The following is a 235320-nucleotide window of genomic DNA, read 5'->3' as shown; positions in this document are numbered from 1 at the left end:
CTGCAGCAACTCCGATTTCTTTTCATGCACAGATTATAGCTAAATTGCAAACTGAGTTCAGATGCTTGTTAGTTTAAATCACTAAGGTATTAAAAGAATAACGGCTTACTAACACATCAGTAAGCCAAGATCAATGCCGCTAACCCACCTGAAACTGAAATATTAAATTCCAATTTAAATTGTTGGTGGGCTATGAGGACTGAGTCGTACTTTTACCCCATAGGCCTACAACTAACGAGTAACTATATAACTACAACTCCAGGTACTTGGTATTGGTTGAAGGTCAAACTAAATTAAAATGTAGTGTTTTAAGTAGCTAAATAACTGCTGCAAACCACTACAGAATAATGTGAAAGAATATGTCTGAACAGGCACGTGCACAGACATTTTGGGGGGCAGGTGCTCAAACCCGCAAAAAGGGCACCCATTGCCAAAAAAAAATTCTGATATAGTTGAAGCATAAGCAGCACTACACTGATGATGCTGTCCTCGACCCGCGTTTCCTCTGGGCAGGATTAGCGCCGCGGAGCATGTCGGGGCGAAATTCTCACAAAAAATCAAATACATGCCCCGTCGGATATCCAAACACATTTGGGGGGAATTGACGACAGAGAGTGTAACTTTTATTCTTAAATCCTGATGAATGAAAAAAAAGTGGCTCCAGCAAAAAGGGTACTTTTCTCATCCAGGGCCAAAGGGCTGGTGCTTGAGCACCACTCGGGGTCTATCTGTGCACGTGCCTGTGTCTGAATATGTCTCCCAAAAACTGTCCACTGTTGGCATAGATAAATAAACCATTGTGCTCTGCTGACATGTAACTGGCATAAGGTAACTAATTAGGATAACTAATAGTCAAAAAGATCTGTCAGTAGGCCTACAACTGTATTTCCTCTCTCGCAGAAACTCAGACTTTTCGTTAGCACAGAGCATAGCTACTGTATAGGCTACCTGGAGGAAGAAAGTGACATGAAGGAAACATTCCCTGTTTGTGAATCACGAAACCTTTAACATTGTACCTGCGTAAAGCTACATTCACATACGTTGGCTCACGAGTGAGCAGAAGAGCTCCAAAACAAGCCAACACATGCTACGGCTAACCTGTTAGCAACCTGTTGACTTCTCTATAGCTACACCCGGTAAACATGTTGCTTGTCGTGTGTTTCTTGTCTATTTTTGTCTGTATGAACTGTTGGTGGCAAATGAGTTTCCCCACTGGGGATAAATAAAGTGTTCTAAAGGTCTAAAGGTCAAACACCAGCTAGCTAGCTGCTAACGTTGTCTTCCAGTTGCTCGTTGCTGGGCAGGTAGCTCAGTGGGTTTAGTTTGGTAAATGAGAGTTGTGAGAGGTTATAAAGTTCTGTTGAACTGCACTCGGTGATGATTCTCATTGGGTTCATGTTAGCAACATTACATTTCAGCATACTTTGCATTGATTTGAAGGTCAGTCGAGTGTCATTTGGGCACAGTAGAAAAACATAGTTTTAAAACGTTTACTGTAGACCTACAGCATTTGGTGCTGGAGAGGTAGCACACAGAAAGTTTATCAGATCTTTTGATTCATTGCTAATACAGTAGGCTATAAAGCTGAGAACAGGAATTTAGAATGTAGTTTTATAGCATGAAAAGCTCAGGTTGAACGAATAACATTAGGGCTCAGTTCCATTAAAAGCCTCAGAGGGCTTGGACGTTGCTAAACTAAATGTAAGGTATATTTTTTAATTTGTGTTCAAGTAAACCTGAGCTGCTCCTGCCACAGTATGATATAATTATATGTTTTTTAAAAATGCCTGTTGTGAAAAAAGGTCTGTGTCCTTGATTGGAACAGGTTTTACAACATTATCATCCCCCCAGGGTGCAGACCGGTATTTAACTGTGCTATTTTCTCAGTTATTGCTGCACTCCCAACAAAAATGTGTTGAGCACGTAGTAATGGAAGGTCACAGCAAGGAAGGCATCCAGAATATAAGAAACCCACCTTCACGACCTTTCTCCTCATTCGTTACCTCTCTCTCGTGGGTTGTCGTGCCAAATGGCTCAAATATAACAGGAACCGTCTCTTTTATAGGCACGATAAGCACTTTCTGACTAAACATCACCAAGGTATACCGAATGTTAATGTTCTGTAACCCACATAACTCTGGTTTCATCTTGTTTTTAATGGGGTTACCAGCCATAAGATGAGCAATACTGTAGATGTACATGTAAGTTTGAGGGTTCAAACTAATTATTCCATCAATTACTTATTGTGGAATAATGTATGTGCTCAAATATAAAGTGTATGTTTGTGTACAGGTCAAATGTGTTGCTGATTTAACTATATTGGTTATTGCTTTCTCTCGGATACGCGTCCTCAGATATATGCCCTCTGGTCAGCGGGATCACATCCCCACCCCGAGGCCCATGCTTCTCAGCTGGAAGCACAAGGTGAATTTCCCTAGAAGAGACGCATCCCCCTCTTGCCCTCCTTCTTTAATGGGCTCAATCATAAGCCATTATCATGCTGTACTGATTCTCCATTTGTGTGTGACACCACTGTCCACATATTGATCCTCCCACCACACACAAATGCATTTACAGCCATGCAATATCTCCAGGCTGCAGCCATGCAGCATGTTCACTCCAGATTACTTTTGTTCTCTGTTTGAATCCTGATCAATAATGGATAAGGCAAGCAATGATTGTAAATAACCCCTTAAAAGGTTTATTGTTTTGTGTTGATTGCCTTATTTTGTATCTGCTTTATTGGTTTTGATGTATGCCTTTTTATATTGTATTGTTTTAATGATTTTGTATATGTTTTAATCTACTTCCGCTTTGAGCTAAATTTGACTTTTATTTTGAAATGTTAGAAGGAAGCGCACCTTTATTTTGTGTTAATATACAAACTTGACGTAACGGCTAAATGTGACGGACGGATGCGCATTATATGAAGAGTTTTGATAGTTTTAATGGACCCGTATGAGGCTAACGCTCTTACGGTGGTGACAAGGAGGTTCTAATTCAAGAGTTTTGGTTCATCATTATACAACGGAAGAAAGGAAATAAAGAAGTTCACCAGCAGTAAAGTCTCACGCCGATTGATATACGGGGATCCGTTACAGTAAGAGCGAGACCTCTCGAGCTACCTGCTAGTTACACCAAAGGAAGAACGTCACCTTTCCAGCTAACCTGCTACATAGAAGACTACAACGGAATAAACGGACACCTTCTACTGACGGAATGGAGCAGGGCAGCGGTGAACTGAAGACGGGGACGTGGTAAAGTAGCAAGGAGACGGAGGAAGGCTAACGAAAATGGAGGGAAACGATGCTGCTCTGCGCAGCGAAGATAAAGCGCAACAGATAGAAAACCTTCGAAAGGTAATTCAAGAACATAAGGAAATGCTAGACAAGGAAACTGAACATGGTGCTGTTAGACAAGAACTAAAAGAGTCTTTGCAAAACAAACAGGACATTCTTGCTGAACTTTTAAATGATGAAGATGATGACGCAGATGTAGCGGTTAGACGCCATGACCGGACACGTGTTCCCACTGAAAAGATGCTAGCGTACCGTAAAGAGGAGCAGAGCAAACGGGAAAGGAGACTTGTTAGTCTGTATGAACAGTGGAAAGCCCAAGCTCGTCAAGCACGTCAAGAACTCAAATCGGAGCTAACAGAAAGTCACTTGGCATCCCTCGCAGACAATTTGGAAACAAGGAAAATGGATATCATAAAATTGTATGATGAACTGAGAGGGTGCGGCCCACCCGATACTGAGCTAAGGCGTAAGGTTGATTCTTGTGCAGCAGTAACCATTGACATGATCAAAATCTTGTATGAGAGACTGACTGGCGTAAATGGAGAATACGATGCAGAATACGAAGGACAGCGCTTGCGTGAGCTACTTGAGCCCGACTACGCCCGGTCCATTTATGGCTCCTCTGCTTCAGCCCTGACTGGCAGTCATGGCTCCATGTACTCAGGTGTTGCAGTCAAGCGAGCAGAAGCAGCGGCGGAGTTAGCTGCTAAGGAGGCTGAATATAAGATGCTAACGCAGGAAAAGACACAAAAGGAAAAGATCAGAGTTTTAGAGGAAGAACATAGGAGGGAATTAGAAAAACACAAGGCCGAATTAGAACGATTGCAAGCTGAAAAAGATGTAAAGGCGGCCCAAGCCAGACTTGAAGTATATGACAGAGAAGTGAAAGAGGAGTCTGATGCCCGGTCCGTTAAGTCATTTCAGAACCCTATACGCCCCCTTCCCCCTGCCACAATGGACACTCACACCGTTGTCACTCCATCTCCTCCCATTGATGTATCCTGCCTAGCACAAGCTGTTCAGGACAGCCTTGCTATTAACAGACTTCCAATGCCAGAGCCCACAGTGTTTAATGGCAATCCAATTGACTTTGTGGAGTGGAAGGCTTCATTTATGTCGCTTATAGATAGAAAGAACATTCCCACTACCGATAAGCTGCATTACCTCAAGAGATATGTAGCTGGCTCAGCTCGCAAATGCCTAGAAGGAACATTCTATCGTAGTGACAGCGAAGCTTACAGTGACGCTTGGAACAAGCTCAATCAGAGGTATGGCCAGCCATTTATCATTCAAAAGGCTTTTAGAGAAAAGTTATCCAACTGGTCAAAGATACAGTCTAAAGATGCCGAAGGACTGAGAGATTTCTCAGATTTCTTAAATGCCTGTCTGCAGGCAATACCCCATGTAAAAGGCTTAAACATCCTAAACGATTGTGAGGAAAATCAGAAGTTGATGCGGAAACTGCCAGAGTGGCTCGCCTCAAGATGGAACCGCAAGTAACATTGCGTCTCATGGAGGGAAAGGATTTCGAGCTTCAAGGACTTTGCCAAGTTCATGTCCGTGGAGGCCGAAACCGCCTGCAATCCAATCACCTCTTTCCTCGCTCTCCATTCAGCTGAGTCCTGTCAAGACAAGTGGAGCACAAAGGAAAGCAAAGGAAACAAAGCCATCACTTTCAATACACAGACAGTGATGGAAAATAATAAGCAGACAATGTCAAAGGAAGAGTTCAAGACACCTTGCATACTATGCCAGGATATCAGTCACCAGCTTTACAAATGTCAAGATTTCATGAAAAGAAAACTGGAATACAGGAGGATGTACGTAAAAGATAACAGACTGTGTTATGGGTGTCTAAAACCCGGTCACGGCGCAAAAGAGTGTCGGCATCGCCACACGTGTGACTCATGCAAAGGACGGCATCCTACATGCCTTCACGATGATGGCTACAGAAAAAGTGAAGACAAAGAATGGACAAAGAGGGAACATTCAGCGCAACGCAGTGAACCGGAATCCACATCTGCTCTGTCCCTCAATGTCACCAGCCAAGGTCAGTCAGAAAACACCTCCATGATCGTGCCAGTATGGGTGTCAAGCGACAACAATCCATCCAGAAAAACTTGTGTATGCCCTGCTGGATACTCAAAGTGACACAACATTCATTGAGCAAGATGTAAGTAAGGAGCTGCAGCTGACTACTTGCCCAGTTAAATTGAAACTCACTACTATGATGGGTGAAAATATGGTCCTTAAAAGTGAACGAATATCTGGTCTGCGTGTGAGAGGTTTCAATTCCACTGTGCACATCAAACTGCCTCCTACTTACACCAAAGACGGCATACCTGTGAACAGACAACATATACCAACGCACGAAACGGCAAAAGGATGGAGCCATCTCACAGCGATTGCAGACCAAATACCGCCTCTCCTTAACTGCGAAGTGGGGTTACTGATAGGCTACAATTGTCCAGGAGCTCTCATACCCAGACGTGTGATAGCAGGAAAAGATGATGAACCCTTTGCTATTCTTTCAGACTTAGGGTGGAGTATTGTTGGCTGTTCAGCACCTCACTCTGATGCACAATTGTCAAATGGTCACTGGCACAGAGTAAACGTGAAGGAGCTGCCTGCAGTGACTCCAATGGATGCAAGAAGAATTCTCGAGACTGATTTCAGAGACAATCAAGGAGATGGCAAAACAGTCTCTCAAGAAGATTTGATTTCTCTTGAACAGAAGGGAAATATAAATATAAACAGACATGGACATTATGAAATGCATAATGCACATCATGGATTAAAGCAGATCGCCAAAGAACAGAGTCAGACACACCCATTAGGGTCACAGGTCATTGCCAGATTATTTTATGTAAACGATGGCATCATTAGTGTTGAGTCTGCTGAAAAAACCAGTCAGATGAGAAAGGAGGCACATGAGCTGTGTGCAAACAAAGGTTTAAGGAGTCACAAATTTGTGTCCAACAACTGTGCTGTTCTCCAGAGCATCCCCTCAACAGAACATGCTACAGACATCAAAGTAAAGGATCTCAGATTCAATGACCCAGCGTTAGAGAGAGCACTGGGAATAAACTGGAACATCGAGAGTGACTGTTTCAACTTCAAGGTTTCACTAAAGAACCAGCCCGCAACACGGCGCGGCATTCTGTCATCTGTCGCCTCCGTACATGACCCGCTGGGCTTCGTGGCTCCATACCTCCTCAACGGAAATAATATTCTTCAGGATATGGGCCATCAAGAAACAGGATGGGATAACCCAATTCCAGGGCAGTTGAAATCACGGTGGGAGAAATGGCCAGATGACTTTGTTAAGATGGAAAGGATACAAGTAGCTCGCTGCTACCAGTCAGCAGGCTCTGAAAAGATGTTAAAAACAGAATGACATCACTTCTCAGATGCCAGCACCACGGACTATGGCCAATGCACATACCTGAGATTGAGGAATGAAAAAGAGGATCTTTACGGACGAAAGAGGTGGCACCAGGTGCAGTACTTGACGGAGCAGTTTTGGAGTAGATCGAAAAAGGAGTGCCTCCACAACATCACAAACAGACAGTGCTGGCATAGCACTAAAAGAAACCTCAGGTTGGTGGTATAGGACCGGATGCTGAGGACACTACCACGAAGCAAAGAGAGACTTGGGACAGTCTCAGAAGTCATTCAAGGCAAAGATGGACTTGTGAGACAGGTTAAAATCTTGTTTGGAGGGAAAGAACGGAACCACAAAGGAGAGCGCACCAGCAGGCCCGCTTTGGAGCGCCCTGTCCAGAAATTAGTTGTTAATTACTAAGCATTTAAGAAATGTAATATGGTTTACTGTGTGGTATAGCCTATACATTTGGAGGGTAATGCTGTAAGTGGAAATTTTGTGTTTTAGGTTTCCATTTTGTAAAACACTGTAATTTGGTGGGAATGTAAATAACCCCTTAAAAGGTTTATTGTTTTGTGTTGATTGCCTTATTTTGTATCTGCTTTATTGGTTTTGATGTATGCCTTTTTATATTGTATTGTTTTAATGATTTTGTATATGTTTTAATCTACTTCCGCTTTGAGCTAAATTTGACTTTTATTTTGAAATGTTAGAAGGAAGCGCACCTTTATTTTGTGTTAATATACAAACTTGACGTAACGGCTAAATGTGACGGACGGATGCGCATTATATGAAGAGTTTTGATAGTTTTAATGGACCCGTATGAGGCTAACGCTCTTACGGTGGTGACAAGGAGGTTCTAATTCAAGAGTTTTGGTTCATCATTATACAACGGAAGAAAGGAAATAAAGAAGTTCACCAGCAGTAAAGTCTCACGCCGATTGATATACGGGGATCCGTTACAATGATAATGGTTGAGTGTGTGAAAGAGGGTTTACATTGGGGCGCATGGAGACAAGGGAGTTAGATGTTATATTTGGTTTGGATGAGGGCAGATATTTTGACAATTAAGTGACAAACACAATGACTTCAACCTCTTTATGCCTTATTTTGTTATATGTGATAGAGCAAACAATACATGTTCAGACATGAGCTTGGGCTTTGGAAACTGTTTTAATCATCAATCATTCAGGGATAGCAAAGAGGCCAAAAGGCCACTAGTTTCAGCTTTTCAAATGTAAATATTGGCCGGGATTCATTGCATGGTATTTAAACAAAACGTCATTATTCTTTGGTTCAATCAACATGGACCTCAATGCCTGTCAATGTGTGTCACGTGCCCCGACACTGTGTTTGTTTTGAGTAAATCAGACTACAGAATGATGGACCTGTAGTACCAGAGTCAGGCCTGCAGGGGGCATCCGTTTTCCTTTTATGCCTGAGGCTGTGGCTCATCGGTGAATTATTTGCGACTGAAGCCAATCTGACATACGTGTCATTTCATATTTATATTTCATTTGATATATTGTACGCATGTGTATCTATAAATAGCCTTTTAATTTTGTTTTATAAATAATGTTGTATTCTACTTTGTTAGAACTTATGTGGTACCTATAACAATGTGCACCAACGTGCCCATCCCAGTGTCCATTTATTTCCATATAGATTATTTAGTGATGAATGATTTTCAATAAACGCTATAAATGAATTGAAGGTCCTTCACTCCGGCATCATGCTTCCAAAACAGTGTTTCTTTGCGTCACGCCGACGCTCATAATGACGAAGTGCTCCACTACACTCCTCCTATCTTACCTTTCCTCCCCACTCTTCTCCAAGTCTCCCATCAGGACCACAGGGATGTGATGCGCGGACACACACGCGAGGCTGGGAAAACAACTTCTGAGTTCGGGAGTGATTTCTGGATATAACTCGGCGGCGAAGGGGGGTGGGGTGGGAACATCAGTAAAGTGTGTTTTTGTTTTCTTTTTCTTTTTCTTTTTTTCAGCATCAAATACAACTAAGCAACCACCACCCCCCGGTCCCGTGCTGTGTTTCCCATATGTCGCGAAAGCAGCTGGACCATGACTACAGCCTCCGTAGTATGAGCAACCTGATGGGCGAGCGCAGGAAGAAAGTGAGCGACGGAGGAGAGCGGAGTCTCATCAAGACTCCGTCCAGCGCCAGCATCAACAGCCATGGCGCCTCCTCCTCCTCCGCCACCGCCGCCGGGGCTCCCGCCTCCGGTGCGCCCGCGGCGGCGCCCCCCTCATCCACCGGGGACCTGGAGAGGGCTGCGCGTAAGCAGTTCCAGCAGGATGTCACGCCCGGCTTCGTCTACGTCCTGGCCGCGTTCTCCGCCCTGGGGGGGTTCCTGTTCGGCTACGACACCGGGGTGATCTCCGGGGCGATGCTCCTGCTGAAGAGGGAGCTGGACCTGAGCGCCCTGTGGCAGGAGGTGCTCATATCGAGCACCGTGGCCGCGGCCGCCCTGTCCGCCCTGCTGGGCGGCTTCCTCAACGGGCTCTTCGGGCGCAGGGTGTGCATCCTGCTGGCCAGCTTCTTCTTCGCCGTCGGCGGTGTCGTGCTGAGCACCGCGCCCGGCAAGGAGGTCCTCCTGGCGGGGAGGATCATCGTCGGCGTGGGGCTCGGTAAGACACAACACGATGCTTTGTTGGAGCCCCAATCACAAGTTTTTCATTCTCCACGAATTGAATTGTAACCCAATAGATTAGATTTAGGCCTACACATAACTTTTATGTACGCTCAAAAAAACAATTCAAGCCCTTCTTAGAGGTGACACATTTAAATATTGTTTGATACATTTAAATAAATCAATTACAAAACGAAGATATTTATATTGAATGGGTGTAACACAAAATGTATGAATACTTTCATTTATTAGATTTATTTAGGTTACACTCACAAAAACGATTCAAGCCCTTCTTCGAGGTGACACATTTAAATATTGTTTGATACATTTAAATAAACCAATTACAAAAATAGATATTTATATTTAATGGGTGTAACACAAAATGTATGAATACTTTCATTTATTAGATTTATTTAGGTTAGATGGTGTGCATATCAACTCAAAATAAATGGGTTTCATTGAGGACTACCCTTTGCGCATGCGCCAGCTGAAAATCAGTTGTTTACATGAGGTGAACACACCTTCAGGGCTGTACGGTGGTGTAGTGGCTAGTGCTGTTGCCTCAAAGCCTGAGGTCCGTGGGTTCAATTCCCAGTCGGGGTGGTCCTTCTGTGTGGAGTTTGCATATTTTGTTAGTTTATATTTTGAGTTGGACAAACACAAATTAATTTAATTTAATGAATATCGTTATTTTATTTGAGATGTATTTGATACAAATGAGTTGGACTAACTTAATTACATTTTATTGCACTGATGTGCTAAATTTGAGTTGGAGTTGCATATAATTATTGGATGGAAAACCTGCCAACAATTTAATTGAGTTCATCCAATGAGTCATTTCTTTGAGTGTAGATAAAGTTGCTTTTAAAATTGACCCCCTCCCCCCCCCCCCCTCTGACAGCACTAGTAGGCTATAGTGATATGTTATTGATTTCCATGTCAACATTTACCATGCATTTGCTTCCCATCACATGTCCAGTGGTCAGAATGAGCTTAATTGATATTGTCATCCCTACAAGTTACACAGCGTGGGCCCCTCTGTTTGCTCCTGCATGCCACTTTGCCATCTTTGTTATTATCATCACGAAGATCGTTATTAGATGTAGTTGGATGCCATTAAGTGATTAGAGAAAAAGCCAACTCTGGATGCTAAATAAAAGAGGGGATATTATTATCTCAGCACGCCCCAAACGGAAGTCAAGATGTAGCTCAGAAGCGAGCAGGAGATTCTCGGTGTCGACGAGGTCGTCTTCCTGGCACGCTGATGTCAGAGTTACATTCATCTGATTGGCCCCGTTCCTGCTTCCTCCCCTTCTGATAAATACCTTTGCACATTCCCTTCCTACTTCTTCCTTCCCCGCGTGAATACATTTCCGCTCTCTTTCGCCTCTCTTGAATCATTCCCCCCCCCCCCCCTTCTCTCTCTCTGCCTGTTCCTCCTTCTGCTCTCTGCCTACTTCATGCAGATCAGAGCCTTTTGATCCGAAATCTACGTCTACCCCACATTATTTATAGTGGTTGGTGTTGCATGACTCACATCCTCTGTGCAAAAGAACCGTTAGAACTGGCTTTCCATGCCGAGCGTCAATGGCACTCGTCTTGGCCACCGCCTCGGAGTAGTACGCTCTCTCCTCAGTGATATGTGGAGGAATGGCAGACCATATTGTATCTCCTCAGTAAACCCCTTGGGAACAGAGGGGAGGCTTATCTCTCAAATAAACATCGCTGACAGTGAAGAGCTCTGTGTTTTTCTTCCTCTAATTATTGACGTTATAATCGAGATTTGCTTTTGAGTTCCGTTTTTATTTCTTATCGTGATAAATGGCTGTTATTTAGATTCTCACTGTGTGGTATATAAATCAACCAAGCATTTTTATTTATGTATCCGGCATCAGGAATGTGCAGATGATGAATGTTTCTCAGCTTTCTTGGCACTTGATAAATTGCAAATAGAGAAATACTGGGAAATACTTCTCTGATTTGCATTGAATGTATATTTCGACACATGTTGGATCTAATGTGAGGAAATCTGGATCAGCTGATTGTCAGGAAATGCTGCTATGCAAAACGTGGGGGAACAATGAAACGACAACTAAAAAAACGTTGACGAAACTAAATGGAAGCTTCCTGTCTCCTGTGATGGAAACGGCTCGGGTCACTCAGGAAAAAGCTTTTCTCACTGGACAAGAAAGAATCCAATCAGAAGTTAATGAGGCTTGTGAAGGGTCCAAAACGAGTCGTAATGTCTTCAGACACTCTGTGTGCAGCTCATCTCTTTGACATATTTGCATGTACCTGTTGCTATTGGAGATAGACGTTTACTACTTTCCACCACCGACTGTTACATAATTAAACATACTTCAAAGATGACAATGTTGCAGCAAACAACTGTTTGCTGTGTGAAGATATCGGGGATTAATATCCAAGAAGTCGCTCTCCATCTGTGAGTGAAAAGAAGTCACCAACCACCAGCCCCATATGTCATGGACGACAGGCAGTTATCGTGACATCCGGTCTCTCGGCAATGCTTTTGTTTAGAACCACCGACAAGGAAATGGAATGGAGAGAATTCATTATTTTCAGAGATTTTAATTAAAAATATATCTTTTTGGGGGAATATATTATATTGTCTTTCCCTTAAAAAATAAAAATGCAGCAGCTACACACACTTCAATTACATACACAGACTCTGACTGCTAATATGGAGGAACCAACCGCCCGGGTCATTTTAGCTGTTACATTATACGTAACCCCTGCCCTTCCGCCAACACAATCTTCTCCAATGCGGTCATCTTCATTACAAGAGCGTGCATGAGCCCCCCCCCCCCCCCCCCACACACCTCCCCCGCTCCCCTCGATGGATAATGAAATACATCCTGTCACCGCAATTAGCTGATGGGGACGCTAATTAGGCAGAAGTACTTTTTTCAGCGCGTGCAATTATTTCCGGCCGAGCTGCGGTTCGCACGTCGACACCGACTCAGGGAAAAAGCCAATTGCCTAACATTTCGGAACTGAAAGGTCACGGGGGAGGAAAGGCCACACACACACACACACACACACAGCCCTTCCTCTCTGGACGTGGAGCCACGCGCGTCTGGTTCATCACGGTCGCTGATCTGACCGTTTGCCGGAGCACGGGGACTGTTTTGCGATACGAGCTGTTGCTCGTCGGACCCGACAGACGGTATTGAACCAGACGGTTCATCAGGGCCGACTTGTGTTAGAAATCGAGCCAATCAGACAAAGAGGTTGTTCCTCGCTGCACGGGGATGTATGTGTGGAAAGATGTTTTAATCAAGGAGGAGAAATCCATTCGTGTTTTCTGTCCTGGACGTGGGATGTGTCGGAGTTCTTTTTCAATCAATCTTTTTAATCCAGCCAATCTTGAACTAGACCCTTGAGTGACAGCCGGGCCAGCGAGCCAATCATCAGCAGCTATTATTGCATTTCTTCTTCCCCAGACCACACCGGCTGTGGGTTTAATGATGATGTTTTAATCAGTTTATATTGAGCATGTAGCCGTGCTAGATTTCAGTAGGAATTGACTAATTGACAGTGACAATACGTTTTCCTTTAACCTGCAATTATCCTTGTGTGTGTTGCTTTGCGGCAACAAAAACAAAAAACACACACAATGTCGAAAAATAGACTTGGCAAAGAAGTTCTGCCGTTCCCCGCCGTATACCTCCAGAGACTCCATGTAAAAATGATGGATTCTCTCTGTGCTCTCTGTGTGTTTGATATCGAGGGTCTGAAGGGAGCCATTAAATGTTTTTCTTGAAAGAAATCCACTCTGATGCCTTCGGCCCTCGTTAGTCGTAATCCGCTCCCTTGCACACACACCGGCGCACAAACACGAGCCCACACCCTCACAGCGTGTGCATAATCACGTTGTTCAGGGTAAATGATCAGTTACACATGTTTAATCCTTGGAGACAGCAGAGGAAAGGGTCTGCATCAAAAACGCCAGTTAATTACATTGTAATAACATTTAATTATTACCGGGAGGTTTGATAACTAATTAGTATTCCTAGCCGAGCCAGGTGGAAGTATTGATTTGTTTACGCCAGATTATTGTTGTTAATTTTTCAAGTAAATAGTTCTTGGCTCAACATTTGTGCAGTTTGAGGTTTTCTTTCCTTCCCCGTGTGGTTTTATAAGAACACAGTAATGTAAAATACATAATAAAGAAACTCCGGTCAAATTAGTCACACTTATTGAAATGAATTAACAAAGGACACAACCTCTCCTGCTGTAACCGGTGAATGTAATCACCACTCACACCACTTCACCCATTTGAAAGTCAACGACAGCGCTATCTGGGGGAGGTTTCGCTTAATCCGCGCGTTTTCAAGGATGCGCCATTAGCCTCTAATTAGCTTCCTCCATCACTACCAGACGCGCAGCAGCAGAAAACGTCTCTTTAGCAACGCGCGGTGACGGCAAGTCGGGCGGAGTATCTCCTCCTCGCTCTCTGATCCAGTGAGTCGGAGCCTGACATGTGTACGACGAGCCCCGAGGCCGCCTTCACAAGCCCAGACAAAGGCTTTGTTTAACTGCTGCTGTGAGGCTGAGCGTGGCCAGACGATGGCTGTGTGAAGGCGTGAGTGTGTGTGTGTGTGTGTGTGTGTAAGGAGAACGCAGTGCTGGGAGCTGTCTGCTGGTGCTGAAAAAGAGCTCATTTATGGAGACGGGGGAACGCACTGCGAATGTGTTGGTACGAGAGTGAAGATACTTGACCTTTGGTTGAAGTCCTTTAGCTCTCAGTGGAGAACCTTCAGAGGGAAATGACGACTTGAGAAGCTTTACAAATCTACTTTACGATAACGTGTCGAACATAAACACGTCTCTGTGAGTCCCACCAACAGTGAAGAGCTGTAGAGATTTGGGAAACGTGACTCTGGCTAAACTGTGTGTATTGGAACACAGTTTGGTTGCACCTCAAACAGATTACTGATAAAAGCATTATTTACATGTCTGGGGGTTAAACATCCATTGGAGTATTTATTGTGCCAGCCAAATCAAATTGTTTATCGTGTGGTCATCCTGCGTTTCTTTACAATGCATAATAATACGTGACGTGTCTCTTTACGGGGCTTGTACACATATGTGTCAATGTATTATTATTATCTTTATTTAAAAGGGACCAGATTGTAGCTTCAGCTAATTTGCATATGTAGACCCTTGATAATAATAAACATACAAACAGTAAAATATAAGACACACTACAACACAATGCGAAGCTACAGTACAGCACATTACAAGTAAGTAATACATACCATTAAAAGTAAGTAATAAAAACCATTAAAAGTAAGTCATACTGTTGTGGCAAAAATAAAGAGCAGAGAGACAATGATTTGATGTAGCAATCCAGCGGGACTGTATTGATGAGCACAAGGCAACATCCAACAAGTCCATCTTTCTTGAATTTTTAGCACATATTTGTAGTGTAAATGTAACCCTCCCATCAGACCTTTTAACCAATCACATCAATTATTTGATGATTTACTCTGGTTGGATCAAGGTGACAGTGACCCAACCGCACTAGATCACAAGGGATCGTAGTCCGCATTCAGGAGAACATCTGTTACAGTAAATAACCGAGTGTCATAGCAAGGTACATCATTATTTATGTTGGCTAACTAAGAAGTTCAACCAAGGTTATATGATTTCCCCCAACATATCCCCCCTCTGGGGGTCTCTGGACCCCCATCCTAATTTCATATAACATTGGTCTGATAGGACATGTAACCCAAAGTATTGATCTCTTACAGCATGATAACAACGTAGTGGTTATACACTCAATACAGAATCCATGACCGAGTGGTTATGTAAATTATATAAGAATACATAACATTTTAATTGAACAACCTGATTTCAAATACATCATGCAATATTAAAGGTTCACTTTTCATATAAGCACAAAAAAAACCATAGGTTGCTGTTACAGGAAAAACTTCCTTATGGTCCTTGCCCACCAAGCGACCACCATTCTGGCATGAAGTGAACCTGTTCTTGCAGACAAACATGCATTTAACTGATTCATCACACATTGTAGTTTCTGCTAATTATTTAACCCTATACCTGTACTTATTAGATGCACAGTTTATAATACACCTCAATTCAACATGTGTTTTTGGTAAAACACTAGTACATTTGCTCTGTGAATCATTTGATTAATACATGCATTTTATAGTAACACTCTTATTTTTATAAATTTTGCGCTTCGTCCTTCTGGAAAGATAATCCAACATGTGACGTGGTGATCTTGGACTTGTTCTTCTTTCAACAACCTTTAGGTTGTCGTCTTGGCTGAAATGCCTTCTAGTCCTGTTTCCTCCATGTAGTCTGAGTCCTTCAGATAGTCCGAAACGGGAAACAGGTTTGGTAGTCCAATCACCATTTGAGCAAACTGGGCCTTTGTCCCTCGATCGATCGTCATCATGTTCATCATCTGAGCCAGTTGGAGGTCAGCCATAACACCCATCTGTTTGTCCATAGTTCTCCGACACTGCCTCCTCAGGATGGGTATGATGCAACATGCCAATAGAAAAGCTACAATTAGTACTATCAATGCGCTAATGCCCGTATTTACCAATACAGACCCCCATTCTCCAAACATTTGGTCTAACCAAACCCATAACCATCCCCCCTTGCCAGCATTTCTAAGTGTAAGCTATGACAATGCTGGCATAGGTCCTTGTCTATCATGGGTTTGAATATATGTGGTTGCATCGTACTCAACTGATTCATGGGTTCTGGCTTCTCTCCAAGATGGTTGAAGTGTCATCATCTGGCTGCTGTCCTGCATGCTCTCTAATCGTCACAGGTTCCACCATCGTCAGTCTCTCCTTCCCCGTGCTCCCCGTCAACGTCCATATCAGGAAGCTCATTAGTTTGAACACATGTTCCAGGCTCACCTTGTTGGTCATTGTCATCTGCTTTCAACAGTCCTTGGTATTGTCCTTCGTGCAAAGACTCAAGTGATACCACGTTGTACTTCCTTTGACCTGGACCGCTGTTGGCGTTGCTCGCACCACTCTGTAGGGACCTTCCCGTCTTGGCTTGTGCCACTTTCGTCAGAAGATCTTGATGTACACCTGGTACCACTGGTTTCTGGTCGGACCTCGGTTCCTTTCCCTTCTCCTGGAGATAGATAGATCTATGTATGGCAGTTAGTTGCTCCATATAGTCTTTTAGCTCCAGCTGCAGCTTCTCAAGTGGGGGTCCCTTGTAGGGCCCCCTGAGTTGAGGTGCTGGCATAGGTGTGCCTGTTAACATTTCATGCGGTGTTAAATGCGTCTGAACTAACTCCCCTCTCTGCTCTCTCTTACTTGCTTATTCTTTCTATTAATTCCACTAACCCATCTCTTCCATTCTTTCCTAACTCCCCTTTATGCTCTCTCTTCTCGCCCCCTCTGACTTGCTTTGTCTTTCTATTAATCTATTAATTCCACTAACCCGTCTCTTACACTCTTTCCTAACTCCGACCTTCAACAAGTAAATTGTTTTTAGTTCTACCTCTCTTCTTTACACGTTCCACTGGTGTCACACTCATTCCCCCCCCCCCCTCTATTTTATAAAGTTCAAGCAGGTTATTTCTCATTAATAATGGAAAATAATTATGCTCACTGCTGTATTCTTAAAATAATTCTAAAATTAAAAAAATAACAAATACAAATTGTAAAACAAAGCTATTAGTTCATAATTATGCAAAGCCAATAGTTTGTATTATGCAAAGCCAATAGTTTATAATAATGCAAAGCCAATAGTTTGTATTATGCAAAGCCAATAGTTTGTAATCATGCAAAGCCACCCCCCACGTTGGGCTCCAATATGTTGTGGCAAAAATGAAGAGCAGAGAGACAATGATTTGATGTAGCAATCCAGCGGGACTGTATTGATGAGCACAAGGCAACATCCAACTTTCTCAAATATTTAGCACATATTTGTAGTGTAAATGTAACCCTCCCATCAGACCTTTTAACCAATCACATCAATTATTTGAAGAGCCGGGCACATGATTTACTCTGGTTGGATCAAGGTGACAGTGACCCAACCGCACTAGATCACAAGGGATCGCAGTCCGCATTCAGGAGAACATCTGTTACAGTAAATAACCGAGTGTCATAGCAAGGTACATCATTATTTATGTTGGCCAACTCTAAGAAGTTCAACCAAGGTTATATGATTTTCCCCAACAATACATACCATTAAAAGTAAGTCATAAAAACCATTAAAAGTAAGTAATACATACCACTAAAAGTAAGTAATACATACCATTAAAAGTAAGTAATAAATACTATTAAAAGTAAGTAATACATACCATTAAAAGTAAGTAATACAAGCCATAGTAATGTTGCTCAATGAGTACGTATGTAGGATGTGACTTGGAGACGATTCCTCAGGCCTCAACATGTCACTCAGAGGCCTGCGGGGCTGTGTGTGGCTCGGCTGACACAAGCTGCCATTGCATATGGTTGAGAGGCACAACACGGGAACACGGAGGGAAACGAGCAAGAGGAGGGTGAAGAGGCGTGGCTGCATGAGGTGAATACACATCGAGGCATTACTGCAGATCAGTGACGTGCGGTGAGATTCATGGTTGGTGAGGCACTGACTCCTTTCGTGTCAGATTTACAAATATATAAGCCCAAAAGGGTAGCTTATTCAATTGGCTACTGGTTATTTCATGTCTCATCAGCATTCTTCACACAACACACACGCGCACACACACACGCACACGGTACATATTACAGATACGTAAAGGTAAGAAACAGTTTGAAGCAAACCTTTTAGCTCTACCTGTGTTAATCACGTCCACTTTTGACTGAAAGTCCAGTTTTGAGACATTGTTAAGCTTAGATATATAATCCTCTTCCATGTTGGCAGTCTGGCGCAGCAAAATACAAAAACAAACGGACTTGACTCGCTTGGCGCCTCTGCGTAGAAGAAGCAGCAACAAGTACCTGTTGGCTCACTAGCGCCCCTTCAGTGAGGCAGAGTATTATCTGCCTCACCCTGCGCCTTTTCACTGCGGCTTTATTTCCCATCAGCAAAACTAAATATGTCACTTACAAACATTAAACTGTAATGGTTAGAGACCTTAGCCAGACTGTGGATTATCAGGGCAAATAAACATATCTGCAAACATTATATTGGCGACATGCAGAGATACGGCAACCCGCACGGGCCAATTGCATGCATCAACCCAGTTTGTGATGGATTGCGCAATCAGAGGTGAGGCTCGACTCGTCGCTGCCTCAACTCTAGTTACCTTCGCATTGAAAATGCCGGAAGGTTATGTTTTGATCGCCGTGTATTTATTTATTTATTTATTTGTATGCGTGTTATTCGCAAAACTCAAAAAGTATTGAACCGAATCGCATGCAATTTGGTGGGATGATTGTTTATTATCCGGGGACCAGTTGATTAGATTTTGGGATCGATCGGGTCAAAGGTCAAGGTCAAAGGTCATGAACAGGTCAAAATCTTTCGCAGAACTCAAAAAGCATTGAACCGAATCGCATGAAATTTGGTGGGATGATTGTTTATTATCCGGGGACCAGTTGATTAGATTTTGGGATCGATCGGATCAAAGGTCAAGGTCAAAGGTCATGAACAGGTCAAATATTCTTGAATCACATGGAATTTGGTGGGATGATTGGTTATTATCCGGGGACCAGTTGATTAGATTTTGGGATTGATCGGGTCAAAGGTCAAGGTCAAAGGTCATGAACAGGTCAAATCTTCTTGAATCACATGGAATTTGGTGGGATGATTGGTTATTATCCGGGGACCATTTGATTAGATTTTGGGATCAATCGGGTCAAAGGTCAAGGTCAAGGTCATGGAAAGGTCAACATCTTTTTTTTTACCATAGCACGATACATTTTTGTCCAATTGGCATGCAACTAATGCCAAAATGTTCATAATTCAATGCCCAATCTTGTGATATAGATAGATAGATAGATAGATAGATAGATATATACTTTATTAATCCCCAAGGGGAAATTTGTCGAGCCAGTAGCAGCAACACACAAGAATAAAAATAAAAATAAAAAACACAAATATAAGAAGGGTTAGGGTGATCTGGCAAGAGGTGAACTGTTGTAGAGCCTCATAGCCGTCGGCAGGAATGTTCTCCTGTATCTCTCCTTGTGGCAGCGGAGCGTGAGGAGACGTCTGGAGAAAGTACTGTCTCTGTCCCTGTAGGAGGTGGTGGAGAGGGTGGTCCGGGTTGTCCAATATGGACACCAGTTTCTTCAACGTCCTCCTCTCCACCACCTGTTCCAGGTGCTCCAGCTGGCAGCCGATGATGGAGCCAGCCTTCCTAACCAGTTTGTTAAGACGGCTGGTGTCACCGGTTCCGATGCTGCTCCCCCAGCAGACAATGGCAAAGTGCAGCACACTGGCCACAACCGACTGGTAGAATAACTCCAGCATCTTGCTGCACACGTTGAAGGATCGAAGCTTTCTCAGGAAAAAGAGTCGACTCATCCCCTTCTTGTACACAGCGTTGATGTTGGCCTTCCAGTTCAGTCGGCTGTCGATGGAGACGCCCAGGTACTTGTACTCCTCCACCATGTCCACGTCCACTCCCAGGACACTCAGAGGTGTAGGAGCTGTCGCCTTCCTCCTGAAGTCCACCACCATCTCTCTGGTCTTGGCCACGTTCAGCCGCAGGTGGTTCTCATCGGCCCACTTTACAAAGTCACTCACCACTGCCCTGTACTCCTCCTCCCGTCCATCCCTAATACACCCGACCACTGCAGAATCATCAGAGTACTTCTGCAGATGGCATGACTCCGTGTTGTACTGGAAGTCACTGGTGTACAGGGTGAAGAGGAAGGGAGACAGAACAGTTCTCTGTGGGTTTCAACATCACTGACCACCGTTCCAGACAGCACACGCCCATTCTGACAAACTGTGGTCTGCCTGTGAGGTAGTCAGTGATCCAGGAGATGGTGGACGCGTCCACCCCGACCCCCCGCAGGTTCTCACTCAGCAGCAGTGGCTGGATGGTGTTAAATGCACTGGAGAAGTCAAAAAGTGACTCTCACAGAGACACCGGTTCCATCCAGGTGCGACTGAGCTCGTTGCAGCAGGTAGATGATGGCGTGGTCCACTCCCACATGAGGCTGGTAAGCAAATTGCAGAGGGTCCAGCGACGATTTCACCTGCGGCGGAGGTGGGCCAAGACCAGCCTCTCCAGCACCTTCATCACATGGGAGGTGAGGCGACGGTCGGTAGTCGTTGAGGCCAGATGGTGTTGACTTCTTGGGACAGGGACCAGGCACGACGTCTTCCACAGCACCGGGACTTCCCCCAGCCTCAGGCTGAGGTTGAAGAGGCGCTGCAGGACACCAGACAGCTGGGTGGCGCAGGTCTTTAGGACCCTGGGGCTGATGCCATCAGGACCTTCAGCTCTGCGCTGGTGTAGTTTCTCCAGCTGTCTTCTCACCTGGTCAGTCGTCACAGAGAGAGGGGGGAGGGTGGAGGAGCCCATTGTTATTGCGAAGGTATGCGAAGGTATGCGCTCTACCGAGTTCCCGTTCTAGTTTCATCCTGTAGGAAATAGGAAAATTCTGCGATTTTGACTATAAAATGTTAGAAATTAGTCATACATAAAGATCGGTGGACAAATATTAATTTAAATTTGATGTCATCATTATTTTATTTTTTATTTACATTTTTTACTTTTTTTACTCATGATGACAGGTGAGGCTCTGTTTGTAGAATGGCATGAAATCTGTCTTTCCGTTTACCCGTTAAGTCGTTAAACTCAAAGTGGATATGTTTTCTTGTCACTAAAAGGAGTATGCTTAGTCTCCCGGGAGATGGTAGAGTGTGGCATTTCAGTGATGTGTTTACAGGTGGGTGTCGTTGCCACGATGCCACTCGTGTACAAGACTCACTGCGTTTGTGAGGTGAATTAATTAGAGCCCTGACTCTGATGTGTAACCTTCAACATGGAGTTTAGTTTAGTTCTTCTCGTGTCTGTGTTTCTGCAGCATCTCTCATAAAGCTCACGAAGGATGAGAGTTTCCATCAAATTAGCCGAGCAGACTGATTCGGTTTTCGGTGATGATCTGGATCTCGGATTTCCACCGTCTGATGATAATCCTTTTTATTTTTTTATTTTTTTAAGCCATAACTTAGATTGAGACTCCAAATCCTGGGTGTGTTTGCAGGGTCAGGAAATGAATGTGTAGATGTAAGAGAGGAAGAGAGGACCGGTGTATCTGGTCGTAACAGCCGGCCGTCTACGAGCGTCTCAACACTGACCTGACCGCTTGGCGTTGAACCATTAATGTCAACATTTTTGACACAGGGTGGAAACAAAACTTGTCTTTTTTTTTAATGGTGGTTCTAAAATCGCTCTTTTCTGTTGAGAAAAAAAAGAAGAGGAACAAAATATGTTATTCCTCGCACTCGATTATAGATTTCCCTTCCCAGAGCTGCCCCAGCTTGTTGCCCGCTCGGAGACTGGTTTCCCAGAAAGTGTGTTGCCATAGCAACAGGTAGCCATGGCGGCCGTCGAGGGCAGGGTGGTAGCAGTGTGTGTGTGTGGGGGGGGTGGGGTGGGGTGGGAGTAGGGGGGGGGCGGGCAGAGGTGGGGAGCGGGGTGCAGGGAAAGCAGCGGCAGACTATTAATAGAGCTTATCGGGAGCCAGCTGCGGAAAGCTGCGGCCCCGTCAGATACATCAGAGGAAAACACACACTGTGATGTGTGTGTGTGAGCAGAGGAGCGTGCATGTGACTGAATGTGCCTGTGTGTGTGTGTGTGTGTGTGTGTGTGTGTGTGTGTGTGTGTGTGTGTGTATGTGTGTGCAAATGGATGTTTTCCAGAGTAGTGAAGAACCCATTACTGAGATGGGTTCACCTCATGTCCACAAGCTGCTGTTGTTGATGTCGGGGTCAAAGGTCACGGACCGTTTTAAATGAGACAAAACAGATTGTTGAAATCGTTTTTATTGGTCATTATAATTCCATAGAAAACATGTCGTAAAACACTTTGTTTTTGTCATTTTTAAAGTGTCAATTTAAACTATTCTCAAGTAAAATTACTTTGGTGATTCTTTTTTCCATCATCAGGTTTTCTCAGTGTGGTTTATGATCAAATTCCAGCTAAATTAATGTGATTCCTTCTATCCTCTGCCGTGTTATGTGTTTAGTACTAATTAGCTAATGCTATCATGTCAGCACACTCAACTATTTACATGGTAAACATACTGAACATGTTAGCGTCGTCATTGAGAGCATGTGAGCTGATGTTACAGCCCCACTGAGCCCAGAATTAGACCGTACTATGTTTGTGACGATTCTGAGGATAAAAGGAGTTAATGTTGCTTTTTATCCTCTATTTTATTGAAATTATTCATACGTTCAGTTGATTGGTTAATGTTAGTATCACGGCTCAGCTTACGAACCCCGACGAGTTCACATGTCGTACACTTTTTATTTATATGATTAAAAATACTGTCCTTTTTCATGTCAGCCATCATTTACCTTGAGATCAAGTGTAAAAGGCCCAATCGGCCTCACGTTGTGTCTCTCTGTGTTTGTAGGTGTCGCCTCGATGACTGTGCCAGTGTACATCGCCGAGGCGTCTCCACCCCACCTCCGGGGTCAGCTGGTGACGCTCAACACCCTCTTCATCACCGGCGGACAGTTCACTGCCAGCCTCGTCGACGGCGCCTTCAGCTACCTGCAGCACGATGGCTGGAGGTCAGACACGCACACACACACACACACACACACACACACATACACACACACACACACACACACAGAGGATGTGTTAATTACAATTTTATGAAAGTTTTTTATTTTTATTTATTTTTATTTTGCACAATTCAAACAATAAAACAAAATAAAAATCACAACAGAGATAAATACATATTTCAGTTCAGGAAGAGACAAAAAGCCAACTAGCTAGCTTATTTGAAGCCTCGACCTATATAATATTTAACATTTTACAAAATTACAAACATAAAATAAAAAATGCATAAGATAGACAACAAAAGAAAAAAGAAAGAAAAATAATCTAATTATATCGAGTAGTGTAGGCATGTGTGTGCATGTGTGAGTGTGTGTGTGCATGTGTGAGTGTGTGCGTGCATGTATGGAACAACGTTAAAATGGATATAAAAATGGTGAACTAATTTTTGGTTTATTTATAAAACAATTTTTGAGGGTTATAAGTGTGATTGAAACGTATATATATGGAAGATGTTTATATATATATACATATAAGATGTTACATATATATACATATTTTTTTATAGAAATGTATATATATAATTTTTTATTTTCTTTATTTAATATTAATTTTCAGATTTATTTGATTATACAAATTTAGGATATGAACATATAAGCATGTTTTTCTTTTACCTATACCTTTTCAGTCTTTTTTTTGGTATATTATATAGAATAATATTGTATTATATTGGAATGATTGACTGAATAAAATACACAACATGTGAAAGTAAGCATGGCTTGGGTTTCTTCAGGGATATTGGATCATCCCTCGTGGCGTTCCGTGGTGACGCTCAATGTCCCCATGAGTAAAACCGCTAAACATTTTGATATAATAGCTAAAACAAGAAAGACATGAACACTAATCCATAAAAAACTCTTACAAAACAGAACCAAACAGTTACGGATGGTATCCCTTGAGTCTGCATCAATACACTTGAGTCCCTTAAAAGGACCCCCATCGACGCTCACACAGCCAGATATGATACTCGCCTCTTCTCGTATTTCAAATGCCAGAAGAAGTCGGGCCGGCGCTCCAAATGTCAACACGCGCTCGGGTCGGCCCCGTAACATTTACGGACAGCAGCTGCGCCGAGCGCTCGAAAGATACGGTCGGCCTCCGTCTCTGACTTTCTTCTCCGTCTCTTCTGCCTCTGTGTGCATCATCTCCTGCCATCCCATTGGCTGCAGGTGTTCAGCCTCCGGGGGGTTTGAATGTTGAGCTGCGTGACACTTTAGATGAGAATCGTCCCGGTGGCGAAGATTCGCTTCACCTGTGTCCCTGACGGAGATCGTTTAAGAAAGCTCCTCGATTGCCGTGATTCATACGTGATAATGGCTTTTTCGGAGACGCTTATTATTGAGTTTGGAGTGTGAAGGAAGAAAAGACACATGTGTGTCTGGGTGTTCACATAAGGAAAATTCCATCATCTTATCGCAGTGGTTTTTTAAAATCTCTTATTCTTTACCTTGGCCACATCATATTTTGTATTTTTTTTTAAACAACCCCTTCGGTGAATGCAAAGTTGTGTGTATGAGCGGATACAGAGAGTCAAAGAAATCCACGCATTAGATTTTAAGGGTTAAAAATACAGTTTTTACAGTTACAGGTTATTTTGTACTCTCCCAATTTTGTACTCTGTCTGTTGCATTCAGGGTCAGTAATGTGGTAAATGGATGCAATGAATGTATATCCTATGGTTATTAAAGCAGCAGAATATAAGGGAATAAAAGCCTGGACATTTTTAATGATGCTTTTTGCTGATGCCGTGGATTCATTCTTTCTCTTCTTCCCAAACTGATTCTTATTACAATCTTGAAGCTGGATAAACTCAGTGACTTCTTCCTATGTGACTGCGTGTGAGTCTCCACGTGAACTCACTCCCCACCGCACACGAGAGAGGCCGCATCAATGTTCACTTCACTGATGGATTTTATTTGTAGAATACATGTGCAAAGAAAAGAGTCTTCAAGATGGTCTAACTAACAACAACTAAACTATAAAGTACGTTGATATATCGTTTTACATGAGATTTCAGATGCGGTCCGGCCCCTTTTACCCCTCATTTTCCTCACACCCCCCCCCCCCCTCGGACCATTGTGGCTTGATGACTTTTGTTCATATTGGTCTCATGGTCATTTAGGGACCCGTGCCAGGTCACCGAGACCCGGTTTGAGGCCCGCTCGTCTCTTTTTCAAATCAAACAGATTTTCAACTGCTATGTTTTATATTTCCACCGTGTTCAATTCAATTGAATTCAGTTTATTTTGTATAGCTCAATATCACAAATTACACAATTGCCTCAGAGGGCTTTACAATCTGTACACATACGACAGCCCTGACCTTTGACCTCACATCGGATCAGGAAAAACTACAAAGAAATAGAAAAAAGGGAAGAAACCTTCTGGAGAGCAACAGAGGAGGAGCCCTAGATGTCATGTGACCAGAATGAAGCGTTACAGAGTCGCTGTTTCTTCAGTTCTTCAGTTCTTCTGGTCTAAGTGCTTCACGCACAGCAGGGAACCACTCACTGCAGAAGGTTACTCGCACCTTGTGGATGATGCAGACGTTGCCTTTGATTATTTCAAGCAGCAGAATATGAGGGAATAAAAGCCTTGACAGTTTAACCAGTGTTTAATTGTAATGAACTTAACCACCTGATGCTTTTTGCTGGCATCATAAAATACCTACACATTAAACTGAATGTACCTTTTTTATTGGAGGCACGATGTATTCGGGTGGTCCGTATGTCTGAATGTGACATCTGAGGAACAACCTCGAGCAAATTTCGTTGAAATTTTCCTTAAACGATGAAGCGATGACATCGTTTGTACCCGCGAGGCAGTACCTTGTAGTTCATTCTATTTCTGTGAGTAATATCGAAGGAATCGGAAATCGCATGACACGCCCATCTTTTCCACGAGCACCTGTAGTCTCCGCCCTTGGTGTCCTGACTCCTCCCCTCCCCTCCCTCTGCAGGTACATGTTGGGTCTGTCGGTGCTGCCCGCCGTGCTCCAGTTTGTGGGCTTCCTGTTCCTGCCCGAGAGCCCCCGCTGGCTGATCCAGCGCGGGCTGACCCAGAAGGCCCGCCGCGTGCTCAGTCAGATCCGAGGCAACCAGAACATCGACGAGGAGTACGACAGCATCAAGAACAGCATCGATGAGGAGGAGGACGGCAGAGGAGGTAACGGGGGGCTAAACAGAGGGAGGAATGGGGCGAGAGAGCAGCTCAGGCGTTTTTTCATGAGATATTTTTATGGTGACAGTATCTGCACAGGTATCCGTGCAGTCTGTGTTTATTATTTATTTATTAGTCGTTTTGGTCTTTCGGTAACATTTGGGGTTGTTCAGCAAAGCAGTCGAGGCATTTCTTTTCGTGTGGAGGTAACTGCTGCAGGTCAGAGGTCACTGAGACCACGTCAACAGATGACGTGTTTAAAGGGACTCGCGTTTCCTCGGTACTCATGTCATCAACACCTCACAGCTGAGTCACGGCCCCCCCCCCCCCCGAGCCCCCCGAAGGCAGCGGCGGCCTCCTCTTCACTCACTCTGACGTGCTCCTCAGAGAGGCCGAGGGGACTTTAAACTCAAAGTTGACTTAACGGCAGCATTTATTTGTCTCTCAAATTTTAGACCGTAGCTTATGGTTTGGTACACTTTTATTTTTATTTGATTCCTTCTTAGTCTTGTTAAGTTTTAATAGGTTACGAGCATCTCATGCTTGATACTGTTGGCTTTAGACAGTCAAACAGGGCATCACCACGTGTTTCATAAGTCCTTTTTCATAATCTGGTTTTAGTGGAAACATGATCTAATAAAATGAAATATAGCTAAACACTGATCCATGTGGTACACCATAACAAAGATATGCAGACATCAATGACCCACGGAAGGAAACTGAAGTCTACAGCGCCGAAGACGATCCAACGACATTTAATATCGCTCAGATTTTTCCGACATGAATTTTCTTAAGCAAAATCAAGCAAAGTCTGCAATGACTGGACATCAAAACCTCCCGTTTGCCTCGGCCCGTCTGCCACGAGCAGAGAGAGTGGGAAGAGAGTGATGGAGGGGAGATGGGAGAGTCGATTAACAGGCAGGAGAGGACAAGTGGGCAGAGGGCTGAAAGAGGAGTACAAACACCGGGGAGGATGAGGAGGGCAACTATCCAACAGCGAGCCGTTACGAGGAGCTCCACGACCGTCAGGGTGCTTTGACGGAACAGCTGCGGGATCTCCGACTCCAGAGGGAGCCGGCCAACAGCCAACAGTTTCCAGTCTCCAGCTGGGCCGGCTACCAGCCGTCAGTCTACCCATCCCAGCAGCCCCCCGGCGGTCCCCGCCGTTCCTCTAGTGGATTACCCGTGTCCCGTAGGCGCCCCGGCCGACCCCAGCTGCCGCCTCGCGGCCCCCGCTGGTTCTATCGTGGTTACCCGGCGTCCCGGCTCCGGCTCCCCCTGTCCCGGCGCCGGTTTCAAAAGTATGCTGTTATTCAATTTTGAAAGTGGAGTCCCCACTCGACACCTACTCAAGTCCCCACTGGTGAAGTCTGCATGTGTGTGTGTGTCTGTGTGTGTGTGTGTGTGCGCGTCTGATGAGTGTGTGTGGGGAAATGGATGTTTTCCAGAGTCGTGCAGAGCCCATTACTGAGATGGGTTCACCTCATGTCCACAAGCTGCTGTTGTTGATGTCGGGGTCAAAGGTCACGGACCGTTTTAAATGAGACAAAACAGATTGTTGAAATTGTTTTTATTGGTCATAATAATTCAATATAAAAACACGTTGTAACACACTTTGTTTTTGTGATTTTTAAAGTGTGTGTGTGCGTGTGTGTTGGTGCAGTAGCGTTCGAGAACCAACGGTCAAGACCTCTTTCTCGGAATCAGTTGCATTTTTTGTTACTGTGAGGAGAAATCACGCGTTTTCTCTCAAAACACACACACACACTCGCTCGTGGCTCGGTCTCAGGTGCTCTCGACCTGAACACTGGGGAGTGTGTGCATGTTTTCTCACCTTAGCATCGCGGCCCTTAGCTGACACACCGGTCGCCATGGAAACAACGCTTCTCACTTCCCTTTTCCTCTCACCTCGGACCCAGCTGTGATTACCGTGTGTGTGTGTGTGTGTGTGTGTGTGTGTAAACCTCCTGTCACGCACACACATTTAACACCTTTCAACACATGTTAGTTCCTTGTTGTGAAGCTGGTTATTTACATGAGATGACATCATTGACGTGTTGTTGTGTTGCTACTTAAATGTCTTAAATGCGTGTGTGGGAAGAAGGATGTAGAAACTCTCATCTTTTGATGAGCCACAAGTCGATGAGCTCCGATTAACGTAGTGTCAGCCCGAGAGGTGCGAAGGAGAGAGAGGAGGAACAGAGAGGAGGGGGAGAAAGAGAGAGGAGGGGTAGGAGAGGTCAAGGAGAAGGTGAAGCGAAAAAATGGAGGTGTTTGGGCAGCAATTATGACGGAGAAGCAATATCGCGGGCCAATTCTGCCGACCGTTCTTCACGAGAAGCCTCATCGCGCATCGTTTTGGACGCATCGATTTCTTCGGGGGGCTCGTTCCAGACAACGCTGAGCAGACTCAGATGTAACCTGACAAAAACAAAGGTCACGAATGGACTCTGAGTGATGGTGGCAGCATAAATACAGCTACATTACAGAGATGTCTTCTTCTTTTTTTAGTAGCAGCAAACCGGTTGAGATGAACAACAAATAAAATATACATTTAGTTTCATTTTGGAGAGGATAATTGATGACTACAGCATTCACTAGACTAAGGTGATGTAGTTTCAAATGGTTCTTCTTTGATGTGAGGAGGCCTCTATATTTAGGTCTATTGCCGAGTATGAAACAAGAGTATATTTCTCTTTAGACTTAAAAAGGTTGCTGAAACACAAGTTGGTTGATTAGACATTTTGACTTGTGCCTCTAAAGCACAGGTATATATTTTAACATTTAGATTTAGGACGGCTCACTTCCAGTAAAAGATGTTTATTAGCAGGATGCTGAAGGTCTCTGAGTGAGTTAGCAAGAGCTAAACATATAACAACCTTTACAGTGTGGAGCAGAACGGTTGAGTAAGTAACTTTTTACAGGGATCCTTTAAAGGGGGTGGAGTGTTTCAAATCTGGGCAATAACAGCAATATATACACTACCGTTCTAAAGTTTGGGGTCACTTAGAAATGTCCTTATTTTTTAAAGAAAAACACTGTTATTTTCAATGAAGATAACATAAAATGAATCATAAATACACTCTCTACATAGTTAATGTGGTAAATGACTATTCTCTGGTTGTTAATGAAGTCTCTACATAGGTGTATAGAGGCCCATCTCCAGTGTTCCAATGGTCCATTGTGTTATCGCCTTAGAAGACTAACGGTGGTGTAGAAAACCCTTTTTATGTGAGCACAGCTGAAAACAGTTATGCTGGTGAGAGAAGCTCTAAAACTGGCCTTCCTTTGAGTGACAAGTTTGAAGAACAAAATTAATATTTAAAATAGAAATCATTATTTCTAACCATGTCAATATCTTGACTATATTTTCTTTTCTTTTTGCAATTCATTTGATAAATGAAGTGTGAGTTTTCATGGAAAACATGAAACGTTCTAGGCGACCCCAAACTTTTGAAGGGTAATGTATATTTATTTTTTAGCCATTTTAGGAGTCATTTAATGCTCATTTGAAGGCCTATTTCTATCAAATATAAGCCCTGAAATGCGTCACAGATCTGAGGGGAACCGGAGAGGTGGCTGATCATTATCTCTAGGCTCTTCACCTTTCATATTACATGTAGGCTTTTGGTCCATTGTTAATAGGAAAATATGAAGTCGTGCAGCTTTAAAGACTCGGGGCGCGGTTCCTCTTTAAAGAAAGAGAACTTCCTGTCTGCGTATCCAGATTGGATTTGAAAAGGACAGAAATTGCTCAATGTCAACCACTTCTGACATTCATTGAGCACATTACATAAGACGCCGCGGTAGACTCACAGCCAGTTATCAGGATGAGTGGGTATATTGTTTGAAAATGAATACGGCCTCGTATGAAAGCTGGAACGCGAGTAGTTCAGACTGATTTAAAATCGTAAGTGTTGGAATGTAATCACGATTGTTTGTGCTCCGCAGAAACCTCTTGAACCCGCTGTGCTGTTTTGTCTGGCGCTTTTTTCCAGATTGTTTCTTGTTTCTAGTTGCCCGGTAATTGAATGTTACACGTTGTTAGTCGTCAACAAGACTGACTGCATTTATGTTCCGGCAGAGCATTTCTAAATTTTTGATTTCATGCCATTATTATTGCTGCTTATTCTCACAAACACACACACACACACCTACACACACACACATACACACACACCTGATGGATGTCTGAGGGAGTTTTAGCATCGACCTCCGTCAGGGCTCTAATTCTCCCGCTGGTCATTAATAATTCAGGATATTTTAAAATTTTATAAAACTCCACTGCTGCTCTGCGTCTGTTTAACTCCACCGTGAACTCATAATGAGAACCGGGCTTTGAGGAGGATGTGCCAGGAGACAACGGACCTTCAGTATCCTAAAGGTCATAGATGTCCTGATTGGTCCAGATGGAATCAAAGTCTTGAGGCTTTATTAGTCAGAATATATTGAAATCAGATTATTAGAGAAGACACATTTCTGCATGTTTTCTGTGTTTTCTGGGTGGAGTGCATGGAAATGAGACCCGACCGGTAAATTATTATGGAGGCTGCATTAGCAGAGGATGCAAAGCAAGGCGAGCTGCTCCCGGTGAAAGCACAGAAGGGCGATTAGGGGATTGAATATTCCCTTTTCTTCCCTAATTGGTTTCTATCGCGGCCTACTTGTGAGTCCACAAACAAAAAGTATGAATGTATTCAGCTCCTGATTTAATATGTTCAAGTGGCTCTTCATTGGCTGCAGAATTGACTCCATCTTCTACGCGTCAGCAGGCGTCTGTAGGTGTTCACGGTGTTCATTGCTCTTTGTTGAACTCAATAGACGTTGGGAATAGGGATTTTTTTTTTTCTTCGTATATTTTTTCCTATTTTTTAGCAGAGGAAGGACAGCAATAATTTGGCATTATTGGCTTTAAAAGTTAGTCCTGCCGATGAGTTTAGCTCAAAGTAAATGATGCACGGAGTGACCTGTAAGTCCCTGTAACGAGTGTTAACATGTCTCCATTGAGCGAGATACGAAATACAACAAATATCTATCGACATCTCTCTATTCTTTGCATAAATATATATTATCATAATATTTTGTTTCCATTGAATGGTGTATTTGACACTGAACTACTTCCTCTTTATCTCACTCATAGTGTCCAAACGAGCATAAAATATCACTAGGACCCTGAAATTCTGCCTCTAACAATGGATATCCAGGCCCCCCCCCCCAAAAAAAATTCACGCGCAAACATAACCAGTCATAACTATCCCCTTGGGGCTTAGCCCCCCCATTTCTTTGAATCCTACAAGCACCCCTGGTCAACAGGCACCATTATGTTGTACATTCTCCACACAGAACAGATGTCTCTGGTAATTGTGTTTCTTTCGTATACGTTCCTTTCAAAAGGAAGGTATATGTTGGATGTCTTGGCCCTGAAGAAAGCACATGACTATAAGGGCTCTTTCCAGTCTCTATGCTCAGCTTAGCTTCCATCTCCACATATTTAACAGAAAGACACATTGCATCGATCTACTCATGGCAAGAAAGCGTGTAAGCATATTTCCAGTGAAATACACTTCGATATGTAGACAATTATTGTGGTAAACAACGTTTTCACCGCTCACGCAGAACTAAGGTGGAAAGGAAAATTTCAAGTTCTTAATTTTCTTTAGAGGACTTTCAATGAACTGCACTTCATCAGCCTTGAGTTATCATCACTCTTGTCCACTCACAATGGAGGATCAACAAAAGGAGATTTTTAATTTGTTCCATTTTCCCTTCTTTTTTTTCTTGATCCTGGGGCACAATGGGATTGAAAATGAAAGCTCCTTGAACACAGCAATGTTCTTCTGAAAAAGGCCATTTCCAAGTTTTCATATGCGATGATGCAATGGACCTGTGGCTCCTCCAGAGATGCTTTATTTAATTAAAATACATTCAACTGGTATCCTGTGGGTACAATGAGCCCTGAGTGAAATTAACAAGCACAGTAATGGTTATGAGTCAAATGTTCCATCCGTGAATGCAGGTTTATGAGAGCGGTAAATTATCTCTGTAAGAACTATTATCCAAACAGGTTTGAATGGGGAATGGCGAAATGAGAAATTCAGATGGTATAGGTAACGGTGCCTCTGTCTCCTGTTTGCCACAAGCCTCTCTCTTGGTTCTGTGTGTGTGTGTGTGTGTGTGTGTGTGTGTGTGTGTGTGTGTGCTTCTAAGGAAGAACCTTCCATTTGCATTAATGCAGGTGTGCAGCTGAATCTCAATAGCTCAGTAGATTGATTACCAGAATACTTTAAAATGGCTCCAGAGATGTGATTACTGGCCAATGGGAATGGATAGTTGGATAAGGGTGTGTGTGCGTGTCTCACAGGTTTGTGAATGGACAGAAGAGAAACGCAATTTCGATCTTCTGTATGTTTGCACATATGGAAAATTGACAAATAAAACTGACTTTGACTTTGACTTTGATGTAGCTGCGAAAACTGGAACCACCCATGAAGGCACATTCATTAGCATACAATTTTGTGATGCATACAGTTGAAGCCAAATATATATATATAGAGATATATATATATATATAAATATATATTTATTTATTCATATATTTATTTATTTGTATATATATATATTTATATATATGTATTTATTTATATATAAATATATTATTTTATATATTTATATATATACATATACAGAAAGTGCATAGAGAAAGGATCAGAGCTACATGTGATAACCGCTGACCAAACCCATGAGCAATGATGGGTGGATCTCCATTAAAAGAAAAATCCATTGTGCACACACACACACACACCCCTTCTGACTACCTTTTCCCAGCCGTGTTTTTTTCACAGCAGCACCGTCGGCTTCAGGAGACGGATCTCTGTAAGATCTCCTCAACACATCCGCTTCCTTGTCCCACATTTAGACGCCGCGAGGCCTCCTTCAAATCACGAGTCACGATGAGGAGTTTGAGAGCGGCGCTTCGTTCGCCCTCTATCTCGCTGCTGCGGCATGTGTCTTTTCCACTGAAACTATCACTTCTCTGGTGTTTCCCTCTTGAATCCCAACAAGATCCCCCTGTTTCTCCATGTGTCACTTCATCCGTCTCCTTCTCCTGCTCTGCATGTTTACTCTGCCTGAGCGGATCAATCGGACATCGACGCGTCGACTTAATCGTCTCTGAGCTCTCCGGGTGCCGTGTGGTCCTATTGTTCGGTGAACCCGCTCCGTTCGTCTCCAGGCCGATCGCTCGAGAGGAGACGGGTGACTCGGAGAGAAGACGCTGTTTAAAGAAAAGATTTTGGGGAAGATTAAATGGGGGAAAGAAGTTCACTGCCACTGAACTCCTCCTGCTTGGCGGGGGAACCGACATCAGACATTTGACGCTGCTCCACCCGGAAGAGACGCTGCGTCACTGAACTAGATTCTTCAACCAGGAACGCCTCGCATCAAAGACGGCCTATTTAAGAAGAATCATCCATCGTCTCTCTCTCGACGGTATTTTCGTCGCTCCCTGTGGTTTTTGTGGATTCCAATTGTCGAGGCTCCGCAGCGTTATTTATACCGTTTGTATCTAGATGCCGAATTATTATTGTGAAGAAAAAAAACGTATTAAGACGCCACGCAGTTAAAAACAGCAGCAGGTTAAATATAGATGGCAGCCAGCCCACTGCTGTTTCCAATGACAACAGGTTCTCTCTCTCCCCCTGTGGCGCTCCACTCACCTCCTCTCCTTCACCCCCAACCTTGTGACAGCAGATCCATCCTCTCCTTTTCCCTTCCTTTCCTATTGTTTCATTCCCCCTCTTGTCTTCCTCTCATCTCCCTTGCTTGACCTAAATTTTCTGTCTTCTTCTTTTTCCTCTCCATCATCTTTTTTTTGGTTTTTTCCTCTCCTCTTTTGTTCTCATTTGGCTATTTTCCTTTCTTTTTTCTTTCCTCTCCTCTAATTTACTTCCATTTGTTTTCTTTCATTTTATATAAAAAATGTAAATATAAACCCGCTCTCTTCTTTCCATATTATCCCTTTCCTTTTTTGCCCACTTCTTTCCTTTGCTTATTTCCTCTCATCTCATGACATTATAATTTTTTTGCTGCGTTACTTCTCATTTGATGACGGACGTAAAGACGTCTAACTGTAAAGATGCGAATTATAGAAATCTCAGTTTGAAAATCAGATGAGGTTTGAAGATGAATGCGCCTCCCTCTCAACTCCAGGTAGCTCCGCCGCTTTGATCTGATTCAGGGGTGTCATGTAACCAGGCGGGGAAATGTCAAAACCCAAATGGATGAACTTCTCTGGCTTCTTTTTGTTGGTTGTGCTGCTCCCATGTCTTTTCCTGCTCCTCTCTGCCGCTGTACCCTCAGCCTTCGCTCATCCTCCAGACTACAGAGGCAACACGACAGACCGACAACCTCCCTTAGAGTCAGTCAGGACTGAAGAAGAAGAGTTTGAGTGCAGCTGGAAAAGAGGAGAGCTTCCCAGGTCTCTGCAGGAGCCTAAGAGCCCACTGCATTTTGGGTAATTTGACAGCCAGGTTTGAGGAAATGTGTGTGTGTGTGTGTGTGTGTGTGTAAAGGTGCGTTCACACCAAAAGCGAAACTATTTTTTCGCGCGACTGAATCCCATGAAAAGTCAACGTACAGACACATGTGGCTGCGATAGACGCGATATTTTTCCGGGCGGCGCGTTTGGGGCGTTTGGGGCGACGCGATGTGAGCGACGCATTTACAGTGGCGCAATTTTCGCCCCGAGTTAAAATATTTCAACTTTGAGGCGGTCATCTCGCAACTCGGGCCAATCAGCTCTTGAGTTCCGCTCTGGTAGCGCTGGAAGCGGAAGTCTTTCAGACGTAACAGTAACATCTCATCGGTGAAAGTGACCGAGCTGAGTGAGCCTACGGGTGATGTCATGAACCCAAACACGAGGGCGTTAGTGTGTGGGACGTCCACAACAAGTAGAACTAGTGGTTAGTTATTTTGGTGGATGAAGGAGATGATAACAGTCTTTACGGAGACGAGACACGGAGATAAGCCCCGCCCCTCGCGGAGCGTCTCGACGCTTATGGTGAGAACACGGTGAATGGTCGAGCGAGTAAACTCACGCGTTGTGGGCGACGCGAAAAATAGTTTTGCTTTTGGTGTGAACGCACCTTTACTCATTCCATCCATCTCTCGGCCAGTCTGGTGCTCGGCTCCCGGCAACCGTTGGCCCCTCGGTGCCCTCGGATAAATACAGCTGCTCCCCTGCAGACACTGACGAGATTTGAGCAGCTCCACTTAAGAAGCACCAATCAAGATCCGCCCCCCCCCTCCCAAAACACACAACAACATACAGCTTCTCCGCGGCATCGCGGAAACAACGGGTCTGAAACCTGCCGGGCCCGCTTATCTCAAGTGAACACGACCTCTCGCGGCGTCTTCTTCATCTGATTGGATTGTCTTCCCCTGAACACACCACGCCTCCGCTTGGTGTCACAGCGGGCCGACGGATGTTTTTGGGCCGCCAACGATTCAGGAAATACAGAAATACAGAGTATTAATGAACAGACACATACCAGGAAGTAGCCTCTCCGTAAAATACGTTTTTAAAATGAATCTTTACTGGCACAAAAGTCAGCATTTAGTAGTTTGAAGACCCAAAGACTCCTCTCAGTCCACACCCCCCTCCTCGAGCATGTCAACCCCGTCTAGTACTATAACCCCAGGACATGCCTGACTCTTTCCCACGATCCCACAGAGACAATGTTACATCAAAAGCGTTCCGAGAACAAAGACGAGAACATTCGTCCCCCGACTGTGGCCACTTATGAACATAATGGTTTCATCACCCCGGAGTGCCATGCGATCATACTCCTCCTCCACCCTCCACACAGGGCTGTAAAGCAGAACATGCATTATGTTGGACATGAACACCATTATAAGTAACAAGGCTGTGACATCACGAATGTATGAAAACATTTGTGATTCAGTTATAGTGGTTGAACTGAAAGCCACGCTGGTTTTAACACGTCCGCCTTTATCTTGACTCCGTAGCTGCTGTTCAGCGGTAACATTAACCTTTTAGAAACAGGTGTGTAGGATGTGACGCGTCATGATCCTGATGATGGGGAAGCTGAGGAGAGAAGAGGGGGAGCAATAATTGGAGGGGAAATGGGGGTTTTGGTCGGAGGGCAATGTATTAGTAGTAGTATTTGTAGTAGTATTAGTAGTAGTATTAGTAGTAGTATTTGTAGTAGTATTAGTAGTAGTATTTGTAGTAGTATTAGTAGTAGTATTTGTAGTAGTATTAGTAGTAGTATTTGTAGTAGTATTAGTAGTATTTGTAGTAGTATTAGTGGTAGTATTTGTAGTAGTATTAGTCGTAGTAGTAGTAGTATTAGTAGTAGTAGTAGTAGTATTAGTAGTAGTGATGGTGCAGCAGTAGCAGTATGTGGTGCAGTAGTGGCAGTAGTAGTTGCAGCAGTGGTGTAGCAGTATTAGTAGTAGTTGTGCCAGTAGTATTGGCAGTGGTGGTAGCAGTTGTAGTAGTAGTAGTAGTATTTGTAGTAGTATTAGTAGTAGTAGTATTTGTAGTAGTATTAGTAGTAGTAGTAGTAGTATTTGTAGTAGTAGTAGTAGTAGTAGTATTTATATAGATATCACCAATCAAGGACTGCAGCCCTCCTGGTTATGCAAGCGAAAGCCCACTTCAAGCCCCGCCTCATTGGGCCCTCTTTGTGTCCTGATTGCACATTGTTCAACACCAGCCTCCCCCCCCCCCCCCCACCGCATTGACCCATATCTATATCACTGATTTATAAAGGATTATAAGAATCAGTCACCTGGGTCTCGCGGATGGATTCTTGCTCGATGTTCCTGGAAAGTGTGTATTTCAACTGTGTATTTATATATTTCTAAGCGTGAATAAATTGGCTCTAATTGGCCAGGGGGGGGGGGGTGTTGTGCCGGGGGTGTCTCCCGAGGAAGAGAGCTAATTGGCGGATCCTTCGGTGAATATCAAAGAAGGAGAAGGAAGAAGAGGAGGAAGATGGAGACGGGCCCGGTTCTCATTAAAATCACGTCCCTGGCGCCCCACACACACACGTCGTGGTCTCGCGGTCTTGAAGTGAGCCGATCAGCCTTTGCTGGATGGGATGCCGATGAGATGGGAAGTCAAATTCGCTGCTCATCTCTTTTCATGGGAGACGGTTTGTTCTGACTTGTGTCCGTGCATCTTGCTGCGATCCGCACGCCTGAACGCATCACGCTGGGAAGTTCAAAGGCAGTGGCGGTATCGCAGCGCAGGCCGAATGAAACGAGGCCGAAGCGGTCGTGAGAGGTTCAAGATCGCCGCGTAGCTGCGAGACCTAATCGCCGTGCTCGTGTCGCGTCGCCATCTTTCATCTTCCACGTCTCGTCTGATTGAACTGCAGCTGCGTGGCGTTCGGCCGAGGAGATGGAGATGAGCCTTTGTGCGTGTGCCTCTGGGCATATGCGAGTGTGCATGAATGCTTCTATTTGCGTTCTAAATCTTCGTAGGAAGACGTACGTACGTCCTGCTTTGTCTACCCCCGAGGGAGTGAGACGTGCGTCGGTATGATTGATCGTATCTGAGCGGGTTCATGTGTGCGTTTCCATGGTTGTGTGTGTTTGGGCCGAGTAAACGTAGCTCTCCTTCAGGCAGCCATCAGGTCTCCGCTCTCTCTCCATAGTCGACTTTGACTCATGAATCCTGATTTCCCCGCCAGCTAATCAGATAACATCCCTCTGCTCTGGTCTCGAGGGATCGACCAATCAAACTGCACCACGTTAGCGCCATGGAAATGGCTCAGGCCCATGAACGCATCACTTCCTCTTCACTGTCTGCGGTTAGAGCGATGCTTCACGGTCAACGACGACTTGGAAAGCTGAAAGGGAGACACACAGTATTGACTTAACAAAAACAAGCTTCTATTAATTGCGTTTGAAAAAGCTCTTTTTCTCAACTATTTGTAAGCCAAGCAGGCGAAAGCATGCATGTAAACTAAGGGTCGATACACAAGAGACATGCAGTTAAAAAAACCTGACTTATAATCTATGTATGGAAAGCATGTTACGACATTTACCATAATTTATTTAGTGGATAGTTTATTTTATTAGATAAATACCCATATCTTTATAACTCCTGTCCAAAATTACTAAAAGAATTGTGAAGCCTCAATCTCAACCCCTGATGACATCTTGATGACATCATTGGGTTTATATTTTCATTTTAATAAACTGAAGACATTTTACACTTTGTATACGTATTTACATGTGTTCTCTCCACAGTGGTGCTCCTCACAAGGAGAACACTAAACACAACTAACTATCTAGGGAGAAAAAAACTGTGCTCAGTTTAAGTGATGACGATATTGAATCTTATATATATATATATAAATTCAACCTTATCTGGCTTTATCTAACGTCAGCACCCTCCAACCACAGTCATCATGTGTTCACGACAGAGCATGGAGCGTGTGCGGTCACGATGCCTTCACCAAAGCTCTTTGTATCGCTCTGTGATGCAACACTAATTATATTACCAATGCTTTGGCTAATTACACTAATTACATTATAGTCCCTTATTGGAAGTACTGCATATAATTGAGCTGTACACTGTGATATGGTCCACATATGGAGTACGATGTTCACGGGGTAGCTTCATATGAAAAAACAATAAGCTTCTGCTACACTGTTAGATTCTACCTCACCTGTTGTTTACTTACTATAGTGACACTGATATAATAAGCCTGCATCCCTTCAAAGCTCTCACCGTTCCCCAATCCACGCTAATTGTGGAATACTTTTCTGTGTGCTATCAGAGTCAGTAAACACACTCTGATATTTTTCTTGGAACAGATGGTATAAGTACACAAATTGTCTCGAATTAGCCTAAATAGAAAGATGAAGCTGAGTCCATGTTGCAGATAAGGCAGAAATCTCATAATGATTGCTTGCTTTAACAACATAAACATCGAAGAAAATACGCAGAACCTGTTTATGTGGAACACATTTAATTCAGGTGTTACATTGAGACTGCTATGTATCAGGCGGCTTCAGAGTGTTCTTTAAAAGCTGCGTCTCTTTTAAAAATGGACACGGGAGTGGCTCCCGCAGGGGGAAACGCGGAGGGTTTGGTTAAAGTTAAAAAGCCTTTCATTTAGCATCTCAGAGTCGATGGGAATCAAAGATGACAAAGTTTCTCTCCAGAAGTCGGCCGTGCAGAAGCAAAGCCGGAGTGTGTTTGTGTGTCAGCGGGAGTCTCCCTTACAGACTCTGGTCTGCTTGCTGCTAAGGAGATGTCCACTGGTCCAGAGTCCTCCCACACACAGCTGCTCCCAAATAACCCGCCTGCGTGTGTGTGTGTGTGTGTGTGTGTCTGTGTATGTGTGTGTCATTTCACATGTGCAGGCTCATCAGCCTTATTTTATGATACGTTTGTATGTGCAGTGTGTTTGCTCAGTCACACGGTGGCCCGACGTCCTACCTGTGTGTTTCTTCGCTGTGTGTGTTCAGCCTTGTTTGTCCGATCCCTCGGCACCGTGTGCGCCTCCTTCTTTATCCGACAGCTTTGTGCCCGTCCAACCGTTCTCTCCTCCCAATAAGACTTCTCCTCCTCGAGGATGGGTCTGTCTGGGTGTGCTGGACATCACAGTTTTCTCCTTGGATGCTGAGCCAATTGGGGACTCGAGTCATAGTTTTATCTGAGACTGAAATATCCACCATCTGAAAAATAGGAGAGAAATAAAAAAACAGTGCTATGCTGATCTTCAAGAGAGACGTTTACTTTTTAAACTTTTACCAGCACCACCACAGCGGAGGTCAGAGGTCAAAGTAACAAAGCCTCCGTGGCTTGTGCAAAACAAATGTCAGGATGGCAGATGGTTCCTGTCACGGAGGTGGGCAATTTGAAAATATAACCAATCTGGATATTTTTATCATTTCTTATAGTAATGTGATTTTTAATGTGTGAAATAAATGGTTCAACGTTGTGGGAAAGAGGCTCATTTCCTTTATGTCCGAGAATTGGATGAGAAAATCGATACCACTTAAATATCAAGGTACCGCCAGCGGCCACTTAGCTTAGCTTAGCTTAGCACAAAGACTGGAAAAGACTGCTCCATCTGAAGGGAAGTAAATCTGCCTACGAGCCCCTCTAAAGTTCACCAATCAACACTTCATATCATATTTGTTTAATCTATACAAAGCGCAAAAGTGTCAAAGCAACAGGTTAAGGTTTTATGAGCGCCTGTGTACTAGAATATGTCTTGGTATTGTAGCCTCCTGGAGCGTTGTGCTAAGCTAAACTAAGCAGTTTCTGGTGGTAGCATAGTATTTAAAGTACAGACTTGAGAGTAGCAACAAATATGAGCACATGTTTTAGACTCAGAAATCAGAAACATCAACACTAGATGTTCTTGTTAGCATAAGTGGTTTGGTTCTTCGTACAGTGGTTAGCTGGTGTTGGAGGTGTGGTGGTCAGGCGCAAAGGAAACAGGCAGGAGTCGAGGTAAGGTGGAACAAAAAACTATTTTTACTTAAGGAAAAACTCACAGCAGAACTCAGGCAAGACGGCGAAGTAACAAGAGATTTACTACAATAATTTACAACAGGAATTAACAACAACATTCTGGCAGTGGAAGTATATATAAGGGGTGACACCACAGGTGTAGCGCATGAATAATCAGTGGCTGAGAGCAGGTGAAGGGAATGAGCAATCAGAGACAGGGCAGATGATCACAGGGACAGGAAGTGCAGAGGACACAAGAGACAGGACTTCAAAGTAAAACAGGAAGCAAACAGGATTTTACACTGTTTGGGCCTCTGCGTCATCTTTACAGACATTCTGGATTTCAAAATGACTTTCTGCTGTGCCTGTGCTTGTGTCTGCAGAAGGCCCCGTGATTTGGAGGATGCTGACCTACCCCCCCACTCGGCGAGCCCTCCTGGTGGGCTGCGGTCTTCAGATGTTCCAGCAGCTTTCGGGAATCAACACGGTCATGTGAGTGAAACAATCCACCAGTATAGGTCCGAGTTATTCTCCAGGCTGCGTCATGACAACCGACTTCTACAAACCGCACTGGTCAGTGTATAATGAGAGGCTCGATGAGACAGTTATGAAGTATTTCCATCAATTTGAACCCTGCTCATTTTCATAGGAAATTATCCTCATCTTTGAGGACACATGCACAACAAGCCTGTAAGAAATATCTTATTTAGTGATTTAGTTCAGTTCACTTTGCTACATGAGGGAAAAAACTAAAACATGGGAACCTCACCAAGACCAACAGACAATGAAATCTGAGAATCTAGCTCAGGATGCTAAATAACTGGAGGGCGGGGACGGAACGCCAACACGCGGCGTGATGTCAGAAGATCACGTTGATTTCAATTCAGTTTATTTTGTATCGCCCATTATCACAAATTACAATTTTTTCTCAGAGGGCTTTACAGTCTGTACACATACGACATCTCTGACCTTTGACCTCACATCGGATCAGGAAAAACTCCCAAACAACCCTATCACAGGGAAAAAAGGGAAGAAACCTTCAGAAGAGCAAAAGAGGAGGATCCCTCTCCAGGATGGACAGGTGCAACAGATGTCATGTGACCAGAAGGAATCATTACAGAGTTACAACACATTCAATGAGTATGACAGAGTGTATGAATAGTTGGTAGTGGGCATGGACCACGATCCAGACCTCCATGATCCATCAGGCAGATGGAGGTAGAGAGGAGGAATGGGCGGGGCATCAGCAGGGCCAAGACATCAGACCCAGCCAGGTCCAATGGACCCTATGAGACGTGAAGTCAAAAGGACTCCAGGGAGGAAGCAGAGTTAATAATGTGCAATGGAGAGATGACAATTCATCCATAAGTAGAGAGAAAAGAGGAGATAGGTGTTCAGTGTATCCTAAAACACATGCATTATCACGACTTGACGGGGAGCCATGGAAAAATAGGACTCAATTGCAGACCGTAGAAATGAGGACGTCAGATTCAAAAAACAAACGTTATTTACTGGGCAACATTTAGAGACGAACCGACACAGACAAGAGGTCGACACAGACTTAAATACACAGGGGAATGAGGCACAGGTGGAAACAATGAGGGCGGGGTCTGCAATCACACAGGAGGGCGGCACACAAGGAGGGAGGAGTCTGAAACGAGAGACAAGGTGAGTGACGGACAACACAACAGAAACAGACAGTGAAAACAGAACTACCCAGAGGGTCTGGGTGTAACATGCATAGTTTGATGCATTTAATCTCATTTTGGAGAGCCGTTGAAATGTAAATTGTTGCTCAAGCGTATGCAAGGGATTGTTTCCGCTACAATTAAAATCGGTAACACTCAAAGTCACGCCATGTTCAGACAGAAAACGTCACTTGTCTGTAAATACGCGAGCCAATCATCTCTTTTTAATTAGATCAGAAAAACATCATGTTTTTTTACCTAATTGAAGATAAAATGATTGCTGCCATGACAACTTTCTAGGGTTGTTGAATCTCGTTAACCTCTAGTGTCCAAACTGGAATGTGGTCCTTTACCAGCAGGAGCTTTTAACTGGTTATGAAACACCAGCCCTCTCCACACACGTTGGATCATGACGGATGTGTTTGAATTAGCAGCGCAGTATTAAAAACATAAAGCATTCTTTTCATATTTCATAACGCACGACCTGTAGCCTCGTCACATCACTGCGGACGCGCCACCTATCCCCCCCTTTTTTTCCTTCCTTTTATCTCTCCATCCGAGGAGATTGTGTCATCCGTCTCTGTCTCCTCTCTCCTTCGAGATCAACTTCATGACTCGCTCTGTAAACAATCTGCTGATAGTTGCTGTTGCTTAGCAACTGTCGGAGGTGAGAGCGACGGGACTAGTGACGGTATGAGCGACGGGACGAGCGACGGGACGAGCGCGGCGGTGTTTGAGACTATGGACTTTGTGTGTGTGTGTGTGTGTGTGTGTGTGTGTGTGTGTGTGTGTGTGTGTGTGTGTGTGTGTGTGAAATTCAGCGGTGGTTACCAGAGGTGACACAACTCGCTAACATATCTCAATAGATATGTTCCCGTGGATGTCTGTTTCTCCTCCTGCATATTCATCTGCATCTCCTGTTGCCAGCAGCTTGAACAGAACGGGGGACGAACTTAATCCGTCACCACTTTCCCCCTCCGCCTCTCCGCCTCTCCGTCTCTCCGTCAGCTGTGACCCATTTTACACAACGCACCAATGCATCTTTGATCAAGATGGTGTCGAGATTGCGTGACGTTTGTCACCTGGCATTAAGATGCTTGTGTTCCTATCCGACTGCCCTTTTCACTGGTGAAACACCCACTGTGGATCCTATGGGGATAATTACGTCCTTCATAATTGGCACTTATAATAATAATAATAACTTTATCTATATAGCACCTTTAAAAACAGAGTTTACAAATGGCTCTACAGATAATCAAGGCAAAACAAATAGAATGGTAAGATACAAATATAAAAAACAACAGACAAACCAAATTAGGGGAAACAAAGAATTCATATCCTCATTCAGCTGACAATCAATTATTGAGGATACAGGAGAACATTCCTGCCGACGGCTGTTAGGCTCTATAACAGATCACCTCTTGCCAGATCCTAGTGCAATAACTGAAATAATAACATAATAATTATACCTCTGTACACATTCATATTTACACTATGTTGATCTGCACTTCACACATTTCATTTACACTACACACATACACACACTTTGTATTTTGCACACTCTGTCTATATTTAATTTAATTTTACACTGCAGTCATTAGTATTATATTTGTGTATGCATATATGTTGTGTATATATATATATACATATATATTTTATTTTGTATTTTATATTTTACTTTGTATACTTTGCACAGTCATTGTATTATATTTGTTTGTGTGTGTGTATATATATATGTTTCATTTTATTTATATACACTACCGTTCAAAAGTTTGGGATCACTTAGAAATGTCTTTATTTTTCAAAGAAAAGCACTGTTTTTTCAATAAAGATAACATTAATCAAAAATACACACTATACATTGTTAATGTGGTAAATGACTATTCTCGGTGGAAACGTTTGGTTTCTAATGAAATATATCCATAGGTGTATAGAGGCCCATTTCCATCATCTATCACTCCAGTGTTCTAATGGTACATTGTGTTTGCTAATCGCCTTAGACTAATATCTGATTAGAAAACCCTTGTGCAATTATGTTAGCACAGCTGAAAACAGTTATGCTGGTGATATACGCGATACAACTGGCCTTCCTTTGAGCTTGAAGTTTGAAGAACAAAATTAATACTTCAAATATTAATCATTATTTCTAACCTTGTCAATGTCTTGACTATATTCAATTCAATTCAGTTTATTTGTATAGCCCAATTTCACAAATTACAAATTTGTCTCGGAGTGCTTTACAATCTGTACACATAGACATCCCTGCCCCAAAACCTCACATCGGACCAGGAAAAACTCCCAAATAACCCTTCAGGGGAAAAAAAAAGGGAAGAAACCTTCAGGAGAGCAACAGAGGAGGATCCCTCTCCAGGATGGACAGATGCAATATATGTAATGTGTACAGAAGGACAGATTTAGAGTTTAAATACATTCAATGAATGTGACAGAGTGTATGAATAGTTCATAGTAGGCATATTCCACGATGGAGACCTCCACGATCCATCAGGCAGATGGCGGTGGGGAGGAGGAGTGGGCGGAGTCTCAACAGTGGGCGGAGTCTCAACAGGACAGTGGCGTAGTCAGGAGCAGGAATTCCACGACCCAGACCTCGATGATCCATCAGGCCAGTGTTGCCAGGTCCGCGGTTTTCCCGCGGAATTGGGCTACTTTTGAAGTGTTGCCGCGGGTTGAATTTTTTGTCCGCTGGTTCGGGTAGACCTATTTTGCATGCAAATTACATGAATATCTTTAAATAAAAATCCATATTTAAAATGAAATAATTTATTTCTACCCAAATCCTACCAAACTGACTCCAGATCAGCACGTACACACATGGACATGGGACACGCCCACATACACACACGCACCTAAAGCTCTCGCCGCTCTCAGTCTCCGCGACCCGCTCGATCCCAACTCTGGTCTGGTAGTTAGTGTAGCTAGCTACACTGGAGAAACATGACACCCGGTAAGTGGGCTAAATACGGGAAGAAATATACGAAAGAATGGGAAAATGAAAACGGAATTAAAGAATGGATAGAACGTGTGGCTGGGGATGATACCAAAGCTTTTTGTCGGTACTGCAAAACCGAGATTCGTACCACAGTGATCTCCAAAACCACAGCAAAACGGGGAAACGCATTCGAAATGCTGCTCCGTTCTCCAGTTGTCGAGTGCGTACATTGTTTGACAGTGGCATAACCACAGTGATAATTGACCGCTCTGTGAAGTTAGCCGAGCTTAAAATGACAGCGCACATTGCTTGCCATTCAAGCATTTTGACCGTGGATCACCTGGGAGAGCTTGTTGGTGAAATTGCACAGAAGGACATCAAACTGCACAGGACGAAATGCTCTGCACTCATAAACAACGTAATCGGCCCAGACATGCAGCACCAGCTTCTAAAGGATATAGGGGAAGAACTGTATTCTTTAATTATCGATGAAAGTACCGACGTGGGCATGCAAAAACAGCTTGCTGTTGTCATAAGATACTACAGCCAAACACAGCAGCGCATTGTTTCTACTTTTGCTGGTATCAAAAATTTAGACGGCGGAGATGCCAATTCAATAACAGAAGCATTGCTGAATTTTTTGCAAGAATGCAAGCTGTGTCCAAAACGATGCATCGGGCTCGCAACCGATGGATGCAATACTATGTGCGGCAAGAACCATTCACTTCTCACAAAATTTCGAGAGCACAACCCCAACGTCGTGTTTGTGAAATGTGTGTGTCACTCGATTCAGCTGTGCTCCTCATATGCAATGCGTGTGTTGCCGAGAAACGTAGAATACCAGATTTCGCAAACTTATGCGTGGTTTTCACACAGTACTCTCCGCCAGCAAAACTACAGGCAACTTTATGAAACAATTAACGTTGGAGAAGCTCCACTAAAAATCCTCCAACTTTCAGACACAAGGTGGCTAGCTGTCAGCGCGTGCCTGAATCGGGTGCTCGACCAGTACGAAGAGCTCAGACTGCACTTCCAGTTGGCAAAAGACAAGGACCGAAGCTACAGTGCGGAGATTGCCTTTCAGATGTACTCAGATCCAGTCAACAAACTTTACTTAGTGTTCCTTCAGCCCATCGTCCAGGAGGCAAACCGAGTGAACAAGATGTTTCAGATGGAAAACACAAATCCATGCAGTCTTTTCCACGAACTCATCACGTTCTATCTGAGCCTGCTACGAAGAGTCACAAAAATCAGCACCGTGGTCATGGACAGCTCAAGGTGGACAGAGATCATAGCCTTTGACGGGGCCATTGAAACCAACCAGCTGCCTCTCTCCGCTGTTGATTATGGAATTCTGTTCCAGATGGAGCTGGAGAATGCAAATCTACACGCACCAGCAGCAGAGAACGTCAAACAACGTTGCAAAAATTACCTACTTGAATTTGCGAAGCAAATGAAACAACGTCTGCCTACCAACATGCAGCAACTCCAGTCTCTCGGGGTCTTGAGTCCATCTACGGTACTCAGTGTTCAGAAAAAAACCCAGCTAGCATCTCTGTCATTTCTCCACCTGTACACAGGAAACCTCGGCAAGCTTGATCAACAGTGGAGAGTGCTGGACACGCTTCAGTGGGAGAATACAGAAGACTGCAAAACCGAACAGTTCTGGATTGAAGTGAAAAATCACATTGATGCTGCCGGTGACAAGGACTTTGCTGAGCTTGGATCGTTTGCCCTCTCACTTCTGGCATTGCCATTCAGCAACGCAGCTGTGGAACACATTCTCGGAGATGAATTTGATCAAGACCAAATTGCAATCGAATGAAAGACAGCCTTCTGGAGAACATCCTTCAGATTCGGGCCTTCATGCAGAGGCATGGAATCTGCTGCCACCAGTTCGAGCCAACCAGAGAAATGCTGGCCTTGTTCAGTACAGACATGTATGACAAGGACCAAGAGGGCGAGGGATCTCAAAGCGTCTAAACAAAAGACATTGGAAATTGTAAATAGTTCCATTTCAAGGAGTTTTTCTCTTTTTTTACTGTAAGGCACCTTCTACAAGTCAAACAGGTAAGCTGAAATTATTTTAATTCAGTAAATGCATAGCCTATTTACACATGTATGAACTATAAGTATATGATAAAAATATAGTGAAGCAACATGATAAGGTGTTTCAGTTGAAATAAGGTGTTGCATTAACTACAGTAAATGCATATGAAGTAAAAACAGTACATTCATGTTGTCCAGGCAGGGTGGAAAAGAGAAAAGGGAAGAGAAAGCCTCAAGACAAAGCAACAGGTTAGTTTGTCCATCAGTGAATTGGTCTACACGTTCACAGAGCTATATTTATTTATGATAATATACTGTATCTAATTACACAAGGCCATTTTAGGACCTAGGTGAAATAACTGTTTTGGGAAAACTGCTTTTAATGCTGGCATACTAACCATTTGGTGTTACTTTGTAGATATTACAATACATTTGGCAATGATAGCAATGCTGTTGGACTTTAAAAGCAGTGTATATGGTTTGGCACGGGCATATTTTGAATTCTGATATTGGGCTTGTTTTTTGGGCTTGTTTTATTGGCCATTGGGCTGGTTTGGGCTGGTTTTGATTGGCCATTGGGCTGGTTTTGTCACACAGACCTGACAACCCTGCATCAGGCAGATAGGATCTATGTCGTCTCATAGGGTCCGATGACCCCATGAGACGTGAAGTCAAAAGGACTCCGGGGAGAGCAGAGTTAGTAACGTGTGATTGAGAGATGAAAATTCATCCTTAAGGAGAGAAAAAAGAGGAGATAGGTACTCAGTGCATCCTAAAACGTCCCCCGGCAGCTATAAGCCTATAGCAGCATATCAAGGGGCTGGACCAGGGCAAACCTGATTCAGCCCTAACTATAAGCTCTGTCAAAGAGGAAGGTCTTAAGTCTACTCTTAAACGAGGTGACTGTGTCTGCCTCCCGGACTGAAGGTGGAAGCTGGTTCCATAAAAGAGGAGCTTGATAACTAAAGGCTCTGGCTCCCATTCTATTCTTAAGACTCTAGGAACTACAAGTAGTCCCGCATTTAGTGAGCGTAGCTCTCTAGTGGGGCAATATGGTACTACAAGCTCCTTAAGATATTATGGTGCATCACCAATCAAGGCTTTGTAGGTTAAGAGAAGAATTTTAAAAGTGATTCTTGATTTTACTGGGAGCCAGTGCAGAGCAGCTAGTGCAGGAGTGATGTGATCTCTTTTCTTAGTTTTAGTGAGAACACGAGCTGCAGCATTCTGGATCAACTGGAGGGACCTAAGAGACTTATTAGAGCAGCCTGATAATAAGGAGTTGCAGTAATCCAGTCTCGAAGTAACGAACGTGAACCAATTTTTCTGCATCTTTTTGAGACAAGATGTGCCTGATTTTTGAAATATTACGTAGATGAAAGAATACAGTCCTTGAGATTTGCTTTACGTGGGAGTTAAAGGACAAGTCCCGATCAAAGATAACGCCAAGATTCTTTACAGTGGTGTTGGATGCCAGGGCAATGCCGTCTACAGAAAGGGCCGATTAAAATTACTTCGGTTTTGTCTGAGTTTAACATCAAGAAGTTGCAGGTCATCCATGTTTTTATGTCTTTAAGACATGCTTGAATTTTACCGAGTTGGTTGCTCTCCTCTGATTTTATCAATAGATATAGTTGAGTATCATCTGCATAACAATGAAAGTTTATGGAATGTTTCCTGATAATATTGCCCACAGGAAGCATGTATAAGGTAAATAAAATTGGTCCAAGCACAGAACCTTGTGGAACTCCGTGATTAACGTTGGTGGTTATCGAGGCGTCATCGTTTACAAATACAAACTGAGATCGATCTGATAAATAGGATTTAAACCAAATTAGTGCCGTGCCTGAAATGCCAATCGACTGCTCCAGTCTCTGTAATAGGATGTCATGGTCAATGGTGTCGAATGCAGCACTAAGGTCTAACAAGACCAGGACAGAGAGGAGTCCTTTATCTGCTGCCATTAAGAGGTCATTTGTAATTTTTACCAGTGCCGTCTCTGTGCTGTGGTGTTTTCTAAATCCTGATAGAAATTTCTCAAATAAACTATTATGATGTAGAAAGTCGCACAACTGATTTGCGACCACTTTCTCAAGGATCTTGGAGAGGAAGGGGAGGTTAGAGATCGGTCTGTAGTTAGCCAACACCTCTGGATCCAGAGTGGGCTTCTTCAGGAGAGGTTTAATAACAGCCACTTTGAAGGAGTGTGGTACGTGGCCTGTTAGCAGAGACACATTGATAATATCTAATAGAGAGCTGCCAATTAAAGGCAAAACGTCTTTAAGCTGCCTTGTCGGGATGGGGTCCAAGAGACAGGTAGACGTGTTCGAAGTAGAAACCGTTGAAGATAATTGGTCACGGTTGATGGGAGAAAAGCCCTCCAAATATACACCAGGGCATACAGCGGTTTCCAAGGCCATTCCACTTGAGGACAGATTGGCACTGGTTAAGGGCAAGAGATTATTAATCTTGTCCCTAATAGTTAAAATCTTTTCATTAAAGAAGTTCATGAAGTCATTACCACTGAGGTCTATAGGAATACTCGCCTCCACAGAGCTGTGACTCTCCGTCAGCCTGGCTACAGTGCTGAAGAGAAACCTGGGGTTGTTCTTATTTTTCTCTATTACTGACGAGTAATAGGCTGCTCTGGCATTACGGAGGGTCTTCTTATAAATTTTAAGACTATCTCGCCAAACTAAGCGGGATTCTTCCAGATTAGTTGAACGCCATATGCTTTCAAGCTTTCGTGACGTTTGCTTTAGTTTGCGGGTCTGAGGGTTATACCAGGGAGCAAACCTCATCTTCCTCACTGTCTTCTTCTTCAGAGGGGCTATCGAGTCCAGTGTCATTCTCAGAGAGCCTATGGCACTGTCAACAAGATGATCAATCTGGGACGGACTAAAGTTAGACCAGGAGTCCTCTGTTATATTGAGACGTGGTATCGAATCAAATACAGAAGGAATCGCTTCTTTAAATTTAGCTACAGCACTTTCAGTTAGACATCTGGTGTAGAAACTTTTGACTAACGGAGTACACTCCGGTAGTATAAATTCAAAAGTTATGAGGTTGTGGTCTGACAGAAGAGGATTCTGTGGGAAGACCTTCAAATGCTCAATGTCAACGCCATAGGTAAGAACAAGATCAAGCGTGTGGCCAAAGCTGTGAGTGGGTTTCTGTACTCTCTGGCAGAAGCCAATCGAGTCCAACAATGAGATGAATGCAGCACCTAGGCAATCATTATCAACATCCACATGGATATTAAAATCTCCTACAATAATAACTTTATCAGTTTTAAGAACCAAACTTGATATAAATTCTGAGAATTCAGATATAAACTCTGAATATGGACCTGGTGGCCGGTACAGAATCACAAATAGAATTGGCTGTAGTGTTTTCAAGGTTGGATGTGAAAGACTAAGAACAAGGTTTTCAAATGAGGTGTCGTGTAATTTAGGTTTAGGATGAATTAATAGGCTCGATTCAAAGATGGCTGCTACTCCACCTCCTCGACCGGTGCCTCGAGGAACGTGAGTATTAATATGACTTGGAGGAGTCGATTCATTTAGGCAGACATATTCTTCGTGGCTCAGCCAGGTTTCAGTTAGACAACATAAATCGATGTGATTATCTGATATTAAATCATTTAGTAACACAACTTTAGATGACAGAGATCTAATATTTAGGAGACCACATTTAATAGTCCTGTTTTGTTGCACTGCTGAAATAATGATGTTAACTTGTATCAGGTTATTGTGTACGACTCCTCTTCTGCTTTCTTTTGATAGAATTAATTTAAGTTTAAGTGGCCGTGGGACAGACACAGTCTCTATGGAGCTCTGGGAGGACTGGGAGGGAGGCGGAGGCCCGGGAGGGATGTGCTATGGGGACACTGGTGACAGGGTGACAGGGGTGGTAATATGAGGGGCGTGGGGCTACTCTGTTTCTGCTTTATGACATGAACCCTGCGTTGTCACAGATATGGCTGTCCGTTGATCAACTTGGTTATGTTTGCAGAAACGAGACGCGCTCCGTCCAACGTGGGATGGATGCCGCCTCCTCATCAGATCAGGCTTTCCCAGAAAGTCTTCCAGTTGTCTACGTAGCCCACATTATTCGCTGGGCACCACCTCGACAGCCAGCGGTTGAAAGACGACATTCGGCTATACAATTCGTCTGTCTGCAAATTTGGGAAAGGGCCAGAGAAAACGGTGTCCGACAACGCCTTGGCATAAGCACACACGGATTCCACATTAATTTTAGTGACTTCCGAGCGGGCTCGGGCGTCATTACCACCGCGTGTATTACAATCTGACTGTATCTCCGCTTGTCCTTAGCCAGCAGTTTCAAACAAGACTCCACGTCGCCCGCTCTGGCCCCGGAGGCACACAACTGTGGTCCGCGGCCGCTATTTTCACGTTCCTGACTATCGAGCTCCCGATAACCAGGGTGTGTTCCTCAGCGGTGTGTCGCTGAGCAGGAAAACTGGTTCGAAACGTGAAGTGGTTGGTGCACAGCGGGCTTCTGTATAGACTTACTACTCCTGCGAACAGTTACCCACGATCCCGGCTGTTCGGGCACCACCGGGGAACAGCTAGCAGCTGACTGTAGCTCCGCGCCGACTACGGGAGGGCGGGCTAACTAGCTTAGCTGTCTGAGCTTCGATGGCGCGGAGTCGTGCATCTAACCCACTTAGACCTGCCTCCAACCTAGCAAATAAACTACACTTGTTGCATGTATCGTTATCATTAAGGGAGGCAGGGGGATAACTATACATGAGACACACTGAGCAAGAGAAGAAGAAGCCATGCTCGCTGCTGAGCTGGCAACCGGAGCTTACCGGAGGAGTGAGATGATGCGTTCAGGAGCAGCTGGGAAAATCCCAGATGTTCTTTTCAATTTTCAATTCATTTGATAAATAAAAGTGAGTTTTCATGGAAGACACGAAATTGTCTGGATGACCCCAAACTTTTGAACGGTAGTGTACATATATATATATACTTCATTTTGTATTTTATATTTTACTTGTATACATCTATATCTTTCATCCCTGTTTTTTATATTTTATATTTATATTTTATTCTCGTGTGTTTAGTTTATTGGTGCTGCTACTGTGACGACAAATTTCCCCTTGGGGATTAATAAAGTATATCTATCTATCTATCTATACATGTCTTAGTTTGAATTTTTGTGTTTTGCACCACCTTTTGTTCTTTTTATATAAATAAAAGCCAATGATTGCCTGCATCGACAGTTTAACACAAGTTACACATTTGCCTCAGAGGGCTTTACAATCTGTACACATACGACATCCCTGTCCCAGAAACTCGCATCGGATCAGGGAAAACTCCCAAACAACCCTTTCATGGGAAAAAAGGGGAAGAACCCTTCTGGAAAGCAACAGAGGAGGACCCCTCTCCAGGATGGACAGAATAATAGATGTCATGTGACCAGAAGGAATCATTACAGAGTTACAACACATTCAATGAGTATGACAGAGTGTATGAATAGTTGGTAGTCGGCATGGACCACGATCCAGACCTCCATGATCCATCAGGCAGATGGAGGGAGAGAGGAGTGGGTGGGGCATCAGCAGGGTCATGGCATCAGACCCAGCCAGGTCCAATGGACCCTATGAGACGTGAAGTCACAAGGTCTCCAGGGAGGAAGCGGAGTTAGTAATGTGCAATGAAGAGATGACAATTCATCCATAAGTAGAGAGAAAAGAGGAGATAGGTGCTCAGTGTATCCTAAGATACATACACATACATCTTCAAATTATAATTTGGCCAAATTCAATCGAACATATACGTATTGTATTAACAAATATGACTAAAAATAAGTTTTCCCACCTTAGACCAGACGGATGTGGGCTGATCATGGAGGTGGTTTGTGCATCGGCTTTCCTCCAGGCGGCTTTCCTCCAGGGTTCTTAAGTCTCTGTTACGTCCGTCATCAGGAGTGCCTGTTTCACGTTACTGTCGTCCCTGTATTTGTGTATGTTCTCCGCTGCTTGGAAGACGGGTACTGAAAGCCAGCATCGCAAGAAATTGATTAAAAAAACAAGCTTCCAGACAAAGGTCATCCCATCCCGGTGGTACTGCTCGGACCACAATGCAAACAAAATAATCAGCTAATGCTCTTCCGAGGGAGCTGAATCAAATAACTGACTTCAACCAGCAGACAGCGGCGTGTGAGAATTGGACCCGGACCTAATAGGGGGCGAGCTGTGGAGGTAAGGCAGGGCGCAGCGAATAAAAGGGAGGACAGGTGTGCATGACAGGGGACCTTTACACTGCACACTTCTGTTAAGCATCTTCAGAGTCGGTTTTCTTTGATCCATGTACTGTATGCTTTCGTCATTATGGACAGCGTTCTCTGGGTTGTCGCTGTAACCTTGTGTGCGTCTTCCGTCTTTTTCCCACCTGCCTGTGTCCCTGCTTGAAGCTTATGACTTATGGCTTTATGACTTCTTTGGAAAAACAAACAAAAAAATGTTGATTACAAAAATCATGGAGGAATTAGAATATATGTATATATATATATATATTTTTTTTCTTATTCTTTTCTTTATTTATATTAATGTTTATTTGATAATAATAATTTAGGATGTGGAATATATAAGCATTTTTGCTTCTACCCATACCTTTTAAGTCTTCTCTTGTTTTGTATATTATAGTAGAACAATATTATATTGTATTAAGATTTATCAAGAAAACATTGTCAAAAACTAGAACGGGCATCGGTAGAGCGCATACCGCATACCACAAGATTGGGCATTGAAGTATGAACATTTTGGCATTAGTTGTATGCTACCTGATAAAATTGAAGATTTTGACCTATCCATATGACCTTTGACCTGACCTTGACCCGATTGATCCTAAAATCTAATCAATGGTCCCTGGATAGCCAAATCAATCATCCCACCATATTTTATCTAAGAAGATGTTGACCTTTTCATGACTCGAATTTTGACCTTTGACCTGATCGATCCCAAAATCTAATCAAATGGTCTCGGATAATAACCAATCATCCCACCAAATTCTCATATGCTACCCGGGTTTAGCCACTTTTTTTGACTTATGTGAATAACAATAATGCACGCATTTATACAAATATTAACGGTAAGATTACCTTCCGCATTTTCAATGCTAAGGTAATAAATAACAACATACTTACATTTCCAAAACATAACCTTCCATTAAAGTGAAGGTAACACACCCTGGTAGTTGAAAAGAGGAGGCCGGGCTCTCCCTGCACCTGGCTGCTCCTCCAGATTAAACTACTAGTCCGGCAACAACAAAAGAAACAACAATACAATGTGCCGCTCGAACCAGTATCGTAGGTATTGTCGCCTGCTCCAGCTTTACCCGCCAGGTCCCTGCTGGGAATTTGACGGGAGTCGGGATTTGACGGCTCACACAACGGCATATTCACAAACTGCAAACTCACCCAAATATTTGGACCAATAACAAACTTCTTGAAGAGAAGGCCACAAGTGCTGTCATGTTGTTAAGAGCCTGACGAGATTGCGCAAGATCTGGCCCAAAGCTGAACCCCATTTAACACGTTGATTGGCTATGTGGAGGAAGTGGAGGAAGTGGAGGAAGTAAAGGAAAAGCATATATTTTGCGCAGACATCCTATTTTACAACACATTGGGATGGTTCATGGTTCCCCAAAACACAACATTATACTTGTGTAATTTATAAACTATTATTATACTGTTGTATACTTCAAGGTGGGTGGGGCCAGGCCCCGTGGCCCTCTATTGGTCCAGCAGCCACAGCTGCCTTCTCAGACCGGACTCAGTCTGTCGAGTGCACCTGCAGATATCTGATAGGACTCTCGACATGTCACCGTGATCTCACAGTAATTTGTTCAATCTAATATTATTTCAAACCACGGGTACACCCGGTTACGAGGCTCTTGTGTTTGGTTCCAGGAACATCAAAACTAATGCGCTGCGTTATCGAGTAAGTTTCAATGGCACAAGATTGTACTGATTTGATTGTGCCATGAGTTACGCATCCGGCGTTGATCAATTTAAAAGATCATTTTGCAAGTCAAGAACGTCTCAGTTTGTCATCGATTCGTCGTTTTGCACAACGTACGGCAGCAACATGGTGAGTTATGGCATCATTTACACGACTTATGGTTGTGTCGTCTTTATATTTATACGCTGTATGTACGTTTAGAGTCTCAAACCTAAAAGATTTTTTTACTAAATAAGACTTTCTTCCCCTGGTGGTCCACTGGTAGGCGAGACTCTATATACGTGTGTCATGGCCCCTTTATTGTAATTCTACAAAACAAACTGTGGCTAATCTTTACCAGTCATGAGTCATGGCATATCTGTTGTTCTTTCATCCCCAGTGAAGCTACATGTTTTTAATTGGGTGTCTGAGGTGAACGTTAACACAGAGAGGTGACGGAGAGGCTGAAAGTGGAGCGATGGAGCCACTCCACTTTCACGGGAGAGGTGTGACTCCACTGTGGTCGCTCGTCACATGGTGTCCCGAGTGAGCTCCTTCCTTTCTTTTCTCTTCACGACGAACAACATGCTCGTCCAAGTTAAACAGTCGAAGCTGATCGAGTCACACGCTTTACACCACAAAAACACGCTGAAAGACTATGCAAGTGGGTTGATGATCCGTCTCAGGACCAATTATGCTAATTGGTGACAAATAGATTACCCGGCTACTCACTCACTCTCTTGATGGATGTATGTAAGATGTAAGTAGTCATATAACCACCAACACAAAAAGATCTAGATGTTGACCATGAAATGACAATGAAACGTGATTTCAGATGGATTATTCACTGAGTCACAACCAAAAGTAAGGAAAACATCCTTTTATTCCCCCCCTGCACACATCTCAAGATATTATATTCAGTACAAACTTTCACAAGACAATATTTAGTCTGTTTTAATCAAACCCGATGGGCATTTGATGAGATGGAAACCAGGAAACGAGGTTTAACACGAGTGGGAAGCCGATGCAGAAAACATGAAGAATGTCTCAAAGTTCATTAAGAAGATGGAGACGTTTAAAAACGTCAGTCGAGATGAATTGGAGGAGAAGGAGTCCGTGTGCACGATCAGTAACGAGTCGAGAAAACAGCAATGGCAATCCAACCAGTGGCGAAGGCCCATAGAGGGAAAGAAGGCTTCCTCTTAAAATTTTGAGATGAAAAAAAAAGAATAGCAGTGATATATATAATATATACTGTCAAAAACATTATATACCAAATCATTTTAAATAGTAAATATACCTGTGTTGACGCTGCCGAATGTATGGAGACCTAAGCCCTGTCAACAACCACTTGTTGTACGATATATAAATAATACGCCACCATCCTCACGGAGAGAGCTCCCATTTTCGGGGCGCCGTCTAACGGTGTGCGGCAGCGAGCAAATACTTACACGGTTGTTTCGCAAGGTTTGGCTTCATTGGCGGTGGATGAAACGTGAATCTTGGGCACAAAATGTGCGCCCTGGCCAATGACATCGTTTTTTATTTCATTTCGACTGGACCATTCGGCCAATCAGAGACCAGTATCTCCTCAGCCCAGAGAGTTTCTCCCAGCCTGAGCTACAGAGCAGGTTGCTAACCGGAGCTACATGGAGGCTCAGTGAGTAATGCTTGCCGGGTTTCCCCTGTCTGTTAATTCCAAAGTCCTGGGACTGTCTCGACCAACGGGTGAGAGGTCTGTGCAGCTTCCAGACAAGCAAGAAGTAACAAATCCGTCAGAGTTATCTAGCTTACAGCATGAAGCTAACTCTCAAGCTAATAGTTAACCCTGTTTGCAGAGCAGCAGAAGGAGACCGAACTGGCATCGAAAACACAACGAAGAAGTTCTGAAACAGAGACATTCCTCAAGAATAATGGAACAGGTTAATACAGATATGATTGATTTGAACCAGAGAGTTTGCCAACTTAAAGAGAGTGGATACTTTTCTTTACAGTAGTGGGTCTACTCTGTCGTCAATGTAACATGATCTTCTTTTCTGACTCTATTCTGCTCTGAACTCTTTCTTCTTCATGGAGAGGTGAATTCTTTCATTTGTAAACCCTGAAACCATGGGTCATTAGGGCCAGCAAAGGCCTCTCTGCTGGCTCAAACATCATCAGAATATATATTTTTTTTTCAAATATATTTTCCCATATGTATTCAATTATTTCAGAGGTGAGTTACTCTTCACTCTATAGCTGCCTCTTGGTCGTCGCGCCTGTTGCCAACAGATTTGAGGGCTGGTCTATGTTAGATCTTTTAGCCAATCATATCCAGCTAATGTGGTGTTGCCAGGAGGCTAAAATCCGCCCTTAGCCTTCAGAATCAACATTGCGGGCGCCAGCTTCAAGTGAATGGGAATGATAATGTTGTGTCAACCAATCAGTTTTAGAGTTGGTCTGCAGGCCCTCTAGAAGGCCCCGAACCGCACAGGAGCAGCGAGCAGGCTGTATGTACGCCTTTTGATTGATTAATATTGAGAGGCAGTCTATGGGCAGCAGTAGATGCAAACCTCAGAACAAGGAAACTGAATTCTGATAAAGGAATTAATTATGACTACAAAAGCTTTTTTTTCAACCCACAATGAGGAAAGAAAGAAAGCTATGATTTTGGTGTTCAAATAATCAGTCTTTTGTGAGTAGGCATAATGCATTCTATTTTTATTAATCAGTATGTATGCTATATCAGTCAAAATGGCAAAATAGCCTATGTTGCAAATTATTTGTTTTCTTTCTTTTTATTTTCAGTGAATAGTTATGTCTCTACCACTGCCGGTGAAACTGTTTTGGTGCGGACAATGCCCGTTTTAGTGAACAAACGAAAGTGCAAGTGACTTTTTTTCCTCTTTTCTCTGTTGTCCTGATGCGCATCTGGCAGCGCCACGAGACGTGAAAGTCGAGAGAAATGACATGTTGTTGTGTAGATAATGATCAACATCAGACTTGCTGTTTAGTTTAATAAATGAACAAAGACGTCTCTCCAGGCGCCTCCAGGGTTCTTAAGTCTCTGTTACGTCCGTCATCCAGGGAGTGTTCGTTTCACACGTTACTGTCGTCTCTGCATTTGTGTGTTGTCTACTTCCTCCTGTTTGAAGACGGGTACTCGAAATAGTACTCACAAGAAGGCCTGATTAAAAAAACAAGCTTCCAGACAAAGGTCATCCCATCCCGTTGGTACTGCTCGGACCACAATGCAAACAGCCGAGACCGGCCACGTTCTTCCGAGGGAGCTTTCGTAATCAACACCGACTTCAACCAGCAGACAGGCGATGTGAGAGTTGACCCGGGACTCTTAATAGGGGGGGCGCAGCTGTGGAGGTGGGCAGCAGGGCGCAGCGAATAAAAGGGAGGACAGGTGTGCATGACAGGGGACCTTTACACTGCACACTTCTGTTAAGCATCTTCAGAGTCGGTTTTCTTTGATCCATGTACTGTATGCTTTCGTCATTATGGACAGCGTTCTCTGGGTTGTCGCTGTAACCTTGTGTGCGTCTTCCGTCTTTTTCCCACCTGCCTGTGTCCCTGCTTGAAGCTTATGACTTATGGCTTTATGACTTCTTTGGAAAAACGAACAAAAAAATGTTGATTACAAGCAAAAAACTGGCGGAGGAATTAGAATATATGTATATATATATATATATATATATATTTTTTTTCTTTATTCTTTTTCTTTATTTTATATTAATTGTTTTATTTGATAATAATAATTTAGGATAGGAATATATAAGCATTTTTGCTTCTATACCTATACCTTTAAAGTCTTTCTGTTTTGTATATTATATAGAATAATATTATATTGTATTAAGATTTACTGAAGAAAACACACAAAAACTAGAACGGGCACTCGGTAGAGCGCATACCTTCGCATACCACAAGATTGGGCATTGAAGTATGAACATTTTGGCATTAGTTGCATGCCAATTGTATAAAAATTGAATATTTTGACCTATCCATGACCTTGACCTTGACCTTTGACCCGATTGATCCCAAAATCTAATCAAATGGTCCCTGGATAATAACCAATCATCCCACCATACTCATGTGATCCAAGAAGATGTTGACCTTTTCATGACCTTGACCTGACCTTGACCTGATCGATCCCTAAAAATCTAATCAAATGGTCCCCGGATACAACCAACCATCCCCACCAAATTTAAAAGCGGGATTCGCTTTGGTTTACTTGACCATGTGAATAACACGACGCACGCGACAAATACACGGCGATTGCAACATATTACTCGATTTTCAATGCGAAGGTAATAAATAAATAAATACACGGCGATCAAAACATAACCTTCCGTATTTTCAATGCGAAGGTAACAACAGCTGCCCTGGTAGCCGGTGAGGAGGCCGGGCTCTCCCTGCACCTGGCTGCTCCTCCAGATTAAACTACTAGTCCGGCAACAACAAAAGAAACAACACAAATGTGTCATTTCGAAACTAGCACGTAGGTATTGTCGCTCTGCTCCAGCGGCCCGTTGTATCCCGTTGGGAATTTGACGGGAGCGGACGGACGTGCTCACACAACGGGTGCATATTCACACAAACTGCAAACTCAATCTATAACATTGGGACCAACGAACAAACTTCTTGGAAGAGAAGCGCTGGCGCGCAAGTTGTCATGTTGTTAAAAAAAAAAAAAAAGAGCCTGACGAGATTGCGCAAGATCTGGCCCAAAGCTGAACCTATTTAATGATGCTGATTGGCTATGTGGAGGAAGTGGAGGAAGTAAAGGAAAAGCATATATTTTGCGCAGACATCCTATTTTACAAATATTACTGGGGACATTCCATATCTCCAAAACACAAATATTGACAATTTGTGTAATTTATAAATTTTATTAATATTATAATTGTTGTATACTTCAAGGTGGGTGGGGCCAGGCCCCGTGGCCCTCTATTGGTCCAGCAGCCACAGCTGCCTTCTCAGACCGGACTCAGTCTGTCGAGTGCACCTGCAGATACCTGAGAGGACTCTCGACATGTCACCGTGATCTCACAGTAATTTGTTCAATCTAATATTATTTCAAACCACGGGTACAATGTTCCGACATGAGGCTCTGTGTTTGTTCCAGTGAACATCAAAACTAATGTCATGTTATCGGAGGCAAAGTCAATGGCACAAGACAAATACTGATTTGATTGTGCCATGAGTTACGCATCCGGCGTTGATCAATTTAAAAGATCATTTTGCAAATCAAGAACGTCTCAGTTTGTCATCGATTCGTCGTTTTGCACAACGTACGGCAGCAACATGGTGAGTTATGGCATCATTTACACGACTTATGGTTGTGTCGTCTTTATATTTATACGCTGTATGTACGTTTAGAGTCTCAAACCTAAAAGATTTTTTTACTAAATAAGACTTTCTTCCCCTGGTGGTCCACTGGTAGGCGAGACTCTATATACGTGTGTCATGGCCCCTTTATTGTAATTTAAGCAAAATGTAAACTGTAATAATCTTACCAGTCATGAGTCATAAGGCTGTATCTGTTGTTCTTCATCCCTGTGCGTAGTTCACACATGTTTTTAATTGGGTGTCTGAGGTGAACGTTAACACAGAGAGGTGAAGGAGAGGCTGAAAGTGGAGCGATGGAGCCACTCCACTTTCTGTCGGAGAGGTGTGTGACTCACCGTGGTCGTCATTTACATGGTGTCCCGAGTGAGCTCCTTCCTTTCTTTTCTCTTCACGACGAACAACATGCTCGTCCAAGTTAAATATCAAGCCGATCGAGCTCAGCCATCGCCACACCACAAAAACACGCTGAAAGACGGCGGCGGGTTGGATGATCCGTCCTGTGGACCCAATTACAAGTAATTGGTGACAAATAGAGACACCTGGCCATCACCACTTCTGATGGATGTAATGTAAGATGGGCAGTTTGCATAACCACCAACACAAAAAGATCTAGATGTTGACCATGAAATGACAATGAAACGTGATTTCAGATGGATTATTCACTGAGTCACAACCAAAAGTAAGGAAAACATCCTTTTATTCCCCCCCTGCACACATCTCAAGATATTATATTCAGTACAAACTTTCACAAGACAATATTTAGTCTGTTTTAATCAAACCCGATGGGCATTTGATGAGATGGAAACCAGGAAACGAGGTTTAACACGAGTGGGAAGCCGATGCAGAAAACATGAAGAATGTCCTATAAAGTCCACAAAGATGGAGACGTTTAAAAACGTCAGTCGAGATGAATTGGAGGAGAAGGAGTCCGTGTGCACGATCAGTAACGAGTCGAGAAAACAGCAATATAATCCAACTAGTGGCGGGAAGGCCCATAGAGGGTGCTAGGGCGCCGCTCCTCTTAAAATTTTGAGATGAAAAAAAAAAAGAAGAAGAAAAAATATATATATAATATATACTGTCAAAAAACATTATATACCAAATCATTTAAATAGTAAATATACCGTGTTGACGCGCGAAATGTGTATGGGAGACCTAAGCCCCTGTCAACAACCACTTAAGGTTAAATGACATAACATTATATCGCCACTATCCTCACGGAGAGAAGCCCTCCCTATTAGCGCCGCCCAACGTAAAAGCGGCAGCGCAGCAAACATTTCACGTTGTTTCGGCAAGGACGAAGCTTCTCATTACGGATGAATGTGAATCTTGGGGCACAAAATGCGCCTGGCCAATGACATCGCTTTTTTTATTTCACGTGACTGGACTATTGCCAATCAGAGACCAGTATCTTCCTCAGCCCAGAGAGAGCCTCCACGGAGCTACAGAGCAGGCTAACCGAGTTGTTAGCTGGAGGCTCAGTGAGTAATGCGCTGTTTTAGTTTCCTGTCTGTTGTTCCAGTCCTGGGACTGAAACTCCTGACTACAACGGGTGAGAGGTCTAAAAGAGCTTCAGACAAGGTAAGAAGCACGAAACTCACAAGAAAGCTATCTAGCTTACAGCATGAAGCTAACTCACAACAGCATGAAGCTAACCTGTTTGCAGAGCAGCAGAAGGAGCACCCTAACTGGCATCGAAAACACAATCTAAGAAGTTCGAAAAACAGAGACATTCTCAAGAATAATGGAAACAGGCTGGTCACAGATATGATGACTTAACCAGAGAGTTTGGCAACTTTAAAGAGAGGAGGCTTTTCTTTTGACAGTAGTGGGTCTACTTGTCAAACAACAACATGTGATCTCTTTTTCTGACTCTATTCTGCTCTGAACCCTTTCATGTGGAGGGTGAAATTCTTTTTATTTTGTAAACCTCTGAAACCAGTGGTTGGTCATTAGGGCCAGCAAGGCCTCTCTGTTGGCCTAACATCATCAGAATATATATTTTTTCTAAATATATTTTTCCACATATATGTATTCAATTATTTCCCAGAGAGTAAGAGTTATTTAATTTCATATGCTCTCTGTTGCGCCTGCTGCCAGTCCCAGGTTGAGATTTGGAGGGCTGGTCTTATGTTAGATCTTTAGCCAATCATATTCAGCCATCGTGTGTTGCCAGGAGGCTAAAATCTGCCCTAGGCCTTCAGAATCAACATTGCGGCGCTGCAGCTTCAAGTGAATGGAATGACAATGTTGTGTCAACCAATCAGTTTAGAGTTGGCTCCTGTAGGCCTTCTAGAAGGCCCCGAACCGCACAGAGCAGCGGAAGGCATGCACGTCTTTTTGATTGATTACCAATATTGAGAGGCGGGTCTGGCGGCAGGTGATGCAAAACCTCAGAACAAGGAAACTGAATTTGATAAAGTTGAAATTAATTCATGGACTACAAAGCTTTTTTCAACCTACAATGAGTGAAAGAAAGAAGGATGGATTTTGTGTTCAAACACCAGTCTCAGAGTAGGCATACAATGCATTTTATTTTTATTAATTGTGTATATGTTTAAGTACAAAATAAAATGGCAACAGCCCATGTTGCAAAATTATTTGTTTTCTTTATTTTCAGTGAATAGTTATGTCTTTATCATCACGGTGAAAACTGCTTTTGGTGCGCATAGCGTTCCTCGTTTAGTGAACAAACGAAAGTGCAAGTGACTTTTTTTCCTCTTTTTTCTGTCCGATGCGCATTCTGCAGCGCTACGAGACGGAAAGTCGAGAAATGACATGTTGCTGTGTAGATACGATCAACATCAGACGTTGGCTTAGTTTAATAAATGAACAAAAGACGCAGGCTATAGAGGAAATGACGGGGCGGGCCAATTTTTTAATGTCATGCGATCTACCATTATTACCGCGCGATCGACCGGTAGGTCGCGATCGACGTATTGAGCAGCCCTGGTCTAGAGCCATGGCATCATAATGAGAGTAATAAGAGGTGGATTAATTCGGGTGGGACTGTGTAGGACCTCACTGAAGGCCCAGGCCCCAGGCCCACGGCCCGCCACTGTCAAGTCACTAAAATTAATGTGGAATCGGTGTGTGCTTATGCCAAGACGTTGTCGGACACCGTAATTTTCTCTGGCCCTCTCCCAAATTTGCAGACAGACGAATTGTATAGCCGAATGTCGTCTTTCAACCGCTGGCTGTCGAGGTGGTGCCCAGCGAATAATGTGGGCTACGTAGACAACTGGAAGACTTTCTGGGGAAAACCTGATCTGATGAGGAGAGACGGCATTCATCCCACGTTGGACGGAGCGCGCCTCATTTCTGCGAATATGACCAAGTTGATCACCGGACTTAATCTATGACAACCCAGGGTTCAGATCAGGAACCGGGAGCAGAGTTGTAGTTTAACACCCTTCTCTGCTCTTCCATTCGAGCAGTTACCCACCCTTGACTTTAGAGTAGAGACTGTGTCTGTCCCACGGCCACTTCAATTAAATAAATCAAAAGTAAGCAGAAGAGGAGTCGTACACAATAACCTTATACAAGTTAACACAATTATTTCAGCAGTGCAACAAAATAGGTCTATTAAATGTGGTCTCCTAAATATTCGATCTCTGTCATCTAAAGCTGTGTTACTGAATGATTTAATATCAGATAATCACATTGATTTATGTTGCCTAACTGAAACCTGGCTGAGCCATGAAGAATATGTCTGCCTGAATGAATCGACTCCTCCAAGTCATATTAATACTCACATTCCTCGAGGCACCGGTCGAGGAGGTGGAGTAGCAGCCATCTTTGAATCGAGCCTATTAATTAATCCTCAACCAAAATTACACTACACCTCATTTGAAAGCCTTGTTCTTAGTCTTTCACATCCAACCTGGAAAACACTACAGCCAATTCGATTTGTGATTCTGTACCGCCACCAGGTCCATATTCAGAGTTTATATCTGAATTCTCAGAATTTATATCAAGTTTGGTTCTTAAAACCGATAAAGTTATTATTGTTGGAGATTTTAATATCCATGTGGATGTTGATAATGATTGCCTTAGTGCTGCATTCATCTCATTGTTGGACTCGATTGGCTTCTGTCAGAGTACAGAAACCCACTCACAGCTTTGGCCACACGCTTGATCTTGTTCTTACTTATGGCGTTGACATTGAGCATTTGAACGTCTTCCCACAGAATCCTCTTCTGTCAGACCACAACCTCATAACTTTTGAATTTATACTACCGGAGTGTACTCCGTTAGTCAAAAGTTTCTACACTAGATGTCTAACTGATAGTGCTGTAGCTAAATTTAAAGAAGCGATTCCTTCTGTATTTGATTCGATACCACGTCTCAATATAACAGAGGACTCCTGGTCTAACTTTAGTCCGTCCCAGATTGATCATCTTGTTGACAGTGCCATAGGCTCTCTGAGAATGACACTGGACTCGATAGCCCTCTGAAGAAGAAGACAGTGAGGAAGAGGAGGTTTGCTCCTGGTATAACCCTCAGACCCGCAAACTGAAGCAAGCGTCACGAAAGCTTGAACGCATATGAATCTCGAAGAATCCCGCTTAGTTTGGCGAGATAGTCTTAAAACATATAAGAAGGCCCTCCGTAATGCCAGAGCAGCCTATTACTCATCAATAATAGAAAAATAAAACAACCCCAGGTTTCTCTTCAGCACTGTAGCCAGGCTGACAGAGAGTCACAGCTCTGTGGAGCCGAGCATTCCTATAAACCTTAGTGGTAATGACTTTATGAACTTCTTTAATGAAAAGATTTTAACTATTAGGGACAAGATTAATAATCTCTTGCCCATAACCAGTGCCAATCTGTCCTCAAGTGGAATGGCCTTGGAAACCGCTGTATGCCCTGGTGTATATTTGGAGGATTTTCTCCTATCAACCGTGACCAATTATTTTCAACGGTTTCTACTTGAACACGTCTACCTGTCTCTTGGACCCCATCCCGACGAGGCTGCTTAAAGACGTTTTGCCTTTAATTGGCGGCTCTCTATTAGATATTATCAATGTGTCTCTGCTAACAGGCCACGTACCACACTCCTTCAAGGTGGCTGTTATTAAACCTCTCCTGAAGAAGCCCACTCTGGATCCAGAGGTGTTGGCTAACTACAGACCGATCTCTAACCTCCTTCCTCTCCAAGATCCTTGAGAAAGTGGTCGCAAATCAGTTGTGCGACTTTCTACATCATAATAGTTTATTTGAGAAATTTCAATCAGGATTTAGAAAACACCACAGCACCGAGACGGCACTGGTGAAAATTACAAATGACCTCTTAATGGCAGCAGATAAAGGACTCCTCTCTGTCCTGGTCTTGTTAGACCTTAGTGCTGCATTCGACACCATTGACCATGACATCCTGTTACAGAGACTGGAGCAGTCGATTGGCATTTCAGGCACGGCACTAATTTGGTTTAAATCCTATTTATCAGATCGATCTCAGTTTGTATTTGTAAACGATGACGCCTCGATAACCACCAACGTTAATCACGGAGTTCCACAAGGTTCTGTGCTTGGACCAATTTTATTTACCTTATACATGCTTCCTTTGGGCAATATTATCAGGAAACACTCCATAAACTTTCATTGTTATGCAGATGACACTCAACTATATTTATCGATAAAACCAGAGGAGAGCAACCAACTCTGTAAAATTCAAGCATGTCTTAAAGACATAAAAACATGGATGACCTGCAACTTCTTGATGTTAAACTCAGACAAAACCGAAGTAATTTTAATCGGCCCTGAGCACCTCAGAGATCAATTATCTGGTGATGTGGATTCTGTAGACGGCATTGCCCTGGCATCCAACACCACTGTAAAGAATCTTGGCGTTATCTTTGATCGGGACTTGTCCTTTAACTCCCACGTAAAGCAAATCTCAAGGACTGCATTCTTTCATCTACGTAATATTTCAAAAATCAGGCACATCTTGTCTCAATAAGATGCAGAAAAATTGGTTCATGCGTTCGTTACTTCGAGACTGGATTACTGCAACTCCTTATTAGCAGGCTGCTCTAATAAGTCTCTTAGGTCCCTCCAGTTGATCCAGAATGCTGCAGCTCGTGTTCTCACTAAAACTAAGAAAAGAGATCACATCACTCCTGCACTAGCTGCTCTGCACTGGCTCCCAGTAAAATCAAGAATCACTTTTAAAATTCTTCTCTTAACCTACAAAGCCTTGATTGGTGATGCTCCATCATATCTTAAGGAGCTTGTCGTACCATATTGGCCCACTAGAGAGCTACGCTCACTAAATGCGGGACTACTTGTAGTTCCTAGAGTCTTAAAAAGTAGAATGGGAGCCAGAGCCTTTAGTTAACAAGCTCCTCTTTTATGGAACCAGCTTCCAATTTCAGTCCGGGAGGCAGACACAGTCACCTCGTGTAAGAGTAGACTTAAGACCTTCCTCTTTGACAGAGCTTATAGTTAGGGCTGAATCAGGTTTGCCCTGGTCCAGCCTTGATATGCTGCTATAGGCTTATAGCTGCCGGGGACGTTTTAGGATGCACTGAGTACCTATCTCCTCTTTTTCTCTCCTTAAGGATGAATTTTCATCTCTCAATCACACGTTACTAACTCTGCTTTCTCCCGAAGTCCTTTTGACTTTACGTCTCATGGGGTCATCGGACCCTATGAGACGGCATAGATCCTATCTGCCTGATGGATCGTCTGGGTCGTGGAATTCCTGCTCATGACTACGCCACTGTCCTGTTGAGTCTCCGCCCACTCCTCCTCCCCACCGCCATCTGCCTGATGGATCGTGGAGGTCTCCATCGTGGAATATGCCTACTATGAACTATTCATACACTCTGTCATATTCATTGAATGTATTTTAACTCTAAATCTGTCCTTCTGTACACATTACATCTATTGCATCTGTCCATCCTAGGAGAGGGATCCTCCTCTGTTGCTCTCCTGCAGGTTTCTTCCTTTTTTCCCCTGAAGGGTTATTTGGGAGTTTTTCCTGGTCCGATGTGAGGTTTTGGGGCAGGGATGTCTATGTGTACAGATTGTAAAGCACTCCGAGACAAATTTGTAATTTGTGAAATTGGGCTATACAAATAAACTGAATTGAATTGTCTGAAACCCAACCCAATGTTCCTTAAAGCGTTCTGCTCTGAACCTCATGCTAAAGTTACAGTGTGTTGATAGTTGTTATTGGACAGTGTTGAGCACGGTGTGTTCTTGAAATAAAGCTTTGTTTTTTACAATATAAAACTCAAAACCTCTTTTCTTCTCATTGCTGAGTGCTATTTAAACTGCGTCGCCCAACTGCGCCCCCCCCCTCCAAAAAAAATTTCACCAGCCGCCACTGAATCCAACCAATAGCAATTTTCCATTAAATCAATAAAGTAACGTCTGACTATAAATATATTATAGTGTGTGTGTGTGTGTGTGTGTGTGTGTGTGTGTGTGTGTGTGTGTGGGTGTGTGTGTGTGGGTGTGGGTGTGTGTGTGTGTACCTAGTCTATGTATGTGCTTCATGATGGAAAAACCTGCAGGGGCAGTCGGGTCGGCTAAGGGGCTTGTTTTTGTGTCCTGAACAGAATATCATGACAGGTACACACACACACACACACACACAGGTCAGTGGAAGCCTGTGTGATGATAGATGCGTTTGTCAATAATACATCTCTCGGGAACCGAAGACGTGTCAGCCGGTGTGTCTGGTCTGCTTGTGTTTGTGCCAGCGTGAGTCGATGTCCCTGACTGCCTCTCCGCCTGACTGCCTGCCAACGGATGAAAGGATGGATGGGTTTATGGATTACATAGATGGATAAAAATGATGGATGCATCCTGTGATGGCACTTCATTCTCATTCAGCTCTCTTACGATTGCTCCTTTGTTCACTCCTAAATGTGGAATAATGTGGCACGGCCGTGGGTCAATTAGATAGCGCCCCTCCTTATTAGCCACTGCATCATTTTTGATGGAATTAGCCACTAATCTAGCATGTGAAAGGTCACTGCGGGCTGGTGGCCGCCGCTGTGTGTTTGTTTAGATCTTTGTCAGAGCGGGTCAGCGGATTGTGTTGACAAAGCAGTGGGTGGGGTAAAGAGAGGAGAGAGGGGAGGGGGGGGGGGAGATTGGCTAGGACAGAGGAAAGAAGAAGAAGAGGGCGGCGGGAGAGATGACAGTGATGTTGATGAGGCGGAGGGAAGTGTGGAGGGGGATCGGGGCGGATGACAGGCAGAGGGAGATAGATGTATGTAGGAAGACAGAACAAGGGACAAGGAAGAGCGAGAATAAAAACCTGTGTTCTCTCACTTCTTTTGTTACACTCTGTAACGAGGCATCGTTTGGGAGAAATGTATTCCCGTCATGTTAGAGTGATAAATGACGCATGTGGCTGCAGTGGAGTAGTCGGCGAAAAGTCCAGCTCTGCAGGAGATATTCAGCAGATGTTGGTCATATATCTGTGGTCAGGATGATATATATATTGTGTATATATCTACAAAACACACCCTTGAGTTTAAACCCATCGCATCTCATTGTGCCTGTAAATTATTGGACTAACCCTAATCTGATATGGTATATATTTTGGTCATATGTCTGTGGTCATAATATATATTTGGTCATATATATTTTGGTCATATATATTTTGGTCAGGATGTATTTTGGTCATATATATTTTGGTCAGGATGACTTTTTTGTAACCTTTTGTAACTCCTCCTTCTTTACAAGCCGCATCACGCCTAACATTGTAAAACAAGTAGTTCCTGGAACCACGCCCTGTTCACATTAGCGTATGCTGATGCACATTTTGGATGTATCACATTTAAAAAAAGAGGAAAACAAATAGCAGCTGACATGAAAAGACACTTAAAACTTGACCCATTGAAGCATTCCTCAAGAGATCGATCCATTGACCTCTTGTCAGACTTGTTTTGTCCCTCCTTCTCTGTTTACTGGCTGATTACATCAGCATAGCGCCAACTTCTGACTAACCTACGCTAGCAATTTATTATTTATTATTTATGGGAACACTGCTACTGTCTGTTCATTCCACTTGTGACACGTTAATTACATTCTATAATTAAATAATAAACAAAGGCGAGAAAAAATAATCCCACCAATGCCTTGAGAAACCTGACATTATGGTGTTTTCATACTACGTATGTGTTGCATGGTAAATAAAGGTGACAAAGGTGAGGAGTGGTTCGCGGTGAGGTGTTGTGTCGTTGACACGGGCCAGTTGGCCTCACAGATGGTCCCGCAGACAAATGTCATGTTGGAAATGTCACGAAACGCCAGTTATTACATGATGGTCACTCTACTGGCAAGAACACGAGTAGCTGGCAGAGCCCTCTCGTTCGCGTGTGCATGTGTGTGCTTCATAAGCAGCTTAATCATGCCAGCCTCCTCCACCGTCTCCAATGGCGTCGCAGCGAGATCCTCCAGAACGAGAAATGTTCCAATGCCCTCGTCTAATCAAACGCACGCAGCAGCGCACCAGCCCTCCCTTCAGCACAAACATCCCATTTGCTTAATGGCAAGACGTCGTTTGTGAAGCACGCTTGTTCTCTCGATGGAGTGGCACTCCCGCCGCGTGTGCCCGCCACATTTTTAGCAGAAGGCTCGTGCATCACGGGGCGCCGCGTACAACAAGGAGAAATCACGGAGAAACCGCCCGATGGGCCGCCGAGTCGTCTGGAGTCGTTTTCTATCCTCGCCCACGCAGGTGTTTCCACTTGTGCGGCCTGATTAGACATTGTCTCCAGACTCGGGCGTGCACACGCGCTCCCACAGCCCTCGGTTGGTTCTGTTAGTTTAGTTTAGCAACTCACACCTTTTTGTCGTCGTTTTCCCGGAGAAATAATCCAATCGTTTAGCCTCGTCGCTTTCGGGGGCATCGTGCCTGCTGGCTCGCTGTCACCCTCACTGGGGGGGGGGGGGGGGGGGGGGGGCCTCGTTAGTGTCCTCGTTAGTGTCATCAGTCACACCTGTGCCTCTCCTACGAGGACGAGTCCAAATGTGTGCTGTGAAAAGAAAGAGGAACAAAGGTCTGTTGCAATCAGTGAGGATGTTAGAAACAGCTGCGTCCGTGTGCAAGGCCATTAAATAGTTTAAACGGCGACGAGACGAGACGATGCAGGCAAGTCATTAATCTACCTGACAGTTTTGAGACAGCTAAATATGTGAGATTCAAACCACACGCTGGCCTGCTGCGTACTACTTCCTCAATCAGTGTGCGCTGCATACTGACGAGACGACTATGTTGGCCATGACCGCTGAATGAGAACGGTTGTGTGTTCTTTTAAAGGCAAATGAATACCGTTCAATATTTAGATTTTGAATACGTTAGCTCCCACGTTTTCTTCCTCCTAACTGGACCTGAACGAACATGCCATTTTTCGATGATCTTCTCTCTCCCTCCTCTACGGTCTCCAAATATTCCTTCTTCCTCTCACCTTTCCATCCTTTTCTCACTCACTTCCTGCTATCTTTCCCCCCCCCCCCCCCTAGCCTCCTTCTGTTTCTCCTCTCTCACACCTCGTCACTTAGCCTCTTACTCAGTGAGTCGGTCACTCACTCGCTCATTCATTCGCACCCACTCACTCACCGCTTGCCCACTAACACACACTTACACTTCCACTTGTTTTCTCGCTCAAGCTCTCTTTCTCTCTCCTCTCTCTCTCTCTCTCTTACTGTGGAGCCGACCCTGTAAAATCTATACTATTAAGTTTCATAATGAGATCAGCGCTCTGTCAAGAGGTGGCACTCAGTTGGAGCTTCTTCCAGATGAGGGAAACCTTCCCTTTAGTTCTCCACACACACACACACAAACACACACACAGATACATAGGTTTGTCATCATCAACGTCTCCAGCAGCATCACGACCTCCTCTGCCAATCAGGTATAGCTCCTTTTTGTTTTCTCTGGAACGAAAAGAAAGGTTTTTTTATTTAATTGGTTTGCAAAAATGTTTGATTTGTAGCAACAACAAAAAATAACTGCTCCGCCACCAGTGTTGGGCCCTTTAGGACCACACGCTGTGAACTCCCAAGAGTCGGACACCTTCAAGAGGACCCTGCTGTGTGTCAGTATATGTCAACCGTGAGTCAGCGGTGTCCTCTCATCAACACCATGTGAAATGGGCTGAGAACAGCAGGGAGCGATCAAATGCGAGCGGGAGATGGAGTCGAGGGGTAAATGGCTATTATCTACTTAAATTATCAAATTGGGAAACGGCAATCAGGCCTGTGGAGGTGGACACTGGCCGAAAGAGATCGAGTGACTTCTCCAAACGGCGATATATTTGCCGAAATCTGGTTTCACTTTTAGATGTGATGGGTGTAAATGACTACCTGACAAGTTTGTGACGCGCAACTAAACACATTAAACGCACCCGTGAAATGCGTATTTTCTTCGGTTTTTACCTCTATTTTGGACTCTACTGGTCAATACAGATTCCAGTGATTCTATTGAAGTGGATTTATTATTATTCTGCTGCTTCAAGTCCTGGTGTGAACAGGCCCTACAGGGCATTTGACTCTCAGATATTTATTCCAACCAAATACGTCAGATTCTAATATTTTGGGTCTTGAGTTTAACCTCCAGTGTTGCTGCGTAATTGTCGAATTTTCTTTCATTTTCTTACTCTCATGCAGTACAGTTTATGAAATCCCTGCAGGCTCCCAGAGGTCCATGTAATTGGACCAAATCTTGTCCTGACTCACCTCTGACCCCCCCCCCCCTCCACACCCTCCCTCAGGCACCTTTTATTAAAGCCAGTTTCCATCGTGAACTCAAGTGTTACTGTTTAATAACATTACATGCTCTGCCCCTCTCTGTAGTTTTGGATTCATTTAGTTTTTATTATTGTGAAAGTCTCCTCGTGTCTTAGAAGATCAAAAATGACTAAGACTAAGAATATATATATGTTGGCGTTATCTATAAGCTCAGAGGTCTTTTTCACTCAGCTCCTGTCTGACTGCCTGCGAGGGTTTCTTGTCGCTTCGCGTGTCGTGGGTGTTGAGGTGTCACCTTCCCATTGAGGCTCGCAGCGCTGCAAAAAACAAACAAACCATAAAGATCAAGAATAGTATCAATATCATACCCCCGAAAAAATATGACATAAACTGACTGTCACGTTAATTAAAAAGTCAAATGAAAACAAAATCCAACATGAAAACACATTTTATTGTCAGTCATTAAAGTGCATTTTTTCAAGCAGGAAAATACAAACACAGCTGACTCCCAAAAATAAACAATACAGGACTGTCTCAGAAAATTAGAATATTGTGATAAAGTTCTTTATTTTCTGTAATGCAATTAAAAAAACAAAAATGTCATGCATTCTGGATTCATTACAAATCAACTGAAATATTGCAAGCCTTTTATTCTTTTAATATTGCTGATTATGGCTTACAGCTTAAGAAAACTCTAAAATCCTATCTCATAAAATTTGAATATTTCCTCAGACCAAGTTTAAAATTAAGATTTATAACAGCAAAACAAAATCAAACATTTGAAAATGTGTTTCCAGGTGTTTCGAGTTAATTAGACGATTCAAGTGATTTGTTTAATACCCTACTAGTATACTTTTTCATGATATTCTAATATTTAGAGATAGGATATTTGAGTTTTCTTAAGCTGTAAGCCATAATCAGCAATATTAAAAGAATAAAAGGCTTGCAATATTTCAGTTGATTTGTAATGAATCCAGAATGCATGACATTTTTGTTTTTTTAATTGCATTACAGAAAATAAAGAACTTTATCACAATATTCTAATTTTCTGAGACAGTCCTGTATGCCAACCTGAAGAATTTTTAACAACATGCCGAAATAAATACAGAGCATTTGTAGCACAATGCTCTGTGTGGATACACATTAACATGATGCATTCCCGCCTGGGGGAGAGTTTCCATGAGACTACTGAGCAGCTTCTTTATGCATTGATCTCTTGTACCAAAATATCTGCTGGCCTCCAACAGTTTCTCCCGGGGCAATGTGAGATGACGAGCGACGAAAACAAAGCAGAGAAATTAGCCAATAAGCTCGTAAGCAAACCTGACGCTCTCCGCAGATCTGCGAGGAATCGTCACATGCAGAAATAACACCGCGAAAAAATCTGTTTCCGTGGCCGTGTTCTGTCCGGCTGATGGCAGATTCACTCTGTTACTAGAAAAAACACTTAACACTTTTACTCGGGAGGACTCAGAGTGTAGGAGTGGGGAGGGGAGGATAGAGGATGGATAGACAGGAATTAGTCAGGCACTCCTTGAGTCTCCTTCTTGGGCTTTTATAGTGATATTTAAGATGCTTTTAACACGAGGCGTTCTTGGTTTCTTGGTCAGAAAAAATTGTTTTTGTAAGCTTTTACTCACAGTATTTTAAAAACATTGTGTGTGTGTGTGTATTTATGTGTGTGTGTGTCAGTAAGATGCTGGAGATGGACCACAGCAGGCCGCATTGCTGAGAACCAAAATAATGCATTTACTCCTGCTGCTTCTCCAAAATCCACTAATTTTATGCGTGTGTGTGTGTCTATCTGTGTGTGTGTGTGTGTGTGTTTCCGTGTGTGTGTCCGTGTGTCTGTGTGTGTGTCCGTGTGTGCGTGTCTGTGTGTCCACCATTTTCTGATCCTTGTCCAGGTCCCCACATGGGTAATAAAGCCGTCCGTCTAGGGTCAAAGTGCAGTACCAATCTGATCAAGTCTCTCCAAATTAAAAACACTTTTCTTCTTTGAGTCCTGTAGGGATGCGTCGGTGTAGCCGCCATGTTGTGATGAAGCCACCATGTTGTCGTGAAGCCGCCATGTTGTCGTGAAGCCGCCATGTTGTCGTGAAGCCACCATGTTGTGGTGAAGCCGCCATGTTGTCGTGAAGCCACCATGTTGTGGTGTAGCCGCCATGTTGTGATGAAGCCACCATGTTGTCGTGAAGCCGCCATGTTGTCGTGAAGCCACCATGTTGTGGTGAAGCCACCATGTTGTCGTGAAGCCGCCATGTTGTCGTGAAGCCGCCATGTTGTCGTGAAGCCACCATGTTGTGGTGAAGCCGCCATGTTGTCGTGAAGCCGCCATGTTGTCGTGAAGCCGCCATGTTGTCGTGAAGCCGCCATGTTGTTGTGAAGCCAACATGTTGCCGTGCCTCTTTGTTTGTTACACAATACCATAATTGAAGTTGGAAATGGATGCTATGCAGCTGTTGACCGCCGTCTGGTTCTGAGCCCTGTTGATGATGATTGGAGGTAATCTGCCTACGTGGAGCAGCATGGTGCCAGAGGATAATTATTCTGTATGAGACCAGGGGAGTGTGTGTGTGTGTGTGTGGGGGGGGGGGGGGGGGGGTGTAAGAGCCATTGAAAGTGACTGGTGAGAGACTATTTATAGCTGATCCTAACGGGTACATGAGTGGCTGGTGCTCCAGCAGAGAGGCTGTGATTGGTGGATGAGTGTTTGGCTCTCAAGATGAAAGATTCTGGATGTTGTGTGTTAATTTTTCAGAATATCGCTTTGAGACCCGTGTATTATTACCGCAGACAGATCTTTCCAAATGAAGTAGTGATGCTGACTCATCACCTTTAGTAAACATAGTAGACATGAGTTTATAATCTCACATGTCGAGTTGTAATGAACCAGAATGATCCTTTTTATTTGGCTGTAGGTACTACAGCGCCACCATCCTGCAGATGTCCGGGGTGCGGGACGACAGGCTGGCGATCTGGCTGGCCGGACTCGGCACGCTCACCAACTTCCTGTTCACCCTGCTGGGCGTTTGGCTGGTGGAGCGAGTGGGCCGCAGGAAGCTCACCTTGGGCAGCATCATAGGTCAGTCCTTTAGTCTTTCAGTCCCTTAGTCCCTTAGTCCTTTTGTCCTTCAGCCCCTTAGTCCCTTAGTCCTTTAGTCCTTCAGTCCCTTAGTCCCTTCGTCCTTTAGTCCCTTCGTCCTTTAGTCCTTCAGTCCCTTAGTCCCTTAGTCCTTTAGTCCTTCCACATCTGAGGACCCCGGCGGTCCGTCCTTGCGTGTCATGTGTTGTGATTCTCTGGACAGGGACATGTGTGAGCTTGAGTCTGCTGGCCGTCGGCTTCCTGATGACAGCCCAGCACAGTCCTCCTGTCACCTTCCACCCATCCGCCCCGTCGGTGACCAACTCCACCTGCTCCAAATACCAGTAAGTCCACATCGTAGAAGTTTGGTTTAAGTCGCATTCATTCAGCTACCGTGGACCAACCAGCTGGCTATGAAACCATGAACATCTCCCTCCGCTATAGTTACAACTTCAATAAAAATCAACTACTTGAAATTTCCCCGTCCGCTAATTGTAATCCTAATTAGCAATGAGCTGTTTAATTCCCCCCTCCTCCAGCTCCTCACTGGGGTTCGTCATGTCACATTGTGCACAGGCAGTCGAGAGGACAGCGCAGAGCGATGCCAAGACTCCCACTCACCTCACAGCGAAGTCGGCTCTTTGCAAAAGCACTCGCCGCTTTGCCATGTCAGGATATCAAATCCAGGATTCACACATGGTGGTTGGCAGTGACGTCTCTAAAAGGATGTACGTTGATACCGATGCCGCGGCGACGATGAATGCCAGCACATACGTAGATGCAGGTCGGATTTGTGCCCTTTCCCCACCAGGAAGATCATATATTATTTAAGACAACATTAACTCTGTGTTTGCTCTGACTGATTCATTAACAACAGGGTGAAACAATGGGTTGCCACAGCGGCGGTCGGTGCTTAATAATCCTCCGAACCTTCCGGGACTCAATCAGCTCCGATTCCCTTCATTGGCGCCCGGAAAGGGCAAACGCACACACTCGGGCCGAGGGCCGCGGCGTGCTCTCCGTGCGAGCCGGAGATCAGATGCCTTTTGTGTCCCAATTTACTCTCACTTCCACGAAATGAGGCTCGTGTGCTGGGCGGCGGCGGCGCTCTTTCATCATAACAACCAGTAGCGCCTAATGGACTTCCTGTCCGGCGCCCACGCCTCACGGCGCACGCAAACACTGAGCTCATTGGAAGGGATGAGTGCTTTTACCGCACTGTAGTGGCTTCATTGAGTTCACTTTACTACGAGTGCAAACCCACACGTCCCCTCGCTGACCACGGAGCCGGAGGCGCCGTGGCCTCACAGTCTTTGTGGGAGGGCCGTCTCACCCACAAAGAGTGTGTTCTTCAGGGGTATCCGGCGAGGTCGGACCACAAGGTCACGTTGCCTGGGGAATGATGCACGTGTCCTGGATCCGTTACCTCGGTAGATTTCATCATTGCCCGTCCTGCAGGTGACGGATGCAAACATGACGGCACGCTGGAAGACATGCGCGTTGATGAGCAGCGCTTCCTGTTGTCGTGTTCCGCCTGTGTTGGAGCTTTTTATTTAGTTATTTAAAAAAAAAGTAGTATTGTTTAATCATCGCTTATTTAGGTTAGATATTTTGATATATTAGAAAAAAAAATTCTGATGATAATTTTAGTTTAATTCATTGTTGTTATTTAAATATATTTAGTCTTTTGATGTTTCACTAATTGGGTAACACTGTGGGCACCTGGGATTATATGTAGGAGCAGGCAGGTACAGGACCAGCATGCACCTGGGTAGGCCAATGTTTTTCTTTACCTGCACAGGAGAGGCAGTGTTAGGGGTTCCTTTGTTCTTTTGTTTGTTTGCTTGTTTTGTTTTAGTTAAATAAATTATCTTAAACACGGAATCCTGAATAATGTCACGGGGCGATTAGTGTGAACCCAATACTCGACTCAGGAGACAGAACTGCAAATAATGATCTTTACTCAGAGTATCCTCAGGAAAAGAACAGGAAGAAATATATAGACACAATATGTACCGCACACTCTAAAAAAAAAAAGTTGAGTCAACTTAAAAAAGTGAGGCAACCAGCTGCAAAGCCTTTTTGAGTTCACTCAACTAAGGGCTAATGTGTTGTCAACTTATGATATCTTAAGTTTGTCAAACGTAACATTACTATTCAGACGTACTTATGTATTTAAGTTAACAATGCTTAAAATATTGCATTTGATAGTTACATCTACTCATGTACTTAAGTTCAGAACACTTAAAATATTAAATTGGAGAAACTTTAAATTGTGTGTTCTTGTAGATTAAAAACATACATCAACAGCACTTAACATTTTTTGGTGAGAAATGTTTTGTTGAGAGAACTTACTTTTAACTTAAAATGTTTTGTTGAGAGAACTTACTTTTAACTTAAAATGTTTTGTTACTAAATTTCACTGCCCATTATTTGAGTACACTCAACATTCTTTGCAACGTTTCCTTCATTTAAATTAATTAAAAATGTACACCGTTTTCTTTGGAAAAGTCAACAGTTAAAGAAAACAAACATATTCAAACACAAAATGTTTATTAACAATAACTAAACATTTGTTTGCATAACTATATGAATTCCAGGTGTCAACACTTGAACATAGACAGCAGAGGGTCAACATCCGTAAAAATCAAAATGGCTGCATAAAAAAAAAAAAAAATCTGTTTTGTGAATCCAAAATCAAGGCCTTGAAACAAGCTTTGGAACATGGTTGTGACACGTGTGTAGCCGTCACGAGTAGGTTCCCCCCCCCCTAAAGCACCAATAAGCAACAAGCAGCCAGAGGGATATTCAGTAATAAGGTTTATTCCGACAGCAGACTGTATCTCTGCTCTCCACGCTCCTCTCATCTCCTGTCTGTCCAGCTCCTTTATGGAGACAGACTCAGATAACCAACACAGATCGTCATCAGCTGGACTGATTACCAATCTGATTACCAATCAGTCCAGCTGATGACAATCAGACACCGTTCCCTGAACCACACCCCCGCTCCACCCACTCTGCAGTATTCCCAGTTCAACTCCTTTCACGTAAGATTCCTCCTGGTCTGTATTCTACACAAAAACAAGCATACAGAGACTATAATAAATATTCACCGCCTCTTTTAAATTTTCATTTTTTTTCTTCCCATTCTGTAACAATACAATTTAAAAGTCAAGACATTTTTATGCAGATTTTAAAAACTAAAATATACCACTTTCATACAAGAGTCACCTCCTACACATTAGTATGATAGTATTTCAATCTTCATAGTCTGTTAAATTAAATAAATAAATTGAGCAAAATACAGGGAAACATTTGCTCTCACGGTACAGGCTCCCTTTAATTCAATAAGTGACAAAAACCTGAACTGGAGCAAATCTGCCATTAAACAATGGACAATATCCTTCCAAATCTAATCCATATCTAAATATAATAAACAAACAATGGTATCAAAAACCAATGTATTTTAAACAGGGGCTAAAGAAAATATGTTTCTATTATTTTATTATTTAAAATATAAGATTAAAGTAGTATATATATGTATTTACTAGTGCTGTGAAAAATAACGCGTTAACTCAGTTAATTCAATTACAGGTTTAACTAGTTTTTTTTTTATTAACGCATTTAACGCATGCGCAGAATGAGCTTCCAATCCGTCTGTTGTTGGTCGTCGGGACGAAAAAGAAGTCACTTGCAAAATGAGCTTCCAATACACCACTTCAATCTGAACTCTGTCCGCTCTCATGCAGACGGTCTGTTCATCGGTAATGATCCTTCCGCAGGTTCACCTACGGAAACCTTGTTACGACTTTTACTTCCTGTAGATCAGGGTCTCAACTCGTCGATCGCGACCTGCCAGTCGATCGCGGCGTAGTGTCGGTAGATCGCATGACATTAAAAAGATTGGCCCGCCCCCTGACATGTTCTCTATAGCACGTCTTTCTTCTTTTATTAAACTAAACGTCTGTTGTTGATCGTATCTCCACAGCAGCATGTCATTTCTGTCTCTTCGCGTTGCGTTAACACTTATCGATCTCCGTCTCGCGCCACAGAGCTCCGTGCGCGCGCATCGGGACCGAGCAAAAAAAAAGTCACTTATCAATCTGTCCACCTGTCCATGTCCGGGCCGGTGAGGTTTCAGTTTTGCAGCGGTGTCCCCACCGTCCCTTTCATCACGGCCCAGTTCATGAAGAAAACCCACACAGTCAGTTTGCCTCAGCAGCTGCTAAAGGAAGACTAGAGGCCTTTAGATTGTATCATGGTGGAGTTAATGGTTGACAAACAAGAGAAAAATGTTCTGTTTAACCCTCCTGTTACCTTTACATTTACGAACATATTTTACCCTCGGGGTCAATTTGACCCCAGCAATTAAAACCTCCAGAAAATTATTAGAATTAATATTGCTTCCCAAGTTTAAGTGTGAGGTACTTTGTTTGTTTGTTGACTACCTAAATAGCCCTTTAAATAAATAAAAAAGTTGATATTTCTTATATGTTTGACACAGTGAAAAACAGCCTGGGGTCAAATTGACCCCAAAGAACACCGACATTAAACATTGAATGGGGTCAAATAGACCCGAAAGGTAACAGGAGGGTTAAACATTCTGTTTAGGATGAAGATGTATTAATGTTCCATATGGAAGAAAACTGCTAAATAACTGCTGAGTTGCAGCACCATTGTATAGAAGAATGTATAAATGTATATATCCGTCTTTTGTCATAAATCTCTATGTTCTCACAAAATATACCGAGAATATCGGTAATATGTGATTAATCATGATTAATCCACAAAAACCTGTGATTAACCCGATTAAAATTTTTAATCGTTTCACAGCCCTAGTATTTACATATATATATATGTATTTGTATATGTATTTGTATATATATATATGTGTGTGTGTTTACTGACATACATGCGCAGTGGCCTTAGTTACCTCAGCAGATGCCCAAACCACTACATTAAGTTTTCTCAACTTAACATTTGAAGTGGATTCCACTCTTTATTAATGAAATTGACATTTTGAGTTCGTTCAACTTTTTTCAAAGGCATTTGTTGACTCAACTTTAAAAAATGTGTTAGGACAACAAATTTGACATTGGGCTTTTTAGAGTGCACGAGGGCTGGAAAACACACACAAAATCTGGCAGAGAACAAGCGCAAGTGAGGGGCCCTAAGTAGACAGGTACTAACGAGGGATTGGGCAACAGGTGAGATGGGCATGAGGACCAGGTGAAGGGAATGAGACTGACGAGGTGGGAGTGACCAGAGGCAGGTGAGAGAACAGGTGAAGGGAGTTGGCCTAACGAGGCCATTTTTGGACAAATGGCCTCTACAGCCTGTGTTGGTAGAATTAGCGTCACGGGATTCAAACTTTACACAATCGTACAAAGCAGCTAACGTTAGCCTCAAGCGCAGATAAAAAAAACTCCAGAACCTTGCAAACACATAACTCTCCATGATATTTATATAAAAAGTACAGAAAAGACCTCCTCCGAATGTTTCACCTTCCTCCCCCTTCACTCCTCCCCTGCAGAACCAACACTCGGGTTTATTTTCACCTAGTTGACCTCAGTGTGAAATCCGAGCAAGGTGCCCTGCACACGGGGAGGCTGCCGCCGGCAAGAAATAGACCTCTGAAGCAAGACATGCACTTCCATCAGGATCACAACAACAACAAAGCTGATGCAGCTCATCATATGGCTATAAGCACAAGACACAGATATAATACAGGGAAAGAGATTTAATAACCATATCATGCGTATTGTGCTCTTAATTCTGATCTATCAGTGCCTGCATGGGGAGAACATCCTTCCATTACATTAATTTGGGTAATGAGGCGCGTCTGAACTCTTCCTCTTCCTGTCACAGCCGCTCGTCTTGTGACGTAGAGGCAGACACGTGTTTATATTTAGAGTTTGGAGTGCAATGTACTTTTTAAATATGCGTTTGTTCCAAGTGAAGGAAGGCGTGACTGGGGGAGCCGCGGGGTCATTTGATGGTGTTCGGGGAGGTTAAAGCTCGTGATTCTGCTGTTGGGCTTGCAGGCTGTGCCAGCCGTGCATGCTGGACCCCGCATGTGGCTTCTGTTACCGCGAGAACGCCTCGGCGCTGATCGCCTCCTCCTGCGTGCCGGTCGATAAGGCCTCCACCGAGCTGGCAGCATGGGGCAGGTGAGTCACCGGGCCGGTGGTGGGTGAACATTTTGGTCACGCATGGTCTGAATGTGTATTCAACGTTTTGGTTGAATATGAACTTTACGGGAAAGCCAACGAGTGTGCCTGCCTCTCTTCCAGATGTTCCAACACCAGCCTGATGAAAGATCAGACCTACTGGGCCTACAACTACTGTCCCAGCTCCTACTCCTGGCTGGTGCTGCTGGGTCTGGTCCTCTACCTGGCGGCCTTCGCTCCAGGTACACTTCATTCCAGTGTCACTACAATCAGCGTTCTGTTCACGTTGCTATGTTCAAGTTAAAATCAAATACTGAGCAGTGATACGCAGGCTGAGGGCGAACCTCCCTGTGAATACCACGAGGTCCATTAAGCCCGTTGGCCGTGTCTCCGTTCCCTCATGCTCTCTTTCTCAGGGATGGGCCCGATGCCGTGGACCATCAACTCTGAGATCTACCCGCTGTGGGCGAGGAGCACGGGCAACGCCTGCGCAGCCGGGGTCAACTGGACCTTCAACATCCTGGTGTCGCTCACCTTCCTGCACCTGGCGCAGTACTTCACCTACTATGGTCAGTGTCTGGGCCGCGCAGCTTCAGAACCAATTGGAGCTTTTTTTTTAACGTTTTTTTTGTGATGAACAAACAATGAATAAAAAGTAGATAAAAGCAGTTTTATAAATCCAATTTCAATCCGACGTAACTCTCCTGTCAGGAACACTTCCCACCAGCCACCAATGCCGTCGGTCCAACATGCACATGGTACATCCTCCCCATACGGCAACACCAGCGGCTGATTGATCACCTGTGTGTCATCATACCTCCTCGTCGGGGTGGCTCAACAGCAGGTTCCTCCTCAGACAGGAAGGAACTGACCTTTCATGGCGCTGGCAATCGATCAATCAGGGGCGGGGGGGGGAATGCAGAGGGTTAATGATCGACCCGATGTTCTGGTTTATAAGAATCGTTCGCCGAGAACGAAAAAACAGTTGAGGTTGCCATATAAACTGCATTTAGCGATTGTCTTCCTGCGATCCGTAAATGTCATTAAACCTCCGACTGTGTGTCTGTGTCTCTTTGAGGCGATGACAGTTTGACGGATTGTTACTTTAAAGTTATCGTATGCTGACCAGAGCCTGAAAATAATCATTCAAACTTGGTAAAACACGTTCATTTGTCAGCACACACAACACACACACACACTTCCTTGGAGGTGTGTGTGTGTGTGTGTGTGTGTGTGTGTGTGTGTGTGTGTGTGTGTGTGTGTGTGTGTAGCCGTCGCCACCAGTGTTTCTTTTCTCTCTCTCTTTGTCATCATGAATGGAAACCAACGCGTGTCGCTCGCTCTTGTGGGCGTCCAGCTTCAGTAACGTCGTGTTCTGTGATCTCGCCTCCCCAGGAGCTTTCTTCCTCTACTCCGGCATGGCGTTGCTGGGTTTCTTCTTCGTCTACGGCTGCCTGCCGGAGACCAAAGCGCGCCGCCTGGAGGAGATCGAGGCGCTGTTCGAAAACCAGCTCTGCTCCTGCGGCGCCTCCGACTCGGACGAGGGGCGGCAGGTGGAATACATCCGGGTCAAAGGGTCAAACTACCATCTATCGGACAACGACGCGTCTGACGTGGACTAGCGGGGGGGGGGCAGAGAGTTTGGTTAACCGTTATTAATGTAATGTTTTCATTTATCTTTTACGTGTGAGCTGAGCAGGACAGGAATCCCAGTTTCAAAGGATGAGAGCGTGTCCACGTCCACTTGAGTCCGAGCGATGGCGAGCCGACGTCAAACCTGCTTTAGTCGACCGCCGAATGTTCAGCCGTGCACTCCCAATATCTAAATTAAAACCTTTTTCCACACGTCACACGACCTGCATGTACAAAACACAAGGGAACACGCCTCTCTGGTGAAGCCCCGGCAGCGATGGTTTACTCCTCCAGAAAGAGGCTGCAGCTCGGTGCCGGTGGGATGTTCCTCATATTTTGTACATTCGTTGACTAGGATTTACGATTCACATACGATGTTGTACGGTCAGAATGTGTTTCCGGTGAACGTGGCCGTGAGCAGACGGGACTCCCAGTGGCCCCGTCGTACCCTCCCGCCTCCCGACGCGAAGCGCGTCTCGGTTCCATGTCGTTGAAGCTCGTAGCATCACAGTGCGTCGTGTCGCTCCCTCGCCTGCTGGAAGTCTTAGTTTGTGGTATATTTTTACGAGAAGCAAACACCAGAGATGTACAGTATATTGTCCAAGTTTAGAACAACAGTTGGCGCCTAAATCAAACCACTCTTCAATGTAGTAGCACTGAAAGGAATACGAGTTATCTATAGTTTATGTTTATTTATTGAGATGTTATCTTTGTAGTATTGCTTGTAATAGAATACTACGGAGAGTACCGCCTCAAAACCTACACGATGACCCCAGGTGATGAACAGACAGCGGCAGGCTGGTTTTACATATCATATATATTTTACATGCTGGTCATACGTAAGTGTTCCTTTCCATCCTCAAGTAATAATATTAGTGCCCGTGTATTGTGAAGGTCCCTAAGTGGCTGTGTTTCAGTCCAAATCCCTGAAGTGGATGTATCATGTGACGATGGTTAGGTCTACATAGATTTGTATTTATTTATTATTTAACATGTATATATTTGCATTTCACCCGTAATGTGTACTTCTTTTTTTTACTATAATTTCATGTATGTTGTCTTCCTCCATAGCCTTATGTACAAAAGCAGAGCACATCACGTGGTTCCCGTCGAGGAGTTGGCTTCAGCGTAGTTTGCCATGTTGTTTTGTAACACGCGTGTGAGGTTGCACCTCGTTAGTCAAACACACACACACACACTAGACTACTTTGTGTATTAAAACACAACCGGTAAATAACAGGCTGTTACTGTGTCCAGTGAACGGTCATTTTTGACTCGTGGGTCGTGAATTAATAAGATATCTCTTTTTAATAAACTTTTCAAATAAGAAGCTGCTCATCAAACGCCAGGCTATGATATTTTCAGTGACGCGCAAAGTTGTTGGAGAGTAGACGCCGATTCTTGTTTTGTCTTCATTTGACCTCCGATGAGCCGTCTTCAAACCACGTTAACTAGTTTTGTACTGAAAGTATTATTACAGGTCAAGAAAACACACACGGGTGAATCTCCATAACACAGATGTGTAATTATACTTGTGTATTTATCCTGATTGTTTCAGCTGTTGCCATCCAGATGTTACCACTCCATGTTAACACTGAGGCCATTCAATGTATACTTCTGGTGTGAAGGTTAACATCTTTTTGTTTTCTATGTGTGTTTCTACAGTTTGAGGAACTACAAAAAATACCAATAAAAAAAAAAAAGAGTGCTGTATAGTATATTTGATTATTGTTCAAGCTGTATATGTTTTGCTAGAGTTTATATTCTATATAAAAAAAGTGGATATCTACACTTGAATATGTATATGGAGAAATAAATAAACTTCTGAGTCTGAGTCACGCTTCGGGGCTTTATTTCCCTCTTTCATCACACTTTGAACAAACACTGAATATTGTGTGTGGTTTGTCTGCTTAAAACAAACAAATTAAATACTGCTATAAATAAAACGACATGTGCACTGAACGGGCATGATAAGCTTCCTGCTCATTTCCTCCACTCCTGCTTCCTCACTGCGTCACTTCCTTCCTCCGCTTGAGCAGGAGCAAGATGTCGGCTATTTCCTGGAGAGTCTCGGCCTCTTCGGAGAGTCTGTGAGCCGCGGTGCCAGATGTGACCTCCTCCATCGCTTCGTCTGAAAGGCCTTTCATCAGACGGCCATTTTCCTGCCGGCCTCTGTCCTCTGCTTCGTCCTTTCCTACATGAGAAACAACAGCAGAGAAGACGCACAGTCAACAAACTACACACAATGTGCAGCATTCAAAGACTGAAGGGTGTGAATATGAATCTTTCGGTTTCTTGATTCCCACTCAGAGTGACTGTCTTCCACCCTCCTGTTGTACCTCCGCCGTCGGTCCCGCTGAGAGCCTCTAGAAACGGGTTTCTCGGTCTCTGCGGGTCCGCTCTGCCATCAGCGCTCTTGTTTACGAAGCTGCTGCCGGCACCGATCGTCGGGTTGGACGGCTTCCTGGTCCAGGGCGTGTGCTTCTCTCCGCTCCTCCACTTGTGTGATGGAGGTGTGTGAGCTCTCGGCTCTGCGGCGGTGTCGGTTTGCCTCCCTGTGGCCGGAGGCTGCACCGACACGTCCACAGGTGGAAGCCGAGCGTCGAGCCGGCCGGCTTCTGCGCCGCCGCACTGAGTCCAGGTGTCGCGCGTCTCGGCCGCGAGGTTGCCGGCGGTTTGAGTTCCCGCCTCTCGGGTTTCCGCGGACGTCTTCTTGCAGGTGCACGCCTCTGAGCTCTGACTTTGAGCCAACGCCGGAGGTGCGTTGCTCCCCCGGCCTTTCACTTGGAACACCGCGTTCCCCGTAACTTCCTGATCTCTGAAGCCCGTTCCGGGGTTCAGGAGCGGGGTGGCGGGCCTGGAGAGCCTTTGTTTCGCACTCCCCTGCGAGGCCGCGCATGAGTCGAGGCCGTCGGCACAAAAGACTCGGTCCATATGTGAGGAGGCAGCAGCCTGAAGACCTGGTGGCTGACGGCATTCTTCATCCTAAAATACGGTTGGGAAAGACATGAAGGATATGACTCCTGCTGACACTCGGAGTTTAATCCCGAGACATTCAGTATGTGTTGCGATATTCAAACCAAACTCTACTGTGACTAATTTAACCCTGAGGGGATTCTGCGGTCCCACTGCGACAGCAAGACGGACCAAACGTGGCAGTGCAACTGAACTTACGTCACCCGAGTCTGAACTGAGGTAACCTCCGCTGCAGGAGCAGCCCGCCGAGTATTCGGAGCCGTTCGCGGGGCCGTCGCCGTGTTCGAGACACGCTGCGACTGTGAAGAAAAGAAGAAGAAGAAAACCCACATCTATTCAATTCATCGTCTTTTCTCCGGCACATACACAATAAATGGGAGGCTTGATTGGAGAGGCTGGAGGGAAACTTACAAGAGTTCCCGTCAGCGCAGTTGGAGAGCTGTGAAGGAAACAGAATGAACATGTAAAACTGCAACTGCCCACTTCAGAAGGGCAGAGCGCTCTCGTGCTCCTCCATGAACGGCTGCGGCGAGAAGCTCCACGCGAAAACTCGTAGTGATGAGCAAGGTGGACATTTTCTGACTTGACCAGCAGATACTATCTGTTTGTTTCCTTATAATTTAGTGTTGAATTTCATTGCAGTTACAAACTCCACCACCAGGTGGCGATAACAGGCTGAGTGAACACACTCACGTGTGTGTGGTGGCGTCCCTCCACCTCCATGCACTGGGAGTCAGGCACCGTTCTGACAGCGAGGAGGAACAATAAGACGACGTGGAAACAAAGCTATTACTGTTCATGTCAAAGATGTTTTTAAAGTGTTCGCCTGTGTGTCGATACCTACTGTGCCGTTGAAGACGCGGCAGCCGTTTCCTCCTTGAGATATATCTTTGACGTCCCTCTCCCAAAATGTGACGCTGGAATCACAATGTCACGTTAACCTCAAGAGGAAGGTCACTGTGGTCGCGTGGCGGGTTTCAACCAGTATTCACCTTCTTCGTCACATTCTTCCGTGCTGAAGCCCCGAAAGACCTCCCCCTCAAACTGCCGCTGACTTTCTTCCCGGTGGAGAGTGTAGTCCAACACGGGCTCCTTGTCCTCTAACTGGCCGAGAGAGAAGGTGACCTCGCGTCCCGCTTGGTCCCAGGCCTCCGTGTTGCTGTGATGACACACGCATACGCGCTGGGTGCTGACAAAATGGCAGAGAGGGAATAGTTTGTTGACTTCTAGTGTCCTCACCGTCGCTCTGGACTTCTAAACAGGACTTGGGCCGCTGTGGGGGTCTCCAGTTGGAAGAGGGGTGGATTTGGAGCGCAGGACCAGGGGATACAGTCAGTCATGTCTCTGGGCTGGGAGAAAGGCTGGAACTGACAATAAAATCAGTTTTAGATATTTAAGTAGCATCATATCTAGGAAGACACGGTCACATATCAGTCCCTCATAGGAGCTCCTAGCTCCTATTGGTCAGGAACCAAAGACGAGTCTAAAGGAGGTCCGTCCCTCATCATTTCATTGTATTGGAGATAGTATAAATGCTACAAATACAAATGGATTGTTTTGTTATATTAAGCAGGGATTTACAGGTACGTTCTGTACGCTTCAGAATGACTGAGTGACATATTTGAAGACAGAATCTTTCCTCTGGTGACATGCGACGCAGCAGTTTGCCCTCTTAGCTTTACTCCAGGTGTGTATTTGTGAATTGTAAAGCGTTGAACACTGATCATTTTGCTTTACGCAAACTCCACAACTATTTGACACACAACATGAAGCTGATTGAAAGCGTCTTTAGATGGTAGTTTGCACATTGTACTATGTACAGTGTTTCCATGCCTGTGTGCATTATTCTATTAATGTGTAACATCAGGCACGTGCACAGATAGAGCCCTCGTGGTGCTCAAGCTCCTCCCCTTTGCCCTGGATGAGAAAAGTGCCCTTTTTGCTGGAGCCCACTTTTTTAATTCTTCAGTATTTAAGAATAAAAGTTATTCTCTCTGTCATCAAGTCCCCCCAAAAGTGTTTTAATATCCGACGGGGCATTTATTTGAGTTATTGTGAGAATTTCGCCCCGACATGCTCCGCGACCACGAGCCCCCCCTCCTCCTCCCCCCACCGCGCCCCTCCCTTCTCCTCCACTTCCTCCTTCGCGCAGTGCTCCTCGCGCCACTAAACGGGTGCACCTCCTTCTCCTCTGACCCGCAGCACAAGACAAACACAGGGCTCTCAAGTTTTGAAGACAGGCAAGAGTGAGAGTTATATAACACAGATGATAGTTGAAGTATTGATTGAATACACATTGCTAATGACTCTTTCCTTTTAGCGTTTTTTTCAGCGTGATAAATACGATGTGGCGGGAGTGTGTGACTTAAGACTGAAATGCGTGACTGTCACGCTCAATGCGTGACACTTGAGAGCCCTGCAAACAGGTCATGACGGTGTTTGTCCCCTGACGTTGTTCTGTGATAAATCAACCACAACATTAGCGCTGCTGAAAACATGACGTCACAACTGGTCCGACGTTTCCTAAAAAAATAAACAAACAAAAACTCACGAAATCCATGATTTCAAAGCCTCGTCCAGCTGTTTACTGACGTTAGTTATGTTTAGAGAATAGAGAGAGGAGAGAGAGAGAAGAGAGAGAATTCTTATTCCGTTCTATTTAACGGGCTAGTCTAGGATTTGCGTGGCCAGACTGAAAAACAAATCATAAGGCCTCTCTTTTTCAGAGGGCCGGGCCAAATGTGCAGGGGGGCCGTATCCGGCCCGCGGGCCTTAGTTTGAGGACCACTGCTCTTGGCTGTTGATGTCTATCAATATCGCTCATTTTGAAAATGACGTAAGAGAGCAATACGGATCCGTATCAGACCAGCGAGGAGGGCAATACGTGGCTGGCATGACGACCCATGAGCCAATCAGAACGCTTGTACTGTTGTTGCTATATAATAATTCATCGTTATTCATAAAGAAAATGTAAGCTAGCAGTCTGATGCTGCCAGAGGAAACGCAGGTCGAGGACAGCGTCATCAGTGTTTTGATGCTTATGCTTCAACTCTGTCAGAATTTTTTTTTGGCATTGGGTGCCCTTTTTTTTGGTTTGAGCACCTGCCCCCCAAAATGTCTGTGCACGTGCCTGTGTAACATCAACTGTTGTCTACCTCGGCGTGGCCCAGCACTGCGCTGTCCCAGAGGGGAAGGGAGCAGGGGCGAGGAAGCTGTGTCTGGCTCCTCTGCTGGAGGTTCAGCTGCAGGGGGAATATTCCTGAGGAAGACCGTTTGACGAGGCCGAGATGGAGATAATTCATGCAGATTTAACATGCATCGTCATCGTTGTTGAATTTAATATATGCGTTTATGCTAAAAAATAAAAAAACACCACCTTGGACTGAAGCTGATGAGGTGGAGGAGAAGGGGCTGAGGGGGCCGGTCATGGGTGGCAGGTAGTCAGACGCGCTGTTGTCTGAGAAAGCCGACTCCAGCACAGGTGACAGCTGGGGACCAGAAGAGGAAGGGTCTTTTTAACCATCGAGCCCCTCTTGCCGCGAGGGGACGGTGATCGCCACAGCACCACCGAGCAGCTTTATTTAAAAACCACTCAGACAACATTCACATCTATAAACGAGCAACACTAGCATGTCTTTAAATTGTAGTAGAAGGCTTGTGGACCCGGAATTAAAAACACACACACACAGAATGGGAGAACATGCCAACTCCACACAGAAGGGCCCAATCCGGCCCGTGTGAGTTGAATCCAGAACACTTCTTGCTTGTGAGACGCCCCCCCCAAAAAAGTGCAATATGAAAAGCGACTAACCTGCCCACACTTGAAGCCTCGAGGAATGACATGCTTTCTTTTTCTCTGTCCTTGATCGCTAGACATTGACACAGAATATACACAATAGATGTTGGTAATGCATTCTGTATTAATTCTAGAGGTGATGGATAATGGCTAAAAACAACCTATTGGTCCTTTAAGTCACTGGCCCGAGAGGACTCAGCACTTGAATACCATGTTTTAAAGTCAGTGTATCTACTACTCAAAGAAAAACATTTGATTCAAGGCTGATGCTGACAAAATCTGATGTGACCATACAGACCATACTCCAGCTTTACCTCCACTGAGGCTCGCCCTCCACCAGACTCAGCTGTGATGGAGAGCAGGGGCTCATTGGGAGTACCAGGGGCTCGTTTCTCTTGTGCTTCGATCCTCCTTTAGAGCTGCCAAAAACTGCCACTTTTGGAGGATCTGAAACACACATTGTTGCCACACTGAGAATACGACACATTGGTGAATTTGTGATCACATTTAGATCAGACACAGATCATTCCTATTTCAAAAACAGTGTTATTTGATGTTTTCCTATTTGGAATATACTTTATTTGCTTATACATTCTGAATTTGATACATATTGTGGACCAGCTGTTATGTGGTGGTCATAAAGACAGGGGTTTACCATTCATTATCCTCCTGAACTGACCCCCCCCCCCCCTTTACAGCTTGTTTAGTTATATTTGTGTGAACCATTAACTTATAATGTAACTTTAAATGTCTAGTTTGTACTTCTCACCTTTAATTTCTTTCTTAGCAGCGATCTGGTTGACGATGAACAAAGTCACCAGGTCCATACCACCAGAGCTCGTGCCTTGAGGGGAGTCCGGCACCGCCAACCCCAAGTTCTTCAACTTGTGTTGCATTTTTCTCTTTTCAAAGAACTCCTGTGGAGGGAGGAGAGGAGTAACAAAACACACGAACAGTTCAGCGGGAAGTATTCGGAGTTTAAATATAGAGTATAGTAAAGTTGGCAACTTGTTATTGAGCCGTCACACCCTCTGTTTCTTTGCATCGTTCTTCGCGGCAAACCGGTTCCTGCAATTAAAGCCGTCACGACGTTAACGTGACATAACGTTAATTTACCGGTGTTACGGTTTAAGAAGCGACCGTGTTAACTGGCGACTTTGAACCGAACGCGTCCATTGTTGTCGTAGTTAGACAGGTGTTGGAAATAGGAAGAAAACACGGAGCTATACCCCCGTGAATGCCGCATTGTTTAATTGGTATATATATTATTATGTATTTGACACTGTATTACAACATTAAACCAAGCGGCATTCACGAGGACAGCTATACGTGTTCTCTATCCTATTTTCCAAACGGCCGTCGTAACCACGACAACAACGGACGTATTCGGCTGAAAAGTCGCCAGTTAACAGGGTTGCCTGTTAAACCGTAACACCACCTGTTAAAGGGACACCTCTCTTACCTCGAGCCCCCGACCCAGTTCATCTCCAGCGACCTGTAACCGTCGGTGAACCAACGGACGCGTCAGTGTGGTGAAAACAACCCTCGCATTAGTAACGTCAGTTAGCTAACAGTTCACGTTACTACCGAGGCTGTTGCGTAAAAGACAGGGAGATGAGCGAGGAACAACCACTATCCTTGCACGCGCTACTTGGAAAAGTTCAGAAATGTGTATTAACCGCGAATGTCTGTTAACCACTCTCTTAAAAACTATCAGTAGTCACTTTGGGTTCCAACAATATATTTTCACCGGGAAAACAAATCCCTGTATGACATATTTTTAGCCTAAGGATATCGTAAACTAAAATATAAGATTACTTAGTCACGTCCATCACGGGACCAATCGTCGTCTCCTGCCGGGGGCGCGACCAATAAAAAAGAGTGCGCGCTAAAAGGCGGAAATAATAATGACATATCCGGAAGTGAGGCGAAACAACTTATCAAAATAAACCCCCACGTCAAAAGGCGCGGCCCACGTATCCTCCTACGGTGGGGAAAGTTGACCTTGAGTTTTATTTTGACATCCACAAACCGGAAGAGCACGCAGTGTCGTCTGTCGCAATTGACACTGGGACAGAAAAAAAGAGCAGGATGTAGCGGTACATGTATCGGACTCGCTTCATACCAATCCAACCACCAGAACTCCGTCTCTCCTTATATGTCGACGCGGTGAGTCGGGTCTGGGGGATGGTTAACGTGAGGATCGCCAGCAGAGACGACTAACGTTTTGAAAACATGTCCAACATCCTCGATGTGGTGTCCAGAGTGAAATGGGACCGCACGGCTGCGGCGAAGCGCGCCGTTTTTCTCGCGGCGGCCGCTTACGGCGTCAAAACCCTGTACCCCATCATCCGCAGGCAGCTCGGCAAAAACAAAGACGCCGGGCGTAACCGCCGACTTTCAACAGCGGAGAACGGCTCCACCTGTTTGGCAAAGACGCAGATAGGCGCCGCGCACCACAAGAAAGCATCCCCCGGGGTAAATGCGGATTTTTTTAAGCAGATCTTCGAACTTGGTAAAATCCTCTTCCCCAATCTCTTGTCCAAGGAGCTCGCTTTGCTCTGCGTGCATTCCGTGGCGCTCGTATCGAGGACGTTTCTGTCTATTTACGTGGCCAGCTTGGACGGGAAGATTGTGAAAACCATAGTGGAGAAGGAACCCAAGAGTTTCATCTTCCAGCTGATGAAATGGCTCCTCATCGCCATCCCGGCCACGTTCGTCAACAGCGTCATCCGGTACCTGGAGTGCAAGCTGGCTCTGGCCTTCCGCACCCGGCTGGTGGACCATGCCTACCGGACCTACTTCACGGATCAGACCTACTACAAAGTCAGCAACATGGACGGGAGGCTCTCCAACCCGGACCAGTCGCTCACGGAGGACGTGATGATGTTCTCCCAGTCGGTGGCTCACCTCTACTCGAACCTCACCAAGCCGATCCTGGACGTGGTGCTCACCTCCTACACGCTGATCCGGACCGCCAGGTCCAGGGGGGCCAACGCCACAGGGCCCACCTTGCTGGCGGGGCTGGTTGTCTTCATCACGGCTACGGTCCTGCGTGCCTGCTCGCCGAAGTTCGGCAAGCTGGTGGCCGAGGAGGCTCACAGGAAGGGCTACCTGCGCTATGTCCACTCCAGGATCATTGCCAATGCGGAGGAGATCGCGTTCTACAGGGGACACAAGGTATGTGTGTGTGGCAGCTGGACAACTCTTCACATGACATATATTCTCATGTCCATCCTGGAGAGGGGTCCTCCTCTGTTGCTCTCCTGAAGCTTTCTTCCCTTTTTTACCACGTGAAAGTTCTTTTTTCTATTTTGGGGGAGTTTTTCCTGATCCGATGTGAGGTCAAAGGTCAGGGATCTCTGTGTACAGATTGTAAAGCCCTCCGATTTGAATTTGTGATTTTGGGCAATACAAAATTAACTGAATTGAACTGAATTATGACGAGATGTGGCGGTATTACATTGTGACCACAAAGGTAGATCCATAATCTCCTTTAATGTATGTTTCTCAGTATGACAGACATTATATAACATGTATGTTAGACTGCATAGATGGGTTAACTGTACCCGACCAAATGGGACATTGTGACTACATTTAGATGCATTTACCCTCCATTCCGACCTTTGCACTTCCAAAAGTAAAATCCAGTGATAAACATGAGATATGAAGTGTTACCAGGGTTCTTATGTCATAACACCTATCACCCCGAGTGTAATCGGATAGATAATCGGCCACTATCTGGTCAGGTGAGGACTTCAGTCGAACACAGGCAGGAAGTGACTACGTTGCATGTGTGTGTGTGTGTTTACGTGTGTGTGTGTCTACGTTGATCTTATGCAGGTGGAGATGCGCCAGCTGCAGAAGTGCTACCGGGCCCTGGCTGACCAGATGCACCTGATCCTGTCCAAGCGTCTCTGGTACATCATGGTCGAGCAGTTCCTCATGAAGTACGTGTGGAGCGCCTGCGGGCTCGTCATGGTGGCCGTGCCGATCATCACAGCGACCGGCTTCGCCGACAACAGTAAGGGAGGCCTCGAGGTGCCCCGAAGCCGTGCGTGTCTGAGAGAGCCCGCTGTCACAATGTTAACGCCCCGATAACGGTTTGAAAGCACATTTCACAGGGCACACTTCTGCTTCCTCCTCAAGCAGAGGAGCTTCTGCGAGAGCAGTAGCCGCCTCCCACGCCGCCCCGGTGACACCAAAAATATAGCTACAACCCAGTCCCTTTGTGGATATTTAAATAGTTTATTTCCATGGGCTTCTCATGCCCGTAGGGACATGTGTGGGAGTACGTCGACAACCCGCTCGTCTCATCCTCTCCCCCCCTCGTCTCCCGTTAGAAACGGCAGACGGGCAGATGCACATGATGGTGAGCGAGAGGACGGAGGCTTTCACCACCGCCCGCAACCTCTTGGCCTCGGGCGGCGACGCCATCGAGAGGATCATGTCCTCCTACAAAGAGGTGAGGACGCGGCCGGCTGAAGTTGACGCCACTTGTGCGCGTCTCTCCTGTCTCTGCTCACGAGGATGTCCCTCTTTTCACTTCAAAGTAAAAAAAAAAAAAAAAAAGTGGAACACACGAACACCTCAGGACTTAAAGCAACACAAAAGTAACTATGTTCATGAAGGCGAGTCTCTACAGATGAACTCTGTGGACGCGTACGGGCTACAGCGTGCACAGCGTGGCCGAGAGATGGACGGACACGCACCGTGCAGCCGTCTCTCGCCCGCGTGACGCCCGGCGTGGAACGCACCGGAATCTGTTGGGGTCACGACTGAAAGAGCAAAGAATCACCAAATGAACGGCCTCGTTCACCCAGGGCCAAATCCCCGATCTCTTGTTGCATTTTAATCCCCCCCCCCCAAAAAAAAATAGCAAGACTCATTCATGCACTCTCTCTCTCTCTCTCTCTCTCTCTCTGCACGGTGTGGTCCATAAGAGGATTTGGCTGCAGTACACGGTGTTGAAAAGAGGAAGAATCTGAATCATTTATTAAAAAGTGCTAGCGGGCTGCTTTCTGCTTCCTTAAGTGTGAGCAGGTTTTCTCAAAACAAACACACGCACACACACACACACACACACACACACACACACACACACGCATGCATACATACACACACACATGTACGCACATGCCAGATTTATAGGGTAATCTGCAGAATCTGTGGCAGAGGGACAAAAGTTTCTTTGGAAGTCTGGCTTGCGTCCCTGGAGGATACAAGTTTTAGCCTGCCGTGTGTGTGTGTGTGTGTGTGCAGTGTTGTTGTCACGTGTGCGGCAGTCAGCAAGACTCTGCACGCAAGGCCAAGAGACGTGTCAGCGTGCGTCACATTCCTCGCGCTCACGCCTCCAAAACACTCCTCCAAAACACTGCCCGTGTCACGCGACGGCCGACGTGGATTCGTTGTTTTTGGTTTGTGCGAGCGGTCAGTCGGCGGCAGGAGGAGGAATCCGTTTGCACACACGCCGTTAAAACAAAACTAAAGTGGAGCTTCTCATCCATGCAGCGTCGTTCAGACGGCTGACGTTTGTCCTGGAGCGTGTGTGAAGTCACCTCCGGTGTAATCACAGGGGAGGAAGGAACACGGGAACCTCTCAGCGGGTCCCTTCAGGGCTCGGCCCGGCTGGGATGAGTCCTCCATCTGTTGCTCTTTCCTCCTGCTTTTCTGCATCTTTCCCGCTTTCCTTCGCAGCGTGCGCTCAAATACTTTTACGGTCAGGACTGGTCAGATGTTGTGGATGAAGGATCCCAATCAATTCAGAGTAATTATATCACTTTATTCTGTGTTTGGAGAATAGTTCAGTCGAGTCAAGCTGCACAGGAGACAAAGCACTGATGGGGATCGGCTTGTGGGAGTTCGACATCGCTGTACATTTCACTTCCATGTGGATGTGAAGTGTAGTTATCAATGACTGATTATCAAAGTGATGATCAGTGACTTTCAGCAGCACACTTGTGGATCTATTTATAGCTAGCCGCCGTGGAGATCAGTTGGGAGATATCAGCGTAACAAAGCGATGGGAGAAGGCTCTGCTGCATCAGGAAGTGGAACAGTGCCGCGTGGCGCTCTGTTTATCCCCGTCGGCCCGTTTAACGTCTGTCCTCATCCGTCGGTGCTCTGTTTTAACCATAAATATTCATTTCTTTATAAGAACACACAGTCAGTCCTCCACTCGTCTCTCACCCGTCCCTCCCTTTCTGGACAGGTTTTATTTCATTTGTGGTTGGCTGGCCTCTTTCACATCTCTAAAGCCCCACCTGGTGTCCAAGAATTCACTCTTTAATATAATGAAGCTGTGTCAACAGGCTGCATTGTCTGGCCGCAGGGTGCAGCACTACAGCGAGAGGTTTTTTTGTTTCTTGCTGGTCTGTTTGTGTTGTTGTTTTGCCGATTGCTGATGAATTAATCTATATCTCCTTTCCCTTTCATACCTTAATGCTTTTTTATGTCTATCCTGGGTTTGAATGTGATTTATAATTTGACATTTTCTGTTTGTTTTATCATAATTTGTATATGTGTGCATGCTCAGCCTACAGACTGTAAACAAACAGAGGAACTCGCAACTCTGAGAGATTAGAACTGATCCAGGAGCAGTTTACAGTCCACACAGCCGCTCTTGGTTCTGCACTATTACACGCGGTCATGTGCACGCTGACTCACTCTAGAGGTGGTTACCCGCCTTTGTGATTTTAATTGATCCATTACGTTCAGTTATTTGAGCCGATATTTCTAAACAATTTCAACTGTTAATTCTATTATTTAGCCATCCATTTCAACTATTCATTACGTTTAGCCAAATGTTTCAGAAACTTTTACCATTTAGCTATCCATTATGTTTAGTTAACTATTAAAATAGATATATATATATATATTAATTACTTTAAGCTCATTATCTAAACCATCTAGCTATCCATGATTTGATGCTAAACTGTTTCAACAATGTCCCTTTAGTTAACTATTTCAACCATTTCATTGTTGTTATTTCAACAGTTAATTCATTAAGTTTCGCGAACTCTTTACTTCCAAACTGTTTACTTTTAGCTGTCTATTTAAAACATGTATTCATTGCCTTTAGCTAGCTGCTAACTTGTCTGTTCGCTTGCTAGCTAGTTTACAACTCTCATTGGCAACATGTAATGTTTAGGTGTCACCTATGTATGTATATACAGTATATATATATTTTCTAATATTGTAGTGACTATTCAAATGAGTGGATATACTCTACAATTTCTCCAAATATCCTCTGCTTTAACACACACACACACAATCAGGGACTTTCTGCACATGACCGTGACCCGTGTCATAATCTGATCCTGGCTGCGTTGGAATCTCCCTGACCTTAGCCCGTGGTGACCCTTGACCCCTTTTGTGTTTGTTGAACAGGCGACAGAGCTGGCGGGCTACACCGCCCGGGTCCACAACATGTTTTTGGTCTTTGAGGACGTCCAGAGGGGCGTTTACAAGCGCTCCACCGTATCGGCCACGACCAGAGATAAGAAGAAGAGCAAGCCGGACATGCACATAGAAGGACCGCTGGAGATCAAGGGTAGGCCTGAGGAACACGCTCGGTTACTGTTGCTATGGTGGGCAAACTTTTACCACTGAACAAGAGTCTAGTGGCTTTGGTCGCATTACATTATTGACTTGAATCACAGCAACTCAACGTCAGTGTGACATCCACCGGTTATTTTCAACCACAACTCCTCATTTTTCTTCGACTCCTGAGAGTGAGATCGGTCCTCATAGCAACGGCAACATGAGCGAAAGACGGTTTTAAGACACACTTTCTCTCCAAAGTTTGGGCAGCGAGCCAACCCCTTATCTGGCTCAACTTGCGTCAGCGCCATACATTCCTAGATCCCACACACAATTCTCAGAATCAAAGTCAAAGGTTGGAATACTGCACATATATCCTGGTGTCAATATTCGTTTGACCCCCAGAACAAAACTTTATTTATATCTGTAACCTCATAACTCCTATGATGTGTTATTATCCCATTCACGTCCATGCTTATGGATCTAATCCTCAACGTGTGCTCTCATTCATTCTCCCAATGTTCTCTCTCTTGGTCTTTCTCTCTTTTTCTTTCCTGTGTTCAGGGGAAGTGATCGACGTGGACAAGGGCATCGTGTGCGAGAACGTCCCGATCATCACGCCGAACGGGGACGTGGTGGTGGCCTGCCTGAACCTGAAGGTAAGACTCCGGTCCTCTGCACTCATTGACACGCCGCAGGTTCGTGTTTTTTTTTTTACGGATGCGTTTGCAGGCGCTCGGCTCCGCGAGGCTTGTTGTGGTCCGCGTGGAGTTCATTACCCTTTCTGAAGAGTCCTCTGTGGTCTCGTTAGGAAACAGATGCACCCTGCGGGTTTGAACGATGTGTTCCCTTCCTCCCCTTTTTTGCCCCGGGAGGATATCGCTACGCTTAGCATGACAGATCAATGCTGACCTTAATTCTAGAAAAGACTACGGCATTTCAAACCAGCGCTTGCAGCTCAGGCCGTCGGACCTCAAGGCTGCACCCGCCTGGCTGTGAGCGCTGGTGTGCGGTTTACACACCTGCTGACATTGAGCTGGTTGATAGCAGGAGGATCTGTTGAGTCTCTGTTTCAGACTATTATGTAAAAGGTTATGCAACCAGACGCTTTCAGCTCTGCCCTCATGGTGTGAATGCACGAGAGCACAGTGTGTGGCGGCTTGAGAAACACAAAGAAACACACTCTCTGCTACCCTGCAGGGGAACTAGAGGCAGTGGGGACGCCTCCCGACAGTGTGATCTGACTTTCAATTTCGATTTCAGAGAAAGGACAGATGTGTATTCTCCCTGAGATATTGTTCCACTCTTCCCGTGTCTGTCAATAAACTTCACGCCCACTGACGCTGATGTTGTCTGCATTATACGGTGGTGTGACTCGTCTTAAAAGAATGTATTCTCTCTTCTTTATTCCAGGTGGAAGAGGGCATGCACCTGTTGATCACGGGCCCTAACGGCTGTGGGAAGAGCTCCCTGTTCAGGATCCTCAGCGGCTTGTGGCCGGTCTACAGCGGCCGCCTCTACAAACCCTCTCCCCAACATTTGTTCTACATTCCTCAGAGGTATACACACATACACTTGTTTTGATGATTAATAGATAAAATGTTTTTATCCCGCAGAGGTGTGAGTTGTAATAAAACAACTGCAGGGCTTTGTTATCGTACTGGTGAGCCCTGGGAGTAATCTAATCCATTTTAACACGGTGTGTGTCTGTGTGTGGCCGACAAAGAGAATCCAGAGCTCTGGCCACAGTAAAATATTTACCACCCAGAAAAGGCTTGAAATACCTTCAATTACAATAACGTCTTTGTTGTTGCAGTCACTTGACAGTAGTTTGAGTATCATGGGCGGCTGTAGCTCAGTGGGGTAAGGGTGTCGTCCTGGGGTCGTCCTGCAACCCCAATGTCGCCGGTTCGATCCCCGCTCTCCCCTTTAGTTGCAAGTCGAAGTGACCATGAGCAAGGCACTGAACCCCCAGTTGCTCCCCGGGCGCATCACTGCAGCCCACTGCTCCTAATAACTAAGTTAAATGCAGAGAATACATTTCGTTGCCTGTGTACCTGAACTCTGTGCAACGACAATAGATCCAATCGAATAGATCCAATCATCGGGGTACCACGACCAGCCGGTGTGCGTCACCGGCTCCACGATTTGAACTGAAAGGTAGCTTCGTATGATGTCACTTCTTAGGAATAAAAAGTATCTGATGTTTCAGGCAGCAGAATCTTAATTAGCACCCATTTAATCTTTTAAAAAGGAAAAAAAGCCAAAGATCTTCTACTTCCTGTGTTTTTAAGTCACGATATCTTCGCTGGACAAAATAAGCTTTTTTTATTAATATGTTGCGCTGGAAAATGTGGTTTTCACACCGCTGACATTTTATGGATAGACTCGGCTAAAAGGAGACGAGAATCCGCTGATTGATTGATGGGAACTGCAGCCACAAATGACACGGAAGCGGTGAAACGTAAACGGGAGGATGACCGCAATGAGCGATTGATCCTCCATTGAAGTAGCAGCAGGACTGAACCCAACCCAAACCACACACCACCAAACGTAATCTTACCCGTGGTCGCCTGGAGCTGCAGACTCCCTGCTGAGCGTGAATATTTAATACACTGGACGAGGCGGCCAGCTGGCAGCCGTAACGGATACAACAGAAGTGTAACGGTCGTCCTTCTCTGTCAGTCGGTTTTGTGCACACACACACACACACACTTGTGAAGCACTTGATGAAGTGAAGGGTCAGTGGATAAGGTGTGTGTGTGTGTGTTCTTTAGGCCATACATGTCCATAGGTTCACTGCGGGACCAGGTGATCTACCCGGACTCGGTGGAGGACATGGCGTCCAAAAGCATCCGTGACAAGGACCTGGACATCATCTTGGACATCGTCAACCTCCACCACATCGTCACCAGAGAAGGAGGTAGGGCAGTAATGACGGCAACTCAAAGAGTGTTTAGAGCAGAAAATAAGAGATTGAAGAGTGAAGAGAAACTAAAATAGCTCGGGTAAAGGTTTCTGACAACTTAAACCAGACAAGCCAACCATCGATCAGACCAAATAACCAATCAGACCAAATAACTGGACAAAGTCAGACCAATGAAGCATCGTCTCGTAAAAATATCCAAATTAAGCAAAATAACCATAAGCTTGTTCAAATTGACCAAATGCCCACGTGACATGACAAACAATCGGCTCGACATATCATGACCGAACCATCAGATCCATTACATTGAGTTTATTTTATATAGCCCAATCTCTCAAATTACAAATTAGCCTCAGAAATCTTTACAATCTGCATCGCATTAAGTACTCGATGGCTCAGTCTTCTTCTTCCAGCGTTAGGGTTTCTACATTTTTGATTGACTGATAATTGAAATGCGTCCAAAATAATGTCCCTTTACACAATGTATGCTTTTTAAAAATATTTATTTTTTAGAATATCAAGCTATCTAGGTTATGTATGTGTACCAGCCAGAATGTGGACGCGTAACACCGTGAGTGTGTGCCATTATTTGCCAGCCGCTCTCCTCTCATTACCAAACAAAGAGGCCTATTGTTGTGCTCCGAGCTGCGAAACGGGGTTTAACCCGTGAGCGGCCGCACTGTGAAAGTAAAAGTTGCACATTCTTGGCAGTCGTGCTTCACCTGTCGCAAACGTTGGAACGCATGCAACACAGTTGCACTTCACTTCCTGTTGCGTCTTTGGAAGACAGGTTCAACCTTTCAAAGAAAACATCTTGCCACCTCAGCTGTCGCTCTCCTTTTTTTTAATAACCGCTGGTATGACGGCCTGAAAGAAAGCGTCCGTATAACCTGTCTGTTTACATTTTAATTATTCATGACATTGTTAAAAATCTTTTTAATTATCTCTTTACGTGAAAGTAGTAATGTGTTCCCATCTTACACACAATCTACACCTTCACCCTCATGTGGACAAAGCAATGGCTTCTCTCAACATGTTTAAAATCCTAAAAACATCTTTGAGTCGCGTCTCTGAGGTCGTGTCGTTTGCTCTGTTGCGGTTTAGGCTGGGATGCTGATCTGGACTGGAAGGACGTGCTGTCGGGAGGCGAGAAGCAGAGGATGGGCATGGCGCGCATGTTCTACCACAAGTAAGGCCGCGCTGAGGCTCAACGCATCATCTACGCGTCGTACTTATCAACGCCTGAAGCCGACAGCGGTTCATTGTCTCCACTTTTCTAACATCTTCTCGCCGATTAACCGGCGTCATCATTCAATGTGTTCCCCAGGCCGACGTACGCGCTGTTGGACGAGTGCACCAGCGCCGTGAGCATCGACGTGGAGGGGAAGATCTTCCAGGCTGCCAAGGACGCCGGCATCTCTCTGCTCTCCATCACACACAGACCCTCCCTGTGGTAAGGCGGTCCAGTCCAGATTGTCTCGATTGTATTGGTGGGGATAAAAAAGGGCTGAAAGGCACACTTGCTGGTTGGTCCGCCTCCCACTTCAAGTCCCGCCCCCTCCTCTCTTCGCCTCGCAGGAAATACCACACCCACCTGCTGCAGTTCGACGGCGAGGGAGGCTGGCGCTTCGAGCAGCTGGACACGGCGGCGCGTCTCTCGCTCACCGAGGAGAAGCAGCGGCTGGAGACGCAGCTGGCCGGCATTCCCGAGATGCAGCATCGCCTCAACGAACTGTGCAAGATCCTGGGGGACGACTCTGTCCTCAAAACGACCGAGGAGTGAGAGGAAGGGGAAGGGGGGAGGAGAGGAGAGGCCCCGAGGGGGAAGAGAGTCAATCGAGGGGGGTGAGGGACAAAGAGGCAATGGAAGAATGAGAAATCCGTCGGGGGTTTGTTGGTTTTATCTTCAGGCTCAGTTTATCTTATGCTTGTTTTCTCTCTCGCTCCGAGCCCCTCCCCCTTTAAAACGAGGGAGGGCTCTTATTAAGGCCTGTTTTGTTTTTTCGCCCCCCCTCTTCCTTTCTCATCCCTCCTTTGCCCTCCTCCAACCCGAGAGGTGGCGGGAGGGGAGTGAAGCGGATTCACAAGTATTATCTCTCCCTTCTTGCACACTCGGCTGTAGGTTCCTAGAAGTTTTTATTTTTATTTTTAGCGAGCATCCTTATCAGGATCAAAACAGATTTTTTTTTTAATGAAGAAAAAAGTGTAATTTCACCGAGATGATAATTTATTTGTTTGTTTGTTTGAAAGCACTTTAATCTGCTTTTAGAGGGCTGTTTCGGTTTGTTGTGGTAGCTCACAAGTCAAATGAGGCGATAGCTGCATTTTAGCTGGAAGGCTTTTTAATGTAGAAACTGTTCATAATGTCCGCAGCAGTATTCAAACCCAGTGTACTGGGTAGTGCAGGATCCACATTTCTTCATAATTTAGCAGTTTGTTTTTAGTTCTTACTGAAGTCCATGTTTCCTCTTGGTTTTGAGAGGTCACAAAGAGACTTTGTTTTGTTTTTCATGATGTCACAGTATGCCTTTGTTTGATTTCCGTGTGTCCTGTCCCCTCTCCTCTTTACCTCATCTGAGCCCTTGTTGGGACCCTTGAGCCACAGATGTGGGCTCATCTGCACCGGGAGGGGGGTCCGATTCCCGAACTATTGCTTTCTGGTTTATTAGACAAACACAGCTAGCTCCCTCTTCAAAATGAGAGGAGCGGAGAGCAAGCCGACCCCGTAGTCCGGTCTATAAATAGCCCCACATTTACTGTTCATGGTCGGACAAGTAGCCATTCAAACTGAAGCCCCGCCCCCTCGTGTTGACACAAAACACACTTGTGTGTCTTGTGTTGTGTGTGCCAGATGCCTGCTGGGACTCTGCTTCGTCAGCAGTGCTCTGCGGGTCCTTCTCCGCCTGTTTGGGACCATGGGCTGGCACGTTAGGCTAATTCTAGGACACTTCACATTATAAAAATTGCCGACGCCGTGAGAAATAGTTTGATTGATGTGTTTTGCTCCTCAAATGAATTGTCTTTAAATATCACGTGGTGTGTTTTTTACGTGCACTGATAAAGGCTCCACACATGTATGAGGCCTTACCGGGGTTGACCTAATTGTTGTGTTCCCACTTATTAGGGCTAATATTCAGGAGTACAGTTAGAAGTCAGGCAGGTGGGGGTTTACTTTCTGGCTCAAGGACACTCGGCAGGTAGTCTTGTGGCTAACGGCGGTACGCTGACGTGTTTGTCCCCAGCAACTCATCTGAAGTTGTGATACTGTGAACCCTGCAATTTGTTACACGTGCTTCATTTTTGTTGTCGACAACAACAACAACAAAGTCCTGAAGCTGTTCTCATGTGGTGGTTCTTACGCTGTGGTTCAGATGCTTAAAGAGTGAGGAAAAGGACATTTAGCCAGTTTTAGCCACCCGGATTGTTCTGAGGAAAACGGATGGGGATCATGGTTATGGAGTTGTTTTATTTTGTAGGTTTCATGTGTTGATTTAATCCTAAAGATACAAAGAAACACAGATGACCGCTGTGTTTTAGAAGCAAACTAGTGTTTGGCTCTTCTACGCGCCCCCTTTAGGACATCACTGAGCCAATGTAATATGTGGAAGCACTTTTGGAACATTATTCTGGTTGAATCTGAATGTATTTACACAACACACCCTGACTCAAAGTCATCTGAATTTTTTGGAAAAGCCACTATCTTTCTCTGTTTGGTGTTGACGGAGAACAGACAAAAAGTCTCGTCGGCAGACGAGTGCACCGCCGTGTTTTCAAACCACACGTTCTGGCTGCTTATTGTCCGCTGAGAGTAAAATGAGTACCGGTTTTAGGTAAATGCACCTGCGCCAACTGCTTTGTTATGGCACCCATAATGTAAATAGTCGAGTGCGTCTCCCGAGGCCTTTTGATAGTCTGAACTGGGGCTGCATCCAAAGTGCTACCTCTTGGCTCCATTGAGGCTTTTTGCCACCGCCCCCTTTTTGGCTTTTTGTGTACAGTCCATTTGGATGCAGCCCTGCTCTGCTCAGGGTGATGGTTGCTAGGTTACAGAAGGACAAATGTAGATTGCCTTCCCTCCCAATGTGGCTATCCTATGTTGATGCATCCTAAAGGGGATGCTACTAACTACTCCTGGTGTAGACTCAGTCGACAGGAGGTCAGATGAGCCGCCGATTGACAACGAAACACGAGGTTGGCTCAAGAGCAGACAGTCTGACGTCCACAAGCATGACCACGGCTTTAAGAGTCAAAATGTCAGGAATACTACTCCTTCGTCTTTAAAAAGGATCAGACGATGGATGACGAGGGGACATTTTTCCCAGCAAGCTTCACACTTCGGTTTAGCTTAAATATTTTTATTTTTGGGGGGGGAATACATTTTTTGGTTTTTATTTGCCTAAAAAAAATGTAAGCCCAGTACGGAGCCCTGCCAGCCCACAGCTAATGCTAGCTCAAAGCTCAATAGCTAGATATTTGCCTTTTTTTTAGGAGTTTAAAGGAGTGAATACTGTGTTTACTCGACGTCAAAAGGAGTGGTAGTGTTGCTCCGTGGCTAAAGCACAGAGAAAGTGTAGAGGGGCCAATGTTCAACTAGCTAGCATTACGTTTGTGCTAACTAGCTTGTTAGTGTGAAACTTGTATCCGATAGCATACTTCAATTCAGTTTATTTTATATAGCCCAATATCACAAATTACACATTTTCCTCAGTGGGCTTTACAATCTGTACACATACTGCTGTGTCTTCATGTCTGGAGGCGCTTCTGGGCTTACTACAAGATTATAAAAAATTTCTCCATTGATTTTTATCTTCGAACATGGCACCTCATTATTTCTTAGCCCTTCCAGAGACCAGTTAAGATGGCCGACTGACTTCCCAGTGAAGTTCGGCCTTCAGTGACCTCGCTGTGTGCCGTCGTGACACCACTTTGATACTGAGAGTTCCCCTTTTAGCCCTTTTGTATGTAATCAATTGAATGTATCCATTATGTATGATAAAGCATCTCTTATGAAGACTGAGTACACATGCTCATACAGGTTTCCCTCCGGTTTGATAATTGATCATTTTTATGACGGTGTCGATAGTGCATGTGACATGATTTTCTTATCAGAGCCCTGTGGTGGTGTTTGATTTGGTATTTACTGTACATGGTGTGTGTGAAGTGGGATGATAAGAAAAAGGAAAATGAAGAGCACAGGGATCTCAAGTGTCACGCATTGAGCGTGAGACTCACGCATTTCGGTCTTAAGTCACGCACTCCCGCCACACATCGTATTTCTCACGCTGAAAAAAACTCTCGGCTATTTAATGTCTTAATGTGCCGCAGCGCGCCAACATGAGCCGCGCTGCCCTCACCGTGGAGGAATCAAGCAAATGTCACTCTTGCCTGTCTTCAAAACTTGAGAGCCCTGAGAGCATGACCCCGAGTACAGTGGTTCTCAAAGTCAGGGATTACTACACGTTGGAATTACTTCCGGATTACAGTTTGCAATCAAAACTCCAAGACGTATAACTGTTTTATCTTTTTTAATTTCTGTAACCTCCTTTTCTTTGGATCTTATCGTGCATGTGTAGGAATCCTGTATTCTTTTAACTTTAGAACCTAGAGAGGTACATCGGCATAAAGGTCATCTGTATAAACAAAAATCATGTGCTACGGTCACTTTATGTTGAAAGATGAAGATGTATTTTCTTGTTAATAAAAAACAATACAGTGCAACCTCGAAATAAATGGGCCTGAATGTTTAACATTGAATGTAAAGTTATTTATAGCCCAAGTAGTTGGTTTGTGTGCGCTCACAAATCTAATTTGACGGATTACTAATAGAAGGAAAAAAACAAACAAGAATAAACCTGGAACAGAAAAAAAACACTAAATAAATCAAGATTGCAATGTTAACCTTTTTTTGCATCCTAACTGTTAAATCCGGTATTATCCTGCATACAAATACTACGTAGTATTACATTCAGACGCAGTAATTGAGTTAGTAGAGCCATCCGCTGGTGAAGAAGGTATATTACCTCAATGAGCCCGACAGTGCAATAACAAGAACTGACCAATAGGTGGCAGCCGTGATCCTTTATTTGCATACAGCTTCAGTGCGTCATCTTGTCATTTGAATTGGAAATATCGGAATGATAATACAGTTGCACACAAACTCATTGTATTGGATTATAGTTATTGATAGTTCATGCTATATTTTGTTATGGCTTAATTATAATTATAATTTGTGGTCATAGGCCGGACATAATTCTTAAAGGAACAGGGTGCATGTTTCTTATGCAAAAATAAAAAATAAAAAATAAATTAAATCACGAATAACAATTTTAAAAAATACTGAAAAACATGAAATGCCTGAAAAAAATTAATAGAAGTTGAAAATAATTATTTGTTGAACAGAAAAATATGAGTATCCATCCATCAACACTTAATTATTGTTATTTATTCTCTTGAGTCGCGGGTCAGGTGGTCCCCCCCCCCTCCATTGGATTGGTATAGCTCAGGAGGAGGAGCCTAGTTACGTCCTCTGTCTCGAGAGTCGCACGCCAAGTGGATCTCAGCTCGTCCACACACGCGTGCGCGCGCGTCACTCTGCCCCGGGGTAAGCGGCGGAGACGATGCCTCTGGAGAGGTGACCACCGGCGGATCACCGGAGCGCCGCTCACCGGCAATTATGGAAAGAAAACCACAAACAATACCAAACCAGAGTTAGCCGGTCCATCTCACACAACATGGCGAGGAGCAGGAGGCGGTGAGAGCTCGAGATAGAAGCGAGGGAGGGAGAGGCAGCGCGGGCAGACCGCGACGCTGCTCTCGTCTCGTAAGAGGATAAAGAGAAAGGGAAATCAAGCTATTTATAAGCGGAGCGTCGGGACTGTCCACCATGAGCGGCGGCGGGCCGGATGAGAGCTCGGTGCGCGTGGCCCTGAGGTAAGTGAGGGTGCAGACCCTCCTCTTCTAGAAGATGCTCGCCCACCTGCCACAGCCGTGCACGTGTCGCCCTTGCTTTTTATTCTGACTCGGAAACCCCTGTCCATCTATGTATTTTCTTCTTCTTCTTGCATCCCTTTAGAAGAACACCCTCCTTCTCCACGCGTGCTTTTATTTTGAAACCGCATGATCGCACACTTGCAGTATGCGGCACGTGATGAATACGTGAGCTTCTTTTGTTAATACCTGCACTGCATGTGTAGTGTGGAGAGGGATTGGACCCCCCCCCCCCCATCTGCCGAGCCCCCTCCCTCCCCTGCAGAACAACGTCTTGTATTGACAGCTCGTCACAAGGCAGTCATTTGCTATTACCTCTTTCTTTAAAACACTTTTTACATACTCTAACCACACACACACACACACAATCTATACAGACGAGCTGCATATACTTCAGGGGTTTCTCAGAAGAGCTTCTAGTGTGTGGTGGAACAGTATGACCCCAGACATCAATAGAGAGGCGTGTGTGTGCTTGTGCGTGTGTGTGTGTGTGTGTGTTCTGTGTCATGTGAACTGGATCAGTGGAAGCGGGAGGACAAAAGCTTGTTCCCATATCACATTTCTCCTCCCTCTCTCTCTCTTGCCCGGATTGTTATTGTGCATTCAGACTCTGACCCGGGACGCCATGTTTACTGTCACTCTGTCGAAGATGATAAACATATCGGGCCAGGGCATCCCATCATGCACTCTGGTAGAGTCCCATCAATAAGATGTCATTTGTCTTGCTTCCTTTTAATGTTGCTTTTCTGGTTTGTTGTAGAAAAGTTCCAAAGAGCACACACACACACACACCGCGGCTGCAGAAAGGGGTGTGTGTGTCTTTGAATGGAAACTACCTGCTATTGTATCTCCTTAGAAACCTCCGGCTTCATTCATTATTTGTAGAGCTCCGTTGTCTTGTTGGGTTCCATTGACGGCCGCTCGCCCTTCACTGGTTCATCCTCTCATGTGTTTCACCTTTTCTCTTCCTCCGTTGTTGTCGGCACTCCTTCATTTGAGTTAATCAATCAATCGCTGGTTTTGGGAAGCGGCGTCTAGTCTCGTGTGATTCCACAGGACTACAATCAACACTTGGCCTTTACTCCCGATTCTGGGTCTGGTTGGAGGTGTCGAGTCAGCAGTTCAGAGCCTGAAAGTGCCGTGTCACTCATCCCCTCATGAGACCTCCCCCCTGGGTGTGTGCCGTCATGCCTCGTTTGCACGAGGGAGTGGAGGCCGAGAAGGAGAGAAGAGACACTCTCTCACACACTTTGCTCTTATTTTAGGAGTTTATGAAGTACGTCACGGCAAAAAATGCTTTCCATCATATCGACGAAGTGAACTTTTTTTTCTCCCCATCCATTCTCACTTGTCATCCTCGTCGGCCACGCCTCCTCGCCTGCTCTCGAGTCGCCGGTTTCCTGAACATCAAACAGTGTTTTCAGGCTCGATTCATTGCCCCTGGCAACATTGTCATTATTTAAAGCGTGCGGTGAACTTAAACTTCAGAGCTGTAATAGTTTAGTTGGCCGTGTGTGTGTGTGCGTGTGTGTGTGTGTGTGTGTGTGTTTACAGTAATCAGCTCGCAGGTTGCCACCCAGTACCTGCCTCAGCCTGTGAGGCTAATGCTGTCTGTTCCTAATCGCCCATCCCAACATGTCCAGAGTGATGAATACTTCTTTATCCTTTTTTATTTCTCCTTTTTTTTTTTTCTGAGGCAGAAGAAGAAAGAAATGGGGAGCTGGGGCCTGGACAGAGGAAAGGGAGGTTCCTGGGACTCTTTATCTTGTCATTTGGATTTCTAACTTGCTCTTCAGAAGTGTGTACTGGCTTCCTGAGGGGCCTTCAGTGAGATGATCACATGTGTGTGTGTGCAGCGCTGGCATCTGTGGTTTTGATGATTAACACAGCTGACAGCGTACAGATGGGTCACTTCAGTGGCACATTGTTGGATGATTCAGCAAACACACACACACACACACAGTTAGTGTTTACTGGGTTGTCCCCCTGTGTGTCCTTTACGCAAGATCCCATCCGCGTTCACATATCCGTTACACTCGTCCCGTCCTCCACGATGAGACGGGACGGGAAGTCAGCCATCTTGTTTCCAGGCAGCGCGTCATGTCGCAGCCTAGAGGAGCCACTCGTCGTGGGCCCTGTTGCTTTGTCAATATCCTTAAAGTGCAGCTTGAATGATTGAGAGCCGGCAAGGGGCAGGAATACGGTTTCGTATTGTTGAATTTGGAAAACAGAGAGCACCTCGTCTTTTATTTAGATGCGTAGACGTGCGCATCACGTATACGCAGGTTAGTGCGTCTGGGAAACGCACACTAGACACCGACATCCAACTTCTGTGGGCTCGTCTCCGGTGTCAGGGCCACCTTCTCGACCTTTTGGGGTTTGTGTTTGTGTTTGTCCAAACATATTCGTGATGCATATTCATGAACCAACTCAAGTGAACCGAGACACAAAAGCAAAGCATGCTGCCGTCTGCCAGCTGCTGCTATACAATAACTTCTGTCTAACGAGGCGAAGGTTAATTCAATATGGATTTGTTTCCCCTTTTTTTTTTTATTACTAATTACAGATTTGAATTATAATCTGTGCAATTGCTTTAAAAGAAGTATTTATTCCCACTTCCTACCATTATTCAAAACATATCTCCCCTCAAGCTTTACTGCTTTGTGTGTGTGTGTGTGTCTGTATATATATATATATATATATATATACATGCACCTTGTTGCTCAATGTACTTGTGTGTGTGTTATAAGGATGTCATGACGGTGTACCTGAAGGCGTTATCTTGCAGTGTTACAAATCGAGTGACGCTTTTCAATAGAGTCCCTTTATGATGTGTGTGTGATCCTCCACGCCCTCTCCTTTCCACCATGCTCCACCACAGTTGGCCTCTCCCTCCTTCCTGCCCCGGCGACCTTTGACCCAGGACGCGGACAGAGCTGTGATGTGTGACCCGGTCACCGTGGTAACCGCAGGTCCTTTCAAGGTTCAGGGTGTGACGGCCCTGTGAATGGACGCCACCGGTCAGTCAGCCATCCGAACAAGAGAGAGAGAGAGAGGGGGGGGGCTGAAACCCTGAGTCAGCAGAACACGCTCTTGACCTACATCCTGGCCTCGTTCCCAAAGCCCTCTGTGACGTCGTGTTATTCACGCTGCGGTGTCGTACGTCTTCATCGCTTCCTGTGTGAGTTTTCTCTGACATCAAGTACGCATCCTGGTCGGAAAAAATTAATTCCAATATTTCACAACCACATTGGTCGAACGCAATAAATAATAAACAGGGATATTTAATTGGCAGCAAAAGTGGCGACGCGGCGTTTCCCTTCTGCACACGATCAGGATATGAATAGTGGATTTTATAGTAAACTGAGAAAAGCAAGAAGTCAAATGGTGATTTGTGGTTATGTCACTTGTGTTATCACTTTTAGTTTTAACGAGAACAAATTAAAGAAATATAAATGTCCTTTTCCTGATATTGTGTCACTGAAAACAATAAACAAAGACCGTGATCACAAGAAGATGAATCGGGAATTTGAGGCTAAAACTATATTAATTATTGTTTATGTTCGGTGGTTTGAGAACAACACTGAACGGAGTGATAACAATGGATCAAATAAAGACGCACACACACACACACACACACAGATCAAATAAAGACTGTCCTGCAGAGTCGTAGTTAGGTGAAGCCGTTATCTACATCTGTCCATCAGCTCTGTGTCTCCTCCCACATCCTCTTGCTCTGGGCGGCCATTAGACCACGGTCAGTAGACAAACACAAATATATATATATAGTGTACCTGCTGCTCGATGTACTATAAATGAGCTGTGTGTGTGTGTGCTTATTGTTATATAAGGATGTCATGATGGTGTACCTGAAGGCGTTCTTGCAGTGTTCCAAATAGAGTGAAGCTTTTCAATAGAGTCCCTTTCTTGTGTGCGTTTGAGGTTTTGGGACAACTTGTGCTGACACGTCTTCACACAACTGAGGCCACATTTGAGTCTCCCTAATTAAAATCTTCATCTTTCTTAAAACTCATTTGTAAAGTTTAAATTGAGTAGAAATAATAGTTTGATGCTTAGAACAACTTATGTAGAATAAATACATACATAAAGAATATAAATATGTTATTAATATAATATATATTAATGTAAAATATATATTAATTATACATTATTATTAATACAATAATTACATATCAATGTAAAATATATTTTATTTTAAATCATTATTGTTATTAATATAACAATTATATATTGATGTGAAATATATAAAATATATTTTATTTTAAGTGTATAAATTATTATACATTTTGGATGAATAATAAGGTGAACTTGTCCAAATCAGGTGAGTTCAGGGATATATAATTTTAAATGGGAAATATATAAAAAAATAGAAGATGAAGTTAGGTGATGAGTCGGCAGAAAATAGTTCTCCCTGTTTCTGCTGAATCACGCAGCGTTTGACCCTCCACACTAAACCAAAAATAAGATTACAGAGGATTAGATTTCGGTCGGGAGTGAAGGAAACGTCCGGCTCTGTTGATGATGCAGGTGAGCTGGCGGCCGCATCCCCGGGGAGTGATCTAATTGGCTGATTGTCAGGAGCAGTGATGTCAGCAGGCCATTTGATCGCCTGTGTTTCAGGAAGGATGAGATCAGCCGCTGGGTGCTGATGGACTGACTCACTTCCTTTTTCTTTTTGTTATCAGCTCATTTCTTCTTTGCTGCTCACAACTGTCGGTCAGCAGAGGGGCATAATATTGAATTTCATATCGTGTATCTTTTCTCGGTGGATCCAAGATGATCCCAGGACTTGTCTTCTTGTGTGCGTAGCTGCGTGAATGTTCTCTTGTTTGAATAGGAGCGTTATCTGATCATTTGCTGCAGATTAAACTCCTAAACCGGTGGCAATATTACATTTCCATCAGTTTAACTTAAGTTTCACAGCGTGACCTAAACCGACGGCACATATGTCTGGGTTTGTTTCTGGTGAACCACGAGGAGCCAATCGGTTCTCAGTCTGTCGCTGTAATCGCAGTAATGAGTATGAGAGCAGGGGCCATAACGGGGCCGTCACCTGGGGAGGGGCTGACGGCCCCCCTGTCTGTACAGCAGGTACATCATGTCTACGTGGAGAGAAAGGGCGCTCTCGACTCCTCATAAGTCACATGACATCACAGTCTCTCGACTGAACTGGAATTGGAATAACGCCCCCACATGCTCTATCGCTGTTTTGATCAAACAAAAAAAGTAACTTATTAGCATTTTCTTTGACAAGCTTTCTTTGTACGATAATTCTTGGTGTGTAGATTTACTTCCATTTGCAAACGTTGAACATCATTTTGAGAGCATGGGCGCGTTCACACCGACCGGTACGGCCAAGATGTAAAACGACTTCTGGCAGTGTGAGATTTTGCTCTCAAAATCCTTCCTGGAATGTGTGTTTACACCCAAAAAAACACACACATCTTTACGTTGTTATGGTGGCAAATACTCCATAACTCCCTCTGTAACATTACCTCTCTAATCCTCTCCACTCTGGGACGTCTTAATTTTCTTTCTCCTCAAAGAGGCTGAAACTGTCACGCAGATTAATGTGTAGAGCAGTTATTACACAAAAGTTTTCCCTCGGCGCTGGTGTGTGTGTGTGTTTGTGGGTGTGTGGGTGGAGAACCCCGCCTGAGAGGAGCCTGCGTGTGTCACTCTGGAAGGTGGATTAGCGCTGTGAGCCTCCTCAGAGCTTGAAGGGCCCTCATCCCGACAGGAGGAGAACCAAACGAGTGTTTTGGGTAGAAACCCCCGGAGAGAAGCCAGATCGTAATCACAGCTCCAGTCGGTCACACTAATAATACAGCAGCGGCCAGCTTATCCTTCACCCGTTTGCGCTTAGCCCGGGCGTGTGATGCCGGGACTTGTTTTAGTTGTGAATACGCACACACACGCACGCACACGTTCAACAGACGGGGGTTTATTGTGGCGAGATCTGTTGCACACCGTCCGAAAAATGTAAAAACCAATTAATGCATCTTAAGAATGACTTTGTACTTTTTAAAGGCGGCAACGTGCTTTCATTTATTTTCCGCTCAGAATCTATCTGGTGCAAGATCGGCGTCCGATGCCGACGTGGGAGTCGCTGTACCCCCGCGTGACCACTATGCCCGACGTGGGAGTCGCAGTACCCCCGCGTGACCACTATGCCCACTATGCCCGACGTGGGAGTCGCAGTACCCCCGTGTGACCACTATGACCAACGTGGGAGTCGCAGTACCCCCGTGTGACCACTATGACCAATGTGGGAGTCGCAGTACCCCCGCGTGACCACTATGCCCGACGTGGCGTCACAGGGCTTCGTTGAGAGGATGCTGTAGCGTGATAAACATCAGCATTTCAGTCCGAACATAAGTTGCAGCCCGGTTACTGTAATGTCCGAGAAATGTAGGAGTTTAAGACGAGAAGACTCAGAAGGAAGATGTAAATCTTCCTCACAGTTTCTCGTTTCCTCGGCGTACATTGATAAAAACAAAATTGCGCGATCAAATACGACGATGGCATGTTGGACAGTCTAAATAAAACATTGGTCCCTTCTTGAGTCCGGGCTGAACCAGTCCCTCCAGGTTCTTGTTCTGTTGAGATGCATCGTCAGACAGACAATGGGCCTGTGGTCTCCTCCTCATGCGAAGATTGTCTGTAACCATTAAGTCTCTATCTCTCACTTTCTCTCATCCTCTTTCTATTCTCTTTATCCCGAAACAATTTTCTCAGGCATTCACACCCCCCTCCCGTCTGTCCCTCTTTGTACGGGGGACCCCGGGGGACGTCGCACACACAACACAAACATTGCGTCACTGTGGAGACGAACGCGGCCGTTTATCGGTCGTGCGGACGTGTTCTCGCGGTTCTTCCGTGCTGACGACCGTCGACATTATTTTCCCGATTGTGACGTCCCGTGTTGGAATCGGCGCGGCGTTCCACTTCTTTCAAGTGGCCACAGGAGAACAAAGGCACGCAGTGACACTCATGGCGCGCTGGCAGGTTTTGGGAAGGCGGCCAAAGGGGATTAAAGCGGATTCTCTCAACCTCAACCCGCCAGGCCACTGAATCACAGCCCGGTGACCCAACCACGGCGCCCGCTCCAGTGACGTCCGCTTCAAGGGGCGGAGCAACCAGTGTAACGCCGTTTTAATAAACACTGATATAACACGTAAAGCTGCACGAATTAATATTTCAATGGGTCAAATGACTTTAATCTGAAGGGGGGTTTTCAGCTCATTGTTTTGGTTTTGAGGGCCACAACTTTCATGCTTTGGTTCACACTCACAGACTCACTGCTCTCAGCATCATCATCATCAGCATCATCGTAATCATTGTCATCTTAATTTCCAGATGCAACCGGCAGCTTTTAGCAACAACAACAACAACGACAACAAAAAAGCTCCCACAACTAATCGTGGCAAATTTTGGGCCACATATGTCCGACCATGGATCTCTTAATGAGGCTCAAAGCAGCGCAGCGAGGACAGGAAAGGAAATTAAATGTGCATGGTTTTTGTCCAAGGATTATTACACTAAACTGTTTTAATTCTAGGATTATTACATCACATCACAATCTATAATTTTTTTTTTATTGTGAGTTTTTGTCAAATTGGGCTGTTTTTCCGGTGAGTGTGTCGTTGTCCACGCGTCACAAACGCGATCACATGACCACATGATGACTTTCTTCATCTGCGTTGGCCGTGGATGAAGAAAGAAGTGTGACATCACAGGCTGACGGTAATGCTCTGCAGGTGTACGGTCCAGTGGCTCCTCCCCCTGCTCGCTCCTCGCTTTCCTTTTTTCATCAGGGCTGTAATCCCAGATGGAGTCTGCTAAATATCTGTCACTCACTCACTCACTCACTCACTCACTCACTCCTCTCTCTCTCTCTCTCTCTCTCTCTCTCGCACATACACAAACACTCTCTCTCTCTCGCACATACACAAACACTCTCTCTCACACAGACACACACACACACACACACACAGACAGACTGTCCTTTCAGGGCATACAGAAGTTCTCATAGAGCCTTTTCTTTTCGTTCCAGCACGCACAAAACATAAAGTGCACGAGTAGCTGAGTCGATGTGTTTGTGTTATTCTTTAATGTTGGGGGATAATTCTCTAAACTCGTGCTATATTTGCCGCCAAGTCAAAATTCACACGTACCGATTTATACGACTTTTATTCCGGGTAACATGCTGATGACCTAGAATACACAAAGTGATGCTCTTTTTTTCATTTGGTTAAACTTTTTTTCTATCATGTTTAAAAGTGTTTTTTATTCTGGTTTCAGTAATACTCTGTCTCAGATTGGCCTTCATTTGCATATTTCTAGACTCCATTTATCCTTCCCTTTGGTATTCCTTCGTAGCGCTGCGCTGATTGACTGCGTCATCAATGACTAATGTTACATATTACTCATTGATTATTTTCATTCTTTCATTTTCTGAAACTTCTCATTTGGAATACACACGAGTAACCTTCGTCACGGCTTACTTCCTCGTGGCGTGCACGTGTGTTAGTTATGGTGACATCTTTGGAGAAACATTTAGACACAACCAGAAGGTTGAGCTCCCGTCTCCGAGCAACCGTCATCCAATCCGCTAACGACAAAGTTAACACGCGTTAACACGCGCTGGCTGAGCGCAACAGAAGCTCGTTCAGATCAATACATCAGATCATCAGCTGGTTATTTAGTTTGGTTCCCCCGCATGGTATTTGTCATATCTGCTCCTGGAGCATTGTTCTTATTCTTCTTGTTCTTGTTCTTCTTGTTCATATTCTTCTTGATGTTGTTCTTGTTGTTCTTCTTGTGGTTGTTCTTGTTCTTTTTGTTCTTTTTCTTGGTCTTCTTCTTCTTCCAAAAGACATTGTCAAATATTATTTCTAGTATATTTGAATGCTCCGTCACCATTTCTTTCAAATATTCCCACTTCCTCTTCAGGTGGACAGTGAGTCCAGTGGTGAGAGGTGCATCATGGGAGGAAATTATGTAATAACTGGTGTTTATTTGTTCTGAACAGAGTGATTCCTTAATGAAATCCAGGGTGGGACTGTTTACCCAGAACTCTCTCTCTCTCTTTCTCTCTCTCTCGTGAACAGGGAACACACTGTACTGTGTACGGGGGCTGCTGGAGGGTGTGTTGGCACTGCGTGGTCCTACACACACACACACACACACACACACACACACACACACACAGTGCACAGTAGCAGCACTCTTCTTGCAGCTCAGTGAAAATATTATCTTGTCTTGAACTCGACACATTTCTTTCCATCAGTCAACTTGTGAAACAACGGGAGAAGAATTCTTGATCAGGCTTTCAGACGCATGCACAGACAGCGAAGCTCCGCCTCCCACACACACACACACACAGACAGACCAGAGAGTTGCCATGGGCCTTTTTGAAAATATGAAAAGTTTGTGAATTAAAAATTCCAATGTAACTCAGAGCTTTATGGGTTTAATTAATAAGTGAATCGTCTCCCGCTCTGCGTCCCCGTCCGTCCACCAGGATCCGCCCTCAGCTGGCCAAAGAGAAGATCGAGGGCTGCCACATCTGCACCTACGTGATGCCCGGCGAGCCGCAGGTGTTCCTGGGGAAGGACAAGGCCTTCACCTACGACCACGTCTTCGATATGGACAGCCAGCAGAAGAGCATCTACACGCACTGCACCGAGAGCCTCATCGAGGGCTGCCTGGAGGGATACAACGCCACCGTCTTTGCATACGGACAGGTCGGCCAGCAGTCCACACACGCACACACACACTGACGTTTCCACTTCCAGGGTCACGGAGCTAATTTCCCGGCAAGATTTCTGGCAGCATGTGATTTGAAGCTGTATTAATTTCATGGAATTAGGGAGTGGACCGGGCCTCCACAGCTGCTCCGTCAATACGCAGCTGACGTGTTCTGACCTGCTCTCGCCACCGCAGCTTCACATCGGCTGTGGTGGATCAACCCTGAGAGGGGGGGGGGGGCGGGGTTGGCATGGAAAGGTCTGATTACCCAATCAAAGCAGAGTGTGAACAGATTGCTTCAGACGGGGAAATGAAGGGCGGAGTCCAAACATGATGGAGAGACATCGGGCATCACTTTGTTAAAACCAGAACCAGCGAGTTGTAATATGAGACTATTTTTGTATAAATGTTTAGGTCCCCGCGGTGGAGTGGAGGCCTTTAACCTTTAACGGTGACAATAGAAGAAGCAAAAGGCGATAAGAGTAAAAGAAAATACATTCTGTTAGCCTTTATTGCATCTCGTCCAGACTGGGGGAAAAACACTGAGAGCGAAAGAGCAAAAGAGAGAGAGAGAGCGAGTGAGTGAGTGACCCACTTTTCATTTAGTCTCCCACACAGCGTCAACTTTCCCTCCTCTTAATCTTCCCCGTCGCTCTTCTTCTTCCCGTTCATTCTTCTGTCCTCACATTGTTCCTGCAGCTCTTGTGTTCCCGTCAAAGAGCCTTTTCACCGGGCGCAGCAGAGGGCAGGCACACACACACACACACACACACACAGGAGCACGTGCACACACGTTGTAAACGCACAGGTGTGGTCTAGTAAAACGACAGCGGCGTACACACAAACACTATCTTTGTCTCACACACACACACACACACATTTACTCATATCACACACACAGACACACACACACACACACACAGTCCTGTCAGGCTCTCTTTCAGACATGTTGTCAGGAAGGAGAGGGGGGACGACTCAACGAGTGAATTTGAGCTCGATGTTGCATTCCTGCCTTTGTCGCCACGGTGACCACCCCATCCCCACTGACCCCGCTATGTTAGTGAAACTTCTCAGAGCTGCACCCCACCGCCTCTGAGGCCTAGAGACTTGTTCTAAAATACCGCTAAAATATGCAGAAAAGTACCCACAGTGAGAGCAGAACTAGACTTTCATCTCCATGTGGTGAGGTTGCATGATTGTCCGTGTCTCCTCCCCCACGCCCCAGACGGGTTCGGGAAAGACGTACACCATGGGAACCGGCTTCGACGTTAACATCGAGGAGGACGAGCTGGGCATCATTCCGCGGGCCGTCCAGCACCTGTTCAGAGGGATCGAGGAGCGCAGACGGGCCGCCACCGAGCAGGGCAGGCCCGCTCCCGAGTTCAAGATCAACGCACAGTTCCTGGAGGTGCAGGAACACACACACACACACACACACACAGCTGTAACAAGAGCATGCCGAGGTCAAGAGGTCAAATGGGTGTGAAAGATTCCGGGTGACCCTTCGGCTATTAAACTGTCATTGGTCCGTCCCTGCAGTCAACCTCTGGCTTTATTTTTAACCGCCAACTACTGGACACGAGCAGCTGGTGAAGAAGCAGCTGAGAGGGGGGGGGGGGGGGAGGGGGAGGAGTCTGGGAAGCAGAGCTGTCGACCTGTATGCGCTGTGTGGAGTTGTAGTAGCAAGCAGGCATTTTGACATGAAAATACGCAATTCATTTAAAAAAATATACTTTTTATTTATGGACAAGAAATCTAGCCGAGCTATTTGAGAGACTTGGGAGGATTACAGGCGCTGCAAATAAATAACGGCGAACCAATGACAGCTTTTCATGGCTCAGTATTTCTGTTTCCCCTCTTTTATGCGCTCAGATGTGTCCGCTTCCTCAAGGCTTATTCTATAATTATGACTGCTGCATAAATACAAAAATGTGCAGTGTGTTCCACTCAAGATTCAAGATGTTTTATTTGTCACATACACACACAGGGTGTGCAGTGAAATGAAAGTGGCAATGCTCAGCAGGAATGTGCAAGGGCAACAAGTACACACTATTTACAATAAAAAACAACACAATATTTACAGTAAGTGTGTGTGTGTGTGTGTGTGCCTAAGAGGGGCAGTTGTGTGGGTCTATGTGGGGGTCCTGGTGAGGTCGGAGTTCACAATCCTGATGGCCTGAGGAAAGAAACTCCGTCTCAGTCTCTCTGTTCTTGCACTGTAGCCCACCATAACCTAATTTGTCCCACAGTCGAAATTATGAAGTACAAATATTTGTGCACTTCTCAACCGGCTGGCTGGCTGACCGGCCCTACTTTATAGACTTAATAATGGTTTTAATAAATGAACGTTTTATAATACGTTTCATATTAGATATAATAATCTGTATCGGCAAAGTAACTAACATTGTCAAATAAATGTTGCAACGTTAAAAATTCAAATTTCCCCCCCGGAGATGTAGTGGATTAGAAGTATGAAGTTACAAGTTCTTCAGGTCTAGAATCTTCTAATTTGCTCTCAAAGTGCACCAGATTGATACATCTCACTTAAAATGGGCAGCATGCCCCTGGACCCCCCTAAAGGGCACGAGGTCCACCCGCCATAGTGTCTCAAACTCCTGCGGGGAACACAGATGTCTGCAGTTCTGTCATGATTTGCGTGTCATGGAAACTCAAATGATATGTCGATAGCAAAGAGCAGTGTTGATGATGTCATGCATAACTACGTGTATCTCTGCAGCTGTACAACGAGGAGGTGCTGGACTTGTTCGACTCGACGCGGGACATCGAGGCCAAGAAGCAGAGATCCAAGATCAAGATCCACGAGGACGCCAACGGCGGCATCTACACCGTGGGGGTCACCACGCGCACCGTCACCTCCGCAGCGGAGGTCGGCTTTCACAGTTTGTTCTCTTTGCATCAAACCCCATCTTTTTTCAGTATTATAGGACAAATTCGATCATACAAAATAACGCTAACAACTATTTTTCATTGAAATTTGTATTGTAGTGGGTTAAAAAAATCATCCTAATCAAGTTATTCTGAAGTGGTCTGATCCTCAGAACCACCACTGTGCTATAAACAGGGTTTGTAAGGTCATGGAAAACCTGGAAAAGTCATGGAATTTTAAAATGGTTATTTCCAGGCCATGAAAAATCATTTAAATGTGTTTACAAAATGTTTGGTCATGGAAATTTGGTTTTAAGTTCTGAAAATCCATTGGTCAACAAGTGTATGAACCCTGTAAACAAGGATCAATTTACCAGAATTAGAAAGAGAACCTCATGTGGATGCAGAAATGTTGGCGATATTTTCACATCATTTACATTCGATTAGCTCTCCGTTTCCTATATCACTGTCGCCCTCTGAGCTCCAGCCCGAAGATGTCTGTGTGTCTTTCCTCCCTCCACGTCTGCTGCAATCTGTTCCCCACATCTCTCCCCGACAGATGATTCAGTGTCTGAAGCTCGGCGCTCTGTCTCGCACCACCGCCAGCACTCAGATGAACGCGCAGAGTTCGCGCTCCCACGCCATCTTCACCATCCACCTGTGCCAAGTGCGAGTCTGCTCTCCCGATAACGACGTGCGTAGTCACACATACACACACACACACACACACACGGCTCGGCCTGAACGTTTCTGGCGTTTTGTTAGATTGACGTTGACCATCAACTGTTTATTTGACCTCCCCACCCGCTCCGCCGTTTCTCCTCCAGGAGAACGTGACAGACAACCGTCTGGCCGACGACACGGAGATCAACGAGTTTGAAACGCTGACGGCCAAGTTCCACTTCGTGGACCTGGCTGGTTCTGAGAGGCTGAAGAGAACTGGAGCTACAGGGGACCGAGCCAAAGAGGGAATCGCCATAAACTGTGGGCTGGTGAGGACGCCGAGTGCTCACAGTCATGTGTTTTAGTCCTTCAGCCATTGAATTGATTTAGTCTTAATTGGGATCTTAATCTGTTATTCTGAGACTGCACGTGTGTCGGATGATTTTGTGGAGCAAGAGAGCCCCCAGGTGGCAGAGAACATGTACTGCTCATTTCATTTCTTTCTCATTCATTATTCACTTTACTATAAATGGATGATAAAGTAAAGTGTTTACTTCCTATTTCATTAAGTCCTGGATTTGCTTTAACCCTTTAAATATCCAATCAAGCACTTGTTATCCCCCCCCCCCCCCCCTCTGTCTCAGCTCGCTCTGGGAAACGTCATCAGTGCTCTTGGAGACAGGAGCAAGCGCTCCACCCACGTGCCTTACAGGGACTCCAAACTGACCCGGCTGTTGCAGGACTCACTCGGCGGCAACAGGTTTGTAAACGCTGTCTGGTACCGGTATGTGGAGGCATGTGGATTTACCTGCTTTAAAGTCAGCGATTAATTGATCACTAGTAGAGACCAGAAGACACCAGTGCTGCTTTAAACATTAAATAACCCTCACTAGTTAAAAAAACAAAACATGCACAGGCTAAACTTGTCCTTCAGTACACCTATCACGAGTGAATTAGTTTTACGGATGAGTCTTTGCAACCGATCACCGTTCTTCATCTGCGCGTGCTCCAGTCAGACGGTGATGATCGCCTGCATCAGCCCGTCGGACCGGGACTTCATGGAGACCTTGAACGCTCTGAAGTACGCCAACAGAGCTCGGAACATTAAGAACAAGGTGATGGTGAACCAGGACAAGGCCAGCCAGCAGATCAGCACCCTGAGGACGGAGATAGCGCGACTGCAGATGGAGCTGATGGAGTACAAGACGGTAAGAAAATAAAATAGAGGGGAAATAAAATCGGTGCAGGAGATGAGAGAAGGAAAAAAAATGATTCGGATCATCAACTGTTCTGTCCGTCTCTCAGGGGAAGCGGATGGTGGGTGAAGACGGCATGGAGGGCATCAACGACTTGGTGCATGAGAACTCCATGCTGCAAACGGAGAACAACAACCTGCGGGTGAGAGTGAAGGCCATGCAGGAGACCATCGACGCCCAGAGAGGCCGACTCACACAGATCCTCAGTGACCAGGCCAACCAGGTCCTGGCCAGAGCAGGTGGGCCAAAGAACGACTCATAATGGGGAGCTAAATTAGCACAGTAAAAAAAGAAAGAAAACACAAACCATATTTATGTGTTTTTACTTGATTTTTAGATTATTGCAATAATATATAGTCCAATATAGATATAATTTTAATCCCTGATATTATACGAGACAACCTGATGAGCCAGATAGTTCCAATGCACACTCTTAAACAATCTCTCTGCATATCAGTAGACTATTGGCCTTTCAACAGTGAATATATATACAGTGGGTACGGAGAGTATTCAGACTCCTTTAAAATGTTCACTCTTTGTTTCATTGCAGCTGTTTGCTAAAATCAAAAAAGTTAATTTTATTTCTCATTAGGGAAACTCAGCACCCCATTTTGACAGAAAACAACAGAAATGTGTATATATATATATATATATAATAAAAGTAGTAATGTTTGTCCTGCCAATGCTACTTCCTAATTTATTCGGTCAGAATGTATTTACCGTTAGCTGCTCAGATTAGCATGCAAGTTCTTGTGCATACACAATTTAAGCTATCTTTTATCTGATATAAAAATGTAAAGAAGTAATTATTCATCATATTGTTTTAATAAAAAAGAAGACCTATATATATATTCATATATAATATATTCACTTAATAATACATACATATAGCCATGCTCGTTACTTTGAGCTAAATGCTAAAATGTTCACAATAATAGCGCTAGCATGCATGTGTTCACGGCATTTGCTAGTTAGCACATAACCCGAGAAACACAACGGAGCCTGATGGGAATTTTATCAGCGTTGCAATTTTTTGTTGTTGTATTTGACACATTTTTTATTTAGATTGCGCAACAGGTATGTGACGCTAATGGATAAAGTGATGCTTCTGCTTGTAGGTGAAGGCAGCGAGGAGATCGGGAACATGATCCAGAACTACATCAAGGAAATCGAGGAGCTCAGGTACGTGGTCACCGCAATCTTAAAAAAAATATTTTTTGATGTTATTGCTGTGTTTTGATGTTATTATTCCACTGCCGAGCAGCCGTTTGCAGCAGCAGGGTGAACTGGCATGTCTCCTCCCCCCTCAGAGCTAAACTTCTTGAAAGCGAGGCCGTGAACGAGAACCTGAGGAAGAGCTTGTCCCGGGCGTCCACTCGCTCCTCGCTGTACGGCGGCGGCCCCGGCGGCGCCTTCTCCCAAACCCACCTCGTCCCCGAGAGGGAGGCCAGCGACGTCATCGAGATGGCCAAGAAGAGTCTGGAGAAGCTGAAGAAGAAGGAGAGGAAGAAGAAGAAGCGGTATAGTGTGGCTCATATGTTCCCCGCTGCGATGGCAGTTTGACCCCCTGGTGTTTGTGGCCCGGTGAGACGAGACGATAGTGACAGCTGTCGGCGCCGATGGCTGGGTGTCGACTTCTGGCAGCACGCTGACCTCTGCACATTACAAGCGAGGTGTTGAATTTGTCGTTTTTTAGCAGGATCCTTTTTAAATGTGGAATCTGTCTTTTTCGTCTTTGTCGTCTGCATCTCGCCATCCTCTCATCCTCTTTGTGAGAGTCTCTGCGCTCGCCCCGGCCATTCTCGCTGCTCTCTCTCACTCTCTGTCTCTCTCCCATCTTGTGATATTCTCCCCCCCCCCCCATCACTTGCCCCGACCTCTGCGGCCCTCTATCTCCTCCTCACCGTCCTCCTCGCTCTCATCCTCTCGTCCCTCCCTCTTCTCTCTCTCTGAAGACTGAGGCGATGTGAGGGGAGTCACCACCAAGAGGTTGAACACACCAGGTTTGCTACAACCCGCCCAGGACTGGAGCCTAATGTCAAACTGGTTCGATTACCAGCGGAGCGAATCACGTACTTTTTGTGCTCTGACTGAAATGCACTAAGTAATTGATTGTTAGGCTGCGTCCCAACCCGAGTCTTCCTTTCTAAATTCCCAGAGAAACTAATCACTAATTTTCTTCTGCACCTACAGGTGGTATACACTCCTGGAGGGAAACGCATATTTTAACCAGCGCTAACCTCTTCCTCTTTACCCCATTTTGTTTTTTCTCATCCCTGCACGCAGCAATATGTTGATCAAATCAAATCATAATATATGGTTTAAAAAAAAAATTAAGAATTCGGTCAACAAATCTTAATCGTGTGTGGCAACTCAATTCACATCAGTTTATTTAACCCTTCTTTAAATAAAACCGGCTTGTCTTAGCAGTGACCAGTTAATCAAATTGTCTCTCCCAGTGTGTCATGAATGTCTCCACCCATGCGATCGCAGTGAGATCATTAACACTCTCATTCCCCACGTGCTCCTGATCCAATCAAGTGTACAACCATTTGCATGTGCACTTCACCATTGTTTGTGTCATTTGAATTGCAGTTAATTCCAGACCTGACCGACAGAATAAGACCTCGGCAAGTAGATAGCTAACAGTCTCTTGCTCTTCCAGTGTCATGAAAGAGGAGGGGCCAGACAACAACGACCACGAGGGAGGCGACGAGGAGGCAGAGGTGGAGTAATCACGACGTCTAACTTTAAGATGGCTATGTAAAGAGGACTCTTGTATTTTACATGCTTGTTTCTTCACGTCGACAGGAGGCCAGCGACCGCGAAGAAGGCGAGGAGGCAGACGGAGAGGAGGAGGACTTTGACATTCCGGGAGACGATACCTCGGACGACTCTGACTCCGAAGAACTGGAGGAGAAAGGTGAAATGAGCTTTCGGGCAAACCATTGGGCACAGCTTCTTTTCCTCGAAGTCGGTCGTTCGGGGAGTAATGACGCGGAAGAGGCGTCGTGGATCTAATGACTCGTTTGAGCGCAGAGAACGTCCAGGCCGACCTCGCCAACATCACCTGCGAGATCGCCATCAAGCAGAAGCTGATCGACGAGCTGGAGAACAGCCAGCGGCGTCTGCACACCCTCAAGCAGCAGTACGAACAGAAGCTGACGATACTGCACAACAAGATCCGGGACACGCAGCTGGAGAGGGACAAGGTGCTGCATAACATGGGTAAGAGGCGCAAAACGGACCCTTGAACATCCCAGAAAAACGGATGGGACGAAAGGAAATGAGAGGCTTAGGTATTCCCCTGTTCCTCTCCAGGTTCGGTGGAGACGGGTACGGAGGAGAAGGCGAAGAAGGTCAAAACGGAGTACGAGAGGAAGCTGAGCTACATGAACAAGGAGCTGCAAAAGCTCCAGTCGGCTCAGAAGGAGCACGTCCGCCTGCTGAAGAACCAGTCGCAGTACGAGAAGCAGCTCAAGAAACTCCAGCTGGACGTGACCGAGATGAAGAAGACCAAGGTGACGCCACAGGTTGCGTTCTTCCTTCTTGTTTTCGTCTTGTTGCAGTGCTGATCGTGTTTTACGTCCACCAGGTGGTGCTGATGCGTCAGATGAAGGAGCAGCAGGAGAGAAACAGAGCCTCGGAGTGCAGGAGGAACAGGGAGATCGCCTCCCTGAAGAAAGACCAACGCAAAGCCGAGGTGAGAGGAATGGAAACATACGGACTTTTGGTTTGGTTTGTTTCCACACACACAAACCTCGAGTCAAGAGTAGACTCGCATTAACCAGCTGGTCACTTTTCTTTGCTTCTCTCAGAACCAACTGAAGCAGATGGAGGCCCAGAAGAGACAACAGGAGTTGATTCTTCGCAGGAAGAACGAAGAGGTGAGACACCGTCAACATCGCTGGGATTGGTTCCGCCATTGTTTCACTCTCACATATGCAAAATGACTCTTTGTACTCTTTCCGCATCAGGTGACGGCTCTCAGGCGGCAGGTGAGGCCCGTGTCTGGGAAGGTGAGCAGGAAGGTGAGCTTCCCCGAGCCGCCCCAGGAGTCGTCTCATAGAGCCCTCCCGGGAAGGATGCAGACGTCTGGAGCCTCTCCAGTCAACGGAGCGAGGTGTGTGTGTGCGTGTGTGTGTGTGTGTGTGTGTTACACACGATTGAGTGACAGTTTTGAAAGAGCCATACCTTTCCCCCTCAGGAGTTCCCCGGTGCGGTTGGGAAGTTCCTACCTCAACAGGACAGCTAGGGTCAAATGGCAGTCGCTGGAGAGGCGTGTCACTGACATCATCATGCAGAGGATGACCATCTCCAACATGGAGACGGATATGAACAGACTGCTGAAGGTACACATGAGGTCATCAGATTCAAGATGGCCTTGAAGTCGTGTTTTTTTCGGTCCTGTAAAACAGCTCAAAAATCGATGCTGACCATCTAAATGCTTTTTAGGATCTGTTAACACCTGTTTTAAAAGGCTTCATTGTCTCTTTTTCTTATTCTTCTTTTGTTCCCTTTTCCTTCCGCATTAGCAACGGGAGGAGCTGACCCGGCGGAGGAAGCGAGTGTCCAGAAAGAGAGAAAAGATGGAGGTGGAGGGTGCAGACGGCGACCGCTCGCTGGCCTCCCTGAACGAGGAGCTGGAGTCTCTGAGCGCCAACATCGACTACATAAACGACAGCATCGCCGAGTGCCAGGCCAACATCATGCAGATGGAGGAGGCCAAGGTGAGGTGCTGGGGGGTCCTTGGCAGTCACGGTGCCCAATAATTTTAGCTAAAGCAGGGTAAAGTAAGGATGTGCTCGTACCGGACAGAAGCCCTCGGGCAAACAGTATGGAAATAATTGCACAGTTCATGCGCCTATTTGTCAGAGAATCAATGCTTCAAATAAAACAACAACCGTCGGCAGTGCAGCCGATTTAATACGGACAAAAACATAGGGATGCATAACAAACAGCCGTTCATGAATGCAACTTCACAGCCTGTTATTTTAAGAGTTTTTTGATCTGTGTGGCCTCAAACGTGCAAATGACACGTCCACTGTCACGGTGCTGCAGAAAAACTTTTTAATGAGTGATTATTGTGCAATTGGAGGTGACAACAGGGTGAAAAATGTCTTGTGGCTGTGGAACGGTGCATTAATGTATCAGGTGTAATTCTGAGGGCTACAGGGTTCACATTGGGAGCAATGCTATAATGATGGGTAAGGGGAGATGTTGAATGATAAGAACTGTTCAGTTACTACAGGTTTAGGATTGAGTTGCTAACATATTAGGTTAGTTTCAAACTACTGTGCATTACTAAATTGGGTCACAGCATTAAAACTTAAGTCAACTCGTAAATACTTTAGTAAAGTGACAATTGGCTTTGTTCGTGGAGCTGCTGTCGAGTCAAAAGCCTCCTATGCAAATTGTAATTTATTGTCCAGTGAATTACAGTTTTAGGATGAAACATTTTGAATTAAAAGTCCTTTAATAAGTGCAGTTAGGTGTGATTCTCTGCACACACAAGGGTTCATTATCTAATGAAACTAACCGTGTTGATATTGTTTAGGCTATTAGCATAACATTGTCTAATTTGAAGTAGCTATATATTGTGTTATTTTTGGGAAAAGTAATTTTTAAATACATATGTGTATTGTATGTCACCTATTGTACTCTTCCATCTGAACGGGCATGTTAGCAAGTGATGGTTAGCTTTATAAATTGGTTTGGTTAGCTACACAACACCTGACAATTACTGGGCTTAAATACTTAGTAAAATAAGATAATCTTTTATTAGTCCCACAGTGGAGACATTTACAGGATAACAGCAGCAAACGGGGTAAAGTGCACCCAAGACATAGTAGGATTAAATATAACAGTAAATAAAACAGTAACAGCTAGTCTACATAGCTGAATAACATATAGGCCTACAGTACAGGCACGTGCACAGATAGAGCCCTCGTGGTGCTCAAGCACCAGCCCTTTTGCCCTGGATGAGAAAAGTGCCCTTTTTGCTGGAGCCCACTTTTTTCATTCATCAGTATTTAAGAATAAAAGTTACTCTCTCTGTCATCAACTCCCCCCAAATGTGTTTTAATATCCGACGGGGCATTTACTTGAGTTCTTGTGAGAATTTCGCCCCGACATGCTCCGCGGCGCTCACGACCCCCCCCCCCCCCCCCCGCCGCGCCCCTTCCTCCTCCTCCTCCACTTCCTCCTCCGCGCAGTGCTCCTCGCGCCACCAAACGGCTGCACCTCCTTCTCCTCTGACCGGCAGCATCAGACACACAGGTCATGACGGTGTTTGTCCCCTGACGTTGTTTTGTGATAAATCAACCACAACATTAGTGCTGCTGAAAACATGACGTCACAACTGGTCCGACGTTTCCTGAAAAAATAAACAAACAAAAACTCACGAAATCCGTGATTTCAAAGCCTCGTCCAGCTGTTTACTGACATTAGTTACACTACCGTTCAAAAGTTTGGGGTCACTTAGAAATGTCTTTATTTTTCAAAGAAAAGCACTGTTTTTTCAATAAAGATAACATTAATCAAAAATACACACTATACATTGTTAATGTGGTAAATGACTATTCTAGGTGGAAACGTCTGGTTTCTAATGAAATATCTCCATAGGTGGATAGAGGCCCATTTCCATCAACTATCACTCCAGTGTTCTAATGGTACATTGTGTTTGCTAATCGCCTTAGAAGACTAATATCTGATTAGAAAACCCTTGTGCAATTATGTTAGCACAGCTGAAAACAGTTGATATAAGCTATACAACTGGCCTTCCTTTGAACTTGAAGTTTTAAGAACAAAATTAATACTTCAAATATTAATCATTATTTCTAACCTTGTCAATGTCTTGACTATATTTTCTATTCAATTTTCAATTCATTTGATAAATAAAAGTGAGTTTTCATGTAAGACACAAAATTGTCTGGATGACCTCAAACTTTTGAACGGTAGTGTATGTTTAGAGAATATAGAGAGGGAGAGAGAGAGAAGAGAGAAGAGAGAGAGGAGAGAGAGTATTCTTATTCCGTTCTATTTAACAGGGGCTAGTCTAGGATTTGCGTGGCCAGACTGAAAAAAAATCATAAGGCCTCTCTTGTATTGTTCAGAGGTCCAGGCCAAATGTGGAGGCGGGCCGTATCCGGCCCGCGGGCCTTAGTTTGAGGACCACTGCTCTTGGCTGTTGATATCAATATCGCTCATTTTGAAAATGACGTCAGAGGGCAATACGGATCCGTATCAGACCAGCGAGGAGGGCAATACGTGGCTGGCATGATGACCATTAGCCAACCAGAACGCTTGTACTGTTGTTGCAATACAATAATTCATCTTTATTCATAAAGAAAATGTAAGGTAGCGGTCTGATGCTGCCCAGAGGAAACGCAGGTCGAGGACAGTGTCATCAGTGTATTGCTGCTTATGCTTCAACTCTGTCACAAAACATTTTTGGCATTGGGTGCCCTTTTTTTTGGTTTGAGCACCTGCCCCCCAAAATGTCTGTGCACGTGCCTGCTACAGTATATAATAATATGTTCACATAGGCAGAATAAATATGGCTATGTCCACTAATCTCTGCTCAAGACATAGTTTGTGTGAATCTTTAGAGGTCCTTTATTACATTTAGCCATTTCGCCCCGGTTTCCAGTCTTTGTGCTAAGCTAAGCTAAGCTAATCGCTAAGCTAACGGCTGCCCCAGGTTTCACAGACATGAGAGTGGCATCAAATTTCTTCTCGTCTCACTCTTAAGAAGAAAGCTCGTCCTGTGATGTGAGTTTCTTATTGGGTCACTTTATTGAATGTGTTTTTATTCTTCTACAGGAGGAAGGAGACACGGTAGATGTTACCGCGGTGATCAGCTCCTGTGGCTTGTCAGAAGCTCGCTTCCTTCTGGATCATTTCATAAATATGGCCATCAGTAAGGTACCTTACCACGCTGGCTGACTTAATGTTATCAGGCTCCTTTATTATTCTGAAGGTAACTTCACGTTGACCTTCTATACAATGTAGCCTATTATCAGATCATATTTTACTTTATTGTCATTGCACAGAGTACAAGTACTAGAACAACAAAATGCAACCCCAGTCCACCTCTTAATCAAATAAGATAACATGAAGCATTCCTTATGTTTTGCTATTTATATGACGCCCATATATGTCAAAAGTAAATGGACTGCATGAATTTGATTGCAGTGAGATTGCTGGTATGTACTGTCAGTTGTTGTGGCAACTTGTAGACAATTGCATCTGCTTTTATAGCTATGGCTCCTTTAACACAATTTAATTTAATGAGACTTTAGATGGGGCCACTTGATTCATTTAAGTTTTAATTAGATTAGATAAGATTCGATTGTATGCAACCTAATTGGTTCGGTGAGGTAATGCATTGAACCCCAGAAGACAGATATAGAGGTAGGCGTAATTACAACTTATAGTACAAAGCTAGAGAAGCTGCTTGTTGGAAAGAATGTGCTTGTATGTCATCGTGTGTCAGGGTCTGCTGGCGGCCCAGAAGGACTCCCAGATGAAGGTGATGGAGGGCACGTTGAAGCAGACCGAGATCAACAGCGCCACCCAGAACCAGCTGCTGTTCCACATGCTGAAGGAGAAGGCGGAGATCAACCCGGAGCTGGACGCTCTGCTGGGCAGCGCTCTGCAAGGTAGGAAAGGGGCAACAAGCCTCAACCGGTCTGAGCATGCCAATCACAATCACCTTCGTTTTTTCACAATGTGGCGACATTTTATTTTGTAGGCCGCACTTCTTTTCGCCTTGTGTGAGAAATGACCCTTAGAATACAAAAATCCGGCCTGCAAAATAACGAGTAGCCACTTTTTCTCATCCGTGGGTTTGATTTTGATTTGATTGTTTGTTCTCCGTGTGTGTGAACTCAGAGTTAGGTTACCTGTCAGCGGGTGAGTACGAGTTGCATAGCGATGTGACCGTGATTGAGAGAGCGTGGCACATGCACACTACAAGATTTACACAACATTTACCCAATTTAACCCTTGTGTTGCCTTAGGGTCATTTTGACCCGAATCAATATTACACCCTCCCCCCGCCTTAGGATTAATTTGACCCCATTCAATGTTTAATGTCGGTGTTCTTTCGGTAGACAACAAACAAACATAAAGTGCCTCACACTTAAACTTGGAAAACAATATTAATTCTAATAATGTTCTGGAGGTTTTAATTGCTGGCGTCAAATTGAACCCAAAGGGTAAAATATGTTAGTAAATATAAAGGTAACAGGAGGGTGAAACATTGAATCGGGTCAAAATGACCCAAAGGCGGGGGGAGGGTGTAATATTGATTCGGGTCAAAATGACCCTAAGGCAACACAAGGGTTAAAGGCAAATATGGAATTAAATTAAAAAGATTTAAAAAGCGTGTTAAGATTTACACTTTTGAAGCCTTTTTTCAGACTTTGGTCCAATAACCTTAATTTAAATAAAACATTGTTGTAGTCATTGGTTTGATCGTAATATTCTTTTTCATGTTTGATGCATTAATCTGCTTATATATTATATTTCTAAAAACCTGGTAGTGTGCATCCATCTTCCTTTTAAAAAACTAACCCAGTTCAAATAAGTTGTGACATGCATGATGTGTTGTGTTGAGTTTCCCCTGTTACATCACCTGCTACCAAGTCCCACTTACTGAGGTCCCTCACACTAAACAGCAGTTAGAGGCACGCTGCTGCGAGGCTGAAAGCCACAGTGACCGTGTTTACATGCATTCGAATAACTGGCTTAGTCGGACTGAAATCGAATGATCCGTTTCATGTAAACACCTTTGTTCGACTGTGTGCGGTCCGACTACGATCCGATTAACACCCCTGGATAACTCGATCCGATCCGGTTGATAATTCGACTATCGCGGCATGTAACGGTGAATTGGATTAGGAACTGGACTTTGCGTCTTTGCGCATGCTTGAGATCCCGCCGCCCTCCTCCCTCCTCCCTCCCATGTCGTGACCCGGAAGTCGAAAGAGACGATAAGTCGTCACTGCCGGGAGCCTGGCCGGCAGAAAACAAACAAACAACACTATGGAGAACACAAGAGCCACCACACATTTCTGGACCGAAGAGCAGACAGAATTTATGCTTGTTGTTGTTGGTTGTTGTTGGTAGTGGTGAAGAGGTCAAGCGGAAATGGCTGTATCACCACGAGTTGTAATGAAAACAGCGCCACCTATCGTATCGGATATGACATGCTTTCGGCCAATGATTCGAATTAGTCCGACTAAAGCAAGACTCGAATTATACCATCATGTAAACACACTGAGTGTACACAGCAGTCAGTCAGTGTGTTTACATGATGGTATAATTCGAATCTTGCTCATTTCGAGAAAGAACCATGTACTTTAGTATGTTCAACTCCTTCAATACATTAAGCATAAATTCTGTCTGCTCTTCGGTCCAGACATGTGTGGTGGCTCTTGTGTTCTCCATAGTGTTGTTTGTTTGTTTTCTGCCGGCCAGGCTCCCGGCAGTGACGACTTATCGTCTCTTTCGACTTCCGGGTCACGACATGGGAGGGAGGGAGGAGGAGGGCGGCGGGATCTCAAGCATGCGCAAAGACGTAAAGTCCAGTTCCTAATCCAATTCACCGTTACATGCCGTGATAGTCGAATTATCAACCGGATCGGATCGAGTTATCCAGGGATGTTAATCGGATCGTAGTCGGACCGCACACAGTCGAACAAAGGTGTTTACATGAAACGGATAATTCGATTTCAGTCCGACTAAGCCAGTTATTCGAATGCATGTAAACACGGTCAATGTGTGTGTGTGTGTGTGTGTGTGTCTGTGTATGTACCTTCAAGATACTCCAACACTGCAGCTTCCCGTCGCATTAACTAACGACGCCCTTCTGTCCCCTTTGTCCAAAACTAAACCCCCGACCTTTGTCATGAAGCCTCTATTATTGTTGTCGTACTATGTAGCTTCCTAAATGGACGTTGTCTTTTTGCAAAGAGTGAGATGATGCAAACGCATCATCTCACTCTTCCGGTAAGCTTTGGTTGCCAGCTCAACAGCGAGCATGACTTCTTCTTCTCTCCCTCCCGCTCCCTCTTGCTCAGTGTGTCTCATGTATAGTTATCCCCCTGCCTCCCTTAATGATAACGATACATGCAACAAGTGTAGTTTATTTGCTAGGTTGGAGGCAGGTCTAAGTGGGTTAGATGCACGGCTCCGCGCTATCGAAGCTCAGACAGCTATGCTAGTTAGCCCGCCCTCTCCCGTAGTCGGCGCGGAGCTACAGTCAGCTGTTAGCTGTGCCCGCGGTAACCGTGCAGCCGGATGGTTGGGTAACTGTTCGCAGGAGTCGTAAGTCTACACAGAAGCCCGCTGCACCAACCACTTCACGTTTGAACCGGTTTTCCTGCTCAGCGACACACCCGCTGAGGAACACACCCTGGTTATCGGGAGCTCTATAGTCAGGAACGTGAAAATAGCGAAGCCACGGACCAGAGTCGTGTGCCTCGGGGCCAGAGCGGGCGACGTGGAGTCTTGTTTGAAGCTGCTGGCTAAGGATAAGCGGAGATACAGTCAGATTGTAATACACGCCGGTGGTAATGACGCCGAGCCCGCCGCTCGGAACTCACTAAAATTAATGTGGAATCGGTGTGTGCTTATGCCAAGACGTTGTCGGACACCGTAATTTTCTCTGGCCCTCTCCCAAATTTGCAGACAGACGAATTGTATAGCCGAATGTCGTCTTTCAACCGCTGGCTGTCGAGGTGGTGCCCAGCGAATAATGTGGGCTACGTAGACAACTGGAAGACTTTCTGTGGAAAACCTGATCTGATGAGGAGAGCGGCATTCATCCCACGTTGGACGGAGCGTCTCATTTCTGCGAATATGACCAAGTTGATCACCGGACTTAATCTATGACAACCCAGGGTTCAGATCAGGAACCGGGAACAGAGTTGTAGTTTAACACCCTTCTCTGCTCTTCCATTCGAGCAGTTACCCACCCTTGACTTTAGAGTAGAGACTGTGTCTGTCCCACGGCCACTTCAATTAAATAAATCAAAAGTAAGCAGAAGAGGAGTCGTACACAATAACCTTATACAAGTTAACACAATTATTTCAGCAGTGCAACAAAATAGGTCTATTAAATGTGGTCTCCTAAATATTCGATCTCTGTCATCTAAAGCTGTGTTACTGAATGATTTAATATCAGATAATCACATTGATTTATGTTGCCTAACTGAAACCTGGCTGAGCCATGAAGAATATGTCTGCCTGAATGAATCGACTCCTCCAAGTCATATTAATACTCACATTCCTCGAGGCACCGGTCGAGGAGGTGGAGTAGCAGCCATCTTTGAATCGAGCCTATTAATTAATCCTCAACCAAAATTACACTACACCTCATTTGAAAGCCTTGTTCTTAGTCTTTCACATCCAACCTGGAAAACACTACAGCCAATTCGATTTGTGATTCTGTACCGCCACCAGGTCCATATTCAGAGTTTATATCTGAATTCTCAGAATTTATATCAAGTTTGGTTCTTAAAACCGATAAAGTTATTATTGTTGGAGATTTTAATATCCATGTGGATGTTGATAATGATTGCCTTAGTGCTGCATTCATCTCCTTGTTGGACTCGATTGGCTTCTGTCAGAGAGTACAGAAACCCACTCACAGCTTTGGCCACACGCTTGATCTTGTTCTTACTTATGGCGTTGACATTGAGCATTTGAACGTCTTCCCACAGAATCCTCTTCTGTCAGACCACAACCTCATAACTTTTGAATTTATACTACCACTCCGGTAGTATAAAGTTTCTACACTAGATGTCTAACTGATAGTGCTGTAGCTAAATTTAAAGAAGCGATTCCTTCTGTATTTGATTCGATACCACGTCTCAATATAACAGAGGACTCCTGGTCTAACTTTAGTCCGTCCCAGATTGATCATCTTGTTGACAGTGCCATAGGCTCTCTGAGAATGACACTGGACTCGATAGCCCCTCTGAAGAAGAAGACAGTGAGGAAGAGGAGGTTTGCTCCCTGGTATAACCCTCAGACCCGCAAACTGAAGCAAGCGTCACGAAAGCTTGAGCATATGGCGTTCAACTAATCTGGAAGAATCCCGCTTAGTTTGGCGAGATAGTCTTAAAACATATAAGAAGGCCCTCCGTAATGCCAGAGCAGCCTATTACTCATCAATAATAGAAAAAAATAAACACAACCCCAGGTTTCTCTTCAGCACTGTAGCCAGGCTGACAGAGAGTCACAGCTCTGTGGAGCCGAGCATTCCTATAAACCTTAGTGGTAATGACTTTATGAACTTCTTTAATGAAAAGATTTTAACTATTAGGGACAAGATTAATAATCTCTTGCCCATAACCAGTGCCAATCTGTCCTCAAGTGGAATGGCCTTGGAAACCGCTGTATGCCCTGGTGTATATTTGGAGGGATTTTCTCCTATCAACCGTGACCAATTATTTTCAACGGTTTCTACTTGAACACGTCTACCTGTCTCTTGGACCCCATCCCGACGAGGCTGCTTAAAGACGTTTTGCCTTTAATTGGCGGCTCTCTATTAGATATTATCAATGTGTCTCTGCTAACAGGCCACGTACCACACTCCTTCAAGGTGGCTGTTATTAAACCTCTCCTGAAGAAGCCCACTCTGGATCCAGAGGTATTGGCTAACTACAGACCGATCTCTAACCTCCCTTCCTCTCCAAGATCCTTGAGAAAGTGGTCGCAAATCAGTTGTGCGACTTTCTACATCATAATAGTTTATTTGAGAAATTTCAATCAGGATTTAGAAAACACCACAGCACCGAGACGGCACTGGTGAAAATTACAAATGACCTCTTAATGGCAGCAGATAAAGGACTCCTCTCTGTCCTGGTCTTGTTAGACCTTAGTGCTGCATTCGACACCATTGACCATGACATCCTGTTACAGAGACTGGAGCAGTCGATTGGCATTTCAGGCACGGCACTAATTTGGTTTAAATCCTATTTATCAGATCGATCTCAGTTTGTATTTGTAAACGATGACGCCGATAACCACCAACGTTAATCACGGAGTTCCACAAGGTTCTGTGCTTGGACCAATTTTATTTACCTTATACATGCTTCCTTTGGGCAATATTATCAGGAAACACTCCATAAACTTTCATTGTTATGCAGATGACACTCAACTATATTTATCGATAAAACCAGAGGAGAGCAACCAACTCTGTAAAATTCAAGCATGTCTTAAAGACATAAAAACATGGATGACCTGCAACTTCTTGATGTTAAACTCAGACAAAACCAAGTAATTTTAATCGGCCCTGAGCACCTCAGAGATCAATTATCTGGTGATGTGGATTCTGTAGACGGCATTGCCCTGGCATCCAACACCACTGTAAAGAATCTTGGCGTTATCTTTGATCGGGACTTGTCCTTTAACTCCCACGTAAAGCAAATCTCAAGGACTGCATTCTTTCATCTACGTAATATTTCAAAAATCAGGCACATCTTGTCTCAAAAAGATGCACAAAAATTGGTCCACGCGTTCGTTCTTTCGAGACTGGATTACTGCAACTCCTTATTAGCAGGCTGCTCTAATAAATCTCTTAGGTCCCTCCAGTTGATCCAGAATGCTGCAGCTCGTGTTCTCACTAAAACTAAGAAAAGAGATCACATCACTCCTGCACTAGCTGCTCTGCACTGGCTCCCAGTAAAATCAAGAATCACTTTTAAAATTCTTCTCTTAACCTACAAAGCCTTGATTGGTGATGCTCCATCATATCTTAAGGAGCTTGTCGCACCATATTGCCCCACTAGAGAGCTACGCTCACTAAATGCGGGACTACTTGTAGTTCCTAGAGTCTTAAAAGTAGAATGGGAGCCAGAGCCTTTGGTTATCAAGCTCCTCTTTTATGGAACCAGCTTCCAATTTCAGTCCGGGAGGCAGACACAGTCACCTCGTTAAGAGTAGACTTAAGACCTTCCTCTTTGACAGAGCTTATAGTTAGGGCTGAATCAGGTTTGCCCTGGTCCAGCCCCTTGATATGCTGCTATAGGCTTATAGCTGCCGGGGGATGTTTTAGGATGCACTGAGTACCTATCTCCTCTTTTTCTCTCCTTAAGGATGAATTTCCATCTCTCAATCACACGTTACTAGCTCTGCTTTCTCCCGGAAGTCCTTTTGACTTTACGTCTCATGGGGTCATCGGACCCTATGAGACGGCATAGATCCTATCTGCCTGATGGATCGTCTGGGTCGTGGAATTCCTGCTCATGACTACGCCACTGTCCTGTTGAGACTCCGCCCACTCCTCCTCCCCACCGCCATCTGCCTGATGGATCGTGGAGGTCTCCATCGTGGAATATGCCTACTATGAACTATTCATACACTCTGTCATATTCATTGAATGTATTTTAACTCTAAATCTGTCCTTCTGTACACATTACATCTATTGCATCTGTCCATCCTAGGAGAGGGATCCTCCTCTGTTGCTCTCCTCCAGGTTTCTTCCCTTTTTTTCCCCCTGAAGGGTTATTTGGGAGTTTTTCCTGGTCCGATGTGAGGTTTTGGGGCAGGGATGTCTATGTGTACAGATTGTAAAGCACTCCGAGACAAATTTGTAATTTGTGAAATTGGGCTATACAAATAAACTGAATTGAATTGAATTGGAGAAAAATACAGAGTGAAAAATATACATGTATATGCAAATTTGGTGAAAAATCCGAATTTTCCACAGAGAATGGAGACGACAGTAGCAGCGACGAGTCCAACCCCAGTACAGCTGCGGAGGGCGGGTAAATACCGACACGCAGTATGCCTTTTATTTACATTTTTTCATTTTTGATTTAGCTAAATGTGCAGGAAGACGAGTACTTACTTTTTTGCGTGTCATGTTTAATTTTTACAAAAAATTGTTTTTTTTAGTTGGAAAAAATCCCATGTAAAATTGATATTCTGCATTTGGGCGTGTCACTTCCAGTGTCTTGGTGGCTTTCTGGGACACCTAAATGGGAAAGCCATCATTTATGTTATTAATGTCCCCGGTGCTTTTTTCAGCGTCTGTGAAACATTTCTCGGCCTCAGCTCTACTTTTTACATTTCATTCTAATAAGCAAATTCTAGCATCCTAAATACTAAAATGAGACAGTAAACGTTGAACCTGCCTCACTTGAGCATGTTTGCATGTGGCGGGTGTAACCGGAATGTGTTTGTTTCAGCTCGCTGGCATCAGATCTAATGAAGTTATGTGGTGAAACCAAGACGAGAAGCAAGGTATTGTTCTGATAACCTGTGAAAAAAAAGTATTACTAGACCCAAGTCAAATACAATTTTGAGTCCATTGTCCTGTTTGACTTTCTATTTTACGTCCTCCAACTCCAACTGCTTCCATTCCACAATAATTATTTAAAGGGCTTGAAGTAACAATAAACTGGTCCATTTTTTTAATTTTTTTATTTAGAGAATAAGGGACAGTGCATATTGATAGACAGTACAATGTACATGTAAATATGCCAGATTATAGCCGGGAGGCTAGTTTCCATCTGTAGTCCCTTGGCAGGTTGATGTAGTTTAAGAATACAAGCAGAGTGAAATAGAAAGCACACATCACTTCACACGTAATGACAGTACAGCAATACAAAAGAAGAAAAGAAGACTCGTGAGTCCGCCGTTGAATATTGAGCCAAACGATTCTCTTCCCCCAGGCTCGCAGACGGACCACCACCCAGATGGAGCTGCTGTACGCCTGCAGCGGGGACGCGTGCTGTGAACCCCACACCGGAGACTTCCCGGCCCCTATGCTGCCCCTCCTGGAAGGCTCGGCCGACATGCCGGGTCAACCGCTCGCCGACCGCGAGCGAACCGTCTCCCCATCTGCGCTGTCTGCCAGGCCAGCTGGCATGTAAGAGCCTCAGGGCACCATTCTCATGACAATTATCTTCTTGTCTGAAATGTACATTTTGTCAGGGGGCGAGGGGGGGCATTATCACGAGTAAACGTTTCCTCGTCGTCTATAGAGTATTGCCGATTTGCTGATATTCTCTTCTGTCTCCAGTTCTGGGTCCAGGTCCCCGACAGAAAGCGAGAGAAGGCCACCCGAGCGCTCGCCCCTCGGCCGAAGGAGGGCGCAAGAGAAAGGAGCCACGGTGACTCACATCCCGGCGCCCACGCACACACCCACGCTGAGCACAGCGGAGGCGAAGACGAGAGGCAGTGACCACAAACCGCTGTAAGTGGAAGCGCCATCGATACGCAACTTACAATTGTCATTTGGGGCTGTGTAATTTGCTCGAGACTCCCTTGAAATGCTTTTTTTTTTTTCATGTCACTTTGTTTTCTCCTTCAGGTTGGAGGAGTCGCCTGTATTTGAAGGCCACAGGTAACGTTCCTCTTGAGTGCGTCTGCTAATAGACTCCATTGAGCCTCTTCTTCTCAAATACGCACTGAGAAGTGCCTCGTTACTTCTGTGTGGCACGTCCAGTGGAGGAGCGCGAGTCTCAGGGTCCGTCTTTCCTCGTGTCGTGTGTGTCGTAGAGGTGTGATCAACCCTGTGAAGAGCACCCACAGGGCCAAACTCCAGTGTGTCTACGTGGCAGAGGGCCACACCAAACCCGTCCTCTGCGTGGACGCCACGGATGATCTGCTCTTCACGGGATCCAAAGGTAGAAAAAAATATACAAATTGTCTGCGGCTCTGAAAAAAAGTAATTCGCTTTTTTTTTTTTGTCTATTCTGGAACATGGGTTTTGTGTTTTCAGACCGCACGTGCAAAGTCTGGAACTTGGTGACGGGTCAGGAGATCATGTCTCTGGCTGATCACCCCAGCAGCGTCGTCTCCGTCAGGTACGAGAATACAGCCGTAGTGTTTATTGGTCCAAGAAGCAAGTATTGTTTACTTGTTTTTGTTGTCTTATTTCAGGTACACTTCAAGTCTCGTCTTCACCGTATCAACTGCTTACATCAAAGTGTGGGACATACGAGACTCCGCCAAGTGTATCCGCACGCTCACGTGAGTTCATCCGCGCTTCCCGCCGTCTCTGCGGCCGCCATTGTTTACGTGCGGCGCCCCCTAACGAGGCTGTATCTTTTGCGTTCAGGTCATCGGGCCAGGTGGCTTCAGGGGACATCTGCTCGTCGGTCAGGAGTTTGTCCATCCCACCGGGGGAGAGTCAGATCAACCAGATCGCCCTGAACACCTCCGGCTCCTTCCTGTACGCCGCCGCTGGCAACGCCGTGCGCATGTGGGACCTCCGCAAGTAAAGTCCAAGAACAGATGAGAGTTTTATTTTGACAAAGCAAGACGGACCGGAACATCATCTCCTTTCCCTTCTTTCTCTAGATTTGTGTCCACTGGGAAGCTCACCGGCCATTTGGGACCCGTCATGTGTCTGACCGCAGACAAGTTGGGTCACGGGCAGAACGTCGTCCTCACCGGCTCCAAAGACCATCAGATCAAGGTAAAGAGACTGCGTTTCCCATTCCGGTGTGTGCGCCACGAAGCACGAGAATAAGATGCACGCGTTGTTTTTTCCAGATGTTCGAGGTGGCGGAGGGTGCTCAGGGAGCATCAGCTCCAGCCAGACGTTTGACCCCGCCCACCAGGACAGCGTGGAGTCTCTGGCCATGAGCGGGGACGTTTTCTACAGCGGCTCCAGAGACTATCACATCAAGAAGTGGGACCTCGGCAGCAAGCGGCTGCTACAGGTACGCTGATGACCCCCCCCCCCCGAGAGATACAGACTAAACTCTGCACTAACTCGCCGTTTTTTTCTCCTCGCAGTCCGTCAGCGCCCAGGCGGACTGGGTCAGCGCTCTGGCCGTGATGCCGGGCCAGTGGTCGGGCTCCCCGGTGCTCCTCGGCGGCTGCAGAAGGGGGCTGCTGCGCCTCTGGCACGCCGACTCGCTGGCGCCCCTCGGCGAGGTCCGGGGACACGACAGTCCCATCAACGGCCTGGCCACGAACGGCAGCCAACTGTTCACCGCCTCAGAGTGAGTCACTTGCAACACGCTCATCTCCACGGAAACCCGCCGACACTTTAAAACGTGATTGTGTGTGTGTGTGTGTGTGTGTGTGTGTGTGTGTGTTTTGGCAGTGACCGCACAGTGAAGATCTGGGAGGCCAAAGGTTCTCTGGAGGAAGGAGTCCACTGAACACCTGCTCCCGGATCTGGAACAGAGGAATGTGTCATTTGTGAAGCAACGACATGACGAAGAGTCCCGCTGATGAAGACTCTTTAAACGACTCCGATCCGCCGCCGCCGTTCCACTGGGATCCGTTTCAGTGAAGTCTACTGAGATGCGGCGGCTCCCAGTCTGTCGAGCTGCGCTGATATTTAAGGTCAAGACGAATCAAAGTGGCGCCTCTCGGGCCTCCCGCGGAGCCGGCTGCACGGCAGCTGAGACGGATGGCGTCTTTTCCGAAGCTGGAAAGTTAAACGACGTCCTCTACTTCTGTCTCAATCGAAGCAGGAGTCTCGCCGTGAGGGGCTTTTGCTTCCTTGCATCCAATTGTTTGTTTGCTGATAGAGTCTGTGTCCCAAAACAAGACATGGCTGTTTTCCTGCTGACCAGCAATAACTGTGAGTCCATCCTGTGTGTTCACAATATGAGCGTTGTGTCAATTCTCCACAGGTCATTGTGTGTGTGTGTGTGTGTGTGAAGCAAGGACCAAATAACTACTGAAACTGCGACCGGTCTTATTCTTCAGCTGTTACTGCCAAGCCCTGTGGAGGGTTTCAGAATGGGAGGCGGGCCTCCTCAGGGGTGGTTATTATATCAGTTATCAGAAGTATTTATGGGATTAAATCATATTAAAAACGATCCCATAGGCATCCTGCAATTGGGCGAAATTGAGAAAGTAAACCAGGGGGGGGAGGGTCTCTGACTGGAAGCCCTGCTCTAGTGGAACATGGACGCCCTGGAGGTAAACACACGGCTCCATCACTGGGTCCTTACACATTTCACTTTATTTCTTGCATTTCAGTCTGTGTTCATTAAATCAACCGCAGACCAATATTGTGTCTATAAAATAAAAACGTGTTTTCTCCCCTGATACAATTTCAATAGCTAAACAGAGCTACAATGAAAGTGTTTTTTTTCATATAACCAATTAAAAATCAGCTGACCAGCAGACCGTGAGAGCTGCCGGGGTCAGTTCAGCTCCACAAGGCTCGTCGTTCAGCCGAGTCTTCTTGGTCGGCTCTTTCCAAAGATTGATTATTTAGTTTCTTCCCCTCCAAAAGGTTTTCGTGTTGGACTTTTTATTGAGGCCGACCGTTTCCTGCGACGCTGCCGGAGACTTCCTGTCTCCATCAGAGGCATTTTAACGGCAAGAAACCCGAGTGCAGAGTTTAGCTTGCATTTCCGACACACTCACAAGACGACAGACAAACATCAGACGTCATTCAATCTTGTAAATGTGCGTCTAAAAAATACTGCTATTTATTTATTGTTTTATTTGATTTGTGATGTTTGCTGTTGTTGTGTCTTCCTCATAAATCAGAGATGTTTAACTGATTTACCGTCGGATGCCTCTCATATCTCAGACACTGATGTGATGGATTTATGCATAATCAAGAGATGTATTGACCTGTAGAATCACTCCATGATAAATGTGGACTATCCCTTATTAAATCTGTTGAACACTTCCTGCTCTGTTTGGATATATTGATGTTGTCAACGGGACAAAAATAAATGCACTGAATAGAATATATTTTTTTGCAATTTAAAAATCAGTATTCCCCCCATCGTCTCACGACGTGAAGCTACGTGGAATAAATTACTTCCGGAAAACTGGTTTGCGTTCCTATTGGCTGAATTTAGAAATAGAAAACAAAAGAATATGAGCTGTAAGTTTTCATAATGAATCGAATAGCCTGCAATTTATTTTGTATTAATTATCCTTCTAACTGTAGAGTAAATACCTTTTAGATTAGAAAAGGGAAATACAACTTGTTTTTCTTCCTGTTCTCTTGTGTATAATTTTAAATGATTGAAATATCAGCTGTAGTGAGAAAATAAATGTTGACATGGAGGGTCTTGAAGTGATGTCTTTATTTATAAAATTCTAGAACCATGAATTAATTATAGACCAGATATATATATACATGAGTATATAGTACTAGTAAAAGTACTTGCTTTATAAAGAGTAATATGTAGTATATTTAATATCAGTATTGTATTGTCTTTCCTGTCCTCATCTAGTCCTCATTTATCTGCTGCCTCCTTTCCTTATCCGCCTTAACTGGTTATTTACTCGCGCTGCAGACCGACAGGAACGGGTCCGAAACTCCCCCGAAGACACAAGTGAACGTGAGCAGTGATGAAGGATCAATATTTAATGTTCAGCGGCACTGAGAGCAGCGGTGAGTTAATTGGCCTCGCAGGAGATGAGCCTCCGATGACCCTCTGCCTGTGATTGGCTGAACGTCCAGCGGAGTCTGTTCTACTCTAACGACACCGATAAGTCATTTATTCTCCTCTCGCTGCGGCTGTTATTGACGGGGACGTGAGATTGATTTACTTTTCATAACTGTACAGTTCATAGTCAACCCACTGTTTGATTTATTGTTTGATAACATTTAAAAGTATTGATATTCAAACTATTAGTGACAGGTGATGAACCCGGACCATGACCTCTGGCTGACCTTAAGGCCCCTCTACCCTGAATGTATGGTTTGACGTATGCAACATGAATAATAATTCTAATAACCTTTAAAAGCAGAGTTTACAAAGTGCTACGAGGTAACACAACCACAAAGCCAACGCAGCGAGACAAAGTACGCTGAGGGCTGAACAATAAAGGATGAGATTAAAATAATAAATCAATGAAATAGAACCGCTTGTCCTATTCAGGGCTGCGGGGAGGCTGAGGGTCGAAGGTCGGGTCCACCCTGGACATGTGGCGGTGTTTATCACACTTGTTGACAGAGATCCATTAACCCCGTAGGGAACCCACGCTGCCAGGAGGAGGACCGCCCGGGCGCCGGGGATCGAACTCTGGGCCCCTGAGGTGACGGTGCAAAGCCACTACACCTTTGTGCATGCCATAAAATCAAATAATTGCGTAAAATCAACAATGAAATAAAGCAGTAAAGCGACGACAGGTGAAAATCCATCTGTGATTCACATGAAAGCCAGAAAAGGAAATGGGGTTTTAAGAAGTGATTTAAAAGAGCTGATTCTGATGATGTGATGGGTAACACCCCTTTTGCCCCACCTGAGGATCATGAGGGGTCAATATTTCCCCTATATATTTTAGGGCCGGACACATAGGTGCTCTAAAAGTGATCAGTAAAATGTTAAAATCGATACTAAAGCACACAGAGATCCAGTGAAGAGAAGCCAGGCTGGAAGGGACGTGATGTCATCCGTTAAAACCAACGAGAAGCCGAGCTGAGGTGAGGGGGGAGGGAGTCACGGTAGTCGAGTCTTGGAGAAGATGAACGCATGAAGGAATTATTCCAGGTCAGGTTGAAAGAGCTGGTTTCATTTTGGAGACGGTTCCAATTTAATGGGAAACAGGACTGAACCACTTTTGTGATTTGAGGTTTGAAGCTTGAATCTGAATCCAATCAGACTCATACTGGCAGTGGACTTCATGTTTACAGACAGGGGAGGGGGGCACTGAAGTGCACCTGTCCCCCCCCCCCCCCCCCACAGAGAGCGTGGGCGGACAGGTGCACTTCCACGTTGACGGTTTGATGATCTGTGGAGAGTTTAGGTGGTACATCCTCCTCTCATGTGTTCAGCCAACACATTGATGGGTGACGTGTGTGTGTCACACCGGATGCTCGTCCCTCACGGTTCATTTGAACAGCTGCAGGTGCTTTTTTATTTACCCAGGGATTCAAATTAAAACCTGTTCGTATCCACGTGGAAAATCCCTTCAGGGTTTACTGTGTATGCTTTTGGGTTTATCTTTGTTTCAGTATGATATTCCCATCGCGGTTTGGCCATTAGTTTGTGCATTAGAGGTTTTCACGGCTTCTACCTTTGGATGAGCTCGTGAAATAAATGTGGGAATATCTCCCTAGACGTTATAAATAAAACACACAGATAATTTGAATTCTTTTCACAGACGTTACTGAAGAAAACTAAAACTTTGAAAGACTGGAATTGCTGGTCGAGAAGGATGTACGGATGTGCCATGAACAAGGAAAGAGGAGAGATAAGGTGTGTGAGGGGGGGGGGGGGAGGTGTTTGCAATGAGGCTCAGGAGGACACGGTCAATATTCACCATCTCCTAAACTCGGAGCGTCCCCAGAATGAATCCTCTCGCTAAAAATACTTTACGAGCAGAACTGATGAGCCGTGATGATGCCGCCGCTCGCTCTCTTAACGCGGCCCCAGAACCCAGCCGAGGGGGGGGGCTCTCGGAGGGGCCCTTTCGGAGGGTCTCGGCTATCAAGCGGAACACATTGGGAGGAACCCAGTTTTCTTTTAAAATATATCTTTTAATAGGCCGGTAGAAGCGCTTTCAGGAGGGCAGCAGAGAGAGGAGGGGAGGAGGGGGAAGGATGGAGGGATGAACACCAGGTGATTCAAGATTCAAGATTCAAGATGTTTTATTTGTCACATACACACACAGGGTGTGCAGTGAAATGAAAGTGGCAATGCTCAGCAGGAATGTGCAAGGGCAACAAGTACACACTATTTACAATAAAAAACAACACAATATTTACAGTAAGTGTGTGTGTGTGTGTGTGTGTGTGTGCCTAAGAGGGACAGTTGTGTGGGTCTATGTGGGGGTCCTGGTGAGGTCGGAGTTCACAGTCCTGATGGCCTGAGGAAAGAAACTCCGTCTCAGTCTCTCTGTTCTTGCAGCGTGACTACGGAGGCGCCTGCCTGACCGCAGCAGCTGAAACAGTCTGTTGTTGGGGTGGTGAGGATCCTTCATGATCCTGCCGGCTCTGGTTCTGCACCTCCTGGTGTACAAGTCCTGCAGGGTGGGGAGTGTAGTTCCAATAGTGCGCTCAGCCGAACGCACTACTCTCTGCAGAGCCTTCCTGTCCTGAGCGGAGCAGTTGCCAAACCAGGCTGTGATGCTTCCTGTCAGGACGCCTCTACAGCTCCAGAGTAGAAGGACTGAAGGATCCTCTGGGAAACTTTAAATTTCCTCAGCTGCCTGAGGTGGTAGAGGCGCTGCCTTGCCTTTCTCACCAGAGTGTCTGTGTTTGTTGACCATGTCAGATCCTCGGTGATGTGGACTCCCAGGTATTTATACCCGCTCACCCTCTCCACAGTAGTCCCGTTAATCCCCAGTGGTGAGTACGTCCTCTGTTGTTGTACCCTCCTAAAGTCCACAATCAGCTCCTTAGTTTTGGTGACATTCATGATGAGGCTGTTGTCCTGGCACCAGAGTGACAGATCAGCAACTTCCTCCAGGTAGGCCTTCTCGTCGTTGTCGGAGATCAGGCCCACCACCACTGTGTCATCCGCAAACTTGATGATGGTGTTGTAGCTGAACCTGGCCACACAGTCATGTGTGTACAGGGAGTACAGTAGGGGGCTGAGGACGCAACCCTGGTGGGATCCTGTGTTCAGGGTGAGGGATTTGGAGGTGTGTCTGCCCACCCTGACCACCTGTGGCCTGGCGGTCAGGAAGTCCAGGATCCAAGCACACAAGGGGGGGTTCAGTCCCAGCTCAATCAGCTTGCCGGCCAGTCTGGAGGGACTATGGTGTTGAAAGCTGAACTATAATCAATGAACAGCAGTCTCACATAGCCCCCTCTGGCTGTCCAGATGAGAGAGTGTGGTGTGCAGTACCTGGGAGACAGCATCATCCGTGGATCTGTTTGGGCGATAAGCAAACTGCAGCGGGTCCATGGAGGAAGGGAGGAAGGCGCAGATGTAGTCCTTTATCAGCCTCTCAAAGCATTTCATGACCACCGAGGTGAGGGCCACCGGTCGGTAGTCATTCATACATGCTGGAGAAGCATTCTTGGGCACAGGGACAATAGTGGATCTCTTGAAGCAGGCGGGGACCACGGACTCAGCCAGGGAGAGGTTGAATATTGTGGTGAACACTGGAGCTAGCTGGTTAGCACAGGTCTTCAGTACTCGCCCAGATATGCCATCTGGACCTGCAGCTTTCCTGGTGTTCACCCTCAACAGAGCCCTCCTCACACTGTTGTGTAAAGGCTTCTCTTTCTTTCTTTCTTTTTTTTTTTTTTACATCTTCATGTCTTCGCTTGTCTTCTGTTGGACTCGGTAATTAAATGCACAAATGTATACAGTCGTATTAAAGAGGGAGTGAAATAAAGAGGCAATGTGCCCGTGGAAGATTTCGTCAATTTTCTCAAATTCTTTCATGGATGGTGGGGGGATGGCAGAGAGAGAGAGAGAGAACTGGTGTCTCTCTACATTGAATGAGCTGCGTTAGAACACTAACACACTTAAACACACTTTAACCTGCTGACGATGCACTTTAATCACTATCTTGTATCTATATGTTGTATTCCTCTGTATATTTACCTTCGCATTGAAAATGCGGAAGGTTATGTTTTGATCGCTGTGTATTTATTTATTTATTAATTTATTTATTTATTTATTTGTATGCGTGTTATTCGCAGAACTCAAAAAGTATTGAACCGAATCGCATGAAATTTGGTGGGATGATTGGTTATTATCCGGGGACCAGTTGATTAGATTTTGGGATCGATCGGGCCAAAGGTCATGGTCAAGGTCATGGAAAGGTCAAAATCTTTTTTTGACCATAGCACGATACATTTTTGTCCAATTGGCATGCAACTAATGCCAAAATGTTCATTATTCAATGCCCAATCTTGTGATATGCGAAGGTATGCGCTCTACCGAGTGCCCATTCTAGTTAATTTTGTTATTGTATTTTATGATATCTTTTACTACTGTTCTAATGTGCACCCGCTGCTGTGATCCTGCAATTTCTCCACTGTGGGACTAATAAAGGAATATCTAATCTAATCTAATCTCTAGTTCCCTCCATGTAAAGTGAAGGTCGGGAGAGGAGAGCTGCAGTTGGATCACTAGTGGTGGAGAGGAGAACTACTGCAGGTGGAGTAATGGCCAACAGAGGGACAGGACAGGGTCCAATGTGAGCTGTACCGAGTCAAATTGGGTTCCGTTTCCGTTTCACATCTGTTAATAATATATAAAATATAAAGATAAATGGAGATGATCTGAGCCACACTAGCGGATGCGTCCACACTACAGTTGGATGAGTTTTGAAATTCTTTGAAAAGACGTTCCAGGGGCGTTGTTTAGCCTATTTTAGGGGGGCTACACTCCCCCCTAAATTGTTCTTCAGCCCCCCCAAATAATTTGGCATTATTGGCTTTAAAAGTTAGTCCAGCCGATGAGTTTAGCTCAAAGTAAATGATGCACGGAGTGACCTGTAAGTCCTTGTAACGAGTGTTAACATGTCTCCATTGAGCAAGATTCAAAATACAAGAAATAACTATCGACATCTCTCTATTCTTTGCATAAATATATGCTAATATAATATTTGTTTCCATTGAATGGTATGTTTGACACTTAACTAGTCCAAAGGATTATAAAATATCACTATGACCCTGAAATTATGTCTCTAACAATGGATATCTGGGGCCCCCCCAGAAAAAATAGCTACCCGCAAACATAACCAGCCATAACTCTCCCATTGGGGCTTAGCCCCCCCTTTCTTTGAATACTACAAACACCCCTGTAGAAAACCTTTAAAATGAATGACATGGCCCCCTCTGCTCCAACTGGACTTTATAATTGTTTGTTTTTTCTCGATATTTTCTTCAAATATGAAATATCTTCTTTTTTTTCACGATATGAAACGTAATATGATTTTAAAGAGAATGAATATTACATTAAATCCTGAAAAGATGTGATTACGCTACGAACATGCCAACGTTGGTGTTGAACGCACTCGTCTGTTAACAGAGACGTGTGAGGGTGAGCCATGAGAACGGCCTCGCTTGTGTGTCATAATTACGCAGGATGGCGTCATGTTTTATGCATGTTCAGGGGTTCACAAGCTGAATTATGATTCATGGGATATCAACATCGCATGTGTTTATGTGTGTTTAGGTGTGTGTAGACTTTCTTCTCGTTGATATACACTACCGTTCAAAAGTTTGGGGTCATCCAGACAATTTTGTGTCTTCCATGAAAACTCACTTTTATTTATCAAATGAATTGAAAATTGAATAGAAAATATAGTCAAGACATTGACAAGGTTAGAAATAATGATTAATATTTGAAGTATTAATTTTGTTCTTCAAACTTCAAGCTCAAAGGAAGGCCAGTTGTATAGCTTATATCACCAGCATAACTGTTTTCAGCTGTGCTAACATAATTGCACAAGGGTTTTCAAGGGTTTTCTAATCATCCATTAGTCTTCTAAGGCGATTAGCAAACACAATGTACCATTAGGACACTGGAGTGATAGTTGCTGTAAAAGGGCCTCTTTACACCTCTGGAGATATTTCATTAGAAACCAGACACTTCCACCTTGAATAGTCATTTACCACATTAACAATGTAGAGAGTGTATTTCTGATTAAAGTTATCCTTTTTGAAAAAACAGTGCTTTTCTTTGAAAAATAAAGACATTTCTAAGTGACCCCAAACTTTTGAACGGTAGTGTATATATTTAAGGGAAGCAATGTGCTAATATCCAAAATGGTGGATCATCTCTACACATTTATGGATTTTTCACAATCGTATCTTATTCGTCGATGATGGTTTTGAGACGTATGAATCGGGCGCCACACACTCTGCACACACACATCGAGGACCACGGAGGCTCTGCAGGACGGAGGCTGAGCCAGTGTTGCTCTGATGTGTTTCCCCACACACAAATGGCGTCCGTCTGTCTGTCTGCTGCCCTCTGTGTGCGCACGTGCACGTGCGTGTCTCTGTGTGCCCCAACCCGCCCATGTGTCCACGGCGTGAGTGTGTAAGACGACTATATTTAGAGACGTGGTTAGCCGGTAAACACTGAGTAATACTGAGATGAGTCATTTTGAGATCCTATGACACACACACGCACGCACACACACAGACACACACACACACACTTTTAAGAACATTTAAACTTGAAATGTGTTTTTTATTTGTATAACTCAAAAAAAGAAAACTTCAATGAAGACAAATACGGTGAAATAATTTGGTGTTTTGTTTCCGAACGGCTCTCTACGAACACACACACACACCTAGAGCACGCTTCCACATATCTCAATGTCCTAATAATGTGACTCTCCTCCTCATCCCTTCACATCCATCACACTGTCATCCTCTTCTTTGCCAGCGGAGGGTCTCCCTTCCAATTAATTAAGTCACGTGCTATTCCTTATATGGAGAGAGAGAGATTTTTTGAGAGGAAGCCTGCCTCCAGATCTAGTAGTGAAACCTCAAAGGTGCACTTCCGTGATTTGGTATGCACGTCCATGAGGTCGAAGCCCTTGAGAGTCAGACCAATGCACATATTGTCAAAATAGAAACAGTAGAGACATAAAGATCCCTTATATTATTCATAATCCCTGCCAGGTATAACAAGAGCATCTTTCACACTTCACACTTGCTGCTCCTCACACATCATTCGATTCGTCTGGGGCCCACCAATGACATACAGTGTCACCACGGGCCCCCTAACAGGCTGGATCCGGCCCTGGAGGAAGGGGCGAGGAGTGTTTCTGCCACAGTGAAGTGAATTAAACTGAATTCAACTGATGTGAATGAGAGTATTGAGGGCAGGGGAAATGTGCGCGCGCACACACACACACACACACACGTGCACAGGAAAGACTTTACATGGAGAACGTCTTATATCTTCTTGATGATTATGTCATTGTCGTTACTTCCATGTCAATCTGAAGCACTGCCTTTGGAAATGAGCTGAAGTCAGCTGAACTGAAAAGGGTGCGCGAGAAGGACAAGAAAGAGAGGGAAGGAGATGGTAGAGAGAATTAAGAAGGAGAAGAAGAGAGAAACACACACTCATCACATATAGGAGGAGAAAGAGAGGAGAAATGTGACATCCCATGAGCCCCTCTCCCTCTCTCTCTCTCTCACCCTCCCTCCCTCTCTCCCTCTCTCTCTCTCTCTCTCTCTCTCTCTCCCTCTCTGGCACCTTTGCTCCACTTCTCGCCGAGGAGGCTCGCGCACAGTTAGTTCCTCGTTATCCTCCTTCGCCACTCGTCAGAAATAAAGGGGGCTGGACCACAGAAACGGAGAGGAAAACAAAACCAAAAGAAGATTTTAGAGAGGGGGGAAAGCAAAAGGCAAAACCTTTTTTATTATTTTTTGACAGGATGAACGACAGTTTCCTGAACATGGCGTCGATAGGCGACTTCGACCCGCTCAACGCGTCGATTCCTGCCACCAAAGTTGAAATCACAGTGTCCTGCAGGTAGGAATGCGTCACTCTGCTTCACGAGCTTACTTCTTTGCGGGAGGAAAAAAAACACACCGAGCTGGAAGTCACCTCCGCCTCAACTCCGTCCAAGTTCACGCTTAGTTTTCGTGTTGTGAAATGACACTTTCATTTGCCACGTCACATTGTTACTTCTCATCGACTCGTCGCGGCGCTAGCTTAATGAGAAAAGTGCCACTTTGTGTCCACTTCAAGGCGGTGGAAGCGAGCTGGTTCGTCGTGAGTGCTGTCATGTCCGACGGGAATACGCAGCGTTTGAACCCCGCTCCGTGCGCTCCAACTCACTTTGAAGTGGCCGCGGCGGGTTTAGCTCGACGGTGCCGCGGCGCGCGCCGCCGTCGTGTTGTGTGGCTGAGACGACGCCGGGGCACCATAGGGACGGTAGGAGGAAGTCGAACTGATTTAATATTAAAAAAAGAGTGAAGTATTAATGAGTTATTACTGATAAGTCAAGCATTCCACAAGCTGAACGGTGGTCGCTGGTCACGTGACCTGTCGGGAGACGCGAGCGTCATTTGTTTTGGCGCACAGTGGCCGCGCACACAAAGGTACTCAAAGCATTACACGCAGCTCTGGGCTGGTGTGTGTACTTAACCCTCATTGAGAGAGGTCTCACTCTGCCATTCATTGGAGGGGTTTTCCTTTGTGACTACAAGCGGGGTGAGAAATGCAGAGTATGTGGGTTATCTGTGCCCACAGGAGAGGCTACGGGCTGCGTGCTTTTACAGGGCAGCAACATTTTGGTTAAAAAGACCCTCCCAGTAAGGGAATCCAATTAAGCGAATCACCTCCATCGAATGAAAGAGGTCACAATAGCTGGTGTGTCTTTGTTTTGTTTCATCATCCTACAATAGAGAGCTTGTTTACTACACGTTTGAATGTGTGTGATGGAGAGAAAAACAAAGTGGAGGAAAAACAGATCAGGTCCCTGGAGCTGTCAGTGTAAGATATGTTGCTGTGTATGGGAGTTCCTCTGTAGTGAGGGATGCACTGACAGAGGACAGTGTGCATTGTGCCTGTGTATCTGAGTTTAAACATGTCTCCCCTGCAGTTATGCAAAATGTTGAACAGAAATATTCTCGGAGAAAAAAACTTTCCTGAATCTGGAGGAGAATGTGTTCCTTCACCAGAGGGATGGACGGACGCTCCAACGCAACAAATTAAATGGAGACGCCTTTTTCATGTTGAGGGACTCCTTCGCCGTCAGTTTATTGTTGTGGTTTTGGTTCATTGTTTCCGTCTTTTGTTGTTTTAGTTTTTTTTAATCAAACACAACGTCTCGGACGCTCCTGGTTGGATCGGAAGAGTCGAGACACGTTGGCATTGTTGCCTTTGTGAGAGAGGGAGGACAGATAGATTTGGAAAAGGGCGAGAGAGAGATAGGGGATGACATGAAGCAAAGAGCCACAGGTGGGACTTTAACACTGGTTGCTACATTAAGGACTCGGCCTTGGGACGTGGGGTATCTGCCCGACCAGGTGAGGTACCTGGGTGCACAGAACATGTTCATTTCTGGAATATCATTAATTGGAATGAACTTGAAATGAGCCTGGATCCATCTATCCGTTTTATTTCCATTAATTGGTTTAATTACAGTAATTTACAATTAAAGCCATATATCACATCTCATTGTTTTTATTTTGGTTTTAGTTCATGATCTAGTATCTTTAGGCTCTAATGACTGATTGTCTCCTGAGGTTACTAGTCTAAGAGAAGGGACCAGAAATGGCTTCCTTGGTTTTAGCCGTGTCTCCTTAGTAACAGAGAGACAATGTCATCTTCCGGCAGAATAAATGAACAGAATAAATGAACATGTTGGGCAGAGCTAGTGCCTGAGTCACCCAGCACCCAGGGGTGTGGGGGGCGGGGGTGGGGGGGGTTGTCTTGGTGGCGATTATCCCGCCTCCAACCCGAGGTAGAGCGGGAATGTCATGGTAACGGCCAGGTGTGGGCGTATAACATATACATTGTGCTTATTTTGAGTGGATATAAAGGGCAGTGTGCAATATCCCCATGGTGACTACTTTTTTAAAGTTTCCCACTGTGTGTGTGTGTGTGTGTGTATGTGTGTGTGTGGGGGGGGGGGGGGGGGGGAGGGAAGAAGTGAAGTGAAGTGAAAGCAATATGGAGGAACGGAGGAGGATTCGGATTATAATGTGTGTGATGTGGCGGCAGTGATAGTCGCTGTCGTTCACAGAGATTCAGGGCGGGACAAACGTTTTAATCTGATTTCGTTGACTCGTACTTCTGAGTGTGCGTCCTGTGGAAATGAGTGTGACCATCTGCAATGAGGATCAACTGGTTTGGCTGGTTTCCAGTAAGCATTCTGGTTTTAAGATGTTGACACCTGTTCTGGGAAAAGCTAAAAGGGGCCATTTGCCAACAAGTTTTTATTTTTTCTTCGAAGAAACGACACTCCGAGTTGGAGCAGATGCTCTCCTCGTGTCACTGTTGTGCAGCCGGTGGTGACTTAACCCTTGCAGAAATATCGACCCTCATCCTGCATCTGCAGCTAAGGTAGCTGATGCTCTGATGCTACGGGGACATGAGGCGAGAGCTCGGCTCAGACGCTGAGCTGAAGGCATTGTGTTGATCGATGTTAGAGCCCGAGGAATCGACGGGGATCGATGCGCGACCGCCTCCCGCCCGCTGCCCCGCACAAAGGCCCACAGGCATTCAAATGTTCACACATGCCGAGGGTCTGCATATGAAGGGCCGTACGCACAAACTATTCCTCACTCGAGCAGCCTCGAGCCCAAAATATTCCATTATGTTATCGATCGGGCCGACACACTGGTTGTTACTCATATTTCGTGCTTTTTGGAGTCTCCAATTACTACTGCGAAATAATTCATATCCTGTATATATGTGTATTGATTGAGATTGCGGCAGATACCTTCCTGTTATTATTTCATGGGTGTATGTGTACAGCGGCTGTAATTGAATCTGTGCGTCAATGCTTGAGTGTGTTTTCCTATTATCTGTAAGCGAAGGGCAGGCTGGGTATCAAACCGCAGAGCTGTTGTACCACCGGCTATAAAAGGTGACTATAGTGGTTTTAGTAATTTTTCATATTGATGCTGAAACTCAGGTTTCAACCCCAGTATTGAAAAGTTGCCTTGTGGGTAGCAGCACTGCGCTGGGTCGGAAGAGAGCGTCATGCCGATATACTTTCATTCAGACTCAGAGCTAAATGGCCCCAAAGGTAATGCAGATGACAAAGCATTCACTTATTGTTGTTGTCGTGTATTTTTTTTCAGTCAATCATTGCAATACAAGACAATATTATTCTATATAATATACAAAAGAGATAGACTGAAAAGCTTTAGGTAGAAGAACAAATTATTATATATTCTTATCCTAAATTATTATTAGCAAATAAATCAGATCATTAATATGAAATAAAGAAAAATAATTCAATATATATATATATATATATATACATAAATCTTCCATATACATCCGTTTAAATCACACTTATAACACTCAATTTTTTAAATAAATAATCCTTTTGAAAACCAAAGTTGAGTTGACCATTATTATATCCATTTTAACGTTGTTCCATAATTGGACTCCGACAATAGAAATAGATCTTTGAATCACTTTTTTAGCTGTACAGTAAACTTACAAACATTTCCCAAATCATATTTCAATCGTCTGTCTGTTGCTAATCTCCAACCACCGTGGATCAAAAAGATGTGTGAAGTCTGCAACTCGTCTCTTCCTCCCACCAGCACGACACAAGAATAACAATAACAAGCTGGAGGACCCGGAGAGAGATTTAAAAAAGAGGACTGGCTTTTGAGTAAGATCCAAACAGTATCTTTCAGACTGCTTGACACCTCTCGCTCTCTTTCTCTCACTCTCTGTCTCTTTGTCTCTCTCTCCCCCCCTCTCTCTCCCCATGTATCTCTTTCTCTCCCCCTCTCTCTCCCTCTCCCCTGTCTCTCTCCCTCTCTCCCTCTCTCTCTCCCCCCCCCCCCCCTCTCTCTCTGTGTCTTGCCAGGCATCCCAGCACCGTCAGCAAACATTGTTGATAGTAATAACTCTCCTCCACCTCTTCCTCCACCTCCTCGTCTGTCTTACCTGGAAATAATTAAAGAATACAACCCATTAATTTCCTGAGTCCATTGTTGCCACAACACAGTAATTGTGGCTTGAAGGAAAACCTGAGAGAGGTGATTTAAAATAAGAAAAAAGGTATGCATAACCCTGTGTGTGTGTGTGTGTGTGTTCTTACAACCTGCTAAATATGAACACACGGTCCTTGAGTACGACCATCTGAGTGGAAGTCAATATATACTGTATTATATGAGACAGCTTCAGATTTAAAAAAGTAAAACAACGATTAGTTTTAATCAATCTTCATCATCATCTGCCTCAAAGGCTTCGTCCGTGTCGACAAAGCCTCCTGACTGATTTCAGTAAAATCCTGGTTCAGAAATATGAAAAGAGGCCACTTCTGAAAAGGAGGTCGTGTGTGTGCCGGCCTGAGGGCTGGGACACGACGGCTGGGATCCGAATGGGTTCACTCAAGAAATGTGTCGGCTTCAAACCACGAGCAGTCCTCCGGCTTCAGATATTTCTTCTCATGCCAAATACGAGTTAAAATACCGATGACATCAGAGTCGTTGAGATCGATCTACGGGAACGGCCGAATGCTTTTTCTGCATTGATCGTTTGCGATAATTGACGATATGTTGACACACAGAGGCTGGACTGTGCTTCGTCATCCAAGGGATCGCCGTTCTTCCTCCTCGTGGAAAAACCTGCCCGTTGTCTCAGTTTCCGACGGCCCATCTCGCAGCATGGTTTGCCAGTGGGAGTGTTTAAGCAACAAATAATGAGCTCGTATCGTGACATGAGGACGAGTTTCCATTTCCGTCAGTTGTGTTGCTTCCGCAACCGGACTAGTATTTGTACAGGAGAAAGGTGTGTATCTCTGTGTGTGTGTGTGTGTGTGTGTGTGTTTTTGTGGTAAACATGCCGGAGCCCACTTCAACCTTGATTTGTGTGTTTCTAAATATCCTCGTTCGCTAAAGGAATTAGTTTCTCTTGGCAACACCAACCGCTCCGCCTGAGCCGGCACTCAATGCAGGTTGCGGCCCACCATGGATTTTTTAAGGCTGACATAATGCCAATAGTTTAGAAATATTGTTTTCCAAATGGATCCTTCTATCCATTTAGCTTCTGCTTCCCCTGGGCCGGGTCTTGGGGTGTGTGTGTGTGTGTGCGTGCGTGTGTGTGTGTGTGTGTGTGTGTGTGGGGGGGGGGGGGGTCGGTTACAGAGGTAGTAAGTTGTTCCAGATGGCACTCTCCCAGCAACACTTTATAATATATATTAGGGCTGTTAATCGATTGAAAAAAATTAACTAATTAATCGCACATTTTGTGAATGAATTTTTGTTCTTCTTTTTAAAGACAAAACTTCACACGGAGCTGTGTTTTCAAAGAGGCTCCTACATATAAAGTGCCAGCGAGGTATTTAATATCGTGGATGATAAATTGTTTCTTCAGTGAAACATCCAGATTAGTAAAAAAAAGGTGCATTTGAGACTCCATTGGTCCTGTCATCTTTAACATTGAACAGCAGCAGAACCAGTGGCCTTGGTAAACTAACTGACATTCAGATATGTCACGTTAACCCTCTGGAGTCTGGGCTCATTTTCTCCATTTTACAAAAAAATGTAAATTCACCTTTTAAAGGCGTTTGCATATGACACATACCCACGTGTTATACATCAAACATTCCAGAACAATCTCAGCTCTATACAATGAGGCTCAGTTGTCCTCGCGCCGTGTTCTCTGGTTCTCTGACTGACAGGTTGCTAATGAGCCTCACCTGCGTGGTGGGGAGGTCCTTTGTGATTTACTGAGTGTTCATTGGCTGTTTGTTTTTGCAAAACGTTGACAGACAAACGGATTGACAAATCACGGTGAAGATTTCGTGTGACGAGTTCTTTCACGCGACATGTCGCCCCTCTGTTTCTCTGTGGATCGGAGAGGAGCAGACGGGAGGAAGGAGGCGCAGGAGGAAACCCGACTGATTAATCCAGGAGTTTAAACTGATTTTTGCTCCGTATTTTCACGGAGAAATAATTGTTTTAAAAACGGAAACAGTGTCAAACCGTACTGCCGCGGTTTGACACTCAGAGGAGTGCAAAAACGTCAACGCACACCGGAAGTAAACAAAGTTGCGTTAATTGCGTTAAAATATTTTAGTGCGTTAACGCTGACAGCCCTAATATGCAGGCATGAGAATCCCTCACCTTTCGGCGAAATTCGCCGTTTTGAAACCAAAATAGGTGACTTTCGTGAATCGTGTAGATCCGAAGAGTTTTTGTTTTGGAGTAGGGGGGGGGGGGGGGGGCAATTGGCCGGCCGGTGTTTATGAGATTGGAGTGGGACACGGAGAAAATGTGGAGTGGTGCAATAAAACATCTTTGATGGGACGTGTCGCGTCTCGGCCAATCAGCGTCAAGATGTCTTCAGCGTTTGGTGGTTTAGGTTAGCTTGAATGTTAGTCCGCTACATCGGCTGCTGTCACGCTGCACGGTGTAGCGATACTAACAAAGTACCCGTACGTTAAAAACGATGTGATTTAGCATATTTTTAGTATCGATACTTCATTAAAAGAGCGCGGGATCAGAGCGCACGCGCTGCTCCGTGTCAAGCTGTCTGCGCACACTTTAAAAATAAAAATCAAAAAAGATGCCAGAAGTGAAATGTTTAAGTTCAGTCTGTAAAGTTGTGTAACTCTACAGCTGCTCATCCTGATGAACTCCGTATCATCTGGTCAGATACAGACTAACGGCCTCATAGTGTATAATTAATGCTATGATGGCTCCATGTAGTTTCATTAATATCTTGTAGGCTAATACTAATATTACTGCCATTTGTTAAGTGTTGAAAAAGTTGGTAAAAAGTGAACCATACAGATATTTGATTTATTACTATTATAGATAAATATACCAGTGTCTTATTTATGGTATACTGTTTTTATGGTATTGTATCAGTATCATGATATTTATGGCAGGTATGGTATAGAAGATCGTGACAACCAGGTAGAGGCAGAACAGACTCGATGAACAGACTCGTGGCTCAGCAGAGCTCAAGACTTGAAGAATTGTTCACGCCAAAAAAAAAGGAAGTTGGTTCATGAATGACCATATTATACACAATATTACTATTATTATAGGGCCCGATCACTGACTTGGTGTCAGAATGGAGGACCTACAGATTATCATACAACGTCCGACATCGATGTTCGTGGAAGTCACCAGCAACCCCCCCCCCCCCCCCCCCGCGCACGCACCTATCCTTCTCACCTTTTTCACCCCTGACCCGTTTTCATGCCTGAATATATATATATATATATATATATATATAGGGTGACCAGATTTGAGTTTGTGAAAAAGAGGACACTTCGTCGCGGGGGGGGGGGGGGGGGGGAGGGGGGTATAGCATGCCGCACAATGACCATGTGAATGCATACAAATGTCACAAATGAAATGACAAAAATGACACAAATGACTATATGAACATCTATTTATTGAACTTTAACAAAACTGCCAAGTGAAAATGTAAAACAAATCTTTTTTGTGGCATTTAGTCCAGCGCTTCTTTAATGTGTCTTGTCCATATATTGAAGCAATAATGATAACAAATAACAAATTCTAAATAATAAATAATTTATATAGCCACATATTAAAATAAGAAAATGAAGACACTTTTCAGTCCTCCTCATATATTAAAGCAATAATGATAACAAATACAACATTCTAAATAATAAATAATAAATTCTTTATGTGGCCACATATTAAAATAAGAAAATTAAGACACTTTTCAGTTCTCATATATTAAAGCAATAATAATAGGCTGCAGATGTCATGTGCTGTAAACAATGCAACTAGTGGAGGCGGCAAGGTGCTCAGTGTTGCCAGATTGGAAATGGTGAAGTATCGTACCAAAGGCTCAAAATGGTTGTATTTGGAGGATAATTATCGTGTATCTGGCAACACTGAGATCGGTCGACCAATGACTGTTCTCTCTACAGTTAGAGCTCCCGCAAGAAGGTGGAACGTAAGGGAGATACCATTTCCAAAACTTGTAAGGGCGAAATAACTAGTTTGTGAAAGACCCAGAGAAACACAAATATCCGAGGAAGCAAAATCCAGGACGTTTCTGGAATCCCTGCCGGATGCATTTTTTAGGTCTCAAAAAGAGGATGTCTGGTCACCCTATCTTACCAGTTGATGCTGACCTGCTTGTCCCTCGCTCCCCCCCCCCCCCCCCCCCCGAGGTACCTCAACTCCCTCACCCCGGGCATATAGGATTCTGAATGTACGTCTGATGTTAAACTGTATCAGTTGAATAGAAGATGACAGACAAAATGATCAGCTGGCGATGTAATCCATGTGTCATTGTAGCACCGACATGGTACAATCCACCCCGAGCACCGACATGGTACAATCCACCCCGAACACCATCTACCAGCAGAATGACGAGAAGTAATCAGATGTCCGATTGGTAATATTTTGATGAATTGATGACACTTTGGATTCGATTGAAGTCGCGTGAGCTGACGCTGGTGTTAACTCGTTTAAAGTTTAAACAAACAGCATTCAAATCTCGATTCAGTGTCGATGTCATGCAGACAATCTTATGACAAGTTTGAAGTATCTTCCAGTCTTAAAGCTTTTTTCCGCAAATGAAGAACAAAATTAATTCCCCATTGACTTCAATGGATTTTTGTCTCTGTATTTGTTTTGGAGCAAAGTTAATATATCAATTGTTCAAGGAAGTTGGAGAGAGCACATAAATAACCACATCCTAATTAAAAGCCCTACATTATGCTGGCGTTGCCGTTGTCAGCTTTCATCATGTACGTCTTAGTCCCCCAATTGTTCCTGTTAGTTGTTGTCATGTTTACTCAACACAACCTCTTTTATTATCCTTATTTATTTCCGTCCTCGTCTCGTCGGCCTCGGTTGGTGTTTAATGATGTCAGCGCCGTCTATTTAACAAGGAAAAGCCTCATTGAGATTACCAAATAAGACGGCAGTAGCTCATTCAACAAAGTTCCAGGCATGCAACATAAAACAGTGACAGACAAACATTTTATTTTTTATTTTTTTAGATAGAAAGAGACGTCTGGTTTTTTGGGCGACAGCCAAGAAACATCTGAGTGTAAATGGAGGCCGTCGGGCTGGATGGCACAACAACAAATGCAGACTTTAGACAAGTGAGCTACGATTCGAGGGAAATTTCAGCATTTCAGATTTTATTTGGACTTCAGGCCTATTCGTCACATCACCCCTGTTCTACAGCAACTCCACTGGCTTCCCATCAAACACCGCATTGACTTTAAGACCCTCCTCCATGCATTCAAGGCCATCCTCAACCTCTCCCCTCCATATCTGTCTCACCTCCTCCAAATCAGCATTCCCTCCCGGTCTCTCAGGTCTGTCTCCTCCATCGACCTGACTGTCCCCCCAGCTCGTCTGTCCACCATGGGGTCAAGACTCTCAAGAGCCTTCAGCCGCTCTGCCCCTCGCCTCTGGAACTCCCTCCCCCCTGACATCAGAAACATTGACTCAATCATGTTATTGAAAACCCACCTCAAAACTCACCTTTTTAGGCAGGCCTATGCCTAACTTGTTCACCCTCTTGGTTGCTCTGCTGCAGACTGTTCTGCTTTTTTAATTGTGTCCATCCTTTGAACTGTTTTTAATGTGTTGTACGGCGACCTTGAGTGCCTTGAAAGGCGCCTTATAAAATAAATGGATTTTTATTGTTATTATTATTATTATTCAATTCAATTCAGTTTATTTAGTATAGTCCATTATCACAAATTACAAATTTGCCTTTGGGCTTTACAATCTGTACACATACGACATTCCTGACCTTTGACCTCACATCGGATCAGGAAAAACTCTAAAGAAATAGAAAAAAACTTTTACAGGGAAAAAAGGGAAGAACCCTTCAGGAGAGAAACAGAGGAGGACCCCTCTCCAGGATGGACAAAATAATAGCTGTCATGTGACCAGAAGGAATCATTACAGAGTAACAACACATTCAATGAGTATGACAGAGTGTATGAATAGTTGGTAGTTGGCATGGACCACGATCCAGACCTCCATGATCCATCAGGCAGATGGAGGTAGAGAGGAGGAGTGGGCGGAGCATCAGCAGGGCCATGGCATCAGACCCATTCAGGTCCAATGGACCCTATGAGACGTGAAGTCACAAGGACTCCGGGGAGGAAGCAGAGTTAATAATGTGCAATGGAGAGATGAAAATTCATCCATAAGTAGAGAGAGAAGAGGAGAGAGGAGCTCAGTGTATCCTAAACGTCCCCCAGCAGCCTATAAGCCTATAGCAGCATCTCAAGGGGCTGGACCAGGTGAACCTGATTCAGCTGAACCACTTACCCATAACATCATGAGTCACGTGCGACCGGCTATCTATTTTCAGGCCGCTCACTCCCCCTCCGTCTATGGGAAGTGATTGCGTTGACCTTTCTGGCCCCATAGAACTCTCATAATGGTCGTATTGAAGACGACGCTGACAACCGTCACTTTGAAGGGGAAGGCGGGGTCGCCCGCTGAGCGCCGGCTCAATGCCAGCCCCAAAGCACAAAAGGAATGTGTGCGCGGTGACACGACGGACGGTAACTTTTCTTCTTCTTCTGCTTCTTTTCCCCCCGTGTGTTTACATGTGCTTCTGAGCAGCGGGGAGCGCAAATGATTTCTGGGGGACGAGAGCGCAGCGGAGCTGGCAATCAGCGGGACAAAAGCTATATTGAAGAAGCTCTTTCTGAGCCGCCACACGTTGACTCCATTGTCTTACCGAACCTCCGGCTGCTGTGCGAGGCGGAGTGTGTGTGTGAGGCGGAGTGTGTGTTGGGTTTACGTTGACGTGCATCCGTGAGAGTTTCTGTGCGTAATCAGGTTTTCCTTCTGGTCGGGTCGGCTGATATATGATGATATGCACTCGGAGGGAATTACTATCGACCGCCTTCCTTGTGTTATTCTCCACAAGTCACCAGACGCTGTGTGCACTTTGTCACAACGCGTGTCTTTGTGTGTGTGTTGCACACTTTCTGTGAATGCTCACAATGGTGCACTGGCTCCACTCCATGCATCAGGCTGTACAGCTGCAGTAGGAACATGGATTGATAAAGTTTATCTGTCGGAGAGGTCAACGTCCAACACACACACACACACACGCCACAGCGTGTGTTTGCCTCTACATGCAGAAACAATAACTGGAGGGGTAATGGGTGTACTCACTGACCTTACTCAAGGTCAGACAGCTGTGGGTTTATTTTAAAATGCAGGTGATAAAACACGGACTGAAGGACACACACATAAATACTCCTCCCTCAGAGGCAAGCTAACCGACCGGAGTCAAATATGGATGTGTGGAAATAGGAGACTTACCGTAACATAGCACTTAGATAATCCTGAAATCCAGTTTTTTTTACTTCAATTTGCAGCACAAGAGATAGTTGTCTTGGCGATAGAGATCGTTTTGAGCAGGCGGTCTTCGGCTGCATTTTTTTGAGAATACATTCCCGGTGTGTATTCGGACACGTTGCCCGTGGACCTCTGGGTCGGACGGGCGGTGAGAGCTCCGCTCCTCGGGCCGTCAGAAAACGAGTCATAATTGCAAATTATTTTGTCAAAAACTATCATGGTGTACAGCAGAAAGCCAGAGTAGCAATTTAGGTCTGCATATACAGGCTGACACACACATACACACACATACACACGCACACACACACACACAAACATACACACAGTCATCCGGTGACATTTTCTGCAAAATAGGATCACGTTTGATGCTCTGACATTTTATTTCCACTCCGGTGAAGCCACATTACAACAAATCAAAAAACACCTTTCTGACATTTCGGTTTTCTTCGGATCAGGGATTCCTCCTCAGACGTTTTCGGGAGCTCTCGATTTGTCAGTGTGGCACAAATTTAAACTATTCGACAAGTGAGATAACTTGACGTACAGTCACTCGCCCTCACGGCCCTGTTCACAGCCAGAGAGGAGAGGGTGGCACCGGCTGGCCTCATGAAGTCATCTCCATCCCAGTCACATAGCACAGAGGCTGTCTGAGCCCCCCCCCCCTCACGCTCTCTCTCACTCTCACTCACTCTCTCTCTCTCACTCTCTAACTCTCTCTCTCTCTCTCTCTCTCACTCTCTAACTCTCACTCACTCACTCTCTCGCACTCTCTCTCACTCACTCTCACTCACTCTCTCTCTCTCACTCTCTAACTCTCACTCTCTCTCTCTCTCGCTCTCTAATCTCACTCTCTCTCTCACTCTCTAACTCTCACTCACTCTCTCTCTCTCTCACTCTCTAACTCTCACTCTCTCTCTCACTCTCTAACTCTCACTCACTCACTCACTCTCTCTCTCTCTCTCTCACTCTCTAACTCTCACTCACTCACTCTCTCTCTCTCTCACTCTAACTCTCACTCTCTCTCTCTCTCGCTCTCTAATCTCACTCTCTCTCTCTAACTCTCACTCTCTCTCACTCTCTAACTCTCACTCACTCTCTCACTCACTCACTCTCTCTCTCTAACTCTCACTCTCTCTCTCTCACTCTCTAACTCTCTCTCTCGCTCTCTAATCTCACTCTCTCTCTCTCTCACTCTCTAACTCTCTCTCTCTCTCACTCTCTAACTCTCACTCTCTCTCCCACTCTCTCTCACTCACTCTCTCTCTCTCACTCTCTAACTCTCACTCTCTAACTCTCACTCACTCACTCACTCTCTCTCTCTAACTCTCACTCTCTAACTCTCACTCACTCTCTAACTCTCACTCTCTCACTCTCTAACTCTCACTCACTCTCTCTCTCTCTCTCAAAACATCGTACAAACCCCACAGCGCACGCAAAGGGGTGTAAGAGCAACATGGAGGTTGATTCTGTACGAGGGGAGTCGGAGAGAGAAACAACTCCATCATCCTCCCTCCCTCTTCCCTCTCCCCTCTTGCAGTGGAAGCGCTGACAGAGGCAATTAAGGTAGAATGCCACTCGCATAGATGTGTGTGGCCGTGGGATGTCTATGACTCGTGTGTGTATTGTGTTGCAACTGTCTGTGTCTAAAAGGGATACTAGGGTGACATATATATATGTGTGTGTGTGTGTGTGTGTGTGCGCGCGCTGAGATGTTCTCTTGGCTCTCCCAGCCCTTGTCAAGAAGAATTAGGGCAGCCCTCTGAGAGAAGCAGAGAGAGGATACAAGCTGCTGATGCTCCCCAGTGTGTGTGTGTGAGAGAGAGAGAGAGAGAGAGAGAGAGAGAGAGAGAGAGAGAGAGAGAGAGAGGTGGGGGGTTGTGTCAGCATGTGCTTTTCTTCATGCTCTGTAACAAATGGTCATCAGTAGCAAATTGGATGGATCGGTCCAAAAGAAAAGAAGTGACGTGAGAAAGAACACAGAGGAGAACGAGGAGAGACACCAGGTACCTGTTGAGAGCGTCTGAGCATGCCCAGTCGGATCCTCTCGCTCCACATGTTTCTAAGAATATTCCAGGCCTGTTGCTAAGCACGTCGACATTAGGGTTGGGTACCGGTTCCAATACAACCGGTATTACCCGGACCGAAACGCAACGCACATTTCGGTGCTTCTTTCCGGTGCCTGAGCCGATTGAAATTGAAAAAAACTATTGTTGTGAACTTCTCAGGTGACTCCGCCCTGTCAGCAGGTTACGAGCCTCTCATATTTAACTTTGACAGCGGAGGCTGCGCCGTGTGTGACGGCGTGAGCTTGTGTTGAGCACACCAGCGTCAGGCTGGGCGCGATGGGGAGACCGTCACCGGTCCCTGAACACGTGGAGACCGATGATGACGAGCAGCCTGAACTCAGATTAGTACTGTATCGTTGATTGCAAGTCTTGCATTCATAAAAGTAGCCCACGAAATAATAAATTAGCCATTATAACCATGTTTAAGCTAGCTCGTAGCTAGCGCTAGCTACGAGCTACGAGCGTGACAGTCTGTCAGCAGATGTGTTGATGTCCAGCGGTCCCGGCTGTATACCCGGTGTTACCGGGAATATAATGACAGAGGAATAAAGACCGTGGGGCATCACTGTGTTTCAGTGGACCTCTCGCTGTCAGAAGCAAAACTTTATTTGTCACGTGTCATCTTCAGTACCTCTGATTGGTTGTTCTCTTTGCCCATCAAACAGTGACAGGATTAACCCTATAAAGTCTGCACATGACAATACATATCACATCATATAATGGAGAACATATATTGTGTATGTTAACAGTCTGATATCCGTTGTGTGTCAGTGCTCCATGATAACGGCTTCTACAGGGAATATGGCCAAAGAGGTTTTTAATGTCCTCATTGTGCGTTTAAAAAAAAAAAGTATCGGTTCAGGCACCGTTTAGGCACCGGTATCGTTTTAAAAGTACCGGTTTAGCACCGGTATCGGAAAAAACCCAAACGATACCCATCCCTAGTCGACATGCACACACACACACACACACACACACACAGTCTCTCTCTCTCCGCTCTGGTGCATGTGAAGCATGTGAAGGAACCTGTGCTGAGATGTAAAGGCACACCAGTGTCTTTGATAAAACAAACAGCACGTTTAAGATCACAGAAAACACTTTCGAATGTTTCAAGTGTGACATTTAAAGCTCTCGAGTCTCGACTTCAAGGCCTTTCAAGATATCATCACAGGAGTACTGTTTTTTTCTTTTCATGCAGGCGTTTTAGTGACAGGAGGGAAAAACCTATTCCCCTTTCCTCTAATTCTAGCGTATGGTTTGTTAGCCCCCCCCCCGCTACGAGCCCTCACAGCTCTGTTTAACGCTGCTATTAACATTTAAAGAGAGGACTGACATAGAAGGGTTCCTTGTACTGTCAGGCCCGCTCAGCATCAACACTCAACACGGGCTGCAGCTCTTAGCTGCTGCAGCTCGCTGTGGGTCTGAACCTCAGGGTGGACTCCTCTTCGGTTCCTTGTGGCTCTGCAGCTCTCCCATCCACAGCAAACGCGGTGGCGGTGGGGAAATTGTCGGTTGCAATCGCAATTTCACTGAATTTCTGAATAATACCCTCAGCAGAAACATCTCGCTGTGGTTTAGTAGATCTGGACCTACCGGGTTGCTGCGGGTGGTTCTTTGCGTGTCTGTGAATGTATCTAGTTCAGTGAGACGGTGGAGTCTCAGCGAGTCTATTCAGGTCACGGTCAGACTGAGAGAGGGAGAGAGGGAGAAGAAGTCAAACAGAAGACAGGAGTTAATGCTCCGGGCTCCCACCGAGAAGAGGACAGAGCAGGAGACCGGTACACGAGTTGGAAATAGTAATAACAAGAGGAGTAATGGTGTCAAGAGGAGTGGAGAACAGAGGTGAAGCAGAAGGAAATGAGATGGAGAGCATCGGGCTCCAGAGCGGCGACGTCCAGGTAGCAAACCGCTAACCACGAATACCAGTGATGTCATAGGACTGTCAGATCACATCTCTGGGTGGAAACCAGCCATTAGAGAACATGTCAGTGGACGGCACCGATCGGGATGACGGGTTCATGTTGTGATGTTGAAGCTGAATGTATAAAGACGATATATAACCTAGACTGCAACATGAATGAAAAATCACTTTTAATGCGGTTGGCATGCATTCAAAATGATACTTAAACAATGAATAGTTCATATTGGGTAACCCGAGCTGCGTCGGCCTTCAGATGTGTTTTGTGTATTTTGTGCCAAAACATCCACAGAATGTGTCACATCACTCATACAGATGGTGAATGTTTTATGGCTTATTGATTTCAAAAGTGAAACTCAAATAGAGGCTGAAATGATGTGCGATCCACGCAAAGCATATTCAGACACATTTTTATGAATTTTTCCTACTTTTCTCCAATCGTGGCTTTTTATTTGTGTAATATTTGAATAACTTGACCGCTTCTGGCCTCAATTATTTTAATCAAGTCCTTTTAGAGGTTGGGTCTTTATAAAAGTGCTAACAACCGCAGGTGAAAAGAGACCCTGACCTAAACACTTTGAAGGGGTCACAAACCAAAGAGGTTTAATATTAAATGATAATCTGAAGAGGCTGTCAAATAAATTTGCATCGAATAGAAATACACGAGTTGTTGTATCCTCTTCTCTTGCAACTTTGCTAGTTTGTCAAAATCCACATGGTTATAAGTTATATACGGTGCTTTCTATGTGACACATTTTTATGACGAGACTTAATCTTCATTTATTTCTATATGAAATACTTTATGACAATTTTTTGTGCCTTCACTTTGATATCTTCATAAATTTAAAATAAACTTAAAACTGACGAGGTACCTCAAAAGTGAGAAGATGTACTTCTACTCACTTCCCACCACTAACTCTAAGCTAATAAACTATAATCCTTTTGCGAATGAAATTCTTCAAACACATTTTCCCCGTGGGCCACATCAGGATCATGTCTGCCATCATTCTACATCTACGTCTCTAATATTATAACATAAATCCATTTAATTTGAAACATTCAAAATAAAAGCACAGGATATTTGTCTCAGATTTCTTTAAAAAAAGGTGATCATGTGTCTTTCAAGCCGACAGGGGGCCACATAAAATGACCTGGCGGGCCTTGTGTTTGATACCTGTGCATTAAAGGAATAATTCTCACGTGTTTAAATCCTCCGTTTACACACCGGGGTACAACTGTGCAGTGTAATCCAAGTTATATCCAGTCCAGTTATTGCCTTTCAGAACACAGACGTCATAAAACTTATTCCAGGAAAACCAACCAACCAGAGGGAATGAAAAAAACATAACGACAAAAGAAAGTGTAAATCCTGCACAGAAGGATAAAAGTTATTTCAGAAGAGACGAGGACGATGACGTCTTCGCTCATTCAGCGAGGTCTTGGCAGGCTTTCCTTTACAATGGCGATGAATGATCCTCGCAGCAGCTGTGTCTGCCGCCACGCGACATCTAGCTCCATGTATGACCTATAAGATAGTCAGCGTGAGCCACGGCCTCTGTGAGCCCCCACGCTCTGGAGCCGTTACAACCCCCTCCTCTTTCACACGCCTTTCCTCATCATCTTCGATCTCTCATACAAACACGCACAACTTCCTCTTTTCAGCTCTTCTTTAACTCGGCTTTTAACACCGACGCACTCTCTTTTCCCTCTCCTCTCCTCTCCACACACCTCCAGTGGGCTGAAAAACACCAATTTACTCCTGTCGTGCAGGAGAGGGCTGTGAGGGTACCCCGGGGGAGTTGTGCCGTTGTGTCGTCAGGTAACACACTGCCGGGGACACGGCGTCCCTAGCCGGGCCCCGAATGTGTTCACTACAACAAAAACAGGAGAGAGGAAAGCGGGTTGAAGTGGTAAAGGGGTGGAGATGAGAGAGAGAGGAAAGTGGGGGAGGGGAAGGAGGAGGAAGGCTCAAGCTTGTGTTTACATGCATTCGAATAACTGGCTTAGTCGGACTGAAATCGAATGATCCGTTTCATGTAAACACCTTTGTTCGACTATGTGCGGTCCGACTCCGATCCGATTAACACCCCTGGATAACTCGATCCGATCCGGTTGATAATTCGACTATCGCGGCATGTAACGGTGAATTGGATTAGGAACTGGACTTTGCGTCTTTGCGCATGCTTGAGATCCCGCCGCCCTCCTCCCTCCTCCCTCCCATGTCGTGACCCGGAAGTCGAAAGAGACGATAAGTTGTCACTGCCGGGAGCCTGGCCGGCAGAAAACAAACAAACAACGCCAATAGCGCCATTTGCATTCGCTGTACTCCTATTAACATCATGCAAGAATAGTACAGGGATGGAGCTTCGCCTTGCTCTCTGTTCGCCATCTTTCTCGAAATGTTGATGTTGATGTTGTTGGTTGTTGTTGGTGGTGGTGAAGAGGTCAAGCGGAAATGGCTGTATCACCACGAGTTGTAATGAAAACAGCGCCACCTATGGTATCGGATATGACATGCTTTCGGACAATGATTCGAATTACTCACTGCCATGTATATTGGGATAACAGCAGATCCCCCAAAAGATAGCATAGTCCGACTAAAGCAAGATTAGAATTATACCATCATGTAAACGCACTGACTGATGGAATCCGTGGGGTGGGAAAAACACACACACACACACACACACACACACACACAACTGTCATTCAAGTCAGTCAAGTGGCCCCAATTGGCTGTCAGTAGTTTCCATGGTTACCGTCCCCCATTCTTGCCGTCATGGCGTGGTTCTCCCCGGTGGACAGATGCACAAAAGGTGTGTCTTCCATCTCCCGGGGCGTATGACATAATTACGGAGTCGTCATTACAGTTAAAGATGCCGCCTCGCCGCCTCTCCGCCTCTCCGCCTCTTCGTCGGTTTGTTTTTCCTTTAACTCTCTCGGGGAGAGAGCGAGAGAGCAAATTAGTATAACGTGTGTGTTTACAACCCATCTGGTGTCAGATTGAACTTCCTGTGGCTGGGACTGACGGCTGTCAGAGGAGAGGCGTCGGAGGCGTGGCCAGGATGCACTGGACTGGAGATAAGGCTCTGATCAGATCTCAGATCAGTGCTGTCATATCTGGTGGCATAGGATTCGTTGTTGTTAATGTGTAAAGGAAATATACTTTACACAGAGAAAACATTAATAGTGGTTTCATTTGCAGATAATCTGGTTTAAAAACAAACAAAACAGTATGCAAGACACTCCTCGTGAGTTTATGACATTTTGAGATGATCTATTTGCTTGTTTGTGTTAAGAAGTCGAAGAACGTTCTCAACCCATAAATGTCAGGATGGCTGTTGTAGCCAGAGAGAGAGAGAAAGGAGCCATGTGATCTCAACTTCCCACAGAATATTTAATCTGACGCACACTAAACAGTACTACACTGGGGAGTGAGACAAACAGGGTTTAAATACACAAGGAAGCTGCAGGTGATTGGACACCGGGGAACGAGACACAGGAGGAACAGGGCAGACAATCACAGGGACAGGAAGTACAGGGAAACTTCAAAATAAGACAGGAAACAAGACACAAAAACTCTGGATCATGAAAATAAAGTGATTTCAGATTCAACATTATCATTTAAACTCAAAGCATCCCTGTTTGCACTGACATTTGGTTAAACAAAAATGCTTGTTTTAGGCCATATTGTTTAATTGTGTTTTTATAGCATCATCTTTTACTCTGTATTTTACTTTTGCTCTTTTAACTGTTGAAATGTTTCGGCCCCTGTTATTGCCAAATTGTTTTAATCGACAACTGTAACTGCACTTTGTGCCACTTTGTCTGTGATAAGTGCAAAATAAATAAACCGTACTTACTGACTCAGAGCGGCACATGAACCTTGAAGATGATCTGGCTCGATGTCTCTGTCACATGGACGCTTCTCGTTGGGGATTCAGATCCCTTTCGTGAATCAGAATCCGAAACATTTATGAGTTAAGTGAGTTAGACACACAAAGAATTTGACAAACAATCAACAGTCAACATATAAGATCAAATAAATAAAAAATGGAAGAATGTGCGGTTTACAGGAGAGAATATCTTAACTGAACGAATCATTTCACGTCACAAACTGGTGTCCCTGTCACTGCCGACCGCTCCTCAGAACAATGGAGGTGTTTATGTAATCTGCTTCGTGCTCTGTGCGTCATCCGTGGTCTCTGGGCTTTTTTTCTGGCTAATTGCCTTAAAGGCTGCTCAGGTGAAAGCTTAACGAGGGTGCCGGGGTGCTGCCATGGGACCTGTCTGTTGGCAGGGGAGCAGCTCATTTGCATACGTCTAAACATCTAGTTTTCTTTCTTTTCTTTCTCATCACAGCACCGGCCGCCGCGCACAGCGCCCCGACTCTGTAATGGGTTAGAATTCTTTGAGAGGATGATGAAGGCTGACGGTGAAGGCTGCTCAGGCCTGTGATCGGGGCTGTGTGCAGCGGTCCGAGGTTAGACGAGCGGTGAAGACGAGGGGGGGGGGGGGGGGGTCTATCGAAGGAATCGATATCCCAGCCATTCACAGTCGGATTCCGCCGCTCGTCTCCGGAGCCGATGAGTGGATTCATACATTCATCTGTTTCTATGAAGAGATGCGCTGTCTTTTTTATTTGACCAATAAAAGGCAAATAATCCAAATGACACATGGCTGCTGTGAGGATATAGCGTTTTGTGGGGGGGGAATACAAACTACACTATTTTATCGTGGTACCTTTTTTCCCCCCCTTTCCTGCAGACCTTTCTGTGACTCGGATGGCAGCTTTTAGCTTTCCGCCGCCTGAATGGATGAAAAGAAGGAGAGAGAGAGAGAGCGAGAGAGAGAGCCATGACTCATTCACATTATCCTCTCAAGTGGAAATCCTGAAAGTGTGTCTTACGCACACATTTACACACACACACACTTGCACACACACACACACACACACACAGCTTGTGTGCAGGGAGAGCCCAGGAGCCCGTTTGGAGTGCCACCATGTGTGATGTGCTTTGAGCAGCAGCCAGTCACAGTGGGGAGCCTCACATTTCCTCTCAAATAGAGAAAGTGTATTTTAACTAGTTTCCCAAACTGTACCTCTGACAGTTCAGGAAGGGGAGGGTGAGCCCACAGCCATATAGCCCACTATTTTCAGTGTGTTCGTGTTTTCTGGCCTCTATGCAGACGCGTGCAGCCATCGGTGGTTTTTGTCGGGTTGAGAACTTCTTCTCTTCTCTCATCTGATCTGAGTGCAGATGGACCGGAACGAGGGATGAGGATGGTCGGTTCAACACCTTCAGGTCCGAGCACAAAGCCAGTGTTTTCATATTAATATAGAGACGTGAGTCTTTAAAGTTGATCCAAAGGGGTGTCGTTTGATGGGTGAAAAGCAGCCGGGCACCGGAGCTTTGAGGAAATGTTTCTCAAGAGCAAAAACAATCAGTTATTTTCTGGTTGCCGTGTCTCTGGTGTATTTTATGTCATTGTTAAGTGAATGTTTTTGAACCGTTGATTAGTTAAAAACAAGACTTTCTGAAAACGTCACCTTGGGATTGAACGAAATAATAACTTCTTTCGTCACCGTTTGCCGAACGGCATGCTGGGAACAGCTGGCGCTCGCTGCAGCGAGCTGAAGGAAGAGAGACTGAAGCTCTACGTGTGATGACGCGTGTCGAGAGGCGGATGTGTCCGCTCGTTCCTCAAATTAAAACATCTTCCAGACAGTGATAATCGATCACATCTTTTTGCCCGTGTGGCTCGGTATGAAAGGACCCACGGCCCGGTACCGGTCCACGGCCCGGGGGTTGGGGACCGCTCATCTACGGGACGTGCCCAGGACCCGGAGAAGAAGTTAGAGTGGTCCGGATGAGCGAGCAGCGAAACCCGGAGGCCGAGGGATCGGCCCTTTTTTTCTTTTCATTTTTAACATTCCACTTGATTCTACTGTTACTAGGCAACAGCATCCCCCCCGGTCTCACATGAGTTCTCCACGCTGGGTTGCCCAGAATATAACTTATATACTCTGGCATGTGCTGCGATGAACAACAAAATAGTTTTCTCTGTCAAACCTTGGAGATTGTTTCAAGTGCACTCGTGTGTGACTCTGTTACCCAGCTGCAGTTCTGGAGATGAAGTTGATATGTTCCCTCCTCAAAGTCGTCATCATCTGCAAATGGTTTCTTTTCCGGCCAGTCAGCAGTCCCATCACCATCATCTGAGTTCCAAAGGGAAATGGGCTTGGTATTGAAGCAGTAACTTCAGGCATCAGTCAGGCTAAGGAGGATGGGGGAGGAAAAGGTTTTACTTCATCGGAGCTCCGTCCGTGCGTCGGAAATCCACCAGGTCAAAGGGCAAAACTGCCCCTAAGAAATATAATGTTGCCCCAAAGAGAGGGGCACAAAATGCCCCCAGAATTTAGATAATTTAATAGTGTTTTGTTTTTGTTCTTAATCTGTAGACTACTGCCTAATAGTCTTATCATTGCCATTTTTATGACAATTGTTCATATACTGTAAGCCTAAATAAGTATATTTATTATTTTTTACACAAGTTTCAAAAAGTGCCCCCAATTTATTTTTAAATGCCCCTGGATTTCAGTCAGTGGGGGGAAAATTGCCCCCTAAAAACTATGGAAATGTCCAACCCTGACCTCCGGGTCCTTTTGAGTCCGCATCTTTGAGCGATGGGAGGACCTGGATCATGTGACCTGAGCCAGACGCAACAAGCAACGGCTTGAAACTCCTCAAAAGTCTCGTCTTGATGACCGATGACCGTCCATTTAACGTGAGTGACCCGGCGAGGGATGGAGAGGCAATGGAAAGAACAGAACATGGCTGAAAGCTGGAGAGGGCTTTTCCTGAAAACCAGACGACTCGTAGCCCCGCCCACTTTTTCATTTCCCCTCCGCAAACCAGGAAACTCCCGGGCACCTTTAAATAGATGAGCGGCGAGATTGTGATAGTGAATTCTTATCGAGGCCCTCAATACGCTGGAGTGATTTAACCTCATTGACAAGTCAGTGATCCCAATCTCTCGTCTCCGGACCATTCGGTGCCGTCCCATCACCATCACTCATCTCATTATTCACAAAGCAGACTTAATGAGACGGTTTCTATGCCACTTCCATATCGGGCCGTTTAGCTTCCCACGGCCCTCCTCTTCTCCTCCCTCTTTTTGGGGAACATCAATTCTTCACGGTTACCTTGAAGTCCGTCTCGGCTGAAGCTCACTGACAGAGGGCAGCGCAGTGTGTATGAAACGGATCCCCGTGTATCAATTGACGTGAAACTTACTGCTGGTTTACTTTTTCTCTTTAGGTGAATAAACATGGATTAAAACTCGTAAAGAATCACCACCCTGTCGCCACAATAAGAGCGTTAGCCTCATACGGGTCCATTAAAACTATTACAACTTAAAATAAAATGTGCATCTGTCCATCCGTAGCCATACTGTCAAGTTAGCATTTTTTAACATAAAATAAAAGTGCGCTACTATCCTATCAAATTAAAAGTCAGATTGAACTATTTAGAGGAAATAGATTAAAACGTCTATAATTATTCAAACAATACTATATAAAAGGCATAGATAAAAAACACTAAGGCAGATACAAAAATAGGGAATTAACAGAAAACAATAAACCTCTCATGGGGTTATTTACAATATATATCATCAGAGAGAGTATGTTCTTACACCAGGGGTGTCAAACTAATTTTCACCGTGGGCCACATCAGCATCATGGCCGCCCTCAAAGGGTTGTGACTGAGACATATTAACGTATAAACTACTCCCCAACATAGTGTTAAATAACTCTCTTTGCACTTGATTATTGTTATTTAAGTGTAGAAATGTTGTACATAAATGTTCTCTAATATTATAACATAAATCCATTTAATTGGAAACCTTCAAAATAAAAGCACAGGATATTTTCCTTACATTTCTTTTAAGAAAAGGTGATGAATATGTCTTTCAAGTAGTCAGGGGCCACATAGAATGATGTGGCGGGCCGGATTTGGCCCCCGGGCCTTGTGTTTGACACCTGTGTCTTAGACGGAGTGTTTTCAATGCATGAAATGAGGGGCCATTAAAAAAAAGTGAATAGCCATAAATAAAGAGTCTGGTTGGACATGTAGCTCAGTTTCTCTTCTGGTGTTAAGTTGAACGGGAAAAAAAAAACCTCTTCGTGCTCACTGTGGGAATTAAGACGCCGGAGCTCCTCGTGGTGGTACATCCAGAATTTCAGATATCTTTTTGGTGTATATTCTCACACCTCGAATAAGAGTTTCACAGAATGACTGTAAACAGAGCGCGATGGTATCATGCCGACTCACGAAGCCAAACGAAGAACATAAATAGTCTGCGTGTTAACATGCATTCGCTGCCATGTTTGGACAACCCGTTGTGTCTTTGTCCTCGACACGAGGAATCTGTGTCCCTGACTCTCTGTTTCCCCTCTTGTGTTTGCACAGGAACCTGCTGGACAGGGACACCTTCTCCAAATCGGACCCAAGTAAGACCCGCCACATGTCCTTTTGTCTGTGTGTGTGTGTGTGTGTGTGTGTGTTTCTATCAGACGGGACAGCAGCAGATCTTGGCTCTTTATCTCTTGCCCAAAATCACAGAAGTAGAAGGTAAGGATATACAAGAGGGGCAAGATGGAAGGGAGTAAAGGTATACAAAAAAAGATAAAAGCAAATGTCAAAGTTGCAACCAATGGAGTGTAAGGGATTGAGTGTAAATTAAGAAGTGATAGAAGGGCTTTTGTTTTGCTATATGAAGTGGTGAGTCACTCATGTTAGGTGTTGTTTTTCACTAAACGCGTGAGATCGGCTGGAGGCGAGTGACTAATGCACGAGGCCGACGAAGAAGCTTCTCTATGGATTCACGGAGCTCTCCTCTCCTCGCAGTTAAAAATCATTAGATTAATGCTGTTAGCGGGAGCGCAGTGAGTTAAAGGAGTACTTTGACCTTTGGGAAATAAGCTTATTCCCTTGCTTTCTACGAGTCGAGAGGAGAAGATCAATAGCTCTCTGCTGCATGCCAGAGGTGTTGGCTCGAGACTCCGGCTCTCCCATCGGGAGCAGAATCAAGAGCACAGCAGAGCCCAAAGAGTGTGAGTAATGGGCCGGTTCCCCGGGTCCATTGGGAGAGTACGGAAACGAAACATGGGAGGACACCTGTGTGCCCTCGTAAAATGTCACGACCGGGGGATGGGAGGGCAGAAACGTCGGAGCAGAGGATCGGACAGGAGGCAGAGTGACTGATAGAAACCACCAGGCATGCAGGTACCGGGGGTTTCTAGCCGGAAACAACGGAAGATAATCCGGCAGGGGACAAGGGGAAGCAGAGGGAGTTTCCATCTGAGAGGGGAAACCACAGGCGTGGGGCGTGAACAATCAGGAGACACACACGTGGGAGGCGGGTGAAGGAAACACACACACTGGGTGTTACAGTAAAAGCATTCAATCTGACTCAAACTCATCTCTAAATCATTTACGGAAGCTGCTCAGTGAGTCATGAACCCGCAAAGGCCTCGAAATCTGCACATGCGGGCGCCAATCTTCCCCTTTCCGGACAGCAGGGGGAGGGGCCAATCAATGACGAAGACAGGAGTGGAGAGCAAGGAGGGGAAAGGAATGTCTGAGGCTCTGGAAATATAGAGATCGCTTGGATCTGTCACTCGCTGGTCAAAGAAATACATTTAAATGTAGAGAGCCGTGATCAATAAATGGGATAGAGACGTAAAGCCCTTCAAGGTATAAGCCGCACGGCCATGAAGAAGTTCTCTTTTCCATTATTGGTTTAAATCTATCTGTTCCCCTGAAATACGAAGGAAGATATAGTGCATCTGTGTGTGTGTGTGTGTGTATGTGTGTGTATCCTTCTGTCACTTATCGGAACAGAACATCAAAGGGCCTCCAGGAATGATGAGCGAGCTCAGTAATTTGCCTTCTAGTGAATATCGTCTCGCTTGGGGGAAATTGCGTAATTCTCTGTAATGATGTCTCTCACCCTCTGAAGATGGAAAATATGTTTGGGCTATTAGGAGCTTTTGATGTACGTTCGTTATTGATAATTGTCGCATTTACGGCTTGTTATTCAAACTCTAATGGACGCAGTATATACCACGGCATTTGAGTGTGTTCATTTATTTCTGTACTTGGTGTTTTATGAGCGTAATGGTCCTCTATCCTTCCCTTTCGTTATCCTCGCAACCAGTGAAGGATATTGATATATGTTATAAAGAGGAATCCTATTGCACAAACAGTCAGTTATTTTATTTGTTATTATCACGACCTTTAATGCCTCTGTTCTCCACAGTTTGTGTCCTCTACACACAAGGCATGGGCAACAAGGAGTGGAGAGAGGTGAGAACTGGAGACACAGCATCACCCGTCGTCATGCCACACACATTTCAGCCCAAATGGAGACACAAGGGCCTCCATGTTGCTTCTCTGCCGTCCGTACACACGAGCGGCCACTATGTGATGAGCTGTGACACAACAAGAGGCTCCAGCTAATGTGTCACGTTCATATTTGTGATATTAAGAGGACATGTGTTGGGTCAGATCAGTCTCAATAATTGCAAATGAAAACACAAAGACTCATAAATGCACGTAGAACGATTCACAAATACACTCCAATGCTACATAAATAAATTATGATTTGTTTGTGGATCTCTACACATGTGTGTACGAGGTTTTTGAGACTCCTCTGCCGTGGCTCGATTCACAAATGCGGTTTTTTTCAACATAGACCTGTCTGTAGCCAATCAGACGCCGCCCTCATTCGCGAACGAGGCGAATGTTTCGCTTCGCTCTATTCGCGTCAAGATTTACAAGATTAAACCGAAGTTTCAATAGCTTACTACAACTCCCTTGTTGTCATGACTAGACACGGGATTGGTTGAAAATGAGGGTGACGTCTGATTGGCTACAGACAGGTCTCGTACACACATGTCTAGAGATCCACAAACAAATCGTAATTTATTGTCTGCATTGAATATATTTGTGAATCGTTCTGCGAGAGTCTAATTTATTTGTAAATCGAATATATTTGTGAATCTTCGTGTTTGCATTCATGAGTCTCTCTGTGTGCATTTGCAATTATTGAGACTGATCTGCCCCCATACAGATGGAAGGCTGCAGTGATGATGTCATTTTGTAGTCCAACCCCCAGTTTCAGACCCCAAAAAGACGGTTTGAGTTTTCTCTTTTGGATTTTTATTATTATTATTCATTTAAAAAACATGACCATAAACATTACCTACTTATGATCTGATGATAGGCTGTCAGAAGGAGACGGGAGGCCCACTCTGAGCTTAGAGACACAACCAGAACCTACAGTTTATGAGTGAATACTCATGAATTTAAATCAGGGGGGCACATCCAATCATCCCCAGTTATTCATAGGATGAGTCGTCCATCATCTGCAATATGTATTATTAACATTCTGAGTGAAATGCCAACCCGGGACCTCGCTGACCCCCCTTGACTCGACACGGCCTCCGCTCGGCATTCATTACTCTGAAGCTCGCCGATAACCTCCTGCAGCCGGCCTCCGCCCCGATGCGCCACCTGGGGAGAAAACCTTCCGTTATTCTGGCTCTCCACAAAGCGCCCGTAAAAGCTTTGAGATCAAAGTTGTTCGGTGAGCAGCAGAAATATCAACGCTTCTTCTCTTTCTTTCCTTTCTCTAGTTTGGGAGAACAGAGGTGATCGACAACACGCTGAACCCCGACTTTGTGCGGAAGTTCATCCTGGACTACTTCTTCGAGGAGCGGCAGAACCTGCGGTTTGACTTGTAAGTAGCGGCTACACCTGTGCATGTGTGTGTGTGTGTGTGTGTGTGTGTGTGGAAACAGGGGTGGACTGGGGGGAAAAAGTGGCTCGGGAGTTACTGTATCGTTTTTTGTTTTTTTCGATACCGGTGCTAAACCGGTAGTTTTAAAACGATACCGGTGCCTAAATGGTGCCTGAACCGAAACTTTAAAAAAAATAAGAAGCCCAAAACGACGATTGACAATGACGACATTAAAAACCTCTTTGGCCATATTACCTGTAAAAGTCGTTCTCATGGAGCACTGACAAAAAAATCAGACTGTCGCGCTCGAGAGCTACGAGCTAGCGCTAGCTACGAGCTAGCTTAAACATGGTTATAATGGCTAATTTATTATTTGTTGGTCTACTTGTATGAATGCAAGACTCGCCATCAACGTTACGGTACTAATCTGAGTTAAGGCTGCTCGTCATCATCGGTCTCCACGTTTTCAGGGGGACCGTCTCCCTATCGCGCCCAGACAGACCGCTGCACGGCACGGTCTCAACGCGGGACTCGCCTCCGCTTTCAAAGTTAAATGTTCAGCTATCGTAACCTGCTGACAGGGCGGAGTCACCAGAGATGTTCCAAACAATTTTTTTTACGATTTCAATCGGCTCAGGCACCGAAAGGAAACACCGAAATGTGGAAGAGGAGGAGGAGGAAGAAGAGGAGGAAGAGGTGTGTGTGTGTGTGTGGTGGTTGAAGGTTCAAGAGATGAACGGTGGTTTTGCTCAATGTTAGAAGTCTCTTCTGGAAAGCATCTCTTCCACACAATTAGTCCCTAGAACAGGTTTCCATGAAACCTCACGAGGCTCCACATGTCACCTGCAGAATGTGAACATTATTGGATGATTATTGAATCTAGTGCTACAAATATGTCTGTTTTATCGGGTAGTTGTTGGCGTGCAACAGCGCGATCGACTCGAGTCTAATGAACTTCATGACTCAAAGTAGATTGCACAATGCGTCTGACACTTAGTATTCACTGGTGCTTCCTAATAAAAGCTTATTATAAAACACTGAGGGCTTCATTGAGGGCTTAATTTGATATACAAATGTTCTGAAAAAGTGTTAATTTAACTAATTATTTCGTGCTTTAACAGTTGTTTTCAGACAGTGGAACAGCATATTCGAGTTTTTTGTTTCAGAAGTTAATTTACTACCCAGAAGGTTATCATCGTCCATCACTGAGACAGCTCCTTCCCTTGAGAAGTATTGCTATGCTCATTATTTTGGCAGCATTGGTATCCGTCCAACATTACTCTGACTGATATTTGGCAGATCGGGGAGCGTGCATGCTGCTGAGTACGCTCTCCGGATTAGTGGAGCAATACAGCGCCTGATTACCTAGACTGTGTATTGTGCTGAGATTCATAGTATAAACCTGCATCTGTTGGTGCTCAGGCGTAAAACACACACATCGGTTTGGGCTTGTGCGTGTTAGAGTAACCACCTCGGTCAGGTTGCATCTCTGCATCAGCCTCCTGTAGCACGCATATATATCATACGGCACCTTTTCAAATGCACGTGTTATGAACTCTGTGACTGCTTCTCACGCGTCAGTGGCTGAAGATGCACAGAGGCATGAGAAGCTGTGTGGGAGACGGCAGAGTTCTTACAGGTGACCGGGTTCTCTTCCTCAATTTTGCTCTCGGATCGCATTTCTCATTGAATTACACAGCGGGAGTTCAGTGGCTTCATTTTATTAGCCTGGAGACTAATTAGGTTACGATCTACGATCCAGGGGAGCAACACAACTGGGATCTGGAGGTTCGACCTCCGTGAGGAAGAGTCAAGGCACAATCACACGAGACGCACCTCTAAAAAACGCAGCCGCACCAAAAACGCCTTGGCAAAAATGTGCCGGGCAAAACAACGCTGAGCGCCTGTGGAGCGGACCTGCGTGCGCAACCAACCATTGATTTTGGGTTCAATATATATATTTTTTTAAAGAAAGGAAAGAGTACGGCGAATACCACCATCTATTCCATGAGTTGTGTCTCGATGGCGAGGCTTTCAGTTGCACTTCCGACAAAGCAGGAGTCAGTTTGAGTCGTGTTTAGATTTAGAATTATAAAGATCTTCGGAATTAAATACCGCTAATATAATATATAATATGAGGTTCTCCTCGGGAAAAAAGGAAGGAAAGCCCGCCTCCTGCTTGATTCGATTGGCTGCATTGGCCGAGTGTGACATTGATGAGCTGTGCGCCTCCGCGCCTCGCGCTTAATGTTGAGAATATTTCAACTTTTAAGCGCGCCTGAAAAAAGCAAGAAACCCGCGCCGCGTGGCATTTAAAAGGCGCGTCTGAAAGTCGCACCGTACCAGAGGGAATCAATGGTTTTGCGGGCTACGCGTTTTTGAGAGGCGCGGCTGATGTGATCGAACCCTTAGAGTTCTGTGCTCCGCTCTTGTTGCTGTGTGTCCTGTGTCGGGGGATCAGTGTGTGCGTTGTCTCTTATCGCGTTTATATAATTGATAGGTTGTAATAGTTGATTTTGATTCTGCACATGTACATAGAGGAAGTCTTACGCCTTAAATTAATACATATAGAAAGATAGTATAATAGGAAATATTAGGGAGAATATTATTATGACTATTATGATTTAATTGTGAAGCATTAGGGAAAGACATTGTTTACTGTGTTGACTTGACTGTAGGTGATGTTAAAATATGAATGGCAATAGGTAATATTTACATGTATGCTGCATGGGGATGAATGTTAGTTAGTATTTCAGAAATGTCGAAGCCGGTTGAAGCCTGCAACGTTATTTTAATCCGGAAAGTAACATACTGGACTTTTATTGTGAAGGGACTGTTTAGTAGTTTGACCGGACGTGAAGTTGTGACCCGGGGTCGTGACGTTTGACCCCTACATTTTGATAGCGGACTTTTAGCCAACAAGAAGGTGATGCAGGACTGAATCACAAAGGACTAACTTATAGGTGAGGATAGTTGATTAGCTGCTCACGATTAATATCTCTTTGTGCTGGGAGAAATCTCTCTTTTCGTCTTGACCCGGGTTGGACAGCAACGCTCGCTTGCTTTAGCTCGTACCTGTGGAGCCTCTTTAGAATCCGTGTGTTTCAGTCTCTCCTCGCGTCTTCGTCACCTCACCGTGAAGCGTCACCGCGCTGCGTGGACGGATCCACGCAGCGCGGTGACGCAGGAAGCCGAGCCGGTGCGTGCGTCCCGAGTGGCGGCGGAGTGTGTGGGGGCTTGGCGTGTGCTCGTGTGATTATGTGTGGTGTTTAATGATGGTAACCATAGCAACCGGAGGGTAGGCGGGCGGGCCGCTTTCAACCTATCATCTCTACTCTGACTGCATCACCTCTGCACTGCGCCGCGTTCACGACTCAGCGTACGTCCAACTTTGCTAAAAATGTATTCAAAGGTTTGAGTTTTTACTTTTTTTGTGTAACTTTCTTTTAGCTGTTTTGGATCCTTTGGCCTTCCTCTGGATCGCTTCCAGCTGCTGCTGTGAAGGGCCCTGTTGGGATGCCGTGGACACTTCAATGTGTGTTTTCATACCATCGTTTTATTTTTATCGGACGTGTCAAATTCCACAAATTTCACAAATACTACAAGACACTTGGCTGGATTTTCCAGAGAACTGTGTGTGTGTGTGTGCTTATATACAAGTCGCACATGGAAAGGCTTTTGTACGTGCGCTGTAACAGCACACACACACACACACAGGATGCACAGCCTTCCTGTGCGGTGGCATTGTGATGCTCAGGAGATGTCAGGGCGTCCGTGTCGTGTGACCTTGGATGCCTTCCCGTTTGTGCAGGTAGCTGAAGAAGTAGCATGAACGCATGTCTCGCTGTGTTGAGTGTTTTTTTTATGAATGGAAGCGAGCGTCCCGGGAACAAAACGCTCTGGCTTTTTTGTCCGTCCCTCCCGAGTGTGTCGGGCGTCCCTGCACACGTGTGTTTGCTCGCTAACATGTCCTAACGGCCGCCGGCCTGCGGAGGGGAACGCAGTCTGGGCCACGAAGATGTGATCTGTGTGAAATGTTATGAAATACTACAGTGTGTCCTCGGAGCATGGATTGTGAGACTGTGTCACACACCTCTCTGTATCGCCATGTGTAGTCAGTACCAGCGTCAGAAATACAGGAGGGCAAAGGGCAAAACTGACCCTAAGAAATATAATGTTGCCCCTGTAAAAAATGCCCCCATAATTTCGATAATTTACTAGCATTTTGTTTTTGTTCTTTGTTGTGTCTGTCCCATCTGTATTGCTTGTACTAGGTAGGTAAAAAAAATCAATAAATATTATTTGGAATTATTTAAAAAAAAGTTCTAATTGTTAATAGTTGTTTACATTTTTTAAATAAAAAATAACCACCAATAAATAAGAATACAATTGAAAATGATTATCTGATTTATGTTATCACTTTGAATCTGTAGACTACTGCCTAAGTCTTATTAGTGCCATTTTTATGATAATTGCCCATCCTGTGAGCCTAAATAAGTATATTTATCATTTTTGAACAAAGAAATGTTATTTCACAAGTTTACTGCTTTGGTGATCCTCTGCCGCCGTGACGTTGACATTTTTTGTATTGCAATAATATCTCAACATTCGATGCATTGATGTGAAATTTATTGTATTAATTCATGTTCTCCAGAGGATGAGCTGTAGAAGCGTTCACGTTTAAATCATCTTTCAAACTTTGTCTAATCAAAATGTTTGAAGAGACACGCTCATAATGTCTGCACCATGTCCACCAGAAGGTGAAAAAAAAGGTGAAAAGGTACATAAAAACAAAAAAAGCCAAACCTCTACTTATCACACACGTGTTCACTCTAAACTTGACGGGTGATGATGAACGCGCCACACAAGAACATCATCCTCGTTAAGCACATGATACAGATGAGTGTCGTCACATCGAACCTTAAACATTCGTACATTTTTGTCGCCTAATTTCACAAGGAGCAGAGACATACGGGAAATGAGTCCAATGGAACTGGAAGCTCTTCTAATTTTCTCTATTTTATTATAAATAAATACCCTTCAGCTCTTTACAAACTACAATGGAACAGGGTGTCTTGATTGACAACGGATTTATTTGTCTGCCAGGGCCATCGTTGTTGACTGAGTGGTTCGTCCTGTCGATGAGACATTATGTGATTGTGTGTGAATACTTAGGCATGCGGCGGATTTAGAGTCATTTAGAAACCTATAATTACCCCACAACACACACACACATCCCTGTACCTCTATCTTTGTGAGGACACTCGTTGACATGATGCCCTAACCTCAACATTCACACCCCTTCCCCTAACAGAAACATCACGTTCACCCAAACCCTCAAACAGGAAGTGAAAAAGAAGTGAGGACCGGCTCCAATGTCCTCTCATCCCCCCCAAAAAAATTCCCCACTCTGAAGGTCTAACACTCGCAATCGGGCACATTACCCTGAACATTCTTGAAGAGCAACTCAAATTGCTGCTCATTACTCACTCACAATATCACCCGGCGAAGGGCGATCCCTTTCTCAGCGGCGAGTAAAACGACCCCGCGCCGCGTGAAGTGAGCTCAAATCGGCGAGTGAGCGGCTCGGCTGATTGCTTCCCGTCCTTTGGAGTGCGCGGCCTCGGCGTCCGGAACGCATGGTTGCATGCGAGACGCCTGCCGGTGGAACGGAGGAATAAAAGGCAAAGGTGGTGTTCAAAAAGCACGTTGCAAAAAATAAAAAGTCACACTAATAAGCAGAGATGTAAACGCTAACCGACACTTGTTTACTCGCTCGCACCATATCCCCCCCCTCTCCCCGCGTCACTCTCACATATACGTAAGTATCACTGCCAATTAGTGCATTTAGTGTCACTTTAATGGAGGACGCCTTCGAGTGAAATACCCAGAGCCTCTGGTGACGAGCTGCTCGGCCCCGTTACTGATTTACTCGCTCTGTAATCCCCGCCGCTTTCCCAGCTGAGCTCCTGTCACCCTCCGTCTCTCCTGATGCACTCACTCTCGCTCTCCTTTTCCACAGGTACGATGTCGACTCGAAGAGCGCCAACCTGTCAAAACACGTGAGTGTGAAAACTTGATTCCGTGCGGTGGTTATTTTGTGCGCACATCCAGACGTGTGCGTTTGCATTTATTTGGTCTCCTCCCCACTTGTTGATGATTTTAACTTGGTGCGAGTGAGTGAGCCCGACTGCCGTCCTCGTTATTAGTCTCGTAACAGCAATCTGTCCGTTACAGTGAGTGTGTTTACCATCTCCTGTTATACAACAGTCCCTGAACGGCCCCTGCGCATCATTTAGAAATTAAATAAACACAGATTCCCCCCCCCCCCCCCTGCTTTTCACATTGATAACAGGGATTAGCGTTGTGGTAATAAGGAACAACAATGCCATACCAGTTTCAGTTATCAGTCATGGCTGTGTCCTGCCTGCTGCATCATGGGGATTGTAGTTCAATTCAGTTTATGTTATATAGCTCAAAATCACTAATTACGAATTTGCCTCAGCGGGCTTTACAATCTGTACACATACGACATCCCTGACCTTTGACCTCTCATCGGATCAGGAAGAACTCCCAAAAAATAGAGAAACAAAACCTTTCACAGAGGAAAAAAGCAAAGAAACCTTCAGGAGAGCAACAGAGGAGGATCCCTCTCCAGGATGGACAGATGAATAGATGTCATGTGACCAGAAGGAATCATTACAGAGTAACAACACATTCAATGAGTATGACAGAGTGTATGAATAGTTGGTAGTAGGCATGGAAGGAGGGGTGGGTGGGGGGCATCAGCAGGACCGTGACAGGAGGCATCAGACCCAGCCAGGTCTAATGGACCCTCTGACACGTCACACAGACTTCGGGGAGGAAGCAGAGTTCATAATGTAAACAACAATCAGGGGTGGCGGTCTGTCAGGTTGTCCTCGGTCACGTAGAGCGGTTCAACCGTTGTTTTTCATTTGTTCAGTTAACTGTTGATCACCGGCCCAAATGAAATGCAGCGTGTTCATTAGGGAGAGGATTGTTTCATCTGCAGTCCGCCAGGCCAGCTGTTTGCAGCTGTTTGAAGCTGTTGACAGTTGTTGGCTGCTGTTTCCCCGGCTTCCCTCATACTCAGTCCTCTCATCTAACTCCAGGGGGGTCACCGTTATCGTGCAACAACACCGGGGGAAGCTCCTGTTTGAGTTGATAACTCGTGTCCATTCTCTGAAGTGTCTGTGTATCCTGACGGACGCGTTCGCCTGTCATCTGGTGTGCACATCTGTTCTCGTGAAACCGGCTTTTCAGTGATATCTGAGACATGTTTGGGCAGGTAATTGCCGTAGCAACGGTCAACACTGACCTGGACTGTCACTGTCTGGTCAAAGGAAATCATAGCAACAATGAGAATGATGGGAGAACAAACAAAGGCTTTTCTGCTCATAACCTCTGACCGTTATCTGGATGTTTACATCGATAGCTTCAGTGTCTATCGGGCTTTGCTTCCTTCCTCTATTTAGCAGCTTTTGGCCAGCGCATGGAAGATAATCGGTGTGTTTATACAACATGTGTCTGTGGGAAGCTCTTCCACACTCAGTGTCCCTCTGAGCAGAGCGGCCCACTCCTCAACACTCCTCCCAGTGTTCGCTCTTCAGCGTCAAGTCACATGGACACTCGCTCTGTGTCGTCAACAAGGGAAAAGAGGCAGCAGTATATATGTATATATATATATTAGCATGTTTCATTAAATATGAGTATATATATATGGCATTAAATATGAGTATATATCCATATATATGTATATATATTAGCATGTTTCATTAAGTATGAGTATATATATATGTTAGCATGTTTCATTAAGTATGAGTATATATATATATATATTTAGCATGTTTCATTCCAAATGTAAAAAAAAAGGCCTCCTTTCATATTAAAGATGAATACATAGAAGACTTTCCTTCCGAGTTTTGAAAGATATATATATAGATTTATATTTTGAATTTTTCTATTTATAGTTTCTTGAACTGAACAAAAAATAGAACAGCATGTTTTAGCAATAAAACACATGTTTTGTGTCTGAGGGCGAATGTTAATGCTACAATGTTAATGTCTGTCTGTCCAAGGGGGATAAAAAAAATGCTTCTTTAGACTTATTTAAAGGAACAGTGCGTCACATTTAGGAGGATCTGGTCAAATATTGAATGTTATGTTTCTGACTGTAGTCTTTAGTGTATATTCAACTGAAAATAAGACTTGGAAGTTCATATCGACATCCAGAGCGCGTCCTCTCCATTGAGCCATGTTTCTACAGTAGCCCAGGAAGGACAAACCACACACTGACCCGAGTGCCCTTTGGCATTTTTTTACATGTTTGCATTCAGCTACTGGAGGTTTGCTCCACATCGGGCACAAGGAGAAGTTTCTGCTGCAACTTTACCGGTAGATGACACTGTACCTTTAAGAATCATGTAAGCTGAGTAAGTTAATGATCTTGTAAAACATAAGATATCAGTGTGCACAGTCGGATTTAATTGTTTGTTTGTTTGTCTTATTGATGAGCACCTGGTAAGGAACATAACATCCTGTATCTCCTGCTTTACTATTATTGTCAGGATGGATGTTGTCACCAGAGAGAGAGATAAGACCCAAACGCCAACAACATGCCACAGAAAATGTCATATTTTTAAAGTCAAACACAAACTAAACAGGACGAACCCACACTGGGGAGTGAGACAAACAGGGTTTAAATACACAGGGAAGGTGATTGGACACTGGGGAACGAGACACAGGTGGACACAATGAGGGCGGGGCTAGCAATATCACACAGGAGGAAACAATCAGGAGCAGGGCAGACAATCACAGGGACAGGAAGTGCAGGGAAACAAAGGACACGAGAGACAGGGACTTCAAAATAAGACACAAAACAAGACACAAAAACTGGATCATGACAATTATTACATTTCTGCTGCCCTGAAAGTGAGAACATTTAATTGTACAATGTATTCTTCATAAAAGTCCCATGTAACCAATCATAGTCGGAGTGTTTCATGCTTCGAGACTTGGAAATACAAACCTTACATCCCCCGCTCACTTTTTTTTGCAAAGCACCCTCGAGGCATCCGGCTGCAGAGAGGTGATCTATCAGAAGGATCTGGAACGCATTAAGACCAAGTCTCTGAGCTCCTGACGAGCAAAAAGGTTGAAATCGTGAGGTTTATAGATATAGTTAATTTACCCACGGTGCAGACATGTGCCATTTACATCGGGCATTAAGGACAGTGGCTCCGCTTTTATCACCTCCATCCTTCTCTCTGTGAGGCGTGACATCCCTTTAAATTGCATCGATAGCTTTTAAATCATGATAATGATGATGATGATGATGATGGGGCTGCAAGGCTGCGTCAGGGTCACGAATTGGCATCTAACCTCCAACAATAATTAATTTTGAGTTCAGTCCGGTTTTTTTCAGTCCTTTTTTAGTCGCCGTCTTATTATTTTTATTTTTTAAATAGCATCAAATGCAGCGCCGGCGTTGATGTGTCGGTGACTGAATGAAATAAGTGTCGATAAATTGAACGCTACGGTGAGAAGCACTCGCAGTCTCTCCAGAGCAGATGTAGTCCCTCTCCGTTTCCCCTCGGGGGGTTTGGCTCTCCTCCTTTGTGGCTTTGTCGTCGCTCTGGATACAATCCATCCCTCTTGTGCTTCCCCCTGCGTCTCCGCTTCTCCTCTTTCCCTCTCGCCACGGCAGTCTGTCACCTTTTCCCTTTTTTATTTCATTGCCGTACCCATGTTCTCTCACTTTCTCCCCATCTTGATCCCTCCGTCTCCCCCTCCCCCCGCCACCTATGCCTCACTTTCTTGCGATCGATAATGTCAGACAAAGAAGAGGCCAGCATGTTGGCTCGTATGGAGGACTCAAAATGACTTGTGTATAAATAAATAAATGCATGAATAAATGTATAAATAAATAAATGCTTAAACAAATGTATAAATAAATGCTTAAATAAATGTATAAATAAATATAGGAATTAATAAATAAGTTATAAATCAACAGGACATCATTAAATAAATATATCTCTACATTTCTGTATTTCTTCATTTATTTATTTCTCTATTTACGTGTCCACACGTATTTCTTCATTTATTTATGTGTGACATTTACGTGTCCGTATATTCAAATGAGCTGGGGTGGTCCGAACCTCTGTTCTGCACTATTTGTTTTTGTTGTTCTGTATTGTATTGTGTTGTAATGTACATTTTGTGTAAGCACAGAGACACTTTACCAAGACAAATTCCTTGTTGTGCAAACTACTTGGCCAATAAAACTGATTCTGATTCTGATTGGTCACAGGAGTGTGATGCACCTGGTGTGTTATGCTCTACTACTTCTGCCTGGCACATGAAGCTGAAGTTGACTCGCTCAGCTAACCGTTAGCAGAAGTTAGCCTAGACAGCTTTTTTACTTCAGCCGTTTATCATTTCCAAGTACACTGAGTACAGACTCGTGTTTTCTTGGAGTCTGGTCTTGGGAGTCTGGTCTTGGGAGTCCAGACTCTCGAGGACGCAGGACGGTCTTTCTGGTCTTGTGACGTCACCACATCAACTGTTCTTGCTCATTTATTTACTCCAATTATTCATTGTAAAATACTTTACAGTGGAGTAGAATGTGTTGCGGTGTTCACTGTTGTTTGGCGTAGGCTACGAATAAACGGTAATAACTATACAACGTCTCGTAGCTTTCCTGACCCACGGTCGCTACAATATGAAGTTGTGAATCTTAACCCTCAGTCAAATTGACATAACGTTATCTTTTAATAAATAATAAACTCTTTAGATCCTCCAAAACCTAATTATATCTCATGTTTAGCCGCTACGGAGACATCAGAGCCAGCGGAGCATTTCAAAAAGTCCTGCCGAGATCAGGCTTCTCTCGGCGGCCACACAGCGCGCTGAGCGCCCGGAGCTCAGAGGTCCCGCGAGCAGGACCTCAAATCTCCGTCGCATATCCTTATTAGGCTGAATCTCGATAAACCGACCACAGATTTGATGCTTAAACTACTAACTTCTCGGCTGAAAACATCCTTAAATTACATTCCGTGACTCAACAGCAGTAGTATTTAGAATGTACAGACAATAATGCATTATAAACACTGTTCGTCTACAGGTCCAAGTGCTAGGGATCGATTGCTTCTGTCTTGCTCCCCGACTTGACCAATCCTGTTTAACAATGAGGTTCGGACCGCCCAGCTCATTTGAATATACGGACACATAAATGTCACACATAAATAAATGAAGAAATACGTGTGGACACATAAATAGAGATATAAATAAATGAAGAAATAGAGAAATGTAGAAATACATTTATTTAATGATGTCCTGTTGAGTTACAACTTATATTTATTCATTCCTGTATTTATTTCTGTATTTATACATTTATTCTTGTATTTATTTATTTATTTATACATTTATTTAAGCATTTATTTATTTATTCTTGTATTTATTCATGCATTTATTTATTTATTTATACATAAGTCATTTTAAGTCCTCCATAGGCTCGGAGGGCAGCGTGCAAGCGTTGGTGCAGGTCTCAGGAGGAGGGGGGGGGGGGGGGCGGGCTATAGAGCCAATCCATTAGACTGTGTTTTGAACGTGGGAGCTGTAGGCTGCAGGAACACCTGGGAACCGGGTGAGAATGAGTGTGGAAATAGAGGGTCAGTTTGAGAAAAACACACACACACACACACACTGCCCTGTTCATCAGATCTCACTCATTTATATCTCTGGATGCAGATAGACAGGCTGACGTTTGGGTTGCCAGGTTGTGAAAATGTGTTTTTCCTCCTGAATAACATGTATGACTGCTTTGATTAATTCTTAGAAAAGGTGCGAGTGAACTATTAAAACGTTCGGAGATAATTTATTGAGCAAAGAAAAAAAGTAATTCTGAGAAGAGAGTTATGAGTTATGTATAAAGCTAAGTTAGCCTTGCTGTCAAGTTAATGACCTGGTGCCTAACTGAATGAGGGGGGGGGGGGGGGCTACTTACTCATATTGCTACATTGCATTATACAATATAAAAGCTCTCCTGCTCATGCATGAGGAGCGCAGCGCTCTCAGCATCTTCTCGTTACAACTGGTATCAATATCCAATGTTGTTGTCCTCCTCCGGATCTCAGTTTCATCAAATGTTGATTCTTCCAGAACGTTGCTGAATGGAGCTCCACCCACACAACTACCCTTCTTTATTTTTAAGTATTTTCTTAGCCCACGCCGTTGTATATTTCGTACATTAGTTGCACACAGCCAATCCTCCGATGGACCTCATGCTGGCAGCGGCCGCGGTTGCTAGGTGATTTGTGACTTTACTGCACGGCCTCGACGTCACCGACAGTGGAAAATATTATGAAGGGAATCATTTTCCTTTTGTTATTTCAGCGCTGGTGACCAACACAAATCCGTTTACAGCCCAGTGAAAGTCGTGCGGCCGTATCTATACAACCCTGAAGGGTTTAAATGAGCCGGACAGGTCAGGACATAGCAGATGGGTAGATGGATGTCCGGCCAGAATAACAAAAGAGGCTCATCGATGGAGCGAATAGGATCCATTATCTTAGTGCTGCTGGAGGCGGCGTCCAATAAGACGAAGGGTCTCAACAGCGTGCCCCCTGCTGGTGAACCTGGGATCGACACGGCAGGCTTCTGTCCAATTAGAGAGATGCTTTGGGTGTTGCAGAAGTTGTGTTTCGTCCTTGGCTTTTATTTTGAAGGCTGCCACAGTTTTTTATACCGACAGACTAATATTGCACCCTTAAAATAAAGTGTTCAGAAACACGTCTTTCTTCTGTTTTGCAACTTTTATTTCACAAGTTCCCGGTTAAAACAAGCACAATGTGTTTTGTCTTCAGCCTGCTCACTGCACCTCGCCCTTCACACACCTCTCTCTTAAAGAGACAGTGCCCCCTTTCTTAAAGAGACAACGCCCATCTCTTAAAGAAACAGCGTCCCTCTCTTAAAGAGACAGCGCCCCTCTCTTAAAGAGACAGCCCCCCTCTCTTTAAGAGACAACACCCCTCTCTTAAAGAGACAGCGCCCCTGCGAGTCACGTGACCAGCTGGACGGAGATGGCAGCATAAGGCTCAGCTCCGAGCCCAACCTTGTCAAATAGTTGTTTTAATTGGTTCCAACCTCGATATTTTACACTTTTATGTTTGATAAAGACAGTTAAAGTAAAAGGCAGATCTCAACGCAATGATACTGATGCCATTGCAGAGGAAGTGCTAGAGAGACAGCAAAGCTACTTCGAGTCGCGCTTTGCTCGGATTCAACAGGTGGGGATCGACAACGATGAGAAGCTAACTGCTATCCATGCACAGCTCGCATCTCTTACTCTCTCTTACTTGGCTCTATCAGGTCTGAGGTGGACAGCCTAAGAACTACGGTGGAAAGTAACTCAAGCGTTATTGATAGCCATGACCATGCTTTTGAAGAGCTGGAAGTGAAGCTAGCAGATATGGAGGACAGAAATGAATGTGCAATATTCGTGTCATTGGTTTGAAAGAGGGGCTAGAAGGCTCTAGCGCTACACAATATCTTTCGCGCTCGCTGTCTGAGTTAACGGACTGTTCCTTCATTGTTGGTGCGGATTTCAATGCTGTTTGGGACCCAAATATTGATCGGTCGAACGCAAAGGCCACAGGGGAGCAGGCGCGGACGAGAAATGCTCTGAAGTCATGGGCCAACAGTTTATGGCTGATGGATACCTGGCGCGCAGTGAACCCCACCTGTAAGGATTACTCCTTCTTCTCAGGTAGACATAAATCTTTTTCCAGAATACATTTTCTTTTTGCATCCCCTCATTTATTTAACTCAATTGATAAAGCAGTGTTACTTCCAATGGCACTATCTGACCATAAAGGGGTCTTTTGCTCCACCACCCTAGGCCGACTGTCTCAACGTGCTGCTCGATGGCGTTTCAATACCTCTTTATTAAAAAATGAATCCTGTCACACAATTTATTGCAGAATTCCAGACATTTGCAGAAATTAATGTTGGCTCTGTAGAAGACTCAAGGATTCTGTGGGACACAATAAAAGGTTTTATTAGGAGCAATACCATACTATTCTGCTCTAACGCACGCAAAGCTAGGACACTCCAACTGCAAAACCTTGAATCTGAATTCACCAGATTAGACTCGTTGATGCAAGCAAACTTAACTGACCAAATAGCTTTAGAACGATCACTAGTTAAGAAGGAAATAAACAACATTCTGAAACGAAAATCTGAATTCCTAATTCATAGAACGAGACAGCGCTATTACTTCCAGGGCGCTAGACCGAGTCATTTACTTGCCATGAGAATCAGGTCAAGTGATCATTTTTCAGATATTCCTGCTGTTAAATCTTCAGATGGCAATATCAGAACTGACCCTGTTGAAATAAATAAATCTGTTCAGACATTTTATTCTAATTTGTATGAATCAGAGGTTGCTTTGGATAAAACCCACTGTGACGGATAGTTAAATCAGCTTGACTTGCCCAAGTTATCAGTAGAGGAATCAGCTGACTTAGACAATTTGGTCACTAGAGACGAACTAAGAATGGCAGTACAGAATATGCAAAGGAACAAATCACCAGGTTTTGATGGGATCCCCCCCTGAATTTTACAACACATGAATTACCTTAAACACACATTCAAAGTAAATTATAAGAAATGGACACAGTTGTATTAAATCGTTAAGATATATGGCATAACATATTTCATCGTGCTACACTAACAAGCGGTCTCTGGGACTGATGCACACGCATGTTTGTGAATACTCTTCTCTTCATCTTACTGCACCAGCTGTGAAGTTTCATCATGTGACGGCGACTTGATCACGCAGGAAAGTGGCGAGGAGGCGTATCTTAATCTACTCTGCAGTATTTATGATCTGTCAATGGGGAACATGGAGGTTTCATAAAGATCAGGGACAGCGTTTATGTTTTATGTATTACATTTGATGTGTTGTTTTAAAACTCTCCCTCTGTCTCTGCAGGATTTCCTAGGCCAGGCCTACTGTACTCTGGGAGAGGTGGTCGGGTCACTGGGCAGTCGCTCGGAAAAAGCTCTCGGGTGAGTATTACATGTCATTTAGCTGACGCTTTTATCCAAAGCGACTTAGTCGCAGCTACAGGGAACAATTCAGGGTTAAATGTCTTGCTCAAGGACACATCGACTAGGGCGGGGATTGAACCTCCAACCCTCTGATTGAAAGACGGACCTGCTAACCACTGACCCATAGTCGCCCACAGAGTAGTGTGCGTGGCCACAGCTGCGTGGGATGATATTTCAGAAATTATCCAACCAATGTCGATTGATGGTCACACATATAGAGTGAGACATTGCATTTCCTTTGGGAGTCGCTGTGTTTAAGTATTCCCTGTTTTTGAAAGCGTATTTCTAAAAGCCAGGCCTTTAAATTGAGGTAGTTTCAGCAAATGAGAATAAACACAAAACTGATCTTAAGTACGTATACACGACTTGATTTGCATTCATTCTCCAAATCGTGTCGAGTACATGCTGCTGGGTGATGAGTGAGACTGAAGCAGTATCAATATTGGATCTATTTCTGTAGATCCTGAACTGAAGAACAGTGAACACCTACAGATTTAACGAACACACACACACAAAAACACTCCCACACACTCGAGGGTATTCTTACAGATACAAACACATCGGCTCATTAATCCATCGCGAGCCTTGGGACTGTGCATGTAGATGACAATATCTGCCTTATCGGTTTGTTTGTGGACACACACATTGTTAATGTTGTTGATTATACTTTGGCAACTGGTACAACAACAAAGTTATGTTACAGGGCAAGTTTCAAAGTGCTCTTTGTGCACATGAAGTGTATTAAAGTAAATTAAAGTGATGAAGACGAAGCAGAACATAATGCCTTAAAGTCTTTGTGTTTATAACCGCTGAGAAATTAAATATATTCATTTTCATGCAAGTGCAACACAATAAACGAGTGTGGATATCGTCATGTCTCCACTTAAAGGTATAGTTCACCTACAAAACATATGAGGATGTCCTCGGTCCCAGAAAAGTGTTTCTCATGAATTGTGTTCAGGAGAGAGCAAAATAAAATCAGACTTTGACCGAGTCTCCGTATCTGAAAGTGCTTTGGGCTCAGAAATGGTTAAACAACAGCAGTTGTGTTTGGATTTCCACGAGTCCAACGAATGGAAACAAGAAACTTAGATAATTCTGCAATCATTCTTTTTTGCTTTCTTTCTTTCATTAATTTTTGCTCTCCCAAACGCCATTCCATAGAAAAGCTTATCTGGCACCATAAAGAGCTCAGAGAGACGACGTGTCCTGCTCTGGGTGAACTGTTGCTTTAAATGTTTTGTCCAAAGCAGACTGAATAATGACTCTGAATGATGTAGCACGCATCAAGATCAATGCAGAAAGACCTGTAGTTGTCAATATGTAACTTCTGATTATCTATTCTTCAGCCACAGAGAATACAACATTGATATGAGCAGGAATGAGTCAAACCATTGCTCCCATTACCCGAGAGCCTGTTGTTTGAGCACCACTGCTATTAGACAAGTGAAGACGCACTCACAGCGACACATAAATCATGAATTCTTTTTATCTTCTTGTGCAAACAAAGTTACACTAATGTGACATTCAGGATTTTTAGATTATATTATATTAGATAATCCACAGTGTTGAAATTTCAGGATCACAGCAGCAGGTGCACAATAGAGCATTAATAGAAAATAAAAATAAAACACAATAACAATGCTAAATACTAATACTAAATATACAGAGGAAACAAAATATATAGCAAACATATACACAAGGCAGTGACCAAAGTGAGTTTCCAGCAGGTTAAAGTGTCCAGGAAAATAAAGTGCTGAGTGTTCCAAGATCCAGGTTGTAGTCAGAAGTTAGTGCATTTAAAACATTGTTTTTGCATTGAGATGAGCAGCATTTTGAGTGGATCAGAATCCGGTCCTTTATTTGTTCACAACGTGCTCCAGCTCCCCCTGTGCGTCTTAAAGTAAGCCATCCACGAACAGCCGTTGTGAGACAGGGAGCTCCACGGGTACAAGAACATAGATTTAATATTATTGGACTTTAATATGAGCCCGCACCGTGCAGCTGTATTATAATATAAACATTATTTACAGAAATTTAGAACAAGAACAGCAGCAAAATCTGCTTCATCAGGAGACATCTTTGTCTATTTTTAGACATGATGCTGCACTTCTGGCCTCCTCTGTTCACAGATCTTCTCTCATGGTGAAGCCAACTTGGCTTTCTTTCAATTGTGTCTTTTTAATCCAATTAGCTCGTTCAGTCGAAGCCTTCTTGAGCCTTGGGATCTGTAAGGGAGGGTGTGTGTGTGTGGGGGGGGGGAGGAATAACACTGTCAACATCCTGGCAACCTGTGTGTGTGTGTGTGTGTGTGTGTGTGTGTTCCTATTCCTTTTTGTTCCGAAGCTACACTTTCATCCACTCAAGCAGCAATCACCATGGTGATTGCATAGGTAGGATTCCCACTCAAAAAAAAAAAAAGAGAGAGAGCATTTCAAAATACAAAACAATGTTGTCCACCCTCAAGGAACTCCTCCCACTTTATCATCCACACACGTACACAGTTATGGGGACACTAATGGCAACAAAAACCAATTAATAAATAAATAAAATGATGTTTGCTATAAACTGGAACATTTATTGTGCACATGGTATAATATTTTAGGCTTCCATTTTTATTGCTGATAAAATGCTCGATAGTCTTCTTGTTCTTCTTCCTCTTCTTCTTCTTGTTCTTCTTGTTCTTGTTCTTGTTCTTCTTCTTATTAATAATAAAATGTAGCAAAGAAAAGTCCAGAGACATTCACGCTTCATTTCTTATTCCAAATTACTGCAAAAAAAAACTAAAAAGCATTCAATAGATTCAAATATTGCCCAATGCCTCGTGGTCCACTGTCCACCTGTGCAGGGTTAGCCCCGCCTCCCACCCGATGCCCCGCCTCCCACCCGATGGCCCACCATCCTGTAAAGCAGCGGTTCCCAAACTTTTTAGGCCACGCACACCCTTCTACATCCCGACCGGGTTCACGCACCCCCAATCCCCCACACCTTGCGAGTTGGGGGGGGTGGGGGGTGCGAGTGACTTTTTCTTTGCTCCGTCCCGATGCGCGCAGACCGGCGTCGGAGCTCTGCGGACGTATTGAGCACCCCTGCATTCAAACATTGAATGGCCGAGAGTTTTTTTCAGCGTGAGAAATACGATGTGTGGCGGGAGTGCGGGAGTTAAGACCGAAATGCGTGAGTCTCACGCTCAATGCGTGACACTTGAGAGCCCTGAGAATGTTTAATATTAATTATTACACCATTAGACCACCATTACATTTTTCCTCTCGCGCACCCCCTAGAGACAGCTCGCGCACCACACTTTGGGAATCCCTGCTGTAAAGCATCACAGTCACAGATGATGGAGGGACAGGTGGATTTATTCCAAAAGTGTCATCCGGAATATTTGAAGACATCTTGAGAGATTCGGTGCAGAAATAGAAACCCTGTCAACATTTATTAAAACAAAGGTACAGAAGACGCAGCTGTTGCAATCGTGGTCTTGCTGAGGTTGTGCCTGTGTGTGTGTGTGTCTTTGTATGTGTGTGTTGGACTTTGTCAGACACACACCTGCAGCCTGACACGACAGGAGAGATCTCTAACAATTTTAATGAGTGCTAATTACAGCTAATTACATTGTTCAATCAAACTCCAGTGGGCTTTCAGGAGTGTGTGTGTGTGCGTGTGTGTAGGAGTGTTTGTGTGTGTGTGTGCGTGTGTGTAGGAGTGCATGCATGTGTGTGTGTGCGCCTGTGTGTGTGTCTGCGTGCGTGTGTGTGCCTGTGTGCGTAGATGTGTGTGTGTGCGTGTAGGAGTCTGAGTGCAACCAGCAACAGGATGCAAAACAGTGACGACTAGCTTCCGGCACGGCTGCTCGTGTGTGTGTGTGTGTGTGTGTGTGTGTGTGTGTGTGTGTGTGTGTGTGTGTGTGTGTGTGTGTGTGTGTGTGTGTGTGTGTGTGTGTGTGTGTGTGTGTGTGTGTGTGTGTGTGTGTGAATAATCCTCAGAGTGAAGTCCAGTAATCGGTTCTGATCCTCGTGAAGACAGAGCAGAATATTTATTCGATGTTATTCCAGTTCTCAGACGCTTCTCTTGGAAAGCCGCGTTCATCTCCTCGTTTCTTTTGTATATTTAATTAATTACATTGTTATATCACAAGTAGACTCAAGTCACGATATCAGACAACGTCCTAATTATCGTGGCCAAAATAATTTAGCAAGTTTTACTTGTGGACGTCTCGATTGTAAATGACTGTTGACGTTTTATTGACACGTCATGGAGTTAAGCTCCTTTAACTTCACACCTTGATGTAACCCCGAGATTAATTTATTGATTTGACATTTTACTGCCGACAACATTATATTTCTTTCTCTCTCCTCTCTCCTGTCTTACTCTCCGTCTCCATCCCTCTCTCTCACTTGTTTCCTGTTCCCACAAACCAGATCTCCCAAAGAGTTCAAAGGGTCAGGGAGAAGCCCTGGTGCACTATGGGAGAGCCAAGTGGGCTACAGTGTGAGATACAAGTGAGCCAAGAACTCCGACACACACACACACACACACAAAGGCCGATATCTCTGAATACGAGCCTGATTGTATGTATTTGTAAAGGACGGACAAAGAAACTCTCTATCTGCCTCTGGTGCACCGCGCGACATGGATTTGATGTCAAGCTTCCTTTTGTGTGAGAGATTTATGGTTATGAGTTTCCTTTTAGGGCAGAAAGTGTGATTGTGTCGGGGCACGGCCCAGAATAGATGGATTCTCATGCTATTATAATTATAATTGATATCTCATTCAGGTATTCTCCCTTCATCGGGAGAATAATGGAGGTGACGTGTGTGTGTGCGTGTGTGCATGCGTGTGTGTGTGTGAGGCTGCAGCCCAAAAGTGGCCCAGACTTAATTACCCGTCTCTCGCCAGACTCTGATTGCATATCCATGTGTCTTGATTAGAGGATTCACAGTGTTTCCTCTCACACACACACACGCACACACACACACACACACAGACATTCCTTGGGCACTTCTCAACTTTTGAGTGCTTTTCTGTGTCGTGAATAAACTCAAATGAGGAAAGCTTTTACCCGCTAGCGAGCGTGAACTCGTGGAACATGGATGGAAAAATAGATCAAAAGCAGTTTTTATTCAAAACACAATTTAACTTCACTCCAGAGGAAATAAAACAGTTTTTTTCTGGTGTGTTTCCCCATCGTAGAAGGATAAATAACGTTAACTTGCAACAGTGCTCTCGGAAATGTTCTTATCCGCCGTAGGAAAACACATCTTTTCCCCGAGGTTTTCCCCCCCCACACACATACGCACACATTAATTATGATGCGCGGCTCAGAAAGCAATCTGTTTGTGTGGATTTGAGCTTTGTCCTCCTCGCATGCGCCACATGTTGAGTGTGTGTATGCACGGCTGTGAGACACATAATTCATCCGGTCGCGGTGCGATCCTGTCAGCCGCCACCTACGTGTATCATTTGAAGAAAGATCTCTCCGACAGAATAATGACCACCTCTCCGTGAGATGAGGGGAGCGAGAGCAAGCATTTGAGGAAATAACGAGCAGAGGAATCCCATTCGATATCCCACAGCGGGGCCCCCCCCCCCCCCCTGCTCGGCAGAGTTGTCATGGCGACGTGGATTCCGGGCGATTGTGTGTGTGTGTGCGTCTTTAACTCCTTCTCCGTGCATTCTTTTTTTTCCCGGGAGATGACATGATTGAGGTGAGAGGTTGCAAAACTAATAGAAAAGAGACACAGCGAGAGAGAGAGTCTCACCCTTACTGTGCTTCTAAAGAAAAAAGTTGTTATTGCTTTTGCCGATTTGAACAACAATGAGACGCCCACTGTTCCATTTCTGTACATTAAAAACTGGTTTCTGTTCACGCTGCACATTAAAAGACTCTTTATAGATCTAGTGCCCACGACATCTGAGGAAACAATTCACACATCAGCAGTTGGCGCTCCGGCGGCTCTTCCTGGGAGGTCGAGGCCGCGGAGCTGGGCCCGCCGAGGGGGGGGACGCGGAGAACCAGCGCTAAATGAGGCTCTCTGAGGGTAATCTAGCAGCTTCAGATCTGGCAGAGGACAAGTGGAAGTGAGGGAGCTAAATAGTGAGGGACTAATGAGGGGATGCTCTGCAGGTGAGAAGGGCGTGAGGACCAGGTGAAGGGAATGAGGGACTAACAAGGTGATCAGAGGCAGGTGAGGGGAGTTGGATTGACGAGATGGTGTGACAGGATGAAAACAACTATTACAAAAAGGAAGGCGTGGAGCTAAACTGTTACACCTCTGGAGCGAGCGAGGACACGCCACTCTTTCTCACCTACTCAGACTTTTTCGTGTCAAAGGCTAGTTCTCATTTTTTTAACACATGCAACTCCAGACATCCGTGTGCTGTCTGGAAATGAAAAGGAAACGAGTGAACAAAAGAAAAAAGAATCCTCTCTCCTCGAGGTGATGTTTCAGCGTTTCTTCCCGCCTTTAGATTTCTGAGAAAAGGGTATTGTTTTGGCGAGTATAGATGGAAATAAAAATCACTCCTTCCTTGTACTGGAGGAAGAGGAGGCTCGAATTACATTCACGCAGAGGGAGGCTGAAACATCACGTGATGAAGCCCTGAAACATGGATGCACTAGCGTTTGAAATTCAAGTCCTTTTTAAAAAAATCATACACCTCAGTGTGAACGGCGTCACATCAGCCTCATCCTCAAGTGGAAATGTACAGAGAAGCTTCCACGGAGAGAGACACGGCTGAAACATCGAGAAAAAATAACTTTATATTAATTTAAAAAATACTGGTCAGATTGAAAATGCTAATGAATATGTTTTATGTTGCTGAAAAATGAATCTTTATATTATGAAAGGGGTCCATCGTGGTGACGAGCCCACAGAGAACCATCACTTGACCTCCGCTACGTCATCTGAATACAACAAACAACCAATCACGCGGCTTCTGTGCACACGTCTGCGATGTGTGTGTGTGTGTGTGTGTGTGCGTCTTTCTCCATGCATAGTGTTGCCGGGAGACGACATGATTGAGGTGAGAGGGTGCAGAACTAATAGACACACATATGTGTTCTCCTGGAAACAGATCCATGTGACATATTCCATAAATACTGGAGACGAGTGTTAATGAGGTCAAATCTTCCCTCGGTGATGTCCGTGGATTTAATTCCCAGGTTACTGCGTTTAGCGTGTGACACGGAGACGACGAACGGCAGGAAGCAAACAAGTGTTCTTTTGTTGACACCCTTAACGGACTAACGTTGAGGCGGGGAACTCAGTCTGTGTGCATTGAAGGGAGGAGGAGGAGGAGGAGGACGAGGAGGTGTTGCTGACGATGATGTCACTGACCGTGATGTGTATTCAGAGCCGACACACAAACATGCATCGCCCATCCCAAACATTGACCAGCGCTCCGCCCGGGCCCCTCACACGCCATGCAACACGCGTCCTTTTGTATCTGGAGCGTGAAAACTTTCCATGATGTTAGTTCCTGGAGTCTCGACTCTTTTCCAGTAAGTCTCACTTTACGATGAGCTCTCACTTTTTAAGGCGGAGTTCTCTGAATTTGACCTTCAGCTCTGGGCCTCATAATTCATCCCTCATTTATTAGATTTTTTATTTTTGGGGACTTTCATTCAAACTAAAGTGCAAAAAAATAAATACTGATGTTTTTTTGATCTATCCAACTGTCTGTCATCCTGTGGTCCAGTGTTGAGCATCGCTCGGTAAACAAACCAGAAAACGTGACGTCACATGGTCACCCCCCCCCCCCCGTCTATTCAACCTCCTCTTCCAGCTCACACACTTTTTTCTTTTCTTAACCCTTTCCCGTGTTGTGTTTTCCGTACAGAGGCATTCAAGGGAAGAAGTGCGGGACCGTCATCGTGAAAGCCGAGGAGCTGAACAACTGCAGGGTGAGGACCGACGTGCACGGCCTAAAACAAAAAAGTCCCCGTTTCCCAGCATCCCGTCTGTTTCTGCTCGCTCTCTGCAGGTGTTTTGCACAGAGGCACGAAAAGCCCCGTGAACACTTAAAAAACAGCCGTTGTTATTCTATGTTGCATCTATCTGTAGAAATATAGAAACTAGCCTCTAGAGCAGGACGCGTGGCGCACAATTCATACGCGATAAAAACTGAAGGTTTATCAGAAAAGTCACAAATGAATACGTCAATGACCAGGTTTATAGTTTTAGAAATATAATATACAGCTTCCTCTTCCTCCCCCTGGAGCCCCAGAGGTTGGTAGGAAGGAGAAATGTTTTAAATCCATCTTTTTTTTCGTTGCCTGCAAACCGTTGATAAAAAAATGTAATTAAAAAATATAAATACATTTCTCCTCTATTTATGTTTTACTAGCTTAACTTATTATCTTTCATCGCCTGTGTCCTATTTTTAATTGTCCTGAACACCCATTTAATTTAATTTCTGTGGCTGAACTTCATTCTTTTAAGTTGTCATTAAAGGACTTTGAGCTTTTGCTTTAATTCTGTCTCATTATCAGAGGGAACGAGTTTCTTCTGAGCTATTCTGCGTCTGCGTTCGTCGCACGCCGTGAAACCAACTGGAGGGAAGCGGGAGATACAAACTCTTCCTCTCACGGTTGCCTCAGAAATCCCTCTATCTCCAAAAAGATGCTGCATTCAAGGGAAAAACGAGGCTGCAGATGTGGTCGTTTACACACCCAGCGGCGGTCACTAAAGAATTGGACGGCCTCTATTTCGTAAACGTGCGTCGACAATGTCTTCCCGTTCAGTCGTGTTCAGCTCCTCGTCTTCCTCTTCCTCGGTAGGAGTCGGTGATGATGCAGTTCTGCGGGAACAAGTTGGACAAAAAGGATTTCTTCGGCAAGTCCGACCCCTTCTTGGTCTTCTACAGGAGCAACGAGGACAGCACGTGAGTCCCCGCCCCCCCCCCTCTCCTTCCCCTCCTTTCTCATTCGCTCTGCCTCCATCTTTCCTTCTCCCCCTTTCATGTTGGGTTTAATCCAAAGGAAATGGGTTTCATTGATTTTCCCCAGATTAAAAGCCGTGATCCTGTTTAAGTGTGTGTGTGTGTGTGTGGGTGTGGGTGTGGTAAAGCAGGATGAATTGAAGTGCAGTGTGCTGTGGTATGTTCACATGGATTTAGTGTGTGGGTGTGTGTGTGTAAGCAGGAGCCATTAAAGTGCAGTGTGCTGTGGTATGTTCACTCAGATTAAGTGTGTGTGTGTGTGTGTGTGTTCGACCCATCTCAGTGGGCTCTCTTCCATCCTGCAGTGTGTGACAAGCCAGATAAGACCTTGTGTGCTCGGAGGGCACAAGATACCAAGTCCACCTGCTAGCACGGGACAAATGAAATTACATCTTTGGGAGTGTGTGTTTAAGTGTGTATTTCTGTCTGTGTGTGTGTCCTGGAAGTGGTCCAGCTCTCACCGCCCTCCACTTGTGCTCTCAGTTTTTTTGATTAACTTCATTAACCTTTTATATTCGCCCTTCTCCCCCCTCACACACCTTGTGTCTCTCCCTCTGGTCTTGTGTCGTCTCTCTCAGGTTCACCATCTGCCACAAGACGGAGGTTGTGAAGAACACCCTGAACCCCGTCTGGCAGGCCTTTAAGATCCCCGTCCGGGCTCTTTGCAATGGTGATTACGACAGGTGAGACGTTTTTATTTTTTAGACGTGATGGACGGTGGTAATGCTGCGACACTGCGTTTTTCACAGCTGCTTATTACACGGAGGCGTATTACACCGCTGTGTTTTATATGGCGGCGTATTATAAAACAGTATATTAGGGCCATTGTAGGAAAAAAGCAAAAAACGATAAGAGCTTTATAAAGTCGTACATTTGCGACAGAAAACTCAAACCATGCAAAACTGTGTTAATGAAAAAATGTGAGTTTTTTTTGGTTAAGGAACCACTTTGCTTCACTTTAGGAGCTTTCAGACGGCTGGCCTTCAGACAGTTTCCTCTCCATAAAGTTATTTTTGTACAAATTCGTAACTTCAAAAGCTCGGTAATTGCTCGGTGGTTGCTATGGTAATGGGGTCTCATGCTATTGGATGCATTGCTATCCTGAATAGATCATTTCAAAGTTATGGTAATAAATTCTGCCGCTTCTCCGTGAGTTCTCTTTCTTGGTAAAAAATCCAGCTTTTTTTCCACAAATTTCCACGCATGATTCCTGGGAAGTGTTCAAGATTCAAGATGTTTTATTTGTCACATACACACACAGCTGACAGTTAATATGCAAAGTATTCAACAGATGAACACGGTCTGTGGGCTACTCTGGCAATTCATTTAAATGAAGTCACTCAAAATGCACCAGCTGAACCCTGACACCATCTCTGTGTTCACTTTAATAAAACCTTTCCAGGGAACATCTTGGAAATAATAGGATTCTACCAAAAAAATATGAGCTTGATAAAAGTTAATATTGCCTCTTAAAATACATTTGACTTCTGTGTCACTTCCAAACTGCGTCTCCAGCTGTTGGAATGATTATGCGTTGCCAAAAGTGTGAGAAAACGAATAAGTATGAAGAAGTGTGTTGTGTGTGTGTGTGTGTGTGTGTGTGTGGATGAAGAGGCAACTGGTGCACAAACACACACACACATTAAGACTACAAGTTCAACAAGTTAACACCTTGTCGATTTCCTGTCACCTCATCAAAGCTCACAGGGGATGAGGGGATGTTCCCCTCTGAGATGTGGAATAACACAGACTTAACGAGACCCCCCCCCCCCCCCCCCCCCCATACACTTGCATATTCAGCCACATCATTGAGCGTCACAGCCAACCAGGAGACACATCCAGCCCCGGAGTGCATCCCCATCACCATCTCCGCGGCTCTCAGAGGCCCATTAACGCTGCCTCTCCTCTCCTCCTCTTCTTCTTCCTCTTGTAAAAAGATGACGAGGCTGCGAAGGAGCACATTATTCCCTCAGGTTTTGAATTAGAGGGCATTTGTTTCAGAAGGCTGGCCGAGCGCTAGAGCAATCACAGTAAGTGCAGAAGGAAGTTACACGAGATTCATGAAATACCACACGGTGCGCTCCAAACACCTGGAGGCCTAATTTGACCCGTCTCCAATCGACTGAGATCAAGGCGCATACTTCAAAACTTTCTTTTATTGCAAATCAGCAACAGAAACAGAAATTAAACTCTCATGAAACAGAAAAACCTCGCTTTGAAAAATAGTTTTCCCTTCCGCTCTCTTGCCAAACACACCTGGCTGCACTCAGGTGACGTCCATAGAGTTCACGCCCCCTGACGTCATCGTTGCATCATCGTCATCATCATCACTTCAGCAAAACGTTGACATGATCAACAGTATTTCAGCATAATTTGATCTCTGGGCAGTAGTTTAGGGGACTTAGGACGAATACACAGGGGCCTTTTAAGAGAAGGGGCGTAACCCTGGAAACGGCCACAGGTGATGGCCAAAAAGGAATACTAGACTCCTCCCTCTTTCCGCACACCTGCAGCAGCATGATTATAATGTTCCCACGTGGATGAGATACGGATAAACAGAGTAGAAGCCAGTGTCATGGCTTCTACTCTTGGTGTCTTTCTTTTTCTTCTTTTTTTTCCTCACCGTTTTGAATCGTTTGAGTCACTTCACCTGGCTCTTCCCCTCCTTCACTCTTGTGTCTTTTGCTCTCTCTCTCTCGCTCTTTTAATTCAGTCTCAGCTCCTTTATGCTTTCCCCTCGGCCCTCTCGCTCGCTACGTATCGCTCTCCTGCTTTCCTCAGACGGAAATGACCCTCCGGTCGAAGACGCTGGGAGATGAAGTGACAGCGCAGCATATCTGCCTCTGGCAGGCTCTTCTTTTCTTCTTTTCTCCTTTCTTTTTTTTCACATTTCCTTGGATGCTATAATGGGATGCAGAGACGGATGTATTTTGGAGATGACGAGAGCCCGTTACCGTTACCAGAGGCACACCCAGTGACAGGCTAATAAAGATAATCTGCAGGATGAATGAGCGTCTCCTGATGCCCCCGCGACAACGACGACAAAAGCCACTCGCAGCTACGTCCATTTTGAGATGAAGACGGTCGAATTTTAGCACCTCGAATATGAGTTTAGTTTCCCGTGCATCGGTAGAAACATGAAGAGGGTCATAATGATGTGACCTTTTAATCCGATCCACATCTTGTGCTTCTCCCAACAGAACAATCAAGGTGGAGGTGTACGACTGGGACAGAGATGGCGGGTAATTACTCTCTTTTATTTATTTTATATTTTTTTGTGTGTAATTAAACTACTATTAAATGTCGTAAACTCAGACAACCACCTCATTGGTTTGCATTGGTTCTGATCTGATATCAAGTAAAACCAGGGCTATGCATACAGGCTTTAATATACATTCAACAGGTTTTTTATTATTAAAAGCCTGTAATCTGCTATTTTTTGAAGGGAAGAGCCATATTTCGTGATTTTTAAATGATGAAAGCTCCTTATGAATATATTCATTCTAATTGCTTTGGAAGGAGTTGCTAAACTTTGCTATTGACTTCATGTTAAGACACATGAATGTTTTAAATAAAGTAGTTATTGTGTGAGTTCAAGCAGCAGCAGAAACAACTTCATGTGTCCATTAAGAGACTGCAGTGTCAGTGTTTGGGTCACTAAGAGCTTCTTTTCCCACCGGCGGGCTCATCTTGTCATTTTATGTGTCTGACGACATTACGGACATTAAGCGGGATCATTTTCTTTTTCTCTATTTCATATCGTGTCTCTCTCTCGAGGTCGGGGGGGTTCCAGTGTAGACGGTTACGGCAGAACAAAAAACCTTCGCCGCACACACACATTCAATGTTATTATTAACGCTACTATAGTTTTTCTGAAATGCAAACTCAAAAATCACTAATGAATATGCAGCAACACATTCCCTTATTTCACTAACAAAGACCACGGCTATAGTGATATGACTTTACAGTTGGTTAATTGTGAATAAATGAATGAAGGGATGATTATCGTCCGATTATGAGCCGTGGAATACAGTGCTGTTGTTTTTATAACGCTCTTTTTGTCCCCTGTGTCTTCCTCGCTTCTCCCCACAGTCACGACTTTATCGGAGAGTTCAGCACCAGCTACAGAGAGCTGTCCAGAGGGCAGAGCCAGTTCAACGTCTACGAGGTGTGTGTGTGTGTGTGTGTGTCACAAACAGACGTGCGGCGTCCAGGTCGACAGGTCGTTCACACACACTCTGTAATTGGGGTTTACATGTGGAACATTTTCTCCTAAAGTTTAGTAAAACTCGACTGCCGTTTCCCTTCTGAAACCCATTTTTGCTATAAAGATAAAGCACATGTTGAAAATCCCGTTTTTGAGGACACTTTCAGAGGATCTGAACCGACGACATTAAGAAGAGCTTCTTAAAGGGCCAGCGTGTAGCATTTCGAGGATGAGCATTAATATGAGCATATGTGAGCAGAATTGAAAATTGAATTCATAACTGTTCATGAGTGTAAAAACCCCTCCTCATATCTGCACAGGGAGCTGGTCCTCTTCATCGTGCACCCCCATGTTCCTACGGTAGCCCAGAACGGACAAACCCCGGTGCTCGCCTATAACATTGTCTGACTCTCAATGTATTAATACAAAGAAGATTATTAAAGATTTCCGTTCCCCTCAATTGTCGTGGTGTATGGACAAACATTTAAAGATCTTAAAACAGGAAAAATGTCCGATATACATAATATGACATACATATTCCCATAACCCAACATGTATGTTTTTGCATACTCACCTATTAGGAGTATGGGGCTCTCATAAGATTTGGTTAATGCCAATCACCATCTTTATCCTCACTTCGTCATGCTCACTCACACACACACACACACAGTTGTGATGGATCGCTGGCCTATCTTCTCCCAGGGAGAGTCAACACCTCTTGATTACCAGAGTACCTCACAGGGAGGAGCGCACACAGGGGATGCCATTTTGAACAGCTGCTGTTTGCCTAATAGCGCTCAGATGTGCACACGTGCACTAAATGTGCACACGCAGACACCGTGACAAGTCTGTGAAGACCAGCGGACACGGACACAAGTTACTTGGGTATTTCTGACCTAAAGCTGTCGGTTACAGCGAGCACAGCGTTGCATCGCTCCAGTCCCTCGCCGTGCGCCGGTGTGTGACTGTGTTGGTGTGTTCCCACCACGTTTCAATCATTGCGCCTCACCTCCAGAGGCCAACGTGTCCTCCGGTGAGCGCGTCGCAGTGTGGACCAAGGAGAAAAGCATAAATCCACACATTGGTTTGGTGGTTTCCCGGAGGTCCTCTTGTTCCGTTTGACCGCGGCGCCGTTGAATTAGACCGTAAAAAGCTCCGCTCAGCAGCTCCTCGGTGGCATCGTCTAGGATTCAAGGAGTGTCAGTTCTTCCGTCTCTGGCTGTGCCTCCATAACAGGATTGATGGTAGGTTTTAATGAGCTGAGACCCACGACCTGAAAGTGTGTCTCTTCGAATCCGTTGACACAAACAACACGCTCTAAAGCTCGTTAGATCCTCCCGAGCCTCACAGGATTTGGGACTTTGTTAGCGCCAGAGGCTCAGTGTCTCTTAAAAACAAAAGCACTATGTTTCACCAAGATGCAACTCATAAATATAAGTTAAAGATACCCTGTGAATACAACTCTTTGAATACATTTCGTACTTGAGATTTGTTTTTTTGACCGAATTTATGATTGACTGACAACGTTGGTGAAGGGTTGCACGGTTGTTTTGATTTCCTTATTTATAATTACTTTCCTGCCTTAACTTTTTTATTTGTGTGTTTCCTTATGGCCCTTCTTGGCCAGATGGATGGTTAATTTTTACTTTATTTTTATGTATTTCCATTTTTTTTTATTATGCCTTCTTACTTTTGAAGGTTGTATTTCTGGAGAAAAAAAAACTAAATATAATATCAAGTATAAACATTTTTTTAAATATATATATATAAAGCTTGTTGGAAGCCTTCATCTTCATCCAACGAAGGTTTACTGGGCACTCGCTCCTATTACACATTGATGAAGTGACACCTGATCCACCTCTGGATTCGGCTGCTCCTCAAAGAGGGAGGAGCCCAAACTATCCCTTCAGTTTCCACACAACATGAAGTGAGGCTGGCCCTTGCTTGAAAGAAACACACACACACACACACCACATGTTTTAGCAGAGGCAGGTAGAGATTATAAATCGAATTATTAGGTATTTTTTGAAACTATTTAATAATAATATTCCTGATGTTGCTATTCGCACATTAAATGTGTGGTCTGTTGATGCGGATTCTTAATAACATGAGAAATGGTTATACCAAGCGTTAAATGCGTCATGTGACACATGTACCAACACGTGTACCACAAATGTAATATTTATTGTTGCTCTGAGCAGGTGGCCGCTGTTTTGTGCGAAAAACCCACTCGACACTGCCTGCCAAGCACTAAATGGCAACGTTAGCAGCTAGCTGGTGAACACGCGAGCATCCAGGGATGTATTGGCAGAAGTGGAAGATCATACTAATAAGTGTGTTTTCTTCAGTGTAAAATAATCACACTTAAAAAACAGCCTGAAGAAAGGAATTAAAGGAATGAATGACTGAATGAAAAAAATGTCATAAATCACAACAGAATCTTTTTTTTTTTTTAGGTGGTAAATCCAAAGAAGAAAGAGAGAAAGAAAAAATACCTCAACTCTGGAACGGTGAGGAAATATCGATCCATCATGAATCATTCTGTTCCTCCATACGTCCGCTGCATGTGCTGCATTTAAAATGCGATGCTACACCTTCAAACTGCTGACTGTTTCATTTTGTAAGGACTAGAAACCGCATGTCGCGTCAGAGGCGGCGCCCGAAAGCTATTATCGGCAACACAAAGCTAATTGTGGCCCCCATCGCTTTCAGGTAACGCTGCTGTCGTTCCTGTTGGACATTGAAGTCACCTTCCTGGACTACATCAAAGGAGGGTAGGTCAATGAACACCACACTGATGGGTGGTGGTGGTGGGGGGGGGGGGGGTTGTAGTCCCGTTAATGAGAAGTGACATGCTGAGTGTGCCGGCCTCTGTCTCGATAATGACCCCATCACGACTCTGTGTCTGCAATATGCCAGAGAGAGAGAGAGAGAGAGAGAGATACACACATATGTGCTCATATGGTGTGTTCATCGCGTGAAGGCTCGCCGACACACTCTGCCCTCATTAGACTCACAGAGAAGAGAGAGAAAAATCTCCATAAGATCACTGAAAGTTGAAGCTCGTACCTTCGTAGAACACCACCTAGCTCCTCTCCTCCTCACTCCCTCTCCCCTCACTCCCCCTCACTCCCAAACACAGCTCGGAGCAGGAGGGCAAAAAGTGCTCGAACAAACGAGAGGATTATCCGAGGAGCCGATTGCTCCGCGACACACTGTCTTCTACTTGCAACACGAATAGTTGAAAAGACCTGGCCAGTGAAACCTTCAGCTGTGGTGCATTGATCATGTTGTTGTTGTTATAGGTTGTCTTCATCGCTTTTTACCAGATGTATCTAGCGCTCCAGTTTTACGTAGGAAAATGCCGTTAACCAAAAGATTTTACAGTTTGAGCACCATGTCTGTGCTCAGTGTCGTTTGCTTACTTAAAAGCAGGAAAAGTCGACCAGACGACAACTACCGTGTGTCAATGTGACGTCTTCTAAATTGTTTATCTAACGGCAGCCTGTGGAAAGAGACACAGACAAACACCTGGCAGAGAAACGAGAGCCGCGAGATGGTCATATTATAATAAATGTGCACGTTTGAACCATCAGTCCATAAATCTAGTGAAGGGAAAATATCCCTTTGCGGATCAATATGCTGTCGACTCGCCGATTAAGAGTCCGCTATGTGTGTGTGTGGCCGGGTTAACATGTTCTGCATGTTTCAGGAACACGGGAACGAAGCAGGAGTTCATACAGCCGACAGGAAGGAGTGCGTGTTTGTTCCCGAATGAGCGCGTGTGATGGCGTACGTTTACTCGCTCCCGTCCTCCAGGCCTCCGTACGCACTCGGCGTTTAGAGACATTTTATTTCCCTCCCTCCTTTTTTTCTCCGGTGGAGCTTTGGGGACCGCGAGCCGGACGCCGTTAAACGCCCGTGTGGCTAAATGAAGAGCCAAGTGCTGTCTCGCCGTCTGGAACCGAAATGGACTTTAATGGTTCCGGTTGCACTTACTCCAAATGCATCATGGGCGGACGGCGTATTTTGTGAGCAGACACGTGCACTCGTAGAAGCGGCAGGCGCTCACGCACACAGAGGCAGGCGTGCACACACGTAGGCCCACACACACGCAGGCGCACAAACACGTAGGCCCACACACGCAGGCGCACAAACACGCAGGCGCTCACACACGCAGGCGCAAGCACGCCCTCCCAGGTTTTTTCTTACTTCCCCCAAAATAAGTCCCTTCCGTGTCTCCCTCCGGACCGTCTGCTCAGGTATTCCGTCCATTTGTCTCGTTCCACTTCTTCTCGGCTCTCTTCATGACCGACGGCTCTTTCTCCAGTTTTAACCCAATCGCCCGATAGTTTCATCTGGAGCTAATTGGCAGCATGATCAGCATTTGCATAAGTGACTGATTTGAGAAGACTCCGTCCCAAATCTGGAGAGCAGCGCTGCTGCTTTTCTTTTAATAAAGCATTAGTACCGCCCATCAGTTTCAACAAAGAGGCCTCTCTCACGAGCACGGGGGATGACGATGAAGAATTGCCGGCTATATCTTTCATTTGGAGTTGGCAGCCCTGTCACTCACAGTGACAGATATTGTTTCCCCTTGTTTTGGTTTGTGAGTCGAGCATTGAAACCAGAATAGAAGCAGGAGGGCGCTCTGGGATATTGAAATCACTCTGAGAGGTTGTCATTAGATCGAGGAGGCAGAGTCGAGACAAAGATTTAGAAAAAAAATCCAGTCTGTGAAAATACCCACGGCGCTTTTTTCATTGTGGGTTTTATTCAGTAAAATTCATAAGAGCTGCCAGTGGGCGTTTAGGCAAATCAGATTTAATGCGGTCGTATGAGCTGTTTATCTCTCTCTCCCTCCACTCCTCTCCCTCCCCTCTTCTCCTCCTCTCCCCTCTTCTCCTCTCCTGTCCTCTCCTCTCCTGTCCCCTTCTCCCCTCCTCTCCTCTCCTCTTCCTCTCCTCATTTGCACACTGTCCAACCAGCAACATCTGTTTGCATAAAATCAGGAGAGGTCACATTGCAAAACCTCTGCTGCTTTTAGGCCACTCAGTGCACTCAGGCGCATGTTTGCCTCTCGCTCTTCAATCTAGGAACAAGGAGACTTCGTGAGAACATTTTAGATAGTTTTTTTCTTCAATATAATATTTCCTATGTTAGAAATATGAAGTTCTCAGTATATACCCTAAATGGTAATATCGCTAATTGTAAAAAATTGAAAAAAATATATATTTGAAAAACACATTGTGGAAGTGTAAACCCCAACCTGTCAATCACAAGGTAGCCCCGTCCTTCAACATAGCCTCCATTATGCTCTTTTTTACTCTAAATGCTTTATTGAAGAAGAAGTGGGATCATTTTCTCATGCAATCAGATTTTGAAACCAGATGAGTCGCCCAATAAGATGACCTTGTGATAGTGAAAGTGAAAGTGACGGACATCTTCAGTGTGCGGTATCATTACTCACTGGAGCTGTCCAGTGCTGATAGAGGCGTGTCTCCTTCCTGAAACCCTGTCCTGGTCCACAAGAGTTGAACAGATAGACCGGTTGGAGGAACGAGAGGGGGTGCAGTTAGAAATCAATACTACGTTTTTTATGTTGGAGTTTAAATCCACCAGTGAAGAAAATTAAAGTTCGAATGAAATCCATAACCACACATCACGGGTGAAACTCCCGAGGGCTGATGAACTGATGTCTCGCTCACATTCCTGTGTGATTAATGCAGAGGATGGCGTTGACCTTTTGGAGAATGTCCCGTGTTCTGCTCTGGATATTAATTTTCTCTCTATTTGGAGTCAAACATTCGGGCGGATATTCATTTTGTAGAGCAAGAATCTCTCAATACCGACAATTATAGGACGAATTCTGTGTTTTCAGGTCTTATCGTATTAAGCGAGCCTGATCTAGACTGCTATCTAAACTTCATTTGGAAACCATAAACATGTGGGCTCTATATATATATATATGTATATAAATAAATATATATATATATATATATATATATACATGGGTTCGAATCCCGGTCGTCCCAGATCCTTTCTGTGTGGAGTTTGCATGTTCTCCTCGTGTCTGCGTGGGTTTCCTCCGGGTCCTCTGGTTTCCCCCACCATCATAAAGACATGCACCGCAGCCTCACCCCGGTTCGTATGGATGTGAATGAATGTTGGTGGTGGTCGGAGGGGCCGTAGGCGCTGATTGGCTGCCACGCTTCCGTCAGTCTGCCCCAGGGCAGCTGTGGCTACTGATGTAGCTTACCACCACCGGGATGACTGTGTGTGTATGACTACTGGACTCTGGACTGTAAAGCGACTTTGGGTGTCTTGAGAAGCGCTATATAAAATAAATGATTATTATTATTATATGTATATATATATATACACATATATATATATATATGTATGTATATATGGTCTAATCTGATATCTCTTGGATGGTGACCTCTGACTGTTTCCATGACATTCCTGTTTCTCAGAGGATGAAACCTCGTTGGCGATCCGCAGACTTGTTCTCTAGCGCCGCCATGAGGTTAACATTTCTGACTGTCATCCCTCTCAATGACAAATGGATTTACTGCGATTCAATTTGGTCCACACAAAGTACCGCGAAAATGTTCGCCAATTGGTCGACTGATTCAGCATTTCACCCAACCCCCCTCCCCCTGCCTACCAGAGCGTCAATGGATCACCTTGGAGAGCTGAAAGGAGGTGAACTTCAGGAGTCAGGGTGGCACATCCTTTTTTCACTCGTGCAGTTATGGCGAATATCGGTGTGTTCTCCGTAGAGAGAGAGAGAGAGAGAGAGACCACTTCAAAGTACAAAGCATTGTTGTCCACCCTCAAGGAACTCCTCCCACTTCATCATCCACACACACACGTACACATTTATGTGGACACTAATGGCACACAAAAAACAATAGAAGAAAAAGAAGAGACACATTATTGTTGATTCGTGATCACCTCTCTGCTTTTGTCTTCTCAGGACCCAGATTAACTTCACCGTGGCCATCGATTTTACAGCTTCCAATGGTGAGCCTCCCAGTAAACACACACACACACAGCGATGTTGAATATCCACACACACTCAGAGCATAAGGGCACACACAGTGATCTGAGTGTTTATTCAAATATGTGCAGATGGGAATCAAATGTTTCCTAATGGCCCTCTCCATCACACCTGGCAGCTCGAGCTGAGTGCGGTAACGATGGCGGTGATTAAGGACGTGTTATCCGTCTACCCCTGAACTCGCTTCTAGGCGGGCGGAAGCGCTAGATGTTTGATTGTAGGATGACGGCTCGTAGAGTTCTGCAGTTTATTAAAACACAGCTGGAGTAGCGACTCAAATTCATATTAATATTACATTAAAGTAATGAGAAGCCAATTTGGCTCCATCAGTGAAGTGATGCACGGTTGTGTTGCCACACAAACACCCAGATAACTTTGTGTTGGTTGGCTGCTTCACATTGAACCACTGAACAACAAGCATTGGAAAAACATCATGTAAAAGTTCAAGTGGCTTTTCAGAGAGTCATCGTGGTTCCTCTAAAGCGGAGTGACGCCCACACAGGGACTCATCTCCTGCTGAGGTCTCTTCTCTTTCAGGTAAATGCATAGAAATGGAAATAGAACGGACATCAAATGGTTTTCCGTGTTTGGTACAAAAGGAAATGGTGATTGTTGTTCGGTGTGAGGCGACAACATACCAGGAGAGACTCTTTTTCTGTAACCAGTGAGGTCTTAACCCTTGTGTTGCCTTCGGGTCATTTTGACCCGATTCAATGTTTAACCCTCCTGTCGCCTTCAGGTCAATTTGACCCGATTCAATGTTTAATGTCGGTGTTCTTTCGGGAGTCAACAAACAAACATAAAGTACCTCACACTTAAACTTGGAAAACAATATTAATTCTAATAATTTTCTGGAGATTTTAATAGCTGGGGTCATATTGACCTCAAGGGTAAAATATGTTAGTAAATATAAAGGTAACAGGAGGGTTAAACATTGAATCGTGTCAAATTGACCCGAAGGCAACACAAGGGTTAAAGCGCGAGGGAACCAGCAAGCCAGCTGTTGGCTAGATGGTAAATTGGGTTTTCATGTTCTAACTAACATTACAGAAAATCATTTTAAATAAGGTTTACGTTGGTGTTTCATTTTCACCCAAAAAGTGAAACTTGTGTCCTCACGTAACAGAGAAACGTCAATTTTAAGACGGTTGGTTGCAATTTTGAAACCACTGTTGTGTCATTGTAGTGTAACACTAAGCTTATAAACCCTTTTCAAAGAATGGCTGAAGTGTCCCCTTGATGCAACGACCGCCTCACCTCTTCCATTGTGCGACACAGTGCGTTTACATGATGGTATAATTCTAATCTTGCTTTAGTCGGACTATGCTATCTTTTGGGTCATCTGCTATTATCCCAATATACATGGCAGTGAGTAATTCGAATCATTGGCCGAAAGCATGTCATATCCGATACCATAGGTGGTGCTGTTTTCATTACAACTCGTGGTGATACAGCCATTTCCGCTTGACCTCTTCACCACTACCAACAACAACCAACAACATCAACATTTCGAGAAAGAACCATGAACTTTAGTATGTTCAACTCCTTCAATACATTAAGCATAAATTATGTCTGCTCTTCGGTCCAGAGATGTGTGGTGGCTCTTGTGTTCTCCATAGCGTTGTTTGCAGCGCCGCCGCTCCCATAACGCGCACTACGCGCTGCGCGTAGGGCACCAAGTCCTGAGGGGGCTCCACAAAATAGGCAACTTAAAAAATCCTCATAGTTATAATAATTATAATGCCGATATTATTTCAGTCTCGAAATATTAGGCGCCTTTTAGGCATGTATATCACAAAACAGGCAGAACAAGAGACATATTTAATCGCTCAGCACCCCCCCCCCCACCCCCCTGTTAACACTTCTCGGGTTGCATCGCTCTGCTGTGATGCGCGCCGACACATCCGCGCACACAGATGAGCACACTCTCACTAGCACCCCCGACAATGATCACCGTGTGTCACTTTCCTATCTCAGGGGGGCATCATGAGGAGTTATGCTTAGGGCACCAACATGGTTAGCAGCGGTACTGGTTGATCGTCTCTTTCGACTTCAGGGTCACGACATGGGAGGGAGGAGGGAGGAGGGCGGCGGGATCTCAAGCATGCGCAAAGACGCAAAGTCCAGTTCCTAATCCAATTCACCGTTACATGCCGCGAAAGTCGAATTATCAACCGGATCGGATCGAGTTATCCAGGGGTGTTAATCGGATCGTAGTCGGACCGCACACAGTCGAACAAAGGTGTTTACATGAAACGGATCATTCGATTTCAGTCCGGCTAAGCCAGTTATTCGAATGCATGTAAACACGGTCAGAGTGTCATCCGTCTGTGTGTGTGTGTGTGTGTGTGTGTGTGTGTGTGTTCCCTTTGTCATAAACAGGGAACCCGGCCCAGCCCACCTCGCTCCACTACATGAGTCCATACCAGCTGAACGCCTACGCCATGGCCCTGAAGGCCGTGGGAGAAATCATCCAGGACTACGACAGCGACAAGATGTTTCCGGCTCTCGGCTTCGGAGCCAAGCTGCCGCCCGACGGACGGGTGTCCCACGAGTTCGCCTTGGTACGGACTAGAGGGGCCGGGACCGGGCTTTTAAGACGGGGTCATAGAGATGTGGCCTACATCGGGTTTCTAAGTTAAACACCAGGAATATTTGACATTACATACAATGAAAAAATGTCATCAGAACTGACAACATCAGGTTGTAAATCCAGTAGAATTGAACAGCAGTTTACACAAACTCTGAACAGACTACTATCACAACACCAGAGTCCCAACCAACAAGAGTGTCATGCTGGCTGCTTCCCCCTGCTCCCTACTCCTCATGCTAAAGGAGGCCGAGAGAGGAGAAGGAGGCGGCAGAGACGAGGGGGAGGAAAGGAAATGTTAAGGAGAGAAGGAGTCGGCAGAGACGAGGGGGGAGGAAAGGAAATGTTATGTGGAGAAGGAGTCGGCAGAGACGAGGGGGGAGGAAAGGAAATGTTAAGAAGAAAAGGAGGCCGAGAGAGGAGAAGGAGTCGGCAGAGACGATGGGGAGGAAAGGAAATGTTAAGGAGAGGAGTCGGCAGAGACGAGGGGGGAGGAAAGGAAATGTTATGTGGAGAAGGAGTCGGCAGAGACGAGGGGGGAGGAAAGGAAATGTTATGTGGAGAAGGAGTCGGCAGAGACGATGGGGAGGAAAGGAAATGTTAAGGAGTCGGCAGAGACGAGGGGGGAGGAAAGGAAATGTTATGTGGAGAAGGAGTCGGCAGAGATGAGGGGGGTGGAAAGGAAATGTTAAGAAGAAAAGGAGGCCGAGAGAGGAGAAGGAGGCGGCAGAGACAATGGGGAGGAAAGGAAATGTTAAGGAGACGAGGAGGCCGAGAGAGAAGAAGGAGCCGGCAGAGCCGAGGGGGGAGGAAAGGAAATGTTCAGGGGAAAAGGAGCTGGCAGAGACAAGGGGGAGGAAAGGAAATGTTAACGGGAGAAGGAGACACCAGAGTCCCAACCAACAAGAGTGTCAATTGACTCTCTACTACTGATAGTTAAAGTGACACGCAGCATAAACAAAATGATACTCACAGAACATCTGATGTGCATATCCACATTTTATTTATTTTTAAATTTTTTTAGCTTTCTGGACACGGCAGTGTGTCACATGCAGAACATGGTCAAAAACACATCAGAAATAGAGCTACCAGACCTTCTCACACAAATATAACTAAATAAAATGAAACACAATATAATACATTCCAAAAATAGATATATGAATCAGAAATAAGTAAATTCAATGAAATGAAAGTAAATTATTAGTGACAGCAGTAGTTGAAGGTAAAGAGGCTCTCTCTCTCTCTCTCTCTCTCCCCTCTTCCCCCCCCCCCCCCCCCAGAGACAGCTCTGCTTTGAAAGCTCCATCAGAGTTAGGAGTCAAGTTGAGGTCACTGATGAAATATCTCCACCCCTGATCATTATAATGTATAATTGCTGTTTCCATGGCACAACGCAGGAGTCTATACATCGTCCTCCAGTCTTGTTCGCTCCATCCGTTTCTCCTCGGTGCCTCTGAAATGACCCGGGCAGGTCAGTGATGGTTTCCTCTCGCCTCCTTGATGTAGAACGGGAACCCTCAGAACCCGTACTGCACCGGCATCGACGGCGTGATGGAAGCCTACTACCAGAGTCTGAAGTCCGTGCAGCTCTACGGACCCACCAACTTCTCCCCCATCATCAACCACGTGGCCAGGTGAGTCGGTGGAAACACGGTTACACACAATTTAACTGTTCTTCTCATCGACGTCTCCTCCGGTAATCGGTTTGCTGTGTCTGGTTTTTTACACTTGTATGTTTGCCATCGCCCGCTTCTTAACCCTTGTGTTGCCTTCGGGTCATTTTGACCCGATTCAATATTGAACCCTCCTGTCGCCTTCGGGTCAATTTGACCCGATTCAATGTTTAATGTCGGTGTTCTTTCGGGAGTCAACAAACAAACATAAAGTACCTCACACTTAAACTTGGAAAACAATATTAATTCTAATAATTTTCTGGAGATTTTAATAGCTGGGGTCATATTGACCTCAAGGGTAAAATATGTTAGTAAATATAAAGGTAACAGGAGGGTTAAACATTGAATCGGGTCATATTGACCCGAAGGCGACAGGAGGGTGAAACATTGAATCGGGTCAAATTGACCCGAAGGCAACACAAGGGTTAAGTGAAAAGCTTTAAAATATGCGTGAAAGAAACAGCGAGTACCTTTCACCTTGCGGCTGACGCTCGGCTCGTGTTCTCAGGTTTTCTGTAATCGTCTCCGAGCAGCGGGTGCTGCCAGGTAGCAAGAGATTAGAAGAGAGAGAGAGGAGCGAAGAGAACGCACCTGACAGATGATTACATGTTTGTGTGAGTCTCTGCATACAAAGTTCTGACAAAAACGAGGCATAAAGGAACTATTCATCCCAGTGTGTAATTAGAGAGATGAACTCAAGTGAAGCCTCTCATCGGGTTACTTTACATAGTGAGACGATTATTTACTGAAATATTAATTGCATAGTTCCACTTTAACAGGCACTATGAAGGGAAATGGAGAAACAAGCAGAGGCAGGCTTTTATTATACTTGGAATTTCACCTAAAATATCCTTTTTCCTAACACCCTTGTCATGAACTTTCCTCTTTGCCTCCAGCATATTTATTGTAATATTTTTTTAAGCGCAAACAAATCGCACCTCTTCCAGTCCTGTAGTTGCATCGAACACTTCTCTCTTTATAGATGAAGTGTTTTGGGGACTACAGGCTTTCTTTGGGCTTTGTATTGTCTTTACTCAGCCATGCTGGCTGCCCCCCCCTGCTCCCTTCTCCTCAAGCTAAGCTAAACTAGAATCCTCCTGACTGGAGGAACAGACTCTCTGCAAGAACTATTTCTAACCATCCATTTTCTCCTTTTATTCTCTACTTTTTTATCTCTTAGTTATTTTTGTTTTGTTCGTTTTCTAACTCTGCCCCACGTTTGTGGTTTCTGTGTCTTTGTGTTATCTGTTACTATCTGGTCCATGAGAACAAGATAACAAAGTACACAAATACAACAGAGCAAACCAACGGTTTTATTCCATAATGCTAATGAGATAAATTTGAATTTGACTGATTTTTTTTCCCAAACTACATCATAGTAATTTGTTCTACGAGATTTAACTTTTAAGATTCTTCCCAATTTAATAAGGTCCAGAAACCTCTTGAGCACTAGATGTAGATACACGTTGTGTCAGAAGGAGCGATTAGTGTGAACTAGTGTTGTTACGAGATGTGCCGACGCTTCGAAGCGTGTGTCGAGTAATGGAGGGGGCGTTTCCTCGAAGCGTGCTTCATTTAGGGGAGGAGCCAAAAATGATGACGTCCGAAGCCTCGCTGTCCGGCTGTACCACGTGACTGCTTCGGGAAGTGGTTCAGATATTGCCGGGAGGTTTGACAGCAATATAAACCCCTCAGGCTCCATTCAACATGTGGGTTGTTGGTTGAGAGTTTGGAGAGTTTAGAGAGAGAGATAGTTTGGAGAGTTCGGAGAGTGAGGAGAGAAGGATAGGTGATAAAATGGAACTGTTGAGAAACTGTTATTTCTGAAAAAAAATGAATAAAATGTCCCTTATCCTGTACATCACTGTCCAAGTTACACAAGCATATTCAGTCCCCTCTTCCTAGTTACACACACACACGTTCACTGTCCTCTGCCTGCCTAAGCCCATGCCATTTTCCTAAAGTGACATAATAACATTATTACACAACCTGCCGTATCATATGATACTACCATTTTGGGAACATTTACACACACAGAATACATTCAAAAAATATTTTATTATGCACATATGTGATAATTTATGTACAGAAATTATTTGGTCATACATTTTTGTAATTCATAGTCATTCCCAACAGCCATAACAGACACACAAATTCAATGCATCACATTATGTGGTTCAGATACAGCTGCCTGTGATTATGCACTTGGCCAGTAGGTGGTTTCGTGAGCACATGAAGCTTCGAGAAATGAACCCTTTCTCGAACCAATTGGCTGAAGTGGTTCGATGCCTCATGACTCATGAGGCTTCATCTCACCATCACTAGTGTGAACCCAATAGCACGATTTAGGAGACCGAACTGCAAATAATGATCTTTACTCAGAGTATCCTCAGGAACCAAACAGGAAGAAATATATAGACACAATGTGTACCGCACGAGGGCTGGAAAACACACAAACAATCTGGCAGAGGACAAGAGCAAGTGAGGGGCCCTAAGTAGACAGGTACTAACGAGGGAAAGGGCAACAGGTGAGACGGGCATGAGGACCAGGTGAAGGGAATGAGGGATTGACGAGGTGGGAGTGACCAGAGGCAGGTGAGAGAACAGGTGAAGGGAACGAGGTATTAACGAGGTGGGAGTGATCAAAGGCAGGTGAGAGAACAGGTGAAGGGAGTTGGACTAACGAGACGGAAAAGCAGGATCTGGAAATGGATGAGGGTTTTTGTATATGGTATAATTGAAATGTATGGTGAGGGTTAATTCTTTCTTTTTTTTTTTTTTTTTTAATTTTGGATGTTAAAGAGAGCCTACTGTATGATTCATACTCCACAGTAGAGGGTGGCGGTAATGCACCAATTATATGGATGCCAACCGCCGTTAAACACCAAGAAGAAGAAGGACTGTGACATGTTGCATCTCCCTGCAACTTTTGTTGCCGATTTTTCCAACTTTGTCGCCGAGAACAGTTCTTTTTTATTTCTTTTCGTGTGGTAACCCCACCTTCACCTCCTCTCCTCCCACGTCCACCGCTCCTCAGTGTGTTGCTGCTCTGTTGTGAGCACCTTCAGTTATCAGCAGAGTGGAGGAGACGATACCGATCGAACCTCCCGGTGGCTCAAAGGTGAAGTTCAGCAGAAATAATCTGATTGTGCTAATATTAGCAACCGTCATATCACAACTCGAATGTCAAGTCAAGTCAAGTCTTTTATTGTCAGATACACAGAATGACACAGGGTCAGACTGGGCACTGAAATTCTTAGGACAAGGCACCACACAACAACTATCATAGCCGAACATAATATAACATGACATACACACTGTACAAGAACTCTGAACATAATACTAACATATAATACACATAACTAAACTACAGACAAATGGGAGTAGCAGGTAGTGAAAGCAGGTAGTGCAATAGAAAGTGTAGGTGTAAGTACAAGGCTGAAAGTGACAGTGTATGTAAAGTGACGAGTGTAAAGTGTCGAGTGCAAAAGTGTCGATCGTGTGTCAGTGTCCATTGAGCAGCCTGATGGCTCTCGGGAAGAAACTGTTCTCCAGTCTCTGTGTGCGAGACCGGATACTACGGTACCGCCTTCCAGAAGGCAGCGGGGTGAACAGGCTGAAGGCTGGATGATGGCAGTCCTTTAGGACCCTGCCAGTCTTCCTGAGGCATCGTGTGCGGTATGTGTCCTGCAGGGCTGGGAGCTCCCTACCGATGATGAACTCCGCAGTCCTGACCACACTGCGTAGGGCCTTGCGGTCCTTGGCTGTGCAGCTCCCATACCACACTGTGATGCACCCAGTCAGGATGCTTTCTATTGTGCATCTGTAGAAATTGGTGAGGATGACTGAATCCATGCCAAACTTCTTCAGTCTCCTCAGGAAGAAGAGGCGCTTCCGGGCCGCTTTGACCACCTTGTCTGTGTGAGCAGACCAGGTGAGGTCGTTGCTGATGTTGACCCCGAGGAACCTGAAGCCGCTGACCATTTCCACTGCTGAACCGTTGATATGCAGGGGTGCTCCTCCACCTGCCGTCTCCTAAAGTCCACAATCATCTCCTTTGTCTTGCTGATGTTGAGAGAGGCTATTATCCTGACACCATGTAGTCAGGGTAGCAACCTCCTCTCTGTAGGCTGACTCATCATTGCCAGTGATGAGGCCCACAATGGTTGTGTCATCAGCAAACTTGACAATGAGGTTGGAGCTGTGCGTAGCTACACAGTCATGTGTGAACAAGGAGAACAGGAGGGGGCTGAGCACACAGCCCTGGGGGGTGCCTGTGTTGGTGATTACTGTAGATGAGGTCACCGATTCTCACCACCTGTGGCCTCCCCGTCAGGAAGTCGAAGACCCATTTGCATAGGGAGGTGCTTAGTCCCAGGTCCACGAGCTTCGAGACGAGTCTGGAGGGGATGATGGTATTGAATGCTGAACTGTAGTCAATGAACAGCATCCTCACATATGTATTCCCTTTGTCCAGGTGGGTGAGGGCGGTGTGCGTGGTCAGGGCTATGGCATCGTCTGTAGACCGGTTGGACCGGTATGCAAACTGCATCGGGTCCAGGGTGGGAGGCAGCAAGGAGCAGATGAATGATTTGACCAGCCGCTCAAAGCACTTCATGATCACAGAGGTCAGTGCTACCGGGCGGTAGTCATTCAAGCAGGTGACCTTGGTGATCTTGGGCACAGGGACGATGGTGGTCCGTTTGAAGCATGTGGGGAGTACAGACAGGCTGAGGGAGAGGTTGAAGATGTCGCTGAAGACCCCCGCTAGCTGGTCAGCGCAACCCCTGAGGGCCCTACCTGATATGCCATCCGGGCCAGGTGCCTTGCGAGGTTGATCTTATTGAAGCAGCGCCTCACCTCTGCTACAGTTATAGTAGGCACACCACTGGTTGGGCCTCAGGTAGCTCCGCTGCAGGGGGTCACTGTCCTCTCAAAACGAGCGAAAAAAGCATTCAGCTCGTCTGGAAGAAGGACAGAGGACTGGGTCTCACTGCAGCCCCTCCCCTTGTAGTCTGTAATGGCTCTTAATCCACTCCACATGCGCCTGGGGTCAGAGCCATGGTAGCTAGACTCCACCTTGCTCCTGTATGTCCTCTTTGCAGCTTTGATGGCCCTCAAAAGGTCGTATCTGGACTTCCTGTACTGATCAGGATCCCCGGAGTTAAAGGCAGCAGACCGGGCTCTAAGGTGGGTCCGGACCGCGGCGTCAACCCAGGGCTTCTGATTAGGGAAAGACCGGACAGTCTTCTTCGGGACGATGTCCTCAATGCAATATTGGATGTAACTGGAAACAGTGTCTGTGTACTCATTAATGTCCCCATCTGCTGCTACCCGAAACATCAGCCAGTCAGTGTTGTCAAAACAGTCCTGGAGAGTCGCCACACCCTCGTCACTCCATTGATGGACTGTCCTCTCAGCCGGTCTGACCTGTTTTAGCTTTTGTCTATATGCGGGGAGCAGAAGAATGGAGGTGTGATCAGCTTTACCAAAAGCAGGGCGTGGGAGGGCTTTGTAACTGTCCCGGAATGTCGTATAACAATGGTCAAGGGTCTGATCTCCACGTGTGAAGAAGTCAATGTGCTGATAGTATTTAGGCAGGACTTTCTTCATGTTGGCTCTGTTGAAATCCCCAACCACAATAAAGGCTGCCTCTGGGTGCACATTCTCCAGACCGTTAATAATTCCATACAGTTCATCCAGAGCAGTAGCCTTATCTACTTGGGGGGGAATGTAGACTACACTCAGAACGACTGCAGTAAACTCCCGCGGTAGATAGAAGGGTCTGATTTTTACAGTCAACAGCTCGAGGACTGGAGAGCAGTGAGATGCTAGTACTGCTATGTCCGTAGCCCAAGAAAAATTAACCATAACACAGACCCCTCCGCCCCTGCGCTTGCCTGAATCAGCTGTCCTGTCCTGACGGTGTATGCTGAATCCCAACGGAGTAACTGCCGCGTCGGAAATCTCCGGGACGAGCCACGTCTCGACGAATGCCAATACACAGCAGTTCCTGATGTCCCGTTGGAATTTAATACGTGCATTCAGATCATCCATCTTGTTGTCGATGGACTGAACGTTGGCAAGTAGTATGGATGGTAGAGCAGGTTTGAAATACCTTTTCCGATGTAAGGGAAAGGTCGCGCTAAACAGCGTAGCGGAAGATGAACATTCATTCAAAGGGACATTCATTCAAAGACAAAAAATAATTTTGAAAGGTTATGTACTGTGAAGGATTCTGGTACTGGGCATCTCGCACTCGATGGAAATCAGGATCAGGAGGCGGTGGATTAGGTTTAACAATATTTAATGGCAATAAGTTTAAGAAACAAACGAGGCTTGCGGCTCCGCTCCGACCGCTGCCTACAGTCTCCTCCACGCCGCTGCGACATCACCCTTCCGGTCAGCTGACTAAACGGTTCCTTCACAATAAAAGTCTAGTATGTTACTTTTAAGTAACGTCACAGGCTTCAACCGGCTTCGACATTTCTGAAATACTGACTAACATTCATTCTCATGCATAAACATGAACTCTTTCCATTTACATTCAGCATTTTCATACATTTAATACAGAACACAGTCTTTCCCTTATGCTTCATAATACATTCATAATAATATTCCTAATATTTCCTAATTATAATATCTTTCCATATGTATTAATTTAAAGCACAAGACTTCCTCTTTGTACATGTGCAGAATCTAAATCAACTATTACAACCTAACAGTACTTAACTATTTAATTTGTGTACTTTAATTAAAATCCCACAGAAGGATGCTTCATCTGCTCTTCATCTGACTCGTCGGGGTAAACAAGAGGCAGAAACAATAACAGCGATTGGTTGTGCGTGTGTTTTCTGCACGTAGGTATGCAGCGTTGGTGAAGGACGGCTCCCAGTACTTTGTGCTCCTCATCATCACGGACGGCGTCATCTCCGACATGGCCCAGACCAAGGAGTCCATCGTCAACGTAAGTGGCCCCGCACACCGACACCCAAAACAGAAAGGATGAAGAGGGGTTCTCTCGCTTCGCAGCCTTTCAGTCGGAGGAACGTCGGCCGCATCTATAAAATGCTTCGAGAGTAAAGATAATGAAAAACGAAACTCTCGGCGAAGGCTCGCTGCCCTGCAGCCATCAGGGTGTCGGCAGCGTGGCGGAGTAAGGACTAAAGAGGGGGAGACGTTCATCACAGGGACTGTCTTCATCATCTGGGGAGAGGAACATAATTAAGAGAAAAGGAGCAAGAGAGAGGAGAAGGAGGCGAGGGGGAGGAAAGGAAGTGTTAAAGAGAAAAGGAGGTAGAGAGAGGAGAAGGAGGCAGCAGGGACGAGGGGGGAGGAAAGGAAGTGTTAAAGAGAAAAGGAGGTTGAAAGAGGAGAAGGAGGCAGCAGAGACTAGGGGGAGGAAAGGAAATGTTAAGGAGATGAGGAGGCCGAGAGAGGAGGCGGCAGACACGGGGGGGGGAGAAAGGAAATGAAAAGGAGGCCGAGAGAGGAGAAGGAGGCGGCAGATCATGTATTGCTCTGCTGCCTGAAGTCAACCTATTACTCAAACACACACACACACACACACACACAGACAGAGAGACACACACGCCCTCTCTGTCAGGCACAGTGTGTATACGCTGTCCCTGCGCTGATGAAGACGAAGGCCTTACCTCATTAAGGACCCCCAAAGGGAGACCGACCCCCGGTTCCCATCCCCAACCAAACTCACTCGGCTGGATTTCCATCTCGTACTCATTGTGTCTCAGACGTCAGGCGACCGTATGCTCTATCCGTATCACATCTTCATCGCTCCTCTCCCGCAGGCCTCCGGTCTGCCCATGTCACTCATCATCGTGGGGGTGGGGCCCGCAGAATTTGACGGTAAGTCGACAAGACTTTGCGCGTCACATGAATGTGTAACACAACTTGATTTTACCCACTCTGGGGTCTGGTGACTCGGAGCGACGCTCACGGTGCATGTTTTTATTTTCTCCTCAGCCATGGAAGAGTTGGACGGGGACGAAATCCGAATCTCATCCAGAGGAAGATTTGCCGAGAGGGACATCGTCCAGGTACACGCCGCGTCAGTGTTCTCCTCTGTGGAGTCTGACTGTCCCCCGAGATCCTCCATCCTCACTTTCTCCCCCTGAGTTTATCCCCCGTGATTTATTGTAAATGTGATACTGATTTTGAGTAAAACCAAATCAAGGCTGAATTAAACCAATGTTACGGAGAAAAGGAAGCCGAGAGAGGAGAAGGAGGCGGCTTAGACGAGGGGGAGGAAAGGAAGTGTTAAGGAGACGAGGAGGCCGAGAGGGGAGAAAGGCGGCAGAGACGATGGGGAAGAAAGGAAACATTAAGGAGACGAGGAGGCCGAGAGAGGAGAAGGAGACGGCAGAGACGAGTGGGAGGAAAGGAAATGAAAAGGAGGCCGAGAGAGGAGGCGGCAGAGACGGGGGGGGGGGGGGGGAGAGAAAGGAAATGTTGTGGAGGCCGAGAGAGGAGAAGAAGGTGGCAGAGACGAGGGGGGGGGGAAATGAATCGTTATGGAGAAGAGGAGACTGATTTTGAGTCAAACCAAATCACGGCTGAATTAAACCAACCGGGTAACTCTAAGGTGGCGGGCCCTGTCTTTCTCTTTCTTTTCTCTGTGTAAGGTTTACACTTGATCCGTGTTGGAATCCTTCGTCTCTCGGAGTTTGCATATTAATTAGAAGAGCAAAGCTAAAATAATAAAGGTCTTACAACTAGATCTTTATGATGTCATTTATCATGTAAATTCAGTGCATCATGCCAAACACAAAGGACAGTTTGTCCACTTTGCCGAGCGGCTTAAAAATATCTCTTTGTTAACTTAATCATGCAAAAGTATTAAAGCTCGAGAAATATTTATTTTGGAGGCGAAGAAGGATTCGTGTTCGAGCCTCGTCCCTGAAAACACCGAGTCCCCTCCAGGCGACTCGGCTCCGCCCACGGAGACAGACACCTGAGATACAGTGAGATCTTGTTTGTTTGTTTGTCGGTCGTGAAACCTTTTTCTTCTCTCTGACCTTTAAACCGGCGCCCCGACACCCTCCCATGGCAACTCGTTAGTTGGCTTTTTAACAAGCTGGAGTACACATGCGCGCATATGCAGAAAAAGATGGTGTAGAACCCGGTTTCATGCCGATGCCTACGGGCTCTCGGTACCAGCAGCTAATTGCCCTGGTGGCACGGCGAGGTAACATTTGGCCGCGAGGGTTTTCAGCACAAATTGGCTCCTCCGATGAACTCGTGGTCGTAGGTGACATCACCCCCCCCCCCATCCCTCACTCAGCAGCGTCTTCGCCCGTGTGAGAGCCGCTGGACTTACACTGCGTTAAATAATGAGTCACAACGGGAGAGCCATGTCCAGAGGTCCCTGAGCAAAACATGCTAGTTAGGTAGTTAATCAGTTAGTTGTTCAGTTAGTTAGTTAATTAGTTGGTCAGTTAGGTAGGTAGTTAGTGAATTAGTTGTTCAGTTAGTTAGTTAGTTAGGTAGATTGTGAGGTAGGTAGGTCGTCAGTTAGTGAATTAGCGAGTCAGTTAATTGGTTATTCAGTTAGTTAGTTAATTAGTTGGTCAGTTAGGTAGGTAGTTAGTGTGTTAGGTAATTAGTTAGCAGTTAGTTAATGAGTTCGTAAGTCAGTTAGTTAGTTAGTTAGTTAGTCTGTAATATACACACCGCACACCTAATGCAGATTATTCACGTTATTCACATTCATTTTCATAGTTTTGGTGGCATTTATTATTATTATATATTTATAATTATTTTATTAAAATTTCACATAATATGCTGAGATCTATGAAACATGACAAAAATAGCTAAAGAGAGAAAAAGAAACAAAATTCCTCCACCAACAGTCAATCCATATGAAAGATTGGACGATTATGCACCATCACTAATGTGAGTTAGATTCTCGGCGTGTGACAGTTGTGAAAGTAGCGCTGCCGATCCCCAAAATTAAACCTGCTTACCTGCTGCCTAGTATTGTCTCCCCTTAACCCCAGATGTTTGACGGAGCTGACTAGGTCTGACTGGTCTGACTAGGTTTAACTAGGTCTGACTAGGTCTAACTGGCTCGACTAGGTCTGACTAGGTCTAACTAGGTCTGTTCACTTTCACACACCGACGTCTCCAGCGAGCTGCCTAATATTTTCAGTAATTTGCACATTCTTTGCATCCAGTTGCTCGTCTGCGTGACCTTCGGGATCAGATGGTTCTCCCAGTGCTGCAGAAGAGTTTTGACATTCACATAAAAAATAGGGCGAATGTGCAACGTCTTAATGAGGAGAGGCTCTCTGCTCTGGAGCTGCTTCCACTTACAACAGTGAACAAAGGGGATGAATTATGCTATATAGTTGTAATTTCCTTCTTTTTTTCTCCTCTTCTTCTTTTTCTAATATCTGATGTCTTATTCGCTCCGTCTGCTCTTTCGACTCTCCCAGCGCTCGCAATCCACCATCCTCTGAGCCCCGCCCCCCCCTTAGCTACTGTTGCTACGCGGCTCAAAGAAGGCCTCTCGTTTCCAGCCGGAACTTGCCCTTCATCTCTCCACGTTGACTCTCTCTCCCTCTCCTCCCTCTCAGTTCGTCCCCTTCAGGGACTACGTCGACCGGACGGGGAACCACATCCTGAGCATGGCGCGGCTCGCCAAAGACGTCTTGGCCGAGATCCCCGACCAGTTCCTCTCCTACATGAGGACCCGCGGGATCAAGCCGTCGCCAGCGCCGCCTCCCTACACGCCGCCTCCCTACACGCCGCCAGGGCCACACCTGCAGACCCAGATATGAGGAGTGGGGGGGGGGGGGTGAAGGCTTCTGAGTCAGGGGTCAGGGGTCAGCCGAACCTTCTACGCGAAAAGTACTTCCATTTCCCTGAAGCCGCTCTCCATGCCTTGTCGTCGTGGGTCACGCTGGTCTTTCTCGTGTTCAGGAAGCTGCATGTCGTGCCAGGAGGCCCGGAGAAGCCAATGAGAGTCTGTTTACTTCCACCGTCGAGCATTCCTGTCGCCGTCTGGGATCTTTTCTTCTTCTTTTTTTTCCCCCGGAGAGACTTTGGAGATTCTGAATTCAATCCGGGAGGTAAAGAAGGAGTGAAAAGGCAAATGAAGGACGGCTCTGGACACGTTGTAAAGGGAATGTCTCCAGACAAGAACAAAGAAATCATCTTTAATGAAGTTTCTCTGTAAATATCTGTCACTTATTCTATCTCTCTCTCTCTCTAACTCTCACTCCTTGTTTACAGTAATTTACAGTAACAAGGATTTTTAATGTTGATACTTTTATATACACAGTTTCAATATGAAGCTCTCTCTCTCTCTCTCTCTCTCTCCTGGCGTGTGTGTCAGGTAGCAGCAGTGCAGGTCCCGGTAGCCCTTCTGTACTGTACCGTAGCGTGCCGTACCGTGCTGTATTCTGGTGTTTTTGTATTGACCTTCTGCATGAGTGTAGCCTCAGTCAAGTGCATGCATATCGTGGCCCTGCACTACCTCTTCTATCCACCGGTCTGTCTGTCTGTCTGTGGGGGGGGGGGGAGTGTCAGTCTGTGTGCCTGTATCTCCATTTGTCACTTCTGTCTGTCTGCACTGCTCTCAGGTCCGTCTGTCTGTTGCAGCCTTACTTCCTCTCTCTCTCTCTCTCTCTTGCTCTCTCTCTCTTTTCTTGTACTAGCTGTGTTTCCATCCGCCATTTTTTTTTTTTTTTTTTCAGAGACAAGCTGAAAAGAAAATATGTGACACGCCTATATATAATATTATTATATAATATATTTGGGCCTTTTGAAATGTATCTCAGCTCCCCTGCGTTGCGTCCTGGAGACGTAGCGCCCTTATTGCAGGTGTCCATCACCTTCAGCAGGTGTCCTATTCTGTCATGTTGTTCTGAAGCCCGAGCAGCGTCTCCCACTTTGGTCCAGACTTAAATATCACGACAATTATTGGTACAGATTGTCATGAAATGTGGTATAAACATTCATGTTCCCCTCCTAGAGGCTCAGAGGAGGCGCTCCTCCTCCACTTAGACTGAACATGGTACATTCATGACATCATGAGTCAGAGGAATACAACCCGGGTTATTCATCAACACTTTTTAAATCTTGGCTCTTGTGTTTGGCCTGAAGACATCGGCAAACATTTAGGAGCAAATGTGGACAGGTTTTCAGGATTTCACTTTTTTCAGATTGGAAGCATGGCTACTCTCTCTCTCTCCCTCTCTCTGTGTCACTCTCTCTCCTTCTCTTTCTCTCTGTCTCTGTTCTCCTTCGAACTGCCTTGGCAATAAGATGCCCACGTGCCCCGTGTCGTGTGCCCCCCCCCCCCCCCTGTGTGTTTCAATCGACAGCAGCTGCTCTCAGGCGACATGCCGTCTGAGCATCAAGAGCCCAGTGGTCAAAAATGCAGAGAAAAGAAAACACTCGTTCCCTTCGTTGGCTTTTTGTTCCATTTGATTTATTTTGTATTGCACCTTCGAGCTCTGATGAAGCTGTTTTTATACGTCTGTTTTTATGACGCGTGCGCCTAACGTGCCAAACTAGTTTGGACTTCGGAGTTGTTTCTACATGAAGGATGAGTTGGTTTGTCTGTGCCGTGAATGTGGAGGGAGTCGTATGTTCTGGTGTGACACGACTTCTTTTTAAAACATCATGTGGAGCGTTTAGAGAGCGTGAACGCGTCTGAACATGTAGTGAGTTTATTTTATAGTTCCATCACCCTGAAGCCGTCTTAAAGCTACGGCGCACACATCCGCCGGATCACTCTGATGTCTTAACCCAGCACCATGTACACAACATGTACACAACATGTACACACCACGTGTACACAACATGTACACAACATGTACACAACACGTACACAACATGTACACACCACGTGTACACAACATGTACACAACATGTACACACCACGTGTACAACATGTACACACCACGTGTACAACACGTACACAACATGTACACAACACGTACACAACATGTACACGCCATGGACACACCGGTGTGTATCACATGTGTCTTTGTGTCAGGTGTTGCAGCAGTGAGTCAAATCAGCTGATTACGGCGTCCGTGCCTCAGACAGTTGTCATCATCATGTTTAGTTTCTTTGAGGACGTCGTCATGGTGACGCGTCCCAAATGTCTCTCCACAGTCGTCTGATTGAAGACGATTATTTTTTCGAGATGATCTCGTCTCCACAACCAGTTTTGAATCTCACACATTGTTGCTCCACATCCCCGACTTCGTCTTTGTTTGCAGCAGGTGTGTGTGTGTGTGTGTGTGTGTGTGTGTGTGTGTGTGTGTGTGTGTGTGTGTGTGTGTGTGTGTGTGTGTGTGTGTGTGTGTGTGTGTGTGTGTGTGTGTGTGTGTGTGTGCTGCAGCTGGAGGCCTCGTTAGCAGCTCGTTACTGTAAAGCTCCCTGCCAGCGGTTCGAGGTCCCGCGCCGCCGCGGGGGTCAAAGACGGGCCGACGGCGTGTGAGTGTTTGATGTTCGTGCTCGGGGACAATTTAGCATCAACGCCTTCTGCTGGAAACACATTTCTGGACATGACAGATTTCAAAAAATAAGAAGCAGCCACAAGTCTACGGGGATCATTAGAAAGCAAAACTATAGTTATGAACGTTCCGGCCGTTGGTTTTGTCGGTTGTGATAACTTTGCATCAGCTGACTACTATCTTTTCTAAAGGGGCTAACGTTAGCCACCGGAAGCTCCCGGTGGTACCATTATTAAAGATTCTTTAATCCAAGAATTAAAATCAAGGACAATTTCACTAAAAATTCAAACTTGAGGATGACAAATGTTCAGAATCGGGCACCAAAGGATCATCTGTCATGTCCGTATGGAATTGATCAGACAATGAAATGACCGGCGGTCAGTCGCAGAGTGACAAGTGATTTGAAATGTGAATTCAGGAAAAGGCATTCCTGAATTCATGTCTTTTTATTCTTTTCTTTTTTTTTCAAGAAGTTCGGGAGCATTCAAAGAGAGGAAGTCAGACGGCGGGTTTTAAATCAGAAGTATTGTCGTGATGTGAATTCTCGGATGCTTCGTTTTCAGCTTAAATTTATTAATTTGCTAATATTTTGTATTATTATTTGGTCCTTTCTTCAAGTCCATATATGCTGTCTACCCACACACCAACATATCGCCACGCTCATGTTGTGCCAGGTATGTTGTCTTGGCTGGACAGGTATTTGTATTATTATTATTGTTTTGATTGTCCATCACTAACCAGCCCCTCAGAGTGTGTGTCTGTGTGCATGCGTTTGATATAAGTACACTTTGCGTGTGTGTGTGTGTGTGCGAGAGTGTGTGTGTGTGTGTGTGTGTGTGTGTTTACAGAGTGCTTTAATAGACCATGTGAGGTGTAAACACACATAAGATCTTTGTTTACTAAAGCTATCCAAATAATATATTGTGCTGGTCTCCTGAACAACGTGCACTCCGTTTGCATGTTCAGTTTTACAAAGGAGGCGCCGGTTCCTTTTGGTAACAACTGAGTGTTTTTGAAATATAAAATATCTATATGAAAAATTAACTGTACAAAATGGCCTTAAATCTTTCTCTTGAGTTTCTTGGAATTGTGCAATGCCTTCTACAGAAAAATGAATAGTTTCATTAATGGTTATCTATTTTGTGTCCGTGTTTCTATTGCTTTCTAGTGGACTTTTTTTTTGGTCTTTCAATTATTGATTAAATACTTATCTTGTACTTTTTTGAAACCGTGATTTTAATCAGAGAAAGCATGGCTGAAGTACTGATTGTCTGATGATAGATGACTATTTCTGTATCGAACTATGGATTTTTAAATAAATATTCATATTAAACAGCAAACCTGCTTTGGCTCAGTGTTTTTCTTTCTTCGGAGGAGGTTTTTGAATTCCCTTTACTCCCTTCCTTGCTTTCCTCAGTCGCCTTTTCTCTCCTCGCTCCAGCCACAGCGCATGAAGACACACCCCCTCCTCTGTTGCTCTCCTGAAGGCAGCAACTTCCTCGGAAAAATAAATAGAAATGGAAAAATCTGTAATTTCTGAGAGTAATTGACACGTGTTTAAAGAGGCAATTAGTGAGACTCAATGCCCTGTCACACGGAAATACCCAAATGTGTTAATCTGCCCGGGGGGAGGGGGGGGGGGGGGGGGTTGATGGAGTTCTTCATCAACACTCAATAACTCAGCAAGTTTTTCGACAGGTGCTGAGATCTCTGATTTCCACAAGTCACGATCCAGCTGGTTTTTGTCAGCGTTTTATTATTTTCTGCACGTCGCACAGAGACGGAGGAGGTTCAGAGTCCTGTTCTTACGAGAGAGGTTACTAGAGGTCAGAGTCCTGCTCCTACAAGAGAGGTTACTGGAGGTCAGAGGTCAGTCCTGCTCCTACGAGAGAGGTTACTAGAGGTCAGAGTCCTGCTCCTACAAGAGAGGTTACCAGAGGTCAGAGTCCTGCTCCCACGAGAGAGGTTACTGGAGGTCAGAGTCCTGCTCCTATGAGAGAGGTCACTGGAGGTCAGAGTCCTGCTCCTACGAGAGAGGTTACTGGAGGTCAGAGGTCAGAGTCCTGCTCCTACGAGAGAGGTTACTGGAGGTCAGAGTCCTGCTCCTACGAGAGAGGTTACTGGAGGTCAGAGGTCAGTCCTGCTCCTACGAGAGAGGTTACTGGAGGTCAGAGTCCTGCTCCTACGAGAGAGGTCACTGGAGGTCAGAGGTCAGAGTCCTGCTCCTACGAGAGGTTAATGGAGGTCAGAGGTCAGAGTCCTGCTCCTACGAGAGAGGTCACTGGAGGTCAGAGTCCTGCTCCTACGAGAGAGGTTAATGGAGGTCAGAGGTCAGCGTTCTGCTCCTACGAGAGAGGTCACTAGAGGTCAGAGTCCTGCTCCTACAAGAGAGGTTACTGGAGGTCAGAGGTCAGAGTCCTGCTCCTACGAGAGAGGTTACTAGAGGTCAGAGTCCTGCTCCTACGAGAGAGGTTACTAGAAGTCAGAGTCCTGCTCCTACAAGAGAGGTTACTGGGGGTCAGAGTCCTGCTCCTACAAGAGAGGTTACTGGAGGTCAGAGGTCAGAGTCCTGCTCCTACGAGAGAGGTTACTAGAGGTCAGAGTCCTGCTCCTACAAGAGAGGTTACTGGAGGTCAGAGTCCTGCTCCTACAAGAGAGGTTACTGGAGGTCAGAGGTCAGAGTCCTGCTCCTACGAGAGAGGTTACTAGAGGTCAGAGTCCTGCTCCTACAAGAGAGGTTACTGGAGGTCAGAGGTCAGAGTCCTGCTCCTACGAGAGAGGTTACTAGAGGTCAGAGTCCTGCTCCTACAAGAGAGGTTACTGGAGGTCAGAGGTCAGAGTCCTGCTCCTACGAGAGAGGTTACTGGAGGTCAAAGTTCACTCAGAGATTATAAAGGAATCGGTGTTCTCAGATACGTTTCGTGGGAAACGTCTTGCGGTTGCAGTTTGTACATTTAAACCTCAAACTGCTACCAAAGCACTTTGGTTTAGTTACACGTGGTTTGGTTTGTCATAAGTTTGTTTGTTACGTGGAGTCGGCATCTTTAGGAAGAAGGTCATCTGTTGGTTCACGCTGACCTCCCCCGACACGGACTTCCGTTCACTATGAATAAAACAACCTTTTGTAAAACCATCTACATATCAGTATCCAGTGTTTAAAACTTTACGCACCACCACATTTGAAATGAATCGAGGAAGCTTACTCCCTCGATGTTGGAGCATGATGAAATCTGAACGTGGGGAGGGTTTTTGAGACTAACGAAACCAACCAAGTCTCTTTAATCTGGCTTTTCTCTTGCAAATGACTGAATATGTTCAAAACAAAAAGGGAAGGAATAATTATCCTGTTCTTGAATTGGTCACGGTGGACCGACTTCG

At 45.0% G+C, this 235320-nt stretch overlaps 5 protein-coding genes across 12 annotated transcripts; 4 read left to right on the top strand and 1 right to left on the bottom strand.

Moving 5' to 3' along the window:
- Window positions 1–8585: 8585 nt before the first annotated feature.
- Window positions 8586–85207, top strand: LOC130200232 (proton myo-inositol cotransporter-like). The gene is made up of 10 exons (XM_056424286.1): window positions 8586–9332; window positions 22909–23068; window positions 26079–26284; window positions 41165–41273; window positions 75414–75577; window positions 75801–75921; window positions 81622–81747; window positions 81871–81989; window positions 82164–82316; window positions 83143–85207. Exons 1-10 carry the CDS (start codon window positions 8744–8746, stop codon window positions 83367–83369), a joined length of 1974 nt encoding a protein of 657 aa, XP_056280261.1. The 5' UTR covers window positions 8586–8743; the 3' UTR covers window positions 83370–85207.
- A 7-nt stretch (window positions 85208–85214) lies between these two features.
- Window positions 85215–93122, bottom strand: LOC130200231 (uncharacterized). Of its 4 annotated transcripts, none has more exons than XM_056424282.1 (15): window positions 91614–91990; window positions 91180–91219; window positions 90921–91068; window positions 90466–90598; window positions 90167–90224; window positions 89732–89843; window positions 89511–89614; window positions 87595–87716; window positions 87348–87514; window positions 87200–87272; window positions 87049–87100; window positions 86767–86794; window positions 86554–86654; window positions 85719–86364; window positions 85215–85573 (listed from the first exon to the last, which is right to left on the bottom strand). In XM_056424282.1, the coding sequence occupies exons 1-15, from the start codon at window positions 91634–91636 to the stop codon at window positions 85386–85388; spliced, it is 1995 nt and encodes a 664-aa protein (XP_056280257.1). In that variant the 5' UTR covers window positions 91637–91990; the 3' UTR covers window positions 85215–85385. The 4 variants fall into 4 exon arrangements, with proteins under 4 accessions (XP_056280257.1, XP_056280256.1, XP_056280260.1 ...); XM_056424281.1 differs by having other exon boundaries at window positions 87595–87722; window positions 91614–91989; XM_056424285.1 differs by lacking the exons at window positions 91180–91219; window positions 91614–91990 and adding an exon at window positions 93106–93122 and having other exon boundaries at window positions 87595–87722.
- On the top strand, window positions 92231–106366 carry LOC130200230 (ATP-binding cassette sub-family D member 2-like). Its single transcript, XM_056424280.1, has 10 exons — window positions 92231–93331; window positions 93995–94175; window positions 94495–94616; window positions 97541–97703; window positions 98258–98352; window positions 99107–99252; window positions 100471–100616; window positions 101724–101808; window positions 101947–102072; window positions 102198–106366. The coding sequence occupies exons 1-10, from the start codon at window positions 92387–92389 to the stop codon at window positions 102400–102402; spliced, it is 2214 nt and encodes a 737-aa protein (XP_056280255.1). The 5' UTR covers window positions 92231–92386; the 3' UTR covers window positions 102403–106366.
- An 819-nt stretch (window positions 106367–107185) lies between these two features.
- On the top strand, window positions 107186–143204 carry LOC130200441 (kinesin-like protein KIF21A). The gene is given in 38 exon segments (XM_056424735.1): window positions 107186–107549; window positions 117154–117376; window positions 118606–118788; window positions 120118–120267; window positions 120826–120960; window positions 121094–121258; window positions 121574–121689; window positions 121942–122137; window positions 122235–122424; window positions 123304–123367; window positions 123496–123705; window positions 124141–124188; window positions 124851–124911; window positions 124997–125108; window positions 125225–125413; window positions 125507–125706; window positions 125781–125888; window positions 126004–126072; window positions 126163–126308; window positions 126393–126537; window positions 126721–126915; window positions 130010–130111; window positions 130683–130848; window positions 131081–131101; window positions 137910–137967; window positions 138391–138445; window positions 138877–139073; window positions 139227–139400; window positions 139518–139550; window positions 139706–139833; window positions 139929–140013; window positions 140090–140179; window positions 140268–140426; window positions 140510–140627; window positions 140705–140726; window positions 140729–140874; window positions 140951–141159; window positions 141264–143204. Coding segments are annotated over 38 exon segments (4773 nt in total). The 5' UTR covers window positions 107186–107502; the 3' UTR covers window positions 141322–143204.
- An 8107-nt stretch (window positions 143205–151311) lies between these two features.
- On the top strand, window positions 151312–233286 carry LOC130200397 (copine-8). 5 transcript variants are annotated; one of them, XM_056424648.1, is made up of 20 exons: window positions 151312–151548; window positions 175505–175545; window positions 177357–177403; window positions 178735–178838; window positions 184861–184900; window positions 193852–193928; window positions 201816–201879; window positions 202756–202859; window positions 203495–203599; window positions 206117–206158; window positions 207009–207084; window positions 209580–209633; window positions 209836–209897; window positions 214106–214152; window positions 216572–216753; window positions 218286–218413; window positions 225317–225419; window positions 226261–226318; window positions 226436–226509; window positions 229048–233286. In XM_056424648.1, the coding sequence occupies exons 1-20, from the start codon at window positions 151451–151453 to the stop codon at window positions 229249–229251; spliced, it is 1710 nt and encodes a 569-aa protein (XP_056280623.1). In that variant the 5' UTR covers window positions 151312–151450; the 3' UTR covers window positions 229252–233286. The 5 variants fall into 5 exon arrangements, with proteins under 5 accessions (XP_056280623.1, XP_056280627.1, XP_056280625.1 ...); XM_056424649.1 differs by lacking the exons at window positions 151312–151548; window positions 175505–175545; window positions 177357–177403; window positions 178735–178838; window positions 184861–184900 and adding an exon at window positions 192562–192624; XM_056424652.1 differs by lacking the exons at window positions 216572–216753; window positions 218286–218413; window positions 225317–225419; ... (1 more) ...; window positions 226436–226509; window positions 229048–233286 and adding an exon at window positions 214308–216064.
- Window positions 233287–235320: the final 2034 nt, after the last annotated feature.

This window comes from Pseudoliparis swirei, chromosome 10 (assembly GCF_029220125.1).
Source record: "Pseudoliparis swirei isolate HS2019 ecotype Mariana Trench chromosome 10, NWPU_hadal_v1, whole genome shotgun sequence".
Taxonomy (NCBI): Eukaryota; Metazoa; Chordata; class Actinopteri; order Perciformes; family Liparidae; genus Pseudoliparis; species Pseudoliparis swirei.
This window is presented reverse-complemented; position numbering and strand designations above follow the sequence as displayed.

Coding starts and splice junctions, on each gene's coding strand:
- LOC130200232 (XM_056424286.1), top strand. CDS start 8,744: ATGTCGCGAAAGCAGCTGGACCATGACTACAGCCTCCGTAGTATGAGC. Junction 9,333..22,908: donor CATCGTCGGCGTGGGGCTCG/GTAAGACACAAC, acceptor CTGTGTTTGTAG/GTGTCGCCTCGATGACTGTG. Junction 41,274..75,413: donor TCGGGAATCAACACGGTCAT/GTGAGTGAAACA, acceptor ATTTGGCTGTAG/GTACTACAGCGCCACCATCC.
- LOC130200231 (XM_056424281.1), bottom strand. CDS start 91,636: ATGAACTGGGTCGGGGGCTCGAG. Junction 87,273..87,347: donor GGAAGAATGTGACGAAGAAG/GTGAATACTGGT, acceptor TTGTGATTCCAG/CGTCACATTTTGGGAGAGGG. Junction 86,655..86,766: donor CTGCGCTGACGGGAACTCTT/GTAAGTTTCCCT, acceptor TTTTCTTCACAG/TCGCAGCGTGTCTCGAACAC.
- LOC130200397 (XM_056424648.1), top strand. CDS start 151,451: ATGAACGACAGTTTCCTGAACATGGCGTCGATAGGCGACTTCGACCCG. Junction 184,901..193,851: donor GCGCCAACCTGTCAAAACAC/GTGAGTGTGAAA, acceptor CTGTCTCTGCAG/GATTTCCTAGGCCAGGCCTA. Junction 201,880..202,755: donor AGGAGCTGAACAACTGCAGG/GTGAGGACCGAC, acceptor CTTCCTCGGTAG/GAGTCGGTGATGATGCAGTT.
- LOC130200230 (XM_056424280.1), top strand. CDS start 92,387: ATGTCCAACATCCTCGATGTGGTGTCCAGAGTGAAATGGGACCGCACG. Junction 93,332..93,994: donor CGTTCTACAGGGGACACAAG/GTATGTGTGTGT, acceptor GATCTTATGCAG/GTGGAGATGCGCCAGCTGCA. Junction 94,176..94,494: donor GACCGGCTTCGCCGACAACA/GTAAGGGAGGCC, acceptor GTCTCCCGTTAG/AAACGGCAGACGGGCAGATG.